The 288,358-nt window shown below is 43.1% G+C and overlaps 7 protein-coding genes across 15 annotated transcripts; 3 read left to right on the top strand and 4 right to left on the bottom strand.

Moving 5' to 3' along the window:
- Positions 1-42,323: 42,323 nt before the first annotated feature.
- LOC124119384 (proline-rich extensin-like protein EPR1) lies at positions 42,324-44,480 on the top strand. The gene is made up of 2 exons (XM_048402633.1): positions 42,324-42,335; positions 42,990-44,480. The coding sequence occupies exons 1-2, from the start codon at positions 42,324-42,326 to the stop codon at positions 44,478-44,480; spliced, it is 1,503 nt and encodes a 500-aa protein (XP_048258590.1).
- Positions 44,481-62,761: 18,281 nt separating this feature from the next.
- Positions 62,762-193,765, top strand: LOC124123060 (FMRFamide receptor-like). Of its 8 annotated transcripts, XM_048402662.1 has the most exons (4): positions 62,762-63,277; positions 63,400-63,509; positions 136,313-136,411; positions 191,531-193,765. In XM_048402662.1, exon 4 carries the CDS (start codon positions 191,574-191,576, stop codon positions 192,723-192,725), a length of 1,152 nt encoding a protein of 383 aa, XP_048258619.1. In that variant the 5' UTR covers positions 62,762-63,277; positions 63,400-63,509; positions 136,313-136,411; positions 191,531-191,573; the 3' UTR covers positions 192,726-193,765. The 8 variants fall into 8 exon arrangements, with proteins under 8 accessions (XP_048258619.1, XP_048258617.1, XP_048258622.1 ...); XM_048402660.1 differs by lacking the exon at positions 63,400-63,509; XM_048402665.1 differs by lacking the exon at positions 136,313-136,411.
- Positions 193,766-195,038: 1,273 nt separating this feature from the next.
- Positions 195,039-195,653, bottom strand: LOC125384150 (protein TRACHEARY ELEMENT DIFFERENTIATION-RELATED 7A-like). Its single transcript, XM_048402632.1, has 2 exons — positions 195,450-195,653; positions 195,039-195,365 (listed from the first exon to the last, which is right to left on the bottom strand). The coding sequence occupies exons 1-2, from the start codon at positions 195,651-195,653 to the stop codon at positions 195,039-195,041; spliced, it is 531 nt and encodes a 176-aa protein (XP_048258589.1).
- On the bottom strand, positions 195,650-196,009 carry LOC125384149 (putative proline-rich protein 21). Its single transcript, XM_048402631.1, has one exon. It carries the CDS (start codon positions 196,007-196,009, stop codon positions 195,650-195,652), a length of 360 nt encoding a protein of 119 aa, XP_048258588.1.
- Positions 196,010-196,033: 24 nt separating this feature from the next.
- On the bottom strand, positions 196,034-196,969 carry LOC125384148 (extensin-2-like). The gene has a single exon (XM_048402629.1). The coding sequence runs from the start codon at positions 196,967-196,969 to the stop codon at positions 196,034-196,036; it is 936 nt and encodes a 311-aa protein (XP_048258586.1).
- Positions 196,970-233,538: 36,569 nt separating this feature from the next.
- Positions 233,539-245,523, top strand: LOC124123053 (L-threonine 3-dehydrogenase-like). The gene is made up of 5 exons (XM_046486283.2): positions 233,539-234,125; positions 237,844-237,994; positions 242,883-242,979; positions 243,144-243,312; positions 245,176-245,523. Exons 1-5 carry the CDS (start codon positions 233,678-233,680, stop codon positions 245,376-245,378), a joined length of 1,068 nt encoding a protein of 355 aa, XP_046342239.1. The 5' UTR covers positions 233,539-233,677; the 3' UTR covers positions 245,379-245,523.
- Positions 245,524-251,047: 5,524 nt separating this feature from the next.
- On the bottom strand, positions 251,048-257,731 carry LOC124123054 (SPRY domain-containing SOCS box protein 3-like). 2 transcript variants are annotated; one of them, XM_046486285.2, is made up of 5 exons: positions 257,065-257,731; positions 253,411-253,469; positions 253,124-253,276; positions 252,792-252,941; positions 251,048-251,855 (listed from the first exon to the last, which is right to left on the bottom strand). In XM_046486285.2, the coding sequence occupies exons 2-5, from the start codon at positions 253,412-253,414 to the stop codon at positions 251,470-251,472; spliced, it is 693 nt and encodes a 230-aa protein (XP_046342241.1). In that variant the 5' UTR covers positions 253,415-253,469; positions 257,065-257,731; the 3' UTR covers positions 251,048-251,469. The 2 variants fall into 2 exon arrangements, with proteins under 2 accessions (XP_046342241.1, XP_046342240.1); XM_046486284.2 differs by having other exon boundaries at positions 253,124-253,279; positions 257,065-257,721.
- Positions 257,732-288,358: the final 30,627 nt, after the last annotated feature.

The following is a 288,358-nucleotide window of genomic DNA, read 5'->3' as shown; positions in this document are numbered from 1 at the left end:
TCGAGATGAAAATATGCACACGATTGTGAGACAGTTGCAACCTTGTCAGCCTAAAATCAATGATTGGGCTTAAAGTTATCTAAATCTACAACAAATTGTATTTATTTTTGTCGAAAATATAAACCTCATGGGGACCCAAACTTACACCAAGCGTTCATTTCAATTAAAGTTGTTAATGTAGCTAAATCTTTGGGAACAATTTTACTTTCTTGCCACATGTTAAATATCTGAAAGCTAAATATCTGAAGGCATTAGATTTGTTAAAAGTTGTTTCTAATTCCAATTTGGTAGGAGACCAGTCGACCCTCTCTCACTTGTATAGATCACTAATTCGTTCCAAATTCGACCATGGCTCCAGCATCTATCGTGGAGCCTCAAAAAACAACCTTAAACCTTTAGATTTTATCCACCTTCAAGATATAACACTCTGTCATAGATATTTCAGAACCTCCCCTATTGACAGTTTGTATGTGGAGGCCGATTAGCCATCTCTTAAACAGTGCTGAATAAAGTTTTCCTTGCAATACGCAACGAACTTGGTCAAATCAAGCTTACTGCAGTCAAACTGCATTATCAATCCTCTTTATGAGGATCTTTTCAATGAGAAGACATCACTTATCCCACCCCGGGGAATCAGAATTAAACCTTTCCTTTCTGCTGTTAATATTGAACTCGAAAATATTTCTCCTTTCTGTCGGCTTTCTTCTCCTGCTAGGAAATTGGTAAAGCCACAGGTGGATCTCACCTTATCTAAACTAAAGAAATCGGAAACTGATCAACTATAATATCAACGAGAATATAATCATTTAAGAAGCGAGGACGGTGATCCTGTTGCAAATGCCACTGTCTTTGGATCCAGAACTTTATCAATTGGATTACAGGATAACTATTCCATTTTCACAGCCGAATCAAATACCAGTTTAACTACTCTCGACTATAGAAATAATCAGTCTAAACATAAGGAATTCATTATTTTTCCAGACTCGCTGTCCTGTCCTCTGGCAATAAAAATACTTCTTATCAGCATCCAGTTTCACTTGACAAAATTGAATTACATACTAAGCTAGCTACTGGCCAATACGACATGGTCTTTTGTTGGTTACCCAGCCATGTTGGGACCGTTGGTAACACCTTAGCTGATGCCGCAGCTAAAGTCGCTCTCAACAAATCTGTAACACCACTTCTTCTCCCATACAGTGATTATATACCTGTCATTAGATGTTACATCAGAGATCTAATGCAGAAGAAGTGGGACACCCAAGTAGGTATAAACAAATTACATGCAATAAAACCAACTATTGGTTACACCTACTTAAGTTGTCAGTCCAAATTTGAAGAGGTCATACTGAGACGATGTCGTATTTTCCATTCATGATATACACATTGATATTTATTGAAAGGTGAGGATCCTCCGTTTTGTATCTCTTGTGATGAAGGAATCACCGTCTAGCATGTCCTGCTTGACTGTGTTGATTTTTCCGTCACAAAGGATAACTATTTCAAATCATCATCACTTAAGGTTACTTTTCACAAATATCAGTTCTCATTTAATTATATTTTTGTTGTTGAAAGAATGAGAACTTATTGATAAATTTTGAATTGCGTAGATAGTTATTTTTTTAATATTGTTAGTTTAATTTGTAACTTAGATTGTTATTATCTGTATTTTCAAAGAGGGCTGAAGTAGTGTAAAATGATTGTCCCCTGGAGAGGATATGTAGGACCACATCATTCAAGTCTGTTACTTTTATTCCTACCACAGTTTTAAAATGTAGTATATTTGTCATTATAATTGATGGCTACATTCTGTATCATCGCCAGCAGTTGTCCCATGGGTGACCGTGCAGGTATCAGAAGTATTGTCCCAAAAGTTCATAGTATGGTGACTTAACCTTTTTTCGTATGTATTGTTATGTAAAGTGATGTATTTTTATGGTTCCATGCTAGGATAAGTCTAGTTATTTTACTGTCCGTTGTTAACAGGCTTTTATAGTTAAAATTTATTTATTTTGTCTGACCTTTGAAAGTCACTATATGGCCGAGGTATAATACTACTGCCGATGTGACTTTACATTTTAACTAACTAACTCACTCGCATGGTCCAACAATTGCCAACAGGCAATCGAAAAGCTCTTATAACAGTCCCAATCCTTGCATATGCCGACCAAAACAAACCCTTCATCTTCACAACTGATGCAACTCAAACCGCAATAGGGTACATTTTAGGCCAACTTGATTCTCACGGCGTAACTTGTAATGATGTTGTTAATTCGTGTCTTTTGACCATACAAGTATCTTCCTGTTCTGTTTTAGGAACAAACACTGTTGATTGGTAACGTTTCTTTTGCTCGTTTGTTCGTCAGTTTCCATGTAAGGGTATATGATGCTTAATAGTCATTTTCCACCACAGTCAACATCTGGAAATTCGAAAGAATTATTATTATGAATATGGTTTTGCTTACGATATACTCTGCATTAATGAGGATGGCCATATTGTAGTCAAAACTATTTATTGAGGCTGAGTTCTTTTTTTATATACACAAAATTATGAGCTGTGTTATTTTTTTCAACCCCACCTAAAGACCCAGTTAATTTTACCATAACCTTCTGCCAGAAGCATCATATAATAACATTTTTTGGATAGCGACAATCGGACATGCTCAATAACTTCATCCAATAAGCAATAACTCTTTTGTATGCATAAAGATATAAAGGATAACGCCCACATTCACCTCCAACCATGGGTTGTTGGGTGTTGACAATTTGACCCCGAGAAAGCACTTGCATGCAAGCGCTGGTGTAGACCCCAGACTTCGGAACCACAGAGCAAAATTGGAACTATTTTAATATCAAATATTTTAACATAGGTCATGCCGGAGAGGATGTAATTTATGTCAATGACTTTAAAATTCAAAACATTGCCTCTTTACCTTGTTGACCAGCATTGGAGAAATGACTTGACCAGGACAGGCTTTCCGTAAAAGTAACGCCCAAATACTTATAGGAAGATACACCCTCCAACTTTAGATCTTTATAAAACCAAATCTCTTTTTCATGACAACACTCCACCTTTCCCAAAACCAACCACCTTAGTTTTATCCAAATTGATGTCTTGATTATGATCATTACAATATTTTTCTAGAACATCAATATGCTTCTGAAGTTTACCTATGGTATCTGAGATTAGAATAATATCGTCTGCAAACAATAACTGGAATATCTATGTAATGTCAAGATGAAGTTGCATTCTTGGTCCAGAACTCAGTTCAACTTCAGCAGCTAGTTGGTTAATGAACATCGAAAATAGAAGGGGACTTAACACACAACTCTGGCCTGACGTACTCCCCCTGGACAGGGAAATATTTCAGAAAATGAATGTTTAAACTCAACGCTAGCCTTAACAGCTGTATAAAAAGACTGTATATATTTAATCGTTTTGTAAGAAACACCTCTGTTGACTAATACTGACCATAAGTTCATACGGTTTACACTGTCAAAGGATTTACCAAATCGACAACAACAAAACTTATAATTATACCCTACATGTGCGCTTACCTATATATCTCTGGATAATAGACTGTGATATAAAACCAGCCTGGGACTCAATTTAACCATACAGCTCACATCCAGGCGTTAACCCTGTATTCAAAATAGAAACATACAGCTTGCGCAGTACACAAAGAACTGTTATACCCCTATAATTGGATGGGGAATGGATGTCTTCTCGCATATATATCGATCAATAACTCCCACAGACCACGATTCAGGAAAGAGGGAATCATCAAACAACATATTAAATAGTACTGTAAGATATAAGGCAAAAATATCATTAGCATATTTAAACAAATCTGAAATGAGGTCGTCATTTCCTGCGGATTTACCAAATTTCAAAGAGTTAATAGCACATAGCACTTCCTCTTGTGAAATAGGGGAATCCAGAATATAGCAAGACACATCTTCATGAGTATCATTAACAATCGTATCGGCGATAACCGTACACTCATCTGTTGTGCTTTCAAACACATCTTTAAAATGATCAACTCATTATTTAGGGATATAATAGGTACACGAGGAGCCACATTCTGAGTATCACCTAGTAAACTTGTATGAATATTTTCTTGATTCTAAAAAGCTAAATAAGGTGTAGTCATTCTTAAAATATCTATTTTGAAAACCCGCTCTCTCTCTCTCCTGTCTTTAGTATTGACACTCAGTGTCAAATCAGGGTTGTGAGTAATTGTCGCGAGACTAAAAGTCCTTTTCATGACACTCTATCTATGTTAATACCATCGGACAGAGATCTCAGAGACAGAGTTCTCGTCACCTAAAACCTCTGAGATAACATCATCAATATGATCAGAAAGTGTCCCTGTCCGGGCGCTGAAATCCCCACATATAAGGATATGTATACCCATTATCTGCGTTAAGTTAGTTGAAAAATAAAGTAAAACCATTTGACCTGTCTGGTATTAAACCAACTTGATCACAGCAAATAAGAATCATGTCTTTTTAAAAATTAAATGCACATTTAAATAAACGTAAAAATACAGCATTGTCTCAAATTTTAGACTGTTTCACATAGACTCTGATTGATTTTCTTCAACAATTACAGTTAAGCCTCTGTCAGCTGTTTTAACTGCATTTAACTTGAACCCGAGTAATGCTAATCAAGATACTAAACAATGAACAGCATAAACGCAACACTTTCAAAAGTTTTGAAGCTTTAATATGCATTAAAAATTACAAAGCTTGATCAAACAGCAGTGATCAATTTGCCAAAGTTGAGTAAATAAACTCCCAGACCCCCGAACTGATGTGGAAGGGAAAGATACAGTTGATGTTAAGAAGGTTATCTGAGTAAGATGGACAAAAATGGTTAAACTGCAATATATAGTACATATCACTTGGATGGAAGAGATCTTCCAAATACCTTAAGGGCCTCCAGTCTAGAAGCCGTGCTGGCATTTATGTAGCGTAAATAAGCTTGACTTTTCCAGAATCCAATATCTTGGATTATATCACCGGGTAGGCCTGTACTTAAGGCCCACGATGCACCACCATGTCTAAATGAGTGCCCTGAGTGTACAGTTTTTGTCCATTTTAAGTCTATCACAAACGCTCTATCGCTCAGGGAGACATCTTCAAACTACCTCTCTTTATGTGTTTCATTGCATGTCTAAGGTCCATATAGCTAGTTTCACAAGAACACATAAAACTGTTCATTCCACTAACAGACGGCAAACTTCCGTCGTGAATAAGTCGAACTTTTGTAGAAGATTTCGGGATAGCTCCTAAAGCACTAATAATAGTTGGTCTGCTATTAGTAACAATGAAGTTTCCAAGTTCAATTTCTTCAGTAATCTGAGTTTCTGTTTGCTGTCTGTGGTGAAAGGCGGACCTGTGATTTTTTGTATTCTGATGCTCAATAGACACATTGTCAATATCCGCCAATTTAAAACCATTATGAACCCCTTCTAGAATGAAATCCCTATCCGGATCTTCCGCCGGTAATAAAAGTTCCCAAGCCACAGGATTTAGCGAATTGCATGAATGCGTTATGCGTTTTTTGACTCAGTCCTAGTTGTATGGACTGTCTTCCATCTGTTTTATCACTCGCGCTGTCTGCGACGTCTGTTTTTTGGGGATGAGCTGAAATTCCCTGATGTCCTGGGAAGGTATTCCCCATCGGAAACCCTCTGCGTGCTTCTTGATTCGGTATTCTCTATGTACAACAGAACGCTCGCCCATATGTACCTTGATGAATAGCGGCAAACGTCTTGCATATATTTCAGGTAGTCAAGGATTCCTGTGAATTCATATCTCCTGATTTGATCCCATCCATTAACAGTCCCATGTTTGCGTATGCCCACATGTCAGTGGTAACTTTGGATAGATTAGGCAGTTTACTTCCCAAATCGATGCTTACACCTTCACAAAAATTTACTGTTTGCCTAGGATTATCAAGGGAGTCAACCCATAAATAGTCCATGAAATCTCTTTGTTTACCTCGTAGGCCATTTTGTTGAGCTGTGGCGGGAATTCTTGTCACGTGACCTCGATCTGCCGTCCCTTGTAATTCCGATTGTAGCTTCTCAATCTGCAATTTTAGATCCGTTTCTTCTCAAGGCTCAAGCGAGCCAGTTCTGGCTCTAACTGACCACATTCCGAGTGTAACTTCACTGCATTTGCCTCAAATCCGTCATCCGCCGGTCTCCCGCCAGTAGCACCTTCCAACTCACTCGGCAGACTAGGCCTTGATCTAAATTCTTCACGTGGAGAGTCATACCTACGAAAACTCTCGGTCATAGGACTGTTCAAAGCCTCCATGATCTCAGGCATTCGTTTAGGCCGTTTTTCGTTTGGGTTTCACATCGGGATTAGATTGCGCAATTATTGATAACGAAAAGAAACAAGCGTGCTGCTTCGTTCTGCCTTACGTGACGCCATGCATTGCAAGCTGCGCCCTCTAATAACTAGGGGGAGATAACTCTGAGCCACTTGGAACAAAGAATGCAAATTTGCGGTCTAAGGGAAATAACTCTTAGGTACACCTTCAAAATATATTTTAATTAAAATAACACTTTAGACTAAAGGCTGTAAAGATGTGGTATGTCTCGTCATGGGGAAAGACAGTTGCCCATGACTCCATTAATCCAGCAAAGTCTGCTGTAGATAAAGAGTTTACATCGGAAACTTTGTTTGTCAAACCAGATATATTCCAGAAGAGACGCTGTGTACATTATCATTATTGTGAACAACGGCGAGAATTGGTTTGAACAGGATTGTACCTATATAGAAGTGTAGATAGGTCACGAGGTGACTTGCACCCAAATAGAACTTTACTATTGACCGTGTACCAATATAGAACTTAAAAAAACGTTAAGTGGTTCATAACTGTGTGAGACCTTACACGGGCCACGAAGTGGCTCTTAACTGAATTGGACATTAATACTAATATATATAGTGCGAAGTGGTGAATTCGGGTGTTGAATGAGGTGGTGATGGTCATAAGTGTGGTAGGATTTTTCGGGTGGTGGGATTACATTTTCCCGAAACATATCACTCATGCGCAAATGCGAAATACTGTAAACAGCTTTATTTCTGCGCCGTTAAAATATTGCGAATACCACACAAAAGACAAGACTGCTACGAGATATTTTTGCGAGTTGCTGTGTTGAGATGACCCCTCGATTACCAAACAATAGACAGCTTCTCTCCGAAGCTAGTGAATCTGAGTTGGCCGGAAAGTTGACCAGTGTCCTGAAACCGATTCACGCAAGATGGCTTGTTTCCTGTGTGGACAAAATTGCAAAGGACACTGACGCAATCAAGCGAGGTTGGAAGAAGGCAGGATTACTGTGAGGTAACAGTGACACTAATTGGTCTGTTTACACTGTCATTTGTGATGTATTGTGTGACCATTCTGCATTCATTTGTGTTCTTAACTTATAGAGTAACTTGTGGTTCTGGTTGATGATTTCAACATTTGATGACGTGTTGCAATGACGTGTTATAGGCTGCATATCACTCCTTCATCTAACAATGACATGGCACATATCACTTCTGATTCTACCACAAATATAGCATGCTTACCGGATACATATCCCGGTTTTACCACTGAAAGGGCACTTATACTAGAAACATATCACTCCTATTTCTAACACTGACAGGACACTTATACTAGAAACATATCGCTCCTGTGTCTAATACTTACAGGTCACTTACACTTGATACATATCACTCCTATGTCTAACACTGACAGGACACTTATGCCGGATACATATCACCCTTATTCCTAACACTGACAGGACACTTATGTCGGATACATATCACCCTTATTCCTAACTCTGACAGGACACTTATGCCGGATACATATCACCCTTATTCCTAACACTGACAGGACACTTATGCCGGATACATGTCACCCTTATTCCTAACACTGACAGGACACTTATGCCGGATACATGTCACCCTTATTCCTAACACTGACAGGACACTTATGTCGGATACATATCACCCTTATTCCTAACACTGACAGGACACTTATGCCGGATACATATCACCCTTATTCCTAACACTGACAGGACACTTATGTCGGATACATATCACCCTTATTCCTAACACTGACAGGACACTTATGCCAGATACATATCACTCCTATTTCTAATACTGACAGGACACTTATACTAGAAACATATCGCTCCTGTGTCTAATACTTACAGGTCACTTACACTTGATACATATCACTCCTATGTCTAACACTGACAGGACACTTATGCCGGATACATATCACCCTTATTCCTAACACTGACAGGGCACTTATGTCGGATACATATCACCCTTATTCCTAACTCTGACAGGACACTTATGCCGGATACATATCACCCTTATTCCTAACACTGACAGGACACTTATGCCGGATACATGTCACCCTTATTCCTAACACTGACAGGACACTTATGTCGGATACATATCACCCTTATTCCTAACACTGACAGGACACTTATGCCGGATACATATCACCCTTATTCCTAACACTGACAGGACACTTATGCCGGATACATATCACCCTTATTCCTAACACTGACAGGACACTTATGCCGGATACATGTCACCCTTATTCCTAACACTGACAGGACACTTATGCCGGATACATATCACTCCCATGTCTTGGATTTTTCGGGTGGTGGGATTACATTTACCAGGTACATATCATTCATGGTTCTAGCACAATCTCATTAAAATCAGATAATAGTTCTCGCTCCCGCTGAACAAAGATCTGAGGACATGCCATTAAGGGTCACGTCAGAACGACATTTCATCCAACCAATCAGAGCGTTGCTTACCAGATCATGAACGTGACAGTCGGAATGTGTTTTCTAATCATGCAACCACGAAATATTTAACACGGCGTATTCCGAACGACAGTTACGGGTTTTATGATTATATCCATACATTCTAGGCCATCTACAAGCCATACCAGAATATCCTTCTTATCAGTTTTAATTTTTCGTAATCGAGAATACGTCAAAATATGTTTCGAAGTGTAGTGGCCAGTTTGAAACTAGTGTCGTAAAACTCGAGGAAGCTGCCTTCTGATTGGCTAATGTCGGTTTCTTGTCAGTCATATCATTGGTCGGTCAAAATTCGTGAAAGGTCGTTCTGATGTGACCCGTAATGGGATGTCCTCAGATCTTTGTTCAGCGGTAGCGAAAACTAAGACCTGATTTTAATGAGGTTGGGTTCCAGAACAAATGCGAAAAATACCGGTTTCATATCACTCCTTCATCTTACATTGACATCGCACATATCGTTTCTGATTCTGCCACAAATAGAGCAGGCTTTCCGGACACATATCTCGGTTTTACCCCTGACAAGGCACTTATACTAGAAACATATCACTACTATGTCTAACACTGACAGGACACTTATACAAGAAACATTTCACTCCTATGTCTAACACTGTCAGGACACTTAAACCAGAAACATATCACTCCTTCTCTAACACTGACAGGAAACTTATACTAGAAACATATCAATCCTATGTCTAACACTGACAGGGCACTTATACTAGAAACATATCACTCCTATGTCTAACACTGACAGGGCACTTATACTAGAAACATATCACTCCTATGTCTAACACTGACAGGGCACTTATACACAAGAAACATTTCACTCCTATGTCTAACACTGTCAGGACACTTAAACCAGAAACATAACACTCCTTTCTCTAACACTGAGAGGAAACTTATACTAGAAACATATCAATCCTATGTCTAACACTGACAGGGCACTTATACACAAGAAACATATCACTCCTATGTCTAACACTGACAGGGTACTTATACTAGTAACATATCACTCCTATCTCTAACACTGACAGGACGCTTATACTAGATACATATCACTCCCATGTCTAACACTGACAGGGCACTTATACTAGTGACATATCACTCCTATTTCTAACACTGACAGGGCACTTAAAATAGAAACATATCACTCCTATGTCTAACACTGACAGGGCACTTATACTAGAAACATATCACTCCTATGTCGAACACTGCCAGGACACTTATACAAGAAACATATCACTCCTATGTCTAACACTGACAGGGCACTTATACTAGAAACATATCACTCCTATCTCTAACACTGACAGGACACTTATACTAGATACATATCACTCCTGACAGTTATACTAGTAACATATCACTCCTATGTCTAACACTGACTGGACAGTTATACTAGAAACATATCACTGCTATGTCTAACACTGACAGGCACTTATACTGGAAACATATCACTCCTATGTCTAACACTGACAGGACGCTTATACTAGATACATATCACTCCTATGTCTAACACTGACAGGGCACTTGTACTAGAAACATATCACTCCTATGCCTAACACTGACAGGACACTTATACTAGATACATATCACTCCTATCTCTAACACTGACAGGGCACTTAAACTAGTAACATATCAATGTTATATATGTCTAACACTGACAGGACACTTATACTTGATACATATCACTCCTATGTCTAACACTGACAGGAAACTTATACTTGATACATATCACTCCTATGTCTAACACTGACAGGGCACTTATACTAGAAACATATCACTCCTATCTCTAACACCGACAGGAGACTTATACAAGAAACATATCACTCCTATGTCTAACACTGACAGGGCACTTATACTAGTAACATATTACTTCTATGTCTAACACTGACAGGGCACTTATACTAGATACATATCACCCCTATCTCTAACACTGACAGGGTACTTATACTAGAAACATATCAATGTTATATATGTCTAACATTGACAGGACACTTATACTAGAAACATATCACTCCCATGTCTAACACTGACAGGACACTTATACAAGAAACATATCACTCCTATGTCTAACACTGACAGGGCACTTATACTAGAAACATATCAATGTTATATATGTCTAACACTGACAGGACACTTATACTAGATACACATCACTCCTATGTCTAACACTGACAGGGCACTTATACTAGTAACATATCACTCCTATGTCTAACACTGACAGGGCACTTATACTAGAAACATATCACTCCTATCTCTAACACTGACAGGGCACTTATACTAGAAACATATCACTCCTATCTCTAACACTGACAGGAAACTTATACTTGATACATATCACTCCTATGTCTAACACTGACAGAGCACTTATACTAGAAACATATCACTCCTATGTCTAACACTGACAGGACACTTATACTAGATACATATCACTCCTATGTCTAACACTGACAGGGCACTTATACTAGAAACATATTACTTCTATGTCTAACACTGACAGGACACTTATACTAGATACATATCACTCCTATGTCTAACACTGACAGGGCACTTATACTAGAAACATATCAATGTTATATATGTCTAACACTGACAGGACACTTATACTAGTAACATATTACTTCTATGTCTAACACTGACAGGACACTTATACTAGATACATATCACTCCTATGTCTAACACTGACAGGGCACTTATACTAGAAACATATCAATGTTATATATGTCTAACACTGACAGGGCACTTATACTAGAAACATATCAATGTTATATATGTCTAACACTGACAGGACACTTATACAAGAAACATATCACTCCTATGTCTAACACTGCTAGGACACTTATACTAGAAACATATCACTCCTATGTCTAACACTGACAGGACACTTATTCAAGAAACATATCACTCCTATGTCTAACACTGACAGGGCACTTATACTAGAAACATATCACTCCTATGTCTAACACTGAGAGGAAACTTTTACTTCATTCATATCACTCCTATGTCAAATACTGAAAGGAAACTTAAAATTAATACAGGCAACTCCTATTTCTAACACTGACAGGAAACTTATACTAGAAACATATCACTCCAATGTCTAACACTGACAGGACACTTATACTAGAAACATATCACTCCTATGTCTAGCACTGACAGGAAACTGATACTTGATACATATCACTCCTATGTCTAACACTGACAGGAAACTTATACTAGAAACATATCACTCCAATGTCTAACACTGACAGGACACTTATACTAGAAACATATCACTCCTATGTCTAACACTGACAGGACACTTATACTAGAAACATATCACTCATATGTCTAACACTGACAGGGCACTTATACTAGTAACATATTACTTCTATGTCTAACACTGACAGGGCACTTATACTAGATACATATCACTCCTATCTCTAACACTGACAGGGCACTTATACTAGAAACATATCAATGTTATATATGTCTAACACTGACAGGACACTTATACAAGAAACATATCACTCCTATGTCTAACACTGACAGGGCACTTATACAAGAAACATATCAATGTTATATATGTCTAACACTGACAGGGCACTTATACTAGTGACATATCACTCCTATGTCTAACACTGACAGGACACTTATACAAGAAACATATCACTCCTATGTCTAACACTGACAGGGCACTTATACCAGAAACATATCACTCCTATGTCTAACACTGAGAGGAAACTTTTACTTCATACATATCACTCCTATGTCAAATACTGAAAGGAAACTTAAAATTAATACAGGCCACTCCTATTTCTAACACTGACAGGAAACTTATACTAGAAACATATCACTCCAATGTCTAACACTGACAGGACACTTATACTAGAAACATATCACTCCTATGTCTAGCACTGACAGGAAACTGATACTTGATACATATCACTCCTATGTCTAACACTGACAGGAAACTGATACTTGATACATATCAACCTTATTTCTAACACTGACAGGAAACTTATACTTGATACATATCAGTCCCATCTCTAACACTGACAGGAAACTTATACGTGACACATGTCACTCCTACTTCTAACACTGGCAGGAAACCTATACTAGAAACATATCACTCCTATGTCTAACACTGACACTTAAGCCGGATACACCGACAGGATATTTATCAAGATACATATCACCCTTATTACCAACACTGACAGGACACTTATCCAGATACATATCACATTTATTCCTAACACTGACATGACACTTATATCACCCTTATTCCTGACTCTGACAGTACACTTACGCCATATACATATCACCCTTATTCCCAACACTGACAGGACATTTTACTTGATACATATCATCCTTATTCCTAACACTGACAGGACACTTGCATATCAGGCCAGTAACCATATTCATCTGAGTGTTTCTTATAAGACGGGTTAAGGGAACACATTGTTAATTATTATTGATTCCCCGTAGAGATTGCTGTATCAGTTTCAATCGCGACCTTTTTCTTTCAGTAGCATTCGCTAACTTTTAGAATATTGTAAAACCCTAGTGTCATCTGCCGTGTAATTTCCAGGGGTGGGCTTCTTCAGGTCAGACGGCTATATTATTGAACGTGATGTTTCTCGGCGCCTCGTGCCAAGCCCAATGTTTAATACTGTTGGCATAGTTCAATCAGGGAATTGTTCCTTCGATTTATGTTGCTCTTGGTATTCAATATTCACCGAAGAAATGGAGCAATCGAAGTGAAGGGAAATTTCTATCTATATCACATACCAAGTCTTTTGTCAACTTCAACAAGTTCTCGCCACCGGATGTTATATTGCGAGTCGGAGAAATTATTCGCAAACATATTTTATTGCTCTTTATTCTGAGCTTGTGATCTCTGTTGGTGCCTCGTGTATCTAGCTGAAACCGTGTCGTAAATATGAATAGTCCGATCTCGCCCAAAAAGCAAACGGGTGTCGTGAAAGGGTTCAATATATATAATAAATAAGTGAGAATTGTTTTCAGTAATGAGTATAACAGTCACGTACACCTACACGGCCTCTACAGATAAACATACTTCTATGTGTGCGATGGCGATTTGTATACTTCTGCATCGATTCGTGATTACATACATTGCATACTGCCTGAAGTACTTCCGACTAGTTGGGGAAGTCTCATTCAAGAGTTGTGTACAAGATGTCTATATGTGACGCATTAACTCACTCGCTCTATGCTCTCTAAAAAGTCATTTTTCTATGACTTGCATATTGCCCGTCTGTAAACAAACTGCTGTAGCATGTTGGTAATACTATAGAAGCATATGCAAATATATATGTACACCGTCCTGTTACACTGACCATGTAATATGTGCACATACAATATACACACATGTACGCCATCCTGTTACACTGATTGTGTAATATATGCACATACTATATACACACATGTACACCATCTTGTTACACTGACAATGTAATATGTGCACATACTATATACGCATGTACACCATCCTGTTACACTGACCATGTAATATGTGCACATACTCTATATAAACATGTACACCATCCTGTTACACTGACAATGTAATATGTGCACATACTATATACACATGTACACCATCCTGTTACACTGACTATGTAATATGTGCACATACTATATACACATGTACACCATCCTGTTACACTGACTATGTAAAATATGAACATACTATATACACATTTGTACATTTCGAGACATGTTTTCTCAAGCTGTTTCAAATAAAGTAACTGCATTTCAGAAACACATAATTCAAGCAAGCATTTCTACAAAGGAAACAACTCCAACAATTTATTATACTCATTTGAAGCGAGTCAAATTCTGTGGATATCCCCTCAGACTAAACTTTGGGTACACTTATTTTCATGGACCTGATACCTAACTACGGTCGACATGCGGTCGAGGTATATTTAATTTAATCAAGCTTACATTGTCACGCAATGGTGACAATAAGTATACAGAATGTTTTCAAATGTTGAATGCTCAATTTGTGTCTGTGGATTTTAGTAAATAAAATTCAATGGAATGTCACACTGAAGTGAATGAGGAACTTTGTATTTGTCTACACCGTGATACAAATAGTATTTACAAATGATCTTTACACTGTGTGCAGGGATGTCTGGTACATGTATTTTAATTTTTACAATTTACTGAAAATGTTAACAAGCAATGCATGCTTATGGTAAAACCTCTCCATACAGTCATACTCATTATAATATACAATGCTTAACTATAATATACAAAGAAAAGCTTTCAGAAACAGCTGTAGGGAAAATCGAAATATACTCTTTAAAAAAAGAAACGCAAAGCCAGATTTGTGTGAGGTAGGAAAATATATTTATACGAGGAACCGTACAAGGTATTGAGCCAAAATGTTGTGGAGAGAACACTTGGTGATTGTAGTCATCTCAGTTATCAGTACATAGGAAAAGTCCAAGGCGAAGGTCAGCTACCATTAATAACGCGCATGTCCCCCGTAGGAATCGATAGCGGTCGGACATCTCCTGCCCATGGAAGAGATGAGTATGCGAATCACATCCTGGGGAATGGTAGCCCACTCGGCCTACAACGCAAAAGCCAACTGCTGCAACGTCTGGGGTTGTGGTTGACGTTGGCGTATCCAATTCACCCCTACGTTGCTCTATCGGGTTCAAATTCAGGGATCGAGATGGCCAGGAGATAACATCAACGTTGTTGTGTAGACATGCTCTTGTGATCCGTGCTGTACGCGGTCGAGCGTTGTCCAGGTGGAATATACCGTTGCCGACGTCTGTAGACCCGTGCTCTTCCATCATTTTGACGGGGGAGAAGTCTTGATTCTCCATCGCAGTTGAGGCCATACCCTGTGTTGACGACACAAATGCAGTCGTTGTTGACGATGTTGTCGACTCAATATGACGCGTTGAACAGGACATTTTGCTCGTAGACCTGCTGCTCGTACGGTCTGGTCGGAGATTCTGCGCAGTCCGGGTATTTGGGATGCGGTTGAGGTGGCTGTGGTCGTCCTTTCACGTAGGTGGTGCAGTCAGATGCAGTGATCTTGGGCAGGGGTGGAAACAGTATTAATTGGAGTTACGTATTCTTACATATTTGTCTCTGATCGATCTGTAATCTGCTTCTCACAACCCGCAGCTTTGAAACCTGTGGCAAACGTGTCGACTAACGGCGAGATTAATGAAGAATTTATGTCATTTATAAACTACTTGATGGCATCAGACATTGGCTGTTGATCTTAACTAAAGCTACATGAAGCTTATGCCAACTTTAAACTGTTGTAGGCACTAGACATGTGTTTGTGAACATCACTGACGGTATAAAAGCTTATTCCATATCTGACACTGACGTTATGTGAGAAGGAGAAATATTTACATCACGCCCTTCTTACAAGTGAATGTTTCTATACTAACAGATCAAAACAAATATTTCATCCTTCACATGTTACAAGTGAATGTTTCTATACTAACAGATCAAAACAAATATTTCATCCTTCACATGTTACAAGTGAATGTTTCTATACTAACAGATCAAAACAAATATTTCATCCTTCACATGTTACAAGTGAATGTTTCTATACTAACAGATCAAAACAAATATTTCATCCTTCACATGTTACAAGTGAATGTTTCTATACTAACAGATCAAAACAAATATTTCATCCTTCACATGTTACAAGTGAATGTTTCTATACTAACAGATCAAAACAAATATTTCATCCTTCACATGTTACAAGTGAATGTTTCTATACTAACAGATCAAAACAAATATTTCATTCTTCACATGTTACAATTGAAGATTACCGCTCTAACAGGTCAAAACACAGATTTCATCGTTCACATGTTACATATATATTATATGAGATAGATGCATGAATACAAATGAAAACTAAACGATGTAGTTACATGTCATAGTGAAGTATGAACAAATTCTGCCACTTATTAACATAATGAGAGACTAGTAATTTTGTTTCGCCCAATGTATGAAGCTCAAGTTTTTTCATGCAAATCAGGAAGTCCACCTAAGAGGAAAGACATGATAACATCATCATCATTCGATCAAAGGTCAACAAAGTAATTCGCTTCCGTGATATCAAAGATATTTTCGAACATTTCATTTCTTTCTTGCATGTTAATAGTACATGACATAAAAATGTGTTTGTCTATGTCATGTGCTTCAGTTCCGCAATGACAATATATCTTAGAACATCCCATTTTGACCATATTAGATAGAACATAAAACTTGGAAGGAAAGCGTAGAGAAAGTTGCCAAATCATGTGTTGACCTTCTGATCTGATACTAATATATCTTAACCGGTCCTGTCGGTCGCACATCTGTTTCACAAGCATTAAAGAATCTACATGTCTTATCTTTTGATTCACAAGACTAGTCCATTTACATTTACTGGGAACATTACAATTAGCTATGTAATAATTCAAGACATGGAAAAAATCAAATCGTATTTATGAACATGTTGAAACAGGGAGATTTATAACATCAAATGTCAAACTCCTGTTGACATTTGTATTGCCCAAGTCTGCCAATGAATAGTTGTTTGAAATAGAAGTCACAGCTAGATCGACACATTTTACCAAATAAGAGCAGGGCTTGTTTATCAATGTATGCCAGAATGGTTATACGATTAGATTTGGTGCATTATTAATGTGCACATTATCATTACTAGCAGTAACTGTTGTAGATAACAGTTAACTATAGTTGATTTGCCAGAAGAATGTTAGCGTACACAGTTTCTGTTGCCCACGAGTCCGACCTAACCGCAGACATTGTCTACCCGTTGCTCCTTCCATGTACAAACACTGTAATCAACCAATGTGTGCATGTTGGCAAATATCATTATAACGCTCAGTTGGACATGTAAATGTAGGTGATTTCTTAAATACTAGTATACAAACTGCAAGCGTCCAGACAGTTGTGCTTGTCAAAATTCCTTTATGCGCACAAGATATTTAGCCGTTCAACGGCTCTTCAGGTGTAATGAACACTTCAACGTTATCCTAGGCGACGCACAGCAGCAGTATTTGTGTCGTCATAATGCATATGACGTTATAGTTAGTGGCAATAGTGTGATAAATAAAATAATATGCTACATGCTATATGATTTATACAACAAGCTTCAATTAGCAGCAAAATACATTTTTAATCCCGTGTTTAAGGTGCGTGTCAATCAAGATATAGGTCTCAGTTTAAAACTTTTAATACGCTTAATTTGACCTGAACTAGCATTCGTTATCCAAACTAAAATATTTTTTTCCCTTTTTACCCAAAAGTCCGCTTCGGATGAACATTTAAATATCACAGTACTTTGCGTTCACAGAGAAAACAATTTGAATATGTCTTTGACCGAAAAAGGAAAAGAAACACAAATCTTACAATACTGGATCTAACATGGGAAGACATTCTCAATTGATCGACTGCGATCACAGTTTAATTCCGGGACCCTGTAGTATTGTCTCAGTTGCAAAATGTGTAGGCATAAGCGGCGAGTTTATCAATCACTCAATGTTGATCTTGGGATCACGGTAATCACCACTAGATCAGTTTATTGATTGATTTCTAGATACCTCCTTCCACTATGACATCGGGGCAGCGATGATGTTGTGCCCTCCAATCTCCACTCACGCTGACAGTATAGTCAGATTAGACCCTGTACAGTAAAGTCAGTGTACTCGCGATACAATAAAGTCAGTATACTCCCGATACAGTATAGTAAGTATACTCCCGATATAGTATAGTCAGTATACTCCCGACACAGTATAGTCAGTATACTCCCGATATAGTGTAGTCAGTATACTCCCGATACAGTATAGTCGGTATACTTCCGAAACAGTATAGTCAGTATACTCTCGATATAGTGTAGTCAGTATACTCTCGATATAATCACTACTCTCTACTTACTTTGCTTGTTATAGAGCAAGAAGTAATCACTGCTATCTACTTACTATGCTTGTCATAGAGCAAGAAGTAATCACTGCTATATACTTATTATGCTTGTCATAGAGCAAGAAGTAATTATTGCTATCTACTTACTATGCTTGTCATAGAGCAAGAAGTAATTATTGGTATCTACTTACTATGCTTGTCATAGAGCAAGAAGTAATCATGGCTATCTTCTTACCATGCTTGTCATACAGCAAGAAGTAATCATGGCTATCTACTTACCAAGCTTGTCATAGAGCAAGAAGTACTCACTGCTATCTACTTACTTTGCTTATCATAGAGCAAGACATAATTATTGCTATCTACTTACCATGCTTGTCATAGAGCAAGAAGTAATTATTGGTATCTACTTACTATGCTTGTCATAGAGCAAGAAGTAATCACTGCTATCTTCTTACCATGCTTGTCATAGAGCAAGAAGTAATCACTGCTATCTACCTACCAAGCTTGTCATAGAGCAAGAAGTAATCATGGCTATCTACTTACCAAGCTTGTCATAGAGCAAGAAGTACTCACTGCTATCTACTTACTTTGCTTATCATAGAGCAAGAAGTAATTATTGGTATTTACTTACCATGCTTGTCACAGAGCAAGAAGTAATTATTGGTATCTACTTACTATGATTGTCATAGAGCAAGAAGTAATCACTGCTATCTACTTACTTTGCTTATCATAGAGCAAAAAGTAATTATTGATATCTACTTACTATGCTTGTCATAGAGCAAGAAGTACTCACTGCTATCTACTTACTATGCTTGTCATAGAGCAAGAAGTAATCATGGCTATCCACTTACTTTGCTTATCATAGAGCAAGAAGTAATTATTGCTATCTACTTACTATGCTTGTCATAGAGCAAGAAGTAATTACAGCTATCTACTTACTATGCTTGTCATAAGGCAAGAAGTAATCACTGCTCTCTACTTATAACGCTTGCCATAGAGCAAGACGTAATCATGGCTATCTACTTACTATGCTTGTCATAGAGCAAGAAGTAATCACTGCTATCTACTTACTATGCTTGTCATAGAGCAAGAAGTAATCACTGCTATCTACTTACTATGCTTGTCATAGAGCAAGACGTAATCACTGCTATCTACTTACTATGCTTGTCATAGAGCAAGAAGTAATAATGGCTACCCATTACTATGCTTGTCATAGAGCAAGACGTAATCATGGTTATCTACTTACTATGCTTGTCATAGAGCAAGACGTAATCATGGCTATCTACTTACTATGCTTGTCATAGAGCAAGAAGTAATCACTGCTATCTACTTACTATGCTTGTCATAGAGCAAGACGTAATCATGGTTCTCTACTTACTATGCTTGTCATAGAGCAAGAAGTAATTATTGCTATCTACTTACTATGCTTGTCAGAGAGGAAGAAGTAATCATGGTTATCTACTTACTATGCTTGTCATAGACCAAGACGTAATCATGGCTATCTACTTACTATGCTTGTCATAGAGCAAGAAGTAATCATGGCTATCTACTTACTATGCTTGTCATAGAGCAAGACGTAATCATGGTTCTCTACTTACTATGCTTGTCATAGAGCAAGAAGTAATTATTGCTATCTACTTACTATGCTTGTCAGAGAGGAAGAAGTAATCACTGCTATCTACTTACTATGCTTGTCTTAGAGCAAGAAGTAATCACTGCTATCTACTTACTTTGCTTATCATAGAGCCAGAAGTAATTATTGCTATCTACTTACCATGCTTGTCATAGAGCAAGAAGTACTCACTGCTATCTACTTACTATGCTTGTCATAGAGCAAGAAGTAATCACTGCTATATACTTACTATGCTTGTCATAGAGAAAGAAGTAATCACTGCTATCTACTTACTATGCTTATCATAGAGCAAGAAGTAATTATTGGTATCTACTTACTATGCTTGTCTTAGAGCAAGAAGTAATTATTGGTATCCAATTACTATGCTTGTCATAGAGCAAGAAGTAATCACTGCTATCTTCTTACTATGCTTGTCATACAGCAAGACGTAATCATGGCTATCTACTTACTATACTTATCAAAGGGCGAGAAGTAATTATTGCTATCTACTTACTATGCTTGTCATAGAGCAAGAAGTAATCACTGCTATCTACCTACTATGCTTGCCATAGAGCAAGAAGTAATCACTGCTATCTACTTACTATGCTTGTCTTAGAGCAAGAAGTAATTATTGGTATCTACTTACTATGCTTGTCATAGAGCAAGACGTAATCACTGCTATCTACTTACTATACTTATCAAAGAGCGAGAAGTAATCACTGCTATATACTTACTATGCTTGTCAAAGAGCAAGAAGTCAACACTGCTATCTACTTACTATGCTTGTCTGTAGCAAGAAGTAATCATTGTTATCTACTTACTATGATTGTCATAGAGCAAGAAGTAATAATGGCTATCTACTTACTATGCTTATCATAGAGCAAGAAGTAATCACTGCTATCTACTTACTATGCTTGTCATAGAGCAAGACGTAATCATGGTTCTCTACTTACTATGCTTGTCATAGAGCAAGAAGTAATCACTGCTATCTACTTACTATGCTTGTCATAGAGCAAGACGTAATCATGGTTCTCTACTTACTATGCTTGTCATAGAGCAAGAAGTAATCACTGCTATCTACTTACTATGCTTGTCATAGAGCAAGACGTAATCATGGTTCTCTACTTACTATGCTTGTCAGAGAGGAAGAAGTAATCACTGCTATCTACTTACTATGCTTGTCAGAGAGGAAGAAGTAATCACTGCTATCTACTTACTATGCTTGTCAGAGAGGAAGATGTAATCACTGCTATCTACTTACTATGCTTGTCATAGAGCAAGAAGTAATCATGGCTATCTACTTCCTATGCTTATCATAGAGCAAGAAGTAATCATTGCTATCTACTTACTATGCTTGTCATAGAGCAAGAAGTAATCACTGCTTTCTACTTACTATGCTTGTCAGAGAGGAAGAAGTAATCACTGCTATCTACTTACTATGCTTGCCATAGAGCAAGAAGTAATCACTGCTTTCTACTTACTATGCTTGTCATAGAGCAAGAAGTAATCACTACTATCTACTTACTATGCTTGTCAGAGAGGAAGATGTGATCACTGCTCTCTACTTACCATGCTTGTCATAGAGCAAGAAGTAATCACTGCTATCTACTTACTATGCTTGTCAGAGAGGAAGAAGTAATCACTGCTATCTACTTCCTATGCTTGTCAGAGAGGAAGATGTAATCACTGCTATCTACTTACTATGCTTGTCATAGAGCAAGAAGTAATCACTGCTCTCTACTTACCATGCTTGTCATAGAGCAAGAAGTAATCACTGCTATCTACTTACTATGCTTGTCAGAGAGGAAGAAGTAATCACTGCTATCTACTTACTATGCTTGTCAGAGAGGAAGATGTAATCACTGCTATCTACTTACTATGCTTGTCAGAGAGGAAGATGTAATCACTGCTATCTACTTACTATGCTTGTCAGAGAGGAAGATGTGATCACTGCTCTCTACTTACCATGCTTGTCATAGAGCAAGAAGTAATCACTGCTATCTACTTACTATGCTTGTCAGAGAGGAAGATGTAATCACTGCTATCTACTTCCTATGCTTGTCAGAGAGGAAGATGTAATCACTGCTATCTACTTACTATGCTTGTCATAGAGGAAGATGTAATCACTGCTATCTACTTACTATGCTTGTCATAGAGCAAGAAGTAATCACTGCTATCTACTTACTATGCTTATCATAGAGCAAGAAGTAATTATTGGTATCTACTTACTATGCTTGTCTTAGAGCAAGAAGTAATTATTGGTATCCAATTACTATGCTTGTCATAGAGCAAGAAGTAATCACTGCTATCTTCTTACTATGCTTGTCATACAGCAAGACGTAATCATGGCTATCTTCTTACCATGCTTGTCATACAGCAAGAAGTAATCATGGCTATCTACTTACCAAGCTTGTCATAGAGCAAGAAGTACTCACTGCTATCTACTTACTTTGCTTATCATAGAGCAAGACATAATTATTGTTATCTACTTACCATGCTTGTCATAGAGCAAGAAGTAATTATTGGTATCTACTTACTATGCTTGTCATAGAGCAAGAAGTAATCACTGCTATCTTCTTACCATGCTTGTCATAGAGCAAGAAGTAATCACTGCTATCTACTTACCAAGCTTGTCATAGAGCAAGAAGTAATCATGGCTATCTACTTACCAAGCTTGTCATAGAGCAAGAAGTACTCACTGCTATCTACTTACTTTGCTTATCATAGAGCAAGAAGTAATTATTGGTATTTACTTACCATGCTTGTCACAGAGCAAGAAGTAATTATTGGTATCTACTTACTATGATTGTCATAGAGCAAGAAGTAATCACTGCTATCTACTTACTTTGCTTATCATAGAGCAAAAAGTAATTATTGATATCTACTTACTATGCTTGTCATAGAGCAAGAAGTACTCACTGCTATCTACTTACTATGCTTGTCATAGAGCAAGAAGTAATCATGGCTATCCACTTACTTTGCTTATCATAGAGCAAGAAGTAATTATTGCTATCTACTTACTATGCTTGTCATAGAGCAAGAAGTAATTACAGCTATCTACTTACTATGCTTGTCATAAGGCAAGAAGTAATCACTGCTCTCTACTTATAACGCTTGCCATAGAGCAAGACGTAATCATGGCTATCTACTTACTATGCTTGTCATAGAGCAAGAAGTAATCACTGCTATCTACTTACTATGCTTGTCATAGAGCAAGAAGTAATCACTGCTATCTACTTACTATGCTTGTCATAGAGCAAGACGTAATCACTGCTATCTACTTACTATGCTTGTCATAGAGCAAGAAGTAATCACTGCTTTCTACTTACTATGCTTGTCATAGAGCAAGAAGTAATCACTACTATCTACTTACTATGCTTGTCATAGAGCAAGAAGTAATCACTGCTATCTACTTACTATGCTTGTCATAGAGCAAGACGTAATCACTGCTTTCTACTTACTATGCTTGCCATAGAGCAAGAAGTAATCACTGCTTTCTACTTACTATGCTTGTCATAGAGCAAGAAGTAATCACTACTATCTACTTACTATGCTTGTCAGAGAGGAAGATGTGATCACTGCTCTCTACTTACCATGCTTGTCATAGAGCAAGAAGTAATCACTGCTATCTACTTACTATGCTTGTCAGAGAGGAAGAAGTAATCACTGCTATCTACTTCCTATGCTTGTCAGAGAGGAAGATGTAATCACTGCTATCTACTTACTATGCTTGTCATAGAGCAAGAAGTAATCACTGCTCTCTACTTACCATGCTTGTCATAGAGCAAGAAGTAATCACTGCTATCTACTTACTATGCTTGTCAGAGAGGAAGAAGTAATCACTGCTATCTACTTACTATGCTTGTCAGAGAGGAAGATGTAATCACTGCTATCTACTTACTATGCTTGTCAGAGAGGAAGATGTAATCACTGCTATCTACTTACTATGCTTGTCAGAGAGGAAGATGTGATCACTGCTCTCTACTTACCATGCTTGTCATAGAGCAAGAAGTAATCACTGCTATCTACTTACTATGCTTGTCAGAGAGGAAGATGTAATCACTGCTATCTACTTACTATGCTTGTCAGAGAGGAAGATGTAATCACTGCTATCTACTTACTATGCTTGTCATAGAGGAAGATGTAATCACTGCTATCTACTTACTATGCTTGTCATAGAGCAAGAAGTAATCACTGCTATCTACTTCCTATGCTTGTCATAGAGCAAGAAGTAATCACTGCTATCTACTTCCTATGCTTGTCAGAGAGGAAGACGTAATCATGGTTCTCTACTTACCATGCTTGTCATAGAGCAAGAAGTAATCACTGCTATCTACTTACTATGCTTGTCAGAGAGGAAGAAGTAATCACTGCTACCTACTTACTATGCTTGTCAGAGAGGAAGATGTAATCACTGCTATCTACTTACTATGCTTGTCAGAGAGGAAGATGTAATCACTGCTATCTACTTACTATGCTTGTCAGAGAGGAAGATGTGATCACTGCTCTCTACTTACCATGCTTGTCATAGAGCAAGAAGTAATCACTGCTATCTACTTACTATGCTTGTCAGAGAGGAAGATGTAATCACTGCTATCTACTTCCTATGCTTGTCAGAGAGGAAGATGTGATCACTGCTCTCTACTTACCATGCTTGTCATAGAGGAAGATGTAATCACTGCTATATACTTAGCAATCGACAACTAATTAATTGTTTTTGAGAATGTCTATGATGGAAACAATCTGTCATGTGAGTGACTTATGGCTATGAGCCGGGCATCAATCCCCACGACACAGCGAGCTCCTGTTGAGACAACCCCTCAGAACTGACCCAGGCTTATATCGTGAGTCTCATCAATGGCCGGACTTTGGGGCTGCTTTCATGATCATGTCATGTTATTGTACTGTGTTATTGTATTTGAAGACCGCCACTGCAATATGATACAGCAATTATAAAAAGCATCAGGGAGTGGATACGACTACCAAAGGGGTCTATACATGCGTACACGTTAGCGCATGGTGGCTGTACACGTACACGTTAGCGCATGATGGCTGTACACGTACACGTTAGCGCATGGTGGCTGTACACGCACACATTAGCGCATGATGGCTGTACACGTACACGTTAGCGCATGATGGCTGTACACGTACACGTTAGCGCATGATGGCTGTACACGTACACGTTAGCGCATGATGGCTGTACACGTACACGTTAGCGCATGGTGGCTGTACACGTACACATTAGCGCATGATGGCTGTACACGTAGACGTAGCGCAATATGGCTGTACACGTACACGTTAGCGCATGATGGCTGTACACGTACACGTTAGCGCATGATGGCTGCACACGTAGACGTAGCGCAATATGGCTGTACACGTACACGTTAGCGCATGATGGCTGTACACGTACACGTTAGCGCATGATGGCTGTACACGTAGACGTAGCGCAAAATGGCTGTACAAGTACACGTTAGCGCATGATGGCTGTACACGTACACGTTAGCGCATGATGGCTGTACACGTACACGTAGCGCAATATGGCTGTACACGTACACGTTAGCGCATGATGGCTGTACACGTACACGTTAGCGCATGATGGCTGTACACGTACACGTTAGCGCATGATGGATGTACACGTACACGTTAGCGCATGATGGCTGTACACGTACACGTTAGCGCATGATGACTGTACACGTACACGTAGCGCATGATGGCTGTACACGTACACGTTAGCGCATGATGGCTGTACACGTACACGTTAGCGCATGATGGCTGTACACGTACACGTTAGCGCATGATGGCTGTACACGTACACGTTAGCGCATGATGGCTGTACACGTACACGTTAGCGCATGATGGCCGTACACGTAGACGTAGCGCAATATGGCTGTACACGTACACGTAGCGCATGATGGCTGTACACGTACACGTAGCGCATGATGGCTGTACACGTACACGTTAGCGCATGATGGCTGTACACGTACACGTAGCGCATGGTGGCTGTACACGTACACATTAGCGCATGATGGCTGTACACGTACACGTAGCGCTAATGGCTGTACACGTACACGTTAGCGCATGATGGCTGTACACGTACACGTTAGCGCATGATGGCTGTACACGTACACGTTAGCGCATGATGGCTGTACACGTACACGTTAGCGCATGATGGCTGTACACGTACACGTTAGCGCATGATGGCTGTACACGTACACGTTAGCGCATGATGGCTGTACACGTACACGTTAGCGCATGATGGCTGTACACGTACACGTTAGCGCATGATGGCCGTACACGTAGACGTAGCGCAATATGGCTGTACACGTACACGTAGCGCATGATGGCTGTACACGTACACGTAGCGCATGATGGCTGTACACGTACACGTTAGCGCATGATGGCTGTACACGTACACGTAGCGCATGGTGGCTGTACACGTACACATTAGCGCATGATGGCTGTACACGTACACGTTAGCGCATGATGGCTGTACACGTACACGTTAGCGCATGATGGCTGTACACGTACACGTTAGCGCATGATGGCCGTACACGTAGACGTAGCGCAATATGGCTGTACACGTACACGTAGCGCATGATGGCTGTACACGTACACGTAGCGCATGATGGCTGTACACGTACACGTTAGCGCATGATGGCTGTACACGTACACGTAGCGCATGGTGGCTGTACACGTACACATTAGCGCATGATGGCTGTACACGTACACGTAGCGCTAATGGCTGTACACGTACACGTTAGCGCATGATGGCTGTACACGTACACGTTAGCGCATGATGGCTCACACGTACACGTTAGCGCATGATGGCTGTACACGTACACGTTAGCGCATGATGGCTGTACACGTACACGTTAGCGCATGATGGCTGTACACGTACACGTTAGCGCATGATGGCTGTACACGTACACGTTAGCGCATGATGGCTGTACACGTACACGTTAGCGCATGATGGCTGTACACGTACACGTTAGCGCATGATGGCCGTACACGTAGACGTAGCGCAATATGGCTGTACACGTACACGTAGCGCATGATGGCTGTACACGTACACGTAGCGCATGATGGCTGTACACGTACACGTTAGCGCATGATGGCTGTACACGTACACGTAGCGCATGGTGGCTGTACACGTACACATTAGCGCATGATGGCTGTACACGTACACGTAGCGCATGATGGCTGTACACGTACACGTTAGCGCATGATGGCTGTACACGTACACGTTAGCGCATGATGGCTGTACACGTACACGTTAGCGCATGATGGCTCACACGTACACGTTAGCGCATGATGGCTGTACACGTACACGTTAGCGCATGATGGCTGTACACGTACACGTTAGCGCATGATGGCTGTACATGGTGATTATGATTATGATTATACAATTCTTGTCGAGTTGTGGTTGTGAGTGTTAGATGTGCAGTTCATTAACAGTGAAATATACTCGTGGCGCAAAACAATACATATCTGTATCGAATTTAACTTTGCTGAATATAGAGCTTGCGTTTTAATTGAAATCATATCTGACATTTGTCTTATTTGTAATATATGCTTCCAATTGTTTTCTTCACATTTTCTATTTTAATCTCGAAACGCACATGCAACGGACAAGGGTGTAGCATATGGTTCAACTGTTCTGAAATGGCTGCATCTGTAAACAGTCACATTATTTAGTTAGTTAGTTACATTATGACGTTCTTGCTGAAAGGTTGTGGCTCATACCTGTAGCTTCAGAGCTCCGCACTCGGGGTGTACTGACCTACAGCTATAGAGTTCAGCATTCGGGGTGTTCTGACCTACAGCTATAGAGCTCCGCATTCGGGGTGTTCTGACCTACAGCTATAGAGTTCCCCACGTGGGGTGTGACTACTACCTACAGCTATAGAGCTCCGCACTCGGGGTGTTCTGACCTACAGCTATAGAGATCCCCACATGGGGTGTGACTACTACCTACAGCCATAGAGCTCCGCACTCGGGGTGTTCCGACCTACAGCTATAGAGTTCAGCATTCGGGGTGTTCTGACCTACAGCTATAGAGCTCCGCATTCGGGTTGTTCTGACCTACAGCTATAGAGTTCCCCACATGGGGTGTGACTACTACCTACAGCTATAGAGATCCCCACATGGGGTGTTCTGACCTACAGCTATAGAGTTCCGCATTCGGGGTGTTCTGACCTACAGCTGTAGAGTTCCCCACGTGGGGTGTGACTACTACCTACAGCTATAGAGATCCCGACATGGGGTGTGACTACCTACAGCTATAGAGATCCCCACATGGGGTGTGACTACTACCTACAGCTATAGAGATCCCCACATGGGGTGTTCTGACCTACAGCTATAGAGTTCCGCATTCGGGGTGTTCTGACCTACAGCTATAGAGATCCCCACATGGGGGGTGACTACTACCTACAGCTATAGAGATCCCCACATGGGGTTTTCTGACCTACAGCTATAGAGTTCCGCATTCGGAGTGTTCTGACCTACAGCTATAGAGTTCCCCACGTGGGGTGTGACTACTACCTACAGCTATAGAGATCCCCACATGGGGCTTTCTGACCTACAGCTATAGAGTTCCGCATTCGGGGTGTTCTGACCTACAGCTATAGAGTTCCGCATTCGGGGTGTTCTGACCTACAGCTGTAGAGTTCCCCACGTGGGGTGTGACTACTACCTACAGCTATAGAGATCCCCACATGGGGTGTGACTACTACCTACAGCTATAGAGATCCCCACATGGGGTGTTCTGACCTACAGCTATAGAGTTCCGCATTCGGGGTGTACTGACCTACAGCTATAGAGATCCCCACATGGGGTGTGACTACTACCTACAGCTATAGAGCTCCGCACTCGGGTTGTTCTGACCTACAGCTATAGAGATCCCCACATGGGGTGTGACTACTACCTACAGCCATAGGTCCTGAACTCGGGTTGTTCTGACCTACAGCTATAGATTTCCGCACTCGGGGTGTGACTACCTACAGCAATAGAGCTCCCCACATGGGGTGTGACTACTACCTAAAGCTATAGAGATCCCCACATGGGGTGTGACTACCTACAGCTATAGAGATCCCCACATGGGGTGTGACTACTACCTACAGCTATAGAGATCCCCACATGGGGTGTTCTGACCTACAGCTATAGAGTTCCGCATTCGGGGTGTTCTGACCTACAGCTATAGAGTTCCCCACGTGGGGTGTGACTACTACCTACAGCTATAGAGATCCCTACATGGGGTGTTCTGACCTACAGCTATAGAGCTCCGCATTCGGGGTGTTCTGACCTACAGCTATAGAGTTCCCCACGTGGGGTGTGACTACTACCTACAGCTATAGAGCTCCGCACTCGGGGTGTTCTGACCTACAGCTATAGAGATCCCCACATGGGGGGTGACTACTACCTACAGCTATAGAGATCCCCACATGGGGTTTTCTGACCTACAGCTATAGAGTTCCGCATTTGGGGTGTTCTGACCTACAGCTATAGAGTTCCCCACGTGGGGTGTGACTACTACCTACAGCTATAGAGATCCCCACATGGGGTGTTCTGACCTACAGCTATAGAGTTCCGCATTCGGGGTGTTCTGACCTACAGCTATAGAGATCCCCACGTGGAATGTGACTACTACCTACAGCTATAGAGCTCCGCACTCGGGGTGTACTGACCTACAGCTATAGAGATCCCCACATGGGGTGTGACTACTACCTACAGCTATAGAGTTCTGCACTCGGGTTGTTCTGACCTACAGCTATAGAGATCCCCACATTGGGTGTGACTACTACCTACAGCCATAGGTCCTGAACTCGGGTTGTTCTGACCTACAGCTATAGATTTCCGCACTCGGGGTGTGACTACCTACAGCAATAGAGCTCCCCACATGGGGTGTGACTACTACCTAAAGCTATAGAGATCCCCACATGGGGTGTGACTACCTACAGCTATAGAGATCCCCACATGGGGTGTGACTACTACCTACAGCCATAGAGATCCCCACATGGGGTGTTCTGACCTACAGCTATAGAGTTCCGCATTCGGGGTGTTCTGACCTACAGCTATAGAGTTCACCACATGGGGTGTGACTACTACCTACAGCTATAGAGATCCCCACATGGGGTGTTCTGACCTACAGCTATAGAGTTCCGCATTCGGGGTGTTCTGACCTACAGCTATAGAGTTCCCCACGTGGGGTGTGACTACTACCTACAGCTATAGAGTTCCGCACTCGGGGTGTTCTGACCTACAGCTATAGAGATCCCCACATGGGGTGTGACTACTACCTACAGCTATAGAGATCCCGACATGGGGTTTTCTGACCTACAGCTATAGAGTTCCGCATTCGGGGTGTTCTGACCTACAGCTATAGAGTTCCCCACATGGGGTGTGACTACTACCTACAGCTATAGAGATCCCCACATGGGGTGTTCTGACCTACAGCTATAGAGTTCCGCATTCGGAGTGTTCTGACCTACAGCTATAGAGATCCCCACATGGGGTGTGACTACTACCTACAGCTATAGAGATCCTCACATGGGGTGTCACTACCTACAGCTATAGAGATCCCCACATGGGGTGTGACTACTGCCTACAGCTATAGAGATCCCCACATGGGGTGTTCTGACCTACAGCTATAGAGTTCCGCATTCGGAGTGTTCTGACCTACAGCTATAGAGTTCCGCATTCGGGGTGTTCTGACCTACAGCTATAGAGTTCCCCATGTGGGGTGTGACTACTACCTACAGCTATAGAGATCCCCACATGGGGTGTGACTACCTACAGCTATAGAGATCCCCACATGGGGTGTGACTACTACCTACAGCCAAAGGTCCTGAACTCGGGTTGTTCTGACCTACAGCTATAGATTTCCGCACTCGGGGTGTGACTACCTACATCAATAGAGCTCCCCACATGGGGTGTGACTACTACCTACAGCTATAGAGATCCCCACATGGGGTGTGAGTACCTACAGCTATAGAGATCCCAACATGGGGTGTGACTACTACCTACAGCTATAGAGATCCCCACATGGGGTGTGACTACCTAAGCTATAGAGATCCCCACATGGGGTGTGACTACCTACCTACAGCTATAGAGATCCCCACATGGGGTGTGACTACCTCAGCTATAGAGATCCCCACATGGGGTGTGACTACTACCTACAGCCATAGAGTTCCGCACTCGGGTTGTTCTGACCTACAGCTATAGAGATCCCCACATGGGGTGTACTGACCTACAGCTATAGAGATCCCCACATGGGGTGTTCTGACCTACATCTATAGAATTCTGCACTCGGGGTGTACTGACCTACAGATATAGAGATCCCCACATGGGGTGTGACTACTACCTACAGCTATAGAGTTGTGCACTCGGGGTGTACTGACCTACAGATATAGAGATCCCCACATGGGGTGTGACTACTACCTACAGCTATAGAGTTCCGCACTCGGGGTGTTCTGACCTACAGCTATAGAGATCCCCACATGGGATGTGACTACCTACAGCTATAGAGATCCCCACATGGGGTGTGACTACTACCTACAGCCATAGAGTTCCGCACTCGGGTTGTTCTGACCTACAGCTATAGAGATCCCCACATGGGGTGTACTGACCTACAGCTATAGAGATCCCCACATGGGGTGTTCTGACCTACATCTATAGAATTCTGCACTCGGGGTGTACTGACCTACAGATATAGAGATCCCCACATGGGGTGTGACTACTACCTACAGCTATAGAGTTGTGCACTCGGGTTGTTCTGACCTACAGATATAGAGTTCCCCACATGGGGTGTGACTACTACCTACAGCCATAGAGCTCTGCACTCGGGGTGTACTGACCTACAGCTATAGAGCTCCGCACTCGGGGTGTACTGACCTACAGCTATAGATATTCCCACATGGGATTTGACTACCTACAGCTATAGAGATCCCCACATGGGGTGTGACTACTACCTACAGCTATAGAGCTCCCCACATGGGGTGTGACTACCTACAGCTATAGAGATCCCCACATGCGGTGTGACTACTACCTACAGCTATAGAGCTCCCCACATGGGGTGTGACTACCTAAGCTATAGAGATCCCCACATGGGGTGTGACTACTACCTAAAGCTATAGAGCTCCCCACATGGGGTGCGACTACCTAAGCTATAGAGATCCCCACATGGGGTGTGACTACTACCTACAGCTATAGAGATCCCCACATGGGGTGTGACTACCTAAGCTATAGAGATCCCCACATGGGGTGTGACTACTACCTACAGCTATAGAGGTCCCCACATGGGGTGTGACTACCTAAGCTATAGAGATCCCCACATGGGGTGTGACTACTACCTGCAGCTATAGAGGTCCCCACATGGGGTGTAAGGAGCTGCTACTTTTGAAAATCCCACATGGGGTGCGACTTTCGTGATAGAAACACACACGTGTTAGCTACATCTACTTTCCATGGTATTTATGACATCGTTACTCACACAAGGTCACGACTATCTTATCTGCAGCGTCTATTTTGGCTTTTTGGCTCGCAGCCTTGTGCTTTTGAAATAGTGTATGGAATCAAAACATCGGCACCCCTGCTGGAATCGTAATGCGTATTAGTATCTGACAAATATTTCATGTGCATCCTAACTCTAGGTGATAGGAGTGTATATATAAGTTTATGTAATATATGACACAATATTGTATTCTGACCAAACACGGTCCTATTAGAGTATAATATGTGACAATAATAATACTGAAAGTAATATCTACCTTGCGCTGCGCTGTATGTAATTGCAAGCTATGACACGATACTGTACACAGCATACTGAGTGCGTGATAAGAAGGATGAATCTTAGATTCAAACAAATTGGAACCGCACATGCATCTTATCAGGTCGTCGTAGATCATAGCATAATGATCCAGCGCAGTGACAGGACACTCTATTGAATACTGACCAAGCATAAAGACCCAGCATAGTGTTCTGCAGGAACAGGGCACAATAGTGCATGATCTCCCTATGCACGATGTCATTTGAGAAGAGGACACCTGCTTTGCTGGATATGCAGTTTGATCTCACACAAGCATGTATCCTGTGGTCGCTAGAGTTAGCGGTTGTATTGTGTACCTCGATAAACACATATCTCGATTATAGTGAACAATTACATACACGATGCCGCCATATGGGATCTGTAGATAGTTTTTTTCATCCACGCAAACAACAGTAAATTGTTTTCAGTACCCATCGTCGACATGCAAAATGTGTATTTTCACGGCAAATTAAATATTTCTTCTTGCTGCCGAGAAGAACCCAAGACGTCGACATAAGGCATGTTAAACACGACATTTTATAGTCTATCCTGCTCGTGCAGGCATTACGCTTATTGGCACGTCCATTCAGCGTGGCTCCTGAACCAGGCCAAGGTAGGAAGGATGGACGCCACGTGTGTGTAATGATAGGACGTTTTTAGTGTCTTATTTATTTGTGAATGTTAGAAACACGAAACAGACCATGGTAACCTGGATGTTGTGCATAGAGATGTATACAACATCAGTACAGGTGATGGGCTACAGTGAGGGGACAAGTAGAATGGCCCAAATCATGTAACGATCAGAATATTTTCCCAACTAACAGGATTGCTCTATAATCTAGAACATAATATAATCCTGGGGCAGATATTAGTTTTGTGTTCGAAAGCCGCATACGTGTTAAGGTATAAATTGGTATCTTAAACTGCGATTCCACTGCAGCAACTCTCTGTGCGTGCGTGTGTGTGTGTGTGTGTGCGTGCGTGCTTGCGTACCTGTGTGAGTGCGCGCGCGTGTTTGTAGATGTACATGGCGGTAGATAAATGTCAAAGGAAACTATTTGAGGTTCAGATAAATACATAAAGTAAAAAGGGAGATAACCTTAGCATATGCATCACTCTAAATTTTTAATCTTTATTTATGACATATTAACTGAAGTGAAATATATAAAATTATGGTGCCGTTTTCGCCAGGTAAAACCGCCTTAGGATGCAAGGATAAATATATGATTACACATACTTTGACATCGACATACCCATCTGTCATAGTAACTGTTATACCACTACAGTATCAACACATCAGGGTGCGTCAAATGCATCATATTAAGCACCACTCCACACGTAGAGGAACAATCGTAAGGATGCTCTCTTGACCAGACGCCTGAACTACCACAGTCCTTTGCATGTTAAAGAAACATCTCGCCTATAAAAAAACCTAAATCCTCCTAAATTGGCTCCTCGCAAAGTGCTACTTTATAATGTATGTAGATGTGTGCCATCACATTGCCGTCTTCCCTTCCTCATCATTGCCTGCACACAACGGCGTAACATTTCAGCAGTAGCATTTGGCTTCTACCACGGTGGGGGTATATATCTGTGGAGATAAGTGCAGAGGGCGGTAGCACACTATAAATAACGTCCTCTACATATAACTGTACTGCGCGTGAGGGATCAAGTGCCACTGTTCTCGTGCCTTGATTAATCCACCAAGTTGTTTACAAGGCTCAAGGTTTGACTGTATCAGATAGACTTGGGATGGCTGGTCTTATAATGCATTCCCCTATACGTCATGCGACACCTGTTTTTCAACTTCCTATGGCCTATGTATCGTACACTGTGTGACTTACTCACATAAAGTGTACTGAAACTATCATGCAAGCTGCTAATGCTTCCGCACTCCGTCTTAATGTTGACGTATACCGTCTTGATCTTGTATACTGTCTTCGTGTTGCCGAATACCGCCTTAATGCTGCCGTATACCGTCTTGATGTTGCTGTATACCGTCTTGATGTTGCTGTATACCGTCTTGATGTTGCTGTATACCGTCTTGATGTTGCTGTATACCGTCTTGATGTTGCTGTATACCGTCTTGATGTTGCTGTATACCGTCTTGATGTTGCTGTATACCGTCTTGATGTTGACGTATACCGTCTTGATGTTGCTGTATACCGTCTTGATGTTGCTGTATACCGTCTTGATGTTGCTGTATACCGTCTTGATGTTGACGTATACCGTCTTGATGTTGCTGTATACCGTCTTGATGTTGACGTATACCGTCTTGATGTTGTCGTATACCGTCTTGATGTTATCGTATACCGTCTTGATGTTGCCGTATACCGTCTTGATGTTGACGTATACCATCTTGATGTTGTCGTATACCGTCTTGATGTTGCTGTATACTGTCTTGATGTTGTCGTATACCGTCTTGATGTTGCTGTATACTGTCTTGATGTTGCCGTATACCGTCTTGATGTTGCCGTATACCGTCTTGATGTTGTCGTATACCGTCTTGATGTTGCTGTATACCGTCTTGATGTTGCTGTATTCTGCCTTAATGCTGACTTATACCGTCTTAATGTTAGCGAAAACCGTCTCGATGTTGTCGTAAACTGTCTTGATGTTGACGTGTACCGTCTTGATGTTAGCGTATACCGCCTTGATGTTGACATATACCGTCTTGATGTTGTATACCGTCTTGATCTATATCATCTTGATGTTTGCGCATACTGTTTGATGTTGCCGTATACCGTATTGATTTTGTATATCGTCTTATTGTGTATATCGTCTTGATTTGACGTATACCGTCTTGATGTTGTCGTATACCGTCTTGATGTTGTCGTATACTGTCTTGATGTTGCCGTATACCGTATTGATTTTGTATATCGTCTTATTGTGTATATCGTCTTGATTTGACGTATACCGTCTTGATGTTGACGTATACCGTCTTGATGTTGTCGTATACTGTCTTGATGTTGACGTATACCATCTTGATGTTGTCGTATACCGTCTTGATGTTGACGTATACCGTCTTGATGTTGCCGTATACCGTCTTGATGTTGATGTATACCGTCTTGATGTTGTATACCGTCTTGATGTTGTATACTGTCTTTATGTTGCCGAATACCGCCCTAATGCTGACGTATACCGTCTTGATGTTGACGTACACCGTCTTGATGTTGCCGTATACCGTCTTGATGTTGACATATACTGTCTTGATGACGTATACCGTCTAGATGTTGTATAGCATCTTGATTTTCGCGCATACTGTTTGTTTTTGCCATATAGCATATTGATTTTGTATACCGTCTTGATGTGTATATCGTCTTGATGTTGTCGCATACCGTCTTGATGTTGACGTATACCGTCTTGATGTTGACGTATACCATCTTGATGTTGACGTATACCGTCTTGATGTTGTATAGCATCTTGATGTTTGCGCATACTGTTTGTTGTTGCCATATAGCATATTGATTTTGTATACCGTCTTGATGTGTATATCTTCTTGATGTTGTCGTATACCATCTTGATGTTATCGTATACCATCTTGATGTTGCCGTATACCGTTTTGATGTTGACGTATACCGTCTTGATGTTGATGTTGATGTATAGCATCTTGATGTTTGCGCATACTGTCTGTTGTTGCCATATAGCATATTGATTTTGTATACCATCTTGATGTGTATATCGTCTTGATGTTGTCGTATACCGTCTTGATGTTGACGTATATTGTCTTGATGTTGACGTATACCGTCTTGATGTTGCCGCACACTGTCTTGATGTTGCCGTATACCGTCTTGATGTTTGCGCATACTGTTTGTTGTTGCCATATTGCATATTGATTTTGTATACCATCTTGATGTGTATATCGTCTTGATGTTGTCGTATACCGTCTTGATGTTGACGTATATTGTCTTGATGTTGCCGTATACCGTCTTGATGTTTGCGCATACTGTTTGTTGTTGCCATATAGCATATTGATTTTGTATACCGTCTTGATGTGTATATCGTCTTGATGTTGTCGCATACCGTCTTGATGTTGACGTATACCGTCTTGATGTTGACGTATACCATCTTGATGTTGACGTATACCGTCTTGATGTTGTATAGCATCTTGATGTTTGCGCATACTGTTTGTTGTTGCCATATAGCATATTGATTTTGTATACCGTCTTGATGTGTATATCTTCTTGATGTTGTCGTATACCATCTTGATGTTATCGTATACCATCTTGATGTTGCCGTATACCGTTTTGATGTTGACGTATACCGTCTTGATGTTGATGTTGATGTATAGCATCTTGATGTTTGCGCATACTGTCTGTTGTTGCCATATAGCATATTGATTTTGTATACCATCTTGATGTGTATATCGTCTTGATGTTGTCGTATACCGTCTTGATGTTGACGTATACCGTCTTGATGTTGACGTATACCGTCTTGATGTTGCCGCACACTGTCTTGATGTTGCCGTATACCGTCTTGATGTTTGCGCATACTGTTTGTTGTTGCCATATAGCATATTGATTTTGTATACCATCTTGATGTGTATATCGTCTTGATGTTGTCGTATACCGTCTTGATGTTGACGTATATTGTCTTGATGTTGACGTATACCGTCTTGATGTTGCCGCACACTGTCTTGATGTTGCCGTATACCGTCTTGATGTTTGCGCATACTGTTTGTTGTTGCCATATAGCATATTGATTTTGTGTACCGTCTTGATGTGTATATCGTCTTGATGTTGTCGCATACCGTCTTGATGTTGACGTATACCGTCTTGATGTTGACGTACACCATGATGTGGTAACTGTACACAGAGGCTACCGTACACTGTATTGTGGTAACTGTATGCAGCATTGCGGCTACCGTACACTGTGTTGAGGTAACTGTACACAGCATTGAGGCAACCGTACACCCTGTTGAGGTAACTGTACACAGCATTGAGGCAACCGTACACTGTGTAGAGGTAACTGTACACAGTATTGAAGCTACCATACACTGTGTTGAGGTAACTGTACACAGTATTGTGGCTACCGTACACAGTGGAGAGGTAAATGTACACAGCATTGAGGCAACCTACACCGTGTTGAGGTAACTGTACACAGTATTTCAGCTACCGTACAACGTGTTGAGGTAACTGTACACAGTATTTCAGCTACCGTACACCATGTTGAGGTAACTGTACACAGTATTTCAGCTACCGTACACCGTGTTGAGGTAACTGTACACAGCACTGAGGCTACCGTACACCGTGTTGAGGTAACTGTACACAGTATTGAGGCTACCGTACACCGTGTTGAGGTAACTGTTCACAGCATTGAGGCTACCGTACACCGTGTTAAGGTAATTATACACAGCATTGAGGCTACCGTACATGTTTTCATAACCCCACACCCTCCGTATAATACATGACCAGTCCCTAAATACAGTAAACTACGGTTATAACGAACTGAAAGGGACTACTAATTTTAGTTCGTTATAACCGTAGTTCGTTATAAGTACATATAAAGCAAGACTACAGCAAGTAGTCGGGACCAAAAAGTAAGTTCGTTATAACCGTCAGTTCGTTATAAGCGAGTTCGTTATAACCGTAGTTTACTGTAGTGCCTAAGTTTATGGATGAAAAACTGTTATATAATATATTTGCGCTCTCTTTTCGCTGTATTAAGGTTAGCTTACACCGTCTTGAGGTTAGAATACACCGTGTACACCTGGACGTACACTGTCCTCTTCACCATCCTGGTGGCCTGTTTGGACGTACACATACACATTGTTCTCTCCATCATCGAAGTGGCCCGTTTGGACGTACACATACACATTGTTCTCTCCATCATCAAAGTGGCCCGTTTGGACGTACACATACACATTGTTCTCTCCATCATCAAAGTGGCCCGTTTGGACGTACACATACACATTGTTCTCTCCATCATCAAAGTGGCCCGTTTGGACGTACACATACACATTGTTCTCTCCATCATCAAAGTGGCCCGTTTGGACGTACACATACACATTGTTCTCTCCATCATCAAAGTGGCCCGTTTGGACGTACACATACACATTGTTCTCTCCATCATCAAAGTGGCCCGTTTGGACGTACACATACACATTGTTCTCTCCATCATCAAAGTGGCCCGTTTGGACGTACACATACACATTGTTCTCTCCATCATCAAAGTGGCCCGTTTGGACGTACACATACACATTGTTCTCTCCATCATCATAGTGGCCCGTTTGGACGTACACATACACATTGTTCTCTTCACCATACTAGTGGCCCGTTTAGACGTACACATACACATGGTTCTCTTCACCACACTAGTGGCCCGTTTGGACGTACACATACACATTGTTCTCTCCATCATCATAGTGGCCCGTTTGGACGTACACATACACATGGTTCTCTTCACCATACTAGTGGCCCGTTTGGACGTACACATACACATGGTTCTCTTCACCACACTAGTGGCCCGTTTGGACGTACACATACACATTGTTCTCTCCACCATCTTAGTGGCCCGTTTGGACGTACACATACACATTGTTCTCTCCATCATCTTAGTGGCCCGTTTGGACGTACACATACACATTGTTCTCTCCATCATCTTAGTGGCCCGTTTGGACGTACACATACACATTGTTCTCTCCATCATCTTAGTGGCCCGTTTGGACGTACACATACACATTGTTCTCTCCATCATCTTAGTGGCCCGTTTGGACGTACACATACACATTGTTCTCTTCACCATACTAGTGGCCCGTTTGGACGTACACATACACATGGTTCTCTTCACCACACTAGTGGCCCGTTTGGACGTACACATACACATTGTTCTCTCCACCATCTTAGTGGCCCGTTTGGACGTACACACCTGTTAATATCGACTGTAGTTTAAATGTAATACATTGAAGAATGTTACGGTCATTATTTAACAATTGTGCCGCCTTAGCTTGTGTAAAGCCTCACCCCGACTCGTAATTTCAAAAGGTATCAAGAACTGGCGTTATCAAACACGGGGATATGAAAAATAAAAATACCACAGACAAAAGATTAAGGAAAAAATTATTTGAATGCAGCTATTGTTGAGGAGTATAGTAACAATACCGTGTCGTCTCATCTGAACGCAACATCTAAGCACAATTAAATTTAAACCTGTGCTTGCCAGGCCTGAAACAACGACACCTAGACAAGCTCGTCTCATTACATTAATTGTACTACGAAATTGATTCAAATCTGCTCCTGTTATCAATAGAGAGTTCTGTACAATAACTACAGGAAAGCGAATTTCAACATCTATCGAAAACAAACGGCTCTGTGCAGCCCACCTGAAAGCAAGGCTTCCTGTGAAGAGTATGACCCTAACAGCTTACTATAGATGGCAAAGATTGGGGTGGACAAGGCAACACCAGGGACGGGATGTGCGCCAGTGATGTTACACCATGTTAACAGACGAATCAATGTTTTACCTTCAATTCACAGATGACAGAAAACGTTGTTGTCGATGTAACGGCGAGCGGTATGCCAGGGTAACAATACTTGACGATGATCTGTCACGGCATACATGACAAGGAACACCCCCAGCAAGATCTTTGGTTATTGATCTGTAATGTGTTTTGACTGTCACACATGAAATGACCACATAACACAGGGGATTTTACTGATTTATAGACATAACACAAATACTATAATTCCAACAATATCCAAAATAGTCCACATTCGTGTACTCTCCACTGTCACACTTCCCACTCAACTCATACACACGTCATATCTCTTGTACTGTCTCAGTGTTGCTGAACCATCTCACTCCTCCAATATATCTTACTATCTTACTCCTACTTTCCCACTGATGATCTATTTCACTATCTGATCATAAACATGCATAATAAACATTATATGACAATATTCAAGCACAATGCCAATATATCAAATATATCTCTTAGATGGTAACCGTCCCCAGTGCCTTGGCCGCCAGCTACGTCCTCACGTCTTGTAACGAGCCGATTTATAGTGCTAGCCCACTGAGATACCATGCCGCAGTTTATTATGAATACCCCATTCAGACACAGTATACTGACTCCGAGGCGACCAGTCTTTGTTTTAGCACCTTAATGCCGAGCGCCAGACATTTAACGTCTTTTTGTATGACGCGGCCGGGGATCGCACCCAGGACCTTCCGCTCTCCGGGCGGACCCTCTACCACTAGACCACGGGGCGGTCCATTACTTACAGTTTTTGATACCATTCAAGTACCTATATGTACCAAACTAGAACCGGTTTACATACGTAATGGAGCTCACCCTCATTTTGTTCAAATAACCTTTGTCAACTTACTGCAGGTAGACGTAGCTAGCCAAGAGGTACAGTTATAGTGACATGAAACTACATGTCGTAGTGTACACGTATAAAGTGATGTGAACATACCATTTGACAGGACGTATTACATTAATAATAAATATATTGGCGCTTAAGCGAGCTCATAAGTCGTACTTTGTGAGGTACAGACTGAGACAGATTCACAATATATACACAATGATGTAAATTCCAAATTCCAAATGCCATACTGTATCTATTCACATATTATTCAATATGGCGTAATACTTACAACCAATAAATCAATAAAAGTATAACACGCACTCCACAAAAGCTAGGGACATCACTCAAACACCTGGGTCTAACCAAGACACACAGCCCAACCTGGTCAACGTTTCTTCAACGCAGTCTTCAACGACTGCCCATAATTAAGATAAAGATTGCCCAAAATGCATGATGGTGACATGTACAAATCAAGCAAAGCCTATCCATTCACTTTAACCAGCTTACATTTTACTCTCATAACCATTTACTGTTCAACGACACTTGTCAGACCAAATTAAAATGTCATTGTGATCTTGACAATGACGTACAAATCAATAAATACCCAAGCAGCATCTATTGTTATTGATTTATCATGTGTCATAGCAAAGAACAACCCAGTAAATCGTATGCTTATTGATCTGTAACATCTTTTGGAGTCACTATCACATTCAAAAACACTTCTAAGCATAGTTATGTCAAACGAGTTTTAAACGTGACGTTATTATAATATACTATTCAGGATTAGGTGATCCTGAGGAGAGACAAAATAGTAAAATCTATTCCAGCACACGAAAAGAATGGTCGAAAAGGTACATGTTGGTAGTAAGCACGTGACACGCACACTGGGAGAGAGTGGCCAATGTCCCCGGTGCGGAGACTCGCCCTGTCACCTACTTTTCGGCAGGAAGTCGGACGGCGATTCGACGTCGTCCTTGCGGTGAAGCGGCGGGCGCGTAACGGACCTCACGATTATGCGCACAATCCGTCCGCTCCTCTCGATGATCTGGGTCGGTCTCTCAGATTGACCATGTCACTCAGGATTTGTAAGTAAAGAAATTATACCACGTGGTGCAAGGTCAGTGACCCACGCACATGAACATACGTAAGATCCGGCTACGTAAGGAGGTGTTAAGTGACATTTACAGATAGGAGATAATGGGAGATAACCTACAGCAAACATTCGGCGTATCCCTTCTAATCATAAGCCCCCTCCGTGCACGACTCTTAATCCCGAGGGCAATCTGTGGTTAGCTCCCATTTGTTAGACAGCCAGTTGTTAGACAGGAGAAGGGGGTTGTACGACGGTAAGATAACACCCACAGCTGTAGTGTGTATTGACACAGTAAAGAATAAGGCATGTGGGTTCTTTCTAGATGTTGGCACTAAAACAACCAATTTGGCTGTCCGGGGTAAAATAGGCTAAGTTGAACGGTACTGAACATTACCCACTCCACTGTTCCCAGCCCCCTTTTCCCAGTCCTCTGCTCCAAGTCTCCTGCTCCCAGCCCCCTGTTCCCAGCCCCCTGCTCCCACCCAACTGCTCCCAGTCCTCTGCTCCCAGTTACCTGCTCCGACCCCACTGCTCCCAGCCACCTTCACCCAGCCCCCCTGTTCCCACCACCCTGTTCCGAGTCTCCTGCACCCAGCCCCCTGTTCCCACTCACATATTTCCAGTCCCATGCTCCCAATCCCCTGTTCCCAACCCACTGTTCTCAGCCCCCCTGTTCCCACCACCTTGTTCAGAGTCTCCTGCTCCCAAACCCCCTGTTCCCAACCCACTGTTCTCAGCCCCCTTTTCCAACTACCCTGTCCCCAGACTCCTGCACCCAGGCCCCTGTTCCCAGTCCCTTGTTCCCACCTTCCCTTTTCGAGTCTCCTGCTCCCGGTCCCAAGTCCCCCCCCCCCCCCCCCCCCCCCCCCCTCTCTCGGTCCCAAGCTCTCATCCCCATGCTTTCTGTTCAAAGCTCTCATACCCATGCTCCAGGTCCCAAGCTCTCATCCCCCATGCTCCCGGTCCCAAGCTCTCATCCCCATGCTCTCGGACCCAAGCTCTCATCCCCATGCTTTCTGTCCAAAGCTCTCATCCCCATGCTCTCGGTCCCAAGCTCTCATCCCCATACTCTCAGTCCCAAGATCTCATCCCGATGCTCTCGGTCCCAAGCTCTCATCCCCATGCTCCCGGTCCCAAGCTCTCATCCCCATGTTCTCAGTCCCAAGCTCTCATCCCCATTCTCCCGGTCCCAAGCTCTCATCCCCATGTTCTCGGTGCCAAGCTCTCATCCCATGCTCCCAGCCGCCAGCTCTCATCCCGATGCTCTCGGTCCCAAGCTCTCATCCCAATGCTCCCGGTCCCAAGCTCTCATCCCCATGTTCTCGGTGTCAAGCTCTCATCCCATGCTCCCAGCCGCCAGCTCTCATCCCGATGCTCTCGGTCCCAAGCTCTCATCCCCATGCATTCGGTCCCACGCTCTGATCCCTATGCTCCCAGTCCCCTGCTCCAACCCCCTCTCTCTCGACCCCATGCTCTCATCACCCAGCCCCCTGTTCCCACTCACCTATTTCCAGTCCCCTGTTCCCATCGCCCTGTCCCCAGTCTCCTGCACCCAGGCCCCTGTTCCCAGTCCCTTGTTCCCACCTTCCCTTTTCGAGTCTCCTGCTCCCGGTCCCAAGCTCTCATCCCCATGTTCTCGGTGTCAAGCTCTCATCCCATGCTCCCGGCCGCAAGCTCTCATCCCGATGCTCTGGGTCCCAAGCTCTCATCCCCATGTTCTCAGTCCCAAGCTCTCATCCCCATTCACCCGGTCCCAAGCTCTCATCCCAATGTTCTCGGTGTCAAGCTCTCACCCCATGCTTCCAGCCGCCAGCTCTCATCCCCATGCTCTCGGTCCCAAGCTCTCATCCCCATGCTCCCGGTCCCAAGCTCTCATCCCCATGCTCCCGGTCCCAAGCTCTAATCCCCATGTTCTCGGTGTCAAGCTCTCATCCCCATGCTCCCGGTCCCAAGCTCTCATCCACATGCTCCCGGTCCCAAGCTCTCATCCCCATGTTCTCGGTGTCAAGCTCTCATCCCCATGCTCCCGGTCCCAAGCTCTCATCCCCATGTTCTCGGTGTCAAGCTCTCATCCCATGCTCCCGGCCGCAAGCTCTCATCCCCATGCTTTCGGTCCCACGCTCTCATCCCCATGCTCTCAGTCCCCTGCTCAAACCCCCTCTCTCTCGACCCCATGTTCTCATCACCCATGCTCCCGGTCCCAAGCTCACATCCCAATATTCTCGGTGTCAAGCTCTCATCCCATGCTCCCGGCCGCAAGCTCTCATCCCCATGCTTTCGGTCCCAAGCTCTCATCCCCATGCTCTCAGTCCCCTGCTCAAATCCCCTTTCTCTCGACCCCATGCTCTCATCACCCATGCTCCCGGTCCCAAGCTCTCATCCCGATGCTCCCGGTCCCAAGCTCTCATCCCCATGCTCCCGGTCCCAAGCTCTCATCCCCGTGCTCTCGGTCCCAAGCTCTCATCCCCATGCTCTCGGCCAAAAGCTCTCATCCTAATGCTCCCGGTCCCAAGCTCTCATCCCCAATGCTCCCAGTCCCCTGCTCAAACCCCCTTTCTCTCGACCCCATGCTCTCATCACCCATGCTCCCGGTCCCAAGCTCTCATCCCGATGCTTTCGGTCCCACGCTCTCATCCCCATGCTCTCAGTCCCCTGCTCAAACCCCCTTTCTCTCGACCCCATGCTCTCATCACCCATGCTCCCGGTCCCAAGCTCTCATCCCGATGCTCCCGGTCCCAAGCTCTCATCCCCATGCTCCCGGTCCCAAGCTCTCATCCCCGTGCTCTCGGTCCCAAGCTCTCATCCCCATGCTCTCGGCCCCAAGCTCTCATCCTAATGCTCCCGGTCCCAAGCTCTCATCCCCAATGCTCCCAGTCCCCTGCTCAAACCCCCTTTCTCTCGACCCCATGCTCTCATCACCCATGCTCCCGGTCCCAAGCTCTCATCCCGATGCTCCCGGTCCCAAGCTCTCATCCCCATGCTCCCGGTCCCAAGCTCTCATCCCCATGCTCTCGGTCCCAAGCTCTCATCCCCAAGCTCTCGGCCCCAAGCTCTCATCCTAATGCTCCCGGTCCCAAGCTCTCATCCCCAATGCTCCCAGTCCCCTGCTCCAAGCCCCTCTCTCTCGACCTATTGCTCTCATCACCCATGCTCCCGGTCCCAAGATCTCATCTCCATGCTCTCGGTCCCAAGATCTCATCTCCATGCTCTCGGTCCCAAGCTCCCATCCCCATGCTTTCGGCCCCAAGCTCTCATCCCCAATGCTCCCGGTCCCAAGCTCTCATCCCCATGCTCCCAGTCCCCTGCTCCAACCCCCTCTCTCTCGACCCCATGCTCTCATCACCCATGCTCCCGGTCCCAAGCTCTCATACCCATGATCCCGGTCCTATGGGTTGAAGATATATTGACGCATGTCTTTTTGCAAAAGAAAAAAAGTAGTTCTTGCGCTGATTGGCTGGCTGATACAGTTCGACGCAGAACGTCCCCTGGCACCACGCTTTATCTCTCCAGTGTTTACATACAATTGCTTTCTATACTTCTATGAATTATGAATGGACTCTGTTTCAGGCAAAAGTGATTGTTTTCAAAGATATGCTGTTACAGCATACAACATTTATTTGCTCTGACATGTGCTATTTGTTTGACATTCACATACAGTGTTGATTAATGTTGATTACGCCTTTGGCTGAAACACACGATGGCTTCACTTTGCTCTATGGACTATTTCAAGAACCATCGTTGATAAGACAAGGTTAAAAGCAACTTTTAACATCTCTCCAACTTATTTCAAAACATCAACTTTTCATCCTGACAATGTTTACGTTTAACACAATTGATCATTCAGTAGTTATATTCTGGAGCTAGTTTTTATATTGTCATTGATACCTGAGCATATTTTGTTCATTTTTTAGTTATTTTATTACTCATGTGGAAACGTTAAATATTTTCTGTTATGTACTGGATAGGTTTATCGGCCTCTTAAAACCAACGGATAAAATTGTAAAACACTGTGTCTTTAGCTCGTCAAGGCTCTTCTTAATCCCTCACTAACAAAAATATAACTTATAGTATGAGTGACAACAGTTCATTAGTTATAAAATACTTTAAAACCACCATAAGCTCATGGAATATTAAAAGCCTGATATAAAAAAAATAGTATTCGTATTTTGCTGTCAGGACATTTTCTGTTTAATAGAGACAATGTGTTTTAATGCGCATTGTATTTTTAAACTCTATTTAACGACTATGATATCTTTAGTTGCAACCCAAAACGTTATAAATCCCGTGGAAGGTTTTCAGGAGGAATATAGTATGTATTAAACATAGTATATCGCACTTTCTTGAGAGATGGCCCGATAATGCTCTAAATTTCAGGGTGAAAAATAAGTTGTCCCCCTTACATATGTTCCTTATGTTTGTTTACATCAACACTGAGGGTTCACCAGCATATGTTAACAGAGAAGGGAGTGGAAACTTATAAACATTCTCCTTGATTATGGCGATTCATGCGAATTTATTTTATGTGGAGATTTCGATGCCAGGACTAGAAATCAGGTACATTATATAATAAATTCTCCTTTGCGATTATTTACCTCTTGAGAAGGACCATACAACCGATAACTTCTCTTGTCCTCGACTATCTTTAGATAAAGTCATAAACAACAATGGCTTAGATTTACTAGATATGTGTAAGATACTTGGCATCCACATCGTTAATAGAAGATTTAAATCAGACATTATAGGCAGTTTGACTTGTGTATCGTATTCTGGATGCAGCGTTGTTGACTATTTTATCTACTCATATTTTTACAAATGTAATAGACATGTCGGTTCTTCAGCAAACTGAGTCAGACCATTTGCCAATCCTATGTACTCTGAAGAACATCCTGCCTTCAGCCTGTCAACCCAATAAGAAGCCTGAAACTACTCATTTGTTAATAAATCCTACAGTTAGATACAGACTCCCTGAAGATAAGATCACTTCGTATCTATGCTATTTTTGCAGCATCCTAGTAAGGAAATATTCAATGAATTTTCGATATTATTAGTAGATAATATTGATGTTGTTGTAGGAACATGTAGTGATATTTTATTAAATGCCGGAGCAAATGTTACAGTAGCTACAAAGCATGATAAGTAACAACCGCCCTGGATTGATATAGACTGTTCTAATCTAATGTCTATAAAGTATAGGTTGCAGAACACCTATAGGAAATATACATGTGATGTCAAGCTACTCCTTTATTTTAATGCGAAATCTGAGCACAAGAAGAGCTGTACAAAACGAAGAATGCATACGATGCTAAACTGTGTGATGATATATAGGTGGCAGCTAAACATGGAGACTGTAAACATTAAAAAAGGCGATACAAGGTAATACTTCTAGTTACTCCTTGTCACCAGATATCTAGTGCACTTAGTTTAAAGATCTGCTTAACCCCCAATTTAATAACTTGGAAGCCTAACCATTTGATTGTTATGTAACGCAGCTTGTAAATTCCCATTCATGTGAAGATTGTAACGAGTTACCATTTACAGGGAACTATCAGAGAAAGAGGTGTGCATTACAAGCTCTGACAGCTGGTAAATCTATTTAACGGATGGTAATTTATTTATATTGCAAGCTTTATATTCCAAATACGTATGTAAACCTAGGGGGCCGCTTTTATAGTGCATTTGTAGATCGATTTTGTAGATAAAGAAAACATGTTTTACTTACTTCTTACCAGAGTATGGCATGATAAATTGTTTCTAGTTCTAAAAAAAATATGTATTTATCGGTAAAACACAATCAGGTAGAACACAGAGCTTATTATTTAGTCGTGTACGCCAGGGATGTATATTAAGTCCAGCTTTGGTTTTTTTCATTAATGAGCTCGTCAAAAGCAATTATACCTATTTATCATTTTAAAAGCAAAATATACATCCTTTTTATACATCCTATTTATCTTTTTCTACAGCTTGTGCTATATTTGACGTAAAAATTGCGTCAATATTGTTATACGGAGCAGAAATATGGGACGCTATTGAAAAAGTACATTCTTCTTACTTTAAAAACGCTTTTTAATGTTTGGAAAATATGCTTCCAATAAAGCTATTTCAGGTGAAACAACAAGCTATCCTATTCATGTATTATGTCAATTTTGAATGACAAAATATTGGTTAAAATTACAGAAGAAGGGATCGCAAAGATATCTTCACCAACTGCTAGCTCTTGATGACAATGGTAAAACGAATTGGGTGTCCAATGTCAGATACTCATTATTGTCATGTGGTTAATTCCTTGTGTGAATTTACCAAGATGTAGGGAATACAAATTGATATATATATTCTTAGTCGTATATTCTTCCAGCAAGGACTGGTTCAACAACACATACACAGTGGCGTTTGCCATTCCCCCTGACAGTAGAATGCCAACATATCAGCGTCTGTTTGCACAGGCAATTTCCATGTTGACTTTGAGTGCTGTAGAAGTAGGCTAACATCCAGTCTCTGAAATGTACTGTTTTACAGCAAAAACACAAAGTGGTTTTTTTAAATTATATTTATAAAATATAATAAACAGAAGCCCAGAGACTAGACTGTCTTCATTTCCCTGATGTAATCTAGACTTGCCAAATATTATAGACTCGCAAAAGCCAAGGATCCTACTTAAGTATTTAGATGATGTTGGAAAAAATGTTAAATTGGGTAGGATAAATGGAGAACTTTGAATGTGCTATGTGCAAAGACAGACGTTTTAACGGAGTCTTCTGGATATTAAGTTACTGTATCATTGTTATGATTTCGTGAAATATGCTATATTAAACACTGAACATGTCAGGAACATATGAATATCTATGCAAGGATTAGCATACTCAGATATTCACGCTTTTCTTTAACACTCTAGAGTATGCATGATGACACGACTCTTGACTCTTGTGACTGCAATGCCTGTATAAAAAGGAAGTGATATCATGGATACCGTCAACAGCAATATAATTACCATAACCTAGAAGTCCTGTATGTCCAATGCCCACTTATTAGTTACAGATGTATATGTCATGTGTGTATTATTTATTTTCCCTGTCAGCAACTTGAAAATGCAATTTTTATCTTCTTCTGTTGTGTAGCGTCTGAATGTTAATAACGTTTTTTTCTGTCTTCTGCAAGTATATGGCGTCAATTAATACACAAAGTGATTTATAAAATGGTTTTAATTTGCATTATGTATTTGACAGATCGAAAACTGCTTACTGAGCGTAGATTAGCGCGTGAGAGCTGCCATAGCAGTGAATGCACCATGTTCAAAGAGAGGACTCCAATGAGGCAGGAATCTACATGATAAACACTGCTTCGGGGAATGGGTGTTTATTTCACGGCTAACTGCCCCCTACTCGATGGCTATTTATGTGACGTATGTAATTGTGGCAGGAGAATTTGAATCTCCTGTGAAATCAGCACGTCTAATTACGCCTCCGGAGTGACATTTCAGTTCGGGTCTACACACGGGAGAATGCACAGGCTATATTACATAGTCGATTACGTGATGATATTACCAGCACTCTATAGTAGGTACGGCGTTGTTTATGTCTGACGTTCTTTCTCCTAAATGTAAAGAGAACAAACTGTAAGGGACAACTAACAGAAGTCGTGCGACTGCTTGCTCAACATAATTGTTGAAAGGAAATACAATTTCTATTTATTGCAGATTTCAGGAACGCTTATCCTTTTATACCAATACAAAAAGTCATACAAAACATTAAGCTTGGGATTACTAATACCTATTTCACCTTTGGTCAGTATGTGGTGCTGCCCAGCAGGACACACTGCTGCCACGTCGCTTGTACATCGTGTAGGTGATTGACAGTCCGCTTGCATCACTAGTAGAGACATTACCTCTGGTGATGGAGTTCATGGTATGTCTGTGCTTGTGTGCGCATGGTGAGGCGATCCTTTGTTCCACGTAATAGAATTAGTGATTCTGCACACGCATGACTTTATATACCCGTTATTGTATTGCTGTACGCATCACACCGGACATCTATCATGAGACTGTTTTCGTCATTTACATTCTGTGGTAGACTGACGTCTAGTCCCAAAAATAAAGTTATTTCATTTAAAAACGTATATCTACAAATAAATATAATCCAAATGGAGCCCAGAATAATCCTAGAGCAGAGACAATCTAAACTTGCTAAATCATTCTAGACTTGATTTGGACTTGGATTCCTTATTCAATTTATTCTATAGAGTCTGGGTGACAAATTCTGTGGGTAGTGCTAAACTTACACCTATCTATCAGTACTGTGCCGCGGTCCAGGATCTGCCACGCGACGTGTATCGTCCCCTTGTATTTATTTTCACAGGATAATTATATCGTGTTCTTGGGTTTGTTAGGAGAATTGCATCATACCTTTGTGTCTACCAGAAGAGTTATCATACTCTCCAGGGTCTGTCGAGAGAATTGTATCGCCTTTCTCGTATCTGCCAGGCAGGAGAACTGTATCAAAGTCTGTACTTCACCACCTGGGGTATACAGTCATTGCTAGAAATCTGTACTTCACCACCTGGGGTGTACAGTCATTGCTAGAAATCTGTACTTCACCACCTGGGGTGTACAGTCATTGCTAGAAATCTGTACTTCACCACCTGGGGTATACAGTCATTGCTAGAAATCTGTACTTCACCACCTGGGGTATATAGTCATTGCTAGAAATCTGTACTTCACCACCTGGGGTATATAGTCATTGCTAGAAATCTGTACTTCACCACCTGGGGTATACAGTCATTGCTAGAAATCTGTACTTCACCACCTGGGGTATACAGTCATTGCTAGAAATCTGTACTTCACCACCTGGGGTGTACAGTCATTGCTAGAAATCTGTACTTCATCACCTAGGGTGTACAGTCATTGCTAGAAATCTGTACTTCACCACCTGGGGTATACAGTCATTGCTAGAAATCTGTACTTCACCACCTGGGGTATACAGTCATTGCTAGAAATCTGTACCTCATCACCTAGGGTGTACAGTCATTGCTAGAAATCTGTACTTCATCACCTGGGGTGTACAGTCATTGCTAGAAATCTGTACTTTACCACCTGGGGTATATAGTCACTGTCTGGCACTCCATCTGCAAATCTTATCTGTTTTTGTTACTATATCATAACATGGAAACATTGAACGTACTTCCACAGTATAGCGTTAATTTCGTACAGTGTATATTGGCAAAATTGAAAACAAAGGTCATCTGAAAAAAAATAATTGAAGTGTTGCTCTGGATAACACTTGACAATATCTGTTTGAAATTTTGGTATGAGACATTTGGGCAAGAAGCAAGCATGCCCATGAGCACCAGTTGTGCTCCCCTTCTTGCTGATTTGTTTTCTTATGCCCATGAATCGGAATTTCTGCTCGGATTGGCAAAATCAAAGAAAGAAGTTTAACGTGAGCTTCAGGTATATCTATGATCTGCTGTCGTTCCATACTGTTCAAATAGCCAATTCCTTTTCTCTGATTTATCCACCTGAACTAGAAATATAAGAGACCAGCGAAACTGCCTTACCTTGTTTCATACTTAGATCTATGCCTAAAGATTCAAAACGACAAAATACTCTCCACAAGACTGTACGACAAAAGAGGTGACTTCAACTTCCCAATTGTCAACTGTCCCTTTATGTCGAGCAATATTCCATCAGTTCCAGCCTTTGGTGTCTACATTTCACCTCTTTTGAGGTTCAATCGACCACGCTCTTTCAAAAGGTTTTATGGTAGGCATGTGGAGACATTTCAATATTTTGACGCATCATTGACATAAATTATGTCTTGCATGTGTTTGCGACGTGTGTCACCGGTTGGGCAGGATACGAAAACACCTGTCACCATACCCTATTCATAATCCAATGAAATGAAGTTATGTTTCGTACGGCGCACAACTAAAGAAGAGATGTAAGGATACTCAATGGTAAATGCACTATCTGTACCATTGAAACAGGGGAATTTTCTATTACTTCCTTGAATGTTCAGAATTCTACCGCACTAAGAATATGTTAAAAAATCTTACTGGATCTGTCCTTTTGTAAAAGTAAGAAGGTATTAGTCTCTCTCTCTCTTTCATTCTCTCTCTCTCTCTCCCTCTCTCCCTCTCTCTCTCTCTCTGCGTGTGTGTTCGTGTTATATGCCACGTGCCACAGCTCATTGGCTGTCTGTCATACATTTACTCTCCCCACACAACAATCTGATTACCTGTTCTTCAACATGGTTCTGGAATATGTCCAGCAATCTCTTAAAGCTTCAGCTATGTGTCGCAAGAGACAAACTATTCCCTTAATTAGAGCCCGCAGGGAGATTGTAGGTCTGAGATGTTTAGTGGAGTAGTTCAATATCCGACAAACGTTGCTTTAAGCAACAACATTACATGTTATTTACATAGCTATCTGTTTCGATCCGCACTATTAATTCTATTATAAGGCACATCCCTCAGCCATACCACATTTATATTAACGCATGACAGCTGCATCGTCGCAGTCCACAGCATCTGAATGTCCTCGTGTATAATGAAGTTCTGTCATTGTTTTTCTTGATAGCCAACACTCGTGGGCTTGTCAACCTCTCATGGCTCACGAATCATGTATGACGATCAGTTGCATATTAAAGTGTGAAATGGATTTCTGTAGTCTCGATGTCCCTGTCATGGCATTTGAATAATTCTTTTCTCATAATACAAACAACATAATTATCTTGTAATCATTTTAGAAATGTTTTATTTAATATGAAATGAATCAGGCACAAATTAAAATGACCTGTTGCACATTTTATATTTAAGAAATAATGAGAAAAAGATGGAAAGATGAGCGGAGGGTAGATATATGTCTATTTCTATAGTTTTAAATATTACTCAAATCGTTTAGTCCTTAACATGAACAAATGAACTGATTTAAACACATCAATATTTTAGGAAGAGTGACAGTTGTCTTCAGCTTGTTTCACACTCATTCGGTCCGTTTCTGGTATTTGGGATCTCTGTTTTCTTTCCCGTGAGTACGGTTTGTCCCCCGCTGTATTAGGTATAGGCCCCACACGACCTTCTCCTACATTCTGCAATGGTATTTTATATGCAGTATGGTGTATATCCATTCGCCCCTCTACAGCCAGGGGCTGTTTATTCAGGATAAGCACGCGATGTGGGTTTAATATATATTTAGTTATGTACAACCGGCGCTTATATGAATTAAATCTTAAGTGCAAGTTACATTGTAACATATCACTACGTTGACAACACATAATACATATATATGTGTACCTATTCTAGCATGACCAATAGAAATTGCCCAAAGACATACAGTTAACATTACGTTAATGTCTGTGCATTCTGAGCTCAATTTGTGATAAAGTGATGTTTAACCCCCCTGTTATGCATTCATTTAACTCTGGGGTATTTTCACCACCCTTTTATAATTTCCGTTCACAAAGTCAGCATGGCAATAGTTTGGCACAATATTGGGAACATGTGCAGTGTCAATTGCTCCTGCATAGTTCGGAAAGTTCCATTTGGCTTTACAACCAAGCCCATTTCTGGGGTCCCCCGTTGTGACTTTGCAGGAATAATTTGAAAATGGAGTAAAAACATACTCACTCACTCACTCTAAAACCATCAATATCTCCCCCAAGGCTTTACCACGTGCAAATCTGACAAGTCCATTGAACATTTGCTGATACATGGCTTCGCAGACGTCATGGACGCAAATAGACACTGTGACCTGACTATTCCAAACAAGTTACCGATAGTACGGTACTCAACTGTTGTGGCCAAGAAGTATACAGCTACTGTAACGCGATGTCCAGTGGTCAAGATTTCTCTAACTTCTGATAGAAAACTGCAAATTTGGCTCCATTTGTAGGCAGATTACTTGAAATACGGCTTGACACATTATAATGTTTTTAAAACAATACCGTTCCTCCAGCTTCTGCATTTTCCTTCATCCAGATTAATCGTTCTTTCAGAAAGGACGACCTTGTTGCAAAGCAAACGCCTGTACCACACGTTGCACAACGTCCAAACCTCTCTATTGTCTTGCCTCAAGAGAGCTCATAGATTTATATTATAATGAACTACCCTAAGTATACTAGTGCATATAAACAGAAGTACGTTTTACCCTTTGCCCACGTGTATTTACCGTGGGGTATTTTACTCCTTGGGACAAACAGGGTGCATATAAACAGGGATTGATGTGATTATATAGGGAACATTCTTCACTACAAATAATGAACACAGTGCAAGTCGATTCCAAAAAATACCTCCTTATCTGGCAAAACACCCTCGCTCGGAAGTAGCTGCCTGGTGGTTATAGCGAAGTAGAGTGAAGTTATGTGAGCTGGTTGAAGTGAGTGGACAGGCTTGCATGCTTTGCTTGATTTGTACATGTAACCATCATGACATTTCGGCAATTTGAATCTTTATTCTGAAGAAACGTTGACCAGGTTGGATATGATGTCCCTAGCTTCGGTGGCGTGAGTATTATACTTTTATTGATTATATTGCTTATATTGATTGTACGTATTATGTCATCTTGAATAATTTGTGAATATATGCAGTATGTCATTTGAGATTGGAAGTTTCATAATTGTGTATATATTATGAATCTGTCGCAGTCTATACCTTACAAAGTCGGACATATGAGCGTCGCTTCGGCGCCAATGTAGTACGTCTTGTCAAATAGTACGTAAACATCACTTTATAAGTGAAAACTACGACATGTAGTTTCACGTCACTGTAACTGTACCTCTGGGTTACCGAAGTAAGTCTACCTGCAGTTAGTTGGGTTCAGTGCAGTCGACAAAGGTTATTTGAGCAAAGTTAGGTCATTTGTATGCAAATAACCTCGTCATTGGAGTTGGTTTAAGCTTGATATTATACTCTCCACATGTTGGAAAACATTGTTATTTGAGTAAAATAATGTCAGCTTGCCGTATGTAAGTTACTCCATTATGTATGTAAACCCATTTCCTGGTTGTTACATGAATGGTATCAGACACTGTAAATAATGTCTTTGGTTGTGTAGTGTCCGGGACTCGAAGCGTAGACCAACACGGGACTCGTAGCATGGACCGGCACGGGACTCGTAGCAAGACGTATGGACGCAGGTCAAGCGACGCGAGGGCGTAGCTCGGCGCGGTCAGGGTGTAAGGGCTGCTTACAATCAGAAAGTGACGGTTGTGTGACAGACGAATATGTGACATCTGGGGGTGGACTGTGATTCAAGAGACGTGAATCGGTGTATACACGTCAACTGTAAATGTGTTGCAATAATTGCTACAGAACTTGATCAGTTGTGTAGCAGCATTGAGTTGATGTAAATTATTGCATTGATACAATTATATTGTGATTGAAGGTGTCTTATTATGTTTATTTTATATACCTAGGTAATAGATTATAGATGGGAAGTAGGAGTACGATAGTGGCAGGGGAGATGATTGAGAAGTATTGAAGCCGTATGAGAGATGACGAGAGAGTGAGCGAGCTGTGTGGGCAGTGTGGGAGTAATCGAGTGTATGAGCGTGGAATATTGAGGAAATTGTTTGAATTTTATTTTATTATGTATATAAATCGTTAAAATTCCGTTTGAGTTCTGTGGTAATTTTATGTGTGACACACCCAAGGGCCAAGGGAATTCCAAAAGAACAGCAAAAGCATTCCATGTTATTTCCGAATATCGATAATGATTGTCACGTTTACATTAATGGTTCTACTGTAATCGAAATACGTCAAATGGTGAAATGCTTCTGTAAATACTTCGGCAGCGTTCATCTGAAAATATGTTCTGTTTGATGAAGAGAACAAATTGTGATGCACGTAGATAGATATACTGAGTAAAATAAGGAAGATACACTCGCCGATGAAGCAAACATTCAGTTTTGTCTTCTATCAACTGGTTATGTGTGTGTTGTATTCAGAAAAGGTCGAAACAAATATAAATCGAAGTTTGATAAAAAGTGTGTGCGGAAATAAATTACGCTAAATTATAACTTTCTTCTTTAAAGTGACATAAACTGTGTTCTCTCCCTATGAAAGGCGCTCATACTCGGGGATGATTCAAATCCTCTGTTTTAGCCAGAAACATGTCAGTGTGATATTAAATATGTAATTTAATTATCAGAATCTAGTGTTTTCCAACACTGGGAAACTTTGTAATGTCCAAGGCATCGCAACATGGATTAACAATTCCCTTAACATCACTGTCACTGTATAATTCCCTAAATATCACTCGATCTTGCACTATATAATTCCCTTGTATTTGTGACTATTTATGACTTACAGCCCTCAACAGTGTAATACGGGGGGTAACTCTTGTTCTCTACACTGGTTAACTATCTAATGTCATTCTGTGTAACTCTTGTCCTCCACATCGGATAACAGTTACTATGTAATGTCATTCTGTGTAACCCTTGTTCACTACATCGGTTAACTATCTAATGTCATTCTGTGAAACTCTTGTCCTCCACATCGGATAACAGTTACTATGTAATGTCATTCTGTGTAACCCTTGTTCACTACATCGGTTAACTATCTAATGTCATTCTGTGTAACCCTTGTCCTCCACATCGGATAACAGTTACTATGTAATGTCATTCTATGTAACCCTTGTTCTCTACATCGGATAACAGTTACTATGTAATGTCATTCTGTGTAACCCTTGTTCTCTACATCGGATAACAGTTACTATGTAATGTCATTCTGTGTAACCCTTGTTCTCCACATCGGATAACAGTTACTATGTAATGTCATTCTGTGTAACCCTTGTTCTCCACATCGGATATCAGTTACTATGTAATGTCATTCTGTGTAACCCTTGTTCTCTACATCGGATAACAGTTACTATGTAATGTCATTCTGTGTAACCCTTGTTCTCTACATCGGATAACAGTTACTATGTAATGTCATTCTGTGTAACCCTTGTTCTCTACATCGGATAACAGTTACTATGTAATGTCATTCTGTGTAACCCTTGTTCTCCACATCGGATAACAGTTACTATGTAATGTCATTCTGTGTAACCCTTGTTCTCCACATCGGATAACAGTTACTATGTAATGTCATTCTGTGTAACCCTTGTTCTCTACATCGGATAACAGTTACTATGTAATGTCATTCTGTGTAACCCTTGTTCTCCACATCGGATAACAGTTACTATGTAATGTCATTCTGTGTAACCCTTGTTCACTACATCGGTTAACTATCTAATGTCATTCTGTGTAACCCTTGTCCTCCACATCGGATAACAGTTACTATGTAATGTCATTCTATGTAACCCTTGTCCTCCACATCGGATAACAGTTACTATGTAATGTCATTCTGTGTAACCCTTGTTCTCCACATCGGATAACAGTTACTATGTAATGTCATTCTGTGTAACCCTTGTTCTCCACATCGGATAACAGTTACTATGTAATGTCATTTTGTGTAACCCTTGTTCTCTACATCGGATAACAGTTACTATGTAATGTCATTCTGTGTAACCCTTGTTCTCCACATCGGATAACAGTTACTATGTAATGTCATTCTGTGTAACCCTTGTTCACTACATCGGTTAACTATCTAATGTCATTCTGTGTAACCCTTGTCCTCCACATCGGATAACAGTTACTATGTAATGTCATTCTATGTAACCCTTGTTCTCTACTTCGGTTAACTATCTAATGTCATTCTGTGTAACCCTTGTCCTCCACATCGGATAACAGTTACTATGTAATGTCATTCTATGTAACCCTTGTTCTCTACATCGGTTAACTATCTAATGTCATTCTGTGTAACCCTTGTCCTCCACATCGGATAACAGTTACTATGTAATGTCATTCTGTGTAACCCTTGTTCTCTACATCGGATAACAGTTACTATGTAATGTCATTCTGTGTAACCCTTGTTCTCTACATCGGATAACAGTTACTATGTAATGTCATTCTGTGTAACCCTTGTTCACTACATCGGTTAACTATCTAATGTCATTCTGTGTAACCCTTGTCCTCCACATCGGATAACAGTTACTATGTAATGTCATTCTATGTAACCCTTGTTCTCTACATCGGATAACAGTTACTATGTAATGTCATTCTGTGTAACCCTTGTTCTCTACATCGGATAACAGTTACTATGTAATGTCATTCTGTGTAACCCTTGTCCTCCACATCGGATAACAGTTACTATGTAATGTCATTTTGTGTAACCCTTGTTCTCTACATCGGATAACAGTTACTATGTAATGTCATTCTGTGTAACCCTTGTTCACTACATCGGTTAACTATCTAATGTCATTCTGTGTAACCTTTGTCCTCCACATCGGATAACAGTTACTATGTTATGTCATTCTGTGTAACCCTTGTTCTCTACATCGGATAACAGTTACTATGTAATGTCATTCTGTGTAACCCTTGTTCTCTACATCGGATAACAGTTACTATGTAATGTCATTCTGTGTAACCCTTGTTCACTACATCGGTTAACTATCTAATGTCATTCTGTTTAACCCTTGTTCTCCACATCGGATAACAGTTACTATGTAATGTCATTCTGTGTAACCCTTGTTCTCCACATCGGATAACAGTTACTATGTAATGTCATTCTGTGTAACCCTTGTTCTCTACATCGGATAACAGTTACTATGTAATGTCATTCTATGTAACCCTTGTTCTCTACATCGGATAACAGTTACTATGTAATGTCATTCTGTGTAACCCTTGTTCTCCACATCGGATAACAGTTACTATGTAATGTCATTTTGTGTAACCCTTGTTCTCTACATCGGATATCAGTTACTATGTAATGTCATTCTGTGTAACCCTTGTTCTCTACATCGGATAACAGTTACTATCTAATGTCATTCTGTGTAACCCTTGTTCTCCACATCGGATAACAGTTACTATGTAATGTCATTCTGTGTAACCCTTGTTCTCTACATCGGATATCAGTTACTATGTAATGTCATTCTGTGTAACCCTTGTTCTCCACATCGGATAACAGTTACTATGTAATGTCATTCTATGTAACCCTTGTTCACTACATCGGTTAACTATCTAATGTCATTCTGTGTAACTCTTGTCCTCCACATCGGATAACAGTTACTATGTAATGTCATTCTGTGTAACCCTTGTTCTCTACATCGGATAACAGTTACTATCTAATGTCATTCTGTGTAACCCTTGTTCTCCACATCGGATAACAGTTACTATGTAATGTCATTCTGTGTAACCCTTGTTCTCTACATCGGATATCAGTAACTATGTAATGTCATTCTGTGTAACCCTTGTTCTCCACATCGGATAACAGTTACTATGTAATGTCATTCTATGTAACCCTTGTTCACTACATCGGTTAACTATCTAATGTCATTCTGTGTAACTCTTGTCCTCCACATCGGATAACAGTTACTATGTAATGTCATTCTGTGTAACCCTTGTTCACTACATCGGTTAACTATCTAATGTCATTCTGTGTAACTCTTGTCCTCCACATCGGATAACAGTTACTATGTAATGTCATTCTGTGTAACCCTTGTTCACTACATCGGTTAACTATCTAATGTCATTCTGTGTAACCCTTGTCCTCCACATCGGATAACAGTTACTATGTAATGTCATTCTATGTAACCCTTGTTCTCTACATCGGATAACAGTTACTATGTAATGTCATTCTGTGTAACCCTTGTCCTCCACATCGGATAACAGTTACTATGTAATGTCATTCTGTGTAACCCTTGTTCTCTACATCGGATAACAGTTACTATGTAATGTCATTCTGTGTAACCCTTGTTCTCTACATCGGATAACAGTTACTATGTAATGTCATTCTGTGTAACCCTTGTTCACTACATCGGTTAACTATCTAATGTCATTCTGTGTAACCCTTGTCCTCCACATCGGATAACAGTTACTATGTAATGTCATTCTATGTAACCCTTGTTCTCTACATCGGATAACAGTTACTATGTAATGTCATTCTGTGTAACCCTTGTTCTCTACATCGGATAACAGTTACTATGTAATGTCATTCTGTGTAACCCTTGTCCTCCACATCGGATAACAGTTACTATGTAATGTCATTTTGTGTAACCCTTGTTCTCTACATCGGATAACAGTTACTATGTAATGTCATTCTGTGTAACCCTTGTTCACTACATCGGTTAACTATCTAATGTCATTCTGTGTAACCTTTGTCCTCCACATCGGATAACAGTTACTATGTTATGTCATTCTGTGTAACCCTTGTTCTCTACATCGGATAACAGTTACTATGTAATGTCATTCTGTGTAACCCTTGTTCTCTACATCGGATAACAGTTACTATGTAATGTCATTCTGTGTAACCCTTGTTCTCTACATCGGTTAACTATGTAATGTCATTCTGTGTAACCCTTGTTCTCCACATCGGATAACAGTTACTATGTAATGTCATTTTGTGTAACCCTTGTCCTCCACATCGGATAACAGTTACTATGTAATGTCATTCTGTGTAACCCTTGTTCTCTACATCGGTTAACAGTTACTATGTCATGTCATTCTATGTAACCCTTGTTCTCCACATCGGATAACAGTTACTATGTAATGTCATTCTGTGTAACCCTTGTTCTCTACATCGGTTAACTATCTAATGTCATTCTGTGTAACCCTTGTTCTCCACATCGGATAACAGTTACTATGTAATGTCATTCTGTGTAACCCTTGTTCTCTACATCGGATAACAGTTACTATGTAATGTCATTCTGTGTAACCCTTGTCCTCCACATCGGATAACAGTTACTATGTAATGTCATTCTGTGTAACCCTTGTTCTCTACATCGGATATCAGTTACTATGTAATGTCATTCCGTGTAACCCTTGTTCTCCACATCGGATAACAGTTACTATGTAATGTCATTCCGTGTAACCCTTGTTCTCTACATCGGATAACAGTTACTATGTAATGTCATTCTGTGTAACCCTTGTTCTCTACATCGGATAACAGTTACTATGTAATGTCATTCTATGTAACCCTTGTTCACTACATCGGTTAACTATCTAATGTCATTCTGTGTAACCCTTGTTCTCCACATCGGATAACAGTTACTATGTTATGTCATTCTATGTAACCCTTGTTCTCTACATCGGATAACAGTTACTATGTAATGTCATTCTGTGTAACCCTTGTTCTCTACATCGGTTAACTAATTTGTTTACTTTAATTTGACCGAGGATTTCAACTCATATAGTTTTAAATGGAACATATGCTAAAGAATATACAAAACGATTGGTTAAACGTTTCATGATTTCTTTGTTGGTACTCTTAATTATTGTCTGACAAAACTCCACAACACGCAAAGCGTTGCCCGTGCCGCCAAGACATATATTGACTAATGTGACATCAGGATTGTTTACATTGGGTATTTTCTTCATGTTTAAACGTTTGTTGTTTAACGCCGCAATCAGTTGTATTCCAACTATATGACTGCGGTCTGTAAATAATCGAGTCTCGACCAGACAATCCAGTGATTGACATCTTGAGCATCGATCTACGCAATTAGGATACGATGACATTCATCAACCAAGTCATCGAGTCTGACCACCCGATCCCGTTAGCGCTTCTTTAAAAAAGCATGGGTTGTTGGGATTTGCTTTAGTGTATGTGGCAGCTGTATTACTTCATCATGCCCTGGAAGAGACGCTGTAATTGAATCTGAGTAACAAGCTAGCGATGGCAAGGGAGGGGTGATGGGGGAAGTTGTAGCTCGGGTTGTTTGAAGTGTATACAACGCCGTGCACGTATACTAAATACTGAATTCTTAACTGTAGTCATTACCTTTCACCGAGAAGGCAGCTGCCAGATTTCTGCTTCAGCCTTAATTGACAGTAAATTACCACCCTAAGGCAACATGGATAAAATATCACAAGTGTTTCCTGACAGTGTGATGGGAAACCGACTCTTCAGTTATTTGCTGAAGTTGTTTGGTTTTAGTTAATCGTAATAAATCTCACAGGCGGATATCAATTGAAAACATTTGTTCAAGTATCGGTCAACGACCGCTGATTACAGTAGATCCAGACTTACTCATGGTTATACTTCCCCGACACCGTGTCATTTCACAACTTGATAAGTTAACCAACTTGCATCTCGCCCAGAAATCTGGCTAACCATTGGCATCCCATGGTGACTGCACTCTGCTTCCCGCGCTGTGCCATTGCTTTGGCCAACAGTACACACGCGAGTCCGTGTTGCAGTGCTGCTGTACAGACTCGAGTCAGGGTCGCTCGGGATCGATATACACAGGTATAAGTGTGATGGGAGAGGCACGGGGACCACTTGTCATACAGAGTTTAGTCAGGGAACAATAGCGACTCGTGCTGTAGGAATTAAACAGCCCTTGTTGCTGATAACTGGACACAGGCGTTGCACTGGCTATTTGTGAGAGAGTAAAGATTTGCTCACACCGCCTCGGGAACTAACTTTGTGAACACTGAATGAAGACGCCGGCGGAGGAGCGTAGTTGAACTGCTCCATGAAGCGTGGCGCAATGGGAGGAGGATGTGTGGATGTGTTGTACAAGCTGGTATGGTAGAGTGACTGGTTGCTCCTCGTGACAAACAGTCCTGACACGTATATGTGACCGTGTCTGTCAGCCGTGACATTGACAAGTGAAGACGTGAACATAACACTGAATAAGACTACTACACTACTCTACGACAGAAATTGAAGGTAAGATTTCACCTGTCGCACCCCTCACTCCCTGAGATCAGAGTTCATACTCATAACCAGTAATGGTTTACAGTGTTTGACAGGACTACATCTCATGATAACGTGTAATATGTTCCTGACAGGATGACTGGATAAGATGCCCCACGTTCACACACACGGGACACGGGACACGGGCACACGAAGCTAACCTCCTTTCAGTTACAGACATTGGTTCAAGACATCCCATACAGGCGTGAGTCTAGTTCCATTCCCGCGATCGAACGTTATTGTTAATTATTCATTGTAATATGATAGTCCAGTCTGATGCCTGTCGATTCCCCGAGTTTACGGACATGGTGATTTGCAAGCTATCACACGTTGTTACAGAGCGCTGACTGATACTGGTTATTAGTGCTCTGCTTTTAGTTGCATTACTTTTAATCTTGGCCGATTAAATTACTTTCATAGACAGTTTTTTGCAAATGTATGATAGTTATAAAAGTAGTGTTATGTATCAGTGTACCAAGAGTGGACATCTTGGCAGGTTGTAAGCTGGATTTTACATTTTATTTTGTCTCACTGTCAGATTAACAGGGCAAACATTCAAAACAAGACCCCTTCTTGTACATTGGATTACAGACAAATTTCCTAACTGACGTGTACCGTGTTCGCTGCTAGCAATACAAGATTAGTCACGCTTTCGTTCATGCTTAATATAAGAAAGTAAAATGCGTTTGTAACATAGTTGGATATGAAATTTAAAACGATAGTGAAGGAGACATAACATGCATGGTATTTACGAGTGATGTCCTCGTCTGGTGGGGATGTTTTTACACCCCGAGGAACGTAACACCTAACATTAACACATAACAGTAAACAAAACAATTATAATGCGGCAATTCTGATAAACAAACTAGAATGTCAAAACGTTTCTACCCAAAATGTAATAGGTACGGGATTACCTGAATAACGCGTACAGGGCGGACTGTTCGTTGTTGGGCAGTGATGTTGTGGGTAGAACTATGATAGAACTAGTCTGAACGTTTTCACACAAAAATGCGACATTATATTTTGTTTACTACTCATTGCAAACCTTAAACCATTGTAAAATACTTTTCCAGTATGACTCATTCAGGAAAACTGGCGTGAATTTTCATAGAACGTCGCAAGAACGATTCCAATCTGTCATGAGACTATGATTTATCAAGCATTGTCCCATCATGACACTTGCCCCAGTCTCTGCAATGGCAGTCTCTACTCTATACGGCTATTTCACATAGATGTTGCCAAGTGTTTATTGTAAATGGCGTATGTTCTCCCGCTTGCAATAGCAATAAGAAAATATGAAGTATCCCAGTCAGCAAGAGTACGAAACACTATGGCCTGAACGGAGATCGGGTTACTAGTCCCGATATCTGCTGACATGGGGCGACCCATTTCCCAGTAAGGAGGTCATATTGCGGGGTAACGTGAAGGCGTTGCAACACCCTGCCTCCTTGCCTCACCCCCCCCCCCCCCCCCCCCCCCCCCACCACCGCCCGCCATCGCCATACAGCTGCTGTCAGCCATATTGCATCATCTCACATCATCATACAGTTTCAGTCTCAAACGATGTACATTCTCCATAACAGGAACACTGATAAACTGTTTCTAGCATTAGTAAACATGTTTATTGATTACACGAGACGGAATTACACTTATAATCAATTTGATGTATTCAGTATATGTTATCTTGTTCATTAAGTACTCTGTGTTGCTGCAAACCAAGGGTATCCTATCAGCACTGCAGGGACACGGCAGTCGGGGTCGGCAACATAGATTGACATGTACAAGTAACCAAGGTTTTCGATAAGCCGGTATGTGTTGACGGTACAATCTACTCGGCTTGGTTCACGACGACTGATAAAGGGCCCTCGTATTAATGATAAGGTTTAACAGAACTACTTGTTGTGCTAGGTAGGGGCAAGTTTAATTTATGGCGATCCAACTCCTTTGGAAAAATACACACTGGAAAAGGTACAGGTGTGAAATCCCCGCATGAGCAATGCAAGGTAAGACATATTGATAATGACTGTAATTGATGACGCTTAATGAGTCTTAAAATGTACTCTTTGGGGGACGGGAGAATTGTGGTAAATCGGGCGACACTAGCTACGTCTACAGCAGTTGGATGTGGGGTGGGGTGGGGTGGGGTGGGGTGGGTGCACCACTCACTCACTCTTGTCACGTCAACCGAACTTGCATTAGCTGTGTATTGTAAGATATTAAGTTTTTGACACCTCTGCCTTTCGAGACTCTAACCGACATTGACTTGACAGACAACGCTCTGCCAACCCGGGTATATTGGAGTAAACGCTACATAAAGAATACCTCCCTCCAATTTCGTGCCTCTACAGTATCCCCATCCTTACTCTACCAAAAGAACACGTCCCTCGCTAATGCCGTGACCCCCATGCCACATTGTACGTGTTGACACCTCTCAACATTTGTCATCCACCCACAGCCGCCGGTGATTGAATATTGACTACTTTGTGCACGGATCTGGCGGCGGTCAGGGCGGCAGGTTCACTCAGTGAAATCTGTTCCGATATCTCTCTCCTGTAATTGCTTCAATCCACAGTTTTTGCCTTCAGCTCAACTCTGTGCCTGAATATCAAGTTTTGAAAGTAATGTCAGATATCTTTACAAAGAGTTCAAATATTACTAATTCAACAATTTAAACATATGATATGACGTCCGCATAGATGTTCTGAGGATCGTGATAAATAATTCACGGTGAGAGTTGGTGTACTGTTATGTATGCCTTCGGAAGCTTTTTAGGGCCATTTTTTCTTGAAATTTCAAGATACTAGAATTAGCTTACCTGTTATATATATCAGCCAACATGACCTGTATCTTACATCGTCATTTCTGCGGCTAACTATATTTTGCTATAAGAAGTACCAAAGTTGCACACATCTGGCAGACCAGCTGATGATGAGAGGGAGCCAATGTGTTGATGAGGAGACAAAGAACTTCACAGACTGCCGTCAACACCCATCCTACAACTCCGTCGGGAGTGAGCCGGCTCCACAACCAGGTGTTATGCAATCAAATGTAACAGCGTGTCTCGGACAGTCCGTTATACATAGACTTAATAAATAGCTAATATTTGCCGAAGTACCGCTAGGATGTGGTTAGTTTCAACCATCACCTCATTATACAGACTTTAGCATCAACCATTCTACCACCTGATAATAGGCATTAGATTTACTGCTTACCCACATATATAGGATAAGTATGTTTACTTATGACCACCCGTGACGATCCGGGGTAGAATAGGTCTTCAGCAACATATGCTCGCCGTAAAAGGCGACTGTGCTTGTCGTAAGAGGCGACTAACGGGATCGGGTGGTCAGGCTCGCTGACTTGGTTGATGCATGTTATCGATCCCAAGAGCGTGGATCGATGCTCATGATATTAATCACTGGATTGTCTGGTCCAGACTCAATTAGTACAGACCGCCGTCATATAGCTGGAATATTGCTGAGTGCGGAGTTAAACAAAAAACAACAAACAAACAAAGCTATGACCATACTGTTTGTTCTCAACCTTTCAATTGTAACCAGGCTACGCCCGAACTCTCGACTCTATCACGGTCCCTATATATGTTCCATAGAACTGGAGTACACCATTATTAGTTGCCCGATTATGTCGTTTCCTTTTTCTTTCTTATTATATTTCTTGTATGATAAATAAACCTAGTTGTGCAATAAATATGTACCTGGGGCCCAAACATCATCTTTTGTCTCATTACTCCAGGTGAGATCTCTACTGATGAAGACTGTTCCTTTGTCCTCCTGTCCCAGTGGTTCATGTATCTCGTTTGGCCCAAATTAATACATAAGCCACAAAACATGCCTCACCATTATACATACTGACTGCACAGGGCTCAACAACAATACAGTCAGTATCCCTATTGCGGAAGGCATGTACTTTGTAGGCTTCTAGATCTGTTTGTTTAAGACGACCGTGGTATGTACCACACATGAATTGTGTGTGTTATGTGTAATATATTATATATGTGTAATATTAAGAAAATATGTCGTGGTTCCAGACTGATGTAATTATATGCCGAATTTGAACGCCATCTCAAAAATGTTTTCATGAACGTATTCATGCAAACTCCAGCTCCCAGCGTGTTCAGCAACGCGCTGTTGGAAAATATACATAGCATGACCCCTCCCAACCCCCCTCACACGGTGTTGAATCCGCAGTGATTGGCTACTATAAGATTTGGATAAGTTCCGTCTATTTCCCCAGTTTGTTGTCCTTGGCGCCTTACCTGAGCTGGGTGGTTTCTCAATGCTCAAAGTTTCTGCATCCTGCACTGATGCTAGCGACATCGTGTTTTGCCCACCAACCACAGTAACCAGGACCCGCATCATCTGTCAGTGATATGCAATCAGCAGCATCCATAAACCGACACATCATTATCTATCAGCAACACAGATAACTTTAGCTATCGACATACACCCAACTTAAGCTATCAATTTACACCCAGGTTCTGCTATCGACATACACCCAGCATCCAACATCAACATGTACACACCATCCTTCAGCGACACACAATTCATCATCCAAAGATATACTCCCAGATGCCGCTTACGACTAACACACAGCATTTATCAGCGATACACACATCATCTAACGACCTGCACCCAGGATCTGATCTCCACTTACACACAGAATCCATCAGTGACACACGCATCATCCAACGACATGCACCCAGCATCTGGGAGCACCTCTAGAATACAGTACCACAACGATCTCTGCCATAGGTCGCTATCACATGACTCAAAGACAAGCGACCAGTTTTTGTGAGAATCCGTCGGACGCGAACTCGCGACCTTCGGATTGTTAGCCCGACAGCTAACCGACTGAGCTACGTGAAACGAAGTGCAAATTTACCTAGTGATGCCTTCGACGTTACGGAACTGAATGAAAAGGGTCGAATAGGTGACGGACACTTACGTAGGTTACGGGTAGGCATGGTGTCTCGTGACTTAAGTCTACGGACACTTACGAATTGATCCCGATGCTATTCGGCACACTCGTCCCATTCCGTAATCTACAAGATACCGAGTGGCGAGGAATAAGCCGATATGGCGCGAACTGAAAACGTCCAGGTGTCAGACGTCGAATTCGCGAGTACGCATGAATGACATAGTATTTAATAATTTGTCGGGTGGTTTTTTGTAACAGAAAAGTGTGGTAGGGAACACTGTAAGGATTATGTGGTTAATAGAATGGACCACTTACATTATTTTGCAGTGGTGATGAGCTCCGGACCACTTACATTATCGTGTAGTGGCAATGGGCCCGGACCACTTACATTATTGTGTAGTAGCAATTGGCTCCGGGCCGCTTACATTACTGTGTAGTGGCAATGGGCTCTGGACCACTTACATTATTGTGTAGAGCAATGGGCTCCGGACCGCTTACAATATTGTGTAGTGGCAATGGGCCCCGGACCACTTACATTATTGTGTAGTAGCAATGGGCTCCGGAACACTCACATTATTGAGTAGTGGCAATGGGCCCCGGACCACTTAGATTATTGTGTAGTGGCAATGGGCCCCGGACCACTTACATTATTGTGTAGTAGCAATGGGCCCCGGACCACTTACATTATTGTGTAGTAGCAATGGGCCCCGGACCACTTACATTATTGAGTAGTAGCAATGGGCCCCGGACCACTTACATTATTGTGTAGTGGCAATGGGCTCCGGACCACTTACATTATTGTGTAGTGGCAATGAGCCCCGGACCACATACATTATTGTGTAGTAGCAATGGGCCCCGGACCACATACATTATTGTGTAGTGGCAATGAGCTCCGGAACACTTCCATTATTGTGTACTAGCAATGGGCTCCGGAACACATACATTAGTTTGTCCTGGTAATGACGGGTCCGCCTAATTCGACAGCAGAAGTACGTGTTCAAAATACCTGCTGATGCATGTGTTTGTTTTACATGGAAACTTTATCCAGAAACAAAGTTCACCCAGTCAGTGAAGCGAACATTGTTAGGCCTCGGTAACAAGGGTGATATAAGCAGGAGCGGTCTCGATACGAAAGTCGTGGAACTTGTGGAGCGTCATATTCAGGGTGGAGTTGTGGGGAAAGGGGTTAGACACGTGACTGGTAAGCTGACAGTATTTGCACTTGCTATCGGATATCACAGGTTGTGTCCACGGTAGTAGTCGCATATCACAGGTTGTGTCTACGGTAGTTGTCGCATATCACAGGTTGTGTCCACGGTAGTAGTCGCAATGTCAAAGGTTGTGTCCACGGTAGTAGTCGCATATCACAGGTTGTGTCCACGGTAGAAGTCGCATATCACAGGTTGTGTCCACGGTAGAAGTCGCATATTACAGGTTGTGTCCACGGTAGAAGTCGCATATCACAGGTTGTGTCCAAGGTAGAAGTCGCATATCACAGGTTGTGTCCACGGTAGTAGTCACATATCACAGGTTGTGTCCACAGTGGTAGTCGCATATCTTAGGCTTTGTTTGACAGGGATATTCGGGCAAGTTCAGCCTTTCTGTACATACAAAAAAACCAGGCTCTAGATCCAACTTTCTCCCCGTGGTTCAGTAACATGTTCGAAAGCAGCATCGTCCATATTACATGAAACAAGTCAGAATCACGGTAACATCACACGTCACTGACACAGTCACATCACACGTCAGTATCACGGCCACATCACACGTCAGAATCACGGTCACATCACACGTCAGTATCACAGTCACATCACACGTCTGTGACACGGTCACATCACACGTCAGTATCACGGTCACATCACACGTCAGTATCACGGTCACATCACAATTCAGTATCACGGTCACATCACACGTCAGTGACACAGTCACATCACACGTCAGTGACACAGTCACATCACACGTCAGTATCACGGTCACATCACACGTCAGTATCACAGTCACATCACACGTCTGTGACACGGTCACATCACACGTCCGTGACACGGTCACATCACACGTCAGTATCACAGTCCCATCACAAGACAGTGACACAGTCACATCACACGTCAGTATCACGGTCACATCACACGTAAGTATCACAGTCAAATCATAAGTCAGTGACACAGTAACATCACACGTCAGTATCACTGCTACATCACACGTCAGTATCACGGTCACATCACACGTCAGTGACACAGTCACATCATAAGTCTGTGACACAGTCACATCACACGTCAGTATCACGGCCACATCACACGTCAGTATCACGGTCACATCTCACGTCAGTGACACAGTCACATCATAAGTCAGTATCACGGTCACATCACACGTCAGTGACACAGTCACATCATAAGTCTGTGACAAAGTCACATCACACGTCAGTATCACGGCCACATCACACGTCAGTATCACGGCCACATCACACGTCAGTATCACGGTCACATCACACGTCAGTATCACAGTCACATCACACGTCAGTGACACAATCACATCACACGTCAGTATCACGGTCACATCACACGTCAGTATCACAGTCAAATCATAAGTCAGTGACACAGTAACATCACACGTCAGTATCACGGTCACATCACACGTCAGTATCACAGTCACATCACACGTCAGTGACACAGTCACATCACACGTCAGTGACACAGTCACATCACACGTCAGTATCACAGTCACATCACACGTCAGTATCAAAGTCAAATCATAAGTCAGTGACACAGTAACATCACACGTCAGTATCACGGTCACATCACACGTCAGTATCACAGTCACATCTCACGTCAGTGACACAGTCACATCATAAGTCAGTGACACAGTCACATCACACGTCAGTATCATGGTCACATCGCACGTCAGTATCATGGTCACATCACACGTCAGTATCACAGTCAAATCATAAGTCAGTGACACAGTAACATCACACGTCAGTATCACTGCTACATCACACGTCAGTATCACGGTCACATCACACGTCAGTGACACAGTCACATCATAAGTCTGTGACACAGTCACATCACACGTCAGTATCACGGCCACATCACACGTCAGTATCACGGTCACATCACACGTCAGTATCACGGTCACATCACACGTTAGTATCATGGTCACATCGCACGTCAGTATCACGGCCACATCACACGTCAGTATCACGGCCACATCACACGTCAGTATCATGGTCACATCACACGTCAGTATCACGGTCACATCACACGTTAGTATCATGGTCACATCGCACGTCAGTATCCCTGCCACATCACACGTCAGTATCTCGGTCACATCACACGTCAGTGACACAGTCACATCATAAGTCAGTGACCCAGTCACATCACACGTAAGTATCACGGCCACATCAAACGTCAGTATCACGGTCACATCACACGTAAGTATCACAGTCACATCACACGTCAGTGACACAGTCACAGCATAAGTCAGTGACACAGTCACATCACACGTCAGTATCATGGTCACATCACACGTCAGTATCACAGTCAAATCATAAGTCAGTGACACAGTAACATCACACGTCAGTATCACGGTCACATCACACGTCAGTGACACAGTCATATCATAAGTCTGTGACACAGTCACATCACACGTCAGTATCACGGCCACATCACACGTCAGTATCACGGCCACATCACACGTCAGTATCACGGCCACATCACACGTCAGTATCACGGTCACATCACACGTCAGTATCACAGTCACATCACACGTCAGTGACACAGTCACATCACACGTCAGTGACACAATCACATCACACGTCAGTATCACGGTCACATCACACGTCAGTATCACAGTCAAATCATAAGTCAGTGACACAGTAACATCACACGTCAGTATCACGGTCACATCACACGTCAGTATCACAGTCACATCACACGTCAGTGACACAGTCACATCACACGTCAGTGACACAGTCACATCACACGTCAGTATCACGGTCACATCACACGTCAGTATCACAGTCAAATCATAAGTCAGTGACACAGTAACATCACACGTCAGTATCACGGTCACATCACACGTCAGTATCACAGTCACATCTCACGTCAGTGACACAGTAACATCATAAGTCAGTGACACAGTCACATCACACGTCAGTATCACGGTCACATCACACGTCAGTATCACAGTCACATCACACGTCAGTGACACAGTCACATCACACGTCAGTGACACAGTCACATCACACGTCAGTATCACGGTCACATCACACGTCAGTATCACAGTCACATCTCACGTCAGTGACACAGTAACATCATAAGTCAGTGACACAGTCACATCACACGTAAGTATCACGGTCACATCACACGTCAGTGACACAGTCATATCATAAGTCTGTGACACAGTCACATCACACGTCAGTATCACGGCCACATCACACGTCAGTATCACGGCCATATCACACGTCAGTATCACGGCCACATCACACGTCAGTATCACGGTCACATCACACGTCAGTATCACAGTCACATCACACGTCAGTGACACAGTCACATCACACGTCAGTGACACAATCACATCACACGTCAGTATCACGGTCACATCACACGTCAGTATCACAGTCAAATCATAAGTCAGTGACACAGTAACATCACACGTCAGTATCACGGTCACATCACACGTCAGTATCACAGTCACATCACACGTCAGTGACACAGTCACATCACACGTCAGTGACACAGTCACATCACACGTCAGTATCACGGTCACATCACACGTCAGTATCACAGTCAAATCATAAGTCAGTGACACAGTAACATCACACGTCAGTATCACGGTCACATCACACGTCAGTATCACAGTCACATCTCACGTCAGTGACACAGTAACATCATAAGTCAGTGACACAGTCACATCACACGTAAGTATCACGGCCACATCACACGTCAGTATCACGGTCACATCACACGTTAGTATCATGGTCACATCGCACGTCAGTATCACTGTCACATCACACGTCAGTATCACAGTCAAATCATAAGTCAGTGACACAGTAACATCACACGTCAGTATCACTGCTACATCACACGTCAGTATCACGGTCACATCACACGTCAGTGACACAGTCACATCATAAGTCTGTGACACAATCACTTCACACGTCAGTATCACGGCCACATCACACGTCAGTATCACGGTCACATCACACGTCAGTATCACGGTCATATCACACGTTAGTATCATGGTCACATCGCACGTCAGTATCACGGCCACATCACACGTCAGTATCACGGTCACATCACACGTCAGCATCACAGTCAAATCATAAGTCAGTGACACAGTAACATCACACGTCAGTATCACGGTCACATCACACGTCAGTATCACAGTCACATCACACGTCAGTGACACAGTCACATCACACGTCAGTGACACAGTCACATCACACGTCAGTATCACAGTCACATCACACGTCAGTATCAAAGTCAAATCATAAGTCAGTGACACAGTAACATCACACGTCAGTATCACGGTCACATCACACGTCAGTATCACAGTCACATCTCACGTCAGTGACACAGTCACATCATAAGTCAGTGACACAGTCACATCACACGTCAGTATCATGGTCACATCGCACGTCAGTATCATGGTCACATCACACGTCAGTATCACAGTCAAATCATAAGTCAGTGACACAGTAACATCACACGTCAGTATCACTGCTACATCACACGTCAGTATCACGGTCACATCACACGTCAGTGACACAGTCACATCATAAGTCTGTGACAAAGTCACATCACACGTCAGTATCACGGCCACATCACACGTCAGTATCACGGTCACATCACACGTCAGTATCACGGTCACATCACACGTTAGTATCATGGTCACATCGCACGTCAGTATCACGGCCACATCACACGTCAGTATCACGGCCACATCACACGTCAGTATCATGGTCACATCACACGTCAGTATCACGGTCACATCACACGTTAGTATCATGGTCACATCGCACGTCAGTATCCCTGCCACATCACACGTCAGTATCTCGGTTACATCACACGTCAGTGACACAGTCACATCATAAGTCAGTGACCCAGTCACATCACACGTAAGTATCACGGCCACATCAAACGTCAGTATCACGGTCACATCACACGTAAGTATCACAGTCACATCACACGTCAGTGACACAGTCACAGCATAAGTCAGTGACACAGTCACATCACACGTCAGTATCATGGTCACATCACACGTCAGTATCACAGTCAAATCATAAGTCAGTGACACAGTAACATCACACGTCAGTATCACGGTCACATCACACGTCAGTGACACAGTCATATCATAAGTCTGTGACACAGTCACATCACACGTCAGTATCACGGCCACATCACACGTCAGTATCACGGCCACATCACACGTCAGTATCACGGCCACATCACACGTCAGTATCACGGTCACATCACACGTCAGTATCACAGTCACATCACACGTCAGTGACACAGTCACATCACACGTCAGTGACACAATCACATCACACGTCAGTATCACGGTCACATCACACGTCAGTATCACAGTCAAATCATAAGTCAGTGACACAGTAACATCACACGTCAGTATCACGGTCACATCACACGTCAGTATCACAGTCACATCACACGTCAGTGACACAGTCACATCACACGTCAGTGACACAGTCACATCACACGTCAGTATCACGGTCACATCACACGTCAGTATCACAGTCAAATCATAAGTCAGTGACACAGTAACATCACACGTCAGTATCACGGTCACATCACACGTCAGTATCACAGTCACATCTCACGTCAGTGACACAGTAACATCATAAGTCAGTGACACAGTCACATCACACGTCAGTATCACGGTAACATCACACGTCAGTATCACAGTCACATCACACGTCAGTGACACAGTCACATCACACGTCAGTGACACAGTCACATCACACGTCAGTATCACGGTCACATCACACGTCAGTATCACAGTCACATCTCACGTCAGTGACACAGTAACATCATAAGTCAGTGACACAGTCACATCACACGTAAGTATCACGGTCACATCACACGTCAGTGACACAGTCATATCATAAGTCTGTGACACAGTCACATCACACGTCAGTATCACGGCCACATCACACGTCAGTATCACGGCCACATCACACGTCAGTATCATGGCCACATCACACGTCAGTATCACGGTCACATCACACGTCAGTATCACAGTCACATCACACGTCAGTGACACAGTCACATCACACGTCAGTGACACAATCACATCACACGTCAGTATCACGGTCACATCACACGTCAGTATCACAGTCAAATCATAAGTCAGTGACACAGTAACATCACACGTCAGTATCACGGTCACATCACACGTCAGTATCACAGTCACATCACACGTCAGTGACACAGTCACATCACACGTCAGTGACACAGTCACATCACACGTCAGTATCACGGTCACATCACACGTCAGTATCACAGTCAAATCATAAGTCAGTGACACAGTAACATCACACGTCAGTATCACGGTCACATCACACGTCAGTATCACAGTCACATCTCACGTCAGTGACACAGTAACATCATAAGTCAGTGACACAGTCACATCACACGTAAGTATCACGGCCACATCACACGTCAGTATCACGGTCACATCGCACGTCAGTATCACTGTCACATCACACGTCAGTATCACAGTCAAATCATAAGTCAGTGACACAGTAACATCACACGTCAGTATCACTGCTACATCACACGTCAGTATCACGGTCACATCACACGTCAGTGACACAGTCACATCATAAGTCTGTGACACAATCACATCACACGTCAGTATCACGGCCACATCACACGTCAGTATCACGGTCACATCACACGTCAGTATCACGGTCATATCACACGTTAGTATCATGGTCACATCGCACGTCAGTATCACTGTCACATCACACGTCAGTATCACAGTCAAATCATAAGTCAGTGACACAGTAACATCACACGTCAGTATCACTGCTACATCACACGTCAGTATCACGGTCACATCACACGTCAGTGACACAGTCACATCATAAGTCTGTGACACAATCACATCACACGTCAGTATCACGGCCACATCACACGTCAGTATCACGGTCACATCACACGTCAGTATCGCGGTCATATCACACGTTAGTATCATGGTCACATCGCACGTCAGTATCACGGTCACATCACACGTCAGTATCATGGTCACATCACACGTCAGTATCACGGTCACATCACACGTCAGTATCATGGTCACATCACACGTCAGTATCACGGTCACATCACACGTTAGTATCATTGTCACATCGCACGTCAGTATCACTGCCACATCACACGTCAGTATCTCGGTCACATCACACGTCAGTGACACAGTCACATCATAAGTCAGTGACCCAGTCACATCACACGTAAGTATCACGGCCACATCACACGTCAGTATCACGGTCACATCACACGTAAGTATCACAGTCACATCACACGTCAGTGACACAGTCACATCACACGTCAGTGACACAGTCACATCACACGTCAGTATCATGGTCACATCACACGTCAGTATCACAGTCAAATCATAAATCAGTGACACAGTAACATCACACGTCAGTATCACGGTCACATCACACGTCAGTGACACAGTCACATCATAAGTCTGTGACACAGTCACATCATAAGTCAGTATCACGGCCACATCACACGTCAGTATCACGGCCACATCACACGTCAGTATCACGGCCACATCACACGTCAGAATGACGGTCACATCACACGTCAGTATCACAGTCACATCACACGTCAGTGACACAGTCACATCACACGTCAGTGACACAGTCACATCACACGTCAGTGACACAATCACATCACACGTCAGTATCACGGTCACATCACACGTCAGTATCACAGTCAAATCATAAGTCAGTGACACAGTAACATCACACGTCAGTATCACGGTCACATCACACGTCAGTATCACAGTCACATCACACGTCAGTGACACAGTCACATCACACGTCAGTGACACAGTCACATCACACGTCAGTATCACGGTCACATCACACGTCAGTATCACAGTCAAATCATAAGTCAGTGACACAGTAACATCACACGTCAGTATCACGGTCACATCACACGTCAGTATCACAGTCACATCACACGTCAGTGACACAGTCACATCATAAGTCAGTGACACAGTCACATCACACGTCAGTATCACTGTCACATCACACGTTAGTATCATGGTCACATCGCACGTCAGTATCACGGCCACATCACACGTCAGTATCACGGCCACATCACACGTCAGTATCATGGTCACATCACACGTCAGTATCACAGTCACATCACACGTTAGTATCATGGTCACATCGCAAGTCAGTATCACTGCCACATCACACGTCAGTATCTCGGTCACATCACACGTCAGTGACACAGTCACAGCATAAGTCAGTGACCCAGTCACATCACACGTCAGTATCACGGCCGCATCACACGTCAGTATCACGGTCTGATCACACGTCAGTATCACAGTCACATCACACGTCAGTGACACAGTCACATCACACGTCAGTGACACAGTCACATCACACGTCAGTATCATGGTCACATCACACGTCAGTATCACGGTCAGATCACACGTCAGTATCACAGTCACATCACACGTCAGTGACACAGTCACATCATAAGTCAGTGACACAGTCACATCACACGTCAGTGACACAGTAACATCACACGTCAGTATCACGGTCACATCACACGTCAGTGACACAGTCACATCATAAGTCTGTGACAAAGTCACATCACACGTCAGTATCACGGCCACATCACACGTCAGTATCACGGCCACATCACACGTCAGTATCACGGCCACATCACACGTCAGTATCACGGTCACATCACACGTCAGTATCACAGTCACATCACACGTCAGTGACACAGTCACATCACACGTCAGTGACACAATCACATCACACGTCAGTATCACGGTCACATCACACGTCAGTATCACAGTCACATCACACGTCAGTGACACAGTCACATCACACGTCAGTGACACAGTCACATCACACGTCAGTATCACGGTCACATCACACGTCAGTATCACAGTCAAATCATAAGTCAGTGACACATTAACATCACACGTCAGTATCACGGTCACATCACACGTCAGTATCACAGTCACATCTCACGTCAGTGACACAGTCACATCATAAGTCAGTGACAGAGTCACATCACACGTAAGTATCACGGTCACATCACACGTTAGTATCATGGTCACATCGCACGTCAGTATCACGGTCACATCACACGTCAGTATCACAGTCAAATCATAAGTCAGTGACACAGTAACATCACACGTCAGTATCACTGCTACATCACACGTCAGTATCACGGTCACATCACACGTCAGTGACACAGTCACATCATAAGTCTGTTACACAGTCACATCACACGTCGGTATCACGGCCACATCACACGTCAGTATCACGGTCACATCACACGTCAGTATCACGTGCACATCACACGTTAGTATCATGGTCACATCGGACGTCAGTATCACGGCCACATCACACGTCAGTATCACGGCAACATCACACGTCAGTATCATGGTCACATCACACGTCAGTATCACGGTCACATCACACGTTAGTATCATGGTCACATCGCACGTCAGTATCACTGCCACATCACACATCAGTATCTCGGTCACATCACACGTCAGTGACACAGTCACAGCATAAGTCAGTGACCCAGTCACATCACACGTTAGTATCATGGTCACATCGCACGTCAGTATCACTGCCACATCACACGTCAGTATCTCGGTCACATCACACGTCAGTGACACAGTCACATCACACATCAGTGACACAATCACATCATACGTCAGTATCACGGCCACATCACACGTCAGTATCACAGTCAAATCATAAGTCAGTGACACAGTAACATCACACGTCAGTATCACGGTCACATCACACGTCAGTATCACAGTCACATCACACGTCAGTGACACAGTCACATCACACGTCAGTGACACAGTCACATCACACGTCAGTATCCCGGCCACATCACACGTCAGTATCACGGTCACATCACACGTCAGTATCACAGTCACATCTCACGTCAGTGACACAGTCACATCATAAGTCATTGACACAGTCACATCACACGTAAGTATCACGGCCACATCACACGTCAGTATCACGGTCACATCACACGTTAGTATCATGGTCACATCGCACGTCAGTATCACGGTCACATCACACGTCAGTATCACAGTCAAATCATAAGTCAGTGACACAGTAACATCACACGTCAGTATCACTGCTACATCACACGTCAGTATCACGGTCACATCACACGTCAGTGACACAGTCACATCATCAGTCTGTGACACAGTCACATCACACGTCAGTATCACGGCCACATCACACGTCAGTATCACAGTCACATCACACGTCAGTATCACGGTCACATCACACGTTAGTATCATGGTCACATCACACGTCAGTATCACGGCCACATCACACGTCAGTATCATGGTCACATCACACGTCAGTATCACAGTCACATCAAATGTTAGTATCATGGTCACATCGCACAGTATCACTGCCACATCACACGTCAGTATCTCGGTCACATCACACGTCAGTGACACAGTCACAGCATAAGTCTGTGACCCAGTCACATCACACGTCAGTATCACGGCCGCATCACACGTCAGTATCACGGTCACATCACACGTAAGTATCACAGTCACATCACACGTCAGTGACACAGTCACATCACACGTCAGTGACACAGTCACATCACACGTCAGTATCATGGTCACATCACACGTCAGTATCACAGTCAAATCATTAGTCAGTGACACAGTAACATCACACGTCAGTATCACGGTCACATCACACGTCAGTGACACAGTCACATCATAAGTCTGTGACACAGTCACATCACACGTCAGTATCACGGCCACATCACACGTCAGTATCACGGCCACATCACACGTCAGTATCACGGCCACATCACACGTCAGTATCACGGTCACATCACACGTCAGTATCACAGTCACATCACACGTCAGTGACACAGTCACATCACACGTCAGTGACACAATCACATCACACGTCAGTATCACGGTCACATCACACGTCAGTATCACAGTCAAATCATAAGTCAGTGACACAGTAACATCACACGTCAGTATCACGGTCACATCACACGTCAGTATCACAGTCACATCACACGTCAGTGACACAGTCACATCACACGTCAGTGACACAGTCACATCACACGTCAGTATCACGGTCACATCACACGTCAGTATCACAGTCAAATCATAAGTCAGTGACACAGTAACATCACACGTCAGTATCACGGTCACATCACACGTCAGTATCACAGTCACATCTCACGTCAGTGACACAGTCACATCATAAGTCAGTGACACAGTCACATCACACGTAAGTATCACGGTCACATCACACGTTAGTATCATGGTCACATCGCACGTCAGTATCATGGTCACATCACACGTCAGTATCACAGTCAAATCATAAGTCAGTGACACAGTAACATCACACGTCAGTATCACTGCTACATCACACGTCAGTATCACGGTCACATCACACGTCAGTGACACAGTCACATCATAAGTCTGTGACACAGTCACATCACACGTCAGTATCACGGCCACATCACACGTCAGTATCACGGTCACATCACACGTCAGTATCACGGTCACATCACACGTTAGTATCATGGTCACATCGGACGTCAGTATCACGGCCACATCACAGGTCAGTATCACGGCAACATCACACGTCAGTATCATGGTCACATCACACGTCAGTATCACGGTCACATCACACGTCAGTGACACAGTCACAGCATAAGTCAGTGACCCAGTCACATCACACGTTAGTATCATGGTCACATCGCACGTCAGTATCACTGCCACATCACACGTCAGTATCACGGTCACATCACACGTCAGTGACACAGTCACATCACACATCAGTGACACAATCACATCACACATCAGTATCACGGTCACATCACACGTCAGTATCACAGTCAAATCATAAGTCAGTGACACAGTAACATCACACGTCAGTATCACGGTCACATCACACGTCAGTATCACAGTCACATCACACGTCAGTGACACAGACACATCACACGTCAGTGACACAGTCACATCACACGTCAGTATCATGGTCACATCACACGTCAGTATCACAGTCAAATCATAAGTCAGTGACACAGTAACATCACACGTCAGTATCACGGCCACATCACACGTCAGTATCACGGTCACATCACACGTCAGTATCACAGTCACATCTCACGTCAGTGACACAGTCACATCATAAGTCAGTGACACAGTCACATCACACGTCAGTATCACTGCTACATCACACGTCAGTATCACGGTCACATCACACGTTAGTATCATGGTCACATCGCACGTCAGTATCACGGTCACATCACACGTCAGTATCACAGCCAAATCATAAGTCAGTGACACAGTAACATCACACGTCAGTATCACTGCTACATCACACGTCAGTATCACAGTCACATCACACGTCAGTGACACAGTCACATCATAAGTCTGTGACACAGTCACATCACACGTCAGTATCACGGCCACATCACACGTCAGTATCACAGTCACATCACACGTCAGTATCACAGTCACATCACACGTTAGTATCATGGTCACATCGCACGTCAGTATCACGGCCACATCACACGTCAGTATCATGGCCACATCACACGTCAGTATCATGGTCACATCACACGTCAGTATCACGGTCACATCACACGTTAGTATCATGGTCACATCGCACGTCAGTATCACTGCCACATCACACGTCAGTATCTCGGTCACATCACACGTCAGTGACACAGTCACAGCATAAGTCAGTGACCCAGTCACATCACACGTCAGTATCACGGCCACATCACACGTAAGTATCACGGTCACATCACACGTCAGTATCACGGTCACATCAAACGTCAGTATCACTGTCACATCACACGTCAGTATCACAGTCACATCACACGTCAGTATCACGGCCACATCACACGTCAGTGACATAGTCACATCATAAGTCAGTGACACAGTCACATCACACGTCAGTATCACGGCCACATCATACGTCAGTATCACGGTCACATCACACGTCAGTGACACAGTCACATCACACGTCAGTGAAACAGTCACATCACACGTCAGTATCATGGTCACATCAAACGTCAGTATCACGGCCACATCACACGTCAGTATCACGGTCACATCACACGTCAGTGAAACAGTCACATCATAAGTCAGTATCACGGTCACATCACACGTCAGTATCACGGTCACATCACACGTCAGTATCATAGTCACATCGCACGTCAGTATCACGGTCACATCACACGTCAGTATCACGGTCACATCACACGTCAGTATCACGGCCACATCACACGTCAGTATCACTGTCACATCACACTTCAGTATCACGTTCACATCACACGTCAGTGACACAGTCACATCATAAGTCAGTGACACACTCACATCACACGTCAGTATCACGGCCACATCATACGTCAGTATCACGGTCACATCACACGTGAGTGACACAGTCACATCACACGTCAGTGACACAGTCACATCACACGTCAGTATCATGGTCACATCACACATCAGTATCACGGCCACATCACACGTCAGTATCACGGTCACATCACACGTCAGTGACACAGTCACATCATAAGTCTGTGACACAGTCACATCACACGTCAGTATCACGGCCACATCACACGTCAGTATCACGGTCACATCACACGTCAGTATCACGGTCACATCACACGTTAGTATCATGGTCACATCGCACGTCAGTATCACGGCCACATCACACGTCAGTATCACGGTCACATCACACGTCAGTGACACAGTCACAGCATAAGTCAGTGACCCAGTCACATCACACGTCAGTATCACGGCCACATCACACGTAAGTATCACGGTCACATCACACGTCAGTATCATGGTCACATCAAACGTCAGTATCACGGTCACATCACACGTCAGTATCACAGTCACATCACACGTCAGTATCATGGTCACATCACACGTCAGTATCACGGCCACATCACACGTAAGTATCACGGTCACATCACACGTCAGTATCATGGTCACATCACACGTCAGTATCACGGCCACATCATATGTCAGTATCACGGTCACATCACACGTCAGTGACACAGTCACATCACACGTCAGTGACACAGTCACATCACACGTCAGTATCATGGTCACATCACACGTCAGTATCACGGCCACATCACACGTCAGTATCACGGTCACATCACACGTCAGTATCACGGTCAAATCATAAGTCAGTGACACAGTAACATCACACGTCAGTATCACTGCTACATCACACGTCAGTATCACGGTCACATCACACGTCAGTGACACAGTCACATCATAAGTCTGTGACACAGTCACATCACACGTCAGTATCACGGCCACATCACACGTCAGTATCACGGCCACATCATACGTCAGTATCACGGTCACATCACACGTCAGTATCACAGTCACATCACACGTCAGTGACACAGTCACATCACACGTCAGTGACTCAGTCACATCACACGTCAGTATCACGGTCACATCACACGTCAGTATCACAGTCAAATCATAAGTCAGTGACACAGTAACATCACACGTCAGTATCACGGCCACATCAGACGTCAGTATCACGGTCACATCACACGTCAGTATCACAGTCACATCTCACGTCAGTGATACAGTCACATCATAAGTCAGTGACACAGTCACATCACACGTAAGTATCACGGCCACATCACACGTCAGTATCACGGTCACATCACACGTTAGTATCATGGTCACATCGCACGTCAGTATCACGGTCACATCACACGTCAGTATCACAGTCAAATCATAAGTCAGTGACACAGTAACATCACACGTCAGTATCACTGCTACATCACACGTCAGTAGCACGGTCACATCACACGTCAGTGACACAGTCACATCATAAGTCAGTGACACAGTCACATCACACGTCAGTATCACGGCCACATCACACGTCAGTATCGTGGTCACATCACACGTCAGTATCACGGTCACATCACACGTCAGTATCACAGTCAAATCTTAAGTCAGTGACACAGTCACATCACACGTCAGTATCACGGCCACATCACACGTCAGTATCATGGTCACATCACACGTCAGTATCACGGTCACATCACACGTTAGTATCATGGTCACATCGCACGTCAGTATCACGGCCACATCATACGTCAGTATCACGGTCACATCACACGTCAGTGACACAGTCACAGCATAAGTCAGTGACCCAGTCACATCACACGTTAGTATCACGGCCACAACACACGTCAGTATCACGGTCACATCACACGTCAGTATCACGGTCACATCAAACGTCAGTATCACGGTCACATCACACGTTAGTATCACAGTCACATCACACGTCAGTATCACGGCCACATCACACGTCAGTGACACAGTCACATCATAAGTCAGTGACACAGTCACATCACACGTCAGTATCACGGTCACATCATACGTCAGTATCACAGTCACATCACACGTCAGTGACACAGTCACATCAAACGTCAGTGACACAGTCACATCACACGTCAGTATCATGGTCACATCACACGTCAGTATCACGGCCACATCATACGTCAGTATCACGGTCACATCACACGTCAGTATCACGATCACATCACACGTCAGTGAAACAGTCACATCATAAGTCAGTATCACGGTCACATCACACGTCAGTATCACGGTCACATCACACGTCAGTATCACAGTCACATCACACGTCAGTATCACGGTCACATCACACGTCAGTATCACGGTCACATCAAACGTCAGTATCACGGTCACACCACACGTCAGTGACACAGTCACATCACACGTCAGTATCACGGTCACATCACACGTCAGTATCACGGCCACATCACACGTCAGTATCACGGTCACATCACACTTCAGTATCACGGTCACATCAAACGTCAGTGTCACGGCCACATCACACGTCAGTTACACAGTCACATCAATCGTCAGTATCACGGTCACATCACACGTCAGTGACACAGTCACATCATAAGTCAGTGACACGGCCACATCACACGTCAGTATCACAGCCACATCATACGTCAGTGACACAGCCACATCATAAGTCAGTGACACAGTCACATCATAAGTCATTGACACAGTCACATCACACGTCAGTATCAAAGCCACATCACACGTCAGTATCACGGTCGCATCACACGTCAGTATCACGGTCACATCAAACGTCAGTGTCACGGCCACATCACACGTCAGTTACACAGTCACATCATAAGTCAGTGACACAGTCATATCACACGTCAGTAACACGGTCACATCACACGTCAGTATCACGGTCATATCACACGTCAGTGATACACTCACATCACACGTCAGTGACACAGTCACATCACACGTCAGCATCACGGTCACATCACACATTAGTATCACGGTCACATCACACGTCAGTGACACGGCCACATCATACGTCAGTATCACGGTCATATCACACGTCAGTGACACAGTCACATCACACGTCAGTGACACAGCCACATCATAAGTCAGTGACACAGTCACATCACACGTCAGTATCAAAGCCACATCACACGTCAGTATCACTGTCACATCACACGTCAGTGACACAGTCACATCATAAGTCAGTGACACAGTCACATCACACGTCAGTATCACGGCCACATCATACGTCAGTATCACGGTCACATCACACGTCAGTGACACAGTCACATCACACGTCAGTGACACAGTCACATCACACGTCAGTATCACGGCCACATCACACGTCAGTATCACGGTCACATCACACGTCAGTGACACAGTCACATCACACGTCAGTGACACAGTCACATCACACGTCAGTATCATGGTCACATCACACGTCAGTATCACGGCCACATCACACGTCAGTATCACGGTCACATCACACGTCAGTGACACAGTCACATCACACGTCAGTGACACAGTCACATCACACGTCAGTATCACGGCCACATCACACGTCAGTATCACGGTCACATCACACGTCAGTGACACAGTCACATCACACGTCAGTGACACAGTCACATCACACGTCAGTATCATGGTCACATCACACGTCAGTATCACGGCCACATCACACGTCAGTATCACGGTCACATCACACGTCAGTATCACAGTCACATCACACGTCAGTATCACGGTCACATCACATGTCAGTGACACAGTCACATCACAACGTCAGTGACACACTCACATCACACGTCAGTGACACAGTCACATCACACATCAGTGACCCAGTCACATCACATGTCAGTAACACGGCGACATCACACGTCAGTAAAACGTCCGAAGTACACACACTTCTGTCAACGATGATTGAGTGCCTGGAGCCCTCCTGGTGGTGTAAAACGTCCGAGGTCCACACACTTCTGTCAACGATGATTGAGTGCCTGGACCCCTCCTGGTGGTGTAAAACGTCCGAGGTCCACACACTTCTGTCAACGATGATGGAGTGCCTGGACCCCTCCTGGTGGTGTAAAACGTCCGAGGTCCACACACTTCTGTCAACGATGATGGAGTGCCTGGACCCCTCCTGGTGGTGTAAAACGTCCGAGGTCCACACACTTCTGTCAACGATGATGGAGTGCCTGGACCCCTCCTGGTGGTGTAAAACGTCCGAGGTCCACACACTTCTGTCAACGATGATCGAGTGCCTGGACCCCTCCTGGTGGATTAAAACGGCCTCCTCAGCAGGAATTACTCATCATCATTTGTGTAATGCTTGCCTTACAGTCTGGAAATCTGACAGCGTGAATATGGAGGATGTTCAATGAGTTTTCTTCGACGTAAAAACATAATAGTGGTCTTTATTGGTCTGACCTTTCGGGAGGTAGTCCACCAGTAGGATTCCTTTGGAATACCAGAAAAATAAAGCCACTCCCTTGCCACCTGATGGAACATACGTTTCCTTATTCGAGTTTACGTTAGATGTTTCCACTGCTTTGATTGATGTTTATGGTCTCTGGCTGGTAGTGTTGAACCCACGACTCATCCATGGTTACAAATTGCTCATCAAATTCAGGAGTCAGAAGACTTGGGACCCAGCTAGCTGAAAACTTTGTTATGACCAGTTCATTCCTCAGAATGTTCTCAACTCTTTCTCACGAGAGGTGCCTATGAGAGTCGTAGATCATCCTTAATCATATCGGAGTTTTTAGCAACATTTTCCTTATTGGTGGCAACTGAAGGCCTGCCTTATCTTGGATCATCTTCTTTGAGCCTCCCTCTTCCTCTCTTGAAAACCCGTGCCCACCTCTTACCAATAGCAAAGGAAGGAGTATCATCCCCTAAAGGATGACACCATGTCCGCATGGATGTTGCTGTTTCAGAGATACTTGATGACAGCTCGGGAGTCAATTTTGTTCATTGTTATAATAGAGAATACTTTGATGCCTGCAGAAATATGTTGCCTGGTTGTGTTTCTGGTTCAGAGGTATCTGGAAAGTACTGTACTTTATACATGCAAACTGTTAACATATGTCGTTACCTATTCAACAGGTCGCTCCTGTCTATATGGTGGTGTGTTCGGTGACGTATACAACAGTGCCGGGAGTATTTAGATGATCACTATATCTACAGCTGTAAGTGGTCACTCGCTACCCAGCGGACAGCATGTGCGAGTAGATGCAGTGTTATAAAAGTAAAAAAAAGGAGGAATCAATATCTTATTTGATTATTATAGCAGTGTGCAGTCAGTAGGGGCTTGAAGTTTTCAAACAGATATCTGCTTAAGGCAGATTGGATTGGCGCAGTTATCGAACTTTCAGTCGCCATCATAACGTATTATGTGACTCTTGAGTCATATCGCTATGCTTTAAGCAAATGTGTTATATGTGCGGCCGTGCTCTACTCTCGGCCATGGGTCCCTTGAAACGGCCGCAGACGTCTCAGATACCCGCGCCATCTGGGAGTTACATCTTCCTTCACCCGGAACTCTAAAAGTATCGGCAGTGTTATCACATACACATTTCATAGCATGTGGAATTAAGACGTCCACGCGGGGCTTCCGCTAAACCGCACTTCCAGGACAAAGTTTTTATGTCTCAAGTGTTATCCTCGGATATACGGAATGTGGCATTTGTTAATGCTAATGTGACTGGATCTCGCTTTGTAATAGTAAGACATGTTTTAGACTAATATGTATATGTATGTACATATTTATAGACAGTATTTACATATAGACAGACAGACAGATTGTAATTTTCAAGTGTCATTTATATATCCCTGACTAAGTGTTGCCCACATATTTCATCATTTCCGGTCTCAGAACGCCCTTTCTCCCAACAGACCGTATTTCGTATATTGTCGCGACCTCTACCTCTGACTCGCTGTTGGCAGGAGCTAGGCCTTTGCGAGAGGAAAGACACACCGTCCTGTTCAGTGGCTGCTAAATCCACCTAGGTGAAGTTAGGCCTTTGATCCAACTTGTAACGGATTGTGGGGCGGTCGGGTAGCCTAGTTGTTAAAGCGTTGGCTCGTCACGCCGAAGACCCGGGTTCGATTCCCGACATGGGTACAATGTGTGAAGTCCCCTGCCGTGATATTGCTGGAATATTGCTAAAAGCGGCGTAAAACCATACTCACTCACTCACTGTAACGGATTGTTCGTTGCATCAATAGCGTGTATTCAAACAATCCATGATAACACGATTAAACACTTTCAGAACAGCTTCTTTTAACCGGCCAAGGAAGATGACGACAGAGGCTGTTCTACACGGCCGCAAGGTGGTTATACTTTAAAGTGACACTGAACTTAATCAATCATTCCCGTCTCCTAAACTGTGGACCTATGTAAACTGTCAGGTACCCTAGTCATCCGGGAATACGACTAGACGGCGGTATTGTGCGAGGATGATCTTCGATCACAGATCAGGAGATATTCTCTGCAGTACATATACATGGATATTACGTTGGTTCTGCTCTGTTATACCGACACAGTGTTTAGTTGAGATACGTAATGATCGCATACATCGCCGGACATACTAACAAAACTTTCAGCACGAGAACGTCGGTCTATCATGCCCTGCACCAGGTCGGTGCTGACCTAGTGGTCATGGTGTCTCGCCCTGTCTCGTTTCGCTCATATTAGCGGAAATATGACAGTAGACCCGGGCATGACACCCAATTCATGTCCGGTAAAGGGGGGGGGGGGGGGGGGGGGGGGGCGAGACGTAGATTATGCGTTTGTTAGTGATATGTGTATTAAAAACACGATAATTTACAAAGACTGACGGGCAAATTTCAAAACAGAAAAAGAAATATATTGAATCGCTGGAAGTATTCTTGTTTCGCACCTGTCCCACAACTACAAATTTTACTTGTTGTTGAGGCAACATGTGGTTGACCCAGTTGGCCTTGGGTAGCGGCTGTGTTGCATTCGGTATCAAAGCACGTAACAGACACTCACATTTATGTATATAAATCTAGAATCTTTAATAAGTACTCCACGAACGAATTAGAGAGTAAGCGTGTGTCCCACTGTCACCTTTAGCAGCTACGTTCATGAGAAAGAGTAAGCGTATGTCCCACTGTCACCTTAGAGTAAGCGTGTGTCCCACTGTCACCTTAGAGTAAGCGTGTGTCCCACTGTCACCTTGAGTAGCTACGTTCATGAGATAGAGTAAGCGTGTGTCTCACTGTCACCTTGAGTAGCTACGTTCATGAGATAGAGTAAGCGTGTGTCCCATTGTCACTTTGAGCAGCGACGTTCAAGAGATAGAGTAAGCGTGTGTCCCACTGTAACCCTAGAGTAAGCGTGTGTCCCACTGTCACCTTGAGTAGCTACGTTCATGAGATAGAGTAAGCGTGTGTCTCACTGTCACCTTGAGTAGCTACGTTCATGAGATAGAGTAAGCGTGTGTCCCACTGTCACCTTAGAGTAAGCGTGTGTCTCACTGTCACCTTGAGTAGCTACGTTCATGAGATAGAGTAAGCGTGTGTCTCACTGTCACCTTGAGTAGCTACGTTCATGAGATAGAGTAAGCGTGTGTCCCACTGTCACCTTGAGTAGCTACGTTCATGAGATAGAGTAAGCGTGTGTCTCACTGTCATCTTGAGTAGCTACGTTCATGAGATAGAGTAAGCGTGTGTCCCATTGTCACTTTGAGCAGCTACGTTCAAGAGAAAGAGTAAGCGTATGTCCCACTGTAACCCTAGAGTAAGCGTGTGTCCCACTGTCACCTTAGAGTAAGCGTGTGTCTCACTGTCACCTTGAGTAGCTACGTTCATGAGATAGAGTAAGCGTGTGTCCCATTGTCACTTTGAGTAGCTACGTTCATGAGATAGAGTAAGCGTGTGTCCCACTGTCACCTTAGAGTAAGCGTGTGTCTCACTGTCACCTTGAGTAGCTACGTTCATGAGATAGAGTAAGCGTGTGTCTCACTGTCACCTTGAGCAGCAACGTTCAAGAGAAAGAGTAAGCGTGTGTCCCACTGTCACCTTAGAGTAAGCGTGTGTCCCACTGTCACCTTGAGTAGCTACGTTCAAGAGATAGAGTAAGCGTGTGTCTCACTCTCACCTTGAGCAGCGACGTTCAAGAGATAGAGTAAGCGTGTGTCCCACTGTCACCTTAGAGTAAGCGTGTGTCTCACTGTCACCTTGAGTAGCTACGTTCATGAGATAGAGTAAGCGTGTGTCTCACTGTCACCTTGAGAAGCTACGTTCATGAGATAGAGTAAGCGTGTGTCTCACTGTCACCTTGAGTAGCTACGTTCATGAGATAGAGTAAGCGTGTGTCCCACTGTCACCTTAGAGTAAGCGTGTGTCTCACTGTCACCTTGAGTAGCTACGTTCATGAGATAGAGTAAGCGTGTGTCCCACTGTCACCTTGAGTAGCTACGTTCATGAGATAGAGTAAGCGTGTGTCTCACTGTCATCTTCAGTAGCTACGTTCATGAGATAGAGTAAGCGTGTGTCCCATTGTCACTTTGAGCAGCTACGTTCAAGAGAAAGAGTAAGCGTATGTCCCACTGTAACCCTAGAGTAAGCGTGTGTCCCACTGTCACCTTAGAGTAAGCGTGTGTCTCACTGTCACCTTGAGTAGCTACGTTCATGAGATAGAGAAAGCGTGTGTCCCATTGTCACTTTGAGTAGCTACGTTCATGAGATAGAGTAAGCGTGTGTCCCACTGTCACCTTAGAGTAAGCGTGTGTCTCACTGTCACCTTAGAGTAAGCGTGTGTCTCACTGTCACCTTGAGTAGCTACGTTCATGAGATAGAGTAAGCGTGTGTCCCACTGTCACCTTAGAGTAAGCGTGTGTCTCACTGTCACCTTGAGTAGCTACGTTCATGAGATAGAGTAAGCGTGTGTCCCACTGTCACCTTAGAGTAAGCGTGTGTCTCACTGTCACCTTGAGTAGCTACGTTCATGAGATAGAGTAAGCGTGTGTCTCACTGTCACCTTAGAGTAAGCGTGTGTCCCACTGTCACCTTGAGCAGCAACGTTCAAGAGATAGAGTAAGCGTGTGTCTCACTGTCACCTTAGAGTAAGCGTGTGTCCCACTGTCACCTTGAGCAGCTACGTTCATGAGATAGAGTAAGCGTGTGTCTCACTGTCACCTTAGAGTAAGCGTGTGTCCCACTGTCACCTTAGAGTAAGCGTGTGTCCCACTGTCACCTTAGAGTAAGCGTGTGTCCCTATGTCCCCTTGAGTAGCTACGTTCAAGAGATAGAGTAAGCGTGTGTCTCACTGTCACCTTGAGCAGCAACGTTCAAGAGAAAGAGTAAGCGTGTGTCCCACTGTCACCTTAGAGTAAGCGTGTGTCCCACTGTCACCTTGAGTAGCTACGTTCAAGAGATAGAGTAAGCGTGTGTCTCACTGTCACCTTGAGCAGCGACGTTCAAGAGATAGAGTAAGCGTGTGTCCCACTGTCACCTTAGATTAAGCGTGTGTCCCACTGTCACCTTAGAGTAAGCGTGTGTCCCACTGTCACCTTAGAGTAGCTACGTTCATGAGATAGAGTAAGCGTGTGTCCCACTGTCACCTTGAGTAGCTACGTTCAAGAGATAGAGTAAGCGTGTGTCTCACTGTCACCTTGAGCAGCGACGTTCAAGAGATAGAGTAAGCGTGTGTCCCACTGTCACCTTGAGTAGCTACGTTCATGAGATAGAGTAAGCGTATGTCTCACTGTCATCTTAGAGTAAGCGTGTGTCCCACTGTCACCTTAGAGTAGCTACGTTCATGAGATAGAGTAAGCGTGTGTCCCACTGTCACCTTATAGTAAGCGTGTGTCCCACTGTCACCTTGAGTAGCTACGTTCAAGAGATAGAGTAAGCGTGTGTCTCACTGTCACCTTGAGCAGCAACGTTCAAGAGATAGAGTAAGCGTGTGTCTCACTGTCACCTTGAGCAGCAACGTTCAAGAGATAGAATAAGCGTGTGTCCCACTGTCACCTTAGAGTAAGCGTGTGTCCCACTGTCACCTTGAGTAGCTACGTTCAAGAGATAGAGTAAGCGTGTGTCTCACTGTCACCTTGAGCAGCTACGTTCATGAGATCGAGTAAGTGTGTGTCCCACTGTCACCTTAGAGTAAGCGTGTGTCCCACTGTCACCTTAAGTAGCTACGTTCAAGAGATAGAGTAAGCGTGTGTCCACTGTCACCTTATAGTGAGCGTGTCCACCTACATCTCCCCCAGTGTAGACTGTGCCAGGATCACCCAAACCCTTGGCTGCATTTTTTATTTTAATGATAATAATTCCCTCAATCGTTTATATTTACCAAGTGTAATAGGAGGGCGTGGTTTGATTAATGTGGAGGCTCTTCATGATAGAATTGTTTTGTGCACTTTTGAACACACTTATTTGTCTGATGATCCTCTTGTGAATGAACGACCACTGGATCGAGTTTATCTGAAGTGTGTTGAGAAGATCAGCAATCCTGCGGAGTCCAAGGCTTGGATGAGGTCGGCTGACCTGAAAAGTGAAACAGAAAGTTTTCTGATTGCTGCTCAGGACCAGTCACTTCCCACTCGAAACCGTCAATGTGTGATTTTGCATCAAAATGTAAATATGGAATGTAGATTATGTAATGAATTTAATGAGACTGTCCAACACATTGTCAGTGGATGCCAAGCTTTGGCACAAACAGTATCTTAAGCGACATGATGGTGTAGCTCGATCATATTATTTCCGTCTTCGCAATACTTGAGGTTTTGACGCAGAGGTCCATCCACTGCACGACCCAGAATATGTAGAGGGTATCATGGAAAATTATAAATACAAAACTCTTCGGAATAGGCCCGTATACAGCCTCAGACGTATCCAGGCCAACAAACCTGATCTTGTCCTTTTTGATAAATCCAATGAAATCATATATTTTATTGAATTTTCTGTCCATTTTGACACTAATGTGAATGACAGGATTGAGGAAAAACAGGGCAAATATACAGACCTCGATTTCGAAATGTCATGCTTGCATCTCAAGTACTAAGTTGTCCGACACCCCATTGTTCTCAGTGCCTTAGGTTTGGTACCTCCTAATCTGTTGACTGACTTTGGGAGAGTACCCGGGTTTGAAACCAGGAATACAGCCCTTCTGACAATCTGGGTAATATAGAAGGCTGCAGTGTTGGGGAGTCTTTACCTTCTCCTAAACGTTCTGGGTGGGTTTGACTAGGCGGCACTTCCCGGGAGAAGTCCCATACGCTGTTCTTGTAGAGGGGGCAAGGGCCCTGACCTGATGATGCGCCTAACCATCCATACCCTCTTTGCAGCATTTGTTTTATTTTAATCATAATCATAATCATAAAACATGTTTAGTAGATGGACACTTTGACATGGGCAGATGGTACGTGGTTAGATAGTGGACAGATTTGCCCCTGGTGGATGGTATATGTTTAGATGGTGGAGAAGTTTGACGCGGAGAAGATGATACGTGTTCAGACGGTTAACAGTTTTGACACAGGTGGGTTGTTATGTTAAGATGATGGGCAGGTTTGACATGGATATATGGTACGTGTAGATAATAGGCGTTTAGAAAATGCAGTCTTGATATGGATAGATGGTATGTGTCTAAATGGTGGACGGTTATAACAGGAGTAGATGGTACGTGTTTTGATGGTGGACATACTTAACATGGGTAGATGGTACGTGTAGATAGTGGACGGGGTTGACATGGGTAGATGGTACGTGTGTAGATGGTTGACAGGGTTGACATGGGTAAATGGTACCTGTGTAGATGGTGGACATGTTTGACATTGGAAGATGGTACGTGTGTAGATGGTGGACAGGATTGACATGGGTAGATGGTACGTGTGTAGATGGTGGACAGGGTTGACATGGGTAGATGGTACGTGTGAAGATGGTGGACATGCTTGACATGGGTAGATGGTACGTGTGTAGATGGTGGACAGGATTGACATGGCTAGATGGTCCGTGTGTAGATAGTGGACATGCTTGACATGGGTAGATGGTACGTGTGTTGATAGTGGACATGTTTGATATGGGTAGATGGTACGTGTGTAGATGGTAGACAGGCTTGACATGGGTAGATGGTACGTGTGTAGATGGTGGACAGGGTTGACATGGGTAGATGGTACGTGTGTAGATGGTGGACATGCTTGACATGGGTAGATGGTACGTGTGTAGATGGTGGACAGGATTGACATGGCTAGATGGTACGTGTGTAGATGGTAGACAGGATTGACATGGGTAGATGGTACGTGTGTAGATGGTGGACATGCTTGACATGGGTAAATGGTACGTGTGTAGATGGTGTACAGGGTTGACATGGGTAGATGGTACGTGTGTAGATGGTGGACATGTTTTAAATGGGTAGATGGTACGTGTGTAGATGGTGGACAGGCTTGACTTGGGTAGATGGTACGTGTGTAGATGGTGGACAGGATTGACATGGGTAGATGGTACGTGTGTAGATGGTGGACATGTTTGACACGGGTAGATGGTACGTATGTAGATGGTGGACATGTTTGACATGGGTAGATGGTCCGTGTGTAGATGGTGGACTGGGTTGACATGGGTAGATGGTACGTGTGTAGATGGTGGACAGGGTTGACATGGGTAGATGGTACGTGTGTAGATGGTTGACAGGGTTGACATGGGTAAATGGTACCTGTGTAGATGGTGGACATGTTTGACATTGGAAGATGGTACGTGTGCAGATGGTGGACAGGGTTGACATGGGTAAATGGTACCTGTGTAGATGGTGGACAGGCGTGAGATGGGTAGATGGTACGTGTGTAGATGCTGGACAGGGTTGACAATGGTAGATGGTACGTATGTAGATGGTGGACATGTTTGACATGGGTAGATGGTACCTGTGTAGATGGTGGACATGTTTGACATGGGTAGATGGTATATGTCTAGATGGTGCCCAGGGTTGACATGGGTGGACTGGCCATGCGGAGACAGTTTAGGATACTGGTAGAAGACACGTTCCTTAAAGGGGATCTGCATTGACAAGGGGATGTTTAAGACGTGAACGGAGTAGGCATTGGCAAGGGGGTTATATTTAGATTGGCGCAGTATTGATGTTTGTCATCGTCGCAGGGTGTACATGTTCTCCCTCGTCATGGAGAGATATTCCTTATATATTATGTTATAACACATATTCCACAACGTATTACGTTTTGAACTGAGGATTATACTAATAGTCGGAAAGGGGTTATAATCCTTGGGATGACTATTGCCATCTGTGTTAATATTACCAGTGACACTCTCCGACTGTGTGCAACTCACTGGCGTGCAACTACACACAAGCCTCTATTGCAAGCTGATCACGTCGGGTGGGCTGTCTCAACGTTGGTTTCGATACACGTGGTAAATTCAGAATCATCATGTGTGACGTTGAACTGTTTATACTCCTGACAGGGTAGCATAACAACCCCGGGTAAATGTCATTGTTTTTATTATGAATTCACTGATATAGATGTTTTTATAGATGCATGTAGTTCTTGGAAATAACAGTCTGGAGGATTTTATCGTATGATATGCATAAGGTTAAATATGATATATACGTCAGTGTGAGTCATTAAACTTTGATGTACGACATTATGCAAACATACATACGATATCTTCGGAACTTGAGGGAACTTTGTATATCTTGCGCATGAATTAATTAACAAACCTGCATAGTAAAGTGTACCTAGTTTAATGTGTTCCTCATTTCTTGCGACCACTGTGCAGAGAGTGACCATCCATTTCTTGACTTTATCATGGACTGTCCGACAGATAATGCGCAGTCTTGCTGTGATGTATCGCTCAGTCACGCATTAACATCTGAGATTGAACGATTGAACGACAAATCAACCAGCTTTTATCTCGATAAGCTCTGCACAACGGTCGACTGGCTGAATTGTATTACAGCGCCCGCCTAAGATTAGACTATAAACTGTGCCTAAAGAAACAGTTAATACACATTTCTAACAGGTCTGCTATGTTCTTAACGCCGTCAAAGGCACTATATGTCTTTTTTAACAGTCTGAAGAATGTCCTTTAGTTCACAATGTGTCGGTTCAAACATTTTGATTGACATTCCAACTTTACTAAATAAAAGCGTTTGATCACATTCGGATGGCAGTGTGTTAAGTTGTGTTTGACAAAGACACGTGTGCAGTATACCAGGGATGCTAGTTGGAGAAGCAGCCCAGCTGGGGCGATTTGTCTCCCTTATATCCCCTAATCAATGCTCTGTACTGCATATCAATCAGTGATCTGAGCGAGTGGTAGTCACTTATGAAGACTTGTGCTAAAGTGATTTGACAAGATGTTGATTACTTTGATTACTGGTCTCTAGACTCACGTAATGCACCTAAAGCAGCATTCGGTGTGTGTGTGTTCAACCTTCGTTGTATTCATATAAGCAATTATCATTTTTAGCGCACCTGAACTGAAAGATGAAGTGAATCTAGCTACGTCCTGGCGTATTGTCTGCCATCCGTCGTAAACCGGCATATTGCTAAACTCACCAGTTAGGCTAACCATATATTATTATGTATCTTTATCTTGCCATCACATATTCTGTCCAGGCTCTACCAGCCATACACAGAGCTGATGGTATATGCATTTCTATTGGTATATCAATATGCCTTGTATTATGTAGAGTACTTTGTATGGCATTTTCTATGTGACCCATTGTCCCTGGTGGAGTTGTTTAAGGGACCACGTATCGATCTCTGATTGCCCCATGTGCGGTCTGGCCACGTGTTCCTGGTGTCAGCTGGCCACTTGCCCGACTGCACCGTTGCTACAAATCTCCGTCCCCATATGTATGTGGACGAGCAGTTCTTGGGAAATGTCCGCCTGACCGACTTTCCACCTGAACAAAAGAACAAGCACCGTCGGTATCACTGCAGGCAATCTGTTGTCCATACATTATCATCATTAAATTGATATACATTTACATTTAACAGATAACCGATATGACAGTCATTATTCGACTGCAATCATTTCCATGGATAACAGTTGCTTGCTTGATACTCCGAGTCGAGAGCGTGTCTTAAATACGATAATGTATAATCAGACTTATTAGGGTGACGTGTTTGTGACAGGTGCCAATGGTGGTACCATGGTGGCCCAAGAACTAGCCACATTCGTTGCTCTCCACACTCCATAGCGGTACTTGTCACATTCATTGCTCTACACTCTCCAAAGCGGTACTTGCCACATGCATCGTTCTAAACACTACATATCGGTACTTGGCACATTCATCATACTACACTCTCCACAGCGGCACTATTCATGTGCATCGTTCTACACTCTCCATAGCTGTACTAGGCACATGCGGGGGCACGGGTGGCCCAGTCGTCTAAGGCGCCGCGATTCGCTGTGCAGAGTTGCGTCCCCTGGACACTCAAGAAACCTATGATTGAGGGTTCGAATCCCGGTTCACCCCGATTATGTTTCTAGGTTTGTCAGCACCATACCCGTGCTCGTGGGTTTCACCGAAGTGGTAAACGTCTGAGACCTGCATCACTTCGGGCTTTCCTCCCACATTAAGCTGACACGCCGTGATATAACGGAATAATGTTAAAAGCGGCGTTAAACCTAACTCACTCACTCACTAGGCACATGCATAGTTCTACACACACCATAGCAGTACTTGGCACATTCATTTCTCTACACTCTCCATAAAGGTACTTGCCACATGCATCGTTCTACACACTCCATAGCGGTACTTGGCACATTCATCGTTCTACACTCTCCTTAGCGGTACTTGTTACATGCATCATTCTACACACTGCATAGTGATACTTGTCACATGCATCGTTCTACACACTCCATAGCGGTACTTGTCACATGCACCGTTCTACACACTCAATAGTGGTACTTGCTACATCTATCGTTCTACACACTCGATAGCGGTACTTGGCACATTCATCGTTCTAACCTTCCATAGTGGTACTTGGCACATTCATCCTTCTACACACTCCATAGCTGTACTAGTCACATGCATCGTTCTACACACTCCATAGCGGTACTTGGCACATTCATCGTTCTAACCCTCCATAGTGGTACTTGGCACATTCATCCTTCTACACACTCCATAGTGGTACTCGTCACATGCATCGTTCTACACACTCCATAGCGGTACTTGTCACATGCATCGTTCTACACATGCCATAGCGGTACTTGTCACATGCATCGTTCCACATACTCCATAGCTGTACTAGTCACATTCATTGTTCTACACACTCGATAGCAGTACTTGTCACATGCATCGTTCTACACACTCAATAGTGGTACTTGCTACATCCATCGTTCTACACACTCCATAGCGGTACTTGGCACATTCATCGTTCTAACCCTCCATAGCGGTACTTGGCACATTCGTCGTTCTACACACTACATAGCGGTACTTGGCACATTCATCTTTCTAAACACTCCATAGCGGTATTTGTCACATGCATCGTTCTACACACTCCATAGCGGTACTCGTCACATGCATCGTTCTACACACTCCACAGCGGTACTTGTCACATGCATCGTTCTACACATGCCATAGCGGTACTTGTCACATGCATCGTTCCACATACTCCATAGCTGTACTAGTCACATTAATTATTCTACACACTCCATAGCGGTACTCGTCACATGCATCGTTCTACACATGCCATAGCGGTACTTGTCACATGCATCGTTCCACATACTCCATAGCTGTACTAGTCACATTCATTGTTCTACACACTCGATAGCAGTACTTGTCACATGCATCGTTCTACACACTCAATAGCGGTACTTGCTACATCCATCGTTCTACACACTCCATAGCGGTACTTGGCACATTCATCGTTCTAACCCTCCATAGCGGTACTTGGCACATTCATCGTTCTAACCCTCCATAGCGGTACTTGGCACATTCGTCGTTCTACACACTACATAGCGGTACTTGGCACATTCATCTTTCTAAACACTCCATAGCGGTATTTGTCACATGCATCGTTCTACACACTCCATAGCGGTACTCGTCACATGCATCGTTCTACACACTCCACAGCGGTACTTGTCACATGCATCGTTCTACACATGCCATAGCGGTACTTGTCACATGCATCGTTCCACATACTCCATAGCTGTACTAGTCACATTAATTATTCTACACACTCCATAGCGGTACTCGTCACATGCATCGTTCTACACGCTCGATAGTGGTACTCGTCACATGCATCGTTCTACACACTCCATAGCGGTACTCGTCACATGCATCGTTCTACACACTCCATAGCGGTACTTGTCACATGCATCATTCTACACTCTCCATAGCGGTACTTGTCACTTGCATCGTTCTACACACTCCATAGCAGTACTTGTCATAGGTATCATTCTGCACGCTCCATAGCAGTACTAGGCACATGGATCGTTCTACACACATGATGCAGTATATACATATATCATCTTTATGATGCAGTATAAAAAAATATCATCTTTATGATGCAGTATATACATATATTCTCTTTATGATGCAGTATATACATATATTCTCTTTATGATGCAGCATATGTCATATATTCTCTTTATGATGCAGTATATACATATATCATCTTTATGATGCAGTATATACATATATCATCTTTATGATGCAGTATATACATATATCATCTTTATGATGCAGTATATACATATATCATCTTTATGATGCAGTATATACTTATATTCTCTTTATGATGCAGTATGTACACATATTCTCTTTATGATGCAGTCTATACGTATTTTCTCTTTATGATGCAGTCTATACGCATATTTGTACCCAGAGCTCATGTACATACTTGAAACGCATGGTGCACACTTGCATTTAAGATTTACAAAGATTTCTGTGTTTACATTTGTAATTCCATTGGTACATTTCTTTTTTTAATACAAGTATATGAACATTGTTTTATAACAGATTCCTTGGTGATTGAACATTGATAATTTATGGAAGAATGGTTCTTTATGATAACATTCAGGATCAATATTTCCCTGCTAATTTAACAGGAAGTGATATTCATTTTCTTTTTCTCAAAGGTTACATGTTGTACATGCACTAAGTATTGTATCGCAGCTTACATTTACATAAAGTTGTAAGGAGACTTCTATCACATAAATAACCGAGACCTTTATTCCTCTGGCATCGATTTAGAAGCGGGGTGTGCTCTCAAGAAATAAAATAATTTGTTGTACAAGGCCAACTTTGACAAGACCAATTCCAATATCTTTGCAGAATCTCTTAAACACTTCATCAAATCATGAAACAATTCTAATCAACACAGCATTGAATCATACATACATACAGAGATACATACAGAGAGACATACAGAGAGACATACAGAGAGACATACAGAGATACATACAGAGATACATACAGAGATACATACAGAGATACATACAGAGAGACATACAGAGAGACATACAGAGAGACATACAGAGAGACATACAGAGATACATACAGAGATACATACAGAGAGACATACAGAGAGACATACAGAGATACATACAGAGAGACATACAGAGAGACATACAGAGAGACATACAGAGAGACATACAGAGAGACATACAGAGAGACATACAGAGAGACATACAGCCAGGCAGGCAGGCAGGCAGGCAGGAACCAGCTTTGGTTCCAATTAGTTTTGCCTTTAACGACAAACGTATGCAAAATATGTTTTACTAACCGAAAAACGGCTTTTAAGTAAATTACTGTGAATGTCTCCATATGATCATATGTAGTTCTTATAACTGTGCTAGCTGTCATTATTCAAATGGCTGTAGTGTTTACAATGGCTTGTCTTAGCACGCTTGGTCAGATAAAGACATGTCTCGTATTGTGCAAGTTCAAACTGAACAACATTCGTGATTTCCTCAACCCGGTGTTTTACAGTAACCAACACAGCGAATATGTTTGGTATGTGTATGTGTGGGTATATGCTGAGGGTTTTTTCTACGAGTGTGACTATCTACTGACTTTTTAGGCTTTCGATGGGTTACTGTATTTTAAGTTTGGTCATTAAGTGACAATAAGTCAGATAAACTGCAAACAAGTCACTCCATTTCCAGTTTTGGTCATGACGTGGCAGCACAATTTCGTTTCGGCTCAGAATATTGAAATACTTGGGAAGTAAAGACAGCACCCTACTCCATGTAACTGATCCTATAACCACTCAATCCTGCAACACCAATCAACATTTTGCTCTTCCCGTGCATCGCCATTCAGAAGCTAAACAGACTGAGGTTATGTATAACAACTGTCGGTGACCTCAGTCGCACCATGGCTACCTTATATCGGTTTAGTTACAGGCTCATGTCGTCATACACCTACTGTCGTCGTTCCCTTTTTGTTGTCTGGTTGGCAAACACGTACATATACATCACATGGTATATGCTGGCATATCCTGTACAAACCGGCTGCTTGCAGAGGGGACGGGTCGATCAAGCGCCTCGGTCAACCGTCTAAGAGTGAAGGATTGCCTTGTCAATCAAGTTGTGTATAGAGGGATCCGATATTAATATCACCTAATACACAGGTGACCCATATATTAGGTATGTGGAGTCTCCCAGAGTAAATTGCTCTGTTTAACCTGCGATCCCTCAGCTGTGATGATTGCTCATAATGAATGTATGTCTTCAAAGTAATTTGATAAAAGAAATTATTTTTAACTGGTGATAGTTTCAAACGCACATCTCGACATACAAGTTCAGTTACAACCTTATTAAAGTTGAGATAGACATACCAGAATGTCTGTTTTTTAGCAGATAAGTATCAAGCTCTCATACAACTGTGCTCATGATGTATCCTTCTGTGCTGATTGGTGCTCATGATATATCCTTCTGTGCTGATTGGTGTTCATGATATATACTTCTGTGCTGATTGGTGCTCATGATATATCCTTCTGTGCTGACTGGGGATCATGTTACATCCGTCTGTGTTGACTGGGGATCATGTTATGTCCTTCTGTGCTGATTGGTGCTCATGTTACATCCGTCTGTGTTGACTGGGGATAATAATATATCATTCTGTGCTGACTGGGGATCATGTTACATCCGTCTGTGTTGACTGGGGATAATAATATATCATTCTGTGCTGACTGGGGATCATGTTACATCCGTCTGTGTTGACTGGGGATCATGTTATATCCTTCTGTGCTGACTGGGGATATGGTCATATCCTGCTGGGCTGTTCGGTGCTTATGTTATATCCTTCTGTGCTGACTGAGGATATAGAGGTTATCACGCAAGTGTGTTTGGGGATGGTAAATATCCTGCATTAGGAATAAACATTGTATTTAGCGAGCCTTGGCGAGCTAAATACATAGTGTTTATTCCTAATACAGGATATTTACCATCCCTAAACATACAAGCGTGATAACCTCTTTATCATATAATGTCATTCTTCAATTCTGTGCTTGAAAATCGCTTCCCCTCACTCACAAACATTACCTAAACATTGCGAGTTTTCCTGGAATGCGCTCATTAATATTTATTACGTCACGGGGTAAGTGATGTGTCAGTCGGACATTGACAATAGCCAATATAGTTCCAACTAAAATCTGTTTCTTATACAGTGGCGAAGCAACATATACGCAAAACATCAATTGTTTTTACTTGCCTTTCGCGGCAATCCACCGGTCTGTCCGCTAGAGTAACTGCCCTTTGTCAAAGAGAAGCTACTCTAACCCTAGTCTATGAGACGTCACGGCCACGTTCAGACGTACGTTGTTGACAGTCGGCCTGTCCTGTCATAACGCTAAGTGCAGTCAGACGTACACACAGCGACAAAACGAAACAAGGTAACAATTCAAACATATTTCTTCCAAATCCAACTATTTTAATTTGTGGAAAAGATTTCAAGCACAGATATGGCTACTGATCCCGCTTGGCTAGGCCTTGTGCCCTCGCAAAATTGTTTCGAAATTTATATCTCCAAAGTAGCCAAAACTTATAAAATGCCTTAGCTACGTCACAGTTAGACACTGATTTTCAGTATATTAGACTGTTCTTTTGATAATGATAGAATTATCCCTTTAGTTTATCCAGATTCCCGATGGTTAATTCTGACTCGATCGCCGAATGGCAAGGGCGACGCCATGTTTGTTTATAAACACTGAAAGTAGTCCCTACTTGACCTTTGATATTTGCATCTCTATCGGCATATGACCCCAGTGGATATCGTTTTTATCCGTTGGCTTTATCCTGCCGAGAAACCTACCCATTATATGATAAAATGTTATATCCGTTTGTGTTGACTGACGATCATGTTATATCCTACTGTACTGACTGGGGATCATGTTATATCCTGCTGTGCTGAATATTGCTTGCGTTATGTCCTACTGTGCTTATTTGTGTTCATGCTATATCCCTCAGCGCTCTATGACATCATACCCAGTACGTGATACAAAATAGTGAATACAGTAAACGTGACATTGGTTTATTGTACGGTACATCGAACGTCATATAATGAGACAGAACGTGGAATTGACTGGTTACGTTATATAATGTTACCACCAGCAGCCAAGCCCTCACACCGAGTGAAGCTGGAACATGGAACCTACTCAGCACTTCACAAAGACTGTCCGATATATTCGCAAGGCATAACGTTATTAAGGGTCTAAACGAGGTCTGGCACAAGGCCAGAATAGCCACTGACAAACACATAGTGATTAATGAATTATAACAGTCATAAGCTGAGCAGGCAATAAAATAAGCGTCAAAAGTTATCCTGTTGAATTGCTAAACCTTTAACATGTATAGTGTGTCTGTGGCAATAAAACATGATACGTTGCAGTCGTGAATGACGACCATGGTAGCAAATGATGCAGCAATGAACCCCTCTTCGGTCGATGGACCATTTCTAACATGATAACAATTGAGGCACCGTTAGGCACCGTGGGACTGTTCACTAGTACACCCCAGGCAGTTAAATCCATGCAGTATGCATCTGCGTCCGACTAGCCACATGTCTGCTCAGTCAGTTAATACTCGCCAGTATATGTCATCATGTATATATCATCATGTATATGTCATCATATATTTCCTCAGTCTGCCCATTTTCAAAGATCACAGACCCCTGCATATTTTACTGACTAGTCACAACGAAACAATTGGTTCAGTTGACTCAAGTCGTTGTGGATATAACACTGTGACATCACGGAATGTCCAGGGCAGAAGATTTCACTACTATGCAATTCAATCTATGGGAGACTCAGAACTTCTTTAATCAACACTCATACATGTGTCTAGTCCGGGGGGTAATGTATGTATCTACGTGTGTGTGGTGCGGGGAGGGGGGGGGGGAGGGTTTGTGGTGGTGGCAATGTATTATAATAAGCCCATGCGGTGTCTAGTCGTTGGGGTTGCTGTGTCGCGCCACATAATAACCCAGGACACGCATTGCTTGGCTAATGTCTTATTATATTTGAGAGCGGTTTTGATGTTAACTAGTTACAATACACTTGCAAAATGTTCATTTAGCTCGATCACACTTATTTTAAATTACGCAAGCATTAATCCTGGTTGGTGTGAATGAGCAATGCCATAGTTAGGTTCAAAAGGCATTGTGTAAGTTTATGGCCTATCAGTGTCACTTGATCTGTGCACGTGACTCGATGCAGTCAGTGAAGTCAGAGCTCCAGATAAGCTGCGTATCTGTGTGAAATATGCATCAGAAATGCAGAAATACACAGTAAAATATAATCCAAGCGTATCAAATACGCAACGAACATTACAGATACGCTACAAAAATCAAACTTGTGCGTATCATCAAAATATTGTGAAGTAACCCTGCGTATTCGATTAGCAAATCAGCAACTTATTTTGAAATTATAAACGGGCATTCCGTCAACCTTGCCAAACTCCACGATGACAGTTACATCATGATCATTTGCCATCACACTTTCTTGTGGAAGTATCGTGGTATTTTTTAGTCCTATAAAGCTCTCGAACCCACACGACACCAGTTTGCAGGGACTAGATGAATAGTTACTAATTGTATCAATGCTGACTATAATAACCAATGACTTCTTACATACGGGTTTGACTATATACGTAGGTATACTTATGTATGTGATCTTATTTTGGAGTTTATTTATATGCTTGATGTCACAAAGTGTGCACATACACTAAATATGTACAAACAGTCAAACTTTCATTGGTAGATTTCGTTTCAAATATATAGACATATTTGTTTATTATTATAGGTTCCTTAGTGATAGATACACACTGATAAATTCGTGAAAAGATGATTGTACATAATAATATTTAGAGATGCATTATTCTATTTATTGTTTGTAATATAGACAACTGAACAGGAAATTGCACTCATTTTCTATTTCTGAAAGTTTTGAAGTTCAGTATCCCTGCAGCCTCGTTAAGATAAAGACATGAAACTATTCAAATCGCCACAATCTTGTGATAACCGGTTTTAAATAATAGTAATCTTAACTGAGAAAATAATAAACAAAAAAGTTCTTTACATTGTGACGCAACCTCAACTTTTAAACCTTTATGAAACCATTTTTTTTCTGAATTTCATAAGTAACCACCACTTCTAGAAACTGTTACCTTGTGTTATCCAAATTTCCTTCAAGGCCTATTTGTTATAGTGTGATTCAAAATCACCTTATTTTCGAGTCCACAATTATCAATTACACTATCAATCATTAATTACACAATCAATGATCAATTACACTATCAATCATCAATTACACTATCAATTATTAATTACACTATCAATCATTAATTACTTTCTATCCTCAATTACACTATCAATCATCATTTACACTATCAATCATCAATTACACTATCACCATCAAATAGACTATCAATCATTAAGTACACTATCAGTTATTAATTACACTATCAATCATCAATTTCACTATCAATCATCAATTACACTATCAATCATTAATTACACTATCAATCATTAATTACACTATCAACCATTAATTACATTATCAATCATCAGTTACACTATCAATCATTAATTACACTATCAATCATCAATTACACTATCAATCATTAATTACACTATCAATCATCAATTACACTATCAATCATTAATTACACTATCAATCATCAATTACACTATCAATCATTAATTACACTATCAATCATCAATTACACTATCAATCATTAATTACACTATCAATCATCAATTACACTATCAATCATTAATTACATTATCAATCATCAATTACACTATCACCATCAAATACAATATCAATCATCAATTACACTATCAATCATTAATTACACTTTTAATCATTAATTACACTATCACCATCAATTACACTGTCCATTATATAAACTATCAATCATTAATTACACTATCAATCATTAATTACACTATCAATCATTAATTAAACTATCAATCATTAATTACATTATCAATCATCAATTACACTGTCACCATCAAATATACAATCAATCATTAATTACACTATCACCTTCAATTACACTGTCACAATCAAAGGGACACCAAAAGCGACCAGTATACCTCTAAACCCACGGTTCTTCATTCCATGGTCAATATATTAAAACAGACTTGTTTTGTTATATTTTCCGCGCGCAAACATGCGTTGATATTTTAATACATAGGTTTAACAATAGCAAACTTCTTACCATGAATACCTCTATTACGTAGAACATTTGATAACTAATAGCTTTACTGAAATCAATAAAACAAGAATATAATCTAGAATCTATTGTTAGATCTTAGAGATATTTCTGACAAAGAGATTGTAGTACAAAGAATTGAACAGTTTTAGAAAAGCAATTCTGAAACCAGCTTGCGCTTCATGTAACATGTGGGGCGGTTGGGTAGCCTAGTGGTTAAAGCGTTCGCTCGTCACGCCGAAGACCCGGGTTCGATTCCCGACATGGGCACAATGTGTGAAGCCCATTTCTGGTGTCCCCCGCCGTGATATTGCTGGAATATTGCTCAAAGCGGCGTAAAACCATACTCACTCACCCACTCATGTAACATGTTGTTAACTTCAATCCAATTTCGTATCCTCAGTTCTAGAATTGATTTGAACATTTTACCAAAGACATTTCTCAATCAGAATTTGTTTGTAATTGTCAGTATGTATAGCATCACCTTTTTCTACATCCTATACTCCAATCTTTTGGAAATTCACCGCGATCAAATAAAGAATTAAAAGGTAGATATCAAGTGGAACAATGACTGGATTGGGTTCCTCAAATGATTAAAGACTTGATATGTAAGCCCGCCTTTACCACTCAGATGAGACCCGACACCGACATGCCTGTTGAGGCATGTCACACCATTCTCTTTGATCTTATGATCTTATTTGAATATATATCGTGTTTGTTTAGTGGACCAGAATAGGCTTATTATCATCGTAAACAAGCTTTTAAGGCGTATAACGATGCGCTCTGACAAATATTGCATGATATAACCATCACATGGCACGAGCGATTGTGCGAGTCCAGTCGAGAAACCGCATCAAGCTGTGTCATTCATAAACTAGCAGATCCTAGCTGTCTTATAACCCGCGTCACTCTACATCTGCAGGTTACATACTTTGTCCAGCCTACATATTTCCATAAAAGAATGTGCCACTTGAGATTATAAAGCTCTGTCATGGTATGCGTCTCCGCATATGCATATCCCAGTATGTTTCGCAAGAGATTCCATATATCTATCATGGAATGTTTCGCCCAATATTACATTTCTCTGACGTAGTAAGTTTCGCTCAATATTACATATCTCTGTCGTACTATGTTTCGCCCAAATTACATATCTGTATCATGGTATGTTTCGCTCAATATTACATGTGTCTGACGTAGTATGTTTCGCTCAATATTACATATCTCTGCTGTGGTATGTTTCGCCCAATATTACATATCTCTGTCATGGTATGTTTCGCCCAATATTACATATCACTGACGTATTATGTTTCGCCAAATATTACGTATCTTTATCATAGTATGTTCGCTCAATATTACATATCTCTGACGTCGTATGTTTCGCTCAATATTACATATTTCTGTCGTAGTATGTTTCGCTCAATATTACATATGTCTGACGTAGTATGTTTCGCTCAATATTACATATCTCTGCTGTGGTTGGTTTCGCCCAATATTACATATCTCTGTCATGGTATGTTTCGCCCAATATTACATATCACTGACGTATTATGTTTCGCCAAATATTACGTATCTTTATCATAGTATGTTCGCTCAATATTACATATCTCTGACGTCGTATGTTTCGCTCAATATTACATATTTCTGTCGTAGTATGTTTCGCCCAATATTACATATCTCTGACGTGGTATGTTTCGCCCAATGTTACATGTCTCTGTCGTGGTATTTTTCTCCCAATATAACATATCTCTGTCGTGGTACGTTTCCCCCAATATTAAATATCTCTGACCTGGAATGATTCGCCCAATATTACATATCTCTGTCGTGGTATGTTTCTCCCAATGTGACATATCTCTATCATGGTATGTTTCGCTCAATATTACATATCTCTGAAGAAGTATGTTCCCCTCAATATTATATATATCTGTTGTGGTATGTTTTGTCCAATATTACATATCTCTATCATGGTATGTTTCGCTCAATATTACATATCTCTGTCGTTGTATGTTTCGCCCAAATAATATATCTCTATCATGGTATGTTTCGTTCAATATTACATTTATCTGACGTGGTATGTTTCGCTCAATATTACATCTCTGTTGTGGTATGTTTCGCCCAATATTACATACCTATATCATGGTATGTTTCGCCCAATATTACATATCACTGACGTTATATGTTTCGCCCAATATTACATATTTTTATCATAGTATGTTCGCTCAATATTACATATCTCTGACGTCGTATGTTTCGCTCAATATTACATATTTCTGTCGTACTATGTTTCGCCCAATATTACATATCTCTATCATGGTATGTTTCGCTTAATAATACATATCTCTATCGTGGTATGTTCCGCTAAATATATCACATCTCTGTCGTGGTATGCTTCGCCCAATATTACATATCTCTGTCGTGGTATGGTACGCCCAATATTACACATCTCTGTCGTGGTATGTTTCGCCCAATATTGCATATCTCTAACATGGTATGTTTCCCTCAATGTTACATTTATCTGTCGTGGTATGTTTCGCCCAATATTACATATCTCTGACGTGGTATGTTTCGCCCAATGTTACATTTATCTGTCGTGGTATTTTTCTCCCAATATAACATATCTCTGTCGTGGTACGTTTTCCCCAATATTAAATATCTCTGACCTGGAATGTTTCCCCCAATATTACATATCTCTGACGTGGTATGTTTCGCCCAATGTTACATATCTCTATCATGGTATGTTTCGCTCAATATTACATATCTCTGACGAAGTATGTTTCCCTCAATATTATATATATCTGTTGTGGTATGTTTTGTCCAATATTACATATCTCTATCATGGTATGTTTCGCTCAATATTACATATCTCTGTCGTTGTATGTTTCGCCCAAATTACATATCTCTATCATGGTATGTTTCGCTCAATATTACATTTATCTGACGTGGTATGTTTCGCTCAATATTACATCTCTTTTGTGGTATGTTTCGCCCAATATTACATACCTATATCATGGTATGTTTCACCCAATATTACATATCACTGACGTTATATGTTTCGCCCAATATTACATATTTTTGTCATAGTATGTTCGCTCAATATTACATATCTCTGACGTCGTATGTTTCTCTCAATATTACATATTTCTGTCGTAGTATGTTTCGCCCAATATTACATATCTCTGTCATGGTATGTTTCGCTTAATAATACATATCTCTATCGTGGTATGTTCCGCTAAATATATCATATCTCTGTCGTGGTATGCTTCGCCCAATATTACATATCTCTGTCGTGGTATGGTACGCCCAATATTACACATCTCTGTCGTGGTATGTTTCACCCAATATTACATATCTCTGTCGTGGTATGTTTCACCAAATATTACATATCTCTGTCGTGGTATGTTTCACCCAATATTACATATCTCTGACGTGGTATGTTTCGCCAAATGTTACATATCTCTGTTGTGGTATTTTTCTCCCAATATAACATATCTCTGTCGTGGTACGTTTCGCCCAATATTAAATATCTCTGACCTGGAATGTTTCGCCCAATATGACATATCTCTGTCGTGGTATGTTTCTCCCAATGTTACATATCTCTATCATGGTATGTTTCGCTCAATATTATATATCTCTGTCGTTGTATGTTTCGCCCAAATTACATATCTCTATCATGGTATGTTTCGCTCAATATTACATTCATCTGACGTGGTATGCTTCGCTCAATTTTACATATCTCTGACGAAGTATGTTTCCCTCAATATCACATATCTCTGTCGTGGTATGTTTTGTCCAATATTACATACCTCTATCATTGTATGTTTCGCTCAATATTACATATCTCTGTCGTTGTATGTTTCGCCCAAATTACATATCTCTATCATGGTATGTTTCGCTCAATGTTACATTTATCTGACGTGGTATGTTTCGCTCAATATTACATATATCTGTTGTGGTATGTTTTGCCCAATATCACATACCTATATCATGGTATGTTTCGCCCAATATTACATATCGCTGACGTTATATGTTTCGCCCAATATTACATATTTTTGTCATAGTATGTTCGCTCAATATTACATATGTCTGACGTCGTATGTTTCTCTCAATATTACATATTTCTGTCGTAGTATGTTTTGCCCAATATTTCATATCTCTATCATGGTATGTTTCGCTTAATATTACATATCTCTGACGTCGTATGTTTCGCCAAATATTACATATCACTATCGTTGTATGTTTCGCCAAATATATCATATCACTGTCGTGGTATACTTCGCCCAATATTACATATCTCTGTCGTGGTATGTTTCGCCCAATATTACATATCTCTGACGTCGTATGTTTCTCCCAATATAACATATCTCTGTCGTGGTATGTTTCGCCCAATATAACATATCTATGTCCTGGTATGTTTCGCCCAATGTTAAATATCTCTGTCGTGGTATGTCCCGCCCAATGTTACAAATTTCCATCGTGGTATGTTTCATCTTAAATACATGTCTGCAGTTGTCGCTGGCTCATAAGTTACATGAATAAATTAATATTCTGAATGTTGCACGTTTATCTGACCGCGACTCACATATGTTTAGTGCCCGATGATCCTAGATTATGGAAAGACGGTGGGCGAAATGACCTGTCACTTGAACATGTGTCACCTCCAAGCGCTGACGCACCGTGCTCATTGTTAGACCATTCATTCACTGTCGATTCTTAGCTTAACACGCAGGAACTGACATGCAATCGCTAACACTTATCCTCTTAAGTTATCAGGCATTAGGGTTATCAAAACAGGATACTAATGAGGTTTGCATGTCGACTGGCTGTGTCGTAAATGCTTTCTTAGTTCCTTTCAACACTGTTGATGGTCATAATGAATTATGAGGTCGTATGAAAAAAAAATGTGGACATGGATCTACTAGACCATGCAGAATTGTGGATGATCATCGGTGAGATGATATAATGTTATATGTCGAGGAGATTGGGTGTCATGATCAGACATCTCAAAGATGAAGTATTATGTTATGGAATCTCAAAAATTGTGATCTGATATCTCAGAGATGAAGGATTGTGATCTAACATCTCAGAGATGAAGGATTGTGATTTAACATCAAAGTGATCACCGATCTCTGAGATGGGAAACTGTGATCGGGGATCTCTGAGATGGGAAACTGTGATCAGGGATCTTTGAGATGGGAAACTGTGATCGGGGATCTTCGAGATAGGAAACTGTGATTGGGGATCTTCGAGATGGGAAACTGTGATCGGGGATCTTCGAGATGGGAAACTGTGATCGGGGATCTCGAAAATGGGAAACTGTGATCAAGGATCTCGGAAATGGGAAACTGTGATCAGGGATCTCGGAGATGGGAAACTGTGATCAGGTATCTTCAAGATAGGAAACTGTTATCAGGGATCTCGGAAATGGGAAACTGTGATCAAGGATCTCGGAAATGGGAAACTGTGATCAGGGATCTCGGAGATGGGAAACTGTGATCAGGGATCTCGGAGATGGGAAACTGTGATCAGGGATCTCGGAGGCGAGAAATGTGATCAGGTATCTCGGAGACAGGAAGTTGTGATCAGGGATCTCGGAGGCGGGAAGTTGTGATCAGGTATCTCAGAGACGAGAAGTTGTGATCGGGTATCCCGGAGACAGGAAGTTGTGATCGGGTATCTCGAAGACGAGAAGTTGTGATCGGGTATCCCGGAGACGGGAATTTGTGATCAGGGATCTCGGAGATGGGAAGTTGTGATCAGGGATCTCGGAGACGGGAAGTTGTGATCAGGGATCTCGGAAATGGGAAACTATGATTGGGGATCTCAGAGATGGGAAACTGTGATCGGGGATCTCGGAGATGGGAAACTGTGATTAGGGATCTCTGTGATGGAAAGTTGTGATCAGGGATCTCTGTGATGGGAAATCGTGATCAGGGATCTCTGTGATGGGAAGTTGTGATCAGGGATCTATGTGATGGGAAGTGGTGATCAGGGATCTCTGTGATGGAAAGTTGTGATCAGGGATCTATGTGATGGGAAGTTGTGATCAGGGATCTCTGTGATGGGAAGTGGTGATCAGGGATCTATGTGATGGGAAGTTGTGATGAGGGATCTCGCGTATGGAAGTTATTCTCAGGGATCTTAAAGAGATCACTTTGATAGGAAGCTGTGATTTGGAACTTTAGGTGACAGATATAGTCACAGACGTGAGCAGGTTACTTTGTTTCCTTCTGGAAACACAACACAATGTTGTTTTAACAATGGTGTATCACCAATTGACGTTATACCAGTGAACTCCATCGGATTCTAAAAATAGTTATTTATATACATGTTTACTGATGTTTTCTTGATTCAAGCTGCAGAATATTTATCGAATAATTTCATTTTAATCTGAAGTTTATTTTCGCCCTTCTCAATCCTTGATCACAAGGAGATGACTTAATTGGAGAAAAGCCCGTTGAAAGTGTGAAAATAAACCTCATTGCTTAGAAGGAGTTTCTAACACTGTCATTTCTAAATCACTTCAGTCAATGTGTGAAATTTATTAGATGAAAGAAACCCTGTATAGACAGTGTTATTTGTTGTGATATAAAATGTGAAGCAATCGACGTTCATCACAATACAACCCTTTTAAAGCCCCCATATCCTGTTTCCGTCCACCAATTGCGAGATATGGAACAAGCCTCAGGCGTAATAGGCTACTCGGCCCATATTGGGTCCATAAGCAAAACATCAAATAAAGAGAGAATGCTATCTGACAATTCGTAATTATCTCAACGCCTGTTTTTAACCACGTGATAGCCTTCTCCGGAAGCCATTCCCTGTTTTGACTATTCTTGTCTTGTGATTGGGTCACACTATAAACGTTTATTGAACATCTCCCTGCAGGTAGTACGGCGGTTCGTGTGCGCCAACCTCAAGTACCCGTTTGTTTAATTCGCTACATTTATCTGCAGGATATTGTTTGTTAAGGCAAAGGCCATCACAGCACCATACCATTTCCTTATAACCTGTCCTGTGCACTCGCAGAAGCTCTCCTCAAGGAAAAAACGTTTATTTATTTCTGCCGGAAATTAATCACTAACCAATTTCGTTTCCTCAAGTGATAAATAGTTACATAACATGACACTTTGTGAACATAAACTACGCTCGTTAACAGACAGACTCAAGAGTCACAACAAAAACACAACATTCTATAATGTATTGCAACTCACTTACTTTGTGTATAGATCACATGTTAATATCAAGGGAGTTGCGGTACATGTTCACAGTTAGCTGCACATGCATTTTCTGGTGATCTGTTGCCGTCGATGATGTTGTGTCGATGGGTTCAGGGACGTTTGTAGTCTTGTCAGGTGTTTATATCGATTGCCATTAGAATCCATATGTGCAGACATTTGTTCAATTGTCATTCTTAGATTTGAACCTATTTTGAAGCACTTACTTTAATTACAAACGTGGATGGTTTGTTTGGCAAACCTTCGACATTTGTGTTTGTGATGATGACAAGACGTATTTCTGGTGGCTTCTCCTCGTTGGAGGAGACACACCCTCCCTTTTTACCCTGGAATATCTTCGTCAGTAACTGTAGCTGACGGGATAACAGTTCATTAAGATAAACCTTCTCAACATCATTAGTGGGAAATCCACACTAAGCATTTGATTGAAAGCCCCATGTGAGTATCCCTTAAAATCAGTCCATGCATTCATTTCCCGCTATGCTGCTATGTGCCGTGCACTGTCTGGCTGATACACGCATATCCAGGACGGCAGGCTGGCTCCCATATGTCTAAATCATAATTAGCCAAGAGACGACGAACTTTCAGCTAGACGATAAGCATGAGAAGCATTGCTTTACGACTGTATTTCGACACAGTTTCAGTTTTGTTTTAAAAAGACAGGGCCGTTGGGAATCTGTTCTTACGTTAATGTTGAAAATACGATAATATTCATCCCTGCACATTACACAGTGAGACTCACTTGGAAGCTTTGATATACATTCTTCAAAAAAAGAAACGCACAGGTAGTATGTAGTTCATTGAACCTAACTAGACAAAAAATCCGGTATATAAATTGGATATATGTTATTGGAAAATGTCGGTAGCCTGATATTCGACAATCGGTGCGTCAAAACTTTTCAAGTTCGAAAATGCCGAGACTCAGCGCTGCCGATCGGAACATCGCCATAGGACGTATCCAAAGAGGGGAATCTGTTGTACGCCACTTCAACGTCCGCCACAGCACCATTTGTCGCCTTTGTGACCAATTAACACAGTCGCAGACACTCCCACAACTGGCCAACGAGTTACAAGCAGAATGGTGCAGAATTCCGCAGGACAGAATTCTTACTTATACGGTCAGTGTCGAGGAGATGCAGAGCCGTGATTGCTGCCGGGGCGGTCACACGAGATACCGAGTTCCGCGCAACCTTGTGGCCTTATGTGACATGACAATGAACAGTTTTCAATGCCTTTGTACAACGACAACATGTGACTATCGAGCTCCAAAATTTCATATTTGTATCTATGATATTAAATTAGATATATCGACTCTATCGACAATAAATTTACTAAAAATCTACCTGTGCGTCTCTTTTTTGAAGAGTGTATATGAATGCCTTGTACAAGATGTCTGTCAGTGTAATGGACATGTCAACAATAGCGTCACGTTAATATTTGGTTCCTATTAACCCCCAGTTATCTGCTCATTGTAACGTTAACATTTAGTCCCTACGGATCCCCGGTGTTCTGCTCGACGTATTGTAACGTTAACATTCTGTTCCTACGGATCCTCGGTTTTCTGCTGGGCGCGCTGTTACGTTAATATTTGGTCCCTACTAATCTCCGGTGTCCTGCTCGGCGTATTGTAATGTTAACATTTTGTCTCTAAACGGATCCCCGGTGTCCAGCTCGACGTATTGTAATGTTAACATTTGGTCTCTATACGGATCCCCGGTGTCCAGCTCGACGTATTGTAATGTTAACATTTTGTCTCTATACGGATCCCCGGTGTCCAGCTCGACGTATTGTAATGTTAACATTTTGTCTCTATACGGATCCACGGTGTTCAGCTCGACCATGGTAACGTTAAACATTTTGTCTCTATACGGATCCCCGGTGTCCAGCTCGACGTATTTTAACGTTAAACATTTTGTCTCTGTATGGATCCCCGGTGTCTAGTTCGACGTAATGTAATGTTAATATTTGGTCTCTATACGGATCCCCGGTGTCCAGCTCGACGTATTGTAATGTTAACATTTGGTCTCTATACGGATCCCCGGTGTCCAGCTCAAAGAATTGTTACGTTAACATTTTGTCTCTATACGGATCCCCCGTGTCTAGCTCGACCTATTGTAATGTTAACATTTGGTCTCTATACGGATCCCCGGTGTCAAGCTCGACGTATTGTAACGTTAACAATTGGTCTCTATACGGATCCCCAGTGTCCAGCTCGACGTATTGTAATGTTAACATTTGGTCTCTATACGGATCCCCCGTGTCTAGCTCGACCTATTGTAATGTTAACATTTGGTCTCTATACGAATCCCGTGAGTTTGGCTCGATGTATTGTAACGTTAACATTTGGTCTCTATACGAATCCTCGGTGTCCAGCTGGACGTATTGTAATGTTAACATTTTGTCTCTATACGGATCCCCTGTGTCTAACTCGACCTATTGTAATGTTAACATTTGGTCTCTATACGAATCCCGGGAATGTGGCTCGACGTATTGTAACGTTAACATTTGGTCTCTATACGGATCCCCGGTGTCCTGCTCGATGTGTTTGTAATGTTAACATTTTGTCTCTATACGGATCCCCGGTGTCCAGCTCGACGTATTGTAACGTTAACATTTGGTCTCTATTCGGATCCCCGGTGTCCAGCTCGATGTATTATAACGTTAACATTTGGTCTCTATACGGATCCCCGGTGTCCAGCTCGACCTATTGTAATGTTAACATTTGGTCTCTATACGAATCCCGGGAGTTTGGCTCGACGTATTGTAATGTTAACATTTGGTCTCTATACGGATCCCCGGTGTCCAGCTCGACCTATTGTAATGTTAACATTTTGTCTCTATACGGATCTCCGGTGTCCAGCTCGACCTATTGTAATGTTAACATTTGGTCTCTATACGGATCCCCGGTGTCCAGCTCGACGTAATGTAACGTTAACATTTGGTCTCTATACGGATCCCCGGTGTCCAGCTCGACGTATTGTAATGTTAACATTTTGTCTCTATACGGATCTCCGGTGTCCAGCTCGACCTATTGTAATGTTAACATTTTGTCTCTATACGGATCCCCGGTGTCCAGCTCGACGTAATGTAACGTTAACATTTGGTCTCTATACGGATCCACGGTGTCCAGCTCGACCTATTGTAAAGTTAACATTTGGTCTCTATACGGATCCCCGGTGGCCAGCTCGACGTATTGTAACGTTACCATTTGGTCTCTATACGGATCCCCGGTGTCCAGCTCGATGTGTTGTAATGTTAACATTTGGTCTCTATACGGATCCCCGGTGTCCAGCTCGACCTATTGTAATGTAAACATTTGGTCTCTATACGGATCCCCGGTGTCCAGCTCGACGAATTGTTACGTTAACATTTGGTCTCTATACGGATCCCCGGTGTCCAGCTCGACGTATTGTAATGTTAACATTTGGTCTCTATACGAATCCCGTGAGTTTGGCTCGACGTATTGTAACGTTAACATTTGGTCTCTATACGGATCCCCGGTGTCCAGCTCGATGTGTTGTAATGTTAACATTTGGTCTCTATACGGATCCCCTGTGTCCAGCTCGACCTATTGTAATGTTAACATTTGGTCTCTATACGGATCCCCGGTGTCAAGCTCGATGTATTGTAACGTTAACATTTGGTCTCTATACGGATCCCCGGTGTCCAGCTCGACGTATTGTAATGTTAACATTTGGTCTCTATACGGATCCCCGGTGTCAAGCTCGATGTATTGTAATGTTAACATTTGGTCTCTATACGGATCCCCGGTGTCCAGCTCGACGTATTGTAATGTTAACATTTGGTCTCTATACGGATCCCCGGTGTCCAGCTCGACGTATTGTAATGTTAACATTTGGTCTCTATACGGATCCCCGGTGTCCTGCTCGATGTATTGTAACGTTAACATTTGGTCCCTATAGATCCCGTGTGCTCGAAAACTTAAATGTTGCTGTCGGTACATGTTTTCTCGTGATCTAGCTTCCTTGCACGGTTATGTTTTTACGTGGAGGAGACGGTGAGGGACGCCAGGGCTTTGGTAAAGACCGGCTTTATGTGGTATTATGCAACGAGATAGGATCACATACATTTTTAAAACAATGTTCTGGTCAGGCTTGTCTTTTTGAAGGCAGCATGTTATGTCTCTTGACATTATAGTGTAAAAAGTGTGATCGGCTAACAGCTGCTGAGTCGCTGGCTCCTCTACTTGTTCATGTCATGTATGGAGCCCGCAATCCAGTGATCCAGTCATCCCCCGCCAGATATTCCCACGAAGCAGGGTATTTGCTCAGGGATTATACAACAATACACGATTTCAAAATGAAATCAGGCTCACGCAATGGAATTATCAAGCGCATTAGTGATGCCATCCAGTTTAATATGGTCGTGAATCCTATATCCTAGACCCCGCCGGCAGGGTGACGTTCAGATTCTACTTGGCCAAGCACTGTTGTTTATCATGTACCATTCATCGTTCTACACTTAGGGTCTTCCCTCACGACCTGATTACTAGTAGGTCGGTCAATTACTATTGTTATCAATATATCTAGTCCGCACAGTGGACAGCTGACCATATGTCGATATCTCCTGCCCGATCCCTCTCTACACACTAATCCTATTAGGTCCTATTGGATTTTTCCTGGTTAACATTTAATCAAACTTATTTGTGCTAGGATTTCAGCATAGTTGGCAGAGCCCTGTCAAGCAGGGAGCTACTAATACATTGAAGTCAGTAGGTCGCTGACAGGCTCGTTCGCGGATGATGAGAAACTGTGACATGTAAATCATGCTTGATACAAACAATCGAAAGTGACATAAATTAATTGTGTTAATATCGTCCAAATGTGCATTACTTATTCAGTTTAACTTTGAGGATACAACATATATCAATACAGTAAGGGAGTGATAAACTGTCTCAGGTGTCAGTTAACGGAAGTTTTGATACTTCAGACATGTCTGTAACGATCAACACAAGAACAGACAACTGGTTGAAAGAGTTCAAGCGAAATGAACGCGGCTGATGAATGTATCTGCATTTAAATTCATTACTTATAAATAGCAGGTAATTCCAGTGCGACTACTTACCCTCAACGACTGTCAAAATTCTTTATCACTTCCAAGGCAGAAGACTTTGGGGACGTAAGACAATGGCATTAGATTGTTTAAGAACAAATTAATTACAGTCCTCATATGGTAGTTGCCCAGCACACACCTGGGTCCACTTCATGCACAGTGCTGCTGTGTATCGTGTATATAGTGTATTGCTGAGATAAAGAGGTACATCGGCCCCTTTAGTGTCTACAGTACAGGACTGGGAGCACCAGACACTGTTGCCCTCTAGTGTCTACAGTACAGGACTTGGAGCACCAGACACAGATGCCCTCTTGTGTCCACAGTACAGGGCTTGGAGCACCTGACACAGCAGCCGTGTAGTGTCTACAGTACAGGGCTGGGAGCACCAGACACAGCAGCCCTCTAGTGTCTACAGTACAGGACTGGGTACACCAGACACAGTTGCCCTCTAGTGTCCACAGTACAGGACTTGGAGCACCAGACACAGTTGCCCTCTTGTGTCTACACTACAAGACTGGGAGCACCTGACACAGTTGCCCTCTTGTGTCTACAGTACAGGACTGGGAGCACCAGACACAGTAGCCCTCTAGTGTCTACAGTACAGGACTGGGAGCACCAGACACAGTGGCCCTCTAGTGTCTACAGTACAGGACTTGGAGCACCAGACACAGTTGCCCTCTTGTGTCTACACTACAAGACTGGGAGCACCAGACACAGTTGCCCTCTAGTGTCTACAGTACAGGACTGGGAGCACCAGACACAGTAGCCCTCTAGTGTCTACAGTACAGGACTGGGAGCACCAGACACTGTGGCCCTCTAGTGTCTACAGTACAGGGCTGGGAGCACCAGACACTGTTGCCCTCTTGTGTCTACAGTACAGGACTTGGAGCATCAGACACAGCAGCCCTCTTGTGTCTACAGTACAGGACTGGGAGCACCAGACACTGTTGCCCTCTTGTGTCTACAGTACAGGGCTGGGAGCACCAGACACAGTAGCCCTCTTGTGTCCACAGTACAGGACTTGGAGCACCAGACACAGTTGCCCTCTTGTGTCTACACTACAAGACTGGGAGCACCTGACACAGTTGCCCTCTTGTGTCCACAGTACAGGACTTGGAGCACCAGACACAGTTGCCCTCTTGTGTCCACAGTACAGGACTGGGAGCACCAGACACAGTAGCCCTCTTGTGTCTACAGTACAGGACTGGGAGCACCAGACACAGCAGCCCTCTTGTGTCCACAGTACAGGACTTGGAGCACCAGACACAGTAGCCCTCTTGTGTCTACACTACAAGACTGGGAGCACCTGACACAGTTGCCCTCTTGTGTCCACAGTACATGACTTGGAGCACCAGACACAGTTGCCCTCTTGTGTCTACAGTACAGGACTGGGAGCACCAGACACAGTAGCCCTCTTGTGTCTACACTACAAGACTGGGAGCACCTGACACAGTTGCCCTCTAGTGTCTACAGTACAGGACTGGGAGCACCAGACACAGTAGCTCTCTTGTATCTACAGTACAGGACTGGGAGCACCAGACACTGTTGCCCTCTTGTGTCTACAGTACAGGACTGGGAGCACCAGACACAGCAGCCCTCTTGTGTCTACAGTACAGGACTGGGAGCACCAGACACTGTTGCCCTCTAGTGTCCACATTACAGGACTTGGAGCACCAGATACAGTTGCCCTCTTGTGTCTACACTACAGGACTTGGAGCACCAGACACAGTTGCCCTCTTGTGTCCACAGTACAGGACTGGGAGCACCAGACACAGTTGCCCTCTAGTGTCTACAGTACAGGACTGGGAGCACCAGACACAGTTGCCCTCTAGTGTCTACAGTACAGGACTGGGAGCACCAGACACAGCAGCCCTCTGGTGTCTACAGTACAGGACTGGGAGCACCAGACACAGTAGCCCTCTTGTGTCTACAGTACAGGACTGGGAGCACCAGACACAGCAGCCCTCTTGTGTCCACAGTACAGGACTTGGAGCACCAGACACAGTAGCCCTCTTGTGTCTACACTACACGACTGGGAGCACCTGACACAGTAGCCCTCTCGTGTCCACAGTACAGGACTGGGAGCACCAGACACATAAGCCCTCTGGTGTCTACAGTACAGGACTGGGAGCACCAGACACAGCAGCCATCTAGTGTCCACAGTACAGGACTGGGAGCACCAGACACAGTTGCCCTCTTGTGTCTACAGTACAGGACTTCGAGCACCAGACACAGTAGCCCTCTTGTGTCTACAGTACAGGACTGGGAGCACCAGACACAGTTGCCCTCTTGTGTCTACAGTACAGGACTGGGTACACCAGACACAGTTGCCCTCTAGTGTCTACAGTACAGGACTGGGAGCACCAGACACAGTAGCCCTCTTGTGTCTACACTACAAGACTGGGAGCACCAGACAAAGTGGCCCTCTTGTGTCTACAGTACAGGACTGGGAGCACCAGACAAAGTGGCCCTCTACTGTCTGCAGTACAGGAGTACAGGCCTCCTTAGTGTCTTCATGGTATTTCTTAGGGGCTCATCTCTCACAAGTTTCAGCTGAATTGATAATGCACAACCATTAAACATAAATCATAAGATTGGAATAGGAAACGATCACACATATTGTTATGTCTTATTGAAGTTCATGTGATATAATCCATTGCTGTCATCCTCTCAGATGATTGTGTTTACAACCTCTATGTCATGCTGTACCTAGTATGCACTGAGTGAAAAGTGCATCGAGGCTCCTTTCTGTAACCCGATGCCCTTGATAGTCTGAGTTCAGCGTCCATCAGTGTCATCAATATATCAAGTGTACGGGAATTAGGGCATTGAATGAAGGAACACCCACCCCATACTCCCTCCCTGCACCCTCTCTTCTGCCTCTCCGTGTAAAACCTAGTCAGCACCATGGACGTCTCCAGCGTCAAATTATACTATCCGCAACGGAAGTGCTGAAAGCCTTCTACAAATGCTGTCATTAAGTTAGTGATCAGCGCAGTAAATAGTTCGATCACTTTCCTTGTGGTGGGCATGTGCAAGGGACTAGGCTGCTACGTCCGGAGTGATTGCCCTGCCCGCCATCATACATCAAAAAACTAATTCGATTATTTGGGGAGAAAGCGACGCTCATTTCTGCAGTTCCTGCCTCATGGGATTGCTTCATTTATCTTACCAAATGGTCGAATGTAAGGACATATATCTCCTGCAATCGTGCTTAAATCTATCAGGGTATACATCAATAACATGCACACTCTCTGACATGTGTCCCTTATGTACAGTGGTAAGATTGCAAGGAGATGGACACTCGTCAATTAGGCCGTTGCTGACAGTTGGAGTGGTGTCAGTTTGCATACATAGATGACAGTTGGCACAGATGGTATGATTGCGTGGAGATGGACACTCGTCAATAAGGCCGTTGCTGACAGTTGGAGTGGTGTCAGCTTGTATACATAGATGATAAGTGGTTCAGATGGTATGGTTTTGTTGGAGTGGACACTCGTCGTGGTTTCACTGAAGGTGTCATCATTGAACTGTTCCCACAAAACCCAATTTCAACAAGAACGCATTTAAAGTGGATTGTAAAGAGTTTCATTTTTCACCATGATAAACATACCTGCACCATACAGTTTATGCATCTAGGTTTTCAAGCCAGTACATGGTTAGAGATAACGACACTGTAATAGTTATGACACAACTGAGTGTCACGGTCTGTTCTCTAGAGCTTTCCTCCTGCACCACGGCTGCCGTGAGCCTGAATTTACGACATGGAACATGCTTTCTTGTGACGTGCAATCCCAGAATACCATAGTCCAGTCAATGCCAAGAAGCAGTGGGTGTAGAAGCATGAAAAGCAGTAGGTGTGGAAGCAGTGGGTGTAGAAGCTTGATAAGCAGTGGGTGTGGAAGTAGTGGGTATGGAAGCAGTGGGCGTGGAAGTAGTGGGTGCAGAAGCAGTGGGTGCAGAAGAAGTGGGTGCATATCATACAACAGGTATATAAAGTGTCAATAAGTCCCGTAGGGTATGGCTCAAGAAGCTTCAGCTCGTTACGTTACGTGTATGACGTGACACGTGCGATGATTGATAGACTGTTGTTCAAGCGTAAGGAACAGTCAATGCCGTAGTTGTTTACCAGACGAATGTAAGTTTTGAATATTTCCTCTATTTGTACTCTAATGCACCCCGATGCCAAGGAAACACAACCTGTTGCTCTCTACTACAAGTTATCACCAGGGGCATACAGTTTTCAACGTGTCTAACACGCCTTTTAGTGTTTTAACTCACATTAATAGGGCATGCATTCTCCATGCAGTCTGAGTGAGAAATGGGGTAAAGGTGTCGGCCAAAATGTTTTCCATCTTCATTCATTGCAGATATAAACCGATAACCACTCCATGTCAGCCGTATGCATACCACCTCCCAGGTAGTATAGCTATATGCTGCTAAATCGAAGGGTACGATATCCTTCATCTTAACATCACATGATGTCTTCATGTATGAAGTCAATTAGTGTCACTCATTAGCATTTTTTCATACATTTATGAAGTTGTTGTGAGAATATTAATCCAGGGAAGTCTAAACATTAAACGTTTAATTAAATAAGAAATTTTCAAGAAACTTCATTGCTCCAACGTTAATATATATGTTGTAATATAGCTTGTAGTACAAATTGACGAAGTTCTCATCTATTATGAAGCTATAACATGAAACACGCAGTCAATCACAGATATAATTCCCTGTAACATCAGCTAGCGTCCAATGCCCCGATATAAGTCATAACTGTAACACATACAATGAAGAGACAAAGTTCCGGAACCCAGTTGTGATTATCGTTTGATTTCTGTCTCAGCACGAAGCGGATATGATGGGTATGTTCACTCTCCCCTAGAAACCATTATCAAAGAGTTTGTCAACAACTTTAAAGTCTATTTTCACCCGGCGTTGCGCGGAGGAGTTACATGATCACAAGTGCACGGCCCTCATTTGTGTTACAAACCCATGTTTTGAAGGCTTGCAATGATCCTACAAATATAACTGCAAATGCACACGGGAGAGTCATTCTTATGATCAAGTCCGTAGGGTTATCTCCCCTGTGCTTCATCATATGCGGTTAGTTATGATACCAACAGCCTGTCTGACTTAAGACTTCAAATGCTGGATTAATCTTCCTAAATCACACTTTTTTGGACGACGACTGTAGAAAGGATGACACGGTCACAAAAACAACTATTTCAGATCATGTCTGGTCCTCTGAGAATAGATGGAAATAGCCTTCTGATCGCATAAGCCCATCTCTACATCCATCATAGTATAATATGCTCCCTTGGTCGCGCCCATGGGAGGTTGGGGCTAGCTTTGTCTTGTGCAATCAAACTAACACGGCTAGTGATCTCAGAAGTTATTTCCAAGAAGAGTGATGATTATGTGTTTGAGAAAGTTGAGTATCTTATTGCTTCTCTGATGGTATAAACATATGTCAATCTCGTTTAAAACACACATCAGAATCCCCGAATCACGGATGTGATGGCTTACCCTTGAAGACAGGCGTCTTTATCTACATCTATCATAACATGTCACAGCTTCCCGCCTGACCCAGTCTGTCCTTCTTCTACCACAGACCGTGCCACAGCTTCCCGCCTGACCTCCTTCTACCACAGACCATGCCACAGTTTCCTCCTCACCTCCTTCTACCACTTACCATGCAACAGTTTCCTTCTGATCAACCTCTATCACAGACCGTGCCACAGTTTCCCTACTGACCTCCTTCTACCACAGACCATGCCACAGTTTCCTTCTGATCTACATCTACCACAGACCGTGCCACAGTTTCCCTACTGACCTCCTTCTACCACAGACCATACAACAGTTTCCTCCTCACCTCCTTCTGCCACATACCATGCCACAGTTTCCTTCTGATCTACCTCTACCACAGACCGTGCCACAGTTTCCCTACTGACCTCCTTCTACCACAGACCATGCCACAGTTTCCTTCTGATCTACCTCTACCACAGACCGTGCCACAGTTTCCCTCCTGACCTCCTTCTTCCACAGACCATGCCACAGTTTCCTTCAGATCTACTTCTACCACAGACCATACAACAGTTTTCCTCCTGACCTCCTTCTACCACAGACCGTGCCACAGTTTCGTTCTTATCTACTTCTACCACAGACCATGCCACAGTGTCCCTCCTGACCTGCTTCTACCACAGACCATACAACAGTTTCCTCCTCACCTCCTTCTGCCACATACCATGTAACAGTTTCCTTCTGATATACTTCTACCAAAGACCGTGCCACAGTTTCCCTACTGACCTCCTTCTACCACAGACCATGCCACAGTTTCCTTCTGATCTACCTCTACCACAGACCGTGCCACAGTTTCCTTTATGATCTACTTCTACCACAGACCATGCCACAGTTTCTTTCTGATCTACTTCTACCACAGACCATGCCACAGTTGCCTCCCTCACCTCCTACCACAGACCATGCCACAGTTTCCTTCTGATCTACATCTACCTCAGACCGACCCACAGTTTCCCTCCTGACCTCCTTCTACCACAGACCATGCAACAGTTTTCCCCCTGACCTCCTTCTACCACAGACCATGCCACAGTTTCCTTCTGATCTACCTCTACCACAGACCGACCCACAGTTTCCCTCCTGACCTTCTTCTACCACAGACCATGCAACAGTTTTCCCCCTGACCTCCTTCTTCCACAGACCGTGCCACAGTTTCCTTCTGATCTACCTCTTCAACAGACCGTGCCATAGTTCCCTTCGTATCTACTTCTACCACAGACCATGCCACAGTTTTCCCCCTGACCTCCTTCTACCACAGACCATGCCACAGTTTTCCCCCTGACCTCCTTCTGCCACAGACCATGCAACAGTTTTCCCCCTGACCTCCTTCTTCCACAGGCCATACCACAGTTTCCTTCTGATATACCACTTCAACAGACCGTGCCATAGTTTCCTTCGTATCTACTTCTACCACAGACCATGCCACAGTTTTCCCCCTGACCTCCTTCTACCACAGACCATGCCACAGTTTTCCCCCTGACCTCCTTCTGCCACAGACCATGCAACAGTTTTCCCCCTGACCTCCTTCTTCCACAGGCCATGCCACAGTTTCCTTCTGATCTACCACTACCACAGACCGTGCCACAGTTTCCTTCTGATCTACTTGTACCACAGACCATGCCACAGTTTCCCTACTGACCTCCTTCTACCACAGACCATGCTACAGTTTCCTTTATGATCTACTTCTACCACAGACCATGCCACAGTTTCTTTCTGATCTACTTCTACCACAGACCATGCCACAGTTTCCTTCTGATCTACTTCTACCACAGACCATGCCACAGTTTCCTTCTGATCTACTTCTACCACAGACCATGCCACAGTTTCCTTCTGATCTACCTCTACCACAGACCGACCCACAGTTTCCCTCCTGACCTTCTTCTACCACAGACCATGCAACAGTTTTCCCCCTGACCTCCTTCTTCCACAGGCCATGCCACAGTTTCCTTCTGATCTACCACTACCACAGACCGTGCCACAGTTTCCTTCTGATCTACTTCTACCACAGACCATGCCACAGTTTCCCTCCTGACCTCCTTCTACCACAGACCATGCTACAGTTTCCTTTATGATCTACTTCTACCACAGACCATGCCACAGTTTCTTTCTGATCTACTTCTACCACAGACCATGCCACTGTTTCCCTCCTGACCTCCTTCTACCACAGACCATGCAACAGTTTTCCCCCTGACCTCCTTCTTCCACAGGCCATGCCACAGTTTCCTTCTGATCTACCACTACCACAGACCGTGCCACAGTTTCCTTCTGGTCTACTTCTACCACAGACCATGCCACAGTTTCCCTCCTGACCTCCTTCTACCACAGACCATGCTACAGTTTCCTTTATGATCTACTTCTACCACAGACCATGCCACAGTTTCTTTCTGATCTACTTCTACCACAGACCATGCCACAGTTTCCTCCCTTACCTCCTACCACAGACCATGCAACAGTTTCCTTCTGATCTACCTCTACCACAGACCGACCCACGGTTTCCCTCCTGACCTCCTTCTACTACAGACCATGCAACAGTTTCCTTTATGATCTACTTCTACCACAGACCATGCCACAGTTCCTTTCTGATCTACTTCTACCACAGACGATGCCACAGTTTCCTCCCTCACCTCCTTCTACCACAGACCATGCCACAGTTTCCTTCTGATCTACATCTACCACAGACCGTGCCACAGTTTCCCTACTGACCTCCTTCTACCACAGACCATACAACAGTTTCCTCCTCACCTCCTTCTGCCACATACCATGCCACAGTTTCCTTCTGATCTACCTCTACCACAGACCGTGCCACAGTTTCCCTACTGACCTCCTTCTACCACAGACCATGCCACAGTTTCCTTCTGATCTACCTCTACCACAGACCGTGCCACAGTTTCCCTCCTGACCTCCTTCTTCCACAGACCATGCCACAGTTTCCTTCAGATCTACTTCTACCACAGACCATACAACAGTTTTCCTCCTGACCTCCTTCTACCACAGACCGTGCCACAGTTTCGTTCTTATCTACTTCTACCACAGACCATGCCACAGTGTCCCTCCTGACCTGCTTCTACCACAGACCATACAACAGTTTCCTCCTCACCTCCTTCTGCCACATACCATGTAACAGTTTCCTTCTGATATACTTCTACCAAAGACCGTGCCACAGTTTCCCTACTGACCTCCTTCTACCACAGACCATGCCACAGTTTCCTTCTGATCTACCTCTACCACAGACCGTGCCACAGTTTCCTTTATGATCTACTTCTACCACAGACCATGCCACAGTTTCTTTCTGATCTACTTCTACCACAGACCATGCCACAGTTGCCTCCCTCACCTCCTACCACAGACCATGCCACAGTTTCCTTCTGATCTACATCTACCACAGACCGACCCACAGTTTCCCTCCTGACCTCCTTCTACCACAGACCATGCAACAGTTTTCCCCCTGACCTCCTTCTACCACAGACCATGCAACAGTTTCCTTCTGATCTACCTCTACCACAGACCGACCCACAGTTTCCCTCCTGACCTTCTTCTACCACAGACCATGCAACAGTTTTCCCCCTGACCTCCTTCTTCCACAGACCGTGCCACAGTTTCCTTCTGATCTACCTCTTCAACAGACCGTGCCATAGTTCCCTTCGTATCTACTTCTACCACAGACCATGCCACAGTTTTCCCCCTGACCTCCTTCTACCACAGACCATGCCACAGTTTTCCCCCTGACCTCCTTCTGCCACAGACCATGCAACAGTTTTCCCCCTGACCTCCTTCTTCCACAGGCCATACCACAGTTTCCTTCTGATATACCACTTCAACAGACCGTGCCATAGTTTCCTTCGTATCTACTTCTACCACAGACCATGCCACAGTTTTCCCCCTGACCTCCTTCTACCACAGACCATGCCACAGTTTTCCCCCTGACCTCCTTCTGCCACAGACCATGCAACAGTTTTCCCCCTGACCTCCTTCTTCCACAGGCCATGCCACAGTTTCCTTCTGATCTACCACTACCACAGACCGTGCCACAGTTTCCTTCTGATCTACTTGTACCACAGACCATGCCACAGTTTCCCTACTGACCTCCTTCTACCACAGACCATGCTACAGTTTCCTTTATGATCTACTTCTACCACAGACCATGCCACAGTTTCTTTCTGATCTACTTCTACCACAGACCATGCCACAGTTTCCTTCTGATCTACTTCTACCACAGACCATGCCACAGTTTCCTTCTGATCTACTTCTACCACAGACCATGCCACAGTTTCCTTCTGATCTACCTCTACCACAGACCGACCCACAGTTTCCCTCCTGACCTTCTTCTACCACAGACCATGCAACAGTTTTCCCCCTGACCTCCTTCTTCCACAGGCCATGCCACAGTTTCCTTCTGATCTACCACTACCACAGACCGTGCCACAGTTTCCTTCTGATCTACTTCTACCACAGACCATGCCACAGTTTCCCTCCTGACCTCCTTCTACCACAGACCATGCTACAGTTTCCTTTATGATCTACTTCTACCACAGACCATGCCACAGTTTCTTTCTGATCTACTTCTACCACAGACCATGCCACTGTTTCCCTCCTGACCTCCTTCTACCACAGACCATGCAACAGTTTTCCCCCTGACCTCCTTCTTCCACAGGCCATGCCACAGTTTCCTTCTGATCTACCACTACCACAGACCGTGCCACAGTTTCCTTCTGGTCTACTTCTACCACAGACCATGCCACAGTTTCCCTCCTGACCTCCTTCTACCACAGACCATGCTACAGTTTCCTTTATGATCTACTTCTACCACAGACCATGCCACAGTTTCTTTCTGATCTACTTCTACCACAGACCATGCCACAGTTTCCTCCCTTACCTCCTACCACAGACCATGCAACAGTTTCCTTCTGATCTACCTCTACCACAGACCGACCCACAGTTTCCCTCCTGACCTCCTTCTACTACAGACCATGCAACAGTTTCCTTTATGATCTACTTCTACCACAGACCATGCCACAGTTCCTTTCTGATCTACTTCTACCACAGACGATGCCACAGTTTCCTCCCTCACCTCCTTCTACCACAGACGATGCAACAGTTTCCTTCTGATCTACCTCTACCACAGACCGACCCACAGTTTCCCTCCTGACCTCATTCTACCACAAACAATACAACAGTTACCTTCTGATCTACTTCTACCACAGAGAATGCCACAGTTTCCTTCTGATCTACTTCTACCACAGACAGTGCCACAGTTTCCTTCTGATCTACTTCTACCACAGACCTTGCCACAGTTTCCCTACTGACCTCATTCTACCACAAACCATACCACAGTTTCCTTCTGATCTACTTCTACCACAGACCATGCCACAGTTTCCTTCTGATCTACTTCTACCACAGACCATGCCTCAGTTTCCTTCTGATCTACCTCTACCACAGACCGACCCACAGTTTCCCTCCTGACCTTCTTCTACCAGAGACCATTCAACAGTTTTCCCCCTGACCTCCTTCTTCCACAGACCGTGCCACAGTTTCCTTCTGATCTACCTCTTCAACAGACCGTGCCACAGTTTCCTTCGTATCTACTTCTACCACAGACCATGCCACAGTTTTCCCCCTGACCTCCTTCTGCCACAGACCATGCAACAGTTTTCCTCCTGACCTCCTTCTTCCACAGGCCATGCCATAGTTTCCTTCTGATCTACTACTACCACAGACCGTGCCACAGTTTACTTCTGATCTACTTCTACCACAGACCGTGCCACAGTTTCCTTCTGATCTACTTCTACCACAGACCATGCCACAGTTTCTTTCTGATCTACTTCTACCACAGACCATGCCACAGTTTCCTCCCTCACCTCCTACCACAGACCATGCAACAGTTTCCTTCTGATCTACCTCTACCACAGACCGACCCACAGTTTCCCTCCTGACCTCCTTCTACCACAGACCATGCAACAGTTTTCCCCCTGACCTCCTTCTTCCACAGACCATGCCACAGTTTCCTTCAGGTCTACTTCTACCACAGACCATACAACAGTTTTCCTCCTGACCTCCTTCTACCACAGACCGTGCCACAGTTTCGTTCTGATCTACTTCTACCACAGACCATGCCACAGTTTCCTTCAGATCTACTTCTACCACAGACCATACTACAGTTTTCCTCCTGACCTCCTTCTACCACAGACCGTGCCACAGTTTCGTTCTGATCTACTTCTACCACAGACCGTGCCACAGTTTCCCTACTGACCTCCTTCTACCACAGACTATGCAACGGTTTCCCTACTGACCTCCTTCTACCACAGACTATGCCACGGTTTCCCTCCTGACCTCCTTCTACCACAGAACGCGCCACAGTTTCCTTCTGATCTACTTCTACCACAGACCGTGCCACAGTTTCCCTCCTGACCTCCTTCTACCACAGACCGTGCCACAGTTTCCTTCTGATCTACCTCTACCACAGACCGTGCCACAGTTTCCCTACTGACCTCCTTCTACCACAGACCATGCCACAGATTCCTTCTGATCTACTTCTACCACAGACCATGCTACAGTTTCATTCTGATCTACTTCTACCACAGACCATGCCACAGTTTCCTTCTGATCTACTTTTACCACAGACCATGCCACAGTTTCCCTCCTGACCTCCTTCTGAACGACTGCACATATATAACTAAATTCACAAATTAATCCAACGACACGAGGTGCTCTCCTACATGTTGCAGTTTGTGTTGAGGAAGAAATCAGTCAAGAAATTTGAAATTATTTTTCTCTCAGTAGGTGGCTAATGTTGGCTAATTGTGTTAGATATTGAACACCAATTTCATCTAACATTTGGTGTTAAATTACATTATTTATTCGTCTGAACAGTGCCAGTTTCGCATTCTGTCTGTCATGCACAACCTTCAAGCTCTAGTTTTCCAGGGGCGGTCGGGTAGCCTAGTGGTTAAAGCGTTCGCTCGTCACGCCGAAGACCCGGGTTCGATTCCCGACATGGGTACAATGTGTGAAGCCCACTTCTGGTGTCCCCCGCCGTGATATTGCTGGAATATTGCTAAAAGCGGCGTAAAACCATACTCACTCACTCACTCTAGTTTTCCAAGGCAGTTGTTGAAGTTAATAACGGGGATTCTTTCGTTACTGTCTGATTTGTACAGCTTCAGCATGGGATCAGTGCGAAATGTGGATTATAATTGTTTTGTCACCATGTTGTCTTTGTGTGTGTTTAAGGCTTGATTGGAATGACTGGAAGGACAATAAAAGAACTGGCAGCTTTACTGAAATGTACAATTTGATTGACACGCGGAGACATCTCGCTGCCACTGAGGGCTGCCTGTTGATTTCAGTTCCTGTTATAAAGTAATCAACATGAGATATGTATCATTGACAATTGTAAAATACATCTGGTTACAAACCTCACCGGAGACGTCGTATGTCGATACAGCCCGTGCTTTGTTGAACTATTTCTCTGTCAGTAACATCACATTATGACATGACACCTGAGTGTAGCTTTGGCAGTGACGATACATTCTGAAATGTTTGAGCCTTGAGTGTAGGTTTGACAGTGACGATACATTCTGACATGTTTTGTTTGACACTTGAGTGTAGCTTTGGCAGTGACGATACATTCTGACATGTTTGACACTTGAGTGTAGCTTTGGTAGTGACGTTACATTCTGAAATGTTTGTCACTTGAATATAGGTTTGACAGTGATTATACAATCTGACATGTTTGACACTAGAGTGTAACTTTGGCAGTGACGATACATTCTGAAATGTTTGACCCTTGAGTGTAGGTTTGACAGTGACGATACATTCTGACACGTTTGACACTTGAGTGTAGCTTTGGCCGTGACGGCGCATCATGACATGTATGAAACTTGAGTGTAGGACTGACAGTGACGACACATTAATACATGCGTTGCACTTGAGTGTAGGTTTGACAGTGATGCACATTAAGATATGTATGTCACTTGCTTTTATGTTTCTCAGTGCATCACTGTCGCATTTGTAAAACGGGTTTAATTTGGTGTTTTATTCCCGGCACAATGATTAATGTGTTGAATGAGGAGTGGGATACACCGTCAAGAGAAGTCCCAAGAGTGGACCCTCACTCTCGCTCTTATGGTGGTGTATGGGCATGTGGGAGGTGAATGTCAGTGGCTGCCGAATGCAAGAACAGCTCTCGTGTCATTGGCACTTACTGGCATATGCGTTTCCACAGCCTTGCTACATTTCTACAGCAAACTACAACCAATCTGCATTATCATTAAGGGGGATCCAGTTATGCCGGTGCCTGGCCACACCCACATCTCCTGCAGGCCCGGCCACGCATGCAGTTATGGCATGACGCACGGCAATACAGAAGAGGCCGGGGTTAGTTCGAGGTTGTAGCGGGCAACCGTGGTTATAATTCCTATCTGGACCAGTCAGCTGAGACTAGCATTTTCCATTATGAAATAGGATGAACTCCCTGGAGAAATTAAGCCCATGACGTGGTCCTTCCATTTAACTATACACCCAACGCACATCAAAATATTTACTACTGTGTGCTTGGTCGGACACACACACACACACACACACACACACACACACACACACACACACACACACACACACACACACACACACACACACACACACACACACACACACACACTATTAGAAACTGCTGTTCTATCGTGACTGTAACAATCACTGTGTACTTATACCACTATTAGACACCGCTGCTCTATCGCGACTGTAACAATCGCTGTATACTGAATACACTACAAGAAACTGCTGTGCAATTGTGACTGTAACAATCACTGTATACTGATACCACTATTAGAAACTGCTGCTATATCGTGACTTTAACAGTCCTTGTATGATGCTACCAATATTAGAAGCTGTTGCAAGATCGTGACCGTAACAATCACTGTATACTGATACCACTATTAGAAACTATTGCTCTTTCGTGACGTTAACAGCCGTTGTATGATGCTACCAATATAAGAAACTGCTGCTCTATCGCGACTGTGACAATCAATGTATGATGCTACCAGTATAAGAAACTGCCGCTCCATCGCGACTGTAATAACCACTGTATGATGCTTCCACTATAAACAAAACTGCTGCTCTATCGCGACCGTAACAATCACTGTATGATGCTACCATTATGAACAAAACTGCTGCTCTATCGCGACCGTAACAATCACTGTATGATGCTACCACTATAAACAAAACAGCTGCTCTATCGCGACTGTAACAATCACTGTATGATGCTACCACTATAAACAAAACTGCTGCTCTATCGCGACCGTAACAATCACTGTATGATGCTACCACTATAAACAAAACTGCTGCTCTATCGCGACTGTAACAATCACTGTATGATGCTACCACTATAAACAAAACTGCTGCTCTATCGCGACTGTAACAATCACTGTATGATGCTACCACTATAAACAAAACTGCTGCTCTATCGCGACTGTAACAATCACTGTATGATGCTACCACTATAAACAAAACTGCTGCTCTATCGCGACTGTAACAATCACTGTATGACGCTACCACTATAAACAAAACTGCTGCTCTATCGCGACTGTAACAATCACTGTATGATGCTACCACTATAAACAAAACTGCTGCTCTATCGCGACTGTAACAATCACTGCATGATGCTACCACTATAAACAAAACTGCTGCTCTATCGCGACTGTAACAATCACTGTATGATGCTACCACTATAAACAAAACTGCTGCTCTATCGCGACTGTAACAATCACTGCATGATGCTACCACTATAAACAAAACTGCTGCTCTATCGCGACTGTAACAATCACTGCATGATGCTACCACTATAAACAAAACTGCTGCTCTATCGCGACTGTAACAATCACTGTATGATGCTACCACTATAAACAAAACTGCTGCTCTATCGCGACTGTAACAATCACTGTATGATGCTACCACTATAAGAAACTGCTTGTATCGAAACCGTAACAATCGTTATATGGTGCAACCACTATTAGAAACTGCTGCTCTATCGCGACCGTAACAATCACTGTATGATGCTACCACTGTAAGAAACTGCTGCTCTATCGCGACTGTAACAATCACTGTATGATGCTACCACTATAAGAAACTGCTGCTCTATCGCGACTGTAACAATCACTGTATGATGCTACCACTATAAGAAACTGCTGCTCTATCGCGACTGTAACAATCACTGCATGATGCTACCACTATAAGAAACTGCTGTTCTATCGCGACCGTAACAATCACTGCATGATGCTACCACTATAAGAAACTGCTGTTCTATCGCGACCGTAACAATCACTGTATGATGCTACCACTATAAGAAACTGCTTGTATCGTAACCGTAACAATCGTTATATGGTGCAACCACTATTAGAAACTGCTGCTCTATCGCGACTGTAACAATCACTGTATGATGCTACCACTATAAGAAACTGCTGTTCTATCGCGACCGTAACAATCACTGTATGATGCTACCACTATTAGAAACTGCTTGTCTATCGCGACTGTAACAATTTACTGTTGTGTCTTACCGTTCCTGGACCCTGGAAAATGAACCATACAGACAAATAGATAGATCAATCGTAGGGGGTACTTGGAACTGACATCAAAACTCTCTCCAATGTTGTAAACAGTGTCATCACACAAACACAATCTCTTTTCATGTATGTGACCTGGCGAACATAAGTCACACTGTCAGATGTTAGGTAACACCGCGTTACAGTCTCACCACATTGGTGTCTAGGTCGACCCTAAATTGGGTAGTGTCGTCAAACATGTAACATCCCAGCTGTGCCGCACTCCCGCCGACCAGGTGAGTGTCAGGGGTCCTGTGCGGAGGCAGTGTAGTAGGATGTAGTGATGCGAAGATCGGTCAAGTATACGACGTTTTACTGCACTTTGTTGACAGATTTCGTCTGAATCGGCATCGGTTGACTGCGATTGAGGATTATTATTGTGAGTGAGCAGAGCTATCTGGGGTAGTAGGAGTGCGGGTACACGCTCACAGGTGAGTACATACAAAATGTTTTACACACACGGATGTTAGCATCATATCTTTCTGACAGAGAAAGCTAAATACCAAGCAGAATGGTATGGAGGGTGTTGTAATCGGTCGAGTCATATAATATAAATAAATTACCTAAATGATACTCACATGCTACTTAAGTTTCGTAAAGGGTTGGGCAAACTCTTCCACGTATGTAGTGTAATAGTGGAGACTTAATACTGTCGTTCTCATTGTGATTTCATATTGATCGGTATTCGTACTTGTTGCTAATTACTTCATTTGTTTTACTTACTACCTATCTCTTTCACTTCAATTGCCATAACATTTTCAGTAGCCCTGTCACACACTTGTCAATAGATGATACACCTGTATGTAGTCTCACGTTCTACCATGGAGCGTCTAACATGCAGATGACCTGACTATACCATGATGGGAATATTAATGTGTGCCAGGTAGAGGCAGGTGTAATAGATGAACGTGTACCGAGATAGGAATATTGCTGTGTGCCAGGCACATGTACCGTGATGGGAATATTGGTGTGTGCCAGGTACAGGCAGGTGTAGTAAATGAACATGTACCGTGATGGGAATATTGCTTTGTGCCAGGCACATGTACCGTGATGGGAATATTGCTGTGTACCAGGTACAGGCAGGTGTAGTAGATGAACATGTACCGTGATGGGAATATTGCTTTGTGCCAGGCACATGTACCGTGATGGGAATATTGGTGTGTGCCAGGTACCGGCAGGTGTAGTAAATGAACATGTACCGTGATGGGAATATTGCTTTGTGCCAGGCACATGTACCGTGATGGGAACATTACTGTGTGCCAGGTACAGGCAGGTGTAGTAGATGGACATGTACCGTGATGGGAATATTGCTGTGTGCCAGGTACCGGCAGGTGTAATAGATGAGCATGTACCGTGATGGGAATATTGCTGTGTACCAGGTACCGGCAGGTGTAATAGATGAGCATGTACCGTGATGGGAATATTGCTGTGTACCAGGCACATGTAGCGTGATGGGAATATTGCTGTGTGCCGGATACAGGCAGGTGTAGTAGATGAACATGTACCGTGATGGGAATATTGCTGTGTACCAGGCACATGTAGCGTGATGGGAATATTGCTGTATACCAGGTAAAGGCAGGTGCAGTAGATGAACATGTACCGTGATGGGAATATTGCTGTGTGCCAGGTACATGTACCATGATGGGAATATTGCTGTGTGCCAGGTACAGTCAGGTGTAGTAGATGAGCATGTACCGTGATGGGAATATTGCTGTGTGCCAGGTACATGTACCGTGATGGGAACATTGCTGTGTACCAGGTACAGGCAGGTGTAGTAGATGAGCATGTACCGTGATGGGAATATTGCTGTGTGCCAGGTACATGTACCGTGATGGGAATATTACTGTGTGCCAGGCACATGTACCGTGATGGGAATATTAATGTGTGCCAGGTACAGGCAGCTGAGTAGATGATCATGTACCGTGATGGGAATATTGCTGTGTGCCAGGCACATGTACCGTGATGGGAATATTGCTGTGTGCCAGGTACCGGCAGGTTTAATAGATGAACATGTACCGTGATTCTTGTTGCTGGAGTGGACCCGTATATTGCTATGTTATTCTACCGATTAACATTTTACAGCCAATAATGGAGAAATGAAGGTTGGCACAGCTGTACTCTGGCCGTATACCGCCTTCAGTATACAATATCTTCTGCTTCATCTCCAGCCATTCATCTTCTCTATCTGAATCCATACGACGAGCAATTGATATGTTTATGTCTGCGAGTTACTTTAATGTTTGACTAGAAAATGATTGGCTTCGTTTTTGGCCCCTGCCTGGAATGTCGGCGACAGTGAGCGACCAGTATGTGCTGCTGACAGGAAGCACCCGAATGTATAGGCTACCAGCTCCGCTAACCTAATTTGTATCGGAGTTGGAACTCCACTCATATATGTGTGATTTGTGAGGGTACGGCAGGGATTTCCGCTCACCATGTCCGTGTCATATATGTTGTGTAATTGAGGTTATGTAAAATTCTGGACTATTGATGTTGAAGTTGGGTGGTACGGCATCAAATGTAAGTAATGCAATAACACTCGCTTGTCACGCTCGTAAAAGGATCCTGCAATATGTAATATGATTGAAATCAACATTGTATCGAGACACCAGCTGCCACCAGTGACAGGGAGGGTGTACGGTGACGGCGCTATATATCTCTTCCATAGAATCATGGTTGTGATACGCAGACATACACTGTATACAGTTTGTTTTGTGTCATCAAACCATTTCAGCGACTTTAATGACGGAATTTTGCATACCAGAGAACACGTCGTAATATATTATTCATTCTAAGTAAACATATCTATTAAGTAAACATAAGTCCACACAGAATTTAAATAAGCGTTTATACAAAAGAGTTTGAACAAGATAGTCCGCTCAGTAGTTACCAAGGACAGCAGGAGGCAACATAATTTCTGCTGGTTGTTAACATGACAGGAGGAAGGATAACTGTATCCAGGACAGGAGTCCTGATGTGTCATGATGACAGGTGCCCTCCCGACGGGTGTTATGTTCCAGCTCAATAACCCTCCCGACGGGTGTTATGTTCTAGCCAAATCACCCGCCATACGGGTGTTATGTTGTAGCTCAACAACCTTCCCGACGGGTGTTATGTTCTAGCTCAATAACCCGCCAGACGGGTATTATGTTCCAGCTCAATAACCCTTCCGACGGGTGTTATGATCTAGCCCATTAACCCGCCATACGGGTGTTATATTGTAGCTCAACAACCCTCCCGACGGATGTTATGATCTAGCCCAATAACCTTCCCGACGGGTGTTATGTTCTAGCCCAATAACCCGCCAGACGGGTGTTATGTTCCAGCTCAATAACCCTCCCGACGGGTGTTATTATCTAGCCCAATAACCCTCCCGACGGATGTTATGATCAAGCCCAATAACCCTCCCGACGGGTGTTATGCTCTAGCCCAATAACCCGCCAGACGGGTGTTATGTTGTAGCCCAATAAACCCTCCCGAGGGGTGTTATGTTCTAGCCCAATAACCCGCCAGACGGGTGTTATGTTGTAGCTCAATAACCCTCCCGAAGGGTGTTATGTTCTAGCCCAATAACCCGCCAGACGGGTGTTATGTTGTAGCTCAATAACCCGCCATACGGGTATTATGTTGTAGCTCAATAACCCTCCCGACGGGTGTAATGTTCTAGCCTATTAACCCTCCCGAAGGGTGTTATGTTCTGACCCAATAACCCGCCAGCCGGGTGTTATGTTGTAGCCCAATAAACCCTCCCGAGGGGTGTTATGTTCTAGCCCAATAACCCGCCAGACGGGCGTTATGTTGTAGCTCAATAACCCGCCATACGGGTGGTATGTTTTAACTCAATAACCCTCCCAACGGGTGTTATGATCTAGCCCAATAACCCTCCCGACGGGTGTTATGTTCTATCTCAATAACCCGCCAGACGGGTGTTATGTTGTAGCCCAATAACCCTCCCGACGGGTGTAATGTTCTAGCCCAATAACCCTCCCGACGGGTGTTATGTTGTAGCTCAATAACACTCCCGACGGGTGTTATGTTCTAGCCAAAAAAACCGCCATACGGGTGTTATGTTGTAGCTCAATAACCCTCCCGACGGGTGTTATGTTCTAGCCAATTAACCCTCCCGAAGGGTGTTATGTTCTAGCCCAATAACCCTCCCGACGGGTGTTATGTTCCAGCTCAATAACCCTCCTGACGGGTGTTATGTTGTAGCTCAATAACCCTCCCGACGGGTGTTATGTTCTATCTCAATAACCCGCCAGACGGGTGTTATGTTCTAGCTCAATAACCCGCCCGACGGGTACCACGCTATAACTCAATGACCCGCCCGACGGGTGCCTTGTTATGTTCTAGCCCAAAACCCCTCCCGACAGGTGTTATGTGCTATCTCAATAACCCGCCAGACGGGTGTTATGTTCTAGCTCAATAACCCGCCCGACGGGTGCCACGCTGTAACTCAATGACCCGCCCGACGGGTGCCTTGTTATGTTCTAGCCCAATAACCCGCCAGACGGGTGTTATGTTCCAGCTCAATAACACTCCCGACGGGTGTTATGTTCTAGCCAAATATCCCGCCAGACGGCTGTTATGATCTAGCCAAATAACCCTCCCGACGGGTGTTATGTTCTAGCCCAATAACCCGCCAGACGGGTGTTATGTTCTAGCTCAATAACCCTCCCGACGGGTGTTATGTTCGAGCTCAATAACCCCCCCGACGGGTGTTGTGTTCCAGCTGAATAACCCTCCCGACGGGTGTTATGTTCTAGCCAAATATCCCGCCAGACGGCTGCTATGATCTAGCCAAATAACCCTCCCGACGGGTGTTATGTTCTAGCCAAATATCCCGCCAGACGGCTGTTATGATCTAGCCAAATAACCCTCCCGACGGGTGTTATGTTCTAGCCCAATAACCCGCCAGACGGGTGTTATGTTCTAGCTCAATAACCCTCCCGACGGGTGTTATGTTCGAGCTCAATAACCCCCCCGACGGGTGTTATGTTCCAGCTGAATAACCCTCCCGACGGGTGTTATGTTCTAGCCCAATAACCCGCCAGACGGGTGTTATGTTCTAGCCCAATAACCCGCCAGACGGGTGTTATGTTCCAGCTCAATAACACTCCCGACGGGTGTTATGTTCTAGCCAAATATCCCGCCAGACGGCTGTTATGATCTAGCCAAATAACCCTCCCGACGGGTGTTATGTTCTAGCCCAATAACCCGCCAGACGGGTGTTATGTTCTAGCTCAATAACCCTCCCGACGGGTGTTATGTTCCAGCTCAATAACCCTCCCGACGGGTGTTATGTTCTAGCCAAATATCCCGCCAGACGGCTGCTATGATCTAGCCCAATAACCCTCCCGACGGGTGTTTTGTTCTAGCCCAATAACCCGCCAGACGGGTGTTATGTTCTAGCTCAATAACCCGCCCGACGGGTGCCACGCTGTAACTCAATGACCCGCCCGACGGGTGCCTTGTTATGTTCCCCCCCCCCTCGACGGGTGTTACGTTCTAGCTCAATCACCCCCCCGATGGGTGTTATGTTGTAGCTCAATAACCCTCCCGACGGGTGTTATGTTCCAGCTCAATAACCCTCCCGACGGGTGTTATGTTCTAGGTCAATAACCCGCCCGACGGGTGCCACGCTGTAACTCAATGACCCGCCCGACGGGTGTTACGTTCTAGCTCAATAACCCCCCCGACGGGTGTTATGTTTCAGCTCAATAACCCTCCCGACGGGTGTTATGTTCCAGCTCAATAACCCTCCTGACGGGTGTTATGTTCTATCTCAATAACCCTCCCGACGGGTGTTATGTTCTATCTCAATAACCCGCCAGACGGGTGTTATGTTCTAGCTCAATAACCCGCCCGACGGGTGCCACGCTGTAACTCAATGACCCGCCCGACGGGTGCCTTGTTATGTTCTAGCCCAATAACCCGCCAGACGGGTGTTATGTTCCAGCTCAATAACCCTCCCGACGGGTGTTATGTTCTAGCCAAATATCCCGCCAGACGGGTGTTATGTTCCAGCTCAATAACCCTCCCGACGGGTGTTATGTTCTAGCCCAATAACCCTCCCGACAGGTGTTATGTGCTATCTCAATAACCCTCCCGACGGGTGTTATGTTCTAGCTCAATAACCCGCCCGACGGGTGCCACGCTGTAACTCAATGACCCGCCCGACGGGTGCCTTGTTATGTTCTAGCCCAATAACCCGCCAGACGGGTGTTATGTTCCAGCTCAATAACACTCCCGACGGGTGTTATGTTCTAGCCAAATATCCCGCCAGACGGCTGTTATGATCTAGCCAAATAACCCTCCCGACGGGTGTTATGTTCTAGCCCAATAACCCGCCAGACGGGTGTTATGTTCTAGCTCAATAACCCTCCCGACGGGTGTTATGTTCGAGCTCAATAACCCCCCTGACGGGTGTTGTGTTCCAGCTCAATAACCCTCCCGACGGGTGTTATGTTCTAGCCAAATATCCAGCAGGACGGCTGCTATGATCTAGCCCAATAACCCTCCCGACGGGTGTTATGTTCTAGCCCAATAACCCCCCCGACGGGTGTTATGTTGTAGCTCAATAACCCTCCCGACGGGTGTTATGTTCCAGCTCAATAACCCTCCCGACGGGTGTTATGTTCTAGGTCAATAACCCGCCCGACGGGTGTTATGTTGTAGCTCAATAACCCCCCCCGACGGGTGTTATGTTTCAGCTCAATAACCCTCCCGACGGGTGTTATGTTCCAGCTCAATAACCCTCCCGACGGGTGTTATGTTCTAGGTCAATAACCCGCCCGACGGGTGCCACGCTGTAACTCAATGACCCGCCCGACGGGTGTTACGTTCTAGCTCAATAACCCCCCCGACGGGTGTTATGTTTCAGCTCAATAACCCTCCCGACGGGTGTTATGTTCCAGCTCAATAACCACCCGACGGGTGTTATGTTCTAGGTCAATAACCCTCCCGACGGGTGTTATGTTCCAGCTCAATAACCCCCCCGACGGGTGTTATGTTCCAGCTCAATAACCCTCCCGACGGGTGATATGTTCTAGCCAAATATCCCGCCAGACGGCTGCTATGATCTAGCCCAATAACCCTCCCGACGGGTGTTATGTTCTAGCCCAATAACCCTCCCGACGGGTGTTATGCTCTAGCCCAATAACCCGCCAGACGGGTGTTATGTTGTAGCCCAATAAACCCTCCCGAGGGGTGTTATGTTCTAGCCCAATAACCCGCCAGACAGGTGTCATGTTGTAGCTCAATAACCCTCCCGACGGGTGTGTTCTAGCCCAATAACCCGCCAGACGGGTGTTATGTTGTAGCTCAATAACCCGCCAGACGGGTGTTATGATCTAGCCCATTAACCCGCCATACGGGTGTTATGTTGTAGCTCAACAACCCTCCCGACGGATGTTATGATCTAGCCCAATAACCCTCACGACGGGTGTTATGTTCTAGCCCAATAACCCGCCAGACGGGTGTTATGTTCTAGCTCAATAACCCCCCCGACGGGTGTTACGTTCTAGCTCAATAACCCCCCCGACGGGTGTTATGTTTCAGCTCAATAACCCCCCCCCGACGGGTGTTATGTTCCAGCTCAATAACCCGCCCGACGGGTGTTATGTTCTAGGTCAATAACCTTCCCGACGGGTGTTATGTTGTAGCTCAATAACCCTCCCGACGGGTGTTATGTTGTAGTTCAATAACCCGCCAGACGGGTGTTATGTTGTAGCTCAATAACCCGCCCGACGGGTGCCACGCTGTAACTCAATGACCCGCCCGACGGGTGCCTTGTTGTAACTCAATAACCCGCCCGATGGGTGCTATGCTGGAGCTCAATAACCCGCCCGACGGGGAGCATGTTGTAACTCCAGAACCCGCCCGACAGATGCCAAGTTGTAGCTCAATAACCCGCCCGACGGGGAGCATGTTGTAACTCCATAAGCCGCCCGACGGGTGCCATGCTGTAGCTCAATAGCCGCCAAACGGAGAACATGTTGTAGCTCAAAAACCCATCTGTCAGATGCCATGTTGTAACTCAATAACCCGCCCGACGGGTGCCATGTTGTAACTCAATAACCCGCCCGATGGGTGTTATGTTGTAGCTCAATAACCCGCCCGTAGGGCGTTATGTTGTAGCTCAATAACCGGCCCGACGGGTGCCATGCTGTAACTGAATAACCCGCCCGACGGGTTCCATGTTGTAGCTCAATAACCCACCCGACGGTGACCATGTTGCATCTCAATAGGAGGCCCGACAGGTGCCATGTTTCAGCTCAATAACCCGCCCGACGGGTGCCATGTTGCAGCTCAATAAAACGCCCGACGGGTGCCATGTTGCAGCTCAATAAAACGCCCGACGGGTGCCATGTTGCAGCTCAATAAAACGCCCGACAGGATCCCAGATGCGTTATGATAATCCCCCCGAGAAGGGCCAAGATGCGTTGTGATAATCTTTACAAAGACGGCCATGACGTATCATGATAATCCACCCAACAGGGGCAAAGATACGTTATGATAATCAACCCAACCCAGGGACCATGGCGCGTCATGATAATCCGCCCGACAATAGCCATAATGTATGATAATCTTCCCAAAGACGGCCATGGTGTATCACAATAATCAACCCAACAGGGGCGAAGATTCGTTATGATAATCAGCCCGGGAGGAGCCAAGATGCATTATGTGAATCCATTCAACAGAGGCTAAGATACTTTATGATAATCCTCCCGACAAGGACTATGATGCGTTATGGTAGTCCGCCCGACAGGTGCCATGATGTATCATGATAATCCGCCCGACAAGGGCCATGATGTATCATGATAATCCACCCGACAGGAGCCATGATGTATCATGATAATCCGCCCAACAAGGCCCATGATGTATCATGATAATTCGCCCGACAAGAGCCTTGATGTTTCATGATATTCCGCCAGACAAGAACCTTGATGTATCATGATAATCCGCCAGACAGGGGCCATGATGTATCATGATAATCCCCCCGACAAGGGCCATGATGTACCATGATAATCCGCCAGACAGGGGCCATGATGTATCATGATAATCCACCCAACAAGGGCCATGATGTATCATGACAATCCGCCCAACAAGGGCCATGATGTATCATGATAATCCGCCCAACAATGTGATATGTACATGTTAGTTGAACCCTTGACTGACTGAAACGGGAAAGTAGCGTCAAGGTACGGTGAGGTGCAAGGCTGTTTCCACTCATGGATGCCCCTTGTTCCAGTCATCTACGGCCGGGTCAACGTGTTCAGTGAAGCACTGAGAGTTCCAAACAATACCGTTAACTGAAAAACTGTGTTAATGGCATGTCATAGGATTCTGATAACTGTAAATGTACAGATAATATATAACGAGAACGCGTATGTCCTTTACAGTATTCAATATACACCTGGCTTTAAGCTTGTCTTTCTTGAGGCCGAGCAGATACAACTGTACCATCCTTGTTCCTCAATAAACTGAAGGCAGGACAGAAACAACTGTACCAACCTTGTTCCTTAGTCAACTGAAGACAGGGCAGACACAGCTGTACCAGCCTTGTTCCTCAATGTGCTGAAGGCAGGCCAGATACAATCGACCAACCTTGTTTTTTAGTCAACCGAAGGCAAGGCAGATACAGCTGTACCATCCTTGTTCCTCAATGAGCAGAACCCAGTGCAGATGCTGCTGTACCAGTCTTGTTCCTTAGTCAGCTGAAGACGGGCTAGATACATCTGTACCATCCTTGTTCCTTAGTCACCTGAAGACAGGCCAGGTACAACTGTACCATCATTGTTCCTTAGTCAACTGAAGGCAGGGCAGATAAAGCTGTGCCATTTTTGTTCCTTAGTCAACTGAAGGCAGTGCAGATGCAGCTGTACCAGCCTTGTTCCTTAGTCAACTGAAGGCAGGCCAGATACAGCTGTACCAGCCTTGTTCCTTAGTCAACTGAAGGCAGGCCAGATACAGCTGTACCAGCCTTGTTCCTTAGTCAACTGAAGGCAGGCCAGATACAGCTGTACAAGCCTTGTTCCTTAGTCAACTGAAGGCAGGCCAGATACAGCTGTACCAGCCTTGTTCCTTAGTCAACTGAAGGCAGGCCAGATGCAGCTGCACCATCCTTGTTCCTTTTTTCATCTGAAGGCAGGTCAGATGCAGCGGTGACATCCTTGTTCCTTAGTCAACTGAAGGCAAGCCAGATAAAGCTGTACCAGTTTTGTTCCATAGTCACCTGAAGGCAGAGCAGATGCAGCTGTATCAGCCTTGTTCCTTTGTCAGCTGAAGGCAGGCCAGATACAGCTGTGCCAACCTTGTTCCTTAGTCAACTGAAGGCAGGCCAGATACAACTGTACCAGCCTTGTTCCATAGTCACCTGAAGGCAGAGCAGATGCAGCTGTACCAGCCTTGTTCCTTAGTCAACTGAAGGCAGGCCAGATGCAGCTGCACCATCCTTGTTCCTTTTTTCATCTGAAGGCAGGTCAGATACAGCGGTAACATCCTTGTTCCTTAGTCAGCTGAAGGCATGCCAGATGCAGCTGTACCAGTCTTGTTCCTTAGTCAGCTGAAGGCATGCCAGATACAGCTGTACCAGCCTTGTTCCTTAGTCAACTGAAGGCACAGCAGATGCAGCTGTACCAGCCTTGTTCCTTAGTCAACTGAAGGCAGGCCAGATACAGCTGTACCAGTCTTGTTCCTTAGTCAACTGAAGGCAGGCCAGATGCAGCTGCACCATCCTTGTTCCTTTTTTCATCTGAAGGCAGGTCAGATGCAGCGGTAACATCCTTGTTCCTTAGTCAGCTGAAGGCATGCCAGATGCAGCTGTACAAGTCTTGTTCCTTAGTCAGCTGAAGGCATGCCAGATGCAGCTGTGCCAACCTTGTTCCTTAGTCAACTGAAGGCAGGCCTGATGCAGCTGTACCATCCTTGTTCCTTTTTTCAACTGAAGGCAGGTCAGATGCAGCGGTAACATCCTTGTTCCTTAGTCAACTGAAGGCAGGCCAGATACAGCTGTACCAGCCTTGTTCCTTAGTCAACTGAAGGCAGGCCAGATGCAGCTGTACCAGTCTTGTTCCTTAGTCAGCTGAAGGCATGCCAGATGCAGCTGTACCATCCTTGTTCCTTAGTCAACTGAAGGCAGGCCAGATACAACTGTACCAGCCTTGTTCCATAGTCAACTGGAGGCAGAGCAGATGCAGCTGTACCCGCCGTGTTCCTTTGTCAGCTGAAGGCATGCCAGATGCAGCTGTGCCAACCTTGTTCCTTAGTCAACTGAAGGCAGGCCTGATGCAGCTGTACCATCCTTGTTCCTTTTTTCAACTGAAGGCAGGTCAGATGCAGCGGTAACATCCTTGTTCCTTAGTCAACTGAAGGCAGGCCAGATACAGCTGTACCAGCCTTGTTCCTTAGTCAACTGAAGGCAGGCCAGATGCAGCTGTACCAGTCTTGTTCCTTAGTCAGCTGAAGGCATGCCAGATGCAGCTGTACCATCCTTGTTCCTTAGTCAACTGAAGGCAGGCCAGATACAACTGTACCAGCCTTGTTCCATAGTCAACTGGAGGCAGAGCAGATGCAGCTGTACCCGCCGTGTTCCTTTGTCAGCTGAAGGCAGGCCAGATACAGCTGTGCCATCCTTGTTCCTCGGTCTACTGAAGGCAGGGCAGATACACCTGTTCCAGCCTTGTTCCTCAATGAGCTGAAGGCAGGGCAGATACAACTGCACCAAACTTTGTTCCTCGGTCAACTGAAGGACGGGTAGATTCAACTGCACCATCCTTGTTCCTCGGTCAACTGAAGGCCGGGAAAATAAAACTGTTCCAGTCTTGTTCCTAGGACGGCTGAAGACAGGGCAATGGGTATCGCATTCGATGTACACTATATGCATGTCTAAAATACTACAAAGAAATATAGTACGTTGATAAAACGGGATCTGGGATGTCCAAGCTCGAGACATTTTCTAGGCATCAGAGGGTATAGTGCTATATTCTCTTATATGAAAATGGGTGAAGTCATGAACATGGCCTTACGTGTCTAGAGACATGCTAGTGTTGATCTACATATTCTATATCTTGAGACATGCTAGTGTTGATCTACATATTCTATGTCTTGAGACATGCTAGTGTTGATCTACATTTTCTATGTCTAGAGACATGCTAGTGTTGATCTACATATTCTGTCTAGAGACATGATAGTGTTGATCTACATATTCTATGTCTAGAGACATGATAGTGTTGATCTACATATTCTATATCTGGAGACATGATAGTGATGATCTACATATTCTATGTCTAGAGACATGCTGGTGTTGATCTACATTTTCTATATCTGGAGACATGTAGGTGTTGATCTACATATTCTATGTCTAGAGACACGCTAGCGTTGATCTACATATTCTATGTCTAGAGACATGCTGGTGTTGATCTACATATTCTGTATCTCTCTCTCGACCTCTCGAGGACCTAGATGATGCCAGTAACACACAAACCTAAATTGTTCGTCTAGTTGTTCAAATGTCAGTTGACTTTGATGTGGCAAGGCCTAGACTTCTTATGTAAGTAGAAATTACTGCTATAAGCGAGAACCGTGCACTGTCTCGCCAACACCCAGTTGGTCATTTTCCGATAATTTCCGGAAGCTAGCGGGGTGACGGACTGTGATATCAATAAATGATTAAGCATTCGGTCTGTAGTCGTGTGGCCACGTGATTCGGTCACTAGTTTGAAGGTCACAAAGTATAAAAAATATTTGGTGTAACCCTCATGGGGTTCTTATTAGTTTCTCTATCAACTGTTTATTTTGCTTACGTGCCGCATTTTATACAAGAATGCCAAAGAGGTGTGGTGGTATAACCACACCTGCACAAGATGTGATTACCCGCCGCTTTCAGTCATCCCTTTACCTTCTGAGAAACCTGTGTTCCTCTATACCACTTCATCCAAACCTACAACACTGACCATGCCCCCCCCCCCCCCCCCCCCCCACACACACACACACCCCCACCCCCCCAACCCCACCCCTCACACACTCTATACCCCTGACCACCCTGTGTTCTTCTATACCGCCACATCCAAACCAACAACACTGTCCACGGCTCTCGGTCACCCCCTCTATACCCCTGACCACTGTCCTATATACCGCCTCACTCCACACTATCTCAATTACTTTCCAAAAAGATCAAAGTCATATGTCTCACCTTGTGCGTGTAATCAATCACACCGCTTAACTGACTGGTTTTGTCAATTATTTTATGGGCGTGTAATTGCCTGTGACCATACAGCAAACATATTATAGGTCCATTGTATACATCTCTACATCCTGACATGTCCCACTTCAAACGCCGTGAAGGCTGAACGTCCACTTGAACATTACCTCAAACAACGTTCATTCGAGCAAGACTCAAAGTGAGCGAGCTATAGGTATTGATATTTGGAAACATTTGATGATCCAGTGGGATATGTCACATATAGAAGTGATGGTGTGTGGAAGCACGCGTGTCAGGTCGCGTGGCGGATTCATTACCTGGTCTGCCTGTCTGCAGTTACAATACGGCGCCTTTGTTTAGTTATCAACAGGCAAATTATCCTCCCCGTATATACACAATCAACTTCGCCTTTGATCACAACGCATCACGTATATTAATAAATAATCATTTCGCTTCAGTAAATATCCCTTTGATCAAAGAGATTTGCAAGTAAAATTTCTCGCAGTGAATGTTGACTAAAGGCTGACAGCCATTGTGAGGAGGAGGGATTGTATGACCTGCTGTAGGAGTAAGCGCGACACCTGCTGATGTTGTGAGTTAACTTAGTATATACATGTCAATGAGTGTCTGTTCCTGTAGAGACATTTTCCTTTGTATTATTTATCTCTTGTTGAATTATCCCCATGGATAAGGTTTTACAAGGACACTGTTGCCATGATACATTCACACTGCCAATGTTTGTTGCGGATGGAAGTTATTCCATGTAGAACTGATCACATATGCAACAACACCTACACCGACGTTCACGTAGCATGGTATCTTTTATATTAGTGCATATGCATATGTAGTGGTCTACCCGTTCAGTTACTTCGATTGGTGTGCTGCTGAGATATTTGATCAAGTGATGGCTAGTATTATCGATGCGATAAACCAATCCGTTAAACTTGCTTTCATGAACAGATAATTATGAAATGAAGTTACCTAGCAGGACCTAGGGTTTGGTTTCTTAATGTGTTTCTGTAGACAAAATTGACTGCATGTATATGATAACCTGGGCGGTTCAACCAAACACTGTAGTTAGCCGATGTTTCTAAAACAACTTAACAGTGAACATCCATTATTTTAAGAATGACAGATTATTATCCTCGTGTAAGTGTGATACTATATGTCGGTATGTCATGTTATCCTCGTGTAAGTGTGATACTATATGTCGATATGTCATGTTTGTAAGTTAGATATGTCACATGAGTAGATTGGATATATGTCATGTTAGTTGTATGTATCTTGTTTGTGAGTGTGATGTGAAAAGTTCGAGATGTCATGTATGCTGGAGATGTCGTGGGAGAGAGTTGGAGATGTCAAGGGAGTAAGTTGAAGATGCCATGGGAGTCAGTTGGAGATGTCATGGGAGTTAGTTGAAGATGCCATGAGAGTAAGTTGGAGATGTCATGGGAGATAGTTGAAGATGTCATGGGAATAAGTTGGAGATGCCATGGGAGATAGTTGGAGATGCCATGGGAGTTAGTTGAAGATGTCATGGTATTAAGTTGGAGATGCCATGGTATTAACTTGGAGATGCCATGGGAGTTAGTTGAAGATGTCATGTGAGTTAGTTGAAGATGCCATGGGAGTTTGTTGAAGATGCCATGGGAGTAAGTTGAAGATGCCATGGGAGTTAGTTGAAGATGTCATGGGAGTAAGTTGGAGATGTCATGGTGTCAAGTTGGAGATGCCACGGGAGTAAGTTGGCCCATGGAGATGTCATGGTATCAAGTTGGAGATGCCATGGTATTAACTTGGAGATGCCATGGGAGTTAGTTGAAGATGTCATGTGAGTTAGTTGGAGATGACATGGGATTTTGTTGAAGATGCCATGGGAGTAAGTTGGAGATGACATGGGAGTTAGTTGAAGATGACATGGGAGTAAGTTGGAGATGCCATTGAAGTTAGTTGAAGATGTCATGGGAGTGAGTTGGAGATGCCATTGGAGTAAGTTGGAGATGACATGGGAGTAAGTTGAAGATGACATGGGAGTAAGTTGGAGATGCCATGGGAGTAAGTTGAAGATGCCATTGGAGTAAGTTGGAGATGTCATTGGAGTAAGTTGAAGATGACATGGGAGTAAGTTGGAGATGACATGGGAGTAAGTTGAAGATGACATTGGAGTAAGTTGAAGATGACATGGGAGTTAGTTGAAGATGCCATTGGAGTAAGTTGGAGATGACATTGGAGTAAGTTGAAGATGACATGGGAGTAAGTTGGAGATGACATTGGAGTAAGTTGAAGATGACATGGGAGTAAGTTGAAGATGACATGGGAGTAAGTTGAAGATGACATGGGAGTAAGTTGAAGATGACATTGGAGTAAGTTGAAGATGACATGGGAGTAAGTTGAAGATGTCATTGGAGTAAGTTGAAGATGCCATTGGAGTAAGTTGGAGATGACATGGGAGTAAGTTGAAGATGACATTGGAGTAAGTTGAAGATGACATGGGAGTTAGTTGAAGATGCCATTGGAGTAAGTTGAAGATGACATTGGAGTAAGTTGAAGATGACATGGGAGTAAGTTGGAGATGACATTGGAGTAAGTTGAAGATGACATGGGAGTAAGTTGAAGATGACATGGGAGTAAGTTGAAGATGACATGGGAGTAAGTTGAAGATGACATGGGAGTAAGTTGGAGATGACATGGGAGTAAGTTGGAGATGACATGGGAGTAAGTTGAAGATGACATTGGAGTAAGTTGAAGATGACATGGGAGTAAGTTGGAGATGACATTGGAGTAAGTTGGAGATGACATTGGAGTAAGTTGGAGATGACATGGGAGTAAGTTGAAGATGACATGGGAGTAAGTTGAAGATGACATGGGAGTTAGTTGAAGATGCCATTGGAGTAAGTTGGAGATGACATTGGAGTAAGTTGGAGATGACATGGGAGTAAGTTGAAGATGCCATGGGAGTAAGTTGGAGATGTCATGGGAGTAAGTTGAAGATGCCATGGGAGTAAGTTGGAGATGCCATGGGAGTAAGTTGAAGATGACATGGGAGTAAGTTGGAGATGACATGGAAGTAAGTTGAAGATGTCATGGGAGTAAGTTGGAGATGACATGGGAGTGAGTTGGAGTTGCCATTGAAGTTAGTTGAAGATGTCATGGGAGTTAGTTGAAGATGACATGGGAGTAAGTTGGAGATGTCATGTGAGTAAGTTGAAGATGTCATGGGAGTCAGTTGGAGATGTCATGGGAGTAAGTTGAAGATGACATGGGAGTAAGTTGGAGATGTCATGGGAGTAAGTTGAAGATGTCATGGGAGTCAGTTGGAGATGCCATGGGAGTAAGTTGAAGATGACATGGGAGTAAGTTGGAGATGTCATGGGAGTAAGTTGAAGATGTCATGGGAGTCAGTTGGAGATGCCATGGGAGTTAGTTGGAGATGCCATGGGAGTTAGTTGGAGATGTCATGGGAGTAAGTTGGAGATGTCATGGGAGTAAGTTGAAGATGTCATGGGAGTCAGTTGGAGATGACATGGGAGTTAGTTGAAGATGCCATGGGAGTCAGTTGAAGATGTCATGGGAGTCAGTTGGAGATGACATGGGAGTCAGTTGAAGATGCCATGTAAGTTGGAGATGAAATGGGAGTAAGTGAGTAAGTGTTGACTGTACATATGCATGGAAAGGATAATCAACAGTAATGATAGTAGGGTCCCGCGGCGAATGTGTATTCATGTGTGTAGCTCAGTCAGGCGTGACAGGATGAGGACACTCCTGTACTTGCCAGTGCTGAAGTAGTACTGTGGATGACGCCTGGCTCCTACACAGGGCTTGGGTTTACGGGGGCAGGGCACGGCATGTATCCTGCCAGATGTACAGCTTGTCATTTATTCATAACATCAAAATAAGGCCACGACCACTTTTCATAAATATTTTGTACATATCTATCTGGTGGAGACATAGGTGAACACGAATAATATCAGACTTACAATCCAGAATAGTATGTTACTGTGAACTGAAATACAATGTCAAAATTCAGTTACAACTTTTTTTTATGACAATGGCAGATGTTAAGGCCGTTAAACCCAAATAGACTAAATGTACCACATGTTTGAGCGATGAAAAAATATATGGTAATACTGATTGCTTGGCGTGTGTGTGTGTTGGTGGTGGTGGTGGTGCGGGGGGGGGGGGGGGGGAGGGTTGAGTTAGCGTAACGGGATAACTTTGAGAGTGTGTGGAAGGACAGAGTCAGAGTAACGGGATAACTTTGAGGGTGTGTGGAAGGGCAGAGTCAGCGTAACGGGATAATTTTGAGGGTGTGTGGAAGGGCAGAGTCAGCGTAACGGGATAACTTAGAGGGTGTGTGGAAGGGCAGAGTCAGCATAGCGGGATAACTTAGAGGGTGTGTGGAAGGGCAGAGTCACAGAAAAAGCATAACTTTGAGGGTGTGTGGAAGGGCAGAGTCAACAAATCGGGATAACCTAGAGGGTGTGTGTAATATACCAGTCTTCTCTACCTTACATTATCATGCAGGGGTATCTAATGCTCCCTGACAGAATACAAACCATTCTCCAGTCTTCTCTACCTTACATTACCATGCAGGGGTATCTAATGCTCCCTGACAGAATACAAACCAATACACCCTCTTCTCTTCCTTACATCACCATGCAAGAGTATCTTATGCTCCCTGACAGAATACAAACCAATATACCAGTCTTCTCTATCTTATATTACAATGCAGGGGTATCTAATGCTCCCCGACAGAATACAAAACAATACACCCTCTTCCCTACCTTACATCACAATGTAGGAGTATCTAATGCTCCCAGACAGAATACAAACCAATATACCAGTCTTCCCTACCTTACATTACCATGCAGGGTTATCTAAAGCTCTGTGACAGAATACAAACCAATATACCAGTCTTTTCTACCTTACATTACTATGTAGGGGTATCTAATGCTCCCTGACATAATACAAACCAATCTCCTGTCTTCTGTACCTTACATCGCCATGCAGGAGTATCTTATGCTCCCTGACAGAATACAAACCAATATAGCAGTCTTCTCTACCTTACATTACCATGCAGGGGTATCTAATCCTCCCCGACAGAATAAAAACCAATACACCCTCTTTTCTACCTTACTTCATCATGCAGGGGTATCTTATGCTCCCTGATAGAATACAAACCAATATACCAGTCTTCCCTACCTTGCATTACCATGCAGGGGTATCTAATCCTCTGTGACAGAATACAAACTGATATACCAGTCTTCTCTACCTTACATTACTATGCAGGGGTATCTAATGCTCCCTGACAGAATACAAACCAATCTCCAGTCTTCTCTACCTTACATTACCATGCAGGGGCATCTAATGCTCCCTGACAGAATACAAACCAATCTCCAGTCTTCTCTACCTTACATCACCATCCCGGGGTATCTAATGCTCCCTGAGAGAATACAAACCAATATACCCTCTTCTCTACCTTACATCGCCATGCAGGAGTTTCTTATGGTCCCTGACAGTATACAAACCAATATATTAGTCTTCCCTACCTTACATTACCATTCAGGGGTATCTAATGTTCACCGACAGAATACAAACCAATACACCCTTTTCTCTACCTTACATCGCCATGCAGGAGTTTCTTAGGGTCCCTGACATAACAGAAACCAATATATCAGTCTTCCCTACCTTACATTACCATCCAGGGGTATCTAATGTTCACCCACAGATCACAAACCAATCTCCAGTCTTCTCTACCTAATATTACCATGAAGGAGTATCTTATGCTCCCTGACAGAATACAAACCAATCTCCAGTCTTCACTACCTTACATCACCATCCCGGGGTATCTAATGCTCCCTGAGAGAATACAAACCAATACACCCTCTTCTCTACCTTACATCGCCATGCAGGAGTTTCTTATGGTCCCTGACAGTATACAAACCAATATATTAGTCTTCCCTACCTTACATTGCCATGCAGGAGTATCTTATGCTCCCTGACAGAAGAAAAACCAATACATCCTCTTTTCTACCTTACTTCCCCATGCAGGGGTATCTTATGCTCCCCGACAGAATAAAAACCAATCTCCAGTCTGCTCTACCTTACACTACCATGCAAGGGTATCTAATGCTCCCTGACAGAATACAAACCAATATACCAGTCTTCTCTACCTACATTACCATGCAGGGGTATCTAATGCTCCGTGACAGAATACAAACTGATATACCAGTCTTCTCTACCTAATATTACCATGTAGGAGTATCGTATGCTCCCTGACAGAATACAAACCAATCTCCAGTCTTCTCTACCTTACATCATCATGCAGGGGTATCTAATTCTCCCTGACAGAATAAAAACCAACACACCCTCTTTTCTACCTTACTTCACCATGCAGGGGTATGTTATGCTCCCTGATAGAATACAAACCAATATACCAGTCTTCTCTACCTTACATTACTATGCAGGGGTATCTAATGCTCCCTGACAGAATACAAACCAATCTCCAGTCTTCTCTACCTTACATTACCATGCAGGGGCATCTAATGCTCCCTGACAGAATACAAACCAATCTCCAGTCTTCTCTACCTTACATCACCATCCCGGGGTATCTAATGCTCCCTGAGAGAATACAAACCAATACACCCTCTTCTCTACCTTACATCGCCATGCAGGAGTTTCTTATGGTCCCTGACAGTATACAAACCAATATATTAGTCTTCCCTACCTTACATTACCATGCAGGGGTATCTAATGTTCACCGACAGAATACAAACCAATACACCCTTTTCTCTACCTTACATCGCCATGCAGGAGTTTCTTAGGGTCCCTGACATAACAGAAACCAATATATCAGTCTTCCCTACCTTACATTACCATCCAGGGGTATCTAATGTTCACCCACAGATCACAAACCAATCTCCAGTCTTCTCTACCTAATATTACCATGAAGGAGTATCTTATGCTCCCTGACAGAATACAAACCAATCTCCAGTCTTCACTACCTTACATCACCATCCCGGGGTATCTAATGCTCCGTGACAGAATACAAACTGATATACCACCCTCTTCTCTACCTTACATCGCCATGCAGGAGTTTCTTATGGTCCCTGACAGTATACAAACCAATATATTAGTCTTCCCTACCTTACATTACCATGCAGGGGTATCTAATGTTCACCGACAGAATACAAACCAATACACCCTCTTCTCTACCTTACATCGCCATGCAGGAGTTTCTTAGGGTCCCTGACATAACAGAAACAAATATATCAGTCTTCCCTACCTTACATTACCATCCAGGGGTATCTAATGTTCACCCACAGATCACAAACCAATCTCCAGTCTTCTCTACCTAATATTACCATGAAGGAGTATCTTATGCTCCCTGACAGAATACAAACCAATCTCCAGTCTTCACTACCTTACATCACCATCCCGGGGTATCTAATGCTCCCTGAGAGAATACAAACCAATACACCCTCTTCTCTACCTTACATCGCCATGCAGGAGTTTCTTATGGTCCCTGACAGTATACAAACCAATATATTAGTCTTCCCTACCTTACATTGCCATGCAGGAGTATCTTATGCTCCCTGACAGAAGAAAAACCAATACATCCTCTTTTCTACCTTACTTCCCCATGCAGGGGTATCTTATGCTCCCCGACAGAATAAAAACCAATCTCCAGTCTGCTCTACCTTACACTACCATGCAAGGGTATCTAATGCTCCCTGACAGAATACAAACCAATATACCAGTCTTCTCTACCTACATTACCATGCAGGGGTATCTAATGCTCCGTGACAGAATACAAACTGATATACCAGTCTTCTCTACCTAATATTACCATGTAGGAGTATCGTATGCTCCCTGACAGAATACAAACCAATCTCCAGTCTTCTCTACCTTACATCATCATGCAGGGGTATCTAATTCTCCCTGACAGAATAAAAACCAACACACCCTCTTTTCTACCTTACTTCACCATGCAGGGGTATGTTATGCTCCCTGATAGAATACAAACCAATATACCAGTCTTCTCTACCTTACATTACTATGCAGGGGTATCTAATGCTCCCTGACAGAATACAAACCAATCTCCAGTCTTCTCTACCTTACATTACCATGCAGGGGCATCTAATGCTCCCTGACAGAATACAAACCAATCTCCAGTCTTCTCTACCTTACATCACCATCCCGGGGTATCTAATGCTCCCTGAGAGAATACAAACCAATACACCCTCTTCTCTACCTTACATCGCCATGCAGGAGTTTCTTATGGTCCCTGACAGTATACAAACCAATATATTAGTCTTCCCTACCTTACATTACCATGCAGGGGTATCTAATGTTCACCGACAGAATACAAACCAATACACCCTTTTCTCTACCTTACATCGCCATGCAGGAGTTTCTTAGGGTCCCTGACATAACAGAAACCAATATATCAGTCTTCCCTACCTTACATTACCATCCAGGGGTATCTAATGTTCACCCACAGATCACAAACCAATCTCCAGTCTTCTCTACCTAATATTACCATGAAGGAGTATCTTATGCTCCCTGACAGAATACAAACCAATCTCCAGTCTTCACTACCTTACATCACCATCCCGGGGTATCTAATGCTCCGTGACAGAATACAAACTGATATACCACCCTCTTCTCTACCTTACATCGCCATGCAGGAGTTTCTTATGGTCCCTGACAGTATACAAACCAATATATTAGTCTTCCCTACCTTACATTACCATGCAGGGGTATCTAATGTTCACCGACAGAATACAAACCAATACACCCTCTTCTCTACCTTACATCGCCATGCAGGAGTTTCTTAGGGTCCCTGACATAACAGAAACAAATATATCAGTCTTCCCTACCTTACATTACCATCCAGGGGTATCTAATGTTCACCCACAGATCACAAACCAATCTCCAGTCTTCTCTACCTTACATTGCCATACAGGAGTATCTTATGCTCCCTGACAGAAGAAAAACCAATACATCCTCTTTTCTACCTTACTTCCCCATGCAGGGGTATCTTATGCTCCCCGACAGAATAAAAACCAATCTCCAGTCTGCTCTACCTTACACTACCATGCAAGGGTATCTAATGCTCCCTGACAGAATACAAACCAATATACCAGTCTTCTCTACCTACATTACCATGCAGGGGTATCTAATGCTCCGTGACAGAATACAAACTGATATACCAGTCTTCTCTACCTAATATTACCATGTAGGAGTATCGTATGCTCCCTGACAGAATACAAACCAATCTCCAGTCTTCTCTACCTTACATCATCATGCAGGGGTATCTAATTCTCCCTGACAGAATAAAAACCAACACACCCTCTTTTCTACCTTACTTCACCATGCAGGGGTATCTAATGCTCCCTGATAGAATACAAACCAATATACCAGTCTTCTCTATCTGACATTACCATGCAGGGGTATCTAATGCTCCCCGACAGAATAAAAACCAACACGCCCTCTTTTCTACCTTACTTCACCATGCAGGGGTATGTTATGCTCCCTGATAGAATACAAACCAATATACCAGTCTTCCCTACCTTACATTACCATGCAGGGTTATCTAATGCTCTGTGATAAAATACAAACCAATATACCAGTCTTCTCTACCTTACATTACCATGCAGGGGTATCTAATGCTCCCTGACAGAATACAAACCAATCTCCAGTCTTCTCTACCTTACATCACCATGCAGGGGTATCTAATGCTCTCCGACAGAATACAAACCAATACACCCTCTTCTCTACCTTACATCGCCATGCAGGAGTTTCTTATGTTCCCTGACAGAATACAAACCAATCTCCAGTCTTCTCTACCTTACATCGCCATGCAGGAGTATCTTATGCTCCCTGACAGAATAAAAACCACTACACCCTCTTTTCTACCTTATTTCACCATGCAGGGGTATCTTATGCTCTCCGACAGAATACAAACCAAAACACCCTGTTCTCTTCCTTAAATCACCATGCAGGAGTATCTTGTGCTCCCTGACAGAATACAAACCAATATACCAGTCACCTCTACAATACATCGCTATGCAGGAGTATCTTATGCTCCCTGACAGAAAAAAACCCAATACACCCTCTTTTCTACCTTACTTCACCATGCAGGGGTATCTTATGCTCCCCGACAGAATACAAACCAATCTCCAGTCTTCAGTACCTTACATTACCATACAGGGTTATCTAATGCTCCGTGACAGAATACAAACTAATATACCAGACTTCTCTACCTTTCTATACCATGCAGGGCTATCTAATGCTCCCCGACAGAATACAAACCAATATACATCCTCTTCTCTACCTTACATCACCATACAGGAGTTTCTTATGCTCCCTGATAGAATACAAACCAATACATCCTCTTCTCTACCTTACATCACAATGCAGGAGTTTCTTATGCTCCCCGACAGAATACAGACCAATCTCCAGTTTTCTCTACCTTACTAATTAATGCAGGGGTATCTAAAGGTCCCTGACAGAATACAAACCAATCTCTAGTCTTCTTTACCTTACATTACCATGCAGGGGTATCTAATACTCCCTGACAGAATATAAACCAATACACCCTCTTCTCTACCTTACATCGCTATGCAGGAGTTTCTTATGCTCCCTGACAGAATACAACCAATATATTAATCTTCCCTACCTTACATTACCATGCAGGGGTATCTAATGTTCACCGACAGAATACAAACCATTCTCCAGTCTTCTCTACCTTACATCGCCATGCAGGAGTGTCTTATGCTCCCTGACAGAATACAAACCAATATACCAGTCTTCTCTACCTTACATTACAATGCAGGGGTATCTAATGCTCCCCGACAGAATAAAAACCAATCTCTAGTCTTCCCTACCTTACATTACAATGCAGGGTTATCTAATGCTCCCCGACAGAATACAAACCAATCTCCAGTCTTCTCTACCTTACATTACCATGCAGGGTTATCTAATGCTCCCTGACAGAATACAAACCAATCTCTAGTCTTCTCTACCTTACATCATCGTGCAAGGGTATCTAATGCTCCCTGACAGAATACAAACCAATCTCTAGTCTTCCCTACCTTACATTACCATGCAGGGTTATCTAATGCTCCCTGACAGAATACAAACCAATCTCCAGTCTTCTCTACCTTACATTACCATGCAAGGGTATCTCATGCTCCCTGACAGAATAAAAACCATTATACCAGTCTTCTCTTCATTACATCATCATGCAGGGGTATCTTATGCTCCCTGACAGAATAAAAACCATTATACCAGTCTTCTCTACCTTACATCATCATGCAGGGGTATCTTATGCTCCCTGACAGAAAAAACAACAATACACCCTCTTTTCTGCCTTACCTCACCATGCAGGGGTATCTTATGCTCCCCGACAGAATACAAACCAATCTCCAGTCTTCTCTACCTTACATTACCACGCAGGGGTATCTAATGCTCCCTGACAGAATACAAACCAATATACCAGTCTTCTATACCTTACATTACAATGCAAGGGTATCTAATGCTCCCCGACAGAATAAAAACCAGTACACCCTCTTGTCTACCTTACTTCATCATGCAAGGGTATCTAATGCTCCCCGACAGAATACAAACCATTCTCTAGTCTTCTCTACCTCATATTACCATGCAGGAGTTTCTTATGCTCCCTGACAGAATACAACCAATATATTAATCTTCCCTACCTTACAACATCATGCAGGGGTATCTTATGCTCCCTGACAGAATAAAAACCATTATACCAGTCTTCTCTACCTTACATCATCATGCAGGGGTATCTTATGCTCCCTGACAGAAAAAAAACCAATACACCCTCTTTTCTGCCTTACCTCACCATGCAGGGGTATCTTATGCTCCCCGACAGAATACAAACCAATCTCCAGTCTTCTCTACCTTACATTACCACGCAGGGGTATCTAATGCTCCCTGACAGAATACAAACCAATATACCAGTCTTCTATACCTTACATTACAATGCAAGGGTATCTAATGCTCCCCGACAGAATAAAAACCAATACACCCTCTTGTCTACCTTACTTCATCATGCAAGGGTATCTAATGCTCCCCGACAGAATACAAACCATTCTCTAGTCTTCTCTACCTCACATTACCATGCAGGGGTATCTAATGCTCCCCGACAGAATGCAAACCATTCTCTAGTCTTCTCTACCTCACATTACCATGCAGGGGTATCTAATGCTCCCCGACAGAATACAAACCAATCTCTAGTCTTCCCTACCTTACATTACCATGCAGGGGTATCTAATGCTCTCCGACAGAATACAAACCAATCTCCAGTCTTCTCTACCTTACATCACCATGCAGGGGTATCTAATGCTCTCCGACAGAATACAAACCAATACACCCTCTTCTCTACCTTACATCGCCATGCAGGAGTTTCTTATGTTCCCTGACAGAATACAAACCAATCTCCAGTCTTCTATACCTTACATTACAATGCAAGGGTATCTAATGCTCCCCGACAGAATAAAAACCAATACACCCTCTTGTCTACCTTACTTCATCATGCAAGGGTATCTTATGCTCCCCGACAGAATACAAACCATTCTCTAGTCTTCTCTACGTCATATTACCATGCAGGAATTTCTTATGCTCCCTGACAGAATACAACCAATATATTAGTCTTCCCTACCTTACATCATCATGCAGGGGTATCTTATGCTCCCTGACAGAAAAAAACCCAATACACCCTCTTTTCTGCCTTACCTCACCATGCAGGGGTATCTTATGCTCCCCGACAGAATACAAACCAATCTCCAGTCTTCTCTACCTTACATTACCACGCAGGGGTATCTAATGCTCCCTGACAGAATACAAACCAATATACCAGTCTTCTATACCTTACATTACAATGCAAGGGTATCTAATGCTCCCCGACAGAATAAAAACCAATACACCCTCTTGTCTACCTTACTTCATCATGCAAGGGTATCTAATGCTCCCCGACAGAATACAAACCATTCTCTAGTCTTCTCTACCTCATATTACCATGCAGGAGTTTCTTATGCTCCCTGACAGAATACAACCAATATATTAGTCTTCCCTACCTTACATTACCATGCATGGGTATCTAATGTTCACCGACAGAATACAAACCAATCTCCAGTCTTCTCTACCTTACATCGCCATGCAGGAGTGTCTTATGCTCCCTGACAGAATACAAACCAATATACCAGTCTTCTCTACCTTACATTACAATGCAGGGGTATCTAATGCTCCCCGACAGAACAAAAACCAATACACCCTCTTGTCTACCTTACTTCATCATGCAAGGGTATCTAATGCTCCCCGACAGAATACAAACCATTCTCTAGTCTTCTCTACCTCACATTACCATGCAGGGGTATCTAATGCTCCCAGACAGAATACAAACCAATCTCTAGTCTTCCCTACCTTACATTACCATGCAGGGGTATCTAATGCTCTCCGACAGAATACAAACCAATCTCCAGTCTTCTCTACCTTACATCACCATGCAGGGGTATCTAATGCTCTCCGACAGAATACAAACCAATACACCCTCTTCTCTACCTTACATCGCCATGCAGGAGTTTCTTATGTTCCCTGACAGAATACAAACCAATCTCCAGTCTTCTCTACCTTACATCGCCATGCAGGAGTATCTTATGCTCCCTGACAGAATAAAAACCACTACACCCTCTTTTCTACCTTATTTCACCATGCAGGGGTATCTTATGCTCTCCGACAGAATACAAAGTTAACCAATACGCCCTGTTCTCTTCCTTACATCACCATGCAGGAGTATCTTGTGCTCCCTGACAGAATACAAACCAATATACCAGTCACCTCTACAATACATCGCTATGCAGGAGTATCTTATGCTCCCTGACAGAAAAAAACCCAATACACCCTCTTTTCTACCTTACTTCACCATGCAGGGGTATCTTATGCTCCCCGACAGAATACAAACCAATCTCTAGTCTTCAGTACCTTACATTACCATACAGGGGTATCTAATGCTCCGTGACAGAATACAAACTAATATACCAGACTTCTCTACCTTTCTATACCATGCAGGGGTATCTAATGCTCCCCGATAGAATACAAACCAATACATCCTCTTGTCTACCTTACTTCATCATGCAAGGGTATCTAATGCTCCCCGACAGAATACAAACCATTCTCTAGTCTTCTCTACCTTACATCACAATGCAGGAGTTTCTTATGCTCCCCGACAGAATACAAACCAATCTCTAGTCTTCCCTACCTTACATTACCATGCAGGGGTATCTAATGTTCACCGACAGAATACAAACCAATCTCCAGTCTTCTCTACCTTACATCGCCATACAGGAGTGTCTTATGCTCCCTGACAGAATACAAAGCAATATACCAGTCTTCTCTACCTTACATTACAATGCAGGGGTATCTAATGCTCCCCGACAGAATAAAAACCAATACACCCTCTTGTCTACCTTACTTCATCATGCAAGGGTATCTAATGCTCCCCGACAGAATACAAACCATTCTCTAGTCTTCTCTACCTCACATTACCATGCAGGGGTATCTAATGCTCCCCGACAGAATACAAACCAATCTCTAGTCTTCCCCACCTTACATTACAATACAGGGTTATCTAATGCTCCCCGACAGAATACAAACCAATCTCCAGTCTTCTCTACCTTACATTACAATGCAGGGTTATCTAATGCTCCCCGACAGAATACAAACCAATCTCTAGTCTTCTCTACCTTACATCATCGTGCAAGGGTATCTAATGCTCCCCGACAGAATACAAACCAATCTCTAGTCTTCCCTACCTTACATTACCATGCAGGGTTATCTAATGCTCCCTGACAGAATACAAACCAATCTCCAGTTTTCTCTACCTTACATTACCATGCAAGGGTATCTCATGCTCCCTGACAGAATAAAAACCATTATACCAGTCTTCTCTTCATTACATCATCATGCAGGGGTATCTTATGCTCCCTGACAGAATAAAAACCATTATACCAGTCTTCTCTACCTTACATCATCATGCAGGGGTATCTTATGCTCCCTGACAGAAAAAAACCCAATACACCCTCTTTTCTGCTTTACCTCACCATGCAGGGGTATCTTATGCTCCCCGACAGAATACAAACCAATCTCCAGTCTTCTCTACCTTACATTACCACGCAGGGGTATCTAATGCTCCCTGACAGAATACAAACCAATATACCAGTCTTCTATACCTTACATTACAATGCAAGGGTATCTAATGCTCCCCGACAGAATAAAAACCAATACACCCTCTTGTCTACCTTACTTCATCATTCAAGGGTATCTAATGCTCCCCGACAGAATACAAACCATTCTCTAGTCTTCTCTACCTCATATTACCATGCAGGAGTTTCTTATGCTCCCTGACAGAATACAACCAATATATTAGTCTTCCCTACCTTACATTACCATGCATGGGTGTCTAATGTTCACCGACAGAATACAAACCAATCTCCAGTCTTCTCTACCTTACATCGCCATGCAGGAGTGTCTTATGCTCCCTGACAGAATACAAACCAATATACCAGTCTTCTCTACCTTACATTACAATGCAGGGGTATCTAATGCTCCCCGACAGAATAAAAACCAATACACCCTCTTGTCTACCTTACTTCATCATGCAAGGGTATCTAATGCTCCCCGATAGAATACAAACCATTCTCTAGTCTTCTCTACCTCACATTACCATGCATGGTTATCTAATGCTCCCAGACAGAATACAAACCAATCTCTAGTCTTCCCTACCTTACATTACAATACAGGGTTATCTAATGCTCCCCGACAGAATACAAACCAATCTCCAGTCTTCTCTACCTTACATTACCATGCAGGGTTATCTAATGCTCCCCGACAGAATACAAACCAATCTCTAGTCTTCTCTACCTTACATCATCGTGCAAGGGTATCTAATGCTCCCCGACAGAATACAAACCAATCTCTAGTCTTCCCTACCTTACATTACCATGCAGGGTTATCTAATGCTCCCTGACAGAATACAAACCAATCTCCAGTCTTCTCTGTCTTACATTACCACGCAAGGGTATCTCATGCTCCCTGACAGAATAAAAACCATTATACCAGTCTTCTCTTCATTACATCATCATGCAGGGGTATCTTATGCTCCCTGACAGAAAAAAAACCAATACACCCTCTTTTCTGCCTTACCTCACCATGCAGGGGTATCTTATGCTCCCCGACAGAATACAAACCAATCTCCAGTCTTCTCTACCTTACATTACCACGCAGGGGTATCTAATGCTCCCTGACAGAATACAAACCAATATACCAGTCTTCTATACCTTACATTACAATGCAGGGGTATCTAATGCTCCCCGACAGAATAAAAACCAATACACCCTCTTGTCTACCTTACTTCATCATGCAAGGGTATCTAATGCTCCCCGACAGAATACAAACCATTCTCTAGTCTTCTCTACCTCATATTACTATGCAGGGGTATCTAATGCTCCCCGACAGAATACAAACCAATCTCTAGTCTTCCCTACCTTACATTACCATGCAGGGTTATCTAATGCTCCCCGACAGAATACAAACCAATCTCCAGTCTTCTCTACCTTACATTACAATGCAGGGTTATCTAATGCTCCCTGACAGAATAAAAACCAATCTCTAGTCTTCTCTACCTTACATCATCGTGCAAGGGTATCTAATGCTCCCCGACAGAATACAAACCAATCTCTAGTCTTCCCTACCTTACATTACCATGCAGGGTTATCTAATGCTCCCTGACAGAATACAAACCAATCTCCAGACTTCTCTACCTTACATTACCATGCAAGGATATCTCATGCTCCCTGACAGAATAAAAACCATTTTACCAGTCTTCTCTTCATTACATCATCATGCAGGGGTATCTAATGCTCCCTCAGAGAATAAAAACCATTATACCAGTCTTCTCTACCTTACATCATCATGCAGGGGTGTGTTATGCTCCCTGATAGAATACAAACCAATATACCAGTCTTCTCTACCTTACATTACCATGCAGGGTTATCTAATGCTCTGTGCCAGAATACAAACCAATATACCAGTCTTCTCTACCTTACATTGCCATGCAGGGGTATCTAATGCTCCGTGACAGAATACAAACCAATCTCCAGTCTTCTCTACCTTACGTTACTATGCAGGAGTATCTAATGCACCCTGACAGAATACAAACCAATATACCAGTCTCCTCTACCTTACATCGCTATGCAGGAGTATCTTATGCTCCCTGACAGACAAAAAACCAATACACCCTCTTTTCTGCCTTACCTCACCATGCAGGGGTATCTTATGTTCCCCGACAGAATACAAACCAATCTCCAGTCTTCTCTACCTTACATTACCAAGCAGGGGTATCTAATGCTCCGTGACAGAATACAAACTAATATACCAGTCTTCTCTACCTTGCTATACCATGCAGGGGTATCTAATGCTCCCTGACAGAATACAATCCAATACATCCTCTTCTCTACCTTACATCACCATGCAGGAGTTTCTTATGCTCCCTGATAGAATACAAACCAATATACCAGTCTTCCCTACCTTACTTCACCATGCAGGGGTATCTTATGCTCCCTGATAGAATACAAACCAATCTCCAATCTTCTGTACCTTACATCACCATGCAGGGGTATCTAATGCTCCCTGACAGAATACAAACAAATACATCCTCTTCTCTACCTGACATCACAATGCAGGAGTTTCTTATGCTCCCCGACAGAATACAAACCAATCTCCAGTCTTCTCTACCTTACATTACCATGCAGGGGTATCTAATCCTCCCTAACAGAATATAAACCAATACACCCTCTTCTCTACCTTACATCGCCATGCAGGAGTTTCTTATGCTCCCTGACAGAATACAAACCAATATATTAGTCTTCCCTACCTTACATTACCATGCAGGGGTATCTAATGTTTACCGACAGAATACAAACCAATCTCCAGTCTTCTCTACCTTACATCGCCATACAAGGGTATCTCATGCTCCCTGATTGAATACTAACCAATATACCAGTCTTCCCTACCTTACTTCACCATGCAGGGTTATCTAATGCTCCCTGACAGAATACAAACCAATATACATCCTCTTCTCTACCTTACATCACCATGCAGGAGTTTTTTATGCTCCCTGATAGAATACAAACCAATACATCCTCTTCTCTACCTTACATTACCATGCAGGGGTATCTAATGTTTACCGACAGAATACAAACCAATCTCCAGTCTTCTCTACCTTACATCATCATGCAGGGGTATCTAATGCTCCCTGATTGAATACTAACCAATATACCAGTCTTCCCTACCTTACTTCACCATGCAGGGTTATCTAATGCTCCCTGACAGAATACAAACCAATCTCTAGTCTTCTCTACCTTACATCATCATGCAAGGTTATCTAATGCTCTCTGACAAAATGCAAACAAATCTACAGTCTTCTCTACCTTTCATCATAATACAAGGGTATCTAATGCTCCCTGACAAAATACAAACAAATCTCCAGTCTTCTCTACGTTACATTACCATGCAGGAGTATCTAATGCTCTCCGACAGAATAGAAACCAATCTCCAGTCTTCTCTACCTTACATCATCATGCAAGGGTATGTCAAGTTCCCTGGCAGAATAAACACCATTATACCAGTCTTCTCTTCATTACATCATCATGCAGGGGTATCTAATGCTCCCTCAGAGAATACAAACCAATATACCAGTCTTCTCTACCTTACTTTGCCATGCAGGAGTATCTTATGCTCCCTGACAGAATACAAACCAATGTACTAGTCTTCTCTACCTTACATCAACATACAGGGGTATCTAATCCTCCCTGATTGAATAATAACCAATGTACCAGTCTTCTCTATCTTGCATCATCATGTAGGGGTATCTAATGCTCCCTGACAGAATACAAACCAATATCCTGTCTTCTCTACCTTACATCATCATGCAAGGGTATCAAATGCTCCCTGATAGAATACAAACCAATCTCCAGTCCACGCTACCTTACATTATCATGCAGGGGTATCATGTGGTCCCTGACGGAATACAAACCAATATACCAGTCTTTTCTACATTACATTATCATGCAGGGGTATCTAATGCTCCCTGACAGAATAAAAACCAATCTCCTGTCTTCCCTACCTTACATCATCATGGAGGGTGTCTAATGCTCCCCGATAGAATACAAACCAGTCTCCAGTCTACTCTACCTTGCATCACCATGCAGGAGTATCTAAAGCTCCCTGATAGAATTCAAACCAATATACCAGTCTTCTCTACCTTGCATCACAATGCAGGGTTATCTAATGCTCCCCGACAGAATACAAACCAATCTCCAGTCTTCTCTACCTTACATTACAATGCAGGGGTATCTAATGCTCCCTGATTGAATACTAACCAATATACCAGTCTTCCCTACCTTACTTCACCATGCAGGGTTCTCTAATGCTCCCTGACAAAATACAAACCAATCTCTAGTCTTCTCTACCTTACATCATCATGCAAGGTTATCTAATGCTCCCCGACAAAATACAAACCAATCTCTAGTCTTCTCTACCTTATATTACCATGCAGGGGTATCTAATGCTCCCTGACAGAATAAAAACCAATCTCCAGTCTTCTCTACCTTTCATCATCATACAAGGGTATCTAATGCTCCCTGACAGAATACAAACAAATCTCCAGTGTTCTCTACCTTACATTACCATGCAGGGGTATCTAATGCTCTCCGACAGAATAGAAACCAATCTCCAGTCTTCTCTACCTTACATCGCCATGCAAGGGTATGTCATGCTCCCTGGCAGAATAAACACCATTATACCAGTCTTCTCTTCATTACATCATCATGCAGAGGTATCTAATGCTCCCTCAGAGAATACAAACCAATATACCAGTCTTCTCTACCTTACTTTGCCATGCAGGAGTATCTTATGCTCCCTGACAGAATACAAACCAATGTACCAGTCTTCTCTACCTTACATCAACATACAGGGGTATCTAATGCACCCTGATTGAATGATAACCAATGCACCAGTCTTCTCTACCTTACATCATCATGTAGGGGTATCTAATGCTCCCTGACAGAATACAAACCAATCTCCTGTCTTCTCTACCTTACATCATCATGCAAGGGTATCTAGTGCTCCCTGATAGAATACAAACCAACCTCCAGTCTACGCTACCTTACATTATCATGCAGGGGTATCATGTGGTCCCTGACGGATTACAAACCAATATACCAGTCTTTTCTACCTTACATTATCATGCAGGGGTATCTAATGCTCCCTGACAGAATACAAACCAATCTCCAGTCTTCTCTACCTTACATTACCATGCAGAGGTATCTAATGCTCCCTGAAAGAATAAAAACCAATCTCCTGTCTTCCCTACCTTACATCATCATGCAAGGGTATCTAATGCTCCCTGATAGAATACAAACCAGTCTCCAGTCTAGTCTACCTTGCATCACCATGCAGGAGTATCTAATGCTCTCTGATAGAATACAAACCAATATACCAGTCTTCTCTACCTTGCATCACCATGCAGGGTTATCTAATGCTCCCTGACAGAATACAAACCAATATACCAGTCTTCTCTACCTTACATTACAATGCAGGGGTATCTTATGCTCCCCGACAGAATACAAACCAATCTCCAGTCTTCTCTACCTTACATTACCACGCAGGGGTATCTAATGCTCCGTGACAGAATAGAAACTAATATACCAGTCTTCTCTACCTTTCTATACCATGCAGGGGTATCTAATGCTCCCCGACAGAATACAAACCAATATACATCTTCTTCTCTACCTTACATCACCATGCAGGAGTTTTTTATGCTCCCTGATAGAATACAAACCAATACATCCTCTTCTCTACCTTACATCACAATGCAGGAGTTTCTTATGCTCCCCGACAGAATACAAACCAATCTCCAGTCTTCTCTACCTTACTAATCAATGCAGGGGTATCTAATGGTCCCTGACAGAATACAAACCAATCTCTACTCTTCTCTACCTTACATTACCATGCAGGGGTATCTTATACTCCCTGACAGAATATAAACCAATACACCCTTTTCTCTACCTTACATCACCATGCAGGAGTTTCTTATGCTCCCTGACAGAATACAACCAATATATTAGTCTTCCCTACCTTACATTACCATGCAGGGGTATCTAATGTTCACCGACAGAATACAAACCAATCTCCAGTCTTCTCTACCTTACATCGCCATGCAGGAGTGTCTTATGCTCCCTGACAGAATACAAACCAATATACCAGTCTTCTCTACCTTACATTACAATGCAGGGGTATCTAATGCTCCCCGACAGAATAAAAACCAATACACCCTCTTGTCTACCTTACTTCATCATGCAAGGGTATCTAATGCTCCCCGACAGAATACAAACCAATCTCCAGTCTTCTCTACCTTACTAATCAATGCAGGGGTATCTAATGGTCCCTGACAGAATACAAACCAATCTCTACTCTTCTCTACCTTACATTACCATGCAGGGGTATCTAATGCTCCCTGACAGAATATAAACCAATACACCCTCTTCTCTACCTTACATCACCATGCAGGAGTTTCTTATGCTCCCTGACAGAATACAACCAATATATTAGTCTTCCCTACCTTACATTACCATGCAGGGGTATCTAATGTTCACCGACAGAATACAAACCAATCTCCAGTCTTCTCTACCTTACATCGCCATGCAGGAGTGTCTTATGCTCCCTGACAGAATACAAACCAATGTACCAGTCTTCTCTACCTTACATTACAATGCAGGGGTATCTAATGCTCCCCGACAGAATAAAAACCAATACACCCTCTCGTCTACCTTACTTCATCATGCAAGGGTATCTAATGCTCCCCGACAGAATACAAACCATTCTCTAGTCTTCTCTACCTCACATTACCATGCAGGGGTATCTAATGCTCCCCGACAGAATGCAAACCAATCTCTAGTCTTCCCTACCTTACATTAACATGCAGGGTTATCTAATGCTCCCTGACAGAATACAAACCAATCTCCAGTCTTCTCTACCTTGCATCACCATGCAGGGTTATCTAATGCTCCCTGACAGAATACAAACCAATATCCCAGTCTTCTCTACCTTACATTACAATGCAGGGGTATCTTATGCTCCCCGACAGAATACAAACCAATCTCCAGTCTTCTCTACCTTACATTACCACGCAGGGGTATCTAATGCTCCGTGATAGAATAGAAACTAATATACCAGTCTTCTCTACCTTTCTATACCATGCAGGGGTATCTAATGCTCCCCGACAGAATACAAACCAATATACATCCTCTTCTCTACTTTACATCACCATGCAGGAGTTTTTTATGCTCCCTGATAGAATACAAACCAGTACATCCTCTTCTCTACCTTACATCACAATGCAGGAGTTTCTTATGCTCCCCGACAGAATACAAACCAATCTCCAGTCTTCTCTACCTTACTAATCAATGCAGGGGTATCTAATGGTCCCTGACAGAATACAAACCAATCTCTAGTCTTCTCTACCTTACATTACCATGCAGGGGTATCTAATACTCCCTGACAGAATATAAACCAATACACCCTCTTCTCTACCTTACATCACCATGCAGGAGTTTCTTATGCTCCCTGACAGAATACAACCAATATATTAGTCTTCCCTACCTTACATTACCATGCAGGGGTATCTAATGTTCACCGACAGAATACAAACCAATCTCCAGTCTTCTCTACCTTACATCGCCATGCAGGAGTGTCTTATGCTCCCTGACAGAATACAAACCAATATACCAGTCTTCTCTACCTTACATTACAATGCAGGGGTATCTAATGCTCCCCGACAGAATAAAAACCAATACACCCTCTTTTCTATCTTACTTCATCATGCAAGGGTATCTAATGCTCCCCGACAGAATACAAACCATTCTCTAGTCTTCTCTACCTCACATTACCATGCAGGGGTATCTAATGCTCCCCGACAGAATGCAAACCAATCTCTAGTCTTCCCTACCTTACATTACCATGCAGGGGTATCTAATGCTCCCTGATAGAATACAAACCAGTCTCCAGTCTACTCTACCTTGCATCACCATGCAGGAGTATCTAATGCTCTCTGATAGAATACAAACCAATATACCAGTCTTCTCTACCTTGCATCACCATGGAGGGTTATCTAATGCTCCCTGACAGAATACAAACCAATATACCAGTCTTCTCTACCTTACATTACAATGCAGGGGTATCTTATGCTCCCCGACAGAATACAAACCAATCTCCAGTCTTCTCTACCTTACATTACCACGCAGGGGTATCTAATGCTCCGTGACAGAATAGAAACTAATATACCAGTCTTCTCTACCTTGCTATACCATGCAGGGGTATCTAATGCTCCCCGACAGAATACAAAGCAATATACATCCTCTTCTCTACCTTACATCACCATGCAGGAGTTTTTTATGCTCCCTGAGAGAATACAAACCAATACATCCTCTTCTCTACCTTACATCACAATGCAGGAGTTTCTTATGCTCCCCGACAGAATACAAACCAATCTCCAGTCTTCTCTACCTTACTAATCAATGCAGGGGTATCTAATGGTCCCTGACAGAATACAAACCAATCTCTACTCTTCTCTACCTTACATTACCATGCAGGGGTATCTTATACTCCCTGACAGAATATAAACCAATACACCCTCTTCTCTACCTTACATCACCATGCAGGAGTTTCTTATGCTCCCTGACAGAATACAACCAATATATTAGTCTTCCCTACCTTACATTACCATGCAGGGGTATCTAATGTTCACCGACAGAATACAAACCAATCTCCAGTCTTCTCTACCTTACATCGCCATGCAGGAGTGTCTTATGCTCCCTGACAGAATACAAACCAATATACCAGTCTTCTCTACCTTACATTACAATGCAGGGGTATCTAATGCTCCCCGACAGAATAAAAACCAATACACCCTCTTGTCTACCTTACTTCATCATGCAAGGGTATCTAATGCTCCCCGACAGAATAGAAACCAATCTCCAGTCTTCTCTACCTTACTAATCAATGCAGGGGTATCTAATGGTCCCTGACAGAATACAAACCAATCTCTAGTCTTCTCTACCTTACATTACCATGCAGGGGTATCTAATGCTCCCTGACAGAATATAAACCAATACACCCTCTTCTCTACCTTACATCACCATGCAGGAGTTTCTTATGCTCCCTGACAGAATACAACCAATATATTAGTCTTCCCTACCTTACATTACCATGCAGGGGTATCTAATGTTCACCGACAGAATACAAACCAATCTCCAGTCTTCTCTACCTTACATCGCCATGCAGGAGTGTCTTATGCTCCCTGACAGAATACAAACCAATATACCAGTCTTCTCTACCTTACATTACAATGCAGGGGTATCTAATGCTCCCCGACAGAATAAAAACCAATACACCCTCTCGTCTACCTTACTTCATCATGCAAGGGTATCTAATGCTCCCCGACAGAATACAAACCATTCTCTAGTCTTCTCTACCTCACATTACCATGCAGGGGTATCTAATGCTCCCCGACAGAATGCAAACCAATCTCTAGTCTTCCCTACCTTACATTAACATGCACGGTTATCTAATGCTCCCTGACAGAATACAAACCAATCTCCAGTCTTCTCTACCTTGCATCACCATGCAGGGTTATCTAATGCTCCCTGACAGAATACAAACCAATATACCAGTCTTCTCTACCTTACATTACAATGCAGGGGTATCTTATGCTCCCCGACAGAATACAAACCAATCTCCAGTCTTCTCTACCTTACATTACCACGCAGGGGTATCTAATGCTCCGTGATAGAATATAAACTAATATACCAGTCTTCTCTACCTTTCTATACCATGCAGGGGTATCTAATGCTCCCCGACAGAATACAAACCAATATACATCCTCTTCTCTACTTTACATCACCATGCAGGAGTTTCTTATGCTCCCTGACAGAATACAACCAATATATTAGTCTTCCCTACCTTACATTACCATGCAGGGGTATCTAATGTTCACCGACAGAATACAAACCAATCTCCAGTCTTCTCTACCTTACATCGCCATGCAGGAGTGTCTTATGCTCCCTGACAGAATACAAACCAATATACCAGTCTTCTCTACCTTACATTACAATGCAGGGGTATCTAATGCTCCCCGACAGAATAAAAACCAATACACCCTCTTGTCTACCTTACTTCATCATGCAAGGGTATCTAATGCTCCCCGACAGAATACAAACCATTATACCAGTCTTCTCTACTTTACATCATCATGCAGGGGTATCTTATGCTCCCTGATAGAATACAAAACAATATACCAGTCTTCCGTACCTTACATTACCATGCAGGGTTATCTAATGCTCTGTGCCAGAATACAAACCAATATACCAGTCTTCTCTACCTTACATTACCATGCAGGGGTATCTAATGCTCCCTGACAAAATACAAACCAATCTCCAGTCTTCTCTACCTTACATTATCATGCAGGGGTATCTAATGCTCCCTGACAGAATACAAACCAATCTCCAGTCTTCTCTACCTTACATCACCATGCAAGGGTATCTAATTCTCACTGACAGAATACAAACCAATCTCCAGTCTTCTCTACCTTACATTACTATACAGGGGTATCTAATGCTCCCTGACAGAATACAAACCAATCTCCAGTCTTCTCTACCTTACATCACCATGCAGGGGTATCTAATGCTCCCTGACAGAATACAAACCAATACACACTCTTCTCTACCTTACATCGCCATGCAGGAGTTTCTTATGTTCCCTGACAGAATACAAAACAATCTCCATTCTTCTCTACCTTACATCGCCATGCAGGAGTATCTTATGCTCCCTGACAGAATAAAAAACCAATACACGCTCTTTTCTACCTTATTTTACAATGCAGGAATATCTTGTGCTCCCTGATAGAATACAAACCAATATACCAGTCTCCTCTACCTTACATCGCTATGCAGGAGTATCTTATGCTCCCTGACAGAAAAAAAACCAATACACCCTTTTTTCTGCCTTACCTCACCATGCAGGGGTATCTCATGCTCCCCGAGAGAATACAACCCAATCTCCAGTCTTCTCTACCTTACATTACCACGCAGGGGTATCTAATGCTCCGTGACAGAATACAAACTAATATACCAGTCTTCTCTACCTTACTTCACCATGCAGGGGTATCTTATGCTCCCTGATAGAATACAAACCAATATACCAGTCTTCCCTACCTTACTTCACAATGCAGGGGTATCTTATGCTCCCTGATAGAATACAAACCAATCTCCAGTCTTCTGTACCTTACATCACCATGCAAGGGTATCTAATGCTCCCTGACAGAATACAAACCAATACATCCTCTTCTCTACCTTACATCACAATGCAGGAGTTTCTTATGCTCCCCGACAGAATACAAACCAATCTCCAGTCTTCTCTACCTTACTAATCCATGCAGGGGTATCTAATGGTCCCTGACAGAATACAAACCAATCTCGAGTCTTCTCTACCTTACATTACCATGCAGGGGTATCTAATGCTCCCCGACAGAGTACAAACCAATCTCTAGTCTTCCCTACCTTACATTACCATGCAGGGTTATCTAATGCTCCCCGACAGAATACAAACCAATCTCCAGTCTTCTCTACCTTACATTACAATGCAGGGTTATCTAATGCTCCCTGGCAGAATACAAACCAATCTCTAGTCTTCTCTACCTTACATCATCGTGCAAGGGTATCTAATGCTCCCCGACAGAATAGAAACCAATCCCTAGTCTTCCCTACCTTACATTACCATGCAGGGTTATCTAATGCTCCCTGACAGAATACAAACTAATCTCCAGTCTTCTCTACCTTACATTACCATGCAAGGATATCTCATGCTCCCTGACAGAATAAAAACCATTTTACCAGTCTTCTCTTCATTACATCATCATGCAGGGGTATCTTATGCTCCCTGATAGAATACAAACCAATATACCAGTCTTCCCTACCTTACATTGCCATGCAGGGTTATCTAATGCTCTGTGCCAGAATACAAACGAATATACCAGTCTTCTCTATCTTACATTACCATGCAGGGGTATCTAATGCTCCCTGACAGAATACAAACCAATCTCCAGTCTTCTCTACCTTACATTACTATGCAGGGGTATCTAATGCTCCCCGACAGAATACAAACCAATCTCCAGTCTTCTCTACCTTACATCACCATGCAGGGGTATCTAATTCTCCCTGACAGAATACAAACCAATCTCCAGTCTTCTCTACCTTACATTACTATGCAGGGGTATGTAATGCTCCCTGACAGAATACAAACCAATCTCCAGTCTTCTCTACCTTACATTACTATGCAGGGGTATGTAATGCTCCCTGACAGAATACAAACCAATCTCCAGTCTTCTCTACCTTACATCACCATGCAGGGGTATCTAATGCTCCCTGACAGAATACAAACCAATACACCCTCTTCTCTACCTTACATCGCCATGCAGGAGTTTCTTATGTTCCCTGACAGAATACAAACCAATCTCTCTTCTTCTCAACCTTACATCGCCATGCAGGAGTATCTTATGCTCCCTGACAGAATAAAAAACCAATACACGCTCTTTTCTACCTTATTTTACAATGCAGGAATATCTTGTGCTCCCTGATAGAATACAAACCAATATACCAGTCTCCTCTACCTTACATCGCTATGCAGGAGTATCTTATGCTCCCTGACAGAAAAAAAACCAATACACCCTTTTTTCTGCCTTACCTCACCATGCAGGGGTATCTTATGCTCCCCGACAGAATACAAACCAATCTCCAGTCTTCTCTACCTTACATTACCACGCAGGGGTATCTAATGCTCCGTGACAGAATACAAACTAATATACCAGTCTTCTCTACCTTACTATACCATGCAAGGGTATCTAATGCTCCCTGATAGAATACAAACCAATATACCAGTCTTCCCTACCTTACTTCACCATGCAGGGGTATCTTATGCTCCCTGATAGAATACAAACCAATCTCCAGTCTTCTGTACCTTACATCACCATGCAGGGGTATCTAATGCTCCCTGACAGAATACAAACCAATCTCGAGTCTTCTCTACCTAACATTACCATGCAGGGGTATCTAATGCTCCCTGACAGAATATAAACCAATACACCCTCTTCTCTACCTTACATCACAATGCAGGAGTTTCTTATGCTCCCCGACAGAATACAAACCAATCTCCAGTCTTCTCTACCTTACTAATCCATGCAGGGGTATCTAATGGTCCCTGACAGAATACAAACCAATCTCTAGTCTTCTCTACCTTACATTACCATGCAGGGGTATCTAATGCTCCCTGACAGAATATAAACCAATACACCCTCTTCTCTACCTTACATCGCCATGCAGGAGTTTCTTATGCTCCCTGACAGAATACAAACCAATATATTAGTCTTCCCTACCTTACATTACCATGCAGGGGTATCTAATGTTTACCGACAGAATACAAACCAATCTCCAGTCTTCTCTACCTTACATCGCCATGCAAGGGTATCTCATGCTCCCTGACAGAAAAAATACATTATACCAGTCTTCTCTTCATTACATCATCATGCAGGGGTATCTAATGCTCCCTCAGAGAATAAAAACCATTATACCAGTCTTCTCTACCTTTCATCATCATGCAGGGGTATATAATGCTCCCTGATTGAATACAAACCAATATACCAGTCTTCTCTACCTTACTTCACCATGCAGGGTTATCTAATGCTCCCTGACAGAATACAAACCAATCTCTAGTCTTCTCTACATTACATCATCATGCAAGGTTATCTAATGCTCCCCGACAAAATACAAACCAATCTCTAGTCTTCTCTACCTTATATTACCATGCAGGGGTATCTAATGCTCCCTGACAGAATAAAAACCAATCTACAGTCTTCTCTACCTTTCATCATCATACAAGGGTATCTAATGCTCCCTGACAGAATACAAACCAATCTCCAGTCTTCTCTACCTTACATCACCATGCAGGGGTATCTAATGCTCCCTGACAGAATACAAACCAATACACCCTCTTCTCTACCTTACATCGTCATGCAGGAGTTTCTTATGTTCCCTGACAGAATACAAACCAATCTCCAGTCTTCTCTACCTTACATCGCCATGCAGGAGTATCTTATGCTCCCTGACAGAATAAAAAACCAATACACGCTCTTTTCTACCTTATTTTACAATGCAGGAATATCTTGTGCTCCCTGATAGAATACAAACCAATATACCAGTCTCCTCTACCTTACATCGCTATTCAGGAGTATCTTATGCTCCCTGACAGAAAAAAAACCAATACACCCTTTTTTCTGCCTTACCTCACCATGCAGGGGTATCTTATGCTCCCCGACAGAATACAAACCAATCTCCAGTCTTCTCTACCTTACATTACCACGCAGGGGTATCTAATGCTCCGTGACAGAATACAAACTAATATACCAGTCTTCTCTACCTTACTATACCATGCAAGGGTATCTAATGCTCCCTGATAGAATACAAACCAATATACCAGTCTTCCCTACCTTACTTCACCATGCAGGGGTATCTTATGCTCCCCGACAGAATACAAACCAATCTCCAGTCTTCTCTACCTTACTAATCCATGCAGGGGTATCTAATGGTCCCTGACAGAATACAAACCAATCTCTAGTCTTCTCTACCTTACATTACCATGCAGGGGTATCTAATGCTCCCTGACAGAATATAAACCAATACACCCTCTTCTCTACCTTACATCGCCATGCAGGAGTTTCTTATGCTCCCTGACAGAATCATCCAATATATTAGTCTTCCCTACCTTACATTACCATGCAGGGTTATCTAATGTTTACCGACAGAATACAAACCAATCTCCAGTCTTCTCTACCTTACATCGCCATGCAAGGGTATCTCATGCTCCCTGACAGAAAAAATACATTATACCAGTCTTCTTTTCATTACATCATCATGCAGGGGTATCTAATGCTCCCTCAGAGAATAAAAACCATTATACCAGTCTTCTCTACCTTACATCATCATGCAGGGGTATATAATGCTCCCTGATTGAATACTAACCAATATACCAGTCTTCCCTACCTTACTTCACCATGCAGGGTTATCTAATGCTCCCTGGCAGAATACAAACCAATCTCTAGTCTTCTCTACCTTACATCATCATGCAAGGTTATCTAATGCTCCCCGACAAAATACAAACCAATCTCTAGTCTTCTCTACCTTATATTACCATGCAGGGGTATCTAATGCTCCCTGACAGAATAAAAACCAATCTACAGTCTTCTCTACCTTTCATCATCATACAAGGGTATCTAATGCTCCCTGACAGAATACAAACAAATCTCCAGTCTTCTCTACCTTACTTTGCCATGCAGGAGTATCTTATGCTCCCTGACAGAATACAAACCAATGTACCAGTCTTCTCTACCTTACATCAACATACCGGGGTATCTCATGCTCCCTGATTGAATAATAACCAATGTACCAGTCTTCTCTATCTTACATCATCATGTAGGGGTATCTAATGCTCTCCGACAGAATACAAACCAATCTCCTGTCTTCTCTACCTTACATCATCATGCAAGGGTATCAAATGCTCCCTGATAGAATACAAACCAATCTCCAGTCTACGCTACCTTACATTATCATGCAGGGGTATCATGTGGTCCCTGACGGAATACAAACCAATATACCAGTCTTTTCTACCTTACATTTTCATGCAGGGTTATCTAATGCTCCCTGACAGAATACAAACCAATCTCCAGTCTTCTCTACCTTACATTACCATGCAGAGGTATATAATGCTCCCTGACAGAATAAAAACCAATCTCCTGTCTTCCCTACCTTACATCATCATGCAGGGTATCTGATGCTCCCTGATAGAATACAAACCAGTCTCCAGTCTACTCTACCTTGCATCACCATGCAGGAGTATCTAATGCTCCCTGATAGAATACAAACCAATATACCAGTCTTCTCTACCTTGCATCACAATGCAGGGTTATCTAATGCTCCCCGACAGAATACAAACCAATCTCCAGTCTTCTCTACCTTACATTACAATGCAGGGTTATCTAATGCTCCCTGACAGAATACAAACCAATCTCTAGTCTTCTCTACCTTACTTCATCGTGCAAGGGTATCTAATGCTCCCTGACAGAATACAAACCAATCTCTAGTCTTCCCTACCTTACATTACCATGCAGGGTTATCTAATGCTCCCTGACAGAATACAAACCAATCTCCAGTCTTCTCTACCTTAGATTATGGTATATAGGACATAAATACGCCATCATGTTACATGGATGTCGGTATATAAGCCATAAATACACCGCCACATGACACAGATGTTTGTCTATATAGCATAAATACAACGCAACGTTACAGACATGTTGGTGTGAATGACATTGATACATCGCCACATTACATGTTCGTATATGTGACATAAGGGAGTGAGTGAGTTGGGATTAGAGCGGTTTTGAACAGTATTCCTGTGATATCACGGGGTGTCTGGTTGATAAAGGAGGAAAGCCCGAAGTGAGTGCAGGTCACAGACGTTTACCATTTTCATGAAAACCACGAGCACGGGTATAGTGCTGACAAACCAGATAAACATATTACGAGAACTGAGGCGCCTTTATACTACTTGGCCACCCGTGGCCCCAAACATGACAAACTACAACGCCATGTTTCATGGATGTCGATTTATTACTCACCCGTTAAACAGTGTTTCATAACATCATGTGCCGAAGTGACGATTTGGGGCATAAGCTAGTTATTCCAATGGGGGAGTCGGTAGCACTGCGCAACTGTACTCTGTAACGTCTAATGTGCTCCTAGACGTATAATCTATTCCCAACTGAGGCTACTACTTTTCATAAAACGTCATACACACTGACACATTACGAATCTGAAAACTAGTATTGACCTATATTACTTTGTTGGGTCAAGTCTATGATAAGTAGTTACCTATGAACTCTCACTTGACTCGCAAACAAATATTGTTTAAGTTGAGAGTTTCCCGACTCCCACTGCTGTATTGCGGTATTGCATCATGAGAGAACAGTCTATGGTAATCAGCTACGCGGTGTATTCATACGCCACCCGTTTACCAGCAACGTCTTCTTTCAACACTGAATTTCAATAGTATTAAGTTTAAGCGTGTTATAAAGATATTCCTATTCCATGTTAGATACTCGAGTAATTTCACAAATACAACGTATACACATTACGTAAACGCCGCTAAATGTAACATAAATACAATGCCACGTCACACGCATGCTTCATCTCAATAATTCAGCACACATTTCTTCACTTGATATTTATGAATATGACAAAGCAAACCCTGGGTTGTCCGTTGAATGTTGTGTGTGTGGACAAGGAATGGTGTGTTATGGGGGTCGCTGTAACCAGTCACCAAATTCCCCTCTCAAGGGGAGGCCAAGCTATGCGTGCCCAGGGATCAATATTTGTACATATCATATTGTTACATACAAGTAACTGAGATTGGCATCGAGAATGAGTGGATGGAAAATTCTCGACAACTTGAGATTCACGAGGGGTAATGTCGCCTGCCTTTAGCCAAGAGATCGTTTGTGGCTAGTAAAGCAACTGGAGTATCAAGCACATATTCCTCTCCACGCACCACGAATTTACCAGAGCATTATGACATCTACAAAATCCCTATTTGCTTATGATCCTACAAAATTGTATTTATTTCGTTTGTCCACGGTCCCCCTCGTCAGAATATTTCATATGACTCTATTGCAGTGATACTAGACCTCTCGAATTTGTCAATTTCCAATTTCACAGATATTAGCCCTGAACATTGACGAGAATCTTAGCAAAGGTATGTGGTGGGCGAGTCACGGCTGGGACAGGTTTCCACATGAAGACCTTTGTCTTATGATTCCCGCTAAGCCTCACCAGGAGTATCTGACAATGCCGTTAGTCTGTGGCTATTCAGATAAGCCGCCTGATAGATACCATACTGAATCGACAATGGCGAACGACGGTCGCCACACGTCCGGAAAGTCTAGCGAGGAATATCCTGGTAATCTCCCAACAACACACATGTGACAACAGGGAGCCCTTCATTCACCGGCCCTTGTTACTATCGACGCTTTGAACACACGATGTGATAATAATCTCAATACTGATAACAGATACTGATATATCAGTGTTGCAACAGACTGACGGTGGGGTTGGGTTGGATGGGTTGTTGGGGTAACTCGTACATTACCCTGTCCAACTATCTACTTTACGTAAGGTCGTAACAAATATGTCTTACATTATTGTTCCTCTCTACGAAGTGGAGCGGGGAACATAGGAACAGAGTTCGTCCGTCCCTCCGTCTGCTTCTCAAAGGGGACAACCTTTCTCAAAAACTATTTAAGTCAGAGAAATGGCATTTTACACACTAATGTTACTGGTAATGATCTCAAATGAGTTCGAAAATTGGCCCGGTCAGTTATTGTTTTTTACAAAGTTATGTCCCTTGCTTCGTGCTTTGGAACTCGGTGCATTCTACGTGAAAGGGGACACGTTTTCTTAGAAACTACTGAAGTTGAATGAATGAAAATTTGTATGTTTATCTAAGAGATACTTGTCAAGACTGAGTTTGAAAATTGATCCAGTCTATTATTGTTTTACAGAGTTATGGCCCTTGCTCCGTGCTTTTCAACTTAGTGCAAAGCGTGTGCAATTGGGACAAGTTTTCTCAGGAACTACTGAAGTTGCATGAACGAAAGAGATACTTGTCAAGACTGAGTTCGAGAATTGGTGCCGTAAATTTTCATTTTAGAGAGTTATGGCCTCCGTTCCTTCCTACATAATGTCAAATCACGATTACGCAACAAGCACGATTGGTGTGTGAGAGAGATGTTTAGCCTGGGACCCAATACATGTGCAAAGAGAAAAGCTGCCATTGTGTAAACACATGCAACCGTTCATTCTTGGAGATAACCCGAGAGAGGTGAAGACACATACAGGTCATCACTCCTCCGTGGAGATAACCTGGGAGAGGTTAAGACACATACAGGTCATCACTCATCCATGGAGATAACCTGGGAGAGGTGTAGACACATACAGGTCAACACTCCTCCATGAAGATAACCTGGGAGAGGTGTAGACACATACAGGTCAACACTCCTCCATGGAGATAACCTGGGAGAGGTGTAGACACATACAGGTCATCACTCCTCCGTGGATATAACCTGGGAGAGGTGTAGACACATACAGGTCATCACTCCTCCGTGGAGATAACCTGGGAGAGGTGTAGACACATACAGGTCATCACTCCTCCGTGGAGATAACCTGGGAGAGGTGTCGTGGAGATAACCTGGGAGAGGTGTAGACACATACAGGTCATCACTCATCGATGGAGATAACCTGGGAGAGGTGTAGACACATACAGGTCATTACTCCTCCATGGAGATAACCTGGGAGAGGTGTAGACACATACAGGTCATCACTCCTCCATGGAGATAACCTGGGAGAGGTGAAGACACATACAGATCATCACTCCTCCATGGAGATAACCTAGGAGAGGTGTAGACACATACAGGTCATCACTCCTCCATGGAGATAACCTGAGACGGGTGTAGACACATACAGGTCATCACTCCTCCATGGCGATAACCTGGGAGAGGTGAAGACACATACAGGTCATCACTCCTCCATGGCGATAACCTAGGAGAGGTGTAGACACATACAGGTCAACACTCCTCCATGGAGATAACCTGGGAGAGGTGTAGACACATACAGGTCATCACTCCTCCGTGGATATAACCTGGGAGAGGTGTAGACACATACAGGTCATCACTCCTCCGTGGAGATAACCTGGGAGAGGTGTAGACACATACAGGTCATCACTCCTCCGTGGAGATAACCTGGGAGAGGTGTCGTGGAGATAACCTGGGAGAGGTGTAGACACATACAGGTCATCACTCATCGATGGAGATAACCTGGGAGAGGTGTAGACACATACAGGTCATTACTCCTCCATGGAGATAACCTGGGAGAGGTGTAGACACATACAGGTCATCACTCCTCCATGGAGATAACCTGGGAGAGGTGAAGACACATACAGATCATCACTCCTCCATGGAGATAACCTAGGAGAGGTGTAGACACATACAGGTCATCACTCCTCCATGGAGATAACCTGAGACGGGTGTAGACACATACAGGTCATCACTCCTCCATGGCGATAACCTGGGAGAGGTGAAGACACATACAGGTCATCACTCCTCCATGGCGATAACCTAGGAGAGGTGTAGACACATACAGGTCATCACTCCTCCATGGAGATAACCTAGGAGAGGTGTAGACACATACAGGTCATCACTCCTCCATGGCGATAACCTGAGACGGGTGTAGACACATACAGGTCATCACTCCTCCATGGCGATAACCTGGGAGAGGTGAAGACACATACAGGTCATCACTCCTCCATGGCGATAACCTAGGAGAGGTGTAGACACATACAGGTCATCACTCCTCCATGGCGATAACCTAGGAGAGGTGTAGACACATACAGGTCATCACTCCTCCATGGAGATAACCTGGGAGAGTAGTAGACACATACAGGTCATCACTCCTCCATGGAGATAACCTGGGAGAGTAGTAGACACATACAGGTCATTAATCCTCCATGGAGATAACCTGGGAAAGGTGAAGACACATACAGGTCAACACTCCTCCATGGAGATAACCTGGGAAAGGTGAAGACACATACAGGTCATCACTCCTCCATCGAGATAACCTGGGAAAAGTGAAGACACATACAGGTCATCACTCCTCCATTGAGATAACCTGGGAAAAGTGAAGACACATACAGGTCATCACTCATCCATGGACTACCACAACCACCCATTCTTCAGGCCATGTATTGTACAGTACCACCCACACTCCAGGCCATGTATTGTACAATACAACCCACACTCCAGGCCATGTAAACTACCACCCACACTCCAGGCCATGTATTGTACAGTACCACCCACACTCCAGGCCATGTATTGTACAGTACCACCCACACTCCAGGCCATGTATTGTACAATACCACCAGCGCTCCAGGCCATGTATTGTACAGTACCACCCACACTCCAGGCCATGTAAACTACCACCGACACTCCAGGCCATGTATTGTACAGTACCACCCACACTCCAGGCCATGTATTGTACAGTACCACCCACACTCCAGGCCATGTAAACTACCACCGACACTCCAGGCCATGTATTGTACAGTACCACCCACACTCCAGGCCATGTAAACTACCACCCACACTCCAGGCCATGTAAACTACCACCCACACTCCAGGCCATGTATTGTACAGTACCACCCACACTCCAGGCCATGTATTGTACAGTACCACCCACACTCCAGGCCATGTAAACTACCACCCACACTCCAGGCCATGTATTGTACAGTACCACCCACACTCCAGGCCATGTATTGTACAGTACCACCCACACTCCAGGCCATGTATTGTACAGTACCACCCACACTCCAGGCCATGTATTGTACAGTACCACCCACACTCCAGGCCATGTATTGTACAGTACCACCCACACTCCAACCCATGAACACTACTATCCAGACTCCCAGCCATGTACTGTAGACTCTTACCAACACATGATTATAGAAAGGGCATTGTCGGTTGTTCAATCAGTTAGGAGAGTCACTAGTCATCCATGTCATCAAGCGACTCAGTTGGTAGGTCACATTGATGATTTAGACAGGGGAAAGTTGAGCAGGTAAGTCAGCAACTACTTCTGTGAAGTACTACCGACCGTAGGTGTATGTCGTTACGTGCCCGTCAACGAATGTTTCACTGTGCAGATAAGTCAAAGCAGAATCTACCAACAATCACGTCAACTAGCAGGCCTAAGGACAGGGAATGTTAAGGGGGGAAATCATTCGACTTTCATGGCAGATTACTTTCTTCTGATTAAACATGTGAAGCCAGAGAACCAGAGGCCACAATAAAGTCTGACCAATTACCACCGACTGAGGGCAGCACAGGCGCCTGCCATGAAAAGCCTGATGACGAGAAGTTATTTTAAGTTGAGGCCGCTCCTGGCGAGTGCAGATAGAGAAAGGCTCTGACACTACTCAGTAGTACGCTCTGACGAAGGAAACAAAACGGACCAGTGTTTTGTGTGGTGCACATTTTATTACCTGTCTCATCAATAACATCCTTGATAGATATATCAAACTATCTATAATGTCCATGAAGAAACAGAAATCTGATTAATAATAAATTTGTGGTGAGTATCATAATCTCACAGAGTCTTTACTCGCCATTCCGTCCGTTACATAAAGGTGAATGACACTGGGACAGACACTTGATCCCATACTGGAGGAGAGCGTATCAAGGATGAAGTCGAGACCATTAAGCTTTTACTTTTGCCATGTTTTCTAACCAGTTCCACTGAGACAAACTGACGCTTCACATTCGTCAAGTACCAGCTGAAAAATGGATGTATAAAATATACATGTTATGTTACACGTAGTATTACCCCATCTGTTTAAAAAAAGGTGAGCCATGAACAGATAACAATTCGAAGATCGATATGTGAAAGTGTCATATTTCGAGGTAAAGTTACAGTGTGACAGCAGTCGATATCAGCTCGCCACACAGCTTGGACTTCATGGGAGCACAACCGTGCCGATGGGTGTCGTCAAGGCCTGGTACATGACCTGTGACGGTGTATAACGCGGATCACGTATTGAAGAGCGTCGTCATGGCCACATGTGATGTGTGACGGTGTATGACACCAATCGCGCACTGAGGGGCGGCGTCATGACCTTATATGACGTCAAACGGTGATACCACCAGGTTGGTAATTTGAGGGACGTCGTCATGACCTTGTTTAACTTGTTCTGCCAGTGTATGACGGATAACGGTCAGGTCCTGAGGTACTGAGGGACGTCGGTATGGCCTGATGTGACGTGTGACGGTGTGATTGCGGTACTGAGTGACGTCGGTACATCCTGATGTGACGTGTGACGGTGTGATTGCGGTACTGAGGGACGTCGGTATGGCCTGATGTGACGTTCGACGGTGTGATTGCGGTACTGAGGGACGTCGGTATGGCCTGATGTGACGTGTGACGGTGTGATTGAGGTACTGAGGGATGTCGGGACATCCTGATGTGACGTGTGACGGTGTGATTGAGGTACTGAGGGACGTCGGTATGGCCTGATGTAACGTGTGACGGTGTGATTGCGGTACTGAGGGACGTCGGTACATCCTGATGTGACGTGCGACGGTGTGAGTGAGGTACTCATGGACGTCCGTATGGCCTGATGTGACGTGTGACGGTGTGATTGCGGTACTGAGGGACGTCGGTATAGCCTGATGTGACGTGCGACGGTGTGATTGCGGTACTGAGGGACGTCGGTACATCCTGATGTGACGTGCGACGGTGTGATTGCTGTACTGAGGGACGTCGGTATGGCCTGATGTGACGTGTGACGGTGTGATTGGGTACTGAGGGACGTCGGTATAGCCTGATGTGACGTGTGACGGTGTGGTACTGAGGGACGTCGGTATGGCCTGATGTGACTTGTGACGGTGTGATTACCGCCAGTCAGGTTCTGAGGGACGTCGGTATGGCCTGATGTGACGTGTGACGGTGTGATTACCGCAAGTCAGGTTCTGAGGGACGTCGCTATGGCCTGATGTGACGTGTGACGGTGTATGTCGTTAGCCACTCCCATCTAGCACGCACGAGCTTAGGAATAATTTATCTTGTTGGAACCAGTGGAATAATTTATCACGTTTGCATTAGGTCGCATTGTGATGGAAGTGTTGTACAAGCTATCAATGTTTCATGAAACTATTTTCCTAGAGACATGCTAAATCAAAGTACAGGCCAGAATTAAACATGCCACTAGCTTGAAGTGCCATTTTCCCGTAATCTTTGTATTAACAATTCATGATTGATTACAACATATTACGTTCAGTGCTTCAATCGATCCATGTATGCGCTACACAGTCCGCTCGCCTTGTCAAAATTCTTTAATGAATAAGGACATCCTTATAAGTACATCCATTTTCACATGAAACATTCCTTGATGGGCAAGTGTACTATTTACTAAACACCCAGCCGTCTTGGTAACTTCAAGCCAAGCGTGATATTATCTGTATTTTCTTGTTAATTGTTCCTTTCGTGACGTCAGTCTGCCGGCAGCCATCTTAGAAGATGGCGGACCGAAGCACGAATGAGGCGACAACTGTCAATTGAAGCCTCGAGCAATTGTCAATGTAAATATTTATACATAGCTAAACGGGTTGCTTCACCTCTTTTGGTTTTTCTGATTGCATTAATAATATTTAAACCCAGTCTGGACATGACTACAAGGGCCTTTAGGCGATTGGTTATTGTCAATAATGGGACCACAAGTTTAGCTCATGTGTATTGGGGTCCCAGTGCAACAAGCCACTGTAACAATTATGACTTGAGGAACGAGATGTTACATGAGTGTTTGAGTACAATTTATCTGGAATAAAGTCATTACCGACGTCAGAGTTTGAGTATGGGAACTATGTCTGATCTTTCTATCGTATATTTATTATCATTTGCAACATGTAGTAGGCACAGAATAGACTGAATCCACAATTATTCCCATTATAAATACTTAATTACGAAGTACCATAACCAGAATGTAGGGTAGGTAGGGGGAGCACGCCCGGCACGTGCAGATAGATAGCCACTGGTCACTTTGCGGAGATAGCACGTTTACAGCAGAGCTTGCTAAAGCAGACTACTCTCAAGGCAATCACTTGTCCCCAATGGACAGTACTACATACGCACACGTGTTCACATCAAGGTCTTCGTACTGGAGACACTGATCATAAGGCTTCTCGCAGAACCCCACAGATGAACAGAGCGTTGTCTCGCAAGAGGCCTGTGAGTGACTTGTGTCTGTTAAAAGGATATGACAAGGATAAATAGACGGGCTTCCGGGGAATTTTGTAACGAAGGAATTAATATGAAATAAATGATATCATATAGATTAATATACTAGATGGATTGAGAATATCATAATATCACTGGGGTCCCTGAAGAATATCCAACTCATTGGTCCTTTTTATAGTAAAGCAAACACATTCTAGTGATATGTGTACATTATGATCAATGAGTACTAGTGAATGTAAAACAAATGGCAGTCTGTGCTGCAATCTGGATGGTTTAAAAATGTTGTTAAATAAGGTTTTTGACCACGGAATTCTTGTAGTTCACTGCGTATGAATAATGTTGCACGTATTGAGTGCCCTGTTCCCTTCAGTGCGCTCTGGCCAATTTAGAAACCATTATGTAAGCAATCCTTATAAGCGCCCCCGTAAAGGAGTCAAAATTTATTTGACATGTACAGTTTATTTCTTATATTATATCACACGTTTACAGAAGACAGTAGTGTAGAAGGGGTATCACACATGTTTACAGAAGACAGTAGTGTAGAAGGGGTATCACACATGTTTACAGAAGACAGTAGTGTAGAAGGGGTATCACACATGTTTACAGAAGACAGTAGTGTAGAAGGGGTATCACACATGTTTACAGAAGACAGTAGTGTAGAAGGGGTATCACACATGTTTACAGAAGACAGTAGTGTAGAAGGGGTATCACACATGTTTACAGAAGACAGTAGTGTAGAAGGGGTATCACACATGTTTACAGAAGACAGTAGTGCAGAAGGGGTATGTAATTGCAAAGTAACTATTGTCGAAAACCTGTTAGTTTGATCGACGTTTGAGGTCAGCAGAAGTGGGATTTAACGTCACGATGACGTTTATTGCACTTTTATATCGACGTGCATGCATGTATTTGGGCTACTAGTCCGGTCTTATGCCGAGTTGACAGTGCTAGCCTTCTGAGATACCATGACGCAGGTTAAAATGGATATCTTGTTTTGTCCTTGTTTGATCCCTAAATGTTGACATCACTCCACATCACGCTTATTGATCACTCCATATCACGCTTATTTATCACATCTCATAAACCTTGATGTTCACATCACATCACATCACATCACATCACATCACATCACGCATATTTATCACACCACATCACGCTTATTTATCACATCACATAAAGCTTGATTCTCACATCACACAGAGTTAAATCACATCATATCACATCTCATCTCACTGTAGAGTGTCTGTCTTCCTTCGGATCATCTCACATCTCATCACTGTAGAGCGTCCACCCTCCCTTAGACCATCTCACATCTCATCACTGTAGAGCGTCCACCCTCACTTAGACCATCTCACATCTCATCACTGTAGAGCGTCCACCCTCCCTTAGACCATCTCACATCTCATCACTGTGGAGCGTCCACCCTCCCTTAGACCATCTCACATTTCATCACTGTAGAGCGTTCACCCTCCCTTAGACCATCTCACATCTCATCACTGTAGAGCGTCCACCCTCCCTTAGACCATCTCACATCTCATCGCAGAAGCGAGTCCGTCTTCCTTCAGTTCATCTCACATCTCATCACTGTCGAGAGTCCATCCTCCTTTAGACCACCTCACATCTCATCACTGTCTGCCTTTAGACCATCTCACATTTCATCACCGTAGACCGTCCGTGAGATGCGCATTAATTCTGAATTACAAAATATCTCGGATTTATAGGCGCTAAATAAACCTGAACCTTTCATATCATTGTATCCTCTGAGTGTTATGTGATATTCAACATTTCGTCGCCCGTGGCTAGTGTTGCATAGTGTATGGATTTGGTGTCAATGGGTATTCTTCATCTTATTAAACAGGCCTTCATAAATGAAAATATTTCCCAATTCGGTCATTAATCACCCCCATGTACCTACTCCTTAACCAGCTTAACCGCGCCGCCACGGACCTTAGCAACCTGAGCGCGTTGTGCATGCCAGGCCATCTGTGTCAGCATGAATGTGTATGACAGAACCTATATTGGTTAATCATCTGATTTAAGGAACGATATTGTCAAGCACTGGTTAAAGTTACAAACGATGGGTTTCTCCAAGCCTGCCCGATCTGCTTGTACGGATCCACTGTAAGAAGAACACGGGTAGACCTCCGACTGCTTCACCCGGCACCACGACGGTAATGTCGTGCTTTATTGCATATGTTTATGTTAGACAACTCATTGTATATTTGTTATATTCCTATCTCACCACTGTCATGTTATGTGTTATTCAGGTGAAGGCGCTACCCTGCTGTCTACAGAGATGCTCTCCGCTGCATGCACGTGAGCCCGTCCTTCACAATGTCGCTGGGTGAAATCAACCTGAGGATCAATCTGTCCTATGGCGGTGGGTCGTACATCCAGGACGAGGGAGGGTCACAGGAGCCGTTCCTGTGGCAGTTTATATTCTGGGGTATCCTGCTTCCCCTAGTTGCCTTATCGGGTATCGTTGGGAACATTCTAACCATGGTTGTGTTATGGAGGCGGGAAATGCAGTCCCCTACAATCTATTATCTACGGGCCCTTGTAGTATCCGACACCGGAATACTGCTCATGTCCGTCATCGCTCTGACGCCCTTCGCCTGCTCCAACTACCTGGAGTCGGAGTCTCTGGTGTACTACCGGGAGGTGATCTACCCGCCCATCCATACTCCCCTCAACTTCATCATGATGTCGCTGCAGGCCGTCAACGTGTGGGTAACGGTGTCAGTATCGGTGGAGCGATATATTGCCATCTGCCATCCATTCAGAGCGGCTCGAATCTGCACCAAGAAAAAAGCGCTCGTTGTCATAATCGTTATTGTCATCGTCTCCATCGGCTATAACATCCCCCGTATATTTGCTACTCACGCTAGAGAGTGTTCAGAGGCTGAGAAAAGTCACGGCAAAGCCTGCTTCTACCTGGCGGACACGGATCTGGGGAAGACCTGGTCCTACAAGACAGTGTACGGCTACATCATGTTCTGTATCATCATCTATGTGGTGCCGCTTGGGGTTTTGTTCATCCTCAATGTATTCATCATACAGGAACTAATGAGGATGCAGCAAAGGCGCTCAGGCGCAAATAACCAAGAGGATAACGAAGCTAATCTTAGTCTGGTGCTGGTGCTGATAGTTGTGGTGTTTATTTTCTGTCAGACACCAGGCCTCCTAGCGCAATTCGATATCTTTGAAGTTCATCTGTTTCATAAATGGCTGGCTGTGAGCAACTTCCTGTTTGTCCTGAACTCTGCTGTCAACTTTCTCATCTACACTGCGTTCGGTCGAAAGTTCCGCAAGGTGCTGCTGCGTATATTCCACAAGCTTTACAAACACTCTCGTTCTATGAGCATCAGCAGAACTGCAGTCACCAGTAACGGCTACGAGCTGACCAACGTCAACGACCTGAACCACGAGCAAACAACCTTGGAGACATACTACGACAAATAGTTGGGGCATGGGTATTCTTGAGAGTTAGTCTGTGAAAGTGAGTGCCGCCAGCCCATGACCGACTGTTTGAGAGGAGTGTACAGCGGCTGTGTACAGGACACAACGGAAGCATACAGTTTCGAGCCGTGGAGGGACAACAGTGTGTTGGTAGTCCCCGCCTGACTCCTTAACGTTCGTCAAGCAATATGTATTACGTTAATTTCCTTTCCAATGGAGATTACATCACTATTCTTTTGCTTTTGTGGCCACCTTTGGATATTTACAGGTATTGCATCTGTCTCAAAGAATTTATTGTGAGATCTATCACGCCGTTTATGAAATGAATGTTGTTTGATTAAGGTTCTAACACGACGTAAATAGTGCCATATGATTATGTTTAGGGTGTTGTTTCTCGTGTCTTATCCACATATATCTGTTTATTTTGTTTTATCTCTGTGGCCCTGTGAGCCTGCACTTGACGTGCCCCTAGATCGCCAGAGTATATCACTGGGAGTAACGCGAGCAGGGACAAGGCACGAAGTGGCGTCATCCTGTATCTGGCACAACCACATAGTGTCAAATGTGTTATCATGCAGCTGCATCTGTAGCAGTATTGCAGGTGTAGGACAATGCCACAATGTGGTCAAGGAAGTGGGTATTTAGAAACTGTGGTTTACACCTGCGATATGTTTCTTGTATATTTTCATTAAATGAGAGAGCGGAAATATTCAAATTCGACATTCCAGCCTAGGTGTGCTCTCGTTGATGAAATTGTCTACTCTAAACACGCTAACATAAATATGTCCATTGTGTAATTGTGTAGTCTGTGCGGACGTATCAGTTTTTATCATTGGTCACTTGGACCTAAAGGAAGGGAGGTTGTGCTCCGCCATCTAGTGAATCTATGGAGGGAAGTTTGTGTACTACTATCATGGGACGCTTGGGGTGTTCTGCCATCTCTGGAGAGAATGTAGTAGCCCAACCTCTTTGGAGGATAGGGGATGAACTGCTATAATGGTAGGGGTGGGGTGTACTGCCATGATGGGACGGGAGGGGGTGTACTGCCTAGATGGGAGGGGAGGGGGTGTACTGCTATGATGGGGGGAGGGGGTGTACTGCCAAGATGGGAAGGGAGAGGGTGTACTGCCAAGATGGGAGTGGAGGGGGTGTACTGCTATGATTGGGGGAGGGCGTGTACTGCCTAGATGGGAGGGGAGGGGTCGTACTGCTATGATTGGGGGGGGGGGGGGGGGGGGGGGGGGTACTGCTATGATGGGGGGAGGGGGTGTACTGCCAAGATGGGAGGGGAGGGGGTGTATTGCCATGATGGGAAGGGGGAGGGGTGTGTACTGCTATGATGGGGGGAGGGGGTGTACTGCCATGATGGGAAAGGGAGGGGGTGTACTGCCAAGATGGGACGGGAGGGGGTGTACTGCCAAGATGGGAGAGGAGGGGTTGTACTACTATGATGGGGGGATGGGGTGTACTGCCAAGATGGGAGGGGAGGGGGTGTACTGCCAAGATGGGAGGGGAGGGGGTGTACTGCCAAGATGGGAGGGGAGAGGTGTACTGCTATGATGGGGGGAGGGGGTGTACTGCCTAGATGGGAGGGGAGGATATGTACTGCAATGATGGGTGGGAAGGGAGGGGGCGTACTGCTACGATGGGAAGGGAGGAAGTGTACTGTCATGGTGGGAGGGGAGGGGGTGTACTGCTATGATAGGAAGGGAGGGAGTGTACTGCCGTGATCGGAAGGGAGGGGTGTACTGCCAAGATGGGAGGGGAGGGGGTGTACTGCTATGATGGGAAGAGACGGGGTGTACTGCCAAGATGGGAGGGGAAGGGGTGTACTGCCAAGATAGGAGGGGAGGGGGTGTACTGCCAAGATGGGAGGGGAGGGGGTGTACTGCCAAGATGGGAGGGGAGGCTATGTACTGCCATGATGGGAAGGGGGAGGGGGGGGGGGGGGGGGGTACTGCTATGATGGGGGGATGGGGTGTACTGCCATGATTGGAGGGGAGGGGGTGTACTGCTATGATGGGGGGGATGGGGTGTACTGCTATGATGGGGGGATGGGGTGTACTGCCATGATGGGAGGGGAGGGGGTGTACTGCTATGATGGGGGGATGGGGTGTACTGCCATGATGGGAGGGGGGGGGGGGGGGTACTGCTATGATGGGGGGAGGGGGTGTACTGCCATGATGGGAGGGGAGGGGGTGTACTGCTATGATGGGGGGATGGGGTGTACTGCCATGATGGGAGGGGAGGGGGTGTACTGCCAAGATGGGACGGGAGGGGGTGTACTGCCAAGATGGGAGGGGAGGGGTTGTACTACTATGATGGGGGGATGGGGTGTACTGCCATGATGGGAAAGGGAGGGGGTGTACTGCTATGATGGGGGGATGGGGTGTACTGCCATGATGGTTTGGGGAGGGGGTGTACTGCTATGATGGGGGGATGGGGTGTACTGCCATGATGGGAGGGGAGGGGGTGTACTGCCAAGATGGGAGGGGAGGGGGTGTACTGCCAAGATGGGAGGGGAGGGGGTGTACTGCTATGATGGGGGGAGGGGGTGTACTGCCATGGTGGGAGGGGAGGGGGTGTACTGCCAAGATGGGACGGGAGGGGGTGTACTGCCAAGATGGGAGGGGAGGGGTTGTACTACAATGATGGGGGGATGGGGTGTACTGCCATGATGGGAAAGGGAGGGGGTGTACTGCCAAGATGGGAGGGGAGGGGGTGTACTGCCAAGATGGGAGGGGAGGGGGTGTACTGCCAAGATGGGAGGGGAGGGGGTGTACTGCCAAGATGGGAGGGGAGGGGGTGTACTGCTATGATGGGGGGAGGGGGTGTACTGCCAAGATGGGAGGGGAGGATGTGTACTGCAATGATGGGTGGGAAGGGAGGGGGCGTACTGCCACGATGGGAATGGAGGAGGTGTACTGTCATGGTGGGAGGGGAGGGGGTGTACTGCTATGATAGGAAGGGAGGGAGTGTACTGCCGTGATCAGAAGGGAGGGGTGTACTGTCCTGATGGGAAGGGAGGGGGTGTACTGCCAAGATGGGAGGGGAGGGGGTGTACTGCTATGATGGGAAGAGAGGGGGTGTACTGCCAAGATGAGAGGGGAAGGGGTGTACTGCCAAGATGGGAGGGGAGGGGGTGTACTGCCAAGATGAGAGGGGAAGGGGTGTACTGCCAAGATGGGAGGGGAGGGGGTGTACTGCCAAGAAGGGAGGGGGTGTAATACTATGATGGGGGGATGGGGTGTACTGCCAAGATGGGAGGGGAGGGGGTGTACTGCCATGATGGGAGGGGAGGGGGTGTACTACTATGATGGGAGGGGAGGGGGTGTACTGCTATGACGGGAGGGGAGGGGATGTACTACTTTGATTGGGGGAGGGGGTGTACTGCTATGATGGGAGGGGAGGGGGTGTACTACTTTGATTGGGGGATGGGGTGTACTGCCATGATGGGAGGGGAGGGGTGTACTGCTATGATGGTTTGGGGAGGGGGTGTACTGCCATGATGGGAGGGGAGGGGTGTACTGCTGTGATGGGAGGGGGTGTACTGTCATGGTGGGAGGGGAGGGGTGTACTGCTATGATATTAAGGGAGGGGGTGTACAGCCATGATGGGAGGGGGTGCACTGTCATGGTGGTAGGGGAGGGGTGTACTGCTATGATATTAAGGGAGGGGGTGTACAGCCATGATGGGAGGGGGTGCACTGTCATGGTGGGAGGGGAGGGGTGTACTGCTATGATATTAAGGGAGGGGGTGTACAGCCATGATGGGAGGGGGTGCACTGTCATGGTGGGAGGGGAGGGGTGTACTGCTATGATATTAAGGGAGGGGGTGTACAGCCATGATGGGAGGGGGTGCACTGTCATGGTGGGAGGGGAGGGGTGTACTGCTATGATATTAAGGGAGGGGGTGTACTGCCATGATGGGAGGGGGTGCACTGTCATGGTGGGAGGGGAGGGGTGTACTGCTATGATATTAAGGGAGGGGGTGTACAGCCATGATGGGAGGGGGTGCACTGTCATGGTGGGAGGGGAGGGTGTGTACTGCCATGGTGGGAGGGGAGGGGGTGCACTGTCATGGTGGGAGGGGAGGGGTGTACTGCTATGATGTGAAGGGAGGGGGCGTACTGCTATGATGGGTGGAGAGGGGTGTACTGCCAAGATGGGAGGGGAGGGTGTGTACTGCCATGGTGGGAGGGGAGGGGGTGTACTGCCATGGTGGGAGGGGAGGGGGTGTACTGCCATCATGGTTAGTGGATCGTATATGTTCCACCCTTGCGCTATTGTCACCGATGAGAACCCATGTTGTCACGCTCAGTGAGTACAGCGCGATGTCGATAGTTGTCACGACTTATGAAAGTCACTCATTTGTCCTTTCGAATGTTTTGTTCATATTCGCTGGAGTTATTGTAACGCAAACTGTTTTTTCTTGACAGACTTCTAAATCCTGTCTATCGGTTATGAACTAATAAATATTAGTATTCTCGTCATTACAAGCAAGGCATTGATTTCTCTTTTCTTTGACTATGTAGTCTAAATACAATAATGAAATTGTGTGTCATGTTTTTCTACCAACCACGCCAATCTATTTATAGGGTATGTATATATAAAAAGAGAGGAGTGTTTGAAAGTAACAGAGGTGATTTCCTTGGTTTAGTCAAACCCTCGGACTCCCAAACAACAATCTTATGGAAACAAGTCAAATAAAGGTAAATTTTCTCAAAATGCGCGTGTATTCCACAAAATCGACCTGTGGTACATTCGTATATGTACTGTTGCGAAGGGTTTTCAAAATCGAAACGAAAAGGTTAACTTAGGAGTATGCTCGCACAGCACTTCCGGAATATTGTTGGAATGTTCCGGGATTTCGATGTTTACAACTAACTATCCTTTCCCCACTTGGCAGGTATGTAAGACGCTAGTCAGGTAGACAAAGGCCTCGAAAGACGCCCTCGTGTCGATTTTATATACATGTACACTCAGCTTTACCATCCCTAAACTTCTCGAACATTCAAACCAATCCCGAAACTACTCGATTCATGTTGGTGACTAAAATTCCTGAGCAGATAACTCTCGACCTTTTGCTAGCACTGCAATCATCTGCTGCCACTGACAATTACTACAAATAAATTCACAACCACCATGCTACTCCATAACGCTCCTCCCCTTCAACAGAAGAGTAAGTGAGTGAGTTTGGTTTAATGCTGCTTTTAACAGTATTCCAGTTATACCGCGGCGTGTCAGCTTAAGGTGGGAGAAAGCCCGAAGTGATGCAGGTCTCAGACGTTTACCACTTGGGTGAAACCCACGAGCATGGGTATGGTGCTGACAAACCTAGAAACAAAAACGGGGCGACACGGGATTCGAACCCACAATCAAAGGCTTCTGGCGTGCCCAAAGGAAGCAATTCTGCACAACCAATCGCGGCGCCTAAGACGACTAGGCTACCCGTACCCCCTTCAACAGATGAAAGTTTGAATGCAGTAAAACCTTCTTTACAATGGATATCTTCAAGTTTACCTAACACACTCTGTTAAAAGAAAATAGTAATGCATGCCACCTGTATAATTAGCAAAAGTGCATCTGTGTACTGATCCAATCAACTGACTCTAGAAAGAGTACCCGCATTAGCCCTTGATATGTTTGATTTCAAGTTAAAATTCTTCAACTCCACCTCATCAATCTCTGGTTGTGCTCTTCAAAATTCAGCGAAATGCTATCAATGACATTTCAATGCGATGCATCGTAGTTTCCAACCCAACTGAAAATGTTGCAATGACAAATATAAAGAAAGAGTTTTCTTTCTCAATTGTAGAGTAATGTATTAGGTGTTTGCCCCGACCCACACATCCACACCCACACCAGAATATCATAGGGGTATGGTTGGCCAAACTCATCTCTCTGGAACCCAATCTGATCTTGAGGAGAAACTTCTAGGGGTCTCCATTTTTGTCATCAAACAACTGTCTTGGAGGTGGGAACAAACAGGGACGTTGGGAGCCTCAGCGAGTACTAGGATTTCATAATCGTCACCCTTCAAAGAAATGAGCTGCGTCCGAGAGAGTACAGGGTCAGTGCTCTAGTATAAGGAAAAGGTAGCCTGAAGAGAATTATCCATTGAAGAACCAACAAGCTCAAAATTCTTCTTGGGGTCTCCTGGGAGTTCTTCTTGGCCAAAGAACGAGTCCTAGCATATGAAGGAAATATACCACAAATTTATTCCTTGAGAATTTCAGTTCTCTCTGGCTCACTACTAACACATGGATCAGACAAAATATTTGACCCTGCAAAATCAGTATCATCAAGCAGGTAAAAGTTTTCTTGACACCAACTTTCACTAAACCTGACATTTCCAAAACTGACGCCCTCTAACAGCAAAGGCTTATGTGCTCCTGTGTCCTCAGAATAGTCGGTCGGAATGCGTATGCATCACAAATGAGTGATACAAAAGCGTTTAAAATATACGCTGAACGCCACACATGTAAGTATTCATCGTCAGTGATAATGCCATAAGAGATAGCCTTGACATTGAGCATGGGGTGAGGTTTGTGACTGAGTTTGGCCTTGAGTATACGACAATCCGAAGTCAGATGACCTGGCTTGTGATAATATATATATCTGACACATGACGACAAACCCGAATCCTGTTTGGAAGCAACTTGCAATTGGGTAGCTATTTTTCCAGGGAATGAACTGAACAGATGCAGCTAACATTTCATGGCCTGAATTACATGATGGAGGTGTCCTAAATTTCACTGACAATTCCAGAGAAAGTAACCACACTGCCTAACATTACTTTTATGGGTAACCGAATTATCTGCCCTGGCTGAAGCCTGGCGTGACTGATCTACCTTGCGTTCATCCAAACAAGCCCTCTTATCCGTATGCCTAAATCTTTGCCTATATTCCTCGGGAACCAACCCAGAAGCCTTTAATATAGACTTGTTCACTCTTCATAATACTTTGTAATACTCTTTACAATAGTAATATAATATAGAAGTTGATGTGATTTAGACTCGGCATTAAAACTTAAGTCAGAACCTGACTTTTATCATTTGTTTTGTATCATTTGTCTCAAACAATGGTTGCGATAAAACACATAACACATGATTCATTGTAAATAACATATTCTGGCGAACTGTATGCTAGGGGAAACAATGACTTAAATTGTCAAAACCACGCACACGCACACGCACACGCACACGCACACGCGCACGCACACGTATACCTTGCATATATACAGCCACATATAACCTATGTACGGTTATTCGATGGTTATGTATTTGACACGGTTATCATGGTTGTCTTTTTGATGTTACGTTTGCCGTGTTACGGTGACGGAGTTCAACCTATTAAGGTTTTGATAACATTTTTAATTGTTTGGTCAAATCAAATTTTGTGTATACTTTCTTTCAGATATGGCGATGCATCCCTTTAGCGGCAGCATCGATCTTTATCTGTATCCGCTGTAGCGGCGACCTTCTCTCCCAATATGTTATCCGCTGCTCATCTTCAGATGACCTACTGCTTCTTCTAGTCAACTACAAGAAAGGTCAGCTTCCCGGGGGCCACGGCTATGCTAAGCAATTTCCTTGCAAGAATCATTTGAAAAAGTAAAAGCAATTTCTACCAGCATGAAATGTGCATTATTCTTGATTGTGTAAGTTGCATATCATAGATATTCAACGCACGTCGTAGATATTCTAGATATACAACGTAGATATTCAAGATATACATCATAGATATTCAAGATGCACAACGTAGATATTCAAGATATACAACGTAGATATTCAAGATATACATCATAGATATTCAAGATGCACAGTGTAGATATTCGAGATGCACACCGTAGATATTCTATCAGCCCAACGTAGAAATTAAACATTTTCGACGTAGATATTCAAGATGCACAATGAGATATTCAAGATACACACCGAAGATATTCAAAATGCAGAACATGGATATTTAAGGTGCACGTTATAGATAGTCCAGATCCACAGCGTGGATATTAAAAATCTTCTTGAGTTTTCTTTAATCGCAATACTGCTTCTTCGCAGGCAGGCACCCACGCACGCACGCACGCACGCACGCACGCACGCACGCACTCACACACGCGCACAAAGACACGCACATACACACACACAGAGGCATATTGCTGAATTAAAACATTTCCAAATAAAGCTAATAGTGCTATGCCGCTGCAATTCTATATGCATGGCACTACACTGCTATTACATTAAATTTATAACCTAAGCAAAATTGTGGAATTATGTAACGACATATGCTACTTATCGATCAGTGTGATCGAACCTTCGTGTGTATAGCCTTTTGGGGGAGCCGCTAGACTAGAGAGAGGCTGGCAAAAAAAAACAATTTAAAAAAATATATATTTTTAAGTACATGCCCCCCAGCAAACCTTCTTTTTTGCTTCATAGAAAGTGTGTTGGGCACATACTATGGGATCGATGATGAAAGTATGTCCAATCTTACACTAACTGACTTCACTTGTCTGCATGCTGCACTTGATCTCTATTTCGTTCTGTCATCGAATTCGTTTATAAAGTCACAGCGCTATTGTTTGACTGTCAGCTATCCCTGTGTTTCATCATTCATTATGGTATTTCTTGCATTTAGACGGTTTATAAGTTTGAAAAAAACACTTCACCTCGAATTTCGTTCAAAAAGTAAACACGAGACGGTATAAAGACATTCCCTCTCCCTCATTTCTTCAATATTAACAGAAATCGTGCAGGCGCCTTTTATCTTTCACTATGATATGGAAGCATGCGAGCAGTATCTCGGCTACATAATAGATATTTTACAGGCGCATGATACAGTAACAAAGGGATTTAGATTCTCTTCCACGTATTCACTACTCCTACCCTCCTCTCCCTGTTCTCCTGTCCATCACACCAACACAAGGACGTCTCCTCTCCATGTTCTCCTGTCCATCACACCTGACACAATGACGTCTCCTCTCCTTGTTCTCCTGTCCATCCAACCTGATACAAGGACGTCTCCTCTCCTTGTTCTCCTGTCCATCACACCAACACAAGGACGTCTCCTTTACCTGTTCTCCTGTCCATCACTCCAACACCATGACGATTCCTCTCATTGTTCTCCTGTCCATCACACCAACACAAGGGCGTCTCCTTTCCCTTTTCTCCTGTCCATCACACCGACACCATGACGATTCCTCTCCTTGTTCTCCTGTCCATCACACCAACACAAGGACGTCTCCTCTCCTTGTTCTCCTCTCCATCACACCGACACAAGGTCGTCTCCTTTCCCTGTTCTCCTGTCCATCACACCTGACACAAGGACATCTCATCTCCTTGTTCTCCTGTCCATCATACCTGACACAAGGACGTCTCCTCTCCTTGTTCTCCTGTCCATCACACCTGATACAAGGACGTCTCCTTTACTTTTTCTCCTGACCATCACACCGACACAAGGACGTCTCCTCTCCTTGTTCTCCTGTCCATCACACCTGATACAAGGACATCTCCTCTTCATGTTCTCCTGTCCATCACACCAACACAAGGACGTCTCCTCTCATTGTTCTCCTCTCCATCACACCAACACAAGGACGTCTCCTCTACCTGTTCTCCTACCCGTCACACCGACAAAAGGACCTCTCCTTTCCTTGTTCTCCTGTCCATCACACCTGTTACAAGGACATCTCAACTCCTTGTTCTCCTGTCCATCATTACTGACACAAGGACGTCTCCTCTCCTTGTTCTCCTGTCCATCACACCGACACAAGGACGTCTCCTCTCCTTGTTCTCCTGTCCATCACACCAACACAAGGTCGTCTCCTTTCCTTGTTCTCCTGTCCATCACACCTGATACAAGGACGTCTCCTCTCCTTGTTCTCCTGTCCATCACACCAACAAAAGGACATCTCCTCTCCTTGTTCTCCTGCCCATCACACCAACACAAGGACGTCTCCTCTCCTTGTTCTCCTGTCAATCACACCAACACAAGGTCGTCTCCTTTCCCTGTTTTCCTGTCCATCACACCAACACAAGGTCGTCTCCTCTCCCTGTTCTCATGTCCATCACACCTGATACAAGGACGTCTCCTCTCCCTTTCTCCTGTCCATCATACCAAAAAAGGACGTCTCCTCTTCTAGTTCTCCTGTCCATCACACCTGATACAAGAACGTCTCCTCTCCTTGTTCTCCTGTCCATCACACCAACACAAGGACGTCTCCTTTCCTTGTTCTCCTGTCCATCACACCTGATACAAGGACATCTCATCTCCTTGTTTTCCTGTCCATCATACCTGACACAAGGACTTCTCCTCTCCTTGTTCTCCTGTCCATCACACCAACACAAGGACGTCTCCTCTACCTGTTCTCCTGTCCATCACACGGACACAAGGACGTCTCCTCTACCTGTTCCCCTGTCCATCACACCTGACACAAGGACGTCTCCTCTACCTGTTCTCCTGTCCATCACACCAACACAAGGACGTCTCCTTTACTTTTTCTCCTGACCATCACACCAACACAAGGACGTCTCCTCTCCTTCTTCTCCTGTCCATCACACCTGATACAAGGACATCTCCTCTACGTGTTCTCCTGTCCATCACACCAACACAAGGACGTCTCCTCTCATTGTTCTCCTCTCCATCACACCAACACAAGGTCGTCTCCTTTCCCTGTTTTCCTGTCCATCACACGGACACAAGGACGTCTCCTTTCCTTGTTCTCCTGTCCATCACACCTGATACAAGGACATCTCATCTCCTTGTTCTCCTGTCCATCACACCAACACAAGGACGTCTCCTCTCCTTGTTCTCCTGTCCATCCCACCATCACAAGGACGTCTCCTCTCCTTGTTCTCCTGTCCATCACACCAACACAAGGTCGTCTCCTTTCCCTGTTTTCCTGTCCATCACACCAACACAAGGTCGTCTCCTCTCCCGTTCTCCTGTCCATCACACCAAAAAAGGACGTCTCCTCTTCTAGTTCTCCTGTCCATCACACCTGATACAAGAACGTCTCCTCTCCTTGTTCTCCTGTCCATCACACCAACACAGGGTCGTCTCCTTTCCTTGTTCTCCTGTCCATCACACCTGATACAAGGACATCTCCTCTCCTTGTTCTCCTGTCCATCACACCTGATACAAGGACGTCTCCTCTCCTTCTTCTCCTGTCCATCACACCAACACAAGGACGTCTCCTCTACCTGTTCTCCTGTCCATCACACGGACACAAGGACGTCTCCTCTCCTTGTTCTCCTGTCCATCACACCTGACACAAGGACGTCTCCTTTACTTTTTCTCCTGACCATCACACCAACACAAGGACGTCTCCTCTCCTTGTTCTCCTGTCCATCACACCTGATACAAGGACATCTCCTCTCCTTGTTCTCCTGTCCATCACACCAACACAAGGACGTCTCCTCTCATTGTTCTCCTCTCCATCACACCAACACAAGGACTTCTGCTCTCCTTGTTCTCCTGTCCATCACACCAACACAAGGTCGTCTTCTTCCTTGTTCTCCTGTCTATCACACCTGATACAAGGACGTCTCCTCTCCTTGTTCTCTTGTCCATCACACCTGATACAAGGACGTCTCCTCTCCTTGTTCTCCTGTCCATCACACCAACACAAGAACGTCTCCTCTCCTTGTTCTCCTGTCCATCACACCAACACAAGGACGTCTCCTTTCCTTGTTCTCCTGTCCATCACACCTGATACAAGGACATCTCATCTCCTTGTTCTCCTGTCCTTCATACCTGACACAAGGACGTCTACTCTCCTTGTTCTCCTGTCCATCACACCTGACACAAGGACGTCTCCTTTACTTTTTCTCCTGACCATCACACCAACAAAAGGACGTCTCCTCTTCTTGTTCTCCTGTCCATCACGCCTGGTACAAGGACATCTCCTCTACGTGTTCTCATGTCCATCACACCAACACAAGGAAGTCTCCTCTCATTGTTCTCCTCTCCATCACACCAACACAAGGACATCTCCTTTCCTTGTTCTCCTGTCCATCACACCTGATACAAGGACATCTCATCTCCTTGTTCTCCTGTCCATCATACCTGACACAAAGACGACTCCTCTCCTTGTTCTCCTGTCCATCACACCGACACAAGGACGTCTCCTCTCCTTGTTCTCCTGTCCATCACACCAACACAAGGTCGTCTCCTCTCCTTGTTCTCCTGTCCATCACACCTGATACAAGGACGTCTCCTCTCCTTGTTCTCCTCTCCATCACACCAACAAAAGGACGTCTCCTCTTCTTGTTCTCCTGTCCATCACACCTGATACAAGGACGTCTCCTCTCCTTGTTCTCCTGTCCATCACAACAACACAAGGACGTCTCCTCTACCTGTTCTCCTGTCCATCATACCTGACACAAGGACGTCTCCTCTCCTTGTTCTCCTGTCCATCACACCAACACAAGGACGTCTCCTTTCCTTGTTCTCCTGTCCATTACACCTGATACAAGGACATCTCATCTCCTTGTTCTCCTGTCCATCATACCTGACACAAGGACGTCTCCTCTCCTTGTTCTCCTGTCCATCACACCTGACACAAGGACGTCTCCTCTCCTTGTTCTCCTCTCCATCACACCAACAAAAGGACGTCTCCTCTTCTTGTTCTCCTGTCCATCACACCTGATACAAGGACGTCTCCTCTCCTTGTTCTCCTGTCCATCACAACAACACAAGGACGTTTCCTCTACCTGTTCCTCGTCCATCACACAAACACAAGGACGTCTCCTCTACCTGTTCTCCTGTCCATCACACCTGACACTAGGACGTCTCCTCTACCTGTTCTCCTGTCCATCACACGGACACAAGGACGTCTCCTCTCCTTGTTCTCCTGTCCATCACTCCTGACACAAGGACGTCTCCTTTACTTTTTCTCCTGTCCATCACACCAACACAAGGACGTCTCCTCTCCTTGTTCTCCTGTCCATCACACCTGATACAAGGACATCTCCTCTACGTGTTCTCCTGTCCATCACACCAACACAAGGACGTCTCCTCTCATTGTTCTCCTGTCCATCACACCTGATACAAGGACATCTCATCTCCTTGTTTTCCTGTCCATCATACCTGACACAAGGACGTCCCCTCTCCTTGTTCTCCTGTCCATCACACCGACACAAGGACGTCTCCTCTCCTTGTTCTCCTGTCCATCACACCAACACAAGGTCGTCTCCTTTCCTTGTTCTCCTGTCCATCACACGGACACAAGGACGTCTCCTCTACCTGTTCTCCTGTCGATCACACCTGACACAAGGACGTCTCCTCTACCTGTTCTCCTGTCCATCACACCAACACAAGGACGTCTCCTCTCCTTGTTCTCTTGTCCATCCCACCAACACACGGACGTCTCCTCTCCTTGTTCTCCTGTCTATCAAACCAACACACGGTCCTCTCCTTTCCCTGTTTTCCCGTCCATCACTCCAACACAAGGTCGTCTCCTTTCCCTGTTCTCATGTCCATCACACCTGATACAAGGACGTCTCCTCTCCTTTTCTCCTGTCAATCACACCAACAAAAGGACGTCTCCTCTTCTAGTTCTCCTGTCCATCACATCTGATACAAGAACGCCCCCCCCCCCCCCCCCCCCCCACCCCCATTTCTCCTGTCCATCACACCAACACAAGGACATCTCCTCTCCTTGTTCTCATGTCCATCACACCGACACAAGGACGTCTCCTTTCCTTGTTCTCCTGTCCATCACACCTGATACAAGGACATCTCATCTCCTTGTTTACCTGTCCATCATACCTGAAACAAGGACGTCTCCTCTCCTTGTTCTCCTGTCCATCACACCAACACAAATACTTCTCCTCTACCTGTTCTCCTGTCCATAAAGCCGACACAAGGACGTCCCCTCTACCTGTTCTCCTGACCATCACACCTGACACAAGGTTGTCTCCTCTACCTGTTCTCCTGTACATCACACGGACACAAGGACGTCTCCTTTCCTTGTTCTCCTGTCCATCGCACCTGATACAAGAACATCTCGTCTCCTTGTTCCCCTGTCCATCATACCTGACACAAGGACGTCTCCTCTCCTTGTTCTCCTGTCCATCAAACCAGATACAAGGACGTCTCCTCTACCGGTTCTCCTGTCCATCACACCAACACAAGGACGTCTCCTTTCCTTGTTCTCCTGTCCAACACACCTGATACAAGGACATCTCATCTCCTTGTTCTCCTGTCCATCACACCTGCTACAATGACGTCTCCTCTCCTTGTTCTCCTGTCCATCACAACAACACAAGGACGTCTCCTCTACCTGTTCTCCTGTCCATCACACCAACACTAGGACGTCTCCTCTACCTGTTCTCCTGTCCATCACACCTGACACAAGGACGTCTCCTCTACCTGTTCTCCTGTCCATCACACGGACACAAGGACGTCTCCTCTCCTTGTTCTCCTGTCCATCACACCTGACACAAGGACGTCTCCTTTACTTTTTCTCCTGTCCATCACACGGACACAAGGACGTCTCCTCTCCTTGTTCTCCTTTCCATCACACCAACACAAGGACGTCTCCTCTCCGTGTTCACTTGTCCATCACACCAACACAAGGACGTCTCCTCTACCTGTTCTCCTGTCCATCATACCTGACACAAGGACGTCTCCTCTCCTTGTTCTCATGTCCATCACACCGACACAAGGACATCTCATCTCCTTGTTCTCCTGTCCATCACACCAACACAAGGACGTCTCCTTTCCTTGTTCTCCTGTCCATTACACCTGATACAAGGACATCTCATCTCCTTGTTCTCCTGTCCATCATACCTGACACAAGGACGTCTCCTCTCCTTGTTCTCCTGTCCATCACACCTGACACAAGGACGTCTCCTTTACTTTTTCTCCTGACCATCACACCAACAAAAGGACGTCTCCTCTCCTTGTTCTCCTGTCCATCACGCCTGGTACAAGGACATCTCCTCTACGTGTTCTCATGTCCATCACACCAACACAAGGACGTCTCCTCTCATTGTTCTCCTCTCCATCACACCAACACAAGGACGTCTCCTCTACCTGTTCTCCTGTCCATCACACCTGATACAAGGACATCTCCTTTCCTTGTTCTCCTGTCCATCACACCTGATACAAGGACATCTCATCTCCTTGTTCTCCTGTCCATCATACCTGACACAAAGACGACTCCTCTCCTTGTTCTCCTGTCCATCACACCGACACAAGGACGTCTCCTCTCCTTGTTCTCCTGTCCATCACACCAACACAAGGTCGTCTCCTTTCCTTGTTCTCCTGTCCATCACACCTGATACAAGGACGTCTCCTCTCCTTGTTCTCCTCTCCATCACACCAACAAAAGGACGTCTCCTCTTCTTGTTCTCCTGTCCATCACACCTGATACAAGGACGTCTCCTCTCCTTGTTCTCCTGTCCATCACAACAACACAAGGACGTCTCCTCTACCTGTTCCTCGTCCATCACACCAACACAAGGACGTCTCCTCTACCTGTTCTCATGTCCATCACACCTGACACTAGGACGTCTCCTCTACCTGTTCTCCTGTCCATCACACGGACACAAGGACGTCTCCTCTCCTTGTTCTCCTGTCATCCACACCTGACACAAGGACGTCTCCTTTACTTTTTCTCCTGTCCATCATACGGACACAAGGACGTCTCCTCTCCTTGTTCTCCTGTCCATCACACCTGATACAAGGACATCTCCTCTACGTGTTCTCCTGTCCATCACACCAACACAAGGACGTCTCCTCTCATTGTTCTCCTGTCCAGCACACCGACACAAGGACGTCTCCTTTCCTTGTTCTCCTGTCCATCACACCTGATACAAGGACATCTCATCTCCTTGTTTTCCTGTCCGTCATACCTGACACAAGGACGTCCCCTCTCCTTGTTCTCCTGTCCATCACACCAACACAAGGTCGTCTCCTTTCCTTGTTCTCCTGTCCATCACACGGACACAAGGACGTCTCCTCTACCTGTTCTCCTGTCCATCACACCTGACACAAAGACGTCTCCTCTACCTGTTCTCCTGTCCATCACACGGACACAAGGACGTCTCCTTTCCTTGTTCTCCTGTCCATCACACCTGATACAAGGACATCTCATCTCCTTGTTCTCCTGTCCATCACACCAACAAAAGGACGTCTCCTCTCCTTGTTCTCCTGTCCATCCCACCAACACAAGGACGTCTGCTGTCCTTGTTCTCTTGTCCATCACACCAACATAAGGTCGTCTCCTTTCCATGTTTTCCTGTCCATCACACCAACACAAGGTCGTCTCCTTTCCCTGTTCTCATGTCCATCACACCTGATACAAGGACGCCTCTTCTCCCTTTCTCCTGTCCATCACACCAAAAAAGGACGTCTCCTCTTCTAGTTCTCCTGTCCATCACACCTGATACAAGAACGTCTCCTCTCCTTGTTCTCCTGTCCATCACACCAACACAAGGACGTCTCCTTTCCTTGTTCTCCTGTCCATCACACCTGATACAAGGACATCTCATCTCCTTGTTCTCCTGTCCATCACACCAACACAAGAACGTCTCCTCTACCTGTTCTCCTGTCCATCACACCAACACAAGGACGTCTCCTCTCCTTGTTCTCCTGTCCATCCCACCAACACACGGACGTCTCCTCTTATTGTTCTCCTGTCTATCACACCAACACAAGGTCGTCTCCTTTCCCTGTTGTCATGTCCATCACACCTGATACAAGGACGTCTCCTCTCCCTTTCTCCTGTCCATCACACCAAAAAAGGACGTCTCCTCTTCTAGTTCTCCTGTCCATCACACCTGATACAAGAACGTCTCCTCTCTGATATTAGCAATAATGATGATAGCTTCAATCATACCTCCCCTTTCCCTTGAGGAGGAGGATGACCCTGTTGAGGATCGTACTTCACAGGATACAGTTGTAAATAGATTTGGTCAAATGTTGTTGGATTTATGCTATGTTTTTAAACTTTACATCGTAAATGGACGTGTATATGGTGATACTAATGGGGAATTTACTTATTGTAGCCAACATGGATCTAGTGTGAACGATTATTTTATAAGTTCACCAGATTTTTTTCAGTTTATCAATATGTTCACTGTCGGTGATCGATCTGATTCTGATCACTTTCCATTAGAATTGATGTGTAGATTTCCAAATATGGGTAAGAGGTGCAACAATGATTCATGTATGGATCCACAAGCATCAGAGAAAATTGTATGGAATGATCATTACTCCAGTTTGTTTCTTGATAACCTGAGATATAATTTTACTGAAAACAAAGAAATGGTCCTTAAAGAAATTGATAATGCTATTGAAAACGCAATTAGCCACTATGTCGACATTGTATTAGACTCTGCTAGCTGCATGAAAAAGACAATACGACATAATCCACAATTTGCCAATCACAAACCACTAAGTCTAGAATGTAGACAAGCGAAACGAGAAACACGTAGGGCACTTAGGAGATATAGAACACAAAGAACAGTCGCTAACAGAATTGTGTACTGTAGACAAAGAAATCATTATAAATTTTGTTGCAGAAAATTTAAATCCATTTCACGTAAGAAATCAGTTGAAAGATTGCATAGAAGCATAAATAGTCAATCTATCTTTTGGAAACAGATAAGATCATTACAAAACAAACCCAGACAGAAGAATCATATAACGAAAGCAGAATGGCTGTGCCATTTTAGAGAGGTTTTTGCAAATGACAATGGTTTTTTCCCTCACTTAGATGATGAAAATGAACTCAGTTCTAATCAGTTTACAGATATTGATGCATTCATACTAAATTCTACGATAACTGAACATGAAATTACATCATCAATAAATAAGTTAAAAAAAGGAAAATCCGCCGGGCCCGATCAAGTGCTGATAGAAATGCTTAAATGTTCCCAATTAGATATTATGCCATTTCTTCATAAATGTTTCAACAAACTCTTTGATAATCAAATATTTCCAAACAGTTGGTCTTGTTCAGAAATAGTCCCTCTACATAAAAAAGGCGATCCGAGAAACCCTGACAACTACAGGGGGATCTCATTAATGAGTGTTCTGGGGAAAATGTTTACCTCTGTTTTGAATAACAGGCTTACTAACTGGGCGAATATGAGAGATAAGATACCGGAAGTTCAAGCTGGTTTTAGAAAAAAATATTCAACCATAGATCATATTTTTACATTATATGCTGCAATTCAAAAATGTCTTACACGTCGTAAACACAAGGTTTACGTTGCTTTTATTGATTTTAAAAAGGCATTTGATACAGTTGATCGTTATAAATTATGGTGTTGTTTAAGAAAAGCTGGACTACAAGGGAAGATGTTTAATATACTACAATCAATGTATTCAAATATCAAGTCATGTGTACGTAGTGATTATGGTGTTACTGATTTTATCGATTGCCCATCTGGTTTACGTCAGGGATGTATACTGAGTCCTCTGTTATTTTCGTTTTTCATAAGCGAATTATATTATGAAATCCAAGTAACGGCAAGCATGGTATACAGATGTATCCTGACATCCTTTAACTTCTTATACTCCTTTTTGCCGATGATGTTATTTTACTATCTGACACTGTTATTGGTCTACAGAATCAGTTGGATGTATTAGATAAATATACTAAGGAATGGAATTTATCTGTAAATTTAGATAAGACAGAAATTATAGTATTCAGAAAAGGGGGTCCTTTAAATTTTAGGGAAAGATGGTACTTAAATGGACAACAAATTAATGTAGTTAATGGTTATAAGTATATGAACAAATGTGTATCTGACTTATCACTGCGAGGGAAACGAGCTTTACTTAATATAATGTCTGTTTCACATAAACTTGGAGTTATTACTCCAAAAGTATTTTTCAAATTATTTGATACTCAAATACAGCCAATTTTATTGTATGGATCTGAAGTGTGGGGTTACCGAAGATATGAATGTTTAGAAAGAATTCACCTACTGGCATGTAAAAAGTTTCTTCGCGTTGGAATAGCAACACCAAATAATATGATATATGGAGAATGCGGAAGATACCCACTTTACATTAATTCACAAATAAAGTGTTTAAAATATTGGTTTAATATCATCCGTATGCCAGAACATCGGCTTCCGAAAAAAGCTTATAACATGCTCTTTCATTTAGATAGTATCGGTAAGGTTACATGGGTATCGCATATTAGGACACTATTATTCTCACATGGATATGGGTATATATGGCTTAACCAATCTGTTGGTGATCAACATTTATTTCTAAATGATTTTCGTAAAATAGCAATAAATATGTTCTATCAAGGGTGGCAATGCAACTTGGAAAATAGTTCACGTTATGATTTGTACAGAACATTTAAGACTCTATTAGAGCCAGAAAAATATCTATCAGTTTTAACAAATAGTCACCTAAGAAATGGATATATTAAATACAGACTTGGCTTGTCAAAACTTATGATTAACTATGGACGGAATATATCACTTGAAAGAATACAAAGAATTTGTCCATTCTGTAACTCTGCAATAGAAGACGAAATACATTTTACCTTTGAATGTCCTTATTATGCAGAATTACGTACTAAATATATACCAGAATGTTTCTTATCTAAGACGAGTAGAATAGCTTTTGTTTCTATTTTGTCATCGAATGATGCCGATGTAATGTTTAAACTGTCTTTATTTGTAAAACATGGGATGGAACTACGAAATAACATGTTGAGTGGAAATTCATAATTTTAATTACCTCACCCTAGAAAGTCCTCATGATTATCACCGATTGTTAAATGAATGTTATATTTATATAATTTTTGTTGTATCTCCCAATCTGTAAATTCTCACCCACTGTATTTATCTGAACTTGTATATGGGCCGATGGCCTTTGATACAATAAACATCTTTGACTTGACTTGACTCTCCTTGTTCTCCTGTCCATCACACCAACACAAGGACGTCTCCTTTCCTTGTTCTCCTGTCCATCACACCTGATACAAGGACATCTCATCTCCTTGTTCTCCTGTCCATCACACCTGATAGAAGGACGTCTCCTCTCATTGTTCTCCTGTCCATCACACCAACATAAGGACGTCTCCTTTCCCTGTTTTCCTGTCCATCACACCAACACAAGGTCGTCTCCTTTCCCTGTTCTCATGTCCATCACACCTGATACAAGGACGTCTCCTCTCCTTTTCTCCTGTCAATCACACCAACAAAAGGACGTCTCCTCTTCTAGTTCTCCTGTCCATCACATCTGATACAAGAACGTCCCCCCCCACCCCCATTTCTCCTGTCCATCACACCAACACAAGGACATCTCCTCTCCTTGTTCTCCTGCCCATCACACCGACACAAGGACGTCTCCTTTCCTTGTTCTCCTGTCCATCACACCTGATACAAGGACATCTTATCTCCTTCTTATCTTGTCCATCACACCTGATACAAGGACGTCTCCTCTCCTTGTTATCCTGTCCATCACAACAACACAAGGACGTCTCCTCTCCTTGTTATCCTGTCCATCACACCGACACCAGGACGTCTCCTCTCCTTGTTCTCCTGTCCATCACACCGCATAAGGTCGTCTCCTCTCCTTGTTCTCCTGTCCATCACACCGACACAAGGTCGTTTACTCTCCTTATACTCCTGTCCATCACACCTGATACAAGGACGTCTCCTCTCCCTGTTCTCCTGTCCATCACACCGACACAAGGACATCTCCTTTACCTGTTCTCCTGTCCATCACTCCAACACCATGACGATTCCTCTCCTTGTTCTCCTGTCCATCACACCAACACAAGGGCGTCTCCTTTCCTTGTTCTCCTGTCCATCACACCGACACACGGACGTCTCCTCTCCTTGTTCTCCTGTCCATCACACCAACACAAGGTCGTCTCCTTTCCCCGTTTTCCTGTCCATCACACCAACACAAGGTCGTCTCCTTTCCTTGTTCTCATGTCCATCACACCTGATACAAGGATGTCTCCTCTCCTTGTTCTCCTGTCCATCACACCTGATACAAGGACATCTCCTCTACCTGTTCTCCTTCCCGTCACACCGACACAAGAACGTCTCCTCTCCTTGTTCTCCTGTCCATCACACCAAAACAAGGACATCTCATCTCATTGTTCTCCTGTCCATCACACCGACACAAGGACGTCTCCTTTCCTTGTTCTTCTGTCCATCACACCTGATACAAGGACATCTTATCTCCTTGTTCTCCTGTCCATCATACCTGACACAAGGACGTCTCCTCTCCTTGTTCTCCTGTCCATCACACGAACACAAGGACGTCTCCTCTCCTTGTTCTCCTGTCCATCACACCGACACAAGGTCGTCTCCTTTCCTTGTTCTCCTGTCCATCAAACCTGATACAAGGACGTCTCCTCTCCTTGTTCTCCTGTCCATCAAACCAACACAAGGTCGTCTCCTTTCCCCGTTTTCCTGTCCATCACACCAACACAAGGTCGTCTCCTTTCCTTGTTCTCATGTCCATCACACCTGATACAAGGATGTCTCCTCTCCTTGTTCTCCTGTCCATCACACCGGATACAAGGACATCTCATCTCCTTGTTCTCCTGTCCATCACACCTGATACAAGGACATCTCCTCTACCTGTTCTCCTTCCCGTCACACCGACACAAGAACGTCTCCTCTCCTTGTTCTCCTGTCCATCACACCAAAACAAGGACATCTCATCTCCTTGTTCTCCTGTCCATCACACCGACACAAGGACGTCTCCTTTCCTTGTTCTTCTGTCCATCACACCTGATACAAAGACATCTTATCTCCTTGTTCTCCTGTCCATCATACCCGACACAAGGACGTCTCCTCTCCTTGTTCTCCTGTCCATCACACCGACACAAGGACGTCTCCTCTCCTTGTTCTCCTGTCCATCACACCAACACAAGGTCGTCTCCTTTCCTTGTTCTCCTGTCCATCAAACCTGATACAAGGACGTCTCCTCTCCTTGTTCTCCTGTCCATCAAACCAACACAAGGTCGTCTCCTTTCCCCGTTTTCCTGTCCATCACACCAACACAAGGTCGTCTCCTTTCCTTGTTCTCATGTCCATCACACCTGATACAAGGATGTCTCCTCTCCTTGTTCTCCTGTCCATCACACCGGATACAAGGACATCTCATCTCCTTGTTCTCCTGTCCATCACACCTGATACAAGGACATCTCCTCTACCTGTTCTCCTTCCCGTCACACCGACACAAGAACGTCTCCTCTCCTTGTTCTCCTGTCCATCACACCAAAACAAGGACATCTCATCTCCTTGTTCTCCTGTCCATCACACCGACACAAGGACGTCTCCTTTCCTTGTTCTTCTGTCCATCACACCTGATACAAAGACATCTTATCTCCTTGTTCTCCTGTCCATCATACCCGACACAAGGACGTCTCCTCTCCTTGTTCTCCTGTCCATCACACCGACACAAGGACGTCTCCTCTCCTTGTTCTCCTGTCCATCACACCGACACAAGGTCGTCTCCTTTCCTTGTTCTCCTGTCCATCACACCGCATAAGGTCGTCTCCTCTCCTTGTTCTCCTGTCCATCACACCGACACAAGGTCGTTTACTCTCCTTATACTCCTGTCCATCACACCTGATACAAGGACGTCTCCTCTCCCTGTTCTCCTGTCCATCACACCGACACAAGGACATCTCCTTTACCTGTTCTCCTGTCCATCACTCCAACACCATGACGATTCCTCTCCTTGTTCTCCTGTCCATCACACCAACACAAGGGCGTCTCCTTTCCTTGTTCTCCTGTCCATCACACCGACACACGGACGTCTCCTCTCCTTGTTCTCCTGTCCATCACACCAACACAAGGTCGTCTCCTTTCCCCGTTTTCCTGTCCATCACACCAACACAAGGTCGTCTCCTTTCCTTGTTCTCATGTCCATCACACCTGATACAAGGATGTCTCCTCTCCTTGTTCTCCTGTCCATCACACCTGATACAAGGACATCTCCTCTACCTGTTCTCCTTCCCGTCACACCGACACAAGAACGTCTCCTCTCCTTGTTCTCCTGTCCATCACACCAAAACAAGGACATCTCATCTCATTGTTCTCCTGTCCATCACACCGACACAAGGACGTCTCCTTTCCTTGTTCTTCTGTCCATCACACCTGATACAAGGACATCTTATCTCCTTGTTCTCCTGTCCATCATACCTGACACAAGGACGTCTCCTCTCCTTGTTCTCCTGTCCATCACACGAACACAAGGACGTCTCCTCTCCTTGTTCTCCTGTCCATCACACCGACACAAGGTCGTCTCCTTTCCTTGTTCTCCTGTCCATCAAACCTGATACAAGGACGTCTCCTCTCCTTGTTCTCCTGTCCATCAAACCAACACAAGGTCGTCTCCTTTCCCCGTTTTCCTGTCCATCACACCAACACAAGGTCGTCTCCTTTCCTTGTTCTCATGTCCATCACACCTGATACAAGGATGTCTCCTCTCCTTGTTCTCCTGTCCATCACACCGGATACAAGGACATCTCATCTCCTTGTTCTCCTGTCCATCACACCTGATACAAGGACATCTCCTCTACCTGTTCTCCTTCCCGTCACACCGACACAAGAACGTCTCCTCTCCTTGTTCTCCTGTCCATCACACCAAAACAAGGACATCTCATCTCCTTGTTCTCCTGTCCATCACACCGACACAAGGACGTCTCCTTTCCTTGTTCTTCTGTCCATCACACCTGATACAAAGACATCTTATCTCCTTGTTCTCCTGTCCATCATACCCGACACAAGGACGTCTCCTCTCCTTGTTCTCCTGTCCATCACACCGACACAAGGACGTCTCCTCTCCTTGTTCTCCTGTCCATCACACCAACACAAGGTCGTCTCCTTTCCTTGTTCTCCTGTCCATCAAACCTGATACAAGGACGTCTCCTCTCCTTGTTCTCCTGTCCATCAAACCAACACAAGGTCGTCTCCTTTCCCCGTTTTCCTGTCCATCACACCAACACAAGGTCGTCTCCTTTCCTTGTTCTCATGTCCATCACACCTGATACAAGGATGTCTCCTCTCCTTGTTCTCCTGTCCATCACACCGGATACAAGGACATCTCATCTCCTTGTTCTCCTGTCCATCACACCTGATACAAGGACATCTCCTCTACCTGTTCTCCTTCCCGTCACACCGACACAAGAACGTCTCCTCTCCTTGTTCTCCTGTCCATCACACCAAAACAAGGACATCTCATCTCCTTGTTCTCCTGTCCATCACACCGACACAAGGACGTCTCCTTTCCTTGTTCTTCTGTCCATCACACCTGATACAAAGACATCTTATCTCCTTGTTCTCCTGTCCATCATACCCGACACAAGGACGTCTCCTCTCCTTGTTCTCCTGTCCATCACACCGACACAAGGACGTCTCCTCTCCTTGTTCTCCTGTCCATCACACCGACACAAGGTCGTCTCCTTTCCTTGTTCTCCTGTCCATCACACCTGATACAAGGACGTCTCCTCTCCTTGTTCTCCTGTCCATCACTCCAACAAAAGGACGTCTCCTCTTCTTGTTCTCCTGTCCATCACACCGACACAAGGTCGTCTCCTTTCCTTGTTCTCCTGTCCATCACACCTGATACAAGGACGTCCCCTCTCCTTGTTCTCCTGTCCATCACACCAACACAAGGACGTCTCCTCTACCTGTTCTCCTGTCCATCACACCGACACAAGGACGTCTCCTCTACCTGTTCTCCTGTCCATCATACGGACACAAGGACGTCTCCTCTACCTGTTCTCCTGTCCATCACACCAACACAAGGACGTCTCCTCTACCTGTTCTCCTGTCCATCACACCGACACAAGGACGTCTCCTCTACCTGTTCTCCTGTCCATCATACGGACACAAGGACGTCTCCTCTACCTTTTTTTTTCCTGTCCATCACACCTGATACAAGGACGTCTCCTCTCCTTGTTCTCCTGTCCATCACACCTGATACAAGGACGTCTCCTCTACCTGTTCTCCTGTCCATCACACCGACACAAGGACGGCTCCTCTACCTGTTCTCCTGTCCATCATACGGACACAAGGACGTCTCCTTTCCTTGTTCTCCTGTCCATCACACCTGATACAAGGACGTCTCCTCTCCTTGTTTTCCTGTCCATCACACCAACAAAAGGACGTCTCCTCTTCTTGTTCTCCTGTCCATCACACCTGATACAAGGACATCTCCTCTACCTGTTCTCCTGTCCATCACACCAACACAAGGACGTCTCCTCTCCTTGTTCTCCTGTCCATCACACCAACACAAGGACGTCTATGTGCTAACCGTTCTAGCTGTGGTACACATATTCCAGGAATAGATAGATTCACAGGTCAAAAATTATTAGTACCAGTGGCATTAATATAATTCGTAGAAGTATCACGAGGAGTACATGTGGTTTTAGGCATCCCGCGTTTACCACGAGCCGAACCTTAAGAGCATTCAAGCTAAGATTTTGAGAAAAATACAGGTTTACTATTCTAGTTTCAGCTCTCCAATGCTCAGAAATGCCTCTGAATCAACATCTCATCTCATAAAGACTAAGAACAAACATAATTTAGCTATTGATGTCGTTAATGATCAATGCGCATGATGTCAGTCACTGGATTGTCTGGTTCAGACTCGATTATTTACACATTGCCGTCGTATAGTTGGAATATTACTGAGTGTGGCGTTTAACAACAAAGAAACAGGCGTAAATGATTGTATTACATATACTCTTCAAACAAAGAAACGCAATACGGATATTTTTGGCCATAAAAGCAACAATTGGGGACCAAGAGGTGCAAAATGAAGAGGTTTAATGTGTTATAGTGTCAGTGACAAATTTCCCGGATCAAAATGATCACAACAAGGAAATGCAAACCATATGTCGGGAAAACGCACCCAGTCCATTAACAAAAAAAATTATGGAGCTGCACGCACTGCACGTGCAGCAGCACTAGGAACGGTATTAAAGTGCAGGATTTTTTATTGCCTGGCATCTGCGTCAATCGAACAGTGATAGTTCAACAAAATGCCAAGATTCACAGAATTGCAAAGAAAAAACGTCATAGGCCGCATGCAGGGAATCCAGATCAGCTGTAGCCAGAGTTTTTAATGTAGCGCCTAGCACCATTACAAGGCTATAAGATCGGTTTCAACAGCATGGGTTAACGTGTGATTGGCCAAGGTCGGAAAAACTAAGAATAATCACCCCCGCCCAAGATCCCTATATCCAATACAAGACTGCGCCACCTACGTTTAAGGACTAACACAGCCACCTCACCCGCATCTGCGCAGAATCTCTGACCAGACCGTACGAAACCGTTTAGGAGCAGCAGGTCTACGAGCAAGACGTCCTGTTCGACGCGTCATATTGAGTCGACAACATCGTCAACAACGACTGCATTGGTGTCGTCAACACAGGGTAGCCCTTAACTGCGATGGAGACAGTTCTTGTTCAGCAACGAATCAAGATGGAAGCGCACGGGTCTACAGACGTTACGCCGGAAACTGCATACAGGAAGTGGGCAGTTTTGGTGGGGATAGCGTTATGATGTGGGCAGATATCTCTCATCATGGCAGGACAGGTCTGGTCCATATCCAGGGCAATCTTACTGCTCAACGATACATCAACGAAATTCTCCAACCACACGTCCTCCCAATTTCAGCCAACGGCAACGGTGTAATTCCAGCAGGACAACGCTCGATACAGCACGGATCACAAGAGCCTGTCTACACAACAACAACGTTGATGTTCCCCCCTGGCCCTCCAGATGCCCCGATTTGAACCCGATAGAGCACTTGTGCAAAGATTGGGGCCAAAACTTGGCCTGCGCCATATCGTTGCTTATAGGACAATACCGTTACTGCATCAAAAGGGACACGTCAACAAATCCTGTGTTTTTGAAGTATAATCGGGAACTGTTTTGGTTAGCCACTGTACACGGTTTTAAGCTTACAGCCAGACACATTCTAGGTGTCAGAAATATTGTGTTATCTAGGTTATCTAGAAGACATGATCGACATAGCGGGGTGTGGCTTGGAAACTGTACCATTGATTCGTTATTACGCCATATGACAGTTAAACCATTGTTGTTCTTACAGGATCAGTGGCAGCAGATCTCAAATATATACATTCTGAGATTAAAATCTACAAACAATCCGCCCATACAGCGGGCACCAAGAAGACGCATACGTCAATATTAAAACTCTACATTATGTACATTTATTATATGTCAAATAGGCAGGCACATTCTTTGTATCAATAATCGTTTATATACTCAAACAGTTATTTTCTTCACATTGTCAATTCCAAGTAAAGGATAATGATCACGGCCACATACGCGATCGTTCACTTGTGCCCCCCAAGTCTGTACAAACAATCTGGTTTATCAGGGTTGTTTTATGTACTCCAAGTTGTAGAAATAACCGATACAACATATATTAATATAATGAAAGCTTGCTTATCCTTTTTATGTCGGTCCACGAATCACTATGTTTCACTGATTGTTGTCGAATGGAAGCAGTAGTCTCCGAGACTAACATCAACACATAGAGGTCAGGACATTATGTAACCTTCAAGGCGATGTGAGACATGTGCTGTAAGGACTATCCTTGCTGGGGTCTTACTGACCTCAGTATGACCAGAAACAACTGGAGCGCCATTTTAGCTCATTTACCTTTTAACAGTTTCTTTAAGTATGTTGTCCTATAAAGTGGGACGACCACATCAATATACTGTACAGACTTTGGCTAATCAGGCCACAATAGATAAATCTCACGTGGTCATATGAAGACCATATACACGGAGACAATCCTTGGTTAACGAGTAACACCAGCTGTCTCTGTAAAGAGCGGAACTGATATGCCTTGGCCCCTGAAGGGCAACTTGTGTACATATGTTTCTACCGCTACATGTTCGTGTAGCAAGCATTTAAGAATCATATCTGGAATAATATTTCTGTGTGAACTGCAAGTCACAATGATGTATGTCTACTTTGGGGAATAAGGGCTTTCAGTTGTAAAATGATCTCTCTTATCTGTCTGTACCATCAACTTAATGCCCTCAGCCTCCTACAGTTCTCCTACAATCCATACCAAGCCTGTCCTCGCAATAAGGGACTATAATATATGGTTACTGTTAACTGATGAGCGAAGGGAAGGTCCCCTATGTCCAGTTATATTGTGCCTGGCATGTAGAGAATGAGTAGCCTTGCTGTGGCTTTAAGCATATTTTTAACAATGGAGCAAACTCTGATATGTAAACAGCAAATATAATTCAGTTTTATGTCAGCTTAACAAATCAGTTGAATCCTACTTTTTGGGGGGATACTACAAAAACAAATCAAAGTTTCTTTTGATCTGTCATGAATATAAAAATAAATACTTTGCAAGTCTATGCTCATAATTCCCTCTACACTCGCTGAAGGCTCTGGTTTTGGCTAAGGTACAATTCTGTATATTGAAAGGTACCTGGGGTACATATCTGTAGTACCCGTGACGACAACGACCCCTTCAGCTCTGCTCCTCATGCTGTTGATCCCACATTAAATATTCTTCACGAATAATGTAACTGTTGACATTTGTCACCAAATTAATTCGAGTTGAGACCGCTGACCTAAAATGCGTCATAAGATTAAGCAGATTTTCCCTGCCTCTGAACTGTAAAAACTAATGAACAAACGAAGACTTAATCTTCCAAGATGTGATATTGGCTGATGGAAGTTCATTTGCTATCTTCGGAAACTTAACTTCAGATATTGATCTAACTCCTATGAAATTTAAAAGCAGCAAAAATGTATCCTCATCTTTTCTGAAATATAACATGAAAGAGCAACATGTTCATGCATTGAATGGAAATGTTCTTGCCTATGTGACACTTTGACTAGTCTTTAAGGTGATTCATCCCTCAGCTGGAAGTAGTGACAAGTGTTCTTGTTTTGCTTGTGTATCGTGTCCCAAGTAGATATCATTGTGATGTACTTGATGTTCCACTGTTTCCTGAATTGGTTGCACAATATTGATGAGGACATGATAGTATGTTAAATACTTAATATGTTCCTAGGTTTCGTAATGTATAATATAGAGGACTAGTTCAGTTTAGGATTAGTAATACCCTTTTAATTATGATATAACTGTCATTTATTATACCTTCAGATTATTACAAAAAAACAGTTTGATAATCATTTCATATTAATGATAGAGAGTGGTATGGGGTTATATAGAGATTCTTTCTAACATTGGAATTGTTAATACAATTCTTAATTCTGGAGGATATTACAACATGCACATATTTAAATTTAGTTTATATTATTAAATCTGTATTGTTTTGAAATGGTTGCAGAGACTTTATAAAAGTGATAATAAAATGTGTAGTCCCCATGTTTATATGTAAGATTTCAATAGCTCTTTATTCATCTTAGAATAGTGTGTGGTCTGCTAGCCCAGCAAAGGCCATCTGGTAACACGTAATCATCAATTGTAAATCACCCACAGTGTTCCCGACAGTGGAATGCCTACAGCTGAATTCAAAGAAAATAATTCTGCTCGCTTTTGACAAAATGTTTACCCTCTTCCCAAATGTATGTCAAAATATGAAACGTCGTCAACTTATATGTGCGCAAATAGTTAAACTAATGTAATTTCAAACAACACCACAGACATAACTTACGTACAAGTCTATGTTCTGGCTGTAAATGAAGGAGACTGAAATATATGTATCCTGTCAGGCATGGTGAAGGGTTATACAGTAGGGAGCAAGAGGTGTTTTCTTCCAAAACCTTGTCAAGCCAGATAAACAACAAACACACAATATGGCTTCCCCTGTGTCACTCGCCCAGGTATTTACTTTGCATGAGATAAGCCCCGCCCCCAACCGTAGCTTGTGTGACAGTTGCTGTAGGTCTTGAAAACTTGTATAGGGGCATATCTTCTTGCAAGTTTCTTGACAGCTCTGGTTTCGCTGAAGACATCATCTCCAGAAGCATCAGCAAGATCATTACAATCATATTGGCGGACCGTCTCCCAACCTCCCAATCTGATGAGTTGGCTAGCTTAATCAGCATAGTTCTACGCTCAATGTGTGAGACCTCCGCGCAAAGAAGATCTTGCAAATAGTCCAATTTTGAGTAAGAAACAGCACATTTCATTTGCTTCAAACTTTCAACGGTCTGTGACTGAAATTATACTGAAACTCAGTTTTAACTTCCTGAATTTCAGCCGCTGTTAGTGCCACGTTATCTTGTAAATTAACAAGTTTATCATCAACAGAGCTGTCAGGTTCTTCTCGAGGGGTGGATATCTGTTGTAGAATACTATCAAGAGAACAAGACGTATTTCACTAGATGTTGTTTCCAAAATAATGAATATGATACACAGATATTTTATGAGGACACAAAGATTTGTTAGCCAAATATACGAAAGGTAATCCATGTCAGCAACTGTGGTTTCGGTGTGTTTGTAAGTTGTTAACGTGGATTTGTATCCACGTTCCTCTTCACATTTTCACTACTTGTAGGCCAAGGGCTTTTCTGTACAAACGAAATACAATTAAGTTGCAATTTTGTATAAAATACAACACGTGTCTTTGCTTTTTTTCAAACAAAAACAGTTTTAACAGCATTGCATTAAAACAAGTACTTTGCTGTATTCATATTGATAATCGGTTCTTGCGATGACAGTAGTGTATTAAACTTCAGAATATTTGGAAAGATCTAAAATTAAGATTTTATGTACCTTAGACAAATTAACCAAAAGTTATATTCATTTTCGAAATGGTGTAAGTTACAAACTTTTCATTTTCTAAATTGTGAGAACTAAACCGAAAACAAGTCAATGTGGTCCTGAATGTATTTTCAGTAATACTACTCAAATAGTTCTGACATAAAATGGATGTTTTGAACCGTGCATAATCAGTCATTTCGGGGCTTTCGGAAAAATCACTATACCAAACCTGAAAATAAATTGTCTTTTCAACGCTGACGTAACATATTTAAAAAAGGTTCCATTACCATAGGTTTAAAAGTGCCAGACATCACCTAATTCTTATCTAAAGATAACAGTTTTAAGTTTTGTTACACAATTTACGTGACCTTGCTCATCGTACAACCGCAACATGTTTTGGGTAAACAGCCAATATTTGACACATTCCAAAACAGCAAGCGACTGAATAGAATATCTACCACTCTCGCCGAACACCCCATTATTTGAAGTAGATAATTTTACATTTAAAAGACGTTTACAAGGTTACAACTGAACTTTTTCTAATGGTCCTATGTCTCTGAACCCCAAATTTCAGCCCCTTATTGGTGGGATAAACCTCCAACATTTTTGTTTTCGATAGAATCACTGATTTCCAATTTATAACAGTGATCATGTAAGATATTTAACTTCATTTGTAAGTTGTTGACAGTATTGCCAACACAATAAGGTCATCAGAAGTAGAAAAATATGCGTCTAACCAAAACGACAATTTTGTTCCGTTTCTGTAACCAATTCGTTTATAAAAAAACAAAAAGGGACTAAGCAAACAGCCTTGTCTCACACCCATTAAGCAATCAAATGCAACAGATGCTCTGTTGTTTGAACGAACACATTTGGCACGAATTTTGGCACTTAAACCATCTTTGTACAAAAGCTTCCATAGAAGATGACGCTGAATGGAGTCGAATGCTTTAGAGAAATCAATAAATGCTACTTAAAGTCTACCTGCTTTACGTGAAAGATAACGCTGAATTTAAAACTAAACAGTTATCAATAGTTTAATAACCTTTTCGAAACCCCGACTGACATTCAGATATTTTGTCAAGTGTTACAGCTAAATATACCAGTTGTCTTTTGTTTAAAAAAGATGTAAAAACTTTACTAAGGATACTCAAGAGGCTTATAGCCCGAAAATTATCAGGAGCAGAGGCGCCCCCTTCATCCCAGTAGCCCAGATTTCTGGGAAAACACCATTTTGATAAATGCTGTTAAATATGATTTCTAAATAAGATATTTTATCATCCCAAACTGGCTTCCACAGGAGATATCGCTTGGATTAGATCAAGCGATATCTACACTGTAGATATCGCTGCAATGAAATTACATCACAATGCTTTGCAGACCATTGTGATGTCACTGGTTACCATGACGTCACAATCAAATGACATCACTAATGTCTCTGCTACTGAAGCTGATAGTAGTACTTTTTACACTGAAGACCCTGCTAATTACTGTCTACAAATTGAAAAAGTTGGATGATAAATAAAATCTCACCCTCGTGTCTTTTGATATCCCGAAAATTATCAGGAGCAGAGGCGCCCCCTTCATCCTAGTAGCCCAGATTTCAGGGAAAACACCATTTTGATAAATGCTGTTAAATATGATTTCTGAATAAGATATTGTAACAGCAGACGAATATTTTAGATATTCACTAAGAATGTCGTCAAGACCCGCTGATTTATTATTTTTCAAGGCACTGGTGCTTTCAAAAAGTTCAGATCTGGTGATCGGGAAATCTAATATGTCAATTGTCAGTTCTTGCACATAACCTGGACATGTCACTATGTCCTCCACCTCACCACGATCATCCTGAACACCCATCTGTTCGGAATAAAGCGACGAGAAATAGTCGGCGCGTTGCGGTCGTTCTGATACGCATACCCCAGAAACGTTTTGAGTCTCCCGCTGCTGCATTTTCTGGGTCACTCCTTTTACATTGTGCATACTGGTCCTTCCTGATTCTACATAGTGATCTGTATATATTGCAAGCTTCGTTATACTTAATAAGGTATGAGTTATCTTTAGTTTTTCTGAACCCATTTAAATAATGGCACCGTTCATGTTTTTTACAGAGACATACATCATCGTACCAAGGTGAACGTCTATAGTTATCTCTCACTCGTGTCGTGTGTTGTTTTATTTCCATATTTTCAGGTACAGGCAAGCAACAAATGTTACATTATTGTTACAGTACGCATAATATATTTGACTTAATATAAACAAATACATTTACTATGCATCATTACATATTGCTGAAATTGTCATGGAAAACTATACAAGCTAGCTGTGTATATATTGATGCATACTTCATAAACATGTACATATAAAATGATAGCTAATAAGTACATCACAATATACAACGAGTATAGGTTTTGATTTGATTTAGAAACATTATGGATCGTTGATACAGGTTTTACTTAACTTTAAACAGTAAGTGAAGAGATGACCAGAAGGAAAAGAACTTTTTCTCCACTAGAAAAATGAATAAATTTAATAAGGCCATAATATTTCATGATCTCTTTCTTTATGTGTTCAACATTTGGTATATTCTTGTTATGGCTACATCTATAAATAATTTTCTTAACCAATAATATGATTGCATTAATAGGATTATTGTTTTCACCTTTTATGCCTAATATGATATTTTTATTTTAAATTGTTTTGGTACTTGTATTAGGAGAATCATATATTAGAAACAATTTCTCACTTACAGAATAAATGATCTACACTTCCATCTTCTTTTTGACAGAATTCGCATAAAGGGGAATCAATATATCCTATTTTAAATAAATAATTTCTAACTGGTAGTATGTTATGTATTATTCTAATACACTGCAGCCAGTTCAGATTAATACTTTGGGTGCACTCATTTGAAATTATATTTAAAATTGTCGAATCGCTTTCAATATAGTGACAACCAAGTATTTATTCTCATTTGGTATTGCAAGGTAATTTTACAAATTCGGAATTTAGAACGTGATTGTACAAATGTTTGCTTCCCAAGATATTGTCAGTGTGTCTAAGATAAAAAAGGATATACAGGGTTACATAAAACATACTTAAATTTTATTAGATTTAATTGATGCGCATATTCCTTTAACATATTCCTTATTCCGTTTAACACCTTCGTAAGTTAAAAAATTGGTTGCTAAAGAATATGTTGTGGTGAAGTCAAGAATCTACCTTCCTGGTGCGTAAGATCGTTAACAACAATAACACCTTTATCACACCAACTACTATATATAATTGGTCTCTTGTCAATTCATTGTTCCGTAAACACTGAGCTTGCAGTTCTGCTTCTGTTACGTATTGAGTTTTTCTTATCACAATAAAGTCTGTCCAAGCTTTAAGCACATCTTTTCAAAATATTTTTTTGTTAATGATGGAGTTCTAGTTTCATTAATGTATTAACTATCTGCAAGCCATAATAACTTCGAATTGGCCTCACTATTTGATAGCAAAAAACTCCACTCTGGTTGTCAATCATTTACTCTTTGTATCAATCTCAGTTTTTTTAGATGAAATTATATCCTTAATATTTTGAAAATAACATCAGTTATAATGCGACTGCACCAGACACGTCTGTAAGAGAGCACAGTGCTGCATTCTGTGAAAAGTCTGTTGTCGGAGTGTACTCCATATTGTGGACAAAAACTGTTTTCTCGTATAACTGTATTTTGTACGGATACTTAAGGTGTCTGACTTTGTGCAGCAGCTTCTTTTAATGCCCCAATATACAGGTAGATGCTGCGATCGAGATAATATATCAAAATCGTTGATATCGGGGACGATAAGAGAGAGAGAGAGAGACACACACACACAGAGAGACAGTGGGAGAGACACAGAGAGAGGTGGGGTGTTACAGGGTGTAAAAGAATGTGAGAGTGTGCAAAATATAGATTTGGACACAGCACCATTGTTGTTAGGGGCCCGATCACAGTCAGCCGCTGATCAGAGAGAAGGAGACCTTACATAAGAAATTAATCCAATTTTAACTATATCACTATAGTTAGTGGCCACCGGCTAGATACCCAAAATTCCCACAGACGACTACAATCACATTGTAGAGAAGTAGTTAGTTAGCTAAAGTTTCATATCATTCCTTTTATATTGATGTATATTCCTATCATACAGACAAGTAATTTATCCGTAGAAAGGCCGTTAGGCCTACGGCGGAACACTTCACAGTTACAGTTAATTAATAAACTATCTAAGGACAGAATGAAAGTTTGCATCTTTTATCCATTTAAATACTAGTAGTCCCCATTGATGTAAATTTTGTAAAAATAGTTATCTTGTCTCTGGCCAATAATTACATTGTTTTTATCATCATTGCTTAGAATCAGAACGTTTTATGACAAGGCCCAACCTCTTACTTGGATAGATTACAGCCTCTTGTGGAACGAACTATGACCAGTGTTTTCACAAATGTACATCTTAGTTAATTGCCTCAAAGCAGCGGCGGGAGGGACATTGAAAGGAGGTAATGAAAGAACATGATTTATCAATAATACTGTTGTTCAGATATGGATCTATGACATCATGTTATTGTGTTATCTTTTTATAATATAAGGTACTATTCATATCGAAAATCGTTACGAAATGGCTGAAATATTAATATTGCCGATGTGACGTAAGCACTCACTCACTCACTCATATCGAAAACCATATATAGGTATCAAAACTAATCTAACCAGGTTAATAATATTAAAATATTTAATCTGAACATCTTGGTGTTCTTTTAATGTAACAAGATAACTAACATAAGAATGCTTAATTTGTCCTTTATACCATAACGGATGACTCAATTGAACAATCATGACTGATGTAAGCATCAGTTCTGAAAATTGGAAATAATGTACATTCGAGCATAAAAGGTTTAACATCTTCACATGGGTCTGCATGTGGACAAGACGAATCGGCGGGGTATCACCGTACCTTATTTCACAATTGCATGTTGTCTGTTAAGATAATTAACATATGAGAACTACGTGGTTGCTTATTATACTGTGTTATAGACGACACGAACACACACAAATTGTTAAATAATTGTATTAAGGCGATATCATAAATGTTCTTATATCCTCAGCTTTTTTTGTTCAGTTGTTTTAATTCGAACGGAAATGATCAATACGTTAATGTCTTATGAAGTACAGACGTAGATTCTTACTCTTGGTAAATACATGTAGCTGTAGAAAAAACTCGACTTGACTTGCGGTACAAAATAAACTGAGCATATAGATGGAAAGAGTATAATCCCGTTGTTATTTTTTGTTCAGTTAAGAGAACTGTTACATAAGAATAATTCGCCAGACACTCTAATTTACAATAAACAAAACACGAATGTAAGTTTTATATTCACTAAATATATAATAATAAACTATTGTGAATGTATTTTCCGTTGCGTTCACGTTAATGCAGCCATTATGTATGGCATATTACGTCAATTAGAGTGAGTGAGTATGGTTTTACGCCGCTTTTAGCAATATTCCAGCAATATCACGGCGGGGGACACCAGAAATGACGTCAATTAGAAGTCAGCTGCTCTAGCAGAACAGAACTTTGGTTGATGAAGATATGAGTTGACAATCAAATATAGGGCAAAAAAACAAATATTAGTATTTGTCACCGATTACACCGATTCTTTCAATATTGATAAATAACATTCAATTTTTTTAAATCTTTTTGTTGTTTCATTATAGGTGATATATTTAGAGGAATATTTATGTTTTATCTATCAGTGAAACAATTGATATATCATAAATATAGTCTTCAAAAAAAGAAATGCAAAGGCCAGATTTGTGTGAGGTAGGAAAATAGATTTATACGAGGAACCGTACAAGGTATTGATCCAAAATGTTGTGGAGGGAACACTTGGCGATTGTAGTCATCTCAGTTATTGGTACATAGGAAAAGTCCAAGGTGAAGGTCAGCTACTATAAAGAACGCGTATGTCCCTCTTTGGAATCGATAGCGGCCTGACATCTCCTGCCCGTGGAAGAGACGAGCATGCGAATCACATCCTGGGGAATAGTAGCCCATTCGGCCTGCAACGCAAAAGCCAACTGCTGCAACGTCTGGGGTTGTAGTTGACGTCGGCGTAGCCATCTACCCAATTCCTCCCACAGGTGCTCTATCGGGTTCAAACCCGGGGATCTGGAGAACATCAACGTTGTTGCTCTGTAGACAGGCTCTGCTGTATGCGGTCTAACGTTGTCCTGCTTGAATACACCGTTGCCGTTGGTTACAATTGTGAGGACGTGTGGTTGGAGAATTTCGTTGATGTATCGTTGAGCAGTAAGATTGCCCTGGATATGGACCAAACCGGTCCTGCCATGATGAGAGATATCCGCCTACATCATAACGCTACCCCCACCAAACCTGTTCACTTCCTGTATGCAGTTTCCGGCGTAACTAATGTAACGACCCGTGCTTTTCCATCTCCTCGACGGAGGACAAATCTTGATTCGTCGCTGAACCAGACATGTCTCCATCGCAGTTGAGGCCTACCCTGTGTTGACGATACCAATGCAGTCATTGTTGGCGATGTTGTCGACTCAATATGACGCGTCGAACAGGACGTCTTGCTCGTAGACCTGCTGCTCTTAAACGCTTTCGTACGATCTGGTCAGAGATTCTGCGCAGTCCGGGTATTTCGGATACAGTTGAGGTGGCTGTGTTAGTCCTTTAACGTAGGTGGCGCAGTCGGATGTAGCGATCTTGGGCGGGGGTTGCTATTCTCAGTCGTCCCGACCTTGGCTGATCACGTGTTGACCCATGCTGTTGAAACTGATCCCATAGCCTTGTGATGGTGCTGGGCGCTACATTGAAAACCCTGGGTACAGCTGATCGGGATTCCCTTGCCTGCCTTGCAGGACGGGTAATTTGATATCGAGAGGACTACGAGAGTGATTCCAGGGGTTAGTGTGGGTTACCGAAATGCGAGTCGTGGAGATATAGAGGATGATCATTCTATGGTAAGGGATGTGTTTTCAGTCCATTATCATTATCTTTTCAAATGAACCACCAGTGATGTTGGAACAAAATGGTGGTCAAGGCATATTTATTTGTTTAGAGATACCAAATCTATTTGCATTATTGTACGCAGACGATGTATTGTCTGTTGCGAACAGTGTTTTACAGCAGCAAAAGAAAGCATACGTTCTTGAAAATATCTGTAAATCCAGTGGAATTGAAGTACATTTTAATAAAACTGAAATTATTGTGTTTCGACAACGCTGGAGATTAAAAAGCTACGAAGAATGGTATTTAAAAAAAGAAAGAATTGAAGCTGTGAATTTTTATAAATATTTGGGAACGGTTTTCTCTCCAAAGTTGTCGAGGAGCAAAACATTCCGTCGTGGTCTTTTAGCTAAAGAAAAACCAATCAATCAGTTATCTATCAAATACTATCAAAAGAATGATTGATAACCATCATTCCACTTCGCCTTTAAAACATTTGACAGTGTTGTCGTTGCGATCTTGTGTTATAGAGCTGAGGTTTGGTGAACATCGTACAGAAATTGAAAATGTACAAATATCCTTCTGTAAACGTATCTTCGTATCTCGAAGAATACACCTAATGGTATTTTACTTGGCATGTGTGGTAGACTCTATCTGCAGTCTGTCTGTATGAAAATATTTGTGCACACTTTTTCATCTTGACTCTCACCCATTATGTTGGACATAGTGACATAGTTTACATCAGTTAAAACATACTATTTCTAGCATAACAATTAAAGCCATCAACAAATAACGGTAAATTGCATGTGAGTATAGTGTTCTTCGAATTTGCATCCGCTTTCAATACCATACAGCCTGGATGTGAGGCGGACGATAGTAACACAGGAAATGGTCACAGCATTTAAGAAATAACTCATGTTTTAATCCAGTTGGTATTGATAAAATGGTAATAGAAGTTGTAGACAGGCATAAATATCTTGGCACAATCACTGATTCAAAACCCACATGGAATGCAAACATAGTTGTAGTTTTTATGTCGTCTTTCTGTATAATTTAGTTTGACCGAGATATTGCTGATATAGGTGTTTATGTGTGAAGTTCAGTAAGTATAATAGCTTACCAGTTGCTAGTATACAACGAATGTATACGTGGTGCTTGTGATTTGATAAGGGTGGATGATAAACAGCTGCAACTACAGATAAAGGTTACATTTGTTTGCCTAACTCTATCTGACAAGCACAATGAGAGATGCGGTCCTGTCTGACATGCGTTGTCGGGTTGACCCTTTGCAGTCTAAAGATAATGGAACGTTGTCAGTTAGTTGTAATAATTTCTTATTTCACAATTTCCAACTTGATAAAACATTTGTAAAACTTTGTCCATTTACCCCATGTTAATAGTATTAGCAAATACCTACATGTACATACATTTTTTTCATGAATGATTTTTTATATACATAACTCCAGATGGCGTGATGTAGTACGCTATATCAATAATGTAGTGTCCTGTTACTGAATATGTTGTCTGTATATAGTTTCATTTTTCAACATTTTGATAATAACTGCTCCCTTGACTGTGAGGATTAGGAGTCTGAAGAGCTAAGGTTATTTGCAGAATGTCACTTTAGCATCTTAGCCCTCTGGAGCCCATTGTGGCTTTTATGTTACATAACACTTTAACCAGTGGGGATGTACATGTATACTGTCTTTAGGAGTTGTCTCCCCCCAATGACCGTAAATTTCTACATTTCGCAAGTCATCGTGTAGTTTCGTACTAATTGCCGACTCAGTATGTGACGATCCCCTAGATCATCAAAGATGGCGGCCTCCTTGTAGAAGATTTGCTTCTCTTCAGCAGTGTAATGCCAGAGTAGTATACATTCTTTCGGGAAACAACTCGTTTCGCAAACCGTTTCTTCATCTTCATTGGATATATACACAGCATTTTTTGATGAGTGTGTGGTGTTAATGTATTTTGATCTTTTGTAATTTGGCGTTAAATCCCACTGTGGCATAAGAAATGAAAAGGGGAGATAACTCTCAAGTGTTTTATTTGTTTGTTTGTTTTAAATTAAAAGAAACGTTAATTTTGTGTTAAATTATCAGTAAAATAATCTTTAAATAATTTATTGAAGTGAAACTTAAATTTACTTTGCAATAAAATGTTTTGGAAAGCCTTTTTTTCGCAAAATGAGCTTACGTCCTAGAAGAAATTACGTCTTGGATACAACTCACCTGAGGTGGAAGTTTGCGAAATGCAGTGGCTTCACATTCATCGAATGCTTAAAACGTGGACTCCCTTTCTGTCAGAACACAGACAGAAATTGCTTCCTTACATTCCATATCTGAACAATCCAACCACTGACAGTCTTCAATTCCGTCCAAAACTTGGATAGATGTGGATGAATTTTATCTTGAGTGATTTTGACTTGTTACAGTCTTGTTCTCTGCAATGTTGAATTAATATTGAATTTTGTTATTGAATAGTAATAGTTTGATAGAAGAAACACTTTGTTTGAGTTCATTATATGATTATGCAGCACAAATGCTACATTTGTTTTCTCGGTTACTTTTCAAAATGTCACCAACATTTCACCTGAGATGTTCAAATATAACAGAAAGCATTAACATAAACAAGTATTTTATGTTTAGACACTTGGATCAGGTTGTGGGCACTAGGGGGTTAAATGGCATGGCAAACAGTTTTGAAACCTAGCGCGAATAATTCACGAAAAACAATGCATAAATTACCAGTTACAGAGTTACAAACGTGACAGACAATATTAACGTATAGCTTATTTTCTGCTACTTTAAAGGAGGGTTCATTAATTTCATGAACCAAGAAGTGAATTACGTTTACCACAAGTTTTAGTTGTCAATAGATAGGCTTCGAATTTGTCTAAAAATATTTAGTGATGTCTAAAAGTCCAATTCGTGATATCGATAGTTCATTTTACGGTGTCGCTTGTTCCATTTATTATATCTAAAATTACATCATTTCTGTTGACATTTAATAATCGAATTTGTTATATAAATAAATGGCGTATTGATATAATAAAAGTGGGAATAAAGAGTAAAACGGCGCCTCTTATAATATATAGCGATTTTGTCCCTTTCAGTCTACCATAGGAAACGACCTTGTTCTACTTTGCTCGGCATTGAGCAGGTGAGGTTTCGACTCTTATCTTCCAGCGTCCAACCGTCTGTCACGAAGGCAGTACATGCTCTCCTCTCAGCCCAGTAACACACTGCTAGTTGCACCAGCGGAAACATGGCTTCCAACATCCCTAAAATCATGAAGGCACTTGTCAAGAAGAACGAAGAAGAGTCGTATGTCTATGAAAGCATTCCTGTGCCCGATCCAACGGGAGATGAGGTGCTCATCAAAGTAGATTCTGTGGCAATCTGTGGCTCCGACATCAACCTGTACAAATGGAATGACGTGGCACGTGTGATCGCCACCATTCCCTTTGTCCCAGGTCACGAGTGTGCAGGGACTGTGGTCAAGTGCGGACCTGAAGCCCAGCTCACAGTTGGGGCCAAAGTCGGGGTGGAGAATCACTACTACTGCGGGTCATGTCACCAGTGCAAGTATGACAACAGGGCGATATGCAGGAATATGGGCCAGTTCGGCCACGGCAAACAGACCCAGCATGGGGGGTGCTCTGAGTACACGATTGTGCCAGCCCGCTACCTGTACGTCTTGAAAAGAAATTTGTGTGAGTAGTCCAAGGGGGGTAACTCCGTCTGTTCTAATCTTGTGAATGTCCGGAAATGATTTTGCAGAAATCATCCGTTTGATTGTTGTAGCGCTATGCGTGTAAAAGATGATCTCGTTTAATCGACAAACTTAGTTTGGAAGTAGAAGAAGAATCTATTCAATGGCAAAATCATGAAGATATTTTAGTGGTTGTCTTTTAATATCGAATAAACTTAAAGGGGCACTGATCTAACGCAATTCCCCGGACTGGTTGTTGCCTTTGTTATTGTTTTTTCCCCCGTGAGTACCCGGATGATACGCAACGCAACTGAGCGTGACCAGAGACTGGGCTACCGTCTGCAAGGGCAGCTAAATAAACTTGGAGGCTGGAGGCAATATTTGTTTTACGAATTTTTGCATAAACACTGATTGGTTAACTGTGATCTATAAAGATTTCGACAAAGGGCGCATGTAAATAAATTTCTTCAGCCTAAACAAACAGACAAAAAGAACAGCGGAGCTCATCAGATTTGGAAATACCCCAAATGGTTAAAGTTTAATATTAAAAAAAGTATCTATGCAGTGAAAGCATTTTCGGATTTCGGATTGCGTCGATAATACGATTACTACTCCCTTGTTGTCATCCACGTTTTCTTGTATAACCCTACACTTGTGTATTTGTCGTCATTCACTTGATGCTCAGTTAATGAATTTATTACAGGTACAATTAGTGGTAGCACCCCTTAGATTACCTGACAAAGGTTCCCATATGGCATTTATTGTGTCTGGGGTAATTATTCAATCTAAATCCAGGTTTGAAGTGAGGTGAAATGTGTGTTATGTAATATGCACGTGGCAGACCAGCAAGAGGTGAATGATCAGTTGATTTACTTTTCGTTCCAAGTCATCAAAGGATTTACAGAAAATACGCTGATTGATTAATTACTGTTATCTTGCACAGTGGATAAGTCAAGAGTGAGTGTTTACATGTCTAGGTTTACTAAAACAAAGGGAATACACTCATATCATGGCGTGAAGTGCCGATGTAAAAACAACATACTTTGTTCAAACGGTTAACTGATAATACGTTGATTGATTGATCACTGTTATCTGTCACTCAATGGATTTTTTAGGAACCGTGGACGTTATGAAAATAGTTGTCACTTGGGCTTTCTCAGCCGACCCTTGAGACTTGACACCTATGTGAAACACCTGAAACAATCCAAGTGATCAGTTGAGAAACGAACACGGGTTATAATATCCCGAAACGATATATATCTTTTAAAATATTTGATTGTTACGGAGACACGTGACACAGAATAAGTTTCTTTGTACAGCTGCAGACGAGTGGGATATTGTTCCTTTGTGTGGATATTCACGGATACATTCCTCGAACAAGGAAGCTCCTAAAATTTATACACATAAATTTGGTAGGTTGCAATTATGGTATTTGCATTTTGTTTTCCTTCATTGGAACCGATTCGTTCTTGTTTCTCTACGTCTTGGTTGGGAAATTCTTCAATGCACGATAGACGTTGTTTTCACAGGTCTTTTCCTTTGTAAGCGTGTATATATTACCGTCAATTTGTAAAATGTGATTCTCTCAGGCAATTTATAAAATGTGTAAATATTTCAGTCATTTTGACTCAAAAATCTGTCCATATTGATTGAGATGATCAAAAGGGCCTACAAACATCACAACAGATTATTATGTAGGATTAGAAGCCAAACAACATAGAAATGTACTTTTCAACGTAACATTTTCAGTCTCTTGGTGATGACATTAAACATCAAAATGTTGGGAATTCGTTATCATAATAATACAAATGGAAATGTTTTTTAGTCAGTTTTAATAAATTTGAAAATGTTACACATTTTGACATTAAAAAAATATACACACTATAAAAAAGCAATGCTCAGGTGAAATGTTTACTTTGTGTTGCAAGTCAAAATAGTGTTAGCGAAAATCGCAAAATTACCAAGCAAGTGACTTATCAAATCTTCGTCACCATTACCGATGCTACCTACAAAGATACCTGACCGCCTCCGTGGTCTTGTGGTAGAGCGTCCGCCCGGAGAGCGGAAGGTCCAGGGTTCGATCCCGGGCCGCGTCATACAAAAAGACGTTAAAAGATTGTACTTGTTGTTACCCTGTCTGGCGCTCGGCATTAAGGGGCTAAAACAAGGACTGGTCGGCTCGGAGTCAGTATACTGTGTCTGAGTGGGGTATTCATGTTAAACTGCGGCATGGTATCTCAGTGAGCTAGCACTATAAATCGGCATCAGTCCGGACTAGTACAAGCAGCCACACACACACATACACGTGCATGCACGTCGCTATATAAGTGCAATAATCTTGGACGCGACGTTAAACTCAATTTCACCTCACCTCACCTACAAAGATACCTACATTTCCTCATTTTCTCGAAAACTGTATTTCATTTTGTTGATCAATGTGACCATACGCCTTATTACTACCCATAAAAGTGACTGATGCGCTTACGAATTGCGCAGCAGAGGTCGCGAACTAGTCTAGATTTCTGCTATACATCCGGGTACTCACTGGGAAAAAACAATAACAAAGGCAACAACCAGTCCCGGGGAATTGCGTTAGATCAGTGCCCCTTTAAACTCGAGAATAGATAGATCTACTGTTTTTAAACATTCAAACAAGATTCAAATAAGGGTCAAGTGACTCTTTTATACTATCAAATGTTGTTGACTATATTGACACTTTGACTGTGTTATGAAAATGTTAAGAAAACATTGACCTCTCAGGACGCCTATATAGTGGCCGGGAAGGTTAAGATGAAAATAGTGCACTTCTGGTCCAAAGCACCGAACATTTCTGGTTATGGATCCAGCATAGTAGCTCCCTCTGGTGGTAGAAAATCCAAGGATGCCGCCAATATAGCTGAAATCTCAAATGATATCAATCTATTGTCAATATATAATGAACAACAAAAGAAACGCAAGTGTAGATTATGGTTGATAAAATATATAATTTGCAATATTGACAGTAGCGGGTGACCTCGACTAGGTGAACACTACCAAGCTGACTGTCGTTCATTTCTCGATGAACGTCAGTATGTCACGTGATTACGTTGTCAATGTGTATCAGTAATGTTCAGCATCAGGTCCAAGTCTTCCGCCAGGTTCGCCCCACACAGATAGAGTTCCCATGGAGTTTCTACAATATGGCATTCTCTGTCACCAGATATGACACCAAGGGGTACTTTTTGAGCGTGACGATTTCTAGTAAACATTCATGTGGTAATCAAACACACGCCCTCAAAGTTGTTAACAGCTGTTTGACATGTCAGAAAAAGAAATTAAAATGTATGGATATTTTTATGTCTTGTGGTTTCAAGTATTTAAATGCAACTTGTGTTTCTTTTGCTGTTGAGTGTATCATACTTTTCTGGTCAATTTATACAAACTATCATTGTAATATATTCAGGGTTATTGTAAGGATGCTGTGTATAATTCACATCAATATATGAAATGGAGTCAACTCAAGGTTATTGACTGCCATACTGCCATGTGCCTGAAACAATCTGTTTTACTTATTCTGTCACATACAGATACAAAATAACATGTATAATACTGATTTAGCAAGTGTAAAGACGAAGAGCAAATAGTACTCGATTCCCGGAAAGCCTTTGATTGACATGAAACCGTTTTCTAAACATTTTAGCAGTCAAGTGACTTGGTGTCTTTTTGTTCCTTTAAACCAGCTGCTGATGAGATCGCCCTGCTGGAACCCTTAGGCGTATCCCATAATGCAATAGAGAAGCTGGAGGTGAAAGGAGAAGATGTACTCGTCATTGGCTGTGGGCCTGTCGGACTCCTTGCTATTGCTTCAGCCAAGGCTCTTGGTGCTAACAGGTGACATAAACGCAAATCGCCCCCTCACACACAGTGGCGTCCAGTGTTACCATGGCCCTCCTCACACCCTGTAATAGCGTCCTCGTACTATAGCTCTCCTCACACCCTGTAATAGCGTCCTCGTACTATCGCTCTCCTCACACCAAGTGATGGCGTCCGGTGTTACTATCACTCTCCTCACACCCTGCAATAGCGTCGTCGTACTATCGCTCTCCTCACACCCAGTGATGGCGTCCGGTGTTACTATCACTCTCCTCACACCCTGTAATAGCGTCCTCGTACTATCGCTCTCCTCACACCCTGTGATGGCGTCCGGTGTTACTATCACTCTCCTCACACCCTGTAATAGCGTCCTCGTACTATCGCTCTCCTCAACACCCACTGATGGCCACCAGTGTAACTATCACCCTCCTCACACCCAGTGATGGCGTTCGGTGTTACTATCGCCCTCCTCAACACCCACTGATGGCGTCCAGTGTTACTATCGCTCTCCTCACAACCAGTGATGGCGTTCGGTGTTACTATCGCCCTCCTCAACACCCACTGATGGCGTCCAGTGTTACTATCACTCTCCTCACACCTAGTGATGGCGTCCAGTGTTACTATCACTCTCCTCACAACCAGTGATGGCGTCCAGTGTTACTATCACTCTCCTCACACCCAGTGATGGCGTTCGGTGTTACTATCGCCCTCCTCAACACCCACTGATGGCGTCCAGTGTTCCTATCACTCTGCTCACACCCAGTGATGGCGTCCAATGTTACTATCACTCTCCTCAACACACAGTGATGGCGTCCAGTGTTACTATCGCCCTCCTTACACCCAGTAATAGCGTCCTCGTACTATCGCTCTCCTCACACCAAGTGATGGCGTCCGGTGTTACTATCACTCTCCTCACACCCTGCAATAGCGTCCTCGTACTATCGCTCTCCTCACACCCAGTGATGGCGTCCGGTGTTACTATCACTCTCCTCACACCCTGTAATAGCGTCCTCGTACTATCGCTCTCCTCACACCCAGTGATGGCGTCCGGTGTTACTATCACTCTCCTCACACCCTGTAATAGCGTCCTCGTACTATCGCTCTCCTCAACACCCACTGATGGCCACCAGTGTAACTATCACCCTCCTCACACCCAGTGATGGCGTTCGGTGTTACTATCGCCCTCCTCAACACCCACTGATGGCGTCCAGTGTTACTATCGCTCTCCTCACAACCAGTGATAGCGTTCGGTGTTACTATCGCCCTCCTCAACACCCACTGATGGCGTCCAGTGTTACTATCACTCTCCTCACACCTAGTGATGGCGTCCAGTGTTACTATCACTCTCCTCACAACCAGTGATGGCGTCCAGTGTTACTATCACTCTCCTCACACCCAGTGATGGCGTTCGGTGTTACTATCGCCCTCCTCAACACCCACTGATGGCGTCCAGTGTTCCTATCACTCTGCTCACACCCAGTGATGGCGTCCAATGTTACTATCACTCTCCTCAACACACAGTGATGGCGTCCAGTGTTACTATCGCCCTCCTTACACCCAGTGATGGCGTCCAGTGTTACTATCGCTCTCCTCACACCCCGTGATGTCGTCCAGTGTTACTATCACTCTCCTCAACACACAGTAATGGCGTCCAGTGTTACTATCACTCTCCTCAACACACAGTAATAGCGTCCTCGTACTATCACCCTCCTCACACCCAGTGATGGCGTTCGGTGTTACTATCGCTCTCCTCACACCTAGTCATGGCGTCCTGTGTTACTATCGCCCTCGTCATACCCAGTCATGGTACCAGTGTTAATTTAATTAATGTGCAGCTTCAGTCAGAAAGTCCTCTCCGAACTTTACGTTGTACGAAATACTAGGTACATGCCCACTTAATGTACATCTTTCAAAGAAGACTATATTATTGGTTTGGGGCATAGTACGTAAATAACTCGAGTAACCCCTAGAAATACCCGTATTTAGCCTTCATTAGAATGTATACCAATATCAATGGAAGCCTATTTTTGTGTTCAAGGCCAGAACACACAAATATGTAGCACCTACATTTGCCTGAGAGACGTCATTGATCCACCATATTTTGTAGACAATTGCTTTAAAGGAGTAATAAACTTGAAGGAGTATTAGAAGTATATATCTCCTATTGTTGATAGTAATCTCACATCCAAATGTGAAAGTTACATGGAATACAAATCATTACTTGCCGTTTGCGTTCCCCAGGGTTTCTCATTAATGATAATTATATATGGTCCAAGTAAATACTATTAGAACTGGCCTAACCTATGCACGCCTATCGTAGTCTGTATGCACCAAAAGACATAAAACAATGTCCTGCTTCCTAGGGCAGCACCAATCAATGAAACGTTCGAGACGCATGGCTTGTGAAACTCAACGGGTTATCACATTTCAAACAGCAACACTTCATTCAAATGTGTTTGGATAGACAATACGGGTGACCAATTTAGAGATAACATATTTTCTAACACTGTCCAAGATATACTGGAAAAGGGAGTTGACACAATATATGATAACATTGATGATAGCATTAGATATATCACAGCTGCGTTATGCACTGCTGCTTCATGTATGGAAAACAGTAATTGCAAACAAAAACTCACATCAGTAATGGCTTGATAGTGAATGCCAATTCCTGAAGAAAGAACGATGTAGATGTTTGAATAAGTTTCGCAGGTATGCAAGGAACGAATACCATGGTTTGTGTAGGAATAGAAAGAGGAATATTACAAACGTAAACGAGATATTCTGGAGTTTTGGTCTACTGTAAAAAATCTCAGCCTCAGAACAAGCTTAAAATCGGTTTTTTACATTTTCTTACATTTTCAAGAATTATTCTCTAATCCTAATGATAGAAACGAAGACGATTTGGGGAAGTTCAATTTGGATGATAATCATTCTAACGATGTGACAACAGACATTTTCGATTCTCCAATCACCAAGAAAGAAATATTAATCACTTAAAGAATACTAAGGCATCAGGTGCGGATAAAGATATTTCCAAAAACATAAAAACTTCATCAGACATATTGGTTCTTTATCTTAAACTGATCTTCAATTTTATATTAGAGAATTATTACTTTCCTGTAAATTGGTCACTTGGCTTTATTATTCGGCTTCGGCTTCACTAACAAGTAACTCTGACTGATACAAAGAACTTTTGAGGAATTGTGATTCTTAGTGTATTCAATACAGTTTTTACATATATCATTAATACAGTGTGATGCTTTGGGCAGACAATCTGGGTTTTGACAAGAATATAGCACAATTGATAACGTTTCTATTTTACTGTATTATACAAAGATATCTAACAACATAGGGTGGCAAATTATATGCCTTATTTGTAGATTTTGCGAAAGCATTTGACTCTGTCATAGAGATAAACTCTGGGAGCTATTTAGAACGCATGGACTTAGTCGCAAAATGGGGAAATCATTGTGCTGTATCTATCACAATGAAAAGTGTGTGTAATAACAATACTGTTTCAGATACGTTTGGTTGTAATAGGGGTGTTAGCCAAAGGTGTATTTTAAGTACTTTTCTCTTTTCTTTCTTTATAAATGAATTATCAGAGCAAATCAAGGAAAATTGCACAGATGGTATTTTACTAACATATTGTCATGCTCTGTGCATATTAATAAGGCTGCTTTACAAGCTAAGAAGTGACATTTTTCAAAACCTTTAGCAACTTGTTAATGTAATACATTTTTTTAAAATCTTTGACACTAAAAGTAGCCCAATTTTAATGTATGGAGCCGAAATGTGGAGATTCAGAAATATAAATACTATTGAAAAGATTCATTTATAAGCTTGTAAGAACCGTCTCGCTCTTAAACCTAGCACTCCAAATATAGATGGTGAATGTGGAAGATACCCATTGTACATAGACGGTACATATAAAGGATAATAAATGCTGGTTAACATTATTAAATATGCCAAATTCAAATTTTTGTGTGGACTGAAAAAAATATGTCTGCCAGAGCGATTTATTATTGACCTTTCACAGACTTTAAAAAGCATGTACTTCAAAAAATAGTTATCTTCTCTACTTTTGTCCAATGAATTACATCACTATTTGGATATCAAAATAAACCTAAGTAAAGAGCACTGTGTATTTGAAATAGATTGAAGGAAATTCCGAGTGACGTTAGCCCGATTTAGATGCAGCTCGCACGATCTCCTTACTGAAGCAGGTAGACACTGCAGCATTCAAAGAGAAAACACAATCTGTCAACTGTGTAGTTATAATAATTGAGAAGATGAATATCATTTTTACTTATTTGTCTATTTTATGTGGACATTAATAACCAATTCATTAATGATAATTTTTTCAAGCAAGAATCTTCACTTGTGTAAATTTTACTTAGTAATTAAGACTAAAAATACTGTCACACTTAAAAGTCTGTCAATGTTCATTTCCATGCCAAGAATCTTAGTAAGCATGCACCTACTCAACGACATAATGTATTTTAACACTTTTCATGGGTATGGATATATATTCTATTGTATAAATGTACCCTCAACTACTTTGTATAATGTACTACAGGCCTCTGACCTTCTCAGGGGCGGTGGGGTAACCTAGTGGTTAATGCGTTCGCTCGTCACGCCGAAGACTCGGGTTCGATTCCCCATGTGGGTACAATATGTGAAGCTCATTTCTGGTGTCCCCCACCGTGATATTGCTGGATTAGTGCTCAAAGCGGCGTAAAACCATACTCACTCACTCAGGCCTTCTCAGTATTTAGAAATAAAGATTGATTGATTGGTTGGTTGGTTGATTGATGTGGTAGTGCATCCGATCGCACTCTGTCTCTGTACCTCATGTTATGTTTCATAGTTTGCTTATACTAATTATTCGTTATATCATTAGGGTGATTGGGGCTGATATTGACGACTCCAGACTAGAACTAGCTAAAAAGATGGGAGCCGAGGTCACCGTTAACACCCTCAACAAGTCTATCAAACAGGTAAGCACGTTATACAGCTGGACTGACTGGAACGTGTTTAACGTCAATGAAACATAATTCATTGAAATTATTCAGTGTGCAGTTTACTTCTTTTTAATTAGTTAGTTTGCAGTTATAACAAGTGCAACATATATTTCTATGAACTAACGTAATCCTTTTATCAGTTTATAGAGAGCTTCACTGACGGCCTGGGCATAGGGCGAGTGTGTGAATGTAGTGGGGCGCCACCTATGGTCAACATCAGCTTCTCTCTGCTCAGGAAGGGCGGTCGTATTGTGATGGTTGGTCTGCCCAAACAGCCTCTCCACGTGGAGAATGTACTGCAGGATATTGGTAGGCAACACAACTATCTATAGCTCCACGTGGAGAATGTACAACAGGATATAGTTAGGTAATACCACAGTGGCACCATATATAGCTCCACGTGGAGAATGTACAACAGGATATAGGTAGGTAATATCACAGTGGCACTATATATAGCTCCACGTGGAGAATGTACAACAGGATATAGTTAGGTAATATCACAGTGGCACTATATATAGCTCCACGCGGAGAATGTACAACAGGATATAGGTAGGTAATGCCACTATATATAGCTCCACGTGGAGAATTTACTGCAGGATATAGGTAGGTAATGCCACTATATATAGCTCCACGTGGAGAATGTACTTCAGGATATAGGCAGGCAATGCCACTATGTATAGCTCCACGTGGAGAATGTACTACAGGATAAAGGTAGGCAATGCCACTGTATATAGCTCTACGTGGAGAATGTACTACAGGATATAGGTAGGCAATGCCACTATGTATGGTTCCACGTGGAGAATATACTGCAGGATATAGGTAGGTAATGCCGCTATATATAGCTCCACGTGGAGAATGGACTACAGGATATAGGTAGGCAATGCCACTATATATAGCTCCACGTGGAGAATGTACTACATGATAAAGGTAGGCAACACCACCAATCTTTAGCTCCACGTGGAGAATGTACTTCATGATAAAGGTAGGCAACACCACCAATCTTTAGCTCCACGTGGAGAATGTACTACAGAATATAGGCAGGCAATGCCACTATGTATAGCTCCACGTGGAGAATGTACAACAGGATATAGGTAGGTAATGCCACTATATATAGCTCCACGTGGAGAAGGACCGCCTCCGTGATCTAGTGGTAGAGCGTCCGCCCGTAGAGCGGAAGGTCCGGGGTTCGATCCCCGGCCGCGTCATACCAAAAGACGTTAAAAGATGGTACTTGTTGTTACCCTGTCTGGCGCTCGGCATAAAGGGGCTAAAACAAGGACTGGTCGGCTCGGAGTCAGTATACTGTGTCTGAGTTGGGTAGTCATGTTAAACTGCGGCATGGTATCTCAGTGAGCTAGCACTATAAATAGGCATTCGTCCGGACTAGTACAAGCAGCCACACATACACGTGCATACGCGTCGCTATAGAAGTGCAATAATCTTGGACACGTTAAACCCAATTTCACCTCACCTCACCACATGGAGAATGTACTACAGGATATAGGTAGGTAATGCCACTATATATAGCTCCACATGGAGAATGTACAACGGGATATAGGTAGGTAATGCCACTATATATAGCTCCACGTGGAGAATGTACAACAGGATATTGGTAGGTAATACCACTGTATATAGCTCCAATTCGAGAGTGTACTACAGGATATAGGTAGGCAATGCCACTATATATAGCTCCACGTGGAGAATGTACAACAGGATATTGGTAGGTAATGCCACTATATATAGCTCCACGTGGAGAATGTACAACAGGATATTGGTTGGTAATACCACTATATATAGCTCCACGTCGAGAGTGTACTACAGGATATAGGTAGGCAATGCCACTATGTATGGTTTCACAAGGAGAATATACTGCAAGATATAGAAGGCAATGCCACTATATATATAGCTCCACGTGGAGAATGTTCTGCAGGATCACATCAGGAATATATGTACGTGGTGAATGTTATGTAGGCTATTATACGGGCACCTCATTTGGTTTTGATAACTTGGAACACCCGGCGCACTTTGTCACTGTACAAATGTTACTCCTTAAATGAAATACAAATTGGAAAAAATCAGTCAAGGATTTTATAAAAGGGTCGAAAATAGTCACTCATCTAAACAAATGTTCGGCCCTTCCTGTGATATTCTGAACGTGACTTTTGGTTGCAGTATTCAAGTCGCTCACACTGAAGACTGTGCACGGGCGGATGATCTATCATACCTGGGGCGAGATAGAGAACTTAGTTGCAGACGGCAAGATCGATGTCAACAAGATTATCTCTCATAAATTTCCAATGTCCAAATATGAGGAGGCCTTCACGGCCCTGTTTAGTGGTAAAGCGTGCAAAATCGTCATTGACCCCAGCAACTGATTCTGAGTTGCCAAATCTGTCTCACTGCGTGGGGTTACCGTCTCTCAAGAAAGCGAAATACCACCTGTGCAGACTTTATATTGAAATAACCTAGATAACAAGAAAAATCAACTATTGCTGATAAAAATTAATACAATTATTTTAAGATGTGTTGAGTGACTTTCATAATAGTTAGGAACCTGGCAGAATTCTTCGATGCAGATTGCGAGGAAAGTTGATGAGAGAAAAAACAGTTTATGTTTTTTGATAATTTAAAACTAACACTTTTGCTTTCCCTGAAATGAGATGAGTTCAAAGTCAATGTTTTAGAAAAAAGCAAGAAGTGGTATCTGCAGGCGAGGCAACGAGCTGACTCAGCTGCGCTCGGCCAAAAGAACCTACAGATATCTGTAACGATATCATATTTCCCTTCAATGAAAGTGTCACAGTCATTTCCATAATAATAAGCAATCTCTGCTAAAAGTATTATGAAAGAAGAGTCCATTGTACGATTCCGACTAAGCCATCAGCATGAGCGGCGTGGATACCGGTAGGGAAGGACATTACAACATGTGTTGATTCCCAGATCGATACACGAAGCTAGACCCAGAATTGGTATAAAACAGACCTAAATTGTGAAATCGGTAAATAACCACACAACATCTATGAACAATCAACATGGTCTATTGAAATACACAAGATAAGGGGTTTACTTTCATAAGAGGCAATACGATTGGTAAACATACGTGGCTGCAGCAATATATCTATATGTAAGGTCCTATTTCACGAATGTCCTGTATATGTGACAGTTGAATAACTTGAAAGAAGCACGTGCTCCGTTCTTGCCCCACAGGCAGAAAAGTCGGTGTTTTCCGGGCATGCCGTCCGCACCAGGCAAGTAGATGGACGCAAGTCGGGGCATACAAATACAAGCGACAAAACCGTTTCCATATTTATGAGGAGTAGTCACAAACACGTATTGTTCACCTGAAAAGAACACGGAAACATATTTATATTCACCGCAAAAAGAAACGCGAATACCATACATGTTGGTTAATATATGAAGAACTACTCATTTACAAGAGATATTAGATTGGTTAGACGCACAAACGAACGTACTGGTATGATGTGTGAACCAACGCTCATGAACGCATCACATGTGATGTCATTGGCAATGACACAGGATGCACCATTTGTCTCGTGCAGGATTCGCGTGTAAAGTTTGGAAATCATGTGCAGCATATCGTGATAACAATAAAGACACTTGACTGCTTGTTAGTGTGCCAGTTATTGGTACACATTGGAAACATCACTTAACGTACATACTTTTCTATATGTTTCTATGGTGTGCAGACCGCCTCCGTGGTGTAGTGGTAGAGCGTCCGCCCGGAGAGCGGAGGTCCGGGGTTCGATCCCCGGCCGCGTCATACCAAAAGACGTTAAAAGCTGGTACTTGTTTTTACCCTGTCTGGCGCTCGGTATTAAGTGGGGTATTCATGTTACAACTGCGGCATGCTGTCTCAGTGAGCAAGCACTATAAATCGGCATCAGTCCGGACTAGTACAAGTTAAGCGCCACCCACCATATTTGTGAGCTGTTACTTTTGGCACTTAATGATGACTATTATAACGAGATGTACGATTGTTATAAGCCGTATATGTAAACCTCATGTGATGCAAAAGTTGTCCCAAAGCAAATTTTTCTTGCGTTCCAAAAGAATATGAGCAGAAAGGAATTTTACCGAAGACCAGAAATTGAAGGATTAGAAAACATTGAAAAACTGTTTTTGTCATGTACCTGTCATGATATCAGCAGACCATATCAGGTGTCACATAGACATACCTCTATTGCAATACAGAAAAGTCAGTAACATGTGTATGATCCACGGACATTGACCACAACTTCAACCCTACGCCTCATACTCATTACAAGTCGTTGAATGCTTCTCTGAGGCAAACGGATCCATTCTTCATGAAGTGCGGCTTCAAGTCCAGCGAGATTTTGAACTGGGGGATCACGATGTCTGATTTTCCGGCCAAGAATGTCCCAGAGATGCTCAATCGGATTAAAATCCGGACTACAGGCCGGCCAAGGAAGAGTGGCAATAGCTTCTTGACGCAAATAAGCCAAAACTGCCCGAGATCTGTGTGGTCTAGCATTGTCGTCCATGTAAACAGGTCTGAAGAGGATGATTGTCAAAATGAGGGACTACCACTGGATGAAGAACGGCATCTTGGTATTGTTCGCCATTCAGGTTTCCACGAATTGTCACCAGCGGAAGTTTGCAGCCGAAGGAAGACAACCCCATATCATGACAGACCCCCCGACACATGCTATGGTCTTTTGGATGTTCCTTCGTGCAAAACGAGTGTTACGTTGCCTCCAAACACGTATTCGACCATCAACAGTTCGTTGCAGCATTCGACACTCGTCAGACCAATGGATCCTTCTCCAGTTGGCCAAGTTCCATCGACTACGGGCACGACACCATATCAGACGATTCCGCATGTGCCTCTCAGTCAGTTGAGGACGTTTTACTGGTCTTCTGGCGTTATGACCAGCCGCTCTGAGGCGACGCCTTACGGTCATCGTCGAGAGTCTCTGATGGGTAATCCACTGCAGTCTTAAATCTGTTGAAGTGGCAAATGGATTTCCTGTGACTATCCTGAAAAGACGTCTATCCTCTCTGTTAGAGGTCTTTCGTGGCCTACCAGACCTATGCCTGTCATTGACATCATTGGTTTGACCATGTTTGACAATCAAACGAGTGTTAACACTATGATGACGACCCATTTGTCTTGCAATGGCCCTGCATGACATGCAAGCATTTTTCTTGCCTATCACTTGCCATCTTTCAGCGTTCGTTAACTTTCTCCTCACCATGGCTGATTTTCAACCTCTATTGGGTGGGGAATCTCACACAGGAGCAAAATGCAACCACGTGTCTGAAACTTGAATTTCACTATTTATAGGGTAGGGGAACTGCAGCAACACGTAAAGCACGCTTTCCTTGTGGTATCTGGACAAATTTGGGTTCATGAAACATCATCATATTTCGTATTTCTGATTCCCACACGTGAAATCAAGAGACTATGAATATGGTGGCGGTTAATTTTTGTGCATGTGTATATATAAATCAGAATTTCTGCTCGGATCGGCAAAGTCAAAACAAGGTAATTTGGTTAAAAAGTTTAACTTAAGCTTCATCGCTGATCTGATTTTGTCCAATAACCATCAAATAGCCAATTCCCTTCCACTGATTCACCCATCTGAACTAGAAATAAAAGCGGCCACTGAGACCGCTTGATATGTTTCATATTTAGATCTATGTATACTGAACCGCAAAAGAAACGTCACCATGGATAGATATATGAGAAACCTTATTTGTCCAAACACTGGAAACATACTTTGAGACATATTAAAAAGATGAAACTTGGCAAAACTGATCATCAAGGTAAAGTGAAACACAACACTAGTTTCTGAGAAAATGGCATCACAAGTCAGTATCTCGTGAGTCCGCCATGTGCTTTGATGACTGCCGTGCAACGTCAATACATGGAATGGATGAGGCGGTTGATGAAGGCCATAGGCACTTGAGCCCACACTCTTGAGGAACGCCTGACGCAGTTCAGCTGCAGTTGTCGGCCTTGGTCGGACGTCATTCAGCCGTCTATGAATCTCGTCCCACAGGTGCTCAAACGGGCGTTATAATGCTGAAACTCGTGGTTGCGGCGACGTGCCAAATGAGGTATGGCGTGTGGTCTCAAGATGTACCGAGCTGCTGTGACATCATTGCCTCTCCCTGGACCGATGTTCTGGAAGACCACAGGGCCGACCCTCTGTGCAAGACCAATTCCACCCCACACCATGATGTTTAGACCCCCCACCCCCACCCCTTCTTCTTCTCCCCTGCTGGTAGCACCAATGCTGGTGCTGTGGTGCCCACTGAAGACGGTCCCGGCGTTGACGTGGTGTCAGAATATGTCCTCGGTGTGGCCTGTGACAGTGGAGGTGTCTGCTCGTCAATCGTCGACGCACGGTGTCCGCACTAATGTGTCGCTGGTGTGTCACCATGTGTCTGTCGAGCAGTTTCCGCAGCAGTAACAAAGCTATCTTGAAGATGCTGTCGCACTATCTGACGGTCCTGACGTCGGGTGGTGACCCTTGGTCTTCCACTACGTGGTCGGTCATCTGTAGTGTTTGTGGTCTGGTACCGTTGCTGGAGCCTGTATATAGCCCTTACACGGACTTGAAAATGCATTGGCTACCTGCCGGGCGGTTTGTCCAGCTTGCAATCGTCAAAAGGGCTTGGTGTCGCTGATTTCTTGTCAATCTCGGCATGTGGTAGCAATTCAAAAACGAATGAATGTTATCCGATCTGGGTGGATTTTTATAGGGCAAGAAATTGGGGAACGCATGTGCATTTCAATTTGCACGGAACTCACGTGCATCGGGTTACCATGGCCGTTGCTGTGATGCGTTGGGCGATCGGTTTTATTGTCATCTGCTTTGGTTTTTTATCATCAAGTTTCATTCTTCCGGACAAGGTAATGCTAAATTTTAGAAACCTTTATGTCGAGCAATTTCCCGAAGCTCCAGACCATGGTGTCTACATTTCACAACTTTTAAGGTACAATCGAGCATTCTACCAAGATTTCAAAGAACGTCAAATAACTCTTGTTCAGAAGTTGTTTGATCAAGGTTTCAACAGTAAAGGCCCCAGTGAAGCTTTCAAAATGTTTTATTGTAGACATGTGGAGGACATTTCCAAATCTGACGCATCACTGACAAAATGATGTCCGATGCAATTCCCTATTTTGACTCGTACCATATGTTTCCGTGGTTTTTATTTCAGGTGAACAGTTGACTTGCCTTTGTATGTGTTTATGACAGGTGCCATCAGTTGAGAAGTACAGGCTCACCTTTTCGCGAACATCACTATTTGATAGTGATTCATAAACACATGCTCATGATACAGTCGAAATCGTACAATCGTTTCTTGGCATATATTTCTTATGAATATGGAAAGGGTTTTGTCACATATCCAGCGCGTAGTTCGGTCACAATCATAACATAGTCGGGCCTCGTTTCAGGCTTAGTACTGCACAATGACAGCGAGTTCAATGCTTGCATATGCAAATAAGGTCATACTTCAGATATGTTGCTACACTAAGACCGCCAGATCATAATTCGGGTGCAATCGGGACATGGTTTGAGTAGAAGGCTACACTACTAGGCAACTGATCGGGAACAATGCTGTGCTAAGACAGCCAGGGGATGGTTCGAGTACTATGCTACACTGTGGCAGGCGATATTACTACAATGATACAGCCACTTCAGGCTTTGGGTACGATTGTACATTAAGACAGTCTAGTCATGATTAGGGTACCGTGTTTCGATAAAATATCCAGCCCTAGGTTCGGGTACTATGACAATCAGGTTATGGGCGGAGTACGATGCTACGCGGAGACAACCAGGTTCTGAGTGGGGTACAGTGCTACGCTGAGACAACCGGATTATGGTTCGGGATCGATGCTACACAAATACAGCCAGGTTTAGGGTCGAGTACGAACCATCAGTGTCTTCTTCTCTTCGAGCGTGGGCAGTTCTCCATATTACAGACAATATTGCAAATTAAAACGATTTTTTTCATTTCATTGTCATGTCAGCGAGCTGATCGAACAAACACGTAGGTGTGTAAATATTTATTACAAAACCTCAGCAAAAATATAATCCTCGAGGGTCTGAGGTAATAACAAAATCAGTCATATATGAGTAATAAATAATGTTTTGTTTGTTTGTTGTTTAACGCCGCCCGCAGCAATATTACAGCTATATGACGGCGGGATCAGGTCACTTTACACAACCTGAATGTCACCGGATACGATCAGTCATGTGTAAACTGTATACACTCACTCCACAAATTGGTCATATCTGAGGTAATCACGCAACTGCCAACGCACAACAACACGAACATGTTCAAGTACACCTATACGCACCTACACAAAATCCTGATCACGCACATTCACACGCTTGACATGATTTATAGTATGACATTAAGGGCGACAATCCCGTCATCATTAAAACACTCTACCTGGTGATAAGAAAAAAGTTAGAATTGCCTGATGTGGTTTTTGATCGCATTTGGCAGAGGCAGGTTTTCAACTGAGTCCGCACACACGAGATTGTTCTTGATGATTGCACAGCACTTCTCTTGTAGAGAGAGGTAGCGGCATGACCTCACCCCCAGACCAAGCTCAGTCTCTGTTGCTGTGGAGGAGATAAGTGGGTACAGGGGCTCTCTCACAGTGTCAAGGCCGCTAAAAGCTACCCCTAGGTCCATGCCGTTTTTGTAGAAGCTGAGAGTACCTTTGTATAGGTTGAGATAGCATCCGATAACAGTAGTGCGGTCATATATTGGGTCACAGTACATTCGTGGGACACCACGGTGCCACACCCTCCCTTTGTGGGATAGGCCCCAGCTCTCCCCATCCATACCTGTAGAAGCAAGTATACAGTATACATACATTGTTAAATGTGCCATTCTCCTTTTGTTAAAGGTGAGGTGAAATGGAGTTTAACGTCGCGTCCAAGGTAATTGCACTAAAATAGCGCGCGTGCGTGCGTGCGTGCGTGTGTGTGTGTGTCTGCTTGTACTAGTCCGGACTGATGCCGATTTATAGTGCTAGCTCACTGAGATACCATGCCGCAGTTTAACATGAATACCCCACTCAGACACAGTATACTGACTCCGAGCCGACCAGTCCTTGTTTTAGCCCCTTAATGTCGAGTGCTAGACAGGGTAACAACAAGTACCATTTTAACGTCTTTTGTTTGACGCGGCCGGGGATCGCACCCCGGACCGTCACCTCCGGGCGGACGCTCTACCACTAGACCACGGAGGCGGCCCCTTCTGTTTACAGGGGAAATACATCTGTCTATAATCATTGAATGTGTCAAAGTATGTTCTTGTATATTCTAAAATATATTATTAGCACACCTCCATGTCAGAATCATATCTAATTGGTTTACGTAATCTTGATAAAATACTATGATAATCATAGATCCCGCCTTGAAGGGAAATAAATTTCTGAGCGGGGGAATAAATCCCTCATACTCCGCCACGAAGAAGACAGGCTGCACCTGGATTTCCGAGCGGGAGAATAAATACCTTTTTTCGAGTCAATGAGCGTTGCATGACATGTCACAAGCTAACTTCAGCTCAAACGAACAGATGGTTTCTATCAATTTTGAATTTGTTTTATTTCTTTTACTTCGTTCAATTAAAATATGTCCTGCAGGATAATTCGCTGTAGTATTATCACTCGGGGTAATTTGGTTTTATGTGTTCCTCGTTACGTATGTTTGTGAACAACGTGGTAGGGAAAACACCACATACAATAGTAGGTATGTCCAAATAGAAAGCAGTCGTACCTATGAGATCCACATACTGGTAGTTGTTGGTGTGAAGCAGGGCCTTCTTGGTCCCGACTCCCACCATCACGGAAGTGCCTGCTGGCGGCTCCAGGAAAATGATCTCCCAGAAATGTTCCCCATCTAGGAAACCTTTGCTGCCGCGGACGCCTGTAGGAATAATAACGGTATATGTATACCAAAAAAAACAAGGTACAACACAGAGACAGAACCTGCTTCCCCCGAGACAACTTTAACATGGCAACGGGGGACACTACCACGAAACTGCTTCAAACTGAAATAGATGTTAGCTTCCTGCGAGTGTATCTAGGGGGAGCTGTTGTTATGCTTACCGGCTGTTCCTGTGCTCTGGTCGACCGGATCTGTGTGAAAGTAGGCGTCCTCAAGATCAGGTGACAGCAAGACTTCGGGGGGTTTGGTGTGATAGTCCCACACCCAGTTGTCATTGAGATACTCGCGCTGCACACATACCGGCCAGAGAGTTGCTGCTGTACAAACAGACAACACCACCATCATCATAAAATGACAAGATGCAACATGTCTGATAATAACAACACTCTGACAATAACGTTTACAAAACACATTGTTTACAAAACACATTTAGTCAGTAAGTACCTACCCATGTATCTATGGGAGTCACTTCTACACCAGTTTCGGATATGTGTTCTTCAAAGTCACCTGAAATGCAAGGAAACCAGTGCATATACTCGTTCGTTGCCTGTGGATTTACAATAACCAATACAGCTTTTGTTTGTTGGTCTTCTGACCCCCCTGGTCCAAATGATCAGAACACAGCATGTGTCTGCCGTGCCTCTTATAATGAAATTAAAACACGTGTCTTCTGTCTTGTATTTTGAGTCTTGTGTCGTTCATCTGTCCAGTTTAACATGATTCATTACAACATGTGTCTTGTGTCGTTCATCTGTCCAGTTTAACATGATTCATTACAACATGTGTCTTGTGTCGTTCATCTGTCCAGTTTAACATGATTCATTACAACATGTGTCGTGTATCATTCATCTGCCCAGTTTAACATTATTCATTACAACATGTGTCTTGTATCATTCATCTGCCCAGTTTAACATGATTCATTACAACATGTGTCTCGTATCATTCATCTGCCCAGTTTAACATGATTAATTACAACATGTGTCCTGTGTCTTGTGTCGTTCATCTGCCTAGTTTAACATGATTCATTACAACATGTGTCTTGTATCATTCATCTGCCTAGTTTAACATGATTCATTACAACATGTGTCTTGTATCATTCATCTGTCCAGTTTAACATGATTCATTACAACATGTGTCTTGTATCATTCATCTGCCTAGTTTAACATGATTCATTACAACATGTGTATTGTATCATTCATCTGCCCAGTTTAACATGATTCATTACAACATGTGTCTTGTATCATTCATCTGCCAAGTTTAACATGATTCATTACAACATGTGTCTTGTATCATTCATCTGTCCAGTTTAACATGATTCATTACAACATGTGTCCTGTGTCTTGTGTTATTCATCTGCCCAGTTTAACATGATTCATTACAACATGTGTCCTGTGTCTTGTGTTATACATCTGCCCAGTTTAACATGATTCCTTACAACATGTGTCTTGTATCATTCATCTGCCTAGTTAAACATGATTCATTACAACATGTGTCCTGTGTCGTTCATCTGCCTAGTTTAACGTGATTTATTAAAACATGTGTCTTGTATCATTCATCTGCCCAGTTCAACATGATTCATTACAACATGTGTCTTGTATCATTCATCTGCCTAGTTAAACATGATTCATTACAACATGTGTCCTGTGTCGTTCATCTGCCCAGTTTAACATGATTCATTACATGTGTCTTGTGTCGTTCATCTGCCCAGTTTAACATGATTCATTACAACATGTGTCTTGTGTCGTTCATCTGCCTAGTTTAACATGATTCATTACAACATGTGTCTTGTGTCGTTCATCTGCCAAGTTTAACATGATTCATTACAACATGTGTCTTGTATCATTCATCTGCCTAGTTAAACATGATTCATTACAACATGTGTCTTGTGTCCTGTGTCGTTCATCTGCCCAATTTAACATGATTCATTACATGTGTCTTGTGTCATTCATCTGCCCAGTTTAACATGATTCATTACAACACGTGTCTTGTGTCGTTCATCTGCCTAGTTAAACATAATTCATTACAACATGTGTCTTGTGTCGTTCATCTGCCAGGTTTAACATGATTCATTCCAACATGTGTCTTGTATCATTCATCTGCCTAGTTAAACATGATTCATTACAACATGTGTCTTGTATCATTCATCTGTCAAGTTAAACATGATTCATTACAACATGTGTCTTGTATCATTCATCTGCCTAGTTAAACATGATTCATTACAACATGTGTCCTCTGTCTTGTGTCGTTCATCTGCCTAGTTAAACATGATTCATTACAACATGTGTCTTGTGTTGTTCATCTGCCCAGTTTAACATGATTCATTACAACATGTGTCTTGTATCATTCATCTGCCCAGTTAAACATGATTCATTACAACATGTGTCCTCTGTCTTGTGTCGTTCATCTGCCTAGTTAAACATGATTCATTACAACATGTGTCTTGTGTCGTTCATCTGCCCAGTTTAACATGATTCATTACAACATGTGTCTTGTATCATTCATCTGCCAAGTTTAACATGATTCATTACAACATGTGTCTTGTATCATTCATCTGCCAAGTTTAACATGATTCATTACAACATGTGTCTTGTATCATTCATCTGCCCAGTTTAACATGATTCATTACAACATGTGTCCTGTGTCTTGTGTTATACATCTGCCCAGTTTAACATGATTCATTACAACATGTGTCTTGTATCATTCATCTGCCTAGTTAAACATGATTCATTACAACATGTGTCCTGTGTCGTTCATCTGCCTAGTTTAACGTGATTCATTAAAACATGTGTCTTGTTTCATTCATCTGCCCAGTTCAACATGATTCATTACAACATGTGTCTTGTATCATTCATCTGCCTAGTTAAACATGATTCATTACAACATGTGTCTTGTGTCGTTCATCTGCCCAGTTTAACATGATTCATTACATGTGTCTTGTGTCGTTCATCTGCCCAGTTTAACATGATTCATTACAACATGTGTCTTTTGTCGTTCATCTGCCTAGTTAAACATGATTCATTACAACATGTGTCTTGTGTTGTTCATCTGCCCAGTTTAACATGATTCATTACAACATGTGTCTTGTGTCGTTCATCTGCCAAGTTTAACATGATTCATTACAACATGTGTCTTGTATCATTCATCTGCCTAGTTAAACATGATTCATTACAACATGTGTCTTGTGTCCTGTGTCGTTCATCTGCCCAATTTAACATGATTCATTACATGTGTCTTGTGTCATTCATCTGCCCAGTTTAACGTGATTCATTACAACACGTGTCTTGTGTCGTTCATCTGCCTAGTTAAACATAATTCATTACAACATGTGTCTTGTGTCGTTCATCTGCCCAGTTTAACATGATTCATTACAACATGTGTCTTGTATCATTCATCTGCCTAGTTAAACATGATTCATTACAACATGTGTCTTGTATCATTCATCTGTCAAGTTAAACATGATTCATTACAACATGTGTCTTGTATCATTCATCTGCCTAGTTAAACATGATTCATTACAACATGTGTCCTCTGTCTTGTGTCGTTCATCTGCCTAGTTAAACATGATTCATTACAACATGTGTCTTGTGTTGTTCATCTGCCCAGTTTAACATGATTCATTACAACATGTGTCTTGTATCATTCATCTGCCTAGTTTAACATGATTCATTACAACATGTGTCTTGTATCATTCATCTGCCTAGTTAAACATGATTCATTACAACATGTGTCCTCTGTCTTGTGTCGTTCATCTGCCTAGTTAAACATGATTCATTACAACATGTGTCTTGTGTCGTTCATCTGCCCAGTTTAACATGATTCATTACAACATGTGTCTTGTGTTGTTCATCTGCCCAGTTTAACATGATTCATTACAACATGTGTCTTGTATCATTCATCTGCCCAGTTTAACATGATTCATTACAACATGTGTCTTGTATCATTCATCTGCCAGTTTAACATGATTCATTACAACATGTGTCTTGTGCCGTTCGTATGCCGTGTTTTACATGATCACATCACAACAGGAGAAAGCAATATCATATGAAACGTTACTTTCCAGTTTAGAATTCCATCCTATTAAAGACGCCCTAGGTCTACATACCTGTGGTAGCCTTCCTGGTAGCAGCAATATAGATGTTTTGGGCAGTATCACAAGACGAGGAGACCAGCTGACTACAGCCCACGTTCTTGTGCTGTCAACAACAAACTGGACGCAGCTGGTTTCAGGTGGACTGCTTGAGCGGGAATCGAGTTAACAAGTTGATAATAAGGTCGTAGTACACCCTGGAAACACCGTGTCACAGATATTCGACAACTCTCTATGTTTCAGCTTAGTACGTGCACCCTACGCTTACCTTACCCCGCTTGCCTCGTGACACTTGTGTCGTTGCAAACAAATGAGAGTGCGTTTTGTACAAAACAGTTTGGCATTTCAGCTTTAAGAATCGGAGGCTATTTGAATGTAGACGGTAATATTTGGGTACGTGTGAGATAAACAGCCTGTTGACATGGCCGGGATACCAGAGATAAAAGCTTAATACCGACTTCAGTATGCAACGTGATAGCGGTAAACGTGTCAGTGTTCAGAGAGACACATGACGTGACCGACTTGATACATACACTGGAGGACAGACCACATCGCCAGCATTCTTGAACGAAATGTGTTTGCTGCAGTTACATTAATTTACACTGTGTGACTTCGCGTCGTCTTACACATCTCATCACCAGTTAGTCAGATAATAATGTATTGACAATGGACTTGATGATGATATTTTACATGTTATAGTAGGCGTCCAGAGCGTGGTCTTCCTCCAACTACAACGTGAGGGTGGAAGATGGAATAGCGTAGTACAGTGGGAGTGGCGTATTTTGCTTTCTGTTGACCTGATTGGCTGAGGGGAACACACCTCCTCAAATCTCACACGCTGTAAATATTATGTTTTCGACCTTGAACGATATCCAGTATTGAATACCGGAAATAAGTCGGTCAACTCCCACAGTTCAGCTCCATTGCAGGGCTGTGGGTTGGTCAGAGACACTGTCATGATCACGTGCCAGTTGTTGTCGCCTGCAGTCCATGGGGAGGGAGGATGCAATGAAAAGATCAAGTTTCAATGTCTATCATATACCCAACTGCTGTACATAATGAAGTACAAGGGGGTCAGTATTAACAGCGGAGAATGATATGATCTGTTGTACGGAAGGATCAGTATTAACAGTAGAGGATGGCATGATCTGTTGTACGGAAGGGGTCAGTATTAACACTGGGGAATCACATGATCTGTTGTCCGGAATGGTCAGTATTAACAGTGAAGAAAGACATGATCTGTTGTACGGAGGGGGGTCAGTATTAACAGTGGAGAATGACATGATCTGTTGTACGGAAGGATCAGTATTAACAGTAGACAATGGCATGATCTGTTGTACGGAGGGGTCAGCACTAACAGTGGGGGATGACATCATCTGTTGTACGGAAGGGGTCAGTATTAACACTGGGGAATGACATGATCTATTGTACGGAAGGGTCAGTATTAACAGTGAAGAATGACATGATCTGTTGTACGGAAGGGTCAGTATTAACAGCGGGGATTGACATGATCTGTTCTCCGGAAGGGTCAGTATTAACAGTGGGGAATGACATGATCTGTTGTACGGAAGGGGTCAGTATTAACAGTGGGGAATGACATGATCTATTGTACGGAAGGGTCAGTATGAACAGTGGAGAATGACATGATTTCTTGAACTGAAGGGGTCAGTGTTAACAGTGGAAATAACATGATCTGTTGTACGGAAGGGTCAGTATTAACAGTGGAGAGTGACAAGATCTGTTGTACGGAAGGGTCAGTATTAACATTTGAGAATGACATGATCTGTTGCACGGAGGGGGGTCAGTATTAATAATGGAGAATGACATGATCTGTTGTACGGAAGGGTTCAGTATTAACAGTGGAGAATGACATGATCTGTTGTACGGAGGGGGGTCAGTATTAACAGTGGGGAATGACATGATCTGTTGTACGGAAGGGGTCAGTATTAACACTGGGGAAACACATGATCTGTTGTACGGAAGGGTCAGTATTAACAGTGGAGAGTGACAAGATCTGTTGTACGGAAGGGTCAGTATTAACATTTGAGAATGACATGATCTGTTGCACGGAGGGGGGTCAGTATTAATAATGGAGAATGACATGATCTGTTGTACGGAAGGGGTCAGTATTAACAGTGGAGAATGACATGATCTGTTGTACGGAGGGGGGTCAGTATTAACAGTGGGGAATGACATGATCTGTTGTACGGAAGGGGTCAGTATTAACAGTGGGGAATGACATGATCTGTTGTACGGCAGGGGTCAGTATTAACACTGGGGAAACACATGATCTGTTGTACGGAAGGGTCAGTATTAACACTGGGGAATGACATGATCTGTTGTACGGAAGGGGTCAGTATTAACAGTGGAGAATGACATGATCTGTTGTACGGAAGGGTCAGTATTAACAGTGGGGAATGACATGATCTGTTATACGGAAGGGGTCAGTATTAACAGTGGGGGATGACATGATCTGTTGTACAGAAGGGGAAAGTATTAACACTGGGGAATGACATGATCTAATGTACGGAAGGGTCAGTATTAACAGTGGAGAATGACATGATTTCTTGAACTGAAGGGGTCAGTGTTAACAGTGGAAATCACATCATCTGTTGTACGGAAGGGGTCAGTATTAACAGTGGGGAATGACATGATCTGTTGTACGGAAGGGGTCAGTATTAACAGTGGGGAATTACATGATCTGTTATACGGAAGGGGTCAGTATTAACAGTGGAGAATAACATCATCTGTTGTACGAAGGGGGGTCAGTATTAACAGAGTGGAATGACATGATCTATTGTAGGGAAAGGGTCAGTATTAACAGTGGGGAATGACATGATCTATTTTAGGGAAGGGTTCAGTATTAAACACTGGGGAATGACATGATCTATTGTAGGGAAGGGGTCAGTATTCACAATGGGGAATGACATGATCTATTGTAGGGAAGGGGTCAGTATTCACAATGGGGTTTTACATGATCTGTTGTACGGAAGGTGTCAGTATTAACAGTGGGGAATTACATGATCTGTAGTACGGAGGGGTCAGTATTAACATTTGGAGATGACATGATCTGTTGTACGGAAGGGGTCAGTATCAACAGTGGGGAATGACATCTTCTGTTGTACGGAGGGGGGTCAGTATTAACAATGGAGAAAGACATGATCTGTTGTACGGAAGGGGTCAGTTTTAACAGTGGAGAATGACATGATCTGTTGTACGGAAGGGGGGGTCAGTATTAACAGTTGAGAACGACATGATCTGTTTTACAGAAGGGATCAGTATTAACAGTAGAGAAGGGCATGATCTGTTGTACGGATGGGTCAGTATTAAAAGTGGGGAATGAAATGATCTGTTGTACGGAAAGGTCAGTATTAACAGTAGGGAATTACATGATCTATTGTAGGGAAGGTGTCAGTATTAACAGTGGGGAATGACATGATCTATTGTAGGGAAGGGGTCAGTATTCACAATGGGGTTTTACATGATCTGTTGTACGGAAGGTGTCAGTATTAACAGTGGGGAATTACATGACCTAATGTACGGAGGGGTCAGTATTAACATTTGGAGATGACATGATCTGTTGTACGGAAGGGGTCAGTATCAACAGTGGGGAATGACATCTTCTGTTGTACGGAAGGGGTCAGTGTTAACAGTGAGGAATAAAATGATCTGTTGTGCGGAAGGGTCAGTATTAACAGTGGGGAATGATGTGATCTGTTGTACGGAAGGGGTCAGTATTAACAGTGGGGAATGATGTGATCTGTTGTACGGAAAGGTCAGTATCAACAGTGAGGAATGACATCATTTGTTGTACGGGAGGGGTCAGTATTAACACGGGGGAATGACATGATCTATTGTAGGGAAGGGGTCATTATTCACAATGGGGAATGGCATGATCTATTGTAGGGAAGGGTTCAGTATTAACACTGGGGAATGACATGATCTGTTGTACGGAAGGGGTCAGTATTAACAGTGGAGAATGACATGATCTGTTGTACGGAAGGGGGGGGGGGGGGGGGGGGGGGGGGGTCAGTATTAACAGTTGAGAACGACATGATCTGTTTTACGGAAGGGATCAGTATTAACAGTAGAGAAGGGCATGATCTGTTGTACGGAAGGGGTCAGTATTAAAAGTGGGGAATGAAATGATCTGTTGTACGGAAGGGTCAGTATTAACATTGGGGAACTACATGACCTGTTATGCGGAAGGTGTCAGTATTAACAGAGTGGAATGACATGATCTATTGTAGGGAAGGTGTCAGTATTAACAGTGGGGAATGACATGATCTATTGTAGGGAAGGGTTCAGTATTAACACTGGGGAATGACATAATCTATTGTAGGGAAGGGGTCAGTATTCACAATGGGGTTTTACATGATCTGTTGTACAGAAGGTGTCAGTATTAACAGTTGGGAATTACATGATCTGTAGTACGGAGGGGTCAGTATTAACATTTGGAGATGACATGATCTGTTGTACGGAAGGGGTCAGTATCAACAGTGGGGAATGACATCTTCTGTTGTACGGAAGGGGTCAGTATTAACAGTGAGGAATAAAATGATCTGTTGTGCGGAAATGTCAGTATTAACAGTGGGGAATGCTGTGATTTGTTGTACGGAAGGGGTCAGTATTAACAGTGGGGAATGATGTGATCTGTTGTACGGAAAGGTCAGTATCAACAGTGAGGAATGACATCATCTGTTGTACGGAAGGGGTCAGTATTAACAGTGGAGAATGACATGATCTGTTGTACGGAAGGGTCAGTATTAACAGTGGATAATGACATGATCTGTTGTACGGGAGGTCAGTATTAACAGTAGAGAAGGGCATGATCTGTTGTACGGAAGGGGGGTCTGTATTTACAGTGGAGAATGACATGATCTGTTGTTGGGATGGGGTCAGTATTAACAGTGGGGAATGACATAATTTGTTGCACGGAAGGAAGGGGTCAGTATTAACAGTACAGAAAGGCATGATCTGTTGTACGGAGGGGGGTCAGTATTTATAGTGGAGAATGACATGATATGTTGTACGGAAGGGATCAGTATTAACAGTAGAGAAGGGCATGATCTGTTCTACGGAAGGGTCAGTATTAAAAGTGGAGAATGACATGATCTGTTGTACTTAAGGGTCAGTATTAACAATAGAGAATGACATGATCTGTTGTACGGAAGGGTCAGTATTAACAGTGGAGAATGACATGATCTGTTATACGGAAGGGTCAGTATTAACAGTGGAGAATGACATGATCTGTTGTACGGAAGGGTCAGTATTAACAGTGGGGAATGACATCATCTGTTATATGGAAGGGTCAGTATTAATAGTGGAAAATGACATGATCTGTTGTACGGAAGGGTCAGTATTAACAGTGGGGAATGACATGATTTGTTGTACGAAAGGGTCAGTATTAACAGTGGGGAATGAAATGATCTGTTGTACGGAAGGAGTCAGTATTAACAGTGGAGAATGACATGATCTGTTATACGGAAGGGTCAGTATTAACAGTGGAGAATGAAATGATCTGTTGTACGGAAGGGTCAGTATTAACAGTGGGGAATGACATGATCTTTTGTACGGAAGGGTCAGTATTAACAGTGGGGAATGGCATGATCTGTTGTACGGAAGGGATCAGTATAAACACTGGGAAAAGACATGATCTGTTGTACGGAAAGGTCAGTATTAACAGTGGGGAATGACATGATCTTCTTGTACGGAAGGGTCAGTATTAACAGTTGGGAATAACATGATCTGTTGTACGGAAGGGGTCAGTATTAACAGTGAAGAATGACATGATTTGTTGTATGGAAGATGGGGTCAGTATTAACAGTTTAGAACGACATGACCTGTTTTACGGAAGGGGTCAGTATTAACAGTGACGAATGACATGATCTGTTGTACGGAAGGGTCAGTATTAGCAGTGGGGAATTACATGATCTGTTATACGGAAGGGGTCAGTATTAACAATGGGGAATGACATCATCTGTTGTACGAAGGGGGGTCAGTATTAACAGAGTGGAATGACATGATCTATTGTAGGGAAGGGGTCAGTATTAACAGTGAAGAATGACATGATCTATTGTAGGGAAGGGTTCAGTATTAACACTGGGGAATGACATGATCTATTGTAGGGAAGGGGTCAGTATTCACAGTTGGGTTTTACATGATCTGTTGTACGGAAGGTGTCAGTATTAACAGTGGGGAATTACATGATCTGTAGTACGGAGGGGTCAGTATTAACATTTGGAGATGACATGATCTGTTGTACGGAAGGGGTCAGTATCAACAGTGGGGAATGACATCTTCTGTTGTACGGAAGAGGTCAGTGTTAACAGTGAGGAATAACATGATCGGTTGTATGCAAGGGTCAGTATTAACAGTGGGGAATGATGTGATCTGTTGTACGGAAGGGGTCAGTATTAACAGTGGGGAATGATGTGATCTGTTGTACGGAAAGGTCAGTATCAACAGTGAGGAATGACATCATCTGTTGTACGGAAGGGGTCAGTATTAACAGTGGAGAATGACATGATATGTTGTACGGAAGGGTCAGTATTAACAGTGGATAATGACATGATTTGTTGTACGGGAGGTCAGTATTAACAGTGCAGAATGACATGATCTGTTGTTGGGATGGGGTCAGTATTAACACAAGGGAATGACATAATTTGTTGTACGGAAGGGGTCAGTATTAACAGTAGAGAATGGCATTATCTGTTGTACGGAGGGGGGTCAGTATTAACAATAGAGAATGACATGATCTGTTGTAAGGAAGGGTCAGTATTAACAGTGGAGATTGACATGATCTGTTGTACCGAAGGGTCACTATTAACAGCGGAGAATGATATGATCTGTTGTACGGAAGGGTCAGTATTAACAGTGGAGAATGACATGATCTGTTGTACGGAAGGGTCAGTATTAACAGCGGGGAATGACATGATCTGTTGTACGGAAGGAGTCAGTATTAACAGTGGAGAATGACATGATCTGTTATACGGAAGGGTCAGTATTAACAGTGGAGAATGACATGATCTGTTGTACGGAAGGGTCAGTATTAACAGTGGGGAATGACATGATCTGTTGTATGGAAGGGTCAGTATTAACAGTGGGGAATGGCATGATCTGTTGTACGGAAGGGATCAGTATAAACACTGGGGAAAGACATGATCTGTTCTACGGAAGGGTCAGTATTAACAGTTGGGAATAGCATGATCTGTTGTACGGAAGGGGTCAGTATTAACAGTGAAGAATGACATGATTTGTTGTACGGAGGGGGGTCAGTATTAACAGTGGGGAAAGATATGATCTGTTGTAAGGAAGGGTCAGTATTAACAGTAGAGAATGGCATGATCTGTTGTACGGAACGGGGGGTCAGTATTAACAGAGTGGAATGACATGATCTATTGTAGGGAAGGGGTCAGTATTAACAGTGGAGAATGACAAGATCTGTTGTACGGAAGGGTCAGTATTAAAAGTGGGGAATGAAATAATCTGTTGTACGGAAGGGTCAGTATTAACAGTGGGGAATTACATGATCTGTTATACGGAAGGGGTCAGTATTAACAGTGGGGAATGACATCATCTGTTGTACGAAGGGGGGTCAGTATTAACAGAGAGGAATGACATGATCTATTGTAGGGAAGGGGTCAGTATTAACAGAGGGGAATGACATGATCTGTTGTACGGAAGGGTCAGTATTAAAAGTGGGGAATGAAATGATCTGTTGTAAGGAAGGGTCAGTATTAACAGTGAGGAATGACATGATCTGTTGTACGGAAGGGGTCAGTATTAACAGTGGAGAATGACATGATATGTTGTACGGAAGGGTCAGTATTAACAGTGGATAATGACATGATTTGTTGTACGGGAGGTCAGTATTAACAGTGCAGAATGACATGATCTGTTGTTGGGATGGGGTCAGTATTAACACTAGGGAATGACATAATTTGTTGTACGGAAAGGGTCAGTATTAACAGTAGAGAATGGCATGATCTGTTGTACGGAGGGGGGTCAGTATTAACAATAGAGAATGACATGATCTGTTGTAAGGAAGGGTCAGTATTAACAGTGGAGATTGACATGATCTGTTGTACCGAAGGGTCACTATTAACAGCGGAGAATGATATGATCTTTTGTACGGAGGGGTCAGTATTAACAGTGAAGAATGACATGATTTGTTGTACGGAGGGGGGTCAGTATTAACAGTGGGGAAAGATATGATCTGTTGTAAGGAAGGGTCAGTATTAACAGTAGAGAATGGCAAGATCTGTTGTACGGAACGGGGGGTCAGTATTAACAGTGGGGAATGACATGATCTATTGTAGGGAAGGGGTCAGTATTAACAGTGGGGAATGACATGATCTATTGTATTGAAGGGGTCAGTATTAACAATGGGGTTTTACATGATCTGTTTTACGGAAGGGTCAGTATTAACAGTGGGGAATGACATGATTTGTTGTACGGAAGGGGTCAGTATTAACAGTTGGGAATGACATGATCTGTTGTACAGAGGGGGGTCAGTATTAACAGTGGGGAATGACATAATCTGTTGTACGGAAGGGGTCAGTATTAACAGTTTGCAATGGCATGATCTGTTGAACGGAAGGGGTCAGTATTAACAGTTGGGAATGACATGATCTGTTGTACGGAAGGGGTCAGTATTAACAGTGGAGAATGACATGATCTGTTGTACGGAGGGGGGTCACTATTAACAATTGAGAATGACATGATCTGTTGACTGGAAGGGTCAGTATTAACAGTTGAGAATGACATGATCTGTTGTACGGAGGTAGGTCAGTATTACCAGTGTGGATTGACATGATCTCTTGTACGGCAGGGTCAGTATTAACAGCGGAAAATGATATGATCTGTTGAACGGAAGGGTCAGTATTAACAGTTGGGAATGATATGATCTGTTGTACGGAAGGGGTCAGCATTAAAATTTGAGAATGAAATGATCTGTTGCACCGAAGGGTCAGTATTAACAGTGGGGAATGACACGATCTGTTGTACGGAAGGGTAGGTTTTAACAGTGGGGAATGACATGATCTGTTGTACGGAATTGGGTCAGTATTAACAGTGGAGAATGACATGATCTTTTGTACGTAAGGTTCAGTATTAACAGTTGGGAATGACATGACCTGTGTTACGGAAGGGTCAGTATTAACAATGGAGAATTACATGATCTGTTGTCCGGAAGGGTCAGCATTAACAGTGGAGAATGACATGATCTGCTGTACGGAAGGGGTCAGTATTAACAGCGGAAAATGATATGATACGTGTACGGAAAGGTCAGTATTAACAGCGGAAATTGATATGATCTGTTGTAGGTAAGAGGTCAGTATTAACAGTTGCGAATGACATGATCTGTTGTACGGAAGGGGTCAGTATTAACAGTGGGCAATGGCATGATCTCTTGAAGGGAAGGGTTCAGTATTAACACTGGGGAATGACATGATCTGTTGTACCGAGGGGGGTCAATATTAACAGTGGAGAATGACATGATCTGTTTACGGAAGGGTCAGTAATAACAGCAGAAAATGATATGATCTGTTGTACGGAAGGGGTCAGTATTAACAGTGGAGAATGACATGATCTGTTGTACGCAAGGGTCAGTATTAACAGTGAAGAATGAAATGATCTGTTGCACGGAAGGGTCAGTATTAACAGCGGAAAATGATATGATCTGTTGTACGGAAGGGGTCAGTATTAACAGTGGAGAATGACATGATCTGTTGTACGGAAGGGTCAGTATTAACAGCGGAAAATGATATGATCTGTTGTACGGAGGGGGTTCAGTATCAACAGTGGAGAATGACATGATCTGTTTACGGAAGGGTCAGTATTAACAGCGGAAAATGATATGATCTGTTGTACGGAAGGGGACAGTATTAACAGTGGAGAATGACATGATCTGTTGTACGGAAGGTTCAGTATTAACAGTGGGGAATGACATGATCTGGTGTACGGAAGGGTCAGTATTTACAGCAGAAAATGATATGATCTGTTGTTCGGAGGGGGTTCAGTATCAACAGTGGAGAATGACATGATCTGTTTACGAAAGGGTCAGTATTAACAGCAGAAATTGATATGATCTGTTGTACGGAAGGGGTCAGTATTAACAGTGGGGAATGACATGATCTGGTGTACGGAAGGGTCAGTATTAACACTGGGGAATGACATGATCTGTTGTACAGAAGGGTCAGTATTAACAATGGGGAATGACAAGATCTGTTGTTCGGAAGGGGTCAGTATTAACACTGGAGAATGACGTAATCTGTTGTACGGAAGGGGTCAGTATTAACAGTGGAGAATGACATGATGTGTTGTACGGAAGGGTCAGTATTAACAGTGGAGAATGACATGATCTGTTGTACGGAGGGGGCGGGGGGGGTCAGTATTAACAATAGAGAATAACCTGATCTGTTAACCCGAAGGGTCTGTATTAACAATGGAGAATGACATGATCTCTTCTACGGGGTTGGGCTAGTATTAACAGGGGGGAATGACATGATCTATTGTAGGGAAGGGGTCAGTATTAACAGTGGGGAATGACACCATCTGTTGTACGGAAGGGTAGGTTTTAACAGTGGGGAATGACATGATCTGTTGTACGGAAGGGGTCAGTATTAACAGTGGAGAATGACATGATCTTTTGTACGGAAGGGTCAGTATTTACAGTGGGGAATGACATGATCTGGTGTAGGGAAGGGTGAGTATTAACAGTGGGGAATGACATGATCTGTTGTACGGAAGGGTCAGTATTAACAATGGGGAATGACAAGATCTGTTGTTCGGAAGGGGTCAGTATTAACACTGGAGAATGACATGATGTGTTGTACGGAAGGGGTCAGTATTAACAGTGGAGAATGACATGATGTGTTGTACGGAAGGGTCAGTATTAACAGTGGAGAATGACACGATCTGTTGAACGGAAGGGTAGGTTTTAACAGTTGGGAATGACATGACCTGTGTTACGGAAGGGTCAGTATTAACAATGGAGAAGTACATGATCTGTTAACCGGAAGGGTCTGTATTAACAATGGAGAATGACATGATCTCTTCTACGGGGGTGCCCCAGTATTAACAGGGGTGAATGACATGATCTATTGTAGGGAAGGGGTCAGTATTAACAGTGGGGAATGACACGATCTGTTGTACGGAAGGGTAGGTTTTAACAGTGGGGAATGACATGATCTGTTGTACGGAATGGGTCAGTATTAACAGTGGAGAATGACATGATCTTTTGTACGTAAGGTTCAGTATTAACAGTTGGGAATGACATGACCTGTGTTACGGAAGGGTCAGCATTAACAGTGGAGAATGACATGATCTGCTGTACGGAAGGGGTCAGTATTAACAGCGGAAAATGATATGATACGTGTACGGAAAGGTCAGTATTAACAGCGGAAAATGATATGATCTGTTGTAGGTAAGAGGTCAGTATTAACAGTTGAGAATGACATGATCTGTTGAAGGGAAGGGGTCAGTATTTACACTGGGGAATGACATGATCTGTTGTACCGAGGGGGGTCAATATTAACTGTGTAGAATGACATAATCTGTTGTACGGAAGGGGTCAGTATTAACAGTGAAGAATGACATGATCTGTTGTACGGAAGGGTCAGTATTAACAGTGTACAATGACATCATATTTTGTACGGAGGGGTCAGTATTAACAGTGAAGAATGACATGATCTGTTGTACGGAAGGGTCAGTATTAACAGCGGAAAGTGATATGATCTGTTGAACGGAAGGGGTCAGTATTAACAGTGGAGAATGACATGATCTGTTGTACGGAAGGGTCAGTATTAACAGCGGAAAATGATATGATCTGTTGTACGGAGGGGGTTCAGTATCAACAGTGGAGAATGACATGATCTGTTTACGGAAGGGTCAGTATTAACAGCAGAAAATGATATGATCTGTTGTACGGAAGGGGTCAGTATTAACAGTGGAGAATGACATGATCTGGTGTACGGAAGGGTCAGTATTTACAGTGGGGAATGACATGATCTGTTGTACGGAAGGGTCAGTATTAACAATGGGGAATGACAAGATCTGTTGTTCGGAAGGGGTCAGTAATGACACTGGAGAATGACGTAATCTGTTGTACGGAAGGGGTCAGTATTAACAGTGGAGAATGACATGATGTGTTGTACGGAAGGGTCAGTATTTACAGTGGAGAATGACATGATCTGTTGTACGGAGGGGGGGTCAGTATTAACAATAGAGAATAACCTGATCTGTTAACCGGAAAGGTCTGTATTAACAATGGAGAATGACATGATCTCTTCTACGGGGGTGGGCCAGTATTAACATGGGGGAATGACATGATCTATTGTAGGGAAGGGGTCAGTGTTAACAGTGGGGAATGACATGATCTGTTGTACGGAAGGGTAGGTTTTAACAGCGGGGAATGACATGATCTGTTGTACGGAAGGGGTCAGTATTAACAGTGGAGAATGACATGATCTCTTGTAGGGAAGGGGTCAGTATTAACAGTAGGGAATGACATAATCTGTTGTACTGAAGGGGTCAGTATTAACAGCGGAAAATAATATGATTTCTTGTACGGAAGGGGTCAGTATTAACAGTGGACAATGATATCATATGTTGTACGAAAGGATCAGTATTAACAGTGGAGAATGACATGATCTGTTATACAGAAGGGTCAGTATTAACAGTGGGGATTGATATGATCTGTTGACAGGAAGGGATCAGTATTAACAGTTGGGAATGACATGATCTGTTGTACGGAAGGGATCAGTATTAACAGTTGGGAATGACATGATCTGTTGTACGGAGAGGGTCAGTATTAACACTGGGGAATGACATGATCTCTTGTACGGAATGGGTCAGTATTAACAGTGGAGAATGACATGATCTTTTGTACGTAAGGTTCAGTATTAACAGTTGGGAATGACATGACCTGTGTTACGGAAGGGTCAGTATTAACAATGGAGAAGTACATGATCTGTTAACCGGAAGGGTCTGTATTAACAATGGAGAATGACATGATCTCTTCTACGGGGGTGCCCCAGTATTAACAGGGGTGAATGACATGATCTATTGTAGGGAAGGGGTCAGTATTAACAGTGGGGAATGACACGATCTGTTGTACGGAAGGGTAGGTTTTAACAGTGGGGAATGACATGATCTGTTGTACGGAATGGGTCAGTATTAACAGTGGAGAATGACATGATCTTTTGTACGCAAGGGTCAGTATTAACAGTTGGGAATGACATGACCTGTGTTACGGAAGGGTCAGCATTAACAGTGGAGAATGACATGATCTGCTGTACGGAAGGGGTCAGTATTAACAGCGGAAAATGATATGATACGTGTACGGAAAGGTCAGTATTAACAGCGGAAAATGATATGATCTGTTGTAGGTAAGAGGTCAGTATTAACAGTTGAGAATGACATGATCTGTTGAAGGGAAGGGGTCAGTATTTACACTGGGGAATGACATGATCTGTTGTACCGAGGGGGGTCAATATTAACTGTGTAGAATGACATAATCTGTTGTACGGAAGGGGTCAGTATTAACAGTGAAGAATGACATGATCTCTTCTACGGGGGTGGGCCAGTATTAACAGGGGGGAATGACATGATCTATTGTAGGGAAGGGGTCAGTATTAACAGCGGAAAGTGATATGATCTGTTGAACGGAAGGGGTCAGTATTAACAGTGGAGAATGACATGATCTGTTGTACGGAAGGGTCAGTATTAACAGCGGAAAATGATATGATCTGTTGTACGGAGGGGGTTCAGTATCAACAGTGGAGAATGACATGATCTGTTTACGGAAGGGTCAGTATTAACAGCAGAAAATGATATGATCTGTTGTACGGAAGGGGTCAGTATTAACAGTGGAGAATGACATGATCTGGTGTACGGAAGGGTCAGTATTAACAGTGGGGAATGACATGATCTGTTGTACGGAAGGGTCAGTATTAACAATGGGGAATGACAAGATCTGTTGTTCAGAAGGGGTCAGTAATGACACTGGAGAATGACGTAATCTGTTGTACGGAAGGGGTCAGTATTAACACTGGAGAATGACATGATGTGTTGTACGGAAGGGTCAGTATTAACAGTGGAGAATGACATGATCTGTTGTACGGAGGGGGGGTCAGTATTAACAATAGAGAATAACCTGATCTGTTAACCGGAAAGGTCTGTATTAACAATGGAGAATGACATGATCTCTTCTACGGGGGTGGGCCAGTATTAACATGGGGGAATGACATGATCTATTGTAGGGAAGGGGTCAGTATTAACAGTGGGGAATGACATGATCTGTTGTACGGAAGGGTAGGTTTTAACAGTGGGGAATGACATGATCTGTTGTACGGAAGGGGTCAGTATTAACAGTGGAGAATGACATGATCTCTTGTAGGGAAGGGGTCAGTATTAACAGTAGGGAATGACATAATCTGTTGTACTGAAGGGGTCAGTATTAACAGCGGAAAATAATATGATTTGTTGTACGGAAGGGGTCAGTATTAACAGTGGACAATGATATCATATGTTGTACGAAAGGATCAGTATTAACAGTGGAGAATGACATGATCTGTTATACAGAAGGGTCAGTATTAACAGTGGGGATTGATATGATCTGTTGACAGGAAGGGATCAGTATTAACAGTTGGGAATGACATGATCTGTTGTACGGAAGGGATCAGTATTAACAGTTGGGAATGACATGATCTGTTGTACGGAGAGGGTCAGTATTAACACTGGGGAATGACATGATCTGTTGTACGGAAGGGTCAGTATTAACAGTGGGGAATGAAATGATCTGTTGTACGGAAGTGGTCACTATTAACACTGGGGAATGACATGATCTCTTGTACGGAAGTGGTCAGTATTAACAGTGGGGAATGGCATGATCTGTTGACGGAAGGGGTCAGTATTAACAGTGGGGAATGACATGATCTGTTGTACCGAGGGGGGTCAGTATTAACTGTATAGAATTACATAATCTGTTGTACGGAAGGGGTCAGTATTAACAGTGGGGAATGACATGATCTGTTGTACGGAACGGTCAGTATTAACAGTTGGGAATGACATGATCTGTTGTACGGAATGGGTCAGTATTAACAGTGGGGAATGACATGATCTTTTGTACGTAAGGTTCAGTATTAACAGTTGGGAATGACATGACCTGTGTTACAGAAGGGTCTGCATTAACAGTGGAGAATGACATGATCTGTTGTACGGAAGGGTCAATATTAACAGTGGAGAATGACATGACCTGTTGTACAGAAGGGTCAGTATTAACACTGGGAAATGACATGATCTGTTGTACGGAAAGGGTCATTATTAACAGTAGAGAATGACATTATCTGTTGTACGGAAGGGGTCGGTATTAACAATGGAGAATGACATGATCTGTTGTACTGAAGGGGTCGGTATTAACAATGGAGAATGACATGATCTGTCGTACGGAAGGGGTCAGTATTAACAGTGGGGAACGACATAATCTGTTGTACGAAAGGGCCTGTATAAACAGTGGAAAATGATATGATCTGTTGTACGGAGTGGGGTCAGTATTAACAGTGGAGAATGACATGACTTGTTGTACGGAAGGGTCAGTATTAACAGTAGAGAATGACATGATCTGTTGTTCGGAGGGGGGTCAGTATTAACAATAGAGAATAATCTGATCTGTTAACCGGAAGGGTGTGTATTAACAATGGAGAATGACATGATCTCTTGTACGGGGATGGGTCAGTATTAACAGGGGGGAATGACATGATCTATTGTAGGGAAGGGGTCAGTATTAACAGTGGAGAATGACATGATCTGTTGTACGGAAGGGTCAGTATAAATAGTGGGGAATGACATGATATGTTGTACGGAAGGGGTCAGTATTAACAGTGGAGAATGACATGATCTTTTGTACGTAAGGTTCAGTATTAACAGTTGGGAATGACATGACCTGTGTTACAGAAGGGTCAGCATTAACAGTGGAGAATGACATGATCTGTTGTACGGAAGGGGTCAATATTAACAGTGGAGAATGACATGATCTGTTGTACACAAGGGTCAGTATTAACACTGGGAAATGACATGATCTGTTGTACGGAAAGGGTCATTATTAACTGTAGAGAATGACATTATCTGTTGTACGGAAGGGGTCGGTATTAACAATGGAGAATGACATGATCCGTTGTACTGAAGGGGTCGGTATTAACAATGGAGAATGACATGATCTGTTGTACGGAAGGGTCAGTATTAACAGTGGGGAATGACATCATCTATTGTACGAAAGCGGTCAGTATTAACAGTGAAGAATGACATGATCTGTTGTAGGGAAGGGGTCAGTATTAACAGAAGGGAATGACATAATCTGTTGTACTGAAGGGGTCAGTATTAACAGCGTAAAATGATATGATCTGTTGTACGGAAGGGGTCAGTATTAACAGTGGACAATGTTATTATCTGTTGTACGGAAGGGTCAGTATTAACAGTGGAGAATGACATGATCTGTTATACAGAAGGGTCAGTATTAACAGTGGGGAATGATATGATCTGTTGTACGGAAGGGATCAGAATTAACTGTTGGGAATGACATGATCTGTTGTACGGAAGGGATCAGTATATTAACAGTTGGGAATGACATGATCTGTTGTACGGAGGGGGTCAGTATTAACAGTGGGGAATGACATGGTCTGTTGTACGAAAGGGTCAGTATTAACAGTGGGGAATGAAATGATCTGTTTTACTGAAGTGGTCAGTATTAACACTGGGGAATGAAATGATCTTTTGTACGGAAGTGGTCAGTATTAACACTGGGGAATGACATGATCTGTTGTACGGAAGTGGTCAGTATTAACAGTGGGGAATGACATGATCTGTTGTGCGGAAGGGTCAGTATTAACAGTGGGGAATGACATGATCTGTTGTACGGAAGGGTCAGTATTAACAGTGGGGAATGACATGATCTGTTGTACGGAAGGGGTCAGTATTAACAGTGGGGAATGACATGATCTGTTGTACGGAAGGTTCAGTATTAACAGTTGGGAATGACATGACCTGTGTTACAGAAGGGTCAGTATTAACAGTGGAGAATGACATGATCTGTTGTACGGAAGGGGTGAGTAGTAACAGTGTGGAATGACATGATCTGTTGTACGAAGGGTTAGTATTAACACTGGGAAATGACATGATCTGTTGTACGGAAAGGGTCATTATTAACAGTAGACAATGACATCATCTGTTGTACGGAAGAGGTCGGTATTAACAATGGAAAATGACATGATCTGTTGTACGGAAGGTTCAGTATTAACACTGGGGAACGACATGATCTGTTGTACGAAAGGGTCTGTATAAACAGCGGAAAATGATATGATCTGTTGTACGGAGGGGGGTCAGTATTAACAGTGGGTAATGACATGACCTGTTGTACGGAAGGGGTCAATATTAACAGTGGAGAATGACATGTACGGCGGGCGGTCAGTATTAACAGTGTGTAATGACATGATCTGTTGACCGGAAGTGTAAGTATTAACAGTGGAGAATGACATGATCTGTTGTACGGACGAGGTCAGTATTAACAGTGGGGAATGACATGATCTGTTGTACGGAGAGGGTCATTATTAACAGTAGAGAATGACATGATCTGTTGTACGGAAGGGTCAGTATTAACAGCGGAAAGTGATATGATCTGTTGAACGGAAGGGGTCAGTATTAACAGTGTGTAATGACATGATCTGTTGTACGGAAGGGTCAGTATTAACAGCGGAAAATGATATGATCTGTTGTACGGAGGGGGTTCAGTATCAACAGTGGAGAATGACATGATCTGTTTACGGAAGGGTCAGTATTAACAGCAGAAAATGATATGATCTGTTGTACGGAAGGGGTCAGTATTAACAGTGGAGAATGACATGATCTGTTGTACGGAAGGGTCAGTATTAACAGTGGGGAATGACATGATCTGGTGTACGGAAGGGTGAGTATTAACCGTGGGGAATGACATGATCTGGTGTACGGAAGGGTCAGTATTAACAATGGGGAATGACAAGATCTGTTGTTCGGAAGGGGTCAGTAATGACACTGGAGAATGACGTAATCTGTTGTACGGAAGGGGTCAGTATTAACAGTGGAGAATGACATGATCTGTTGTACGGAAGGGTCAGTATTAACAGTGGAGAATGACATGATCTGTTGTACGGAGGGGGGGTCAGTATTAACAATAGAGAATAACCTGATCTGTTAACCGGAAAGGTCTGTATTAACAATGGAGAATGACATGATCTCTTCTACGGGGGTGGGCCAGTATTAACAGGGGGGAATGACATGATCTATTGTAGGGAAGGGGTCAGTATTAACAGTGGGGAATGACATGATCTGTTGTACGGAAGGGTAGGTTTTAACAGTGGGGAATGACATCATCTGTTGTACGGAAGGGGTCAGTATTAACAGTGGAGAATGACATGATCTCTTGTAGGGAAGGGGTCAGTATTAACAGTAGGGAATGACATAATCTGTTGTACTGAAGGGGTCAGTATTAACAGCGGAAAATAATATGATTTGTTGTACGGAAGGGGTCAGTATTAACAGTGGACAATGATATCATATGTTGTACGAAAGGATCATTATTAACAGTGGAGAATGACATGATCTGTTATACAGAAGGGTCAGTATTAACAGTGGGGATTGATATGATCTGTTGACAGGAAGGGATCAGTATTAACAGTTGGGAATGACATGATCTGTTGTACGGAAGGGATCAGTATTAACAGTTGGGAATGACATGATCTGTTGTACGGAGAGGGTCAGTATTAACATTGGGGAATGACATGATCTGTTGTACGGAAGGGTCAGTATTAACAGTGGGGAATGAAATGATCTGTTGTACGGAAGTGGTCAGTATTAACACTGGGGAATGACATGATCTGTTGTACGGAAGGGGTCAGTATTAACAGTGGGGAATGACATGGTCTGTTGTACGAAAGGGTCAGTATTAACAGTGGGGAATGAAATGATCTGTTTTACTGAAGTGGTCAGTATTAACACTGGGGAATGAAATGATCTTTTGTACGGAAGTGGTCAGTATTAACACTGGGGAATGACATGATCTGTTGTACGGAAGTGGTCAGTATTAACAGTGGGGAATGACATGATCTGTTGTACGGAGAGGGTCAGTATTAACAGTGGGGAATGACATGATCTGTTGTACGGAAGGGTCAGTATTAACAGTGGGGAATGACATGATCTGTTGTACGGAAGGGGTCAGTATTAACAGTGGGGAATGACATGATCTGTTGTACGGAAGGTTCAGTATTAACAGTTGGGAATGACATGACCTGTGTTACAGAAGGGTCAGCATTAACAGTGGAGAATGACATGATCTGTTGTACGGAAGGGGTGAGTAGTAACAGTGTGGAATGACATGATCTGTTGTACAGAAGGGTTAGTATTAACACTGGGAAATGACATGATCTGTTGTACGGAAAGGGTCATTATTAACAGTAGAGAATGACATGATCTGTTGTACGGAAGGGGTCGGTATTAACAATTGAAAATGACATGATCTGTTGTACGGAAGGTTCAGTATTAACACTGGGGAACGACATGATCTGTTGTACGAAAGGGTCTGTATAAACAGCGGAAAATGATATGATCTGTTGTACGGAGGGGGGTCAGTATTAACAGTGGGTAATGACATGACCTGTTGTACGGAAGGGTCAGTATTAACAGTGGAGAATGACATGATCTGTTATACGGAAGGGGTCAATATTAACAGTGGAGAATGACATGTACGGCGGGCGGTCAGTATTAACAGTGTGTAATGACATGATCTGTTGACCGGAAGTGTAAGTATTAACAGTGGAGAATGACATGATCTGTTGTACGGACGAGGTCAGTATTAACAGTGGGGAATGACATGATCTGTTGTTCGGAAGGGTCATTATTAACAGTAGAGAATGACATGATCTGTTGTACGGAAGGGGTGAGTATTAACAATAGAGAATGACATGATCTGTTGTAAGGACGGGGTCAGTATTAACAGTGGGGAATGACATGATCTGTTGTACGGAAGGCTCAGTATTAACAATCGAGAATCACATGATCTCCTGTAGGTAAGAGGTCAGTATTAACAGCGGAAAATGATATAATCTGTTGTCGGTAAGGGGTCAGTATTAACAGTTAAATGACATGATCTGTTGTAGGGAAGGGGTCAGTATTAACAGTGGAGAATGACATGATCTGTTGTACAGAAGGGTCAGTATTAACAGTGGGGAATGACATGATCTGTTGTACAGAAGGGTCAGTATTAACAGTGGGGAATGACATAATCTGTTGTACTGAGGGGGGTCAGTATTAACTGTATAGAATGACATAATCTGTTGTACGGAAGGGGTCAGTATTAACAGTGAAGAATGACATGATCTGTTGTACGGAAGGGTCAGTATTAACACTGGGGAATGACATGATCTGTTGTACGGAAGGGTCAGTATTAACAATGGAGAATCACATGATCTCCTGTAGGTAAGAGGTCAGTATTAACAGCGGAAAATGACATGATCTGTTGTCGGTAAGAGGTCAGTATTAACAGTGGAGAATGACATGATCTGTTGTAGGGAAGGGGTCAGTATTAACAGTGGAGAATGACATGATCTGTTGTACAGAAGGGTCAGTATTAACAGTGGGGAATGACATGATCTGTTGTACGGAAGGGTCAGTATCAACAGTGGGGAATGACATGATCTGTTGTTCGGAGGGGGTGAGTATTCACACTGGAGAATGACATAATCTGTTGTACGGAAGGGGTCAGTATTAACAGTGGAGAATGACATGATGTGTTGTACGGAAGGGTCAGTATTAACAGTGGAGAATGACATGATCTGTTCTACTGAGGGGGGTCAGTATTAACTGTATAGAATGACATAATCTGTTGTACGGAAGGGTCAGTATTAACAGTGTAGAATGACATGATCTTTTGTACGGAAGGGGTCAGTATTAACAGTGGGGAACGACATGATCTACTGTACGGAAGGGGTCAGCATTAACAGTGGGGAATGAAATGATCTGTTGTAGGGAAGGGTCAGTATTAACAGTGGAGAATGACATTATCTGTTGTACAGAAGGGTCAGTATTAACACTGGGAAATGACACAATCTGTTGTACGGAAGCATCAGTATTAACAGTGGGGAATGACAGGATCTGTTGTACGGAATGGGTCATTATAAACAGTGGAGAATGACATGATCTGTTGTACGGACGGGGTCAGTATTAACACTGGGGAACGACATGGACTGTTGTACGGAAGGGTCAGTATTAACAGTGGAGAATGACATGATCTGTTGTACGAAAGGATCTGTATAAACAGCGGAAAATGATATGATCTGTTGTACGGAGTGGGGTAAGTATTAACAGTGGAGAATGACATGATCTGTTTACAGAAGTGTCAGTATTAACAGCGGAAAATGATATGATCTGTTGTACGAAAGGGGTCAGTATTAACAGTGGAGAATGACATAATCTATTGTACGGAAGGTTCAGTGTTAACAGTGGGGAATGACATGATCTGTTGTACGGAAGGGTCAGTATTAACAGCGGAAAATGATATGATCTGTTGTACGGAAGGGATAAGTATTAACAGTGGAGAATGACATGATCTGTTGTACGGAAGGGTCTGTATTAACACTGGGGAATGACATGATCTGTTGTACGGAAGGGTCAGTATTAACAGTGGGGAATGACATGATCTGTTGTACGGAATGGGTCAGTATTAACAAAGGAGAATGACATTATCTCTTGTACGGAAGGGGTCAGTATTAACAGTGGGCAATGGCATGATCTGTTGACGGAAGGGGTCAGTATTAACAGTGGGGAATGACATGATCTGTTGTACCGAGGGGGGTCAGTATTAACTGTATAGAATTACATAATCTGTTGTACGGAAGGGGTCAGTATTAACAGTGAAGAATGACATGAACTGTTGTACGGAAGGGTCAGTATTAACAGTGTTGAATGACATGGTCTTTTGTACGGAAGGGTCAGTATTAACAGTGGAGAATGACATGATCTGTTGTACGGAAGGGCTCAGTAGTAACAGTGGGAAATGACATGATCTGTTGTACTGAAGGGGTCAGTATTAACAGTAGAGAATGACATGATCTGTTGTACGGAAGGGGTCGGTATTAACAATGGAGAATGACATGATCTGTTGCACGGAAGGGTCAGTATTAACAGTGGGAAATGACATGATATGTTGTACCGAAGGGGTCATTATTAACAGTAGAGAATGACATTATCTGTTGTACGGAAGGGGTCAGTATCTACAATAGAGAATGACATGATCTGTTGTACGGACGGGGTCAGTATTAACAGTGGGGAATGACATGATCTGTTGTACGGAAGGGTCAGTATTAACGGTGGAGAATGACATGATCTGCTGTAGGTAAAAGGTCAGTATTAACAGCGGAAAATGATATGATCTGTTGTAGGTAAGAGGTCAGTATTAACAGTGGAGAATGACATGATCTGTTGTAGGGAAGGGGTCAGTATTAACAGTGGAGAATGACATGATCTGTTGTACAGAAGGGTCAGTGTTAACAGTGGGGAATGACATAATCTGTTGTACGGAAGGGTCAGTATTAACAAAGGGGAATGACATGATCTGTTGTACGGAAGGGTCAGTATTAACAGTGGGGAATGACATGATCTGTTGTACGGAAGGGTCAGTATTAACAATCGAGAATCACATGATCTCCTGTAGGTATGAGGTCAGTATTAACAGCGGAAAATGACATGATCTGTTGTCGGTAAGAGGTCAGTATTAACAATGGAGAATGACATGATCTGTTGTAGGGAAGGGGTCAATATTAACAGTGGAGAATGACATGATCTGTTGTACAGAAGGGTCAGTATTAACAGTGGGGAATGACATGATCTGTTGTACGGAAGGGTCTGTATTAACACTGGGGAATGACATGATCTGTTGTACGGAAGGGTCAGTATTAACAGTGGGGAATGACATGATCTGTTGTACGGAATGGGTCAGTATTAACAAAGGAGAATGACATTATCTCTTGTACGGAAGGGGTCAGTATTAACAGTGGGCAATGGCATGATCTGTTGACGGAAGGGGTCAGTATTAACAGTGGGGAATGACATGATCTGTTGTACCGAGGGGGGTCAGTATTAACTGTATAGAATTACATAATCTGTTGTACGGAAGGGGTCAGTATTAACAGTGAAGAATGACATGAACTGTTGTACGGAAGGGTCAGTATTAACAGTGTTGAATGACATGGTCTTTTGTACGGAAGGGTCAGTATTAACAGTGGAGAATGACATGATCTGTTGTACGGAAGGGGTCAGTAGTAACAGTGGGAAATGACATGATCTGTTGTACTGAAGGGGTCAGTATTAACAGTAGAGAATGACATGATCTGTTGTACGGAAGGGGTCGTTATTAACAATGGACAATGACATGATCTGTTGTACGGAAGGGGTCGGTATTAACAATGGAGAATGACATGATCTGTTGCACGGAAGGGTCAGTATTAACAGTGGGAAATGACATGATATGTTGTACCGAAGGGGTCATTATTAACAGTAGAGAATGACATTATCTGTTGTACGGAAGGGGTCAGTATCTAGAATAGAGAATGACATGATCTGTTGTACGGACGGGGTCAGTATTAACAGTGGGGAATGACATGATCTGTTGTACGGAAGGGTCAGTATTAACGGTGGAGAATGACATGATCTGCTGTAGGTAAAAGGTCAGTATTAACAGCGGAAAATGATATGATCTGTTGTAGGTAAGAGGTCAGTATTAACAGTGGAGAATGACATGATCTGTTGTAGGGAAGGGGTCAGTATTAACAGTGAAGAATGACATGATCTGTTGTACAGAAGGGTCAGTGTTAACAGTGGGGAATGACATAATCTGTTGTACGGAAGGGTCAGTATTAACAAAGGGGAATGACATGATCTGTTGTACGGAAGGGTCAGTATTAACAGTGGGGAATGACATGATCTGTTGTACGGAAGGGTCAGTATTAACAATCGAGAATCACATGATCTCCTGTAGGTAAGAGGTCAGTATTAACAGCGGAAAATGACATGATCTGTTGTCGGTAAGAGGTCAGTATTAATAGTGGAGAATGACATGATCTGTTGTAGGGAAGGGGTCAATATTAACAGTGGAGAATGACATGATCTGTTGTACAGAAGGGTCAGTATTAACAGTGGGGAATGACATGATCTGTTGTACGGAAGGGTCAGTATTAACAGTGTTGAATGACATGATCTGTTGTTCGGAGGGGGTGAGTATTCACACTGGAGAATGACATAATCTGTTGTACGGAAGGGGTCAGTATTAACAGTGGAGAATGACATGATGTGTTGTACGGAAGGGTCAGTATTAACAGTGGAGAATGACATGATCTGTTGTACTGAGGGGGGTCAGTATTAACTGTATAGAATGACATAATCTTTTGTACGGAAGGGTCAGTATTAACAGTGTAGAATGACATGATCTTTTGTACGGAAGGGGTCAGTATTAACAGTGGGGAATGACATGATCTACTGTACGGAAAGGGTCAGCATTAACAGTGGGGAATGACATGATCTGTTGTAGGGAAGGGTCAGTATTAACACTGGGGAACGACATGATCTGTTGTACGGAAAGGGTCTCTATCAACAGCGGAAAATGACATGATCTGTTGTACTGAGGGGGGTCAGTATTAACCGTATAGAATGACATAATCTGTTGTAGGGAAGGGGTCAGTATTAACAGTGAAGAATGACATGATCTGTTGTACGGAAGGGTCAGTATTAACACTGGGGAATGACATGATCTGTTGTACGGAAGGGTCAGTATTAACAGTGGGAAATGACATGATATGTTGTACCGAAGGGGTCATTATTAACAGTAGAGAATGACATTATCTGTTGTACGGAAGGGGTCAGTATTAACAATAGAGAATGACATGATCTGTTGTACGGACGGGGTCAGTATTAACAGTGGGGAATGACATGATCTGTTGTACGGAAGGGTCAGTATTAACGGTGGAGAATGACATGATCTGCTGTAGGTAAAAGGTCAGTATTAACAGCGGAAAATGATATGATCTGTTGTAGGTAAGAGGTCAGTATTAACAGTGGAGAATGACATAATCTGTTGTAGGGAAGGGGTCAGTATTAACAGTGGAGAATGACATGATCTGTTGTACAGAAGGGTCAGTGTTAACAGTGGAGAATGACATGATCTGTTGTACGGAAGGGTCAGTATTAACAAAGGGGAATGACATGATCTGTTGTACGGAAGGGTCAGTATTAACACTGGGGAATGACATGATCTGTTGTACGGAAGGGTCAGTATTAACAATCGAGAATCACATGATCTCCTGTAGGTAAGAGGTCAGTATTAACAGCGGAAAATGACATGATCTGTTGTCGGTAAGAGGTCAGTATTAACAGTGGAGAATGACATGATCTGTTGTAGGGAAGGGGTCAGTATTAACAGTGGAGAATGACATGATCTGTTGTACAGAAGGGTCAGTATTAACAGTGGGGAATGACATGATCTGTTGTACGGAAGGGTCAGTATTAACAGTGGGGAATGACATGATCTGTTGTTCGGAGGGGGTGAGTATTCACACTGGAGAATGACATAATCTGTTGTACGGAAGGGGTCAGTATTAACAGTGGAGAATGACATGATGTGTTGTACGGAAGGGTCAGTATTAACAGTGGAGAATGACATGATCTGTTGTACTGAGGGGGGTCAGTATTAACTGTATAGAATGACATAATCTGTTGTACGGAAGGGTCAGTATTAACAGTGTAGAATGACATGATCTTTTGTACGGAAGGGGTCAGTATTAACAGTGGGGAATGACATGATCTACTGTACGAAAGGGGTCAGCATTAACAGTGGGGAATGACATGATCTGTTGTAGGGAAGGGTCAGTATTAACAGTGGAGAATGACATTATCTGTTGTACAGAAGGGTCAGTATTAACACTGGGAAATGACACGATCTGTTGTACGGAAGGGGTCATTATTAACAGTAGAGAATGACATGATCTGTTGTACGGAAGCATCAGTATTAACAGTGGGGAATGACATGATCTGTTGTACGGAATGGGTCAGTATTACCAGTGGGGAATGACATGATCTACTGTACGAAAGGGGTCAGCATTAACAGTGGGGAATGACATGATCTGTTGTAGGGAAGGGTCAGTATTAACAGTGGAGAATGACATTATCTGTTGTACAGAAGGGTCAGTATTAACACTGGGAAATGACACGATCTGTTGTACGGAAGGGGTCATTATTAACAGTAGAGAATGACATGATCTGTTGTACGGAAGCATCAGTATTAACAGTGGGGAATGACATGATCTGTTGTACGGAATGGGTCAGTATAAACAGTGGAGAATGAGATGATCTGTTGTACGGACGGGGTCAGTATTAACACTGAGGAACGACATGGACTGTTGTACGGAAGGGTCAGTATTAACAGTGGAGAATGACCTGATCTGTTGTACGAAACGATCTGTATAAACAGCAGAAAATGAAATGATCTGTTGTACGGAGTGGGGTCAGTATTAACAGTGGAGAATGACATGATCTGTTTACAGAAGGGTCAGTATTAACAGCGGAAAATGATATGATCTGTTGTACGAAAGGGGTCAGTATTAACAGTTGAGAATGACATGATCTATTGTACGGAAGGGTCAGTGTTAACAGTTGGGAATGACATGATCTGTTGTACGGAAGGGTCAGTATTAACAGCGGAAAATGATACGATCTGTTGTACGGAAGGGATAAGTATTAACAGTGGAGAATGACATGATCTGTTGTACGGAAGGGTCTGTATTAACACTGGGGAATGACATGATCTGTTGTACGGAAGGGTCAGTGTTAACAGTGGGGAATGACATGATCTGTTGTACGGAAGGGGTCAGTATTAACAAAGGAGAATGACATTATCTGTTGTACGGAAGGGGTCAGTATTAACAGTGGGCAATGGCATGATCTGTTGTACCGAGGGGGATCAGTATTAACTGTACAGAATTACATAATCTGTTGTACGGAAGGGGTCAGTATTAACAGTGAAGAATGACATGAACTGTTGTACGGAAGGGTCAGTATTAACAGTGTTGAATGACATGGTCTTTTGTACGGAAGGGTCAGTATTAACAGTGGAGAATGACATGATCTGTTGTACGGAATGGGTCAGTAGTAACAGTGGGGAATGACATGATCTGTTGTACAGAAGGGACAGTATTAACACTGGGAAATGACATGATCTGTTGTACGGAAGGGGTCAGTATTAACAGTGGGCAATAGCACGATCTGTTGACAGAAGGGGTCAGTATTAACAGTGGGGAATGACATGATCTGTTGTACCGAGGGGGGTCAGTATTAACTGTATAGAATTACATAATCTGTTGTACGGAAGGGGTCAGTATTAACAGTGAAGAATGACATGAACTGTTGTACGGAAGGGTCAGTATTAACAGTGTTGAATGACATGGTCTTTTGTACGGAAGGGTCAGTATTAACAGTGGAGAATGACATGGTCTTTTGTACGGAAGGGTCAGTATTAACAGTGGAGAATGACATGATCTGTTGTAGGGAAGGGTCAGTAGTAACAGTGGGGAATGAAATGATCTGTGGTACAGAAGAGACAGTATTAACACTGGGAAATGACATGATCTGTTGTACTGAAGGGGTCAGTATTAACAGTAGAGAATGACATGATCTGTTGTACGGAAGGGGTCGTTATTAACAATGGAGAATGACATGATCTGTTGTACGGAAGGGGTCGGGATTAACAATGGAGAATGACATGATCTGTTGTACGGAAGTGGTCAGTATTAACACTGGGGAACGACATGATCTGTTGTACGGAAAGGGTCTCTATCAACAGCGGAAAATGACATGATCTGTTGTACTGAGGGGGGTCAGTATTAACCGTATAGAATGACATAATCTGTTGTACTGAAGGGGTCAGTATTAACAGTGAAGAATGACATGATCTGTTGTACGGAAGGGTCAGTATTAACACTGGGGAATGACATGATCTGTTGTACGGAAGGGTCAGTATTAACAGTGGGAAATGACATGATATGTTGTACCGAAGGGGTCATTATTAACAGTAGAGAATGACATTATCTGTTGTACGGAAGGGGTCAGTATCTACAATAGAGAATGACATGATCTGTTGTACGGACGGGGTCAGTATTAACAGTGGGGAATGACATGATCTGTTGTACGGAAGGGTCAGTATTAACGGTGGAGAATGACATGATCTGCTGTAGGTAAAAGGTCAGTATTAACAGCGGAAAATGATATGATCTGTTGTAGGTAAGAGGTCAGTATTAACAGTGGAGAATGACATGATCTGTTGTAGGGAAGGGGTCAGTATTAACAGTGGAGAATGACATGACCTGTTGTACAGAAGGGTCAGTGTTAACAGTGGGGAATGACATGATCTGTTGTACGGAAGGGTCAGTATTAACAAAGGGGAACGACATGATCTGTTGTACGGAAGGGTCAGTATTAACACTGGGGAATGACATGATCTGTTGTACGGAAGGGTCAGTATTAACAATCGAGAATCACATGATCTCCTGTAGGTAAGAGGTCAGTATTAACAGCGGAAAATGACATGATCTGTTGTCGGTAAGAGGTCAGTATTAACAGTGGAGAATGACATGATCTGTTGTAGGGAAGGGGTCAGTATTAACAGTGGAGAATGACATGATCTGTTGTACAGAAGGGTCAGTATTAACAGTGGGGAATGACATGATCTGTTGTACGGAAGGGTCAGTATTAACAGTGGGGAATGACATGATCTGTTGTTCGGAGGGGGTGAGTATTCACACTGGAGAATGACATAATCTGTTGTACGGAAGGGGTCAGTATTAACAGTGGAGAATGACATGATGTGTTGTACGGAAGGGTCAGTATTAATAGTGGAGAATGACATGATCTGTTGTACGAAATGATCTGTATAAACAGCGGAAAATGAAACGATCTGTTGTACGGAGTGGGGTCAGTATTAACAGTGGAGAATGACATGATCTGTTTACAGAAGGGTCAGTATTAACAGCGGAAAATGATATGATCTGTTGTACGAAAGGGGTCAGTATTAACAGTGGAGAATGACATGATCTATTGTACGGAAGAGTCAGTGTTAACAGTGGGGAATGACATGATCTGTTGTACGGAAGGGTCAGTATTAACAGCGGAAAATGATACGATCTGTTGTACGGAAGGGATAAGTATTAACAGTGGAGAATGACATGATCTGTTGTACGGAAGGGTCTGTATTAACACTGGGGAATGACATGATCTGTTGTACGGAAGGGTCAGTGTTAACAGTGGGGAATGACATGATCTGTTGTACGGAAGGGGTCAGTATTAACAAAGGAGAATGAAATTATCTGTTGTACGGAAGGGGTCAGTATTAACAGTGAGCTATGGCATGATCTGTTGACGGAAGGTGTCAGTATTAACAGTGGGGAATGACATGATCTGTTGTACCGAGGGGGATCAGTATTAACTGTATAGAATTACATAATCTGTTGTACGGAAGGGGTCAGTATTAACAGTGAAGAATGACATGAACTGTTCTACGGAAGGGTCAGTATTAACAGTGTTGAATGACATGGTCTTTTGTACGGAAGGGTCAGTATTAACAGTGGAGAGAACGGACAGTATTAACACTGGGAAATGACATGATCTGTTGTACTGAAGGGGTCAGTATTAACAGTAGAGAATGACATGATCTGTTGTACGGAAGGGGTCGTTATTAACAATGGAGAATGACATGATCTGTTGTACGGAAGGGGTCGGTATTAACAATGGAGAATGACATGATCTGTTGTACGGAAGTGGTCAGAATTAACACTGGGGAACGACATGATCTGTTGTACGAAAGGGTCTGTATAAACAGCGGAAAATAACATGATCTGTTGTACTGAGGGGGGTCAGTATTAACCGTATAGAATGACATAATCTGTTGTACGGAAGGGGTCAGTATTAACAGTGAAGAATGACATGATCTGTTGTACGGAAGGGTCAGTATTAACACTGGGGAATGACATGATCTGTTGTACGGAAGGGTAAGTATTAACAGTGGGAAATGACATGATATGTTGTACCGAAGGGGTCATTATTAACAGTGGGGAATGACATGATCTACTGTACGAAAGGGGTCAGCATTAACAGTGGGGAATGACATGATCTGTTGTAGGGAAGGGTCAGTATTAACAGTGGAGAATGACATTATCTGTTGTACAGAAGGGTCAGTATTAACACTGGGAAATGACACGATCTGTTGTACGGAAGGGGTCATTATTAACAGTAGAGAATGACATCTTCTGTTGTACGGAAGCATCAGTATTAACAGTGGGGAATGACATGATCTGTTGTACGGAATGGGTCAGTATAAACAGTGGAGAATTACATGATCTGTTGTACGGTCGGGGTCAGTATTAACACTGAGGAACGACATGGACTGTTGTACGGAAGTGTCAGTATTAACAGTGTAGAATGACCTCATCTGTTGTACGAAAGGATCTGTATAAACAGCGGAAAATGATATGATCTGTTGTACGGAAGGGATAAGTATTAAGAGTGGAGAATGACATGATCTGTTGTACGGAAGGGTCTGTATTAACACTGGGGAATGACATGATCTGTTGTACGGAAGGGTCAGTGTTAACAGTGGGGAATGACCTGATCTGTTGTACGGAAGGGTCAGTATTAGTGGCGGAAAATGATATGATCTGTTGTACGGAAGGGATAAGTATTAACAGTGGAGAATGACATGATCTGTTGTACGGAAGGGTCTGTATTAACACTGGGGAATGACATGATCTGTTGTACGGAAGGGTCAGTATTAACAGTGGGGAATGACATGATCTGTTGTACGGAAGGGGTCAGTATTAACAAAGGAGAATGACATTATCTGTTGTACGGAAGGGGTCAGTATTAACAGTCGGCAATGGCATGATCTGTTGACGGAAGGGGTCATTATTAACAGTAGAGAATGACATTATCTGTTGTACGGAAGGGGTCAGTATCTACAATAGAGAATGACATGATCTGTTGCACGGACGGGGTCGGTATTAACAGTGGGGAATGACATGATCTGTTTGCGGAAGGGTCAGTATTAACGGTGGAGAATGACATGATCTGCTGTAGGTAAGAGGTCACTATTAACAGCGGAAAATGATATGATCTGTTGTAGGTAAGAGGTCAGTATTAACAGTGGAGATTGACATGATCTGTTGTAGGGAAGGGGTCAGTATTAACA

The sequence above is a fragment of the Haliotis rufescens genome, unplaced genomic scaffold (assembly GCF_023055435.1).
Source record: "Haliotis rufescens isolate VD_foot unplaced genomic scaffold, xgHalRufe1.0.p SCAF_28, whole genome shotgun sequence".
NCBI classification, from domain to species: Eukaryota; Metazoa; Mollusca; class Gastropoda; order Lepetellida; family Haliotidae; genus Haliotis; species Haliotis rufescens.
Note: the sequence above shows the minus strand (reverse complement) of the source record. Positions and strands in the feature narration are given on the sequence as shown.

What these genes read in the sequence shown, in the direction of transcription:
- LOC125384150 (XM_048402632.1), bottom strand. Translation starts at nt 195,653, where the DNA reads ATGACAGTACACCTCCTCCATTCCCATCGTGGCAGTACGCCCCCTCCC. An exon ending in CCTCCCCTCCCATCTTGGCA is followed by an intron (nt 195,366 to 195,449) that starts GTACACCCCCTC and finishes CCATCATTGTAG; the next exon opens with TACAACCCCTCCCCTCCCAT.
- LOC125384148 (XM_048402629.1), bottom strand. Translation starts at nt 196,969, where the DNA reads ATGGCAGTACACCCCCTCCCCTCCCACCATGGCAGTACACCCCCTCCC.
- LOC124123053 (XM_046486283.2), top strand. Translation starts at nt 233,678, where the DNA reads ATGGCTTCCAACATCCCTAAAATCATGAAGGCACTTGTCAAGAAGAAC. An exon ending in AAGGCTCTTGGTGCTAACAG is followed by an intron (nt 237,995 to 242,882) that starts GTGACATAAACG and finishes TTATATCATTAG; the next exon opens with GGTGATTGGGGCTGATATTG. An exon ending in GAATGTACTGCAGGATATTG is followed by an intron (nt 243,313 to 245,175) that starts GTAGGCAACACA and finishes TTTTGGTTGCAG; the next exon opens with TATTCAAGTCGCTCACACTG.
- LOC125384149 (XM_048402631.1), bottom strand. Translation starts at nt 196,009, where the DNA reads ATGGCAGTACACCCCCTCCCCTCCCATCTTGGCAGTACACCCCATCCC.
- LOC124123060 (XM_048402661.1), top strand. Translation starts at nt 191,574, where the DNA reads ATGCACGTGAGCCCGTCCTTCACAATGTCGCTGGGTGAAATCAACCTG.
- LOC124123054 (XM_046486284.2), bottom strand. An exon ending in CCAGAGCACAGGAACAGCCG is followed by an intron (nt 252,942 to 253,123) that starts GTAAGCATAACA and finishes TTATTCCTACAG; the next exon opens with GCGTCCGCGGCAGCAAAGGT. An exon ending in CCAGTATGTGGATCTCATAG is followed by an intron (nt 251,856 to 252,791) that starts GTACGACTGCTT and finishes TTGCTTCTACAG; the next exon opens with GTATGGATGGGGAGAGCTGG.